The sequence below is a fragment of the Carcharhinus amblyrhynchos genome, chromosome 4 (assembly GCF_965287045.1).
Source record: "Carcharhinus amblyrhynchos chromosome 4, sCarAmb.v2.hapA, whole genome shotgun sequence".
Lineage (NCBI taxonomy): Eukaryota > Metazoa > Chordata > Chondrichthyes > Carcharhiniformes > Carcharhinidae > Carcharhinus > Carcharhinus amblyrhynchos.
Window position 1 is genome coordinate 57,321,823 of NC_137327.1, and position 288,358 is coordinate 57,610,180.

General features: G+C 45.4%; 3 protein-coding genes and 1 non-coding gene across 11 annotated transcripts; 2 read left to right on the top strand and 2 right to left on the bottom strand.

Annotated features, from left to right (window-relative positions):
* Positions 1-53,590: 53,590 nt before the first annotated feature.
* Positions 53,591-53,704, top strand: trnal-caa (transfer RNA leucine (anticodon CAA)). The gene is made up of 2 exons: positions 53,591-53,628; positions 53,670-53,704. It is a non-coding gene; the product is annotated as a tRNA-Leu (tRNA).
* An 8,084-nt stretch (positions 53,705-61,788) lies between these two features.
* On the top strand, positions 61,789-89,945 carry fbxl9 (F-box and leucine rich repeat protein). Of its 5 annotated transcripts, none has more exons than XR_013886499.1 (8): positions 61,789-62,059; positions 63,047-63,234; positions 68,448-68,549; positions 71,693-72,673; positions 73,514-73,729; positions 75,684-75,824; positions 86,428-86,563; positions 87,797-87,888. XR_013886499.1 is itself a non-coding variant. In XM_080187213.1 (8 exons), the coding sequence occupies exons 2-8, from the start codon at positions 63,202-63,204 to the stop codon at positions 87,975-87,977; spliced, it is 1,872 nt and encodes a 623-aa protein (XP_080043339.1). In that variant the 5' UTR covers positions 61,789-62,452; positions 63,047-63,201; the 3' UTR covers positions 87,978-89,945. The 5 variants fall into 5 exon arrangements, 4 of the variants coding, with proteins under 4 accessions (XP_080043339.1, XP_080043338.1, XP_080043340.1 ...); XM_080187213.1 differs by having other exon boundaries at positions 61,789-62,452; positions 86,346-86,563; positions 87,797-89,945; XM_080187212.1 differs by having other exon boundaries at positions 86,346-86,563; positions 87,797-89,945.
* Positions 89,946-97,042: 7,097 nt separating this feature from the next.
* Positions 97,043-209,640, bottom strand: elmo3 (engulfment and cell motility 3). 4 transcript variants are annotated; one of them, XM_080187219.1, is made up of 22 exons: positions 209,497-209,640; positions 173,399-173,530; positions 171,344-171,384; positions 164,014-164,086; positions 161,582-161,632; positions 157,716-157,885; positions 154,547-154,646; positions 147,501-147,652; positions 146,827-146,905; positions 145,864-145,914; positions 145,167-145,289; positions 139,269-139,400; positions 135,958-136,062; positions 134,537-134,645; positions 131,345-131,481; positions 113,496-113,659; positions 111,713-111,825; positions 108,750-108,854; positions 107,740-107,822; positions 104,590-104,670; positions 102,463-102,631; positions 97,046-101,068 (listed from the first exon to the last, which is right to left on the bottom strand). In XM_080187219.1, the coding sequence occupies exons 2-22, from the start codon at positions 173,474-173,476 to the stop codon at positions 101,043-101,045; spliced, it is 2,142 nt and encodes a 713-aa protein (XP_080043345.1). In that variant the 5' UTR covers positions 173,477-173,530; positions 209,497-209,640; the 3' UTR covers positions 97,046-101,042. The 4 variants fall into 4 exon arrangements, with proteins under 4 accessions (XP_080043346.1, XP_080043343.1, XP_080043344.1 ...); XM_080187217.1 differs by having other exon boundaries at positions 97,044-102,631; XM_080187218.1 differs by lacking the exon at positions 209,497-209,640 and adding an exon at positions 209,242-209,326 and having other exon boundaries at positions 97,044-102,631.
* A 26,057-nt stretch (positions 209,641-235,697) lies between these two features.
* On the bottom strand, positions 235,698-273,668 carry e2f4 (E2F transcription factor 4). Its single transcript, XM_080187221.1, has 10 exons — positions 273,422-273,668; positions 260,502-260,611; positions 258,036-258,197; positions 257,589-257,632; positions 257,085-257,149; positions 256,633-256,915; positions 253,851-254,054; positions 242,756-242,803; positions 239,197-239,241; positions 235,698-238,559 (listed from the first exon to the last, which is right to left on the bottom strand). Exons 1-10 carry the CDS (start codon positions 273,536-273,538, stop codon positions 238,444-238,446), a joined length of 1,194 nt encoding a protein of 397 aa, XP_080043347.1. The 5' UTR covers positions 273,539-273,668; the 3' UTR covers positions 235,698-238,443.
* Between the last annotated feature and the right edge of the window lie 14,690 nt (positions 273,669-288,358).

The following is a 288,358-nucleotide window of genomic DNA, read 5'->3' on the forward strand; positions in this document are numbered from 1 at the left end:
AATCGGTTGGCAGCTGAACTCTGGTAAAGGCATTGCTATGGAGAATGCAGCAGAGTTAACTGCCAAACATTTTTTAAATTCAAACCAGGTAGGTTGGTCAAAACCTTCCACAGAACCAGGGAATGGCTAACCCCAAGCTTTTGTTAGTTGAAGGTACAGTGTGAAAACATGCTCCTCAGCCTGCAAAGGATAGTCTTGTGTATGTAGCTTCTAGCATGCAAAAGTACATACTTGTGAGCCCAACTGATCATTCAGCCTATCGCACAAATAAATGAATAATGTTATGAATTTCAGTGCCTATGTAATGCTGTAAAGATAGGCTGTACATCCCAACAACTGGTGAATCACATCAAAACACAAGTTGCTTCGGCAGTTTATAACAGGCAGGGTACCAACTGTACGTCAGTCGCGATTACAGTAGGCTGACTTCCACTTGTAGTAGCCACAGTGTAATTTGTTTTTCAAACAACTGATATTTCTTGCAAGCTGTTCTGATGAATTCCAAAATGAGAAGCTTTCATGGCATGCCTTTTTTCAGCAAAAGCTAAAGTTCCTCATCTCTGGAATAATTTTTGTGCATCTTTTCTGAACCTTCTCTTAAACGTTTCATCCTTCCTAAAAGGCCCTTAAATGGACACACTGCTTCAATTTGAAGACAAACTAGTGTTTTATAAAAGTTCAACATAATTTTCTTGCTTTTCTGTTGGTTGTGTGTAAAGGTCAGAAGCTCATGTGCCTTATTAACTGCTTTCTCAGTGATTTGCGTTCATGCACCTAAGGTCAGTCTGTTCCTGCAGCTCCTTGAATTGTCTTATTGCATGTCAAGTATGGCCTTACCAATGTACAAGTTCAATACATCCCCTGTTCTTATCATAGAACATAGAACACTACAGCACAAACAGGCCCTTCGGCCCACGAGTTGTGCCGAACACATCAACACCTACCAATCTATAGACCTATCTATAACCCCCAATCCCATTAAACCCCATATACTCATCCAGAAGTCTTTTAAAAGACCCCAGCGAGTTTGCCTCAAAATGTAGCACTTCACATTCTTCTGCTGTTACGTCTTGTAATTCTACCACTCTGTCCTCTTGAATTTTAACACCTGGATTATCCTTGTGCATTTTTGTGAATAAGAGCGTAACACTTCAAATTCTCCAACTGTCTTGCACCACTCCAATGTTGACATGGGAGATTATGGTCTGTACCTTTACAATTTCTACCCTTAACCTGGGGAGGCTGTGGCGTAGTATTATTATTACTAGACTAGTAATCCGGAGACCCACGGTTTGCTTAGATTAACCAGACTGCGTGCATTTTTGGTGCACAACTGACCCAGAGCTGAGCTCCTGTCACACATCCGTCATGACCATGTTTCCACCTCTGCTGCTTTGCCTGACTTAGTCCACATCTCAGCTCATCTGCTGCTGCAACGTCAGATATGATTTCCAATGCACTTCAACTAATGTCCCATCTTCCACAATCAAAACACAAAATGCTCAAATACTCCAGGTCAGGTATTAGCTGTGGAGATGTGTCAAGTCAACAATCCTTCATCGTAACTGAGGAAAGATAGAAATTTAATAAGCTCACTTAGTTGAGTGAAGAAAGAACAAAAGGTTTGTGATCAAGTAGAGGCTAGGTGAGGTTAAGTGACCAAAGGCCAATCAAGGTGGCAATAGAAAGAATAAAAAAAGGCAAAGATAAGAACGTGCCCAGATAAAGTGTGCATAGCAGGCTAGCTAACATCTGAATGCAATGTGAAGGAATAAAGAAATGTGAAAAAATTGAACTGGCAAAATGAATGGAGACAGATTATGAATAAGTCATGAGTTCAAACTGGAGGTGTTGTCAAGCTTGCATTGAGCTTCACTGGAAAACAGTCTGTGGACAGAAATGTCAAGAGTGAGAGCTAAGTGGTGAATTGAAATTAGCCACAAGAAGTTCAGGGCCACTCTTGTAAACTAAACTGAAATGATCTATCATCCAGTCTGCATTTGGTTTCACCAATATAGAAGAAACCGAATCATAAGCAGCAAATACAGCCTGCTATCTTAAAAGAAGTACAAGTAAATCATGGATTCGCTTGAGGGTAGAAGGTAAGAAGAGAGGTGGTGAAAGGACAGGTGTTGCATTTCCTGTGCCTGTGTGAGAAGGTGCTGTGGTTAGGGGTGCCTGAGGAGGGGGACCAAGGTGGTGCAGAGGGAATGATCTCTTCAAATGCTGAAAGAGGGCAGGGGGAGATGTGCTAAAATGATGGATGGTGATCTGTTCACCATGGAGGTTGATGGGATGAAAGGTGAGGACAAGGGGAACCCTACTGTGATTCATGGAGGTGGGGGGGGGGTGCATGGGGAGCGCAGAAGGAACGGGGTGAGTAGATCTGACACAGTCATGTGGCAGTGGTTCAGGCAAAAAAAACTCAAAACACTAATGTGAAACACAGAATCTTCTAAACAGGTGCAATAAAGACTGAGAAATTGGGGGTGGGGAATGGAGTAGAGACTTTCACAGAAATGGGATATAAGTGCATTTAGTCAGTGGACTTTCCATGAGTATTAGTTGGCATCTGATACCCAAAAATGGAAACAAAAGTCCAGGCAGTGTCAGAGATGGTCCCTTGAAGGTGAGAAAAGGGTGGAATTGGAAACTCCCACAAAATTTTCTAGTTCATAAAATCAAGAAGTTGCATCAATGTATCAAAAGGTACATTTGAGGGAGGGAGGATGCTGGAGTAGAACTAGAATAAGAAGTGTTCCACATAGCTCACCAAAGGACAGGCTAAGAACCAACCAAATACCCATTTATTTGAACTGAGTGGAGATGAAGGAGAAATAGTTTGCGCAAATACATTCAGCGAGGAGGAGGAGAATGCTGGTGGATGGGGATAGTTTGGGAAGCTGCAAACCTTCACCTGCCCTGGTGGGGAATGGAGGTCATGCTGTGAAGATGTCAGTGTTGGACCGGGGTAAACACAGTAAAAAGTCTCTCAACACTGGGTTAAAATCCAACCGGTTTATTTAAATGGAGGTGTCGAGGAAGTGGACATTCATGGCAAAGGGGAGACAGGGCCAGGAAAATAGAAATTGTTGAAATGACATAGAGCATTACAAATCGCAAAAACCCAGTCTGCAGGTGATCAAGAAGGCGAATGGAATGTTGGCCTTTATAGCGAGGGGGATAGAATATAAAAGCAGGGAGGTCTTACTGCAACTGTACAGGGCACTGGTGAGGCCGCAACTGGAGTACTGTGTGCAGTTTTGGTTGCCGCATTTGCGGAAGGATATATTGGCCTTGGAAGGAGTGCAGAGAAGGTTCACTAGGCTGATACCGGAGATGAGGGGGTTAGCCTATGAGGAGAGATTGAATAGACTGGGTCTGTACTCGTTGGAGTTTAGAAGGCTGAGGGGGGAATCTTATAGAGACATATAAAATAATGAAGCGGATGGGTAAGGTAGAGGTAGAGATTCTTCCTGCTTAGAAAGGATAGCAGGGCTAGACGGCACAGCCTCAAAATAAGGGGGGGGGGGGGTGGGGTGCAGTTTAGAGCAGAGTTGAGGAGGAACTTCTTTACTCAGGGTGGTGAGTCTCTGGAATTCTCTGCCCATTGAGGTGGTGGAGGCTACCTCGCTGAATATATTTAAGTCACGGGCAGATAGGTTTCTGATAGATAGGAGAATTAAGGGTTATGGGGAGAAAGTGGGAAAGTGGAACTCATCCACTTCAGATCAGCCATGATCTTGAATGGCGGGGCAGGCTCGAAGGGCTAGATGACCTACTCCTGCTCCTATTTCTTATGTTCTTAGGAGTCTTGGGTATAGGCAGAAGAAAGCTGGATTAGAGGAGATTAAATAGCAGCGTCAAGGTAGGAATAAATGTGAGGCAGGAGCCATCTTCACTTGAGGTCATCCAAACCTCTGCATTATGAATCACATCTGATCCCATTCACTCTTGTTTGTTGGCTCCTGGAAATGTAATGCAATTTCTGAACATCCCTAATTTTAGTTACTCCATCATTGTGGCCATGCCTTCAGCTGCCTAAAGATTCCAGTCCAGATCCTCTGTAAATCCAAACCAATATTCACAGGCACCCCCTTATACCTTGCTAATTCACATGGTCTTGCTGCTCCTATTATATCAATTACAAATAAGGCCATTTCTGATCACTTCCTTCTATCACTCTCTGCCTATTCTCCTTCCTTGCTCCAACTCTATTTCCTTCTGTCCGTCCCTGGAAAATCTATCCCAGAGCTCATTTGTGTTATGAGGTGGAAGTGGATCCCTCTCCTGAGAACTAATACCTAATCACAGTACCTTACCCTATAATCTGTAAAAAAAAAAGTATGACATGGTACAGTAACATTTAGTGGTTAAACCAAAATAACTTCCCAACATACTCTCTCTAAATCAACAACTAACAATTTATTTATCTAACAGTGAACACGTTAACTATCAACAAAACGAATAAAAGACTTCAAATGGAATGTTCTTCTGATTAAAAATAATTCCCACTCATTAATAAAAACAAAATGTCACTCTCTCAATTATAACCAGATTTAGCATCTTCTGGCATATTCTAGGCCTTCTCTGTTGATTCATCTATCTGAAATTTGACGACTTTGGTACCTATTACTCTGGCATTTTCTCTTTGATTTTGTCCCACTGCCCTCTTATACCTGTGACATATCAATACCTCTCACAATAGGATTGGTCTTAGGATGTCAAAACCATCAGTTTTAAATTTAATAGGCTCTTAATATCAAGTGCCTAATTCAAATTGATTAGCTGAATTTAAAAAAAATTCAAAAGCCTGTTGTCTTGGTAACTCTGCTGCTTAGCCTTTCAATACAAAATGTTTCATTTTGGGCACCCTATATGTACTTGAATTTTTTTTAGCTTTCTAAGCACAGAAAAAGCATATTTTTTTTAAAACGGGCCATGCAATGCTTTTTCCTTATCATCATTTTACAAACACCAATCTTCAATTATTCTACTCAACTTCACAACAGCTTGCAACTCTACTTTTAAAGTCCCAACATTTCAACATGTGATCCTCCATTCACACATTTCTTCCACAAATGATGTATTCAATTAAATTCCCATCTCTACCTCTAGCCTTCAATAAAACCTTCTCACTCTTACAATGCCCCCTTGTATAGCTCTAATCGCTATTCCCTTAAATCCAGGTTTAGATCCGTTGGTAGATCTGGCTGGATTGCACAAAGCACTATGTTGAGTTTTGTTCTCATCTGTTAATTGCTCATTATTTCAGAATTGTTCTAGAATGCAAAGATAACCCTAGGTGGCTTTTCTATGCTGAACACCATTTTCTCAAAACCATCTTGCTCAGTTTCCTCCCCTTTCTCCACCAACAATTAGTGCAAGAGCTGGTGGAATTTTTTGTCTCCAAGATCAAGACCATTTAATCAAGCTGCCTTTATCACATCCATCCTTCCCACTAGCCCGTCAAGCCAAGCTTCGTTAAAAGTTTCCCCTGCCTCTGAACTTGGATCTTTCTTTGTTTTTCTTCCCTCACCTCTGACGTCTTCTCGTTTTTCTTGCTCATGAGAATTACTCTATTGACCTGAGTCCCACTAAATTTCTGACCACCCAAATTTCCTCCTCATTCCCATGTTAACAGATACATTTCCCTCCATTCAGCTGCTGCCCCATTCTCTTTTAGTCCTCCCATCATCAACATTTCTTCATTTTTTTTACTGCGCGCAGATAATTAAGTATTTGACTTTTCCCAGGTGTGTACGCATGGTGAATTAACTTGTGCGTGACCAGATGGTCTCTCAGCTTAGAATGTTCATCACCACCCCCTTCTCCTTAAAACCAACTGTTGGCCCCATTGGTGTTGCAAACTGCCATCCCATCTCCAACTTAATTTCCCCCTCCAAAGTCTTGGAATTTGAAGTTGCCTCCCAAATCCATGCCCATCTTTCCCAGAATGCCTTGTTTCAATCCCTCCAATCAGGTTCCCATCCCGACACAATACAAAAAAGTCTCTTATTATCCTACATAGCAAAGGTAAGCCTCATTTTTCTCAACCTGTCTGCAGCTTTTGACACAGTTGATCACACCATCCTCTCTAATGTCTTTCCCCTGCTGTCCTGCTGGGTGGTACTCCTTTAGCCTGATTCCACTCTCTTCTATTTAATCAGTGCCAGGGAATCACCTGCACTGTCTTCTCTTCCTGCTCCCAGATTGTTATCTCTGGTGTTCCTGAAGGATTTAGTCCCCTTTCCTCTATCTCATCTGCATCCAGCTCCCCCTGACCACTGCCTTGTTTGATCCCTCCACTACCTGCAAATTGTCCAGACTGCTTGTCTGACATTCAGTAGTGGATGAGCAGACTTTTCCTTCAGTTCAACATAGGAAAGACTGAGGCTATTGCTTCTGTTCTCCACTCCAAACTCGGTGTCCCAACTACTGACTCTATCCCTCTCCCTGGCAAGAGTCTGAGATTAAACCAGAATATGTGCAACCTGAGTGTTACCTTTGAGGACCTTCTGACCACACATTTATGCCATCACTAAAGTAGCCCATTTCTACTGCTGAAAATTGCTTAACTTTGCCCCATCTCCAAACTCTTGTTGCCAAATCTTGACCCATGCCTTTGTTAGCTTTTGGTGCTTGATTAATTTGACATACTCTTGGCTGTCTTTCCACAAACCCTGCTGGCCCTGTCTTAACTCAAACCAAGTTCCATTCGCCCACCACCCCTATGCTCACGATCTACATTGGCTCCCAGACAGGCAAAGCCTTGATTTCATGATTCACATCCATGTTTACAAACTCCACCATATCCTTGCTCCATTTCTATTTCTGTTATCTCCTCCAGCCTCAACGCTCTGAGAATCTGCATTCCTGAATGGTATTGACAAGGTAGATGTGGAAAGGATGTTTCCTCTTGTGGGTAAGTCCAGAACTAAGGACCACTGTTTAAAATTAGAGGTTGCCCTTATAGGACAGATGAGAAAATGCTTTTTTTCGGAGGGTTGTGCAATTTTGGAACTCTGCCTCAGAAGGTGGAAGTGGGGTTATTGAATATTTTTAAGGAGGGGGTAGATAGATTCTCATTAGGCAAGGGAATCAAAGGTTATTGGAGGCAGGTAGCGATGTAGAACTCAACACAAACACATCAGCCATGGGTGTATTGAATGGTGAAGCAGACTCAAGGGAACAATGGACTACTTCTGTTATTTCATACTGTTGTGAAGTTGAATTTGTAAAGTTGGAATTTGATGCTGATAAAGAAAAAAAATCATTAAAATGGTGGAAGGAAAAAAGACATTGCGTTGTTCTTCTTAAAACTGATATTTTGTTTCAGTGCTTAGAGGTTTAAAATGTAAGTAAATTCAAAGTCCAAGTTGAAACATATGTATCAAGAAGTCAAGCATTAGTCTTGACAAGGACAATCATCTGTTTTAAATTTACCCAATCAACTTAAAGCAGAGATTCAGCTACCAAGAACCTATAAGATCTGAATTTGATGTTGGAAAAAAAAAACAGACCTATCCTATTGTCAGAAAATTGATAGGTCGTCATAGGTATAAAAGAGAGTGCAAGAGGGAAAAGCAGGAGTTGGCAACTGCCACCTCTCAAGCCTCGAGGGAGAGAGCATTTCTCCACCCCACCAGCTTTATATATCTCTTAAGCGAATGTACCATCTAACCAGTGAAAAGTACCAAATCAAAAAGAACCTACAGATAGAAACAAACCGAAAATATCCAGGAGGTTCTGAAAGACGCAACCTGGCTGTATATTTTTTTGAGAGTGATTAACTTCTGTTTTTCTTTGTTAATGAACGAGCATTGTATTTATTCCAGTAGACTCGTATTTTATTTGGTATTTAGTTAAATAAATAAATTGTTAATTGTTCATCTTGAAGTGAAGTAATGGTATACCTGTTTAGTTAACCACTAAGCGTTACTGATGGACAGTTCACACCTTCTCCCACACGTTTAACAGATTACAAAGCTAGGTATTCTGCTTTGGGGGATTTGGCATTATTTCTCAAAAGTTGGGGGGGGGGGGTGCAGCATCAACCTCCACATCGTAACAATATGTCCTCAAATTCTAGCTCGAGCATCCCTGATTTAATCACTGCACTGCTGGTGGCCAGGTTCAGGTGCCTGTGTCTTTAACCCCTGGAAATCCTTTCCTGGGCCTCTGTGCACCTACATCTTTTATTTCTTGCTTTCAGATTTTGTAGGGTTTTGTGCCCATTTTGGTTTGATAATGGGACACACTGACGATGTTAAAGGTGCTATATAAATACAGCTTGTTTCTTTAGGCATCCTATACAAGTACCTTACACCTCCCCATACCCCCTCCCCCCCAACACCACCCACCAAGTGACCATAAAAGATCTTCGCTGTTCATTCAAAGGTAAATCCAGAGTTATCCATTTGTCCGGGAGGGCACAGTGAGGAGACATTTATCTAAAAAATTAGAAATAGGCCATTTGGGGCTGGTAAAAATCTGGAATGCTGATCAGCGGTCATCTGACTGGCCTCCTGTTCTCTCTCATTGTCCACACAGGCCTGTCTTCCAGTGGAGGTCACAGGAAGCCTAGCTCTTTTAAGCATACAATAAGTACAATGTCATTAATCCCTGAGATCAGAGAATTCAACACAAACTGGAGACTGAATGCAGAACTGTACAGAGAGCAGGATGGATGTCTCAGAACAAACCAGCAGAAAACATTTGTGGTTTAGAGCTCGTGGTCAGGATGCAGTGTGACTGAAAACAGTGAGGCATTTGATCATTGTTCTGCTGTTGCTTGGGGCGACCCTCCCGCCTTTTGTCAAACCCAACACCACATCACCAAAAAAAAGACCCTGGTCTTGCTTTGCTGCGTTTGATCTTCCCATTCATTTTTGACGGTTGCTTTCTAAAAGGGGCTGTTCAGTCTCCAGTGAATGGGAATTCCTGGCATTTCTGCCTTTGTAATGGATTCCATGGTGCTCAATCGCAAAGAGCAGGCCCCCTCCCTTTGTCTCTTGTGAGGCCATGTACTGTACAGCGGGCTGACAGAAAAACTGCACAGCTCACTCATTGCCCTGTCTTAAAGAGCCATTGTCCTGAGGAATTCCGGGATTGAAACTCCTTGTTGCTATACCCCTTTAAAAGAAAAGGGGGGGGGGGGGGGGTGGCGTGGGTAGGAGGTGAAAAAGGGGTAAAAAGAACACTCTTTGGTGTTCAAATCACACGTTTGATGCAACACATGGTGACAGACCCTTCATGTTGTTCTTAGTTATAAATCAAAGGGACTGGACACTGCTTCAAAGAGGGAGGGAGGGTCTGACTGAATGACAGATGTCACTTGGCTCCAGTATTTTTTAAGCTTTCGTCTTGTTTGAGAAGGGGGTTGATGGTTGTGTGAAGTGAACTATCTCCCATTTATCACACTATTAACTGCTCCCCCTCCAAGTGAAAATTCTTGTGTTGTTTGTCGAGCACAAAAGCTAATTTACCTCTGTCGCCATTTGGCACCATCGATAGTCTGGCATCCGCAACACTTGAGTGTTAGCTTTGGCTGTAAACTGAACTCTCAATTGTGTCTCCTCTTTGTTGAAGGCTGAATTGTTTTAACTTGGGAAGAAAGCACCCTCTGAATGGCTGTGTCAGTGTGGAGAAACATTGACAAGAGGAGGGGTGATTCCCCCTCCCCCGCCTTCTCCCCTCCTCAGGCTAGGGATACAGTCCCACTTCCCCAGTGCATTGCTCACGACTGAGCTAGTCAGCCACGTGGGGAATCACAGCCAATCCCAATCCTGCCCTGGTGCAAAAAGAAAAATAATGGAATCGTATTTGGACAGGGCCTTTCATGAGCTCATGCAACCTCCCAAAGATATTTAGTTTTCAGTGAAATTAGCCACTGTTGCTTTGTAGGAGATGTGGTACAGCAAGCTCCCACACACAGCTAACTGGTGATAACTAAGTACATGTGTTTGGGACTGATTGATGGATTAATATTGACCAGAGTAACTGGGAACTCCTTTGCTCTTCATTGAATTGTATATAAAATCATATCAAATGAACAGGCCATTCAGCCCAACTAGTTTCTGCTGCATTTGAGCTTCATCTCACTTTACATCTTCCCAGGATAGGCTCCAAGTCCTGTTTCCTCATGTACCTATTTTGTTTTCCCCTTAACCATACTTGTGTTCTTCACCTCAACCTGTGAGATGCACTCCACATTGAGTAAGGCAGTTACTCCTGAATTCCCTATTAATGACTATTGTAATTATGATGTTTAACTTTGACCGTGCTCAGAAGTAGAAACATCAGGCACAATTTTCATCTAGGGGTCCGGCATCTCATGGAACTGCTTCTGGGTCCTGATCCCATATGTTATAGACACGCCCACAGATTGTCTCCCCATTTTTACACAAAGGCAGGGAAATGGGTCCCCTATCCAATCGGGGATGGTGAAAAAGCTCCTGAGTTTGGAGGCCTCAATGGGGCCCATCCAGTACTCAAGATTGGCAGCTGCAGCACAACAGTGGAAGTTATTGATCTGAAGGTGGAGAGTATGGGACTGGTGAAGGTAAATTTTATTGATCTTTAAAATGGCCAGAAGGGGCAATCTCTCCAGGGGTCAGCCAATTGCCTGGCAACCTGTTTGGGAGTCCTTCATGTGAATAATCATTTCCTCCCTGGGAAATTGATAGGGAACAGGGTCTCAATAGGCCCTGTTATTTAAATTAATTTGGAGATCATTTACTACCCACCGATAGTTGGCCTCTTTGGAAATAGCTCATAGTCAGAAGTATTACAACTATGGCAAATTGTAGGCCAGCCTGCTTCCGATCAGGATCCCAGCCTCATTTGGAAATTTCTCTCCATATCTCCCATGTCAAACTCTTTCATAATTTTAAAGACCTCCCTCTATCACATCACTTCAGTCTTCTCAATTCGAGAGAGGCCATAAGAAACTATAAAGGGTCGTGAATGTAGACCAATCCATCAGTCAAACCAGCCTCTTATCCATTGACTCTGGCTACATGTTCTGCTGCCTCGGAAAAGCAGCCAGCATAATCAAAGACCCTGACGCAGCCTAGACATTCTCTCTCCCACCATCTTCTGTAGGGAAAAAGATAAAAAGTCTGAGAACACTACCAACTGACTCAAAAAAACAGCTTCTTCCATGCTGCCATCAGACTTTGGAATGGACCTACCATATATTAAGTTGATCTTTCTTTACACTTTAGCTGTGACTAACATTATATTTTGCACTCTGTCTCCTTTCCTTCTCCTCTTTATTGATAATATTTTGTCTGTGTGGCATAAAAGAAACAATACTTTTCACTGTAAGCCACCCAGTACATGTGACAATAATAAATCAAATCAAAGAGAGGAGTGTCAGTCTGTTCAATCCTTCCTGAGAAGTACAACCTCTCAATTGTGATATTGTCCTTTGTAAATCTTGCACTTTCTCTACTGCCTCCACATCCACCTTGTTTTTCAGGAACAAATCCCAATATTCTGGGCTGTTGGCTAATTCAGGCTAATACATTCCTGTGGTGAGCTCTCTTCATCACTATAATCTGGGAATTTAAGTTCTGGAATGCTGAAACTTTTACCAGATTGGAACAAATAAACAGATAAAGAGGGGGTGGGGTCGACAAAGCATTTAGCTCTTAATCATTTCCCCAGTAAGTTTGTTGTGTCTGTCACATGAGGTCGTTCTCCAAATTCCTGTGCTGGGACATCTGTGCTGTTTGAACCCACAGCTGGCAAAGTAGGATGTGGCTTTCCTCACAGGAGCAAATCCACATTCCAAAGTTTGCATTTTGCAGAGGACGAGATACTGGGCAGAACGTCAAGAATTCATCCACAAAGAGACATTTTAACTTGAGCTGGAGAACGTGTTTATTTTTCTCCCCCTTTCTGTTGTCTGGTCACAGGTCCCACAGGATTCCTCCTGCCACCTCACCTAAGTGGCTGTCCCTCAGGAGTGGGAGAGAGCAGGCTGTCTGATCCTGGAGAATTACAGCAACTGAAATGAATCCCTCCCTGTGCACCACTCCCAGATGTGGAGATGCTGGTGTTGGACTGGGGTAAGCACAGTAAGAAGCGACACTACAAAAGCTATCAAATAAACCTGTTGGATTTTAACCTGGTGTTGTGAGACTTCTTACTGATCATTCCCAGCACAGCTCGGTTAGTGAGCAATCACTGGACAATACAAAGATTTCGCTTGTGGCAGTCCCCTCTCCTCAAGGCAGGTGTATTTTGCTGACTGTGTGCCACTTGGCATCTGGTATCTATCCAAGTGGCACTTGCCATTGGTGACCATGACAGTAAGCACTGGCAGGATGTTTGAAGGTGGGGGCATCGCAGTTAGGTTCACGCCCAATGTTCCCATTACCCCCTGTGATGGACACTGTGACTAAAACCCTTTATTTATATCTTGCCAACCAAGAAAGGGCACAATACTCGAGATGTTTGCGGACCAGAACTGCATCTTATTAGACAATCCCTCGGGATTGAGGATGACTTTCTCCCGCTCTGCGGCTGTAGGTCCTGAGGTGACCAAAAAGTCCAATATTGGATGTGTGCACATTACCACAGGTGGGGCAGGTAGTGTTTGATTGGTGTGAGAGGGTGGGACGCTTGAATTTTGGAACGTTGCCTCTGCTGTTTGTGCTTGGCCTCCACGTGGGCCTGACAGAGACATTAAAAATGGTTGGCACCTTTGCTGGTGCTTGTTCTCCAGTTTGGGTGGGGGAGTGGGGAGGAGGCAGTCCCGAGCAAAAGATTCCCACACACTGGTGGGGATGTTGCATTTTTTTTCCAAGGAGGACTTCCCTGAAACATTTCCTCTGCCCTCCTGGTTGTGATGGTGCTTGGAGTAGAGAGCTGGTTTGGGGAGCTTTATGCCTGTCAATGTGGATCAGATGACATAGCCGCCCAATGTTGGTGATTAACCAAATCCAGTGCCTTGATTCTGGAACATCTGAGATTAAATCACCACCGTGGTTACCCTTTTTGTTCCCCACTCACCTTTTCTCACATGCCAGAAACGTCTAATCTCCTCTTCAATTCTTACTCTTTCTATGCCTCTCTCTTTCCTTCTCTCTTGATCCTACAGCCAGTTAAGGAAAACGCAATATTTTAATTTGAGCTCATGTGGGTGGGTTGTCAATAGGCTGGTTGCAAAGCTCAGCGACGTTGATACGTGGGAGTGGTGGGGATGGGAATGAAGAACAGAAATCCAGACCAACACCATGTGATAATCTTGGTTTTTAAAATATTCAGCTCAGGCTACTAAACACTGAGCGGGGAAAGTCAAGGAGATAGCTGACTGAAATATCAGGCAAAAACAGCTCCTATAATGAGGATCCACCAAGTGTTATGGCTGACAATATTCTGTTTACAACAGCTTTGGGGTGAATGTTGAACCTCTGGTTTCACAAAAGGGCCAGAACCACATGCCAATTAACAGCAAGCAGGAGAAGCCATAAAGCTAATCCGGTCATGACTCTCTACACGGGGCCTAAGTGCTTTCCATTCCTGTACTCCCTGCAGAGAAAGTCCCAGTGTGAAACAGATATTAAGAGAGATAAGAAGGAGCAGTCAAATGACTTGTTGCATTATTACCCATACTAGAGGCCTAGTTGATGCCACAGGAAGTAGTCCTGACAGGATTACTGCTTTACAATGGCTCAGAAAGTAGTTAGCTCGTTTGAAAAGTTATCTGTTCATAAATCTCCAGCTTTCCCCAGCCAAAAGCTTCCCATTGAAATAAAACAATGATGCAGGTTTCATTGCGGCCAGTGTCTGACAACCCACTGAAACTAAATGACATGGTCATTCTCACTGATGGTGGCTCACAGTAGGCCCTGGAACTGCCTGCCTGGAAGAAAAGACCTTTTTAGAAAGTATGTGGGGGGTGGGGGTGGTTAAATTCTTATCATTAACCCCCTGCGCCCCTCCCCCCTCCCCACCCAGTTGTCATTGTAATTGGCAACCTTTCAGTACTTGTGTGATTTCCCCTCAGGGCTGAGGCTCTGATTGATCACACGGAGAGCACAAATTCCTCACACAAATGCTCTCAAGAATTAAGATGTTGAGATGCCGGCGTTGGACTGGGGTGAACACATTAAGAAGCCTCACAACACCAGGTTAAAGTTCATCAGGTTTATTTGATAGTAAATGCCACAAGCTTTCGGAACACGCCATTCCTTCATTCTGATCAGAACTCTCCACTCACCTGACGAAGGAACAGCATGCCGAAAGCTTGTGGTGTTTACTATCAATTAAACCTGTTGGACTTTAACCTGGTGATGTGCGACTTCTTACTCAAGAATTAACTCAGCCCTCTCCAGTGCCGACATGTGGGTCGGGTCAGCTCACCTCTCACACACATCCTCTAGAACGTGAGCACAGAGAGGCAGACACCCCCAGGCCAGTGCTGATGATGTGCTGCATGGAGTTGTTGCATTTCTATACTGATGCTATAAACTGTGGTCCTGTCTTCCAGCTCTCAAGTAGATATAAAGATCCCATGGTACAGCTTTGACGAAGAGCAGGAGGGGTATCACCAGAGTCCAGGTCAATACTTATCACTCAAATCAAATAAAAAACCTCTGGTTGTTATCGTATTGCTGTTTGTGGGAGCTTACTGTACACAAACTTGCTGCCTCATTTCAAAGAAACATAGAAAATAGGAGCAGGAGGAGGCCATTCAGCCCTTTGAGTCTGTCCTGCCATTCAATATGACCATGACTGATCCTCTATCTCAGTGCCATCCTCCTGTGCTCTCCCCATACCCCTCAACTGCTTTAGTGTCTAGAAATCTATTTCCTTCTTAAATATATTAAGTGATTTGACCTCCACAGGCTTCTGTTGTAGAGAGTTCCATGGGTTCAAAACCCTCTAAGTGAAGAAATTTCTCCTCATCTCAGTCATTAATTACCTACTTGTAGCCTGAGACTGGGACCCGTGATTCTGGACATCCCCACGTCAGGAATATCCATCTTGCATCTACGCTGTTTAGTCCTGTTGGAATTTTATAGGTTCCTATGAGATCCCTTCTCATTCTTCTGAACTCAATGAATACAATCCAGCTGACTCAATCTCTCCTCATATGTCAGCCCTGCCATCCCAGGAATCATTCTGGTAAACCTTTTCCCTCAGATAAGGAGACCAAAATTGCCCACAGTATTCCAGGAGTGGCCTCACCGGAGCTGGTATAATTGCAGCCCTTGCTTTGAAGGCCAGCATACCATTTGCCCTTTTTACTGCCTTTTGCATCTGCACTCTTATCTTCAGTTACTGGTGTACAAGAACACCCAGGTGCTGTTGCACAGTTCCCTATCTTAATTTATGATGATTCAGATAGTAATCTGCCTTCCCGTTTTTGCAACCAAAGTGGATAACCCCACATTTATCCTCATTTTATGCATCCGTCATTCATTTACCCACTCACTCAACTTGTCCAAATCACACTGAACAATTCTCACATTTCACCCCCCCATCCAGCTTTGCGTTATCTGCGAATTTGGAGATATTACATATAGGTTCCCTCATCAAAATCATTACTATATATAGTGAATAGCTGGGGTCTTAGCACTAATCCCTGTGGTATCCCACTAGTCACTGCCTACCATTTGGAAAAAGACTTGTTTATTCTTACTCTTTATTTCCTGTCTGCCAACCAGTTTTCTAACCATCTCAATACACTATGCCTAATCCCATGTACTTTACTTTTACACGCTAATCTCTTATGTAGGATTTTGTCAAAAGTCCAGATAAACCACATCCGTTGGCTCCTCTTCATCAACTGTAACTAGTAGAGTTGATGAGAGGGAGCCAGCGGATGTGGTTTAGTTGGACTTTCAGAAGGCTTTCGACAAGTCCAAATAAACCACATCCACTGGCACATCCAAAGCACCCTTGCTCCTGTATTCAAGTCCTCTTGTAATGAAGACCAACACACCATTTATCTTCTTAACTGCTTGCTGCATCTGCATGCTTGCCTTCAGTGATTGGTATACAAGGCCACTTGGATCTCTATGCACATCAACATTTCCCAATCTATCACCATTTAAATAATTCACTGCCATTCTGTTTCTCAATCCAAAATGGATAACTTCACACTTATCCACATTATATACTGCATCTGCCCCGTGTACTTGGCAACTCACTCAACTTATCTAAATCAGCTTGGAACCTCTTGACATCCTCCTCACCACTCACATCCACCAAGTTTCATGTCACTGGAAATGATACATTTGGTTCCCTCATTCAAATCATTGATGTATATTGTGAACAACTGGGGCCCAAGCACTGATCCCTGTGGGACCCCACCAGTCACTGCCTGACATTGGAGCTGGTGACAGGTCATAGAGTCATAGGGACATTCTGTGCAGAAAAGGTCCTGAGGTCTATTGAGTCAGCCCCGACAATAACTACCTCTAAAGGTGCGCTAATCCCATTTTTTTGAACTTGTCCCATATATAGATCGGCACAGTTTTGGCAGAAAGATGGAGCACAGTCCAAAGAGTGGACAAAATTGGAGTATGGTGTATAATTCTGGCCACCACATTTCAGAAAGGACACAAACACATTGGAAAGAGTGCAGATGAAGTTTACCAAAATAATTCCAAGGATGAGAAACTTAAGGAGACATATAGAAGAGACAAAATCCCTATAATACAAAGGAGGCCATTTGGCCCATTGAGTCTGTACTGACCACAATCCCACACAGGCCCTATTCCGGTAACCCTCATTTACCTTGCTAATCCCCTGACACTAGGGTCAATTTAGCATAACCAAACAACCTAACCCGTATATCCTTGATTGTGGGAGGAAACCGGAGCACCCAGAGGAATTCCACACAGACATGGGGAGAAAATGCAAACTCCACACAGACAGTAATCCGAGGCTGGAATTGAACCTGGGTTTCTGGCGCTGTGAGGCAGCAGTGCTAACCACTGTGCCGCTCCACTAAAGTTATGAAGATAGATTGTAGAAATTTGGACTCATTCCCTTGGAGAAAAGAAGGCTAGAGATTCAGTACAAGCATTGAGAATCATTAGAGGCCTGGACAGAGTAGATTGGGAGAGGCTATTCCTTTTAGCAGAAGGATTGAGAACCAGAGGGCATCGAATTAAGATATTTGGTAAACGAAGCAAAAGTTAAAGGAGAAAAAAAAATTCTTTCACCCAGTGACTGGTTTGGGTTTGGAATGCAGGTAGAGGCAGGTTTAACTGAGGCTTTCAAAAAGATATTATATGATTATTTGAACAGAAACAATATGCAATGTAATGTGGAGAAGGTTTGAAAATGGCAATAGGTGAAATGCTCATTCAGAGAATCAGTGGAGACACAATGGGCTGAATGGCCATCTCCTGGTCTTTAACAAATCTTGTGAAAATGAGTATCATGTTTTATTCTGGGCGGCGTATGTGAGAAAAGATATCAAAGTCATGGGTGTAGAGAAAATTTACCAAAATAGTATCAGCAATGAGGGGCTTCATTGATGTGAATTGACTGGAAAAACTAGGATTGTTTACTTTAGAATGGAGAGTCTCTTGAGAGATTTAATAATCTCCTCAAAATCCTGACAGAGTACATAAGGAGAAACAGTCTGCATTGGCACGTTGGTAAGCAGAGGATGCAGGTTTAACGTAATTGGCAAAAGAAGCAGAGAGTGACAGGGAGTTTTTCTTAATTGAACAAATTGTTTTGATCAGGAATATACTGGCTGAAAGAACATTGAAAGGAAAGGAAAGGAATGTCATTGCTGGTAGGAGCACTGCAAGCCATATGAGGCACGTAAGCCACAGGACCCAGTAGGAATTCTCACAACACCATGCTAAAGTCCAACAAGTTTATTTGGTAGCAAAAAGCCACTTGCTTTTGGAGTGCTGCTCCTTTGTCAGGTGATCATAGAACCCTACAGTGCAGAAAGAGGCCCTTCGGCCCATCAAGTCTGCACCGAACACAATCCCACCCAGGCCCTACCCCCATATATTATACCCCCAATCCCTCTAACTTACGCATCCCTAGACACTAAGGGGCAATTTCTTAGCATAGCCAATCAACCTAACCTGCACATCTTTGGACTGTGGGAGGAAACCAGAGTACCTGGAGGAAACCCACGCAGACAAGAGGAGAATGTGCAAACTCCACACAGACAGTGACCCGAGCCAGGAATCAAACCCAGGACCCTGGAGCTGTGAAGCAGCAGTGCTAACCACTGTGCTACCATGCCACCCTAACCACTGTGCTAGGTAAATGGGAGTTCCTACCTGATGAAGGAGCAGTGCTCCGAAAGCTAGTGACTTTTGCTACCAAATAAACCTGTTGGACTTTAACCTGGTGTTGTGAGACTTCTTACTGTGTTTACCCCAGTCCAATGCTGGCATATCCACATCATGACCACAGGACCCACAGTATTCCTGCTCTTATCATCCAAGAGGTACGTTGAACAATGTCAAAGGGTATTCACAAAATATTGCTGGAAATCTGAGTGCTGGGATAAGTCAAGGCAGCATCTGTAGAGATTTTGGGAGTCTGTCTAAAAACCCTTTCTCAGCACCAGTACGCAGTGTTCAAACAGAACAATAAAAGGGAATGGGGAAGAGGAAATTAAGAACAGAAAGGGAAATAGCTAGAATGAGCTGTGAAGTGTTTGGGTGGAGAACAGGAGATGGTTAAATCACAGAAGTGATATTGGCACGTGAGACAATAGGAGGCATAATGAATGAATTCGAAGAAATAAAGAATTGAATAGGACAGATTGACAGTTAAATGTCTGAAGGGAATGAAGAGAGAAAAACAAAAACCTGGAAAAGTGGAGCAGCCTGCAGTGGCCCAGAAGACTGGTTGATTCTCAAGGTTATAGGCCACCCTGATGGGGGAAGGGATTCCTCATCCTTACCCCCCACTATCTTACCTTGCATTAAGTTGATCTTTCTCTATACCCTAGTTATAACTGTAACATTACAGTCTGCACGCTCTCATTTACCTCTTTGCTTTGTCCATACAGTGTGTAAGAAACAATACTTTTCACTATATACTAATGCAAGTGAAATAATAAATCATACCAAGTCAAATTTCAACATCAACTGTGGGGGAGAAGATGAGAACTATAGCTAAGACCTGAAATGGACAATGGAGTCCCTGTCATGGTTTTGATGGTGAGAAGAAGGGGTGAGAGCACAAGCAAAATTATCATGGGTCAAATGTCCTGAGCACCACTGGAGTTCCACTACCATTGGGCATGTGTCCTGCAGAGTAATCCAGCTGTCAATGGCCTGACATTGCCCCCCCTCCCCCAACAATCCCCTTCCAAATCTCCTCTTCCAGAGCTTCCAGGTTTTCCTCTCATTCCATCAATCTCTCTTTCCCCTAGATTGCCTTCTGATTTCCCTGTGGATTCCTCTCATTCCTGAGCATTGCTGCCCTGCACTAATCCCAGCAGCCGCTGCATTCCAGGCTTTCCTTTTCTCCTTCTTACTTCTCCATCCCAGGCTCAGCAAAAGAAGTCTGATCCCAAAGCTATGTTTGCATTAGTGGTTGTTGTTCCAGGAGACTCCAGGGAATGTTGTTCCTGGTGCCTGCTTTAAAGGATCTAAATGTAATCACTGGCTGAGGATCCTCCACATCCCACTGACCTCATCTATCCTGAACACCCCTACCCCCCACTATATAACTGCCACCCACTTTCTAGTGTCCCAACAAACAACAGTGTGTGTGGCAGGGGGGGGATGAGGGGTTCAAGCAGTTAATGATTAAGATTAAGGTTCCTCTTGCAAAGTGTCGCACGCCACTGTGGGACTCTGAATTAAAAAGATACAGTGACGTTTTCCTTGTTGGTGACAGCAGTCGTTGATTGAGGCACAGGATGATTCCAACCAAGGTGGATGCCATTCACTCCGGAATGTGTGCGTTGTGGAGAGTCCATTCCAGGTAGCAAGCAGCAAGAACATTAATATTCACACTTCAACCATGAAATCATGGGGCTTTGTGCTCTGATGGCTGGATAGCTTGCTCCTGCATAACAAAATTCACATTCTGCCCTTTCTCCACATGCTATCTCTTTGTAGTGGTGCTCCCCTAGGCCGCTTGATCCCTTTGGCTCTCTTTATTGTTTGACAGACACCAGTTGACTCCAAACATGGAGCTTCAGGAGGTCATATGGTCAAGACTCTATGAAGCTAATACCTTCCTGCCGTTTGATGGATTGTAAGGGATTGGATAACTCAAATAGACCAGTGGGGCCTAGCTCCCTCCAAAGGCTCCTTGTGCCAATTGTGTGACTCAACACTTGCTCCAGTACCTTCAGCAAGACATTCCACCTTTCTGACAAAATGTTAATCTGACATCCCAGCCCGTCCATTCTTGATGCTCCAGTTTCCTCCCACAGTCCGAAAGATGTGCTGGTTAGGTGCATTGACCTGAACAGGAACGGATTGTGGCAATTTCACAGTAACTTCAATACAGTGTTAACGTAACCCTTAGTTGTGACTAATAAACAAACTTTAAAACTTTTTCTTACCGAAAGGGAGAGAGTTTGACGAGGGATTAAAGACAAAATGTGTAGCCGTGGCTCCCTAGGGTTGCCAACCATCCAGGATTGGTCTGGAATCTCCAGGAATTGAAGATAAATCCCCACCCAGGACACTGCTGTGTGTGACCCTAGAGAAAAATCATCAGACCATTAAAACAAATAGTTTTCTTTTACCATTTTCTTTTAACATTTCTCTGAACCAGATAGAAACATATTGAAAATAAGGGGAAAAGGGCTGTTTGTCTGACAGTCATGCATCATCCTGTGAGGAACTGAGTCTTTTTACTTTTTAATTGGCGTAGGGAGGCAGTGCATCACAAAGATGGATATGTTGGCTGAATAATGTTTGGAGTGTGGGGAAAGTCATGTGATAAAACCCTAGGTAATCAGAGTTGGCAAACCCAGCTCCCTCAGAGCAGTTAGGGCAATGCCTGATTCCATACTAAACCAAAAACAGATGAACTGGTCCTTAAACAACTCTGGTCGTGAAAGGTCTTTTGTGATGAAAGACCACTCAGATGATAGCATCGAGGGCGGTCAGTAAAATTGTGCCTGGCAATGGCTATTTTCAGGAAATGAATTGGAGACAATTGGCCAGAGCTAAGAGGACAATGTGTTTTATTTAAGCCACACTGTGGGGTGGGAAGGGGGAGGAGGTATTTTTTTGACTGAGAATTCAAAGTCTCACAGAGCGGGGTCTCGGAGCTGTGACCTAGCTTCCTATAAGCAGGCCCTGAGATAATAAGGTCAAAGAAATCAGGACTGACCCAGGGAGAGATTAAGCCATTGATAACCATGGCTTAAATTCAAAAAGTGCCCACTTAGCAATGGGCCTTCACAGGGCTGTGAATTCCACCGTGTACATGTGTGTACGTGTGTGTGAAGGGAACAGGAGCAGGCATGCCCCAGTGAGGGGTAGGCTGGGAGTGGGGCCATCTCCCAGTGTTGCGCTGCACACTGTAACATTTAAGCCTCCCTGAGTCGGGGAGCTTTGCAATGTTTGTTTTTCAGTGTGTGTGTGTTTGTTTGTGGTTCCAGTCTCCCTTTACACATCACCACTAACAATGACCTCAAATCCCCCCACCCCCCACTGCTGTCCCCTCCCCCTCATCTCAGCATGTAGGCCCGATGTCAATCCGAGGCTTTCTGAGTTGGAGTCCAGTACCCTGGAGCTGCTTGGTTGCCTTGGAAACCACAGTTAAATGGAGCTGAGTGCATGATGCAGAGTTGTTTTTTTTCGAAATGTCTTCTCTCGCTCTCTTTTGTTCCTCTCCAGCTTCCTTGTAGTTCTTCTTTTCTCTCTCTCTTCTGATGAGAGACAACAACCTTCCATTTGGACACCTTTATTCCCCCACCCACCTTCTCCACTTCACAAGTCTGAGCTCAGACAAATGAGTACTGACACAAGACAATGTGGCCCACAACAACTGAGCACAATTAATCCTACCCCAATTCTTCACTGACTCCTGAAATGTGTATGCTTCCAGCCCACATCACCGGTTCAGACTCAATAAGTCAGCCCCATTCCAGAGATTTAAGCACACACTCTGGACGGCAGGGCTGAGGAAGTGTTGCAGTGTCTTGTGGATGAGATAGGGTTGCCAACCCTCCAGGACTGTCCTTGAATCTCCAGGAATTTAAAATTAGGAGCGACACGATGGCATAGTGGTTAGCACTGCTGCCTCACAGCACTAGGGATCCAGGTCCAATTCTGGTCTTGGGTGACTGTGTGGAGTTTGCACATTCTCCCCTGCTGGAATCTTACTGCTTCGCCTTCCACAGGAATTACAGCAGGTAAGGTCTGAACAATGGGTAGGTCCGTTGACCTCGGGTGAGATTTTATGGTTTTGGGACGAGCGAGGCCGTGAAATCCCATCTCGTGTCTGCGTGGGTTTCCTCCGGATGCTCCAGTTTCCTCCCACAGCCCAAAGATGTACAGGTTAGGTGGATTGGCCATGCTAAATTGTCCCTTAGTGTCCCAAGATGCGTGGGTTAGGGAGAATTAGTGGGATAAATATATGGGGTTACGGGGGTGGGGTTTGAGTGGAATACTCTTTCAGAGAATTGGTGCAGGCTCGATGGGCCGAATGGTCTCCTTCTGCATTGTAGGGATTCTATTCTATGATTAATCTCCAGGACACTCAAAGAAAAATCAGAGGTGGTGTGAAAACGAGGTGTGATTCTTTTTCTCTATACTGTGCACATTTGCCTTGAATAATTATACAGAAAACGTTGCAGATGGTTTAAAAAGGGCTGTTTGACCCAGTGGGGGAGGTGGAGGTAAGAGGTCATGTGATGGAAACCTCCAGGAATATATCTAACTAGATTGGCAACTGTAAAATGAGATCTAAAACTGAGGTCTCTTCTATCCTCACGAGGTGGATACACACATCTCCAGGAGGAGAATGAACTGGGGAGTTATCGATCACAACTGAAGCAAATGGTCTGGTTGTTATCTCGCTCTTGTATGTGTGGGATCTTGCTGTGTGCAAATTGTCTGCGAGCCAATGTTATGATGGCGATGAGACTCTGGAAAGTATACTGTTGGCTGCAAAGCGCTCTGGGATGTCCAAATGGGGGTCACAACCTCAATGGAAAGCTTTTCTCCCTTTGTGAAATCGCATGTCAGCATGAGTCAGCAACTTCAGGGCAAAGATACAGAGCACAAAGCAAGCCTGGACCATCCGAGTCCAGAGAAAAAAACGATGACTCAGCCCAAGGCTATAAATTATTGATGGCCTCAGGCATCTTCCTATTACTGCTTCATTATTTGAATTCAGTTAGTGATTCTTTGTGGACACAACATTCCCCGATTAGATTCAAAGCCTCCCTGACACACCGATTTAATTAATTAACAATCTAAGGGCTGGGTTGTTCTGAGGCTGTGTTTCAAAGGTAGAGCTCCAAAATGGAAGTAAATTAATGATGGCCCCTTTGTTGGGAGATGCAGGGGTGATTGAATCAACCCTGGCCAAGTGTGCCTCTGTTAAACTGTCTGTCAGAGTATTTGTATGCTAATATATTCATGGTGCTAGCAGCTGTTCACTACAATCGGGAGGAGATTAGAAGTTAGTCTAACAAGAGCTGTAGGGAGAAAAACAAAAAGAATCAAGTGTTGTAGGTTGGCATCTATAACTATCATAGAATCATAGAAATCCCACAGGACAGAAGGAGGCCATTCAGCCCTATCGAGCCTGCACTGATTCTCTGAAAGCGCATCCCACCTAAGCCACACCCCAGTAAACACCTAAATTATTTACCCCGCTAATCTTTCTAAACCACATTTCCTGGGACACTAAGGGGCAATTTAGTATGGCCAATCAATTTAACTCGCATATCTTTGGATTGTGGGAAGAACACAGTAAGAAAGTCCAACAGGTTTATTTGATAGTAAATGCCACAAGCTTTCAGAATACACTGTTCCTTAAAGACTCACATTCTAATCAATATTCTGTAAACTGTGTGTGCCTTTGTATGCCCTGTTTCTGAACAGAACTGATGAAGGAGTAGTGTGTTCCGAAAGTTTGTGGCGTTTACTGTCACATAAACCTGCTGGACTTTAACCTGGTGTTGTGAGACTTCTTACTGTGTTTACCCCAGTCCAACGCCGGCATCTCCACATTGTGGGAGGAAACCAGAGCACGCAGAAGAAACCCGCACAGACATGGGGAGAATGTGCAAACTCCACATTATACACATACAGTGACCCAAGGCCAGGATTGAATCCGGGTCCCTGGCACTGTGAGACAACAGTGTTAACCACTCTCTCAATTATGGGCCAGAATTATACTGTCCCGCTCCCCCCAGAATCGGGACAGGTGAGGCTCGCAGAATGGGATTCTCCGTTGGTCTCAGGCGGGACTTTAGGAGCCTCGGCCGAGTGTGGTCGTAAAATCCCAGCAGTGGTTTCTCTCTTTCTCTGTGCCTTAGTGAGGACTGGATTTCTGCACCAGGTGAGAATTTGCCTGCTACACCATGAGTAGAAAACTGCTTATAACCTGCCTAATCGGGTATCGCTGAACCTGTGGGTTGGGTCTCCTCATTGCCTTGTGCGGTGGTGGTGGTGGGGGTGGTAGTGGGTGGTGGGGGACAGTGGGGGATTAACCATTTGAGGGTGGGCAGCTCCCACTTTTTTTGGACAGTCAGGGGCTCTGTTTCTACAGGTAGCTAAGCAGTGGGCCCAGTGCTCACCAGGGCCCGGGTGTTAATGGATAGTAACCTCACGTCAGGCTCTCATCAACGTGGGCTTTGATCAACTTGCAGGAACCCTCAGTTGAAATAGCTGTTTACCCAATCTGAGAAAAAGGTTTTCCTGGCTCTCGTTCTAGGGGTTTGAAAGTTAACTGCAAAGCTGCCACTTATTTTGCCTCCTCACTTGGCCCTGCTGGGTCCCTTCAGAGAGTAGTTAAATGGAACAAGTCAATGTGTGTTTGATACCCTTGTTGGCCAGATTGGGTTGGGATATCAGGTTTCAGAACAGAAGAGACAGCAGCAAAATAGTCCACTGAATACTTTTAAAAAGCTGCCGGGATAGTTTCCTGGAACAGTGTGTGTTGGAGCCGACGAGGGAGCGAGCTATCTTGGATCTGGTGCTATGTAATGAGGCGGGTAGAATTAGGGACCTTGCGGTGAAGGATCCTCTTGGAGAGAGTGATCATTGTATGGTGGAGTTTCTGGTGCAGATGGAGGAGGAGAAAGTGGGTTCCCGGACACGCGTACCTTGTTTGAATAGAGGGGAGTACGGTAGGATGAGAGAAGAATTGGCGAATGTTGACTGGGGGAGCGCGTTGGAGGGAGGGTCTGCTGAGGAGCAGTGGAGGATCTTTAAGGAGATCTTTCTTGGTGCTCAGCGGAAATTTATTCCGATGGTCAAAAAGGACCGTAGGAGGAGAGGTAATAAGCCGTGGATAACGAAGGAGGTGAAGGAAAGTGTTAAATTAAAAGCGGAGGAATTTAGAGTAGCTAAGAGTAGTGGGCGAGAAGAGGATTGGGAGAGGTTTAAATGTCAACAAAGATTGACAAAGAAGTTGATAAAGAAGGGTAGGAGAAACTATGAAGCTGGGCTAGCGCTTAATATAAAAAAGGATAGCAAGAGTTTCTATAAATATATGAAAAGGAAGAGGCTGGCTAGGGTGAACGTTGGTCCTTTAGAGGATGAGAAAGGGGACCTAGTGGTAGGGGATGGGGATATGGCTAAGGTATTGAATAACTTTTTTGTTTCTGTCTTCACGGAGGAGGACGTGAATAATTTGCCGGGTGTTAGCGATGGAAAGGTGATAGGACTGGAGGGTCTTAATGACATTACTGTTACTAGAGAGGCGGTGCTTGACAGACTGGAGGAGCTGATTGTGGATAAGTCCCCAGGACCGGATGGAATGCATCCGAGGGTTCTGAAAGAAATGGCGGAGGTGATAGTGGATGCCTTGGTGGTTATTTTCCAGACGTCGCTGGATTCCGGGGAAATGCCGGATGATTGGAAAACGGCTAATGTTACGCCGTTGTTTAAGAAGGGTGCCAGGCAAAAGGCGGGGAATTATAGGCCGGTTAGTTTAACATCTGTGGTAGGTAAAATGTTAGAATCTGTCATTAAGGAGGAAAGTGTGAGGCATCTTGAAGGGAATTGCTTGATAGAGCAGACGCAGCACGGTTTCATTAAAGGGAAGTCGTGTCTGACAAATTTACTGGAGTTCTATGAGGATGTGTCTAGGGCAGTGGATAGAGGAGAGCCGGTGGATGTGATCTTTCTGGATTTTCAGAAGGCGTTTGACAAAGTACCTCACAAGAGGTTATTGCAGAAGGTCGAGGGACATGGAGTTGGGGGTAGGGTGTTAGCGTGGATAGAGGATTGGTTGTCAAATAGGAGGCAGAGAATGGGGGTCAACGGGTGCTTTTCGGATTGGCGGATGGTGACTAGTGGAGTGCCCCAGGGGTCGGTGTTGGGGCCTCAGCTATTTACCATTTATATAGATGATCTGGAGGAGAGAACCGAGTGTAGGGTGTCGAAATTTGCTGATGACACCGAGATTGGGGGAACGGCAAATTGTGCGGAGGGTGTGGAGAGTCTGCAGAAGGATCTAGATAGGCTGGGCGAATGGGCCAGGAAATGGCAAATGGAATTTAATGTTGGCAAGTGTGAGGTGGTCCACTTTGGTAGGAATAATGGTAGGAAGGATTATTACTTACGTGGCGAAAAACTGCAGCAGGCGAGGGTGCAGAGGGACCTAGGGGTCCTTGTGCATGAGTCGCAAAAACCCAGCTTGCAGGTGCAGCAGGTGGTCAGGAAGGCGAATGGGATGCTGGCCTTCATAGCGAGGGGGATTGAATATAAAAGTAGGGAGGTCTTGCTGCAGCTGTATAGGGCATTGGTGAGGCCGCAGCTGGAGTACTGTGTGCAGTTTTGGGCACCGCACCTGCGCAAAGATATTTTGGCCTTGGAGGGAGTGCAGGGGAGGTTTACTAGGCTGATACCGGAGTTGAGGGGGTTGAGCTATGAGGAGAGGCTGAATAAACTAGGCTTGTACTCATTAGAGTTTAGAAGAATGAGGGGAGATCTCATTGAGACGTATAAGATGATGAATGGGATGGATAGGATAGAGGTGGAGAGACTCTTCCCGCTCAAAAAAGACAGTAGGACTAGGGGGCACAGCCTCAAGATAAAGGGGGAGTGGTTTAGAACGGAGTTGAGGAGGAACTTCTTCACTCAAAGGGTGGTGAATCTCTGGAATTCTCTGCCCGTTGAAGTGGTGGAGGCTGCCTCGCTAAATATTTTTAAGACGCGGGTTGATGGGTTTTTGATAAGAGAGGGGATTAAGGGTTATGGGGAGAGGGCGGGAAAGTGGAACTGAGCCACGACAGATCAGCCATGATCTTATTGTATGGCGGGGCAGGCTCGAAGGGCTAGATGGCCTACTCCTGCTCCTATTTCTTATGTTCTTATGTTCTTCCAAGGTGGTCATGGATATTCCAGTATGTCTGGATTGGTAACAATTGTTCAACAGAAAACACCTTGTTCCGTTGATACCAATTCAGCCATAGTCAGAGACAACATGTAATGATTTCTCTTCCCACTGCAGCACCATTATCTCAGATGGAATACAAAGGAATACAGTAAGAAGTCTCACAACACCAGGTTAAAGTCCAACAAGTTTATTTGATAGTAAGCCCACAAGCTTTCGGAACACTGTGTTTACCCCAGTTCAACGCTGGCATCGCCACATCATGACTCCCAAAGGAATATCCATGGCTGTTCATTGTATCAATTGAGCTGAATTATATACATGTGGATGGTACTGATTGGATGATTATTTGAGCACACGTAAGGAGATACTTACTGGCACAGGGTTGAGTGAGGATGTATCCACCTGTAATGATAGGCTTCATGTCAAATTTCTTCCAAATAAAGACTGGCTCTGGTTTCTTCACCAACTGGTTATCAGGACCAAAACAAATACCACAGGCGGGATTTTATGGCCTTGCACGAGCATGACCAGAAATTCTCACCTGAAATCAATGGACATTTCTGTTGTCCGCCCCTCGCCTGCTCTGATTCCATACGGGTGAGGTGGTAGAGTTCCAGCACACCTCTCTCAATCCCTATACAGTCTCTAAATTGTAAGACTGCTTGGCCAGTACTGGATGGACAGAAATTCATGAATATCAGCCTCATCAACGCTTGAATATCAGCTTCCATCTAAATCCTTCTTGCTCTTCGCTTCCTTATGGCACCATCACTCCATGAATTTTACCTCTTGCCATGTTTCCACTATTGATTCTGACCTTTCCTTCTTTGATGCTGAGCAACTATTTAACTCTGTTATACACCCGCATCCAGTGGTGGATTTGCCATGTAACAAACCGCATGGTGGCATGGGATCCAAAAAAAAGGTCCCAAAATGCACGCCAATGAGAAAGCAAAATTAACTTTATCTGTTGCATGAATTGTAGACAAGGGAGCGATGGCCAAAATCAAGATGAGATTTACTGGTTTCCTTTACCAAAATAGACAGTAGAATGTGAGTTTGTGTAACATTGCTGCTTTTTGTATTGCAATAAGTTTCTAGCTGTCTATCCATGGGCTTGGGTTGGATCCTCAGGGGAGTGAAGCATGGTGCAGGGTGAGAAGGGACATGAGCACTGCAGATGTTACATGTTCACCGAGTGTGAGTGGGAGGGGCAGCATTGTGGCATAGTGGTTAGCACTGCTGTCTCACAACACCAGGGACCCAGGTTCAATTCCTTGCTTGGGTCACTGTCTATGCGGGTTTCCTCCGGGTGCTCCGGTTTCCTCCTACAGTTCAAAGATGCGCAGATTAGGTGGATTGGTCATGCTAAATTGACCCTTAGTGTCAGGTGGACTAGCCAGGGTAAGTGCATGTGGTTATGGAGATAGGGCCTGGGTGGGATTGTGGTTGGTGCAGACTCAATTGGCTGAATGGCCTCCTTCTGTGCTGTGGGATTCTATGATCTGCTCCTCCCAACCTCACAAAAAACACTTTGTACATTTGGTTCTCTACCCCTCCCCTTCCTGCAAGGCCTCGGGACCCCCTTCCATCTCCCCAAGGCCCAGGACCCCCTTCCTTCCCAGGCCTGGGGTTCTCCTCCTCTCCCAATCCCCCCTCATGCCTCCTCTCTTCCATTGACAAGATGGGATTCAGAGGCCAAATTCCAAGGCCACCTACACACTGAGCAGCCACTCTGCTGAAGCAGAAAAGGAGACAGGTAATTCTTAACAGGGTAGTTAAATTTAAACCTTTAATAATCGGCTAACAACTCCTTTTCAAACATTTTTTTGATTGTTGTTACTTCCCCAACATTGAAATTCCCCTGCTTGGATTTGTTTTTCATGAATGGGATAGAGCAAGAGCCCTGAACATTGTCCTGTTATAGGGAAGTCATGGAGCACTGGAGGAGGCCATTTGGCCCACTTGACTAATGCTGCTCTCCGAAAGGAAAATCAAGTTGTCAGGACTCACACTGTCTCATTCACGCACACCATTCAGCTGTATTTTCCAAAAGAACACTTCAATAATCACACGTTTTGTGTGTGTGTGTTGGACTGATTTTGTTGAATTTTGATTATCCCGAATTTGATGACAATTTGGTTTGGTATATCAGGGAGCAGAAAATCCACAATAATGGAGCAAAGGAGTAAGCCTTAATGGAGTAAGCCTTTTCTTTCTGTGGCTTTAAAGACTGTCTTACTTCACGCAAGCAAACTGGATTGAATATTCTTTTCCTGGCGGCTTGCATGTGCAACATATAATAATATTGCAGCTCTTAGCTTCTCCTGAATGTAAATGCTGAGTTATCAAGACAAATGCATGGTAATATTTGCGACGGATGAATGGAGAGGGAGAGACGGGGGAGAGGTGGTCAGATAGGAGAGAATGTTGTTTTTCTCAGCTGGGTCCTGAAGTGGGGGGTAGGGTCCGAAAGTGAAACTGCACCAGGTCCCCCAAACTCTAAATCTGCCTGTTCCCATCTCAGTGAGGCTTGAGCTCGCTGCCATGTCTCTGTGGCCACTTAATTGGTTAGGAGACTCCTCCCCCCCACCATTGCTGAGTGGATCCTCTCTACGACCTTCAGAAGTTTCATTAGGAATTGCCCCCATGGAATTGGCCAGCTCAATTTTCCGATTGCTCAGCCACACTAAACCCACCTCCCCCAAGATGAATTTTGCTTTGGCAACATTCAACAGACTCTCCCTGTCCTTCAATGTTGCAAAAATAAAACTCATATAGCAGCACACAGCTGGTCAGCCAAATATTCCAACTGCCATGAACACTGAAGGAGAGCCTGGGAAATGTATTGAGCAGGGGAGGCGATGGCTTAGTGGTGTGCATAGAATCACAGAATTCCTACAGTGCAGAAGGAGGCCATTCAGCCCATCAAGTTTGTACCAAACACAATCCCATCCAGGCTCTACTCCCGTAACCCTCATTGACCTTGATAATCACCCTGACACTCAGGGGCAGTTTAGCATGGCCAATCAACCTAGCCCGCACATCTTTGAACCATGGGAGGAAACAGGAGCAGCTGGAGGAAACCCATACAGACAAGGGAGAAAGTGCAAATGCCACACAGACGGTGAGTGACCTGAGGTCAGAATTGAAACTGGGACCCTGGCACTGTGAGACAGCAGTGCCAAAGCTGTGCCACCGTGCTGCCTGTGCCACCCTGTCACTAGACTATTAATCCAGAAACTCAGCTAATATTCTGGGGACCCGGGTTTGAATGCAGCCACAGCAGATGGTAGAATTTGAATTCAATGAAAAGTATTTGAAATTAAGAATGTATTGATGACCATGAACCCATTGTTGATTGTCAGAACTCATCTGGTTCACTAATGTCCTTTAGGGAAGGAAATCTGCCATCCTTACCTGGTCTGGCCTACATGTGACTCCAGAGCCACAGCAATGTGGTTGATTCTCCACTGTGCTTGGGCAACTAGGGATGGGCAATAAATGCTGGCCAGCCAGTGAAGCCCATGTCCCACGAATGAATTTAAAAAATCCCATACCTTGACAGCCACCTCTCTCAAAAGGTCACCATTGGTGAGGAGATTCAATACTGGATCCGCTGTGACACCAGGGAGGGTGGTGCACTGGTAACATCGCTCAACAAGAAATCCAGGGCTCAGACTAATGCTCTTGGGACATGGGTTCAAATCCCGCCCTGGCAGCTGATGGGATATAAATTCAAGTGGCATTCAATTTCAATCTGGTGGTGGGGGGCATGGATGTGGCAGGTGGAGGGTAGGGGTATGGGGTGGGTGGGGTGGGGTGGGCTGGGGGGGGCGAGGGTGCGGAGTACAGAAAGAATATGGCAGTTTAACAGGCTGCTCTGGAACACCACCTAGTGTTCAGTTTCAGAACCGCATGCCAAGCGATCCTCCAGTTGCTTCCTCATAGTCAAGGAATGATGGCAGACCAGGAATAGAATAGAACAGTCTTCTTTCAAAACAACAATCCTCCATGGCTCAGAGAGTTTACCTACTCAGTGACAGTGACATAGACACCACCTGGCTCAAAGCACCATCCACCTTTCCGATATCGCTAGTCGTGGCTCAGTGGATAGACCATTTCTTGTCTCGGACTCACCCAGTTGTGAGTTCAAGTCCCACTCTAGAATCTTGTTCACAAAACTCAAAGACTGGTTTGTCAATAACTGTTAGATGCACTTATCTAGAGAAATGATTAATTCTCACTTGTGGTTTAATGAATGACAGCCAGCATATATTTGTTCATGGCAAACAATGTTTGATTAACTTGATCAAATACTTTGATGCAGCAACTGAGAGGATAGATGAGGGCAGTGTGGTTGACATTGTGCATCTAGACTTTCAAAAGGCATTCGATAAACTATCAGATAACAGATTTGCTAGTATAATAGAAAGTCCATGGGATTTATATTACAGCGGCAGTGTGGATATGAAAGGAAAACAGAGTAGTGGTGGTCGGTTGTTTCAAATTGGAAGGCAGTATAGAGTGATATCCCTCAGGTTTATAAGGACCACTACTTTTATAAATTCTGTGTTATCCTACACTAAACAAACTGGAATGCTCTGTTAAGTGGAATTTCTGAACTTGTGAAAACTGTTAAACAAAAAGAAAATGGAAAAACCCTGACTTTATTAATAGAGGAATCCCAGCGATAAAGGATTCACATCACGGCTGCAAAGGTTTAAGAAAGCATTCGCCACCACCTTCTCAAGGGTAATTAGGCATGGGCAATAAATGTTGTCTTAGCCAGTGACGCCCACATCCCAGTGAATGAATAGTACGGGGAGATTGCAGAAGGTAGCAATGTCCTCCTTAGAGCTTAAGGGGGGGATTTGATGGAGGCGTTCAAAATCATGAACAGTTCTGTTAGAGAGAATAAGGAGAATCTGTTTCCACTGGGGGAAGGGACAAAAAGCAGAGGACATAAATTGAAGGTGATTGGTGAAGTAACCCAGGGTGAGATGAAGAGAAGAAATTTATATGTGAATTACCATAATCTGTAATATCCTGTGTGAGAGGACAGTGGAAGCAGTTCGAACGGTAACTCTCAAGAAGGAATTGGATAAATTCTTAACGAATAAAATTTGCACGGCCAATGGGGAAAGAGGAGGGTGGGGAAGGAATAGAGAAGGACTATTCACATAGCTCGAGAGAGAGCCAGGAGAGGCATAACGCACCAAATGGCTTTTGTCTGAACTGTATCGTTTTACGAATTTAATCCCCTACCGTGGCGGGTTCCCCTGTGTCAGATACGGCAAACCATTTAACCGTCTCTTGACTTCGGCTGTACTGGAAGATCCTGCTTGGCAGGAGGGGCTGGAAAATTCAGCCCTATAACTCAAACACTTCACTGCAGAACTGAAGAAATGCTGCACTGTTGAAGGTGTTTTCTTTCAAATTGATAAATTAAAGCTCCATTGCTGCTCTCCGGTGGATTTAAAAGATCTCATAGTTCCATTTTACTGCAGTGCAAATTAACATTTCCTGCCTGTCAGCACTGATTTTGGTTCAAAAATTGGCTGCCGAGCACTCTGGGCCCTCCTTTGGCTGTAAAAGTCTCTGTTTTTAATGCAAGTTCTATTTCTGTTTTACCATCACTCTTGCTGACTTCACTACTATCAGGCAATATCCGAGTGCTCCAATTGTCCTCAGTGCCTCTGGGACAGAGGAGGAAAACATTGCCCATGATTCCAGCTCTGTGCAATGATATATTTAGATTGCAGATTAGGTGGGGGATGGGCGGGGGGGGGGGGGTGGAAGGGGGAGCCATGGGTGTGGGTGGTGGCGGTTGTGGAAGGAACCATAATGAGTTGGAGGCCAGTGGGAGACATATCCACACAAAGGCACCTCTGCGTAGGGAATATGTCATTACAAGTGGCTACTGAAGCTGAGCTGATGGTACTTAAGAGGGAATCTGAAAAAAACACTTGAAGGAAGAACGATTACTAGATTGAAGGGGGATGGATTTGTGCAGTTAGCTCCATTGGCAGAATGAGCATACTTCAATAACAACATTTCTAACATTCATTATTGGTGTTTAAGTATTGGCAGGCTATTGGACCATGGAGGCCATCGCTAATAAGTTTAACATCTAACATCCAGATAACTAGCCTGGATGATGATGTGCTGGGAAGGGTTGATGGGTTTGTCTGATCTTTGACACCCCTCCCCAACCCAGCAGATTGTAGCCCCTTTTCTAATATCATTAGGAGAGCTTACCTGCTGAAAACGATGCATGCACCCACCTGACCTCTCTGCTGAAAGCACCCACTCCCACCCCTACCCCATCCTCAGCTTCTCTGCATGACACTCTGGAATGTGGAGTGGATAACAGTTATTTCTTTAATGCCTACTAATACCTTACAGACCACAAAAGCACCACAGTGAGCTCTCTTTAAATGGTTCGAGGTTACATTGGCAGTTGAAGCCCTGGTGTTGAAATGCTATTTGTAGGTCTATCTATCTAACCCCTGCAAGGCTTTCTGTTAACTCTCTGAATGGTATCAGATAAGGTGGACTCACTCTCAGGGAGGACTGTTTGTTTTAGCAGTGACCCCTGAGGAGACAGGCCAACAACCTTGCAGTCTGCCTGCAGACCCAGTTCCACAGACCTTCTCTTCAAGGCCACCCAGAGATAAAGGGCACTGTGACCAAGAATGAAAGCAAGCACCAGGAAATTGGCTTATTACTTCCCAGGATAAATGCCACGATTCGCCATAGTATTAATCCAATTCTGCCCAATAATGAGCCTGTCAGCCAATCATAGGCTGTTACAGACTGGCTGCCACTCTGAACACTCAGTGGCTAAGTTCATCCCTCAGTTTGATATTGAGGCTGACAGAGCTGGAAGAACAAAGAACAATATACAGCATAGGAAACAGGCCCTTCGGCCCTCCAAGCCTGCGCCACTCATTTGTGCAACTACACCATACTTTTGTATCCCTCCATTCCCAGTCTGCTCATGTGACTATCCAGGTAATTTTTAAATGATCCCAGCATGTCCGCCTCCACCACCCTGCTTGCCAGTGCATTCCAGGCCCCCACTACCCTCTGTGTAAAATACGTCCCTCTGATATCTGAGTTAAACCTCGACCCCCCCACCCACCTCACCTTGAACCTGTGACCCCTTGTGTTTGTCACCTCCGACCTGGGAAAAAGCTTCCCACTGTTCACCCTATCCATACCCCTCATAATTTTATACACCTCTGTTAGGTCTCCCCTCATCCTCTGTCTTTTCAGGGAGAACAACCCTAGTTTACCCAATCTCTCCTCACAGCTAAGACTAAGGAAGATACAATAAGAAGTCTCACAACACTAGGTTGAAGTCCAACAGGTTTATTTGGTAGCAAAAGCCACTAGCTTTTGGAGCACTGCCCCTTCATCAGGTAAGTGGGAGTTGTGTTCATAAACAGGGCATATCAAGACACAAATTCAACTTACAAAATAATGGTTGGAATGCGAGTCTTTACTGATAATCAGGTCTTAAAGGTACAGACAATGTGAGTGAAAAGAGGATTAAGCACAAGTTAAACAGATGTGTATTGTCTCCAGCCAGGACAGTTAGGAGATGGCGCTCGACTCATCGATCGACACTTCCAACACGGCATAGCGAAAAACCACACCAACCTCCTCAAAAGACAAACACGGGACTTGGCTGACAGAGTACTTCCCTGGCCAACCTGAGGAGACAGGCCAACAACCTTGCAGTCTGCCTGCAGACCCAGTTCCACAGACCTTCTCTTCAAGGCCACCCAGGGATAAAGGGCACTGCGACCAAGATGTCGAAGCAGAAGCTTCGACATCTTCTCCGGAGTCTTCAACATGTTATTAATGAAGAGAACATCTCACCAAAGCCATCCCCCACTTCTTGCCTTCAAACAACCGCACAACCCCAAATAGACCATTGTCCGCAGCAAACTACCCAGCCTTCAGGAAAACAGTGAGCACAACACCACACAACCCTGCCCTAGCAACCTCGCAAGACATGATGGATCGTCAACACGGATGCCATCATCTCACATGGGAACACTATCCACTAGGTACACAGTACATACACTTGCAACTCAGCCAACATTGTCTACCTGATATGCTGCTGGAAAGGATGTCCCAATGCATGGTACACTGGGGAGACCATGCAGATGCTATGACAATGGATGAATGAACACCACTCGACAATCACCAGGCAACAGTGTTCTCTTCCTATCGGGGAACACTTCAATGGTCACGGGCATTTGGCCTCTGATCTTCGGGTAAGCGCTCTCGAAGGCAGCCTTCACAACTCACAATGCAGAGTCGCCGAGAGAGACTAATAGCCAAGTTCCGCACACATGAGGAAGCCTCAACCGGGATCTTGGGTTCATGTCACATTATCTGTAACCCCCACAACTTGCCTGGGCTTGCAAAACCTCACTAACTGTCCTGGCTGGAGACAATTCACATCTCATTAACCTGTGTTTAACCCTCTCTCCACTCACATTGTCGGTATCTTTAAGACTTGATTACCTGTAAAGACTCGCATTCCAACCATTATTTTGTAAATTGAGTTTGTGTCTTTATACGCCCTGCTTGTGAACAGGACTCCCACTCACCTGATGAAGGGGCAGCGCTCCAAACGCTAGTGGTTTGTGCTACCAAATAAATCCATTGGACTTTAACCTGGTGTTGTAAGACTTCTTATTGTATGTACTCTGTGGCCAGGATTCTCCCAAAACAATTCTAAGTCCCCAATTTATCTGAAAACAGGAGTAACTCCTGCTTTTTTTTTAGCTTGGCTTTCAAAATTAATCTCCCACATTCCGAGCACTGCAGAGTGCCCTAGCGGGATTCACTCTGAAAATCAGGGAGCAAGGCCTATTCCTGCCCAAGAGACTGGCAGTGTAGCGCTGAGTAGGCCAGTGTCCATGCGTTGATCTGTCAGCACTGAGATCAGTGCATGCGCAGCGGCCCCACACTGCCAGTCCCCGATTGCTGGCCAGTCCTGTGACCCCACATCGCTGCCACTCTGACCTCTCAACCCGCAGATCACTGGCCTCCTGGACCTCTCTGGGAAAGCCTCTATGCCCACCATTGCTGGCCAGCTCCGAACTCTTTGACTCCCCCTTTATCCCCAGCAGCCCCAGCTCCACCCCTTCCTGCCAGCCCTAACTCCTCTGGCAGGCGCCCCACCCAGATGGTCAGCTCCGATCACCAACCTCCTTCCCTCTGCCACTGATCCCAAATGCAGATCCCCCCCATCGGTTACCCTCCATATAGACTCTGCCCCCACCCCCCCCCCACATAGGCCCTGCCCCATCTGGCCCCAAAGCCCAGTGGGCAGTGCCAAGGTGCCCCATTACCAGTTTTCCTCTTGGGCAGTGCCAGGGGGCCAGGCCGTTACTGCCCAGGGTTCAATCTCCCTGAGCCCGACCTCTGGAGGTGGGGGAGCCTCCAAAGCCTCTGTTCACTCCAGCTGGACCAGGCCGCCTGCTCCCCATTAATGGGGAGCTGTTGTAAATCCTTCTGGGGGAAACCACTCCTGGGGGGGGGGGGGGGGCGGGGCGGGGTGGGGGGGGGGGGGGGGCGGGGTGGGGGGGGGGTGCGGTGGTGGTGTGGAGAACAAGGGGGACGAGATATTAGTAGGCCCGGAGACTTCAGTCCCAGGCCTGCTAACCAGATTCTAATCCACATTTAAATATTGAAATCAACTCCATGCTGATTTCTGGCATGGAGCTGGTGACTCCAAAACTCTTTGCCCTGGAGACGTGCAGAAGCCGTGGCGCCCAGTGGGGAACCCCCGAAACAGCCTCCACTGGTGTATCCCAGCCCGCTGTGCTGCTCTAATGCCATCCCCCATGTGTTGTGTGCCTCTCTGCATGTACATCCTTTGTGTGTGTGTGTATGTGTGTACTATACATATGTGTGTGTGCCTAGGGAATCATTGTGGATTTGTCAAAGGAGCCTTGTGTGTATTGTGTGTGTGAGTGCATATGTTGTGTACTCCGTATGTGTGGCTAGGTGTCTGTACTGGGTGCTTTTGTGCTTGTACTCAGTGAGTATTTATGTCCTGTGTGCAAATGCATCTGTTGCTTGTGTACTCTGCATGTTTATATGTGTACTCTGGATGTGTTGTGTACTTGTTGTATGTATACGGTATGTACTTCGTTTTCATGTGTATGTGTGTGCTGTGTGCTTGTATATATGTAAACATATATGTGCAAGGGTACTTGTATGTTTGGTGTGTATGTGTATATGCATATAAATATGCATATGTACCCTGTCCACAATACCATAATATATTTGTGTCCAGATGTGTATGTGTGTGTGTGTACTCTATGTATATATACTTGGGTAGTGTGTGCATACTCGTGCATATGTGTGCTAATGTGTGTAATTGTGACGTATTGAACTTTTAAGCATGTGTGCACATGTGTGGCTACATTAATGTATTCATGCATGTACATATGTACGTTTGTGTGTGTGTGTGTGTGTGTGTGTGTGCAGTCACTGGGTGAGGATAGTAGTGGCTCTGGTTATGATGCTTCCCCAGGTTGAATAGTCTGAGCTGGCAGGAGAGGCGGACACTCAGGTGAGGCAGAGGAAACAAATCAAACCAGACTCAGTCCCTTCAACAGAGGAGGGAGAAGGGATTTGGAGGAAAAAATTTATGGAATGGAAATTCAGGATGATGTGATTTTGCATGGTGGACATTTAAAAAAATCTCACCTGTTGGTATTTGGAGAGATACTGATAGCAGGGTAATCTGGGGAGAACAGAAAACATCCCAGGGCACTATCTGAATGAAGAACATCAGAGCTCTTCCCAATGTCCTGGCCAATATCTATCCCTCAACCAGCATCTAAGACAGACTATCACAATATGTTTGTGGGAGTTACTATGTAAAAGTTGACCAACCTGCGTAGTGGCACAGTGGTTAGCCCTGCTGCCTCACAGCACCAGGGACTCAGGTTCAATTCCCGGCTCAGGTCACTGCGCAGAGTCTGCACATTTTCCCCGTGTCTGCAAGGGGTTCCTCGGGGTGCTCTGGTTTCCTCCCACAGTCTGAAAGATATGCTGATTAGGTGCATTGGCCATGCTAAATTCTCCCTCAGTGTACCTGAGCAGGTGCCGGAGTGTGGCAACTAGGGGATTTTCACAATAACTTCATTGCAAAGTTAATGTAAGTCTACTTATTACATTAATAAATTAAGAAAAAACAAATCACTTCAAAAATATTCCATCAACTGAGAAGAGCTTTGGGGAACTGGAAGGTGGCGGGAGGCACTGTGTAAATCCATCTCTTTGAGCCTGATGGGTGATATGCAGCCGTTTACTAAAGATGGACCATGGGTGTCTGCGGGTGTATTAATCTGTGTCTTTGAAATAACACCTAAAATTGAGGTTGTTAGGTAGGAATGGCCAAAGCATGTGGGCTGATCTCTGGCTTTCCCACTGCACGTGCTACACTTCACAGGAGGTCAGGTCAAATCAGATGGCCCAGAAAGCAACCTGGTCTCCCATGTACTGATGGAGTGGAAAGGATTAATATCCCATTACACACCTCATTCCTGCCCATAAACCCCACACATGGATATCATACGTATATGGACAGCAAAGTAAAAATGCTGCAGATGTGTCCAGCTGTATGCTTGTTAGAAGTCAGTGAGTTGTGCTGTCCAGCACTTTAGGCTGACTGAAATGATATATCTCCTGATACTGGAAGTTGGGAACTCTGAAATCTGCCACAGTGGAGAACATCTAATCAGCTGGAGTTTCTGAACTCTCCCTCTGAACACTCGGAGAAGTTGGACACCTGGTGAAGATGGAACAGGCTGTCATTGTGATGCATTTTATGGTTGAACAGCCTGATAGTACACACAGGGGACTGGCCACTCGGGCAGGGTATTCACCCAACAACCAGGGGAACTGTGCTCGCAGATTTGAACAATATGAGTTTGTGCAGAACACCTACTGCACTTTGGAGCTTGCAAGAATGAGGCGGGGTGACAGGTGGATGGGCATGTGTGTGGGAGGAGGTGGGGATGGATGGGTGGCAGTAGAATGAGTTCACCCCATTCCAGTGAATCGAATCTGATACTCCAGTGCAGCACTGAGAGAATGCTGTACGGACAGAGGTGTCCTGTTTTGGATGAGATGTTAAACTGAGGACCCATCTGGCCTCTCATCCCATGACCTTATTTGAAGAAGAGCGTTGGAGATCTCCCGGTCTCCTGAGGCCAGTATTTATTTCTTAGCCAACATCACAAAGGTCATTATCACATTGGTTGGAGCTTGCTGTGAGCATGGGACTCATAACTGATTGGCCTAAGGTCAAGAATGGCACTATACAAATGCAAGTCTTTCTCTCTGTGTTAATGTGCTTTTATATTGAGTCTTGTAACAATGTGCTTTCAGACTCTTCATCAGTGGACAAAAAGAGATTCATTTACAAGTGATCTTCAGGAGCAGCATGTTTGCGGCTAATTCCCAAATACCTTTGCATGAGGAGAACTCCCCCCGCCTCTGCATCATTCTCTCCCCCTCCCCTAGGGTCACTGCACACTCTTGAGTCCCAGTTGGTCACACAACCTTACTGTGTCCAGCTGTATGGTTGTTAGAAGTCAGTGAGTTGTGCTGTCCAGCACTTTAGGCCCCCTTACTGTGCTGTGTTGCCGTTAAAGGGACAATCACCGCAGATCTAACGGAGCTTTCTATTGGCTGATTTAAGCAAAACCTGAATGTCTATTCTGGGCAGCAATGAACAGGCTCCACCCCCACGTACCCCCCTCCCCCCCCGCCAAACTCACAACCCCGCATCTCCCTTCCACCTCCACCCGCCCAGCCAACACAGGATTTACACAGATCAAGGGAATGTGAGTCATTAATCCAAGGGTACCATTAGCCCAGTGAGACCCCCTCAGTCAAGTACAGGCAGGACAAGGTTGCCAAACGCAACCAGCTTAAGGGCAGCGCCGTTGGATCAGCCAGCAAGATGTCCCCGGCCTCAATTATCCTAACATCATTCCCTAATTTTGCAGTGGCTTTTCCCATGATCTCAGATCCTCCATGTGAATTGGCAGGATATCAGTGGACTTAACTCCAGAGGATTCTAGAAACCTCAAGGCCTGTGCGGCTGCAATGTTTGACATCATTTGGAGGATGTCAGTGGCCAACAGGCCACCACAAGTAACCATAGCAACTGGTCTGTCTGCATGCCTGGAGGCTGAAGTAGGCCACTAGAGGCCTGCTAGCACATAATCAACAGTATTAGACAGTGAGGAAACACATCCCATGGTCCTGTGTCCGGTGGAATTTATTTCATATGACTCCAAACCACATTACACGTTGTAAAATCTTGACATTGATGGTGAGCTGGTGTTGTGAGTATGGCTTGGGTTTACATTTTAGTGCATGCTTCTCAAGTTCTATCAAGAAATTTATGTCATTCCCTTTGGGAGCGTTTTCACAGGAAAACAGAACGATGTGTGCAATAAACCGAGTGAGCAAGTGCAGAATAAGGAGCAAAAAATCACCCAGTAAAGAGAGAAAGATTGAAGGAATGAACAGGCTTGGCCCTTTAGGTTGACCTATTTCACCTCATTCGGTGGAAACAAAAGAAGCAGACACTGACAGACCTACTTCAATTCAGTTAAAATAATTTCCTATATTAAGGTTAAGGATTATAATAAAATGATAACCTGTGAATCAGCAGTCACCGTTTGGAAAGGGGAGGTCGGCCTGACTAATTTCATTGACCTCGTAGTGACCATGTGGATGGTGGGAAGCCCTATGGCATTGGTGCACCTTGACTTGGTGAGTGTTTGAAAGATTTTCAATTGCGAATGATTGACAATGAGTACAATCCTGTCCACATCTTAATTATACATGTACATTTTGCAATCACAATCCCTTGGTTAATTGCCTTCTCTACACCAGGCTCGGGCAGCTGATAACAGTTGTGTCCTATTTCAGAACCCCTGTCACACCACAGAATGGAACTTAAACCAGGCACGTGTTGTCCTCAGATCTTTGGTATTGATAGAATGGCACAGCAGACTTGAGAGGCTGAAAGGTTTACTCCGAGTGTGGTGTGTGTGTGTGTGAATGTATGTTTCTGTGCCTGTGCGTGTGTGTGTTGGGCATGTCCATTTTGCTATCTTTATCTGTCTTCTAATATTATTCGTTCAAGGGATGTGGGCTTCATTGGCTAGGCTTAGCATTTATTGCCCGCCCCCAGTTGCCCTTGAGAAGGTGGTGTAGAGCCACCTTCATGAACCACTGCAATCCGTGTAGTGTAGTTGGATCCACAGTGCTGTTAGGGTGGGAGTTCCAAGGTTTTGACCCAGCGACAGTGAAGAAACAATGATATATTTCTAAATCAGGATGGTGAGTGACTTCGAGGGCAACTTGCAGGTGGTGGTTTTCCCATGGCTCTTCTGCCCTTGTCCTTCTAGATGGGAGAGGTCTTGGTTTGGAAGGCTCTGTTGAAGGAGACTTGATGAGTTGCTGTAGTGCATCTTGTAAACACTGCTATTGTGAATCGGTGGTGGAGGAAATGGATTTTGAAGATTGTGGATGGGATGCCACTGAAATTCCCTTTTAAAAGTTAATACTAAATCTACTTCCACCAATCTTGGCAGCAAGTTCCAGATCAGAACAACTCACTACATAAAATACCTTCCTCATTTCCCATTTGGGATTTTGTTTTTAACCAATTATCTTCTGTTTATGGACTTGCCTGACAATGAAAGAGTTTCTTATCATATGCTCCATCAGGTCATTTGACACACTCCATTGCATATCCTCTTAACCATGCCTGCTCAGTTAAGGAGAACAATCCCAGTTTCAGCAATCTCTCCAGGCAATTGACATTCCTTATATCTTGCAGGGAATCTCCTCTGCAGCCTCTCTGCGCTCTTAACGCTCTAACTAAAAGCGAGATGCTCAGCATTGTACTCAGATGCACAGAATCACAGGATTGTGATGGCACAGAGGAGGCCATTTGGTCCATTGTATCTGCACTGGCTCTCCAAATGAGCCTCATGATTTAGTGCCATTCCCCTGCCTTTTCCTTGTACCCACTGCATGTTTTTTCTGTTCAAATAATCACCCAATGCATTCTCAAATGCCTTGACAGAACCTGTCTCCACCACACTTCCAGGCAGTGCATTCCAGACCCTAATCACTCGTTGTGCGAAGAACTTCTTTTCTCACATCACATTCACTTTGATCTGAACCTGGGTTCCTGAATGACTTTTTAATGGTTTTAAGCACCTTGCTGTCACTTTCAAAGAAAAGAAGTGGGGTTGGGTTCAGGTTAAGTGTGGTTTCCAGTCCCATCTTTTGACCAAATGCCTGTAACTTTGTTGTAGGTCATGTCCTAACCCAGTGATTTGAATTGAAGGAAGGTGCTATTTGTGATTTTCTCCTGCATAAGCATCCACTGGGATAGGAAAATGGAGGAGGAGGAGTTTTCTGTTCTGTTGTGAAGCTGGGAGTCTGGAGAGTCACAGAGTAAGCGGAACAGAAATGGTGGGGCGTAACCTGACTCAACCAGGGTTTCACCATGTGCATGTATAAGCCCACATTCTGGTCAAAGATGAGGGCCACAGGCCATTAACTCTCAGTGCTAAGGTCAACTCAAAGGGAAAAACCCAGTAAAACATGGAAATTAAGAATACTAGTAATTTTTTTCCTAACTTTCTTGTATCCTTACAACGGAATTCCACTATTATGGATTTTTACTGGGATTTGAAAATCTTGAACTGATTTTTCCTTCTGGGAAAGTGTGTCTCTCCATTTAAATTCTGCCATACCAAGTCTCCTGGTCACTCTCATGTTGTGTCTCTGACCCCATGATCTCAGTCATGGACAGAACCAGCTCTGATCGCCACTCACATTGCTCGTGCTGGTGAATATTTAGATGGGTGTTGTTTGAACTGATGATGGGTTAACGCTTTCGCTGATGACTGATTTCACCGCCTGTCACTTGCTCCCCCCCAACATGCCTCCCACGGTCCAGCAGCACTGGACTGCTCCTGCTTTTCCCAGCTTTTACCAACCCCTGAGATCTGATACAAAGTCTACACTCCAATGGACCCGAGTACCACTCAACTTCACTTTTCAGCAGGGCGAAGCAGGGAAATTAAGTCAGGCCGCAGGTATTTATTTTATTGTTGTGCAGGGAAGATGAGAGGGGAATTGAAGTCATCCCCATTGAAGGTCTGACACCACCATGTTACTGTGTGCACAGGGGTTTACCCAGTGTGACAAGGACTTATAGAATAAAATCTCGAGAATGCAGGAAGAGGCCATTTGGTCCATCGAGTCTGCACTAACCACAAACCCATTCAGGCCCTATCCCCATAATCCCATGCATTTACCCTAGCTAGTCCCCCTGACACTAAGGGGCAATTTATCTTGGCTAATCCACCTACCTGCACATCTTTGGACTTTGGTGAAAACCCAGAGTACCTGGAGGAAACCACGCAGACAAGGGGAGAACATGCAAACTCCACACAGACAGTGACCCAAGGGAAGAATTGAACCCGGGTCCCTGGTGCTGTGGGGCAGCAGTGCTAACCACTATGCCACCATGCTGCCCTTGGATTTGCGTTTATACAGTGTCCTACACAGGTGCAGGACATCTCAAAAATGCATGGCTACACTTGCCTGCATCATGAGTGTCAAATCCACGCTCAATGCCCCACTGCTCTCTTAAAGAGTGATTCTACACTATAGCATTCCAAATGGCACCATTGGAAAGATAAAAAGGCAGCAGTCTCATTCTAAAACTAATTCAGTCTTGTATTCCAGGCTCCAATGAGCTTTCGGGCCTTTTTCAAAACATTGGCTAGTTTTCACCCTGTTCCTGGATCGCTGTTTGACGGTACTCCAATCTGGTTACTGTCACCCATTCAGCCTGGAACACACTGGTTCATTCACAATATCTTTACATTAATAAGAGTTTGGATAGATACCAGACTCACTCTATGATGAATCTGGCCCCCATCTATTGTTGTTGTATGAGATCTGTGCACTCAGAGAAGTATGTTTATAAAACAGCTCCAATCCATTATAGCTTAACTCCCAAACATTCCACATGGTTTATTAAACACACTGAATACATTCAGACAAAGTTGAATATTGTGTTCTGCTTAGTCTGTGTTGGAGCAGACCATTTATGGTATATCTCACACTGTCTGAAAACAGGATCAGTCATGTGCAGCTTCAGCTAATGGGATAGATACAGAGAAGTATTGGATCTACTCCGATTGGAGTAGATCCAAGTATTGGATTCTATTTCCTATCATTCTAGAGTCTTTAGCAAGGGGAACAGTCTGCCAACAACAACCCTGTCAAACACTCAAAGAATTTATGAATTTCGATGAGCTCACCCCTCATTCTTTTAGGTTCCAGGGGTAATGCAGGTCCAATCCATTCAACCTCTCTCCATTAGGACAACCTTCCTGTCCCAGGAATCAATCTGGTGAACTTTCATTGCAAGGTCCCTCCTTAAGTAAGGACACTAAAATTGCACATAGTATTCCAGGTGTGATCCTAACATGGTCCTGTGTAACTGCAGCAAGACTGCTTTACTTTTATACTCAGCTCTCTTGCAATGAAGATTAACATGCTTTGCTGTCACTATAACTAACTTACAGCATTTTGCAATTTGTGTATAATGGCACCCAAATCCCTCCAAATGCCAACATTTATTCATCTCTGACCTTTTATAAAATGTTGCTGAAAAAAGAAACTTTTTTTGTGGAAGTTTTTCATCTTGCACTCATTAAGACCACTTGCCAACCAATCAGCATTTTTCTTGTTCAAAATGAATGAAATGTCTGAGGCATTCAGGTCTGAGGCGCACAAGTTAGGTGACCTTGACCTATACAAGAAAGCCAGATATAATCTACAGAGATCCCCATCAAAGATGCGAAAAGACAGTACTGGACCAAGCTAGACTCCCATGCTAGCCACATCGAACCCCACCCCCTCCGCCCCCGCACCACCTCCCCCCCCCCCCCCCACCCCCCAAACTGACTATGGCAAGGTCTGCAAGACATAACAGGCTACAAGACGAAGGCAGGTAAAATTGCCGGCTCCAATACACCCCTCCCTATTGAGCTCAATGCATTCTATGCCCTTTTCGAGCAAGAGGTCAGCAAGAGCTTGACCCCCACCCCAGAAGCCTCAGACGAACCTATATGCGAGGTCACCATTGCAGATATCAGAGCAGCCTTCTTGCAGGTCAACCCACGGAAAGCAACTTTCCCAGATGAGCACTCAGGTCCTGCGCGGACCAGCTGGCGGGGCTATTTGCAGACATCTTGAATTTCTCTTTACAACAATCTGAGGTTCCTATCTGCTTCAAGCAGATGATCATCACCTCGACACCAAAGAAAAGCCAAGCAATGTGCCTTAATGACTATCATCCAGTGGATCTGACATCCATCATTATGAAATGTTTTGAAAGGTTAGTCATGGCATGAATCAATTCGGCCTCCTAGATTGCCTGGATCCAATACAGTTTGCCTACTGCCACAACAGGTCCATAGAGAGCACCATCTCCTTGGTCTGGTCTCAACCCTGGAATATCTAGATAACAAAGACACCTATATCAGACTCCTATTTATCGACTACAGCTCAGCCTTCAACATCATTATTCCCATGAAACACATCTTCAAACTCCATGGCCTGGGCCTCGGCTCCTCCGTCTGCAACTGGATCCTGAACTTCCTAACTACAATCAGTAAGGATAGGCAATAACACCTTCTCCATGATCATGCTCAACACTGGTGCCTCACGAGGCTGTGTCCTCAGCCCCTTACTATACCCCTTAGACTGTGCAGCCAAATTCATCTCCAACTCAATTTTCAAGTTTGCTGATGACACCACTATAGTAGGTCGAATCTCAAACAATGACGAGGAAAAAGATGGCGAATCTGGTGAACTGGTGACGACAATAATCTCTCCCTCAATGGCAACAAAATGAAGAAGATGGTCATCAACTTGGGAAGCATAGTGGAGGGCATGCCCCTGTTTACATTAATGGGGACAAAGTAGAAATGGTTGAGAGTTTCAGGTTTGTAAGTGCCCAGATCACCAATAACCTGTCCTGGTTCCCCCCATGCTAACACTGTAGTTAAGAAAGCTCACCAACACCTCTACTTTCTCAGAAGAATAAAGGAATTTGGCATGTTCCCTACTGCTGTCACCAACTTCTACAGATGAATCATAGAAAGCATTGTTTCTTTTTGTTTCACAGCTTGATATGGCTCCTGCTCTATCCAGTGCCTCAAGAAACTACAAAAGGTATGAATGAAGCCCATTCCAACAGTCAAACCAGCCTCCCATCCATTGACTCTAACTACACTTCCCATTGCTCGGAAAAGCAGCCAGCAGAATTAAGGACCCCAGATATATGCTCTTCCATTTCTTCCATGGGGAAAAAAATACAAAAGTCTGAGGATACGTACCAACTGACACAAGAACAGCTTCTTCTCTGCTGCCATCAGACTTTTGAATGAACCTACTTTGCACTTAGTTGATCTTTCTCTACATCCTAGCTATGACTGTAACACTACATTCTGCACTGTCTTCTTTCCTTCTCTATGAACAGTATGCTTTGTCTGTATAGTGCACAAGAAACAACCCTTTTCACTGAACAATAATACATGTGACGACAGTAAATCAAAACAAATATTGTTGTTGCTTTCCCTGATGGTGTTATTCTTGCCATTGTCCTGGTGAGTGCAAAATGAAAAGCCTCAACAAAAGTCCCCCTTTTCAGCAATTTTCATGGTGTACACAAACCATTATTTTAATAAATATTTGGCCTTCCTATCAATGTGAATAATTTCATTCTTCTCCCAATTGCTATACTCTATCTCTCACTTTCTTACCAATCACTTCATCAGTCAATTTCCCTTCTCTCATCTGTCTCATTATACCATCTAGATTTGTATCGACAGCAGACTTTGATATATTACACTCAGTCCCCTCATCTATCTCATTCATCTAGATTGGACATAGCTAAGGTCTAAGAAATAATCATTCAGGTAGTCCACTCGTTACACAGAGCCATCCTGTAAATAATCAGTTTATTCCCCTTCCCTATTTTGTCAGTCAACCAAACCCCAATCTATTTTAATATATTAGCATAGGCACTAATCTTGTATCTTGACTAATTGCATATTATATAACAAATACTCTCTGCAAACCTGAAACATGATATAAACTGATTCCCTCCTTTCAATCCTGTTAGTTATCAGTTCAAAAACCCAGAACAATATTCCTTTCTGGAAACCATGTTAACTCAGTTTAAGGAAGGGATATTGAGGTTTTAGAGAGCTTACTGAGAAAGCTTATTAGAAGTGTGTCAGGACTGAGGGGCAGAGTGATGTGGAAGGAATAGCCGTGTGTAAATTGGTGTCGGAGTACAAGAAGGAGTAATGTGGATTGACTGAATGTGAGTCAGTGTTGGAGTGACAGACAGAATGATGCGGAGGGAGTGCCTGAGTGTGAGTTATGTCGAAGTGAGAGACAGAGTGATGTGTAGGGAATGACTGAGTGAGAGTTAGTGTCAGACTGGGAGACAGAGTGATGTGAAGAGGTTGACCGAATGTGAATTAGTGTCACAGTGAGGGACAGAGTGATGTGGTGGGTCTGACCAAGTGTGAGTGAGTGTTGGAGTGAGAGACAAAGTGATGTGGAGGGAGTGACTGAGTATGAGTGAGTGTTGGAGTGATGTGGTGGGACTGACCGAGTGTGAGTGTGTGTCGGGCTGATGGACAGAGTGATGTGAAGGGACTGACCGAGTGTTGAACAGGAAATTGGATGAAAGCAAAATGAGCCTGTGGATGCAGTGTGAGACAGAGTTTCACACCCCATACTCCCCTTCCCATCCCCCCATTGGACTGTGAGTGAGATCAGCGGGTGAAACAGTCAAACAAGCACAAGGAGATGGCATCAATACCTATCAGGTAGCTAAGCTTTTTGCCTGACCGTTTACCCACTCTGTTGGCAGGGAAACAGTGTTACTGATCATGGATGCTTGCAGTTGAGTGACTGGCTGGTGGTAACTACCCCACTCGTCCGCCCCGCCACGCTGCTGGATATATCTGTTGGGTGACTCACACAAAATTGCACAGGCCACTTTTCTTTAATTATTGTGACAGAACCCACAGCTTACAAATTTGTGTGTGTTTAAAATCATATTGTTAAATGAGCCTGAGTGTGACAACTGCCCATAAACAGAGTGGGGAACCACGAATAGACCGTTATCAGTGACTTTGATCAAAGTAATGTTGTCAGCACATTGTCATGTGTGGTGGAGACATCGATGAATCTTCGTACACAGCAAAGGATTAAAGGTGATGTGGTTCTAGTGGCTGCATATCAGGATGTTCAGTGCATTGTGCAACTGAGGTGGACTGTACCCTCCTGGTTGATCTGCTCTTACCTCCACCCACTCTGCTGACTGCTGCCAGTTTCTCCTGTTTTCCTTTCCCCAACTCCCTCCCACCCACAGACTGCCTCAACTATTCACAGTCTGGGTCCTATCTGTATTTTATTACATCTCTCATTGTACATCTTACTATCTCACGTTAATATCAGTGTGTGTGTGCATTTGTGTATCTGTTTGTGTGTGTGTGTGCATTTGTCTCTCTGTGTGTACGTGTGCATATGTCTGTCTGTGCATGTGTGTGTATGTGTGTCTCTATGCATGTGCTTGTGTCCACGTTTGTGTGTGTGTGTGTGTGTGTGTGTGCGTGAGACGTTGAACTTCTGGATAGTTGTGTGTGGGTGACGTTGAATGTCTGGATATATGTGTGTTTAGAGAGGATATTCCAGAGTTTAGATCCAAGCATCCTCTCCAAAGTCCATGAACATATCATCATCTCTCAAATCCACTTCCATCTCACCCATGTTTGACAAAAGTTCAGGTTTTTGTCTCTGTCGCAATACAGAAACAGCTTTTATCAAAGTCATAATTACGACAAAGTGTAAACCCTACCCCCCCCCCCCATCCTTGTCAAATTGTCTGCAGCCTTTGATTAAACCATCTTCCTCCAATATCCATAAAGATATCAAGGGCGATGGAGATAGCACAGGAAAGTGATGTTGAGGTAGATAATCAGCCAATGATCCAACTGAATGTCAGGGCAGGCTCGATGGGTTGAATGGCCTACTCCTGCTCCTAATGTTGCTCTGCTGGGGTCTAGCTGGCTGGGACTGCTCTCACCTGCTTCATTCTTATTGATCTAATCACAGCCAGCCTACTTCTAATAGCTTCTCTTCCTATATAATTTGACTTTATCACATAACCCCCAACCCCCCCTACCTGCTGCCTCTAACTGCCTCATCCAGTCAAATAGCCATTTTCCCGGTAGCCAAACATTGTCAACAGTAAAAGTGACCTCTTTTTGCACGCTGTAAGGATGCTGTGGTTCTGTGAATAAACAAAGAGAAATGGCAAAACACACAACTATTGCCATCTTCCAACTGGCTGAAGATCAAGCCCTATCTGAATACAGAACATGTTTGTGACCTATCCCTCTAGCCCATTGGTTTTCAAACTCAAGGCCATGACCCTGGGGTGGGTGAAGGGATGTCAAAAAATGGGTCACTAAGATTGATTCCACAAAGGTTCCTGACCCATGTTTTTCCTGTGGGTCAATGAAATACATTTTCTCTCTGCAATATACAGTATGAGCACATGAGGCAACTGGCAGTTCATTGAATTCCAACAGTAGAATGAGGCCATTCGGCCCATCAAATCTACACCGACTCTCTGACTCAACATCTTACCCAGGCCCACCCCCCCCTGTCCTGTCACCCCAACTCCACATATTTATCCCCTCATTTACACATCTTGAGATTCTAAAGACTAAATTAGCATGGCGAATCCACCTAATCTGCACATCGGAGAGAGCGTGCAAACTCCACACAGAGAGTCACCCAAGGACTGACTTGAACCCGGGTCCCATGAGCGACTGGGTCCTTTGAGGCAGCAGTGCTAACCACTACGCCACCGTGCTGCCCGACATGCCCTCTACACGCATTGCTCACATATACACTTTCTGTCCATTTGGTGCCTATTTTCTTTCCCTTTTGATTCACACACTTTCTTGACAGCTGAGAGCAATCCATGGATTCTTTTTTCACCCGAAAGAGAAGGCCAGAGACTCCAATCGCTGATAAACCCACTGACCGAGACCTCCTATTTGGATCTGCCAGGGAGAATGTTAGCTGTCCGAGGACAGGGAAACTCATGGGTCAGCTCACATTGAAGAGACGGAGAGAATGTGAGGGAGTTGGAAAGCAAGCTGACCCAAAGTAGGAGCCAAAGCCTGAAAAGGAGCCGGCTACTAGTTTTCTGACTGAAATAGCATTTCCTTACGTTACTGTCTCTTCTCAAGCACTTTGATTGCACCGACAATGAGATTTAGAGTTAGCTGGTTACTATCACTGGGCTGTGTGTGTGAACCCACCATTTGGTTAAAGTGAGTCGCCTGGAAAGAAATTTGAAAAGCACAGTCTAGGACGCAGCTGTAAATAAAGCCAGATAGTTGTGTCTCCTTGGAAACTGCTGAGGTGTAACCTGCCTATAAAATCCAGGCTGTAAATCACTTACTCTCTACTTTCTTTCTTTTTGAAAGGCCTATGCTGTTAGATAGCTGTGATAAGGTTTAGCACTAAATTCAAAGAGTTTGAAGTTTTAAAAGTTAAAGTTTTTAAAGTTTATTTATTAGTGTCACGAGTAGGCTTACATAAAACACTGCAATGAAGTTACTGTGAAAATCTCCTAGTTGCCACACTCCTACACTGAGAGAGAATTTAGCCTGGCCAATACACCTAACCTGCACATCTTTTAAACTGTGGGAGGAAACCAGAGCACCCAGAGGAAACCCACACAGACATGGGGAGAACGTGCAGACTCTGCACAGAGAGTGAACCAAACCAGGAATCGAACCCCGATCCCTGGCATTGTGAGGCAGCAGTGCTAACCACTGTGCCACATGGCTCATTAAATTAGGGTTTAGGAGGGGATGAGGCCCTCTGAGTGTTTAACAGGTGGAACAGGAACATTGGTAATCCCATCAGCTGGAGGCCTGGCTGCAGTTGAGGCCTGTTCACCTTTTCCCTGACCCAGCACATTCACTGTCCTTGGCAGCTCAATCATTGACAGACACCCTCTCTCTGTCTTCTCAGCTGTGCCTCTTGCAGAGGTTTAAGTCACATTTGAGCCGAAAATCTAGGCTGACATTTCAGCGCCTTCACTGAGGGAAGGTGTTAGATGAGATGTGAAAATGAGGCCCCATACACTCTCTCACATGAGTGCAAATGATCCCACGATACTAGTCTGAAGAAGAGCAGGGGAGTTCTCCCTGATGTCCTGGCCAATATTCATCCCTTAACCAACATCACTAAAATAGACATGCACCTCTAAAAGAGAAAGAACTTGCATTTATAAAGCACCTTCCTGACCTCAGGGCAGTTCAAAACATTTTGCGGCCACAACAAGATACTTCTGAAGTGAAGTCAATAATTTAATGTAGGAAATGGGACAACCAGTTTGTGTACAGCAAGCTCCCGCAAACAGCAATGTGATAGTGACTGGATAATCTGTCTTTGCAATGTTGATTGAGGACGTGGTGGGATAAATCCCCTCCTCTCTTTGAAACGTGGGGTATCGCCACCTGGCAGAATTGTAGACTCATAGGACAGTAACCAGTCTGTCTATATCGTTCTGTAATCTAAGGCTTTCCATCTCGCTAATTACCACATCACCAATTTTTGTGTCATCTGTGAACTTATTGATCATAACTGATAGGATGGTTACTGCACATAAGGAGGCCATTTGGCCTGCTGACTATGTGCTGGATCTCAGTCAGAGTAACTCCGTTAGCTCCACACACTTGATTTCTTCTGAGTCAGCCTGAAACTCATTTTTTTTCAGATAATTATCTAATTCCCTTTTGAAAACCATGATCGAACCTTCCTCCACAACATTCCTCAGCAGCAGCCTGCCAGCTATTAAGCATCCTCACTGATGGGTGAATGCCTTTACCTTATGTTCTTATGTTCCCACCCGCTGTGTTCTTCTCACAGACAGTTAGAGGGTTCAGTCGATGCTGAAGGTGCATTTGTTCCTCAGGTGGGTCACACACAGAGGTTATATTACTAGTGACACCCTTCTTTGTTCAACATGAACTTACCCATTTCTAAGCCACTCTCTAGAACAGGCTTCACTGGAGGTATATTCTGTGGAACTGAGTGGAACTGTCAACAATAAACAACAATAACTTGAAATTACTTAGCATCAGGAATATAGGAGCAAGAGAGGCCATTCAGCCCCTCAAGCTTGCTCCGTCATTCAACTAGGTCCTGGCTTTGTTATGGAGAGATAATGTCTGACAAATTGGATTTAATTTTTTGAGGAAGCAATTAGGTGTGTAGATGAGAGCAATGCAATTGATATAGTCTACATGGACTAGGTCCCACATGGAAGAGTAGTCAAGAAGCTCATGGAATCCAGAGCTATTTGGCAAATTGGATCCAGAATTGGCTTAGTGGCAGGAGGCACTTAGTGGCACTTTTAAATCTGCTAACACCTCCTCCCTCACAATGCTAATCTGTATTATAGTCCCCCCCTCACTGCTTTCTATACATACATTGTACTGAACACAGATGCAAAGTACTCATTTAATACCTCACCTATCTTTTGGCTCCACACTGTGTCACTTTTGTTCTTAATGGGTCCTACCCATTTCCTTGGTTATTCTCTTACCCTCAACATATTTATAAATCTCTTTAGGATGACAGTGAGTCACAGAAGAAGGTGAGAAAATCTTTGTCAAAGTGTCTAACAGAGGAAAGCAAGGTAGAAGGGCTGAGATTATAGGGGGCGTATTCTGGTCAAGAGGCCAGAATGCGAGGAGGATAGACATCACAGAAGGTGGGGGGACTGAGAGGAGGTTACACAGATAGAAAGGGGCAAACAATGATTTTAATATTGAAATTTTGGTGGGCCAGGAGTGAATGTGGAGCAGTGTGCACGGGTGTCAGGATGGCCGAGTGGTCTAAGGCACCAGACTCAAGGAGTGAAGTCCTTCCGTCATAAGCCGGGTGTTCTGGTCTCCAACTGGCGGCGTGGGTTCGAATCCCACTTCTGGCACAGGGGTGAAGGCTGGGTGCGGTCATATGGGTTAGGACACAGGCAGCAGATTTTAACATGACTACAAGTTGTCCAAGAGCTGAAGAGTCTTTGTGGGCAACACTGCCATCTGCTGGTCAGATATGGAGTTACAAGAAAATATGCAAAAGAAGCACTAAAACAGAAAATGCTGGAATGGCTCAGAAGAACTAAGAACATAAGAAATAGGAGCAGGAGTAGGCCATCTAGCCCTTCGAGCCTGCCCCGCCATTCAATAAGATCATGGCTGATCTGTCGTGGCTCAGTTCCACTTTCACGCCCTCTCCCCATAACCCTTAATCCCCTCTCTTATCAAAAACCCATCAACCCGCTTCTTAAAAATATTTAGCGAGGCAGCCTCCACCACTTCAACGGGCAGAGAATTCCAGAGATTCACCATTCTTTGAGTGAAGAAGTTCCTCCTCAAATCCGTTCTAAACCGCCCCCCCTTTATCTTGAGGCTGTGCCCCCTAGTCCTACTGTCTTTTTTGAGCGGGAAGAGTCTCTCCACCTCTATCCTATCCATCCCATTCATCATCTTATACGTCTCAATGAGATCTCCCCTCATTCTTCTAAACTCTAACGAGTACAAGCCTAGTTTATTCAGCCTCTCCTCATAGCTCAACCCCCTCAACTCCGGTATCAGCCTAGTAAACCTCCTCTGCACTCCCTCCAAGGCCAGAATATCTTTGCGCAGGTGCGGCGCCCAAAACTGCACACAGTACTCCAGCTGCGGCCTCACCAATGCCCTATACAGCTACAGCAAGACCTCCCTACTTTTATATTCAATCCCCCTCGCTATGAAGGCCAGCATCCCATTCGCCTTCCTGACCACCTGCTGCACCTGCAAGCTGGGTTTTTGCGACTCATGCACAAGGACCCCTAGGTCCCTCTGCACCGTCGCCTGCTGCAGTTTTTCGCCACGTAAGTAATAATCCTTCCTACCATTATTCCTACCAAAGTGGACCACCTCACACTTGCCAACATTAAATTCCATTTGCCATTTCCTGGCCCATTCGCCCAGCCTATCTAGATCCTTCTGCAGACTTTCCACACCCTCCGCACAATTTGGGGTTCCCCCAATCTTGGTGTCATCAGCAAATTTTGACACCCTACACTCGGTTCCCTCCTCCAGATCATCTATATAAATGGTAAATAGCTGAGGCCCCAGCACCGACCCCTGGGGCACTCCACTAGTCACCATCCGCCAATCCGAATAGCACCCGTTGACCCCCACTCTCTGCCTCCTATTTGACAACCAATCCTCTATCCACGCTAACACCCTACCCCCAACTCCATGTCCCTCGACCTTCTGCAATAACCTCTTGTGAGGTACTTTGTCAAACGCCTTCTGAAAATCTAGAAAGACCACATCCACCGGCTCTCCTCTATCCACTGCCCTAGACACATCCTCATAGAACTCCAGTAAATTTGTCAGACACGACTTCCCTTTAATGAAACCGTGCTGCGTCTGCTCTATCAAGCAATTCCCTTCAAGAAGTCTGACAGCATCTGTGGAGAGAGAACAGATGTAGCGATGCTGGCGTTGGACTGGGGTAAACACAGTAAGAAGTTTCACAACACGAGGTTGAAGTCCAACCAGTTTATTTGATAGTAATCCCACAAGCTTTCGGAAACGGTGTTCCTTCGTCAGGTGTGTGGAAGATTCTGATCAGAGAAGGGCATATAAAGGCACACACAATTTACAGAATACTGATTAGAATGCAAGTCTTTGCAGTTAATCTGCTGCAGGCTATAATAGCAGGTTAATTGCAAAGACTTGCATTCTAATCAGTATTCTGTAAACTGTGTGTGTCTTTATGTGCCTTTCTCTGATCAGAAACTTCCACACACCTGATGAAGGAACAGGTTTTCTGAAAGCTTGTGGGTTTACTATCAAATAAACTGGTTGGACTTAAACCTGGTGTTGTGAGACTTCTTACTGAGAGAGAACAAAGCCAATGTTTCTAGCCTGGATGGCCCTTTGTCAGAACTGAAGACAATATAAAATTTGCCAAATATAGCATATTCAGCCTCAGAGAGAGGAAGGTCAGAGGGTAGAGTGAATACACGGCAAGGGCTGGGGTTAGGAGGGATGGGATCCAAGGCTTGGCAAGGGGAGGAGGATCTTGGATGGGCATTGGTATCGATCAGATGTTGGAGCTTGCGTTCCTTAACACCTGAAAGAAAGAGAAAGATTTTCCTGCTAAGGCATTGGACAAGATGAAGAATGAAATGAAACTGGACAGCTTTAAGACAGAGTGAGTGGCTGCTGCTGGAGAGAGAGATACTGCCGTGTGCATATGGTAGCATGTGACACTGAATGTGGATCTCAGGATGTGGCAAGAACATTTTATTTTCTCATTGTTCATTTTCAACTTTTTAAAAATCTCACTTTCGATCTCTTTCCCTCACCGCTGTCCCCCCTCCCCTCACCCCACTAGGCCACCTGTTATCTGTTTCAGGTTGTCCTTTGTCACACTGCTTACCTTTGCTCTTTCATTTACATATTCTAATCTCTTAATATGCTACTGTTAGCACCCTTCTTAGCCATGATCGCCACCATTTACATTCTCTTTGTTGTCTTGTCTATGACATATTTGTTAATCTTTCACGTTTCCACTAACAACTGGCCTATTTATTCAGCACTCACAACTACCCTTCCCCCGCCCCTCCTCACTACAACAGTATAAATCTCATCCTATTTTGTATTGTCTTCAACTTTGATGAAGAGTCACCCAGACTCAAAATGTTCTTTCCACAGATGCTGTCAGAGCTGCTGAGACTTTCCAGCATTTTCTAATTTTGTTTCAGATTCGATCATCTGCTGTATTTTGCTTTTACATGTAAAAGGGGCAGTCAGTCTCCATGGTTTGAGTTGTTAATTGGTTGAATAGTACTGAAGGAGGGTTTTGCTCATTTCTATGCTAGGTTAGCTGGCCACAAGCTGGGGTGGGTCCCAGATGGAGTTGACAATGGAGGTGCTGTAATTAGACTTAGTGCCTGGGGGCACCAGGAAGGAGTCACTGACAAGACTGTCTGTGTTCCACTGGATTGGCACAGTAAGAAGTCTCACAACACCAGGTTAAAGTCCACAGGTTTATTTGGTAGTAAATGCCACCAGCTTTCGGAACGCTGTTCCTTCGTCAGGTGAGTGGGGAGTTCATTCCACTGGATTGGGACAGCCTTCAGTCATGTGATAGACTAACGGGACTGATGGTGGACAAGTCCCCAGGACCGGATGGAATGCATCCCAGGGTTCTGAAGGAGATGGCAGAGGTGATAGTAGATGCCTTAGTGATTATTTACCAAACTTCGCTGGATTCTGGGGAAGTGCCGGAAGATTGGAAAACGGCTAATGTTACGCCGCTGTTCAAAAAAGGTAGCAGGCAAAAGGCAGGTTAGTTTAACGTCTGTAGTTGGAAAAATGATTGAATCTGTCATCAAAGAAGAAATAGCGAGGCACCTAGAAAAGAATGGTTTGATAGAGCAGGCGCAGCATGGATTCGTTAAGGGGAAGTCGTGTTTGACAAATTTATTGGATTTCTATGAGGATGTGACTAGTGCGGTAGACAGAGGGGAACCGGTGGATGTGGTGTTTCTCGATTTTCAGAAGGCATTTGATAAGGTGCCTCACAAAAAGTTGCTTCAGAAGGTTAGGGGGCATGGAGTTGGGGGTAAGGTGTTAGCGAGAATAGAGGATTGGTTGTCTAATAGGAGGCAGAGAGTTGGTATCAATGGGTGCTATTCTGATTGGCGGTTGGTGACTAGTGGAGTGCCGCAGGGATTGGTGCTGGGGCCTCAGCTGTTTATCATTTGTATAGATGATCTGGAGGAGGGGGCTGAGTGTAGTGTGATGAAATTTGCTGATGACACGAAGATAAGTGGAAAAGCAAATTGTGCGGAGGGTGTGGAAAGTCTGCGGAGGGATCTAGATAGGCTAAGCGAGTGGGCGAGGACCTGGCAGATGGAGTATAATGTTAGCAAGTGTGAGGTTATCCACTTTGGCAGAAATAATAGTAGGAGGGATTACTATTTAAAGGGCGAAAAGCTGCAGCATGCTCCGGTGCACAGGGACCTGGGGGTCCTTGTGCATGAGTCGCAAAAACCCAGTCTGCAGGTGCAGCAGGTGATCAAGAAGGCGAATGGGATGCTGGCCTTTATAGCGAGGGGGATAGAATATAAAAGCAGGGAGGTCTTGCTGCAACTGTACAGGGCACTGGTGAGGCCGCAGCTGGAGTACTGTGTGCAGTTTTGGTCGCCGCACTTGCGCAAGGATATTTTGGCCTTGGAGGGAGTGCAGAGGAGGTTCACTAGGCTGAAATCGGAGATGAGGGAGTTAGTCTATGAAGAGAGACTGAATAGACTGGGTCTGTACTTGTTGGAGTTTAGAAGGATGAGGGGGGATCTTATAGAGACGTATAAGATAATGAAAGGGATGGATAGGGTAGAGGTAGAGAGATTCTTCCCGCTCAGAAAAGACAGCAGGACTAGAGGGCACAGCCTCAAGATAAGGGGGGGCAGTTTAGAACGGAGTTGAGGAGGAACTTCTTCACTCAAAGGGTGGTGAATCTCTGGAATTCTCTGCCCGTTGATGTGGTGGAGGCTACCTCGCTAAATATATTTAAATCACGGGTAGATAGGTTTTTGACAGACAAGGGAATTAAGGGTTATGGGGAGAAAGCGGGAAAGTGGAACTGATCCACTTCAGATCAGCTGTGATCTTATTGAATGGCGGGGCAGGCTCGAAGGGCTAGATGGCCTACTCCTGCTCCTATTTCTTATGTTCTTATGTGAGGAGTGAGTGCCTTCAGAGAAATGGGGAAGGGTGAAATCTGACTGAGATAAATATCAAGGCAACACAGATATTTCCTTCTTGCTTCCTGTTGTCACATTATTCATAAAAAGCTTGGAAGGAATTGTTAAATGAATATATGGACCTGGATGTCACATTTTGATAATGCATTGCTAAGTAACAATGGGCCATAACTTCCAAACAAAGCAATGTTGGATTAGGGATACTCTGAAGATGGGTATCTCCGCGGCCTTGCTTCCCCCAACACCCGACCAGCCTCTGCCCCAGCCCCGGTCCTGACCCAATTCCCACAGCTCCTGATCTGGCCGCTCCGCACTGCCTCCGCCCCAGAGATTGGAGCACGCCTTTAAAGAGAACTCTGAGCTGCACTAAAAATAAAGTTTCCCTATGGACACAGGGTCCCCTCCACAGGCCCACTTCCCTCTCCTCACAAGAATCAGGCACTCCCACACCACAAGCATCAGGCACTCCCATCCCATAAGCATTGCATCCCCCCACACCACAAGCATTGATGTGCACCCCATCACATAAGAGGAACTGGCTGGCAGTGTCAGGTGGCACTGCCAGGGTTTCAGGAGGCACTGCTCAGGTACTCCCTCTCACCCTGGGGGCTATACGTTCTTTATGCCCAGGTGGTTCCCCTTGACCGCTTCAAGTTTTTAAAAGCCTGTTGTAAACCTCGCTGACATGATGCCACATTGTGAGATACGAATATTCAGTGGGACGCAGGGCCAGCATTTAAGCAGGGAGGCAGATAGTCTCCACATCATCTCTGCTGGAGCACTGAAACCATATGGATCAGAACACCACAGGATGGGGTCTTGCATTCCCACTAAATCAACAGGCTTTGGACTGGCTTGCAGCATTTGCTGCACTGGGACCAGAGGATCCCAGCCCCAGATGTGAGCTGGGTTCATCGTTTTGTGCAGCGTGGGTTGTCTGTCACAAGAATCTGACTCTCTTGCTCATTCCCCACAGATCCAGTGAATTTTCAATTCCCTTTTGAACGTTATTGCTGAATCTGAATTTGGTCACCTACCACATACCAGATCGCAACTCCATTGTACAAGAAACATGATTCATCATATTGTCTCTGGTTAGTTCACTAATCACCTTGAATTTGTTTCCCTGGCTTACCCACACTTCAGTCACAGCAATTGTTCTTCTATTTCTAAACAGTGGATGGTTTCGAACATCTCTTTCAAATCTCCCCCTATCCTCTCTGCTCCTGGTAGAATAATCTCAAGTTCTCTAGTCTCTCCGTATTAACTAAAATCTCTCATCTCTGATATCATTCTAGTAAATCCATTCTCTGAAGCCTACTCTAAATCCTTCTCAGCCTTCCTGAAGTATGGTGCTCAGAACTGAACACAACCCTTCAGCTGACACCCAGCCAGTGATTTGTAAATGTTTAATTTAGTTTTCTAACATTATGCTCCATTGTGCTATTAATGTTTTTATAAGAGTCTTCTCATTCTTGTCTTTTCCCCCTTCAAAGATTTGTGACTTTACCATCTTTCATCTCCTTAAAATGTACCATTTAAGTCACGTTGTCTCTTTGTTCTTCCTACCTAAATGTATCACTTTATCCTTCTTAGTGTTATATTTAATCTGCCACATGACTCTCATTTCACCAGTCTATGTCCTCTTGCAGTCTGTTAGGGTTAATCCTAACCCTAACCCTGCGACTGTGAGCTTTAGGACTGGACCACTGCAGTAAATGACTAACTCAGTTAACAGTGGGGCAGCATGGTGGCACTGCTTCCTCATAGCACCAGGTACTCGGGTTCAGTTCTGAGCTCGGGTCATTGTCTGTGTGGAGTTTGCACATTCTGCCCGTGTCTGCGTGGATTTCCTCCGGGTGCTCTGGTCTTCTCCCACACTCCAAAGATATGCAGGTTAGATTGATTTGACCATGCTAAATTAATCCTAATGACAGGGAATTAGCAGGGTATATATGAGATGTTTCGGAATAGGGCCTGGGTGGGATTGTAATCAGTACAGACTTGATGTGCCGAATGGCCTCCTTCTGCACTGTAGGGATTCTATGAATTTTGCCATGAACTGTTTGTAATAAAGGCAAAAAATAGGCATTTAGGAATTGGGGAGATAGTCAGGCTTGATAATGTTATAAGATCATAAGATAAAGAAGCAGTATTAGGCCATTCGGCCCATCGAATCTGCTCCACCATTCAATTATGGCTGATATTTTTCTCATCCCCATTCTTCCGCCATTTCCCCATAACCTTGATTCCCTTATTAATCAAGAACCTATGTATCTCTGTCTTAAAGACAATGACCTGGTCTCCACAGCCCTCTGTGGCAACGAGTTCCACAGATTTACCACTCTCTAGCCGAAGAAATCCCTCTTCATCTCAGTGTTAAAGGATTATCCCTTCACTCTGAGATTGTGCCCTTGAGGTTGGTCTCTCCCGCTAGTGGAAACATCCTCTTCCTGTCCATTCTATCTAGGCCTCTCAGTATGCTGTAAGTTTTGATTAGGTTGCCCTCATTCTTCTGAACTCCATCAAGTATAGACTTATACTACACAACTACTCACAGAAACCCTAGCGTACAGAAAGAGGCCACGCAGCTCATCAAATCTGCACCCACCACAATTCCACCCAGTCCCTAACCCCACATATTTACCCATTAATCTACTCAACTCAGGGCACTAAGAGCAATTTTAGCATAGCAATCAACCTAACCGGCACTTCTTTGGCCTGTGGGAGGAAACCAGAGCACCCAGAGGGAACCCATGCAGACACAGGGAGAATGTGCAAACTCCACACAGACAGTGACCCAAGCCGAGAATCGAACCCAGGTCCCTAGCGCTCGCTAACAACCCTGTCACTGCGTCACCCCTCATAATGACAAACGCTTAATTGCTGATGTCATTCTTGCGAGCCTCCTCTGCGGGCCCTTTACCAACATGGCCGCCGCACCGCCACTTCTAGCACAATCCGCATGCGTCTGACTACCAACATGACCACCCACTCTCTACCTTGCACTCTCTCGGCACGCGTTCCTTTAGCAATATGTCCACCTTGTCCTCACCTGCACCAAAATACGCACGCGCCTCATTCATTACCAACATGGCCACCCGCTCTTCACTTCGCAGACTACAGAGGCGATCCTTTACCAACATGTCCGTTCCGCCTTCATCCGCAGCATTCATTGCATGTGATCGGTGTCTTCACCTGCAGCAGTGTACCCGCCCGCTCCTTTACCAACATGGCTACCAATCGAACTGAGCCGTTTAACTGCAATTCCCGAGTTGCGCGGCGGCTGGACCATCCCTGCCATGTCACCATGGTTACCACGGGGAGAAGGAGAGGAGCGGTTAAAAGGGAGAACCAGTGAGAGCCAAAGGACACTATGTCTGAGTGTCAGAAAAACCAAAACGTTCAATGGGAGCAAATCAATCATGTTGAAGCTGCGGCTTAGACAGGCTGAGTATGAGGAGAATAACAAGACATTGAGAAGGAGCTTGAGCAGAGGACAGTAATAAAGGTCATGAAGTGAGTGGGTTTCAGAATGACCACTCAATAATTTTTATCAAGTCCAAAATGGGATGTAATTCCTTATCTTGTCAGCTTGGATCTTGTTTGTGTCTCTAGTGAGACCATGAATTGAATTCAATTTGTATTTTGGAGCAAGTAAAGAATTTTTATAATACTTACCTGATAGGAGGGTGTCAATGATCAGGATAGTTACTTGGCAGGGGTGAAACTTGATTGTCTGCTGGGGTGCACTTCTCAGTTTTTGGCTAAGATTGAAGTGTCAGATGAAACTGAAGAAAGGATGCAGTGCCAATTCTTGCTGGATTGGATCTTGTTTGTCTCTCTTGTGAGGACCATGAGTTAGATTCAATTTGAATTTGCCATTTGGAGCAAGCAAGGGGATGGATTCAGGTCTGTTTGATCCACTCTGCTCATTGACTTTGTAACGTTAAGAATGGAGTAAGCATTTTTTGAAAATAAATGTGCGAGATCAAGGTATTGCCTCTAGAACTGGGTACAGTATCTGGATGTGGTGGGAACACAGAGCACAGATTGCAAAGGAAGAGAAAGTGGTTATAATGCATAGAGACTGCACAATAAAACACACAGGTGCAAGTTCAGTGAGGGTTAAACCCCACCCCACCTAGTTTTACAGAGGAGAATGCACGACTGAAGTCCACATAGAGTGTGAGGATGAAGAGGAGGGAGATTGATATCAATATCCGTCCCTTACTGAGTAAATAATGAAGAGGTTTGTGCTGGAATTTGATTCACAGCAAGCCCTACTGTCCCTTGATTAGTGTGTGTGAGTTCCATATATTTATCTGAACAATGAACAGAAAAGCAGCTAACTGTAGATTAGGTTCCCAGCTTGCAATGTATTTTCTGAGCTGTTTTTACACATGGATGAATTAAGTGCAGGTCTACACGTAGGTGCAGTATGATACAATTAACTTAAAAATAGCACACTGTATTGCTTAAACATTAATTTTTAATTTTTTTTAGGATGTTAAAGCAAATGTGGTAACAATACACACAAGGGTAGAGGAACTGTTTCAGCAATTGTGCAGGCCAGGATAGACCTGTTAGGCTGTTGAACTAAAGACAGAGGGAGGTTTGTGCTGAACTTGGAATCAAATGCTACAAGGTCATGTAATCGAATGGAGAAGCAGGCACCAAATTTACCTGTAGAGGTAAGGCAATTTCATTTTTTCTTTTAATTGGACTTGTCTTGTAAATTAGTGCTATACATGTCTTTAGCTCTAGACTGGACATTCCAGGTAGCCTCCCATTTTGCACCCTTTAAACTGAGCTCATCCAACGATTTCCTGCTTCCTAACTTGCAAAAAGTCCCATTCACTCATCATCCTTTTTCTTGCTGACCAAGCTTGGTTCCCATGCAGACAATGTCTGTTTTATTATGTCATTGACTAATAATTTAGAAGCATATAAAGGCAAGTTGTTCAGATTTTAAAGTGGATCAGTTTCTTTTGTTATGATCCCAAGCAGATTCCAAGATGTTGGGGACATTCAGTTAGGATTTAAAGTAAATAAAGATTGCGATTCAAGACATCTGCTTTTGGAATAAAGCCACGAGATTTGATGGGTTTTGAAGAAACAAACTTTATTATATAAGTTCAGAAAGCTATAACAATTTACTACTATTTTCTAACATTCAGGGTAAATTTAGATGTCTGTGAATTAACAGACAAAGTTTAAAGTCAAAAATTTATTTATTAGTCACAAGTAAGGCTTAAATTAACATTGCAATGAAGTTACTGTGAAATTCCCCTAGTCACCACACTCCAGCATCTGTTGGGGTCAATACACCTAACCAGCATGTCTCTCAGACTGTGGGAGGAAATCGGAGCACCTGGAGGAAACCCACACAGACAAGGGGAGAATGTGCAAACTCCACAACGACAGTGCCCAAGGCAGGAATCGAACCAGGTCCCTGGTGCTGTGAGGCAGCAATGCTAACCATTGTGCCACTGTGCTGCCCTCAGTTGTCAAACACACCACAGTACAAAGTAGTGAGTAATACGTAAATGACAGATGCAACCAAGATAACTGTTTCAGTCCCTTTTTGTCTTGTGACCCTTGATGGCTGCCACCCAAGAAGGGGTGGTCACTGACTCTTAAATTGATCTGGGGACCTATCAAAATACTCTCAGAGGTTCCCATCCTTATTATTAGGTGGAAACCAATATAACAAACATTGGAACATCCTGTACCTTAAATGTTACAATTTCCACAGACTTCTAATTTGGTACCCAGAAACATACCAACAATGGCTTTCATGACTTTGTTGGAACATGAATTTCTAACAGTTTACTGAAGGGTTTTCATTTAGTAAAGAATAATATTCAGAAGCTTTAAGCCAGCTCCAGTTTGCATTAGACTTCAGTGCAGTTTTCGTGGTTATTTTCTGCCTTCCAAGTAATGCTATTAAAACAGATTTAAATTTGCATTATATGTGATTTATTATGTGTTCATTTATCTACTTTATTGATTTGCCAGTTCATAGCTTAAATTGTGTCTGTATCAGGAACAACAGAAAAGTTAATGAAATGTTTGCTGTGCTGCCAATCACAGAAGAGCATCAGGTTGAACCAGAAGGCGGAAGTTTTTTTAACATGAGACAATCAAGACATAGTCTGCATGGGCATTTAGGACTTGTCCACAGGAATGTCTGAGGCAATGAAACTGGAGAGTAAATAAAGTTAAAAGCCATCAAATAAATGGGACCGTAGCAATGTTGGTATGAAGTGGAATGAGTGACAGAAAACAATGAGTGGCAGTGAATGTTTATTGTTCTAGACTGGAGGAAGGTTTATAGTTTGGTTCCCCATGGGCTGCTATTAGGACCACTATCTTTCATGATCTATATCACCGACTCACACTTCATGGATTTAGGAAACTTGGAAATATTCTGAATTGTGAGGAAGATAGAGAAAGGCTTCAAGAGAGTATTGAATGGTCCAACATGTGGCAGAAGACATTTAATATGGAGAAGTGCGAAGGGATGCATTTTGACAGAAAACATGAGGGAAGGCAATGTAAAACGAAAATTGCAATTGTAAAGTGGGTGCTGGAGTACAGCATCTGGGGTTAAATATGCACAAATTGGGGCGTGGTGATTAGCACTGCTGCCTCGTAGCATCATGGGGTGACTGAGTTTATATGTTTCCCATGTTCTCCTGGGTTTCCTCCAGGTGCTCCGGTTTTCTTCCACACTTCAAAGAGGTGCAGGTTAGGTGGGTTGGTTATGCTAAATTAACTTACACATTTTTGGACACTAAAGGGTACCTGGATTAGCCATAGTAAATGTACAGGGTTACAGGGATGTAGGGGTGATGCTTCTTCAGATAGTCAGTGTAATAGACTTGATGGGCTGAATGGCCTCCTTCTGCACTAATAAAGAATGAAGGTGGCAGGCCAGGTTGCGATCACAGTTAATAAACCATACAGGTTCTGGGCATAGAGAATGAAAGCAAGGAAGTTATGGTGACCGTTTAGACCCATATTCTAAGCACCACACTAGGAAAAATGTGAGAGGAGATTTGATAGAGATGTTCAAAATTCTGTGGAATCTGTATGGAATAATTGGAAAAAGAAAGAAACTTCCTCTTGATGGTAGGGCTTAGAACTGTAGGGCACAGGTGATTGGCCAAAGAAGCAGTGCGTGGTTAGTATCTGGAATACACTGGCTGAGAAGATGATGGAGTAGGTGCAATCATAGCTTTCAAAGAGTTGTATGGACAGGAATTCTGCTTCCCCCCCCCCCCCCCCCAATCCTGTTGCCAGGAATGGCTGGAAAATGCTGCCCATAGGAGACAGAGGGTGGTGGTGGATGGTAAATATTCATCATGGAGTGCAGTTACGAGTGGTGTGCCTCAGGGATCTGTTTTGGGGCCACTGTTGTTTGTAATTTTTATTAATGATCTGGATGAGGGTATAGTTGGGTGGATTAGTAAATTTGCTGATGACACCAAAGTTGGAGGTGTGGTAGATTGTGAGGAAGGGTGTCATAGTCTGCAGGGAGACTTAGATAGGTTGCAGAGCTGGGCCGAGAGGTGGCGGATGGAATTTAATGCGGAGAAGTGTGAGGTAATTCACTTTGGTAGGAGCAACAGATGTGTCGAGTATAGGGCTAACGGGAGGACTTTGAATAGTGTGGATGAACAGAGGGATCTAGGTGTGTGTGTACATAGATCCCTGAAAGTTGGGAATCAAGTAGATAAGGTTGTCAAGAAGGCGTACGGTGTCTTGGCGTTTATTGGTAGGGGGATTGAATTTAGGAGTCGCAGTGTAATGTTGCAACTGTACACTACTCTAGTGCGGCCGCACTTGGAGTACTGTGTGCAGTTCTGGTCCCCGCATTACAAGAAGGATGTGGAGGCGTTGGAGAGGGTGCAGAGGAGGTTTACTAGGATGTTGCCTGGTATGGTGGGGAGGTCCTATGAGGAGAGACTGAGGGATCTAGGGTTGTTTTCGTTGGGAAGAAGGCGGCTAAGAGGGGATCTTATTGAAACATATAAGATGATTAGAGGTTTAGATAGGGTGGATAGTGATAGCCTTTTTCCTCGGATGGAGAAAGCTAGCACGAGGGGGCATGACTTTAAATTAAGGGGGGGTAGCTACAGGACGGATGTCAGGGGTAGGTTCTTTACCCAGCGGGTGGTGAGGGATTGGAATGCCCTGCCTGCTGCAGTTGTAGATGCGTCTAGTTTGGGGGCGTTTAAGAGATCTCTGGATAGGTTTATGGACGAAAAGGGATTGGTATAGGCTAGTGGGTCATTGTTTTTGTAACTGGTCGGCGCAACATCGTGGGCCGAAGGGCCTGTTCTGCGCTGTAATGTTCTATGTTCTATGTTCTATGTTCTATGTGAGGAGAAAAGAATTGAAAAGAATTGAAAAGAATTGCAGACTACAGGGAAAAGGTCCTCTCACTTAATGAAGGGGCAGCATTCTGAAAGGCTGTACTACCAAATAACCTGTTGGACTTTAACTGGTGCTGTGAGACTTCTTAGTGGGAAAAGGCGGGGAAGAGCAGAGAGCCGGCGTGGAAGTGACCAGCCTCCTTCTGTGCTGTGATCATTCGATGATTGGAAGTAGAATGGTAAATGCAAGAGTAACTCAGCGCAGAAAGAGCCATTTGGTCCCTCATACATGTGCTATCCAATTAATCCAACTCTCTGCTTTTTCCCCAAAGCCCTGAAATGTTTTCCTTTTCAAGGTGGACCAATAAAATGGACAACAGTCAATTATTGACCCTGCTTCTTGTAAATACCAGAAAATCCTTTAGTAAAGATCCACAGATATGTTAGGTTTTTCATCTTTCCAGTTTTCTGCACTAATTTATGTTGGGGTCCTGTTTGAGAAGTGACAGCTTCCTGACAGTTTATGCCAATGAGCCGAGGCTGTGATGTGAGCATTGCCATTCTGCCATATAACTGGACAATGGCTGCAAACCTTGAGATAATATTCCTGATATCCACATGGCCAGGCTTGTCAGAAGCAGGCGATTGGATAGAGCTCAGGGTCAGGAGTCTGATCTACTTTGGGCAGGCACAGAGGAATGGTTATGTCATTAACAAAATGTTAATGGAAGTGTTAACTATCAGGACAATTGCTAACCAGAAGACACAGATCTCCTCCCATCCCCTTCCCAATTGACTGGTTAACACAGGATGTACCAAGAATGGAACTGAGGCTTCCTGATCCAGACGAAATGGACGCTGCGTGTCATCTGCCCACTCAGTTGCCAGGGATTAATGGAATGCTCTCAATTGGCTGGATGAATGCAGCTGCAACAATCGCAAAAACTCAATCCATCCAAGATAAAGCAGCCCCCTGATTGGTACCTCATCCATACCTTTGACATTCAATCGCTCCATCACCAATGCACAGTGGCAGCAGTGTGTACCATCTACAAGGTGCACTGCAGCAGCTCACCAAGGCTCCTTCAACAGTGCCTTCTGAACTTTGCCAACTAGAGGGGCTATCTTGATTTGGAACTATGTTGCTGTTCCTTCACTGTCGCTGGATCAAAATCCTGAACTCCCTAATAGCATTGTGGATGTACCTACAATGGTTCATCCAGCTGGCTCACCACCACCTTCTTGAGGGCATTTAAGGATAAGCAACAAATGCTGGCCTTACCAGCAATGCCCACGTCCCATGAAAGAACGAAAAACGTATGTGTTTGCCATTTTCACATTGTGTGCTTGCAGGCTGCACAAGAATGCACCAATCATATCGGTTGGACATGAGTTGCAAAGTTCTCCTTCTCCAAATGAAAACTGGCAAATGAAACAGTTTGTAAAAGGGGATGTGGGTGCTCTCAAATCCCACTCAATCTATTTTTTATATAATAAGTGCCAATCTCTATTTCTCGTAACAGGTAATCTCATACATCCTGCATTTCCTCTCTATGTCAGACAGGAAGGAGGCTTCACTGGTAAACAGAGCCTGGTATGCTGCCTCTCTGGACCAAAGTCTGCAGGTAATTCCCTTTTTTAAAAACCTTATAAGTTAGATTTCTATTTCATGCCCTCCTGAAGGCATGGATTCTTTCAGGATTACAGTTCCACAGGCAAATGGGCACAGATATCTTGCCAAAGTCACCAAGTGTTAGAACGCTTTGCAGAAAAGATGACCTGATCTCACCCTCACATGTCCTGTGCAGTTCCCAGGAAGGATCATTGGCTGGCATTCAGGATTGGGAATGCAGATTAATATTTCTCCTTAATTTCTTCCCCTTGCCCCAAGGTATAATAAATGAACAATTATATCAGTCCCACTGCTGCCTCACCAGTGATCAGATAATTCAACACCAGCATCCATTCCATGAATACTTCTCATGTGTGCAAAGATGCCTCTGTATGTTGAGGAAGACCCTGGGATCCCTGGGATCAATAGATTCCTATGGGCCATCCAACATATTTTATGGCTCATCTGTCTCTTACGTTGGAGCTACTGGGGATCTTCTGTGAATGTCTGTATAGGCTGTGTATGTTTATTGATGTCTCTTTTTTTTTACATCCACAGGTGATTCAGTCCGCCTTGTTGGCCAACAAGGGGCATACACGCGGTGGGTCGTGCAAGGGCTCCTCTTGGATGTTGCTTCGAGAGTTGCCTAGTGCTTCACGTCGTTAGTGTACACTTAAACTGGACCAATTGATGGGCAACACGACAGCTCAGTGCCTATCACTGTTTGCTGTGCAGATACAGGGACCCGGGTAGGATCTCCGACTTGGGTCGGTGTCTGTGGGAGTTTGCACATTCTCCCCGTGCTTGCGTGGGTTTTCTCCAGGTGCTTCGGTTTCCTCCCACACCCCAAAAACGTGCTTTTAGGCTGATTTGGTGTTAATAAATTGTCCCTAAATTAGACCTCCCCTAATCTGGCGCACATATAATTCTCTAAATTTGCACTCCTTTATTGTGGAGTCCAAGAGGCATAGACAAAAGTTGTAGGTAGAAGAAGGATTAGAATGAGGTGCTTGCTGAGTGTTAAAATAGGCGGCGCGGGCTTGTAGGGCCAAAGGGCCAGTTTTCTGTGCTGCGTTGTTCTTTGTTCTTTGTTCTAAACAGGGAGTGGGAACTGAGGGGTAGATTAGATGGGGATCACAGGCAAAGAGAAAGAAGAGGGTGCTCCAGCAGGAGTAACCTGGTGTTACATGTAAAAAGAGGCACCATGTGGGAAAGAGTGGGACCATGTTGGGTGATGGGGCAAGGACAGGATTGTGAAGCTAGTTGTGGGAGTGCAGAACATTCCCAGGGGAAAAGTGCTGAAGGGTGAGAGTGTGGGACCATATCTCGGGTTGAAGGGGGGAGAGGTGGGTAGGAGTGGGTTCTGTGCCAGGGAGAGGCTGAGAGTGTGGGAGTGTGTTGGGGGGAGTATGGTGCATTTTCATACCACCACCATCATGGAAAGGTTTTTGAACCTGTTGAGGATGAACCACTTTTTCCTTGAAGGTTGAGAACAGACAGTTGCTGGATTGAGTTTGAGACAAGGTACTTGTATGTCATGTCCAATGATTCCCATTCATTTGTCCAGGTGAAAGAAGCATTGAAGACCTATGTGGGGTGGGTTTTCCAGATTGGTTTTCTTGGTGGGGGCCATACATTGGGTGGGCGGAATGGGTCTGCATAAAGTGGCAGGTTTGCACGTGTGTGTGGTTGCATGGCGAACCTTTTCATGATGGTGATGGTGACCAGGGGAATTTTCACAGTAACTTCATTGCAGTGTTAATGTAAGCCTTACATGTGACTAATAGATAAACTTTATATTCTCAAAAGACAACACAGCCATTCCAAAGTTTAGTCTAGGAAATCTTCTCTGAACTGCTTCTAATGAATTTACGTCCTTCCCTAAATAAGGAGATCAATATGGTACACATACGTGTACTTCATATGTGGTCTCACTAATGGCCTTTTAGACTAAAGCATAACCTCCCTACTTGTGTAATCATTTACTCTCTTGCAACACTATCATTCTATCAACGACTGCATTGTGTTGGAAAGGTGTAAGAGTGAATGTATGGGTGGGGGGTGAAGGTGGTGGTGTGAGTGCGGGAGTGTGTCGGGGGAGGATGGCAGTGCGGAAGTGTGTTTGGGGGGGGCGGATGAAGTGTGGGACTGTGTCAGAGGGAGGGTAGGAGTGCGGGAGTGTCTTGGGGAAGGGTGGGCGTGCGTGAGCGTGTCAGGGAGAGGTTGGGAGTGTGGGATTGTGTCGGGGGGAATGTGTGAATGCAGGAGCAAGTCAGCGAGGGGGAGGGTGGGAGTGCGGGAGCGTGTTGGTGGAGGGGGGTTGGGAATGTGGGACTGTGCCGGGGGGAGGGTGGGAGTGCAGGACCGCGTCAGGGGAGAGGGTGGGAGTGCAGGACTGTCAGGGGAGGGGGTGGCAGCGCAGGACCATGTCGGGAGGGGAGGGTGGGAGTGCAGGAGTGTGTCGGGGGGAGGGTGGGAGCGCGGGAGTGTGTTGTGGGGGAGGGTGGGAATGCGGGACCGTATTGAGGAGGAGGATGGGAGTGTCGGGGGGGGGGAGGGGTGGGAGTGCCGGACAGTGTCAGAGGGGAAGGGATGTGGGAGTGCGAACACGGGAGCGTGTTGCGGGGAGGGTGGGAGCATGGGACCGTGTCGGGAGGGGAGGTGTGTGGGAGTGCGAACACATCGCAGGGGAAGTACGTGGGAGTGCGAACGCAGGACTGTGTTTGGGGGGGAGGTGTGTGGGAGTGCGAGCGCGGGACCGTGTCGGTGGGGGAGGTGTGTGGGAGTGCAAACACATGTCAAGGGGAGGGTGGGAGCGCAGGAGCATGTCGGGGGATGGGTGCGAGTGCGGGAGTGTGTCGGGCGGAGGATGGCAGGATGGGAACGTGTCGGGGGAAGGATGGGAGTGTGGACCCTGTCAGTGCATGTGTTAGTTTTTGCTGGTAGGAGACCCCTTGCGGGAAATTAAATGGCTATAAAGGTGGACCCAACCCTTGGTAAGATGTACACAGATGTAAGATCATCTTTCTTTTTCTTTAAAAGCACAGTACTTCACGGTCCTCAGCTTGAAGTCTTACCTGGATTAGAGAAGGTAGAACTCATCCAAGACGTTCAGGCTAGTGTTATCTGACTCTAATGTTTGCTTTTCATTTACAGAAAAATGTCTTCTATCATGTCCAGGGCGCATACGATTCTCTTGAGTTCATCAGACACCTGGGGCGGAGACGGGCATCCTGCGTGGCTCTAAGTAACCTTGATGCATCGGCTACTTCGAATATGGTCGTACAGAACATTGCACTTCACCTGGCCCCACATCTGAAGAACCTCTTGCTGCAGGACAGCAATATCACTGAGAGCTCCTTCATGGCTCTGGTCCCATCCTGTCGCAACCTACAGGGGCTTGACATCAGCGGCTGTAACAGCCTTTTCATGCCTGGCACCTTGCTATCAATGGAAGAAAGCAAAGAAAATACAGCCAGAGCATTGGTGGACCTGCGTGAGCTTAATCTCTCCAACCTCCGGTATCTCTCGGACTTCACCTTCAATCAACTTACTGAGTGCACCCCCAAACTCCAGAAACTGATTCTTGCTGCCTGCCCCATTTCATTTGAGTTTGATCCCTGCCGAGGAGAAAAACTGTGCAATTCCTCCATTACACTGTCGCTGAACAACATTCTGTGTTTTCTAGGTAGACAAGCTGCTACACTGAAGTGCTTAAATTTCAGCCGTACCGGCATCACGAGTGAAGCGGTACAGTCAGTCGTCCAAGTGGCTGGGCTACACCTGGAGGGATTGTTGCTTCAGCATTGCAAGGAGTTGACGGACGATGCAGTCTGTGCCATCTGCACATGTCAGCCAGGGCTCACCACCCTGGACCTCACTGGTTGTTCCGAACTGACCGACAGATCTGTCAGAGCGGTGGCACGTCTACTGTACTTGGAACGTCTATTCCTGGGCAAGATCAGACTCCTGACAGACAAGGGGTTGAAGAACTTGTCCACCATCCCAACCCTGCAGGCCCTTGACATGTCCGAGTGTTACCAAGTCAGCGGTCTTGAGCTGGTCAAGGGCTTTAGCTTGCCACAGACCGCGGCAAATTTAGTGAGCCTCAACTTCAGCTGCTGTACCATGGTGAAAGTAAGTCACTCCACCAACGTTTCTCACACTGTGCTGAATGACAGAAAAATAGCCTTAAAATTTCTAGATCCTTAGGAATTAATATGTTCAATGGGTGAGGGAAAGGGGATAGCATATGGGAGAGGAGCTAATTTTAGTGTACTTCTCAACCCTTTTTTTTGTGTTGCCAAATTCCTGTAGAGTTGGAGATGGATGCTCCTTTTAATCATAGAATCCCTATAGTACAGAAGGAGGCCATTTGGCCCATCAAACCCGCAACAGCCACAATCCCACCCAGCCCCTATCCCCGTATCCCCTCCTTATCCCCCTGACACTAAGGAGTAATTTACCACGGCTAATCCATCTAGCTTGCACATCTTTGGACTGTAGGAGGAAACTGGAGGAAACCCATGCAGACATGGGGAAAACATGCAGCCTCCGCACAGATAGTGAGTGACCCAAGACCAGAGTTGAACCCGGGTCTCTGGCACTGTGAGGCAGCAGTATTAACTACTGTGCTGCCCTTTTGTGTTTCATTACCTAGTGAAGGCTGCTGGCAAGCATGATAGCATGGTGATAGTGCTTCTACAGTGACATTGGGTAGGGAATTCCAGCTCAGTGACATTGAAAAAATAAATAACAGGCCCTGACCAGCAATTCGACTTGGAGTGCTTCATGTTTCTACCTGGAACAACTTACTTCTTTCTAAAAAGTACAACAAAGTTTTGTGCTCTGGTAATACATTGAAATGGCAAGGGGGAAATTCTAATCAAATGACAAATTTACAGCAGTGATTGTAAATCTGTGGCTAATTTTAGGTTGATGATATTGCTCACTCATGTGTTCATTTAACTTCTGTAGGATAGTTGTGTTTTCTCAATGGGGACAATCCTACGGGAGAACCTGCAGGAACTGGATCTCACCTCCTGTGTGTACATCACCGATTTCAGCATTTACGTCATCGCCAACTACCTCAAGGGTCTGACAGCACTGCGCCTTGGATGGTGTAAAGAGATCACAGATAGGGGGCTGCTTGGATTGAGCGTAGCCAACGACAACTGCCAGCTGAACACGAAGGTCTGCTTTTAGTTTCTTGTGAATCTACTGTGGCACCTGTTGTGAGAGCCAGTTTTCACACATAACTTTGATAGATGCTGTGCTCAGGCTAACAGCCCTGGATACCATGTGGAGGCTAGAAGTTGCTGCTTAAACATTTGTGCAAAAAGCATCCACTTGCCCCTTTGCCTCCAGCTTTCCAAGTGTTCTGTCTGACATTGTCAATTTCTACATAGTCTGATTTTCATCACCTTCTTTTCACACTCCTCGTGCTTCTGCGTATATTCTTTTCTTTCAGATTAAAGAAAAGCATCTTGTAAAACTGAAAGCAAGCCAGGAGCATTTTTAATTCAAGATCAGACGTTTGAATTGATCATCAATCCTTTGAAGATCCACTACATCGTCAAGAAAATCTATTATTAAGAATGTCTAAAAAATGCACTTAGAAAATCAGACAATATCAGCATGGTTTTATGAAAGTGAAATTGTGTTTGACAAATTTGAGTGTTTGAGATGTAACTAGTAGAGTAGATAAAGGGAAACCAGTAGATGTAGTGTACATGGATTTCCAAACAACTTTCAGTGAGGTGCCATACAAAAGGTTGATGTATACAAGTTAAGGATTTATGGAGTTGGGGGTAAAGTGTTAGCATGGATTGAGGATTGGTTAATGGACAGAAAGCGGGGTGGGGATAAATGGGCCATTTTCAAGTTTAGTTTTAAAATTTATTTATCAGTGTCACAAGTAGGCTTACATGAACTGCAATGAAGTTACTGTGAAAACCTTCTAGCTGCCACACTCTGGCACCTGTTTGGGTACTCTGAGGGATAATTTAGCATGCACCTAACCAGCGGGTCTTTCGGACTGTGGGAGGAAACTAGAGCAGCCAAAGCAAACTCTCGCAGACATGGGGAGAACGTACAAATTCCACACAGACAGTGACAGTACTAACCCCTGTGCCACTGTGCTGCCCTCGCTGATGGGCTGCAAGTGTTGAGGCTTCAGCTATTTATAACCTATGTTAATGACTTGGATGAAGAGACAGATAGTGGTGTATCTAAGTTTGCTGATGGTACAAAGCAATGTGGGAATGCAAGCTATGTGGCAAGCACAAAGAGATTGGCACTGCCAGGTTTGTACTGCCTGCCATATCTCAACCAACCTGGGGCTGCAGTGGTCTCTGAGCCTGCCATGTGGTCATCTCATAAGGCTGGTGGGTGGGAACATATGATGTCCCCTGAAGGTTTGGCATTCAGCTGATTTCGCATTTTTAACTATATTTAAATCCATGGTAAGCAGGTTCATTCACTAACTGGGCACAAACATGATTGTGTCAGTTGGAAGGGCCCAAGAGTCCCATTTTAAGTCTCTCAATGGATTTTCCCAGCGTAGCAGATTTTGCACTGGGCGTAACAGGACTGAAAAATAACCTCCCAGGTGTCAGTCATGTAGCAAGAGATGAGAGATTTCTTCAGTGAGAGTTGTAAAACTTTGGAGTTGTCTATCTGAAAGAGTTGTGGATTCTCCATTGTTTCAAGATCTAGGTTTTTAATTTCACAGGAGTTCAGGATTATGAATCGATATGGGAATTTTATTACTATAAATAATAATGGTGCTTTGAATATGGATCTTGCTACCACAAGAAGGTGGTTGAATAACATAGACGAGAGGAAGCTAGGTATACGTAAAGGAAAAAGAGTTAGAAGATTATGTGGATAGGTGAGGTGAAGCAGCGTCGGCTCATATGAAGATTGAACACTGGTACAAAAACGTTGGACTGAATGGCCTGTTCCTCTGCTGTCAATATTATGTAATTCTCAGTAATCGTAACCTGTTTGAGTGTGCTAATTGTATGAAGCTTAGAGTAGTGACACTGTTCAACATATTATTTTTTCCCTCTTTCTAGGGTGACAATGAGCCAAAGTTTAGCTGGACCTATACTAATTGGAATTTTTTGCTTCTCCCAAATATCAGGATGCAAAGCCCCAGATCATAATGGAATCTGACATGGAGCCTTCCAAAGAGAAAGAAGGAGCTTCACTGAGATCATTGAGATGTCTTAAGAAGCTCTGTTTGACTGCATGTACAAAACTAACAGATGCCAGCATAACCAGGGTACACCACACAAGGCAATGTTAAGACTGTGGTGTTTATCTGTATTGACCGTACACTGGAGAATGGAATAGAATTGATAAAATAATTGCCCATACAAGCATTCAATCAGGGAATTTTGCAATACAGGCCATTCAACTGCTCATACCTATGCTGACTGTTTGAAAAAGACCTAATTAGTCCCAATCCCTTAATCTTTTTCACAGTGCTGCACTTTTTTTCTTTTCAAGCAGCTGTACATGTTCTCTTTTGTTTCCAAAGTTATTATTGAATGTGCCTCCATCACTCTTGACAGTGCATTCTGGATCAAACCTTGCTGTGCAACAAAAAAAATTCTCTTCAACTTTCCTTTGCTTTTAACAAGCTATCTTAAATCCTTGTTCTCTGTTTACCAACCCTCCTAATGTGGAGATGCCAGCATTGGACTTGGGTAAGCACTGTAAGAAGTCTTACAACACTAGGTTAAAGTCCAACAGGTTTATTTGGTAGCACAAGCCACTAGCTTTCGGAGCACTGCCCCTTTATCAGGTGAGTGGGAGTTGTGTTCACGAACAGGCCGTATATAGACACAAACTCAATTTACAAGATAATGGTTGGAATGCGAGTCTTTACAGGTAATCAAGTCTTAAAGGTACAGATAGCGTGAGTGGAGAGAGGATTAAGCACAGGTTAAAGAGATGTGTAGTCTCTCCAGCCAGGACAGTTAATGAGATTTTGCAAGCCCAGGTAAGTTGTGGGAGTTAAAGATCGTGTGACATGCACCCAAGATCCCGGTTGAGGCTGTCCTTATGCTTTCGGAACTTGGGTATCAGGTTCTGATCAGTGATTCTGCATTGTCGTGAAGACGTCTGGGAGAATGCTTACCCTAGGATCCAGAGGCTGAATGCCCATGACTGCTGAAGTGTTCCCCAACAGGAAGAGAACACTCCTGCCAGGTAATTGTCAAATGTGTTCATCCATCCATTTGTAGCATCTGCATGGTCTCCCCAATGTACCATGCTTCAGGACATCCTTTCCTGCAGTGTATCAGGTAGACAACGTTAGCTGAGTTGCAAGAGTATGTCCAGTGTACCTGGTGGATGGTGTTCTCACGTGAGATGATAGCATCGTGTCGATGATCCAGCACTTCTTGCAAAGATTGCTGCGGTCACTATTCTCCTGAAGGCTGGGTAGTTTGCTGCGGACAATGGTCTGTTTGAGGTTGTGCAGTTGTTTGAAGGCAAGAAATTGGTGTGTGGGGATGGCCTTGATGAGATGTTCATCTTCATCGATGACATGTTGAAGGCTCTGGAGAGGATGTCGTAGCTCCCCTGCTCTGGGGAAGTACTGGATGACGAAGGCCACTCTATCCGCCGTGTCCCGTGTTTGTCTTCTGAGGGGGTTGGTGCGGTTTTTCGCTGTGGTGCATCAGAACTGTCGATTGATGAGTCGAACACCATATCCTGTTCAATAACTATAAGAATAGGATATGCCATCTGATTCATCGATCAACAGTTCCGATGCACCACAGTGAAAAACCGCACCGATCTCCTCAGAAGACAAACACGAGACAGGTGGACAGAGTACCCTTCATCATCCAGTACTTCCCTGGAGCAGGGAAGCTAAGACATCTTCTCCAGAGCCTTCAACACATCATCGATGAAGACGAACATCTCGCCAAGTCTGTCCCCACAGCCCCACTTCTTGCCTTCAAACAACTGCACAACCTCAAAAAGAGCATTGTCTGTAGCGAAGTACCCAGCCTTCAGGAAAACAGTGACCACGACACCACACAACCCTGCCACAGCAACATCTGCAAGACGTGCCGGATCATCGACACGGATGCCATCATCTCGCGTGTGAACACCATCCATCAGGTACATAGTACATACTCTTGCATCTCGGCTACCGTTGTCTACCTGATACACTGCAGGAAAGGATGTCCCGAAGCATGGTACATTGTGGAGACCATGCAGATGCTACCACAATGGATGAATGAACACCGCTCGACAATCACCAGGCAGGAGTTCCTTGTTGGGGAACACTTCAGCAGTCATAAGCGTTCAGCCTCTTGATCTTCCGATAAGCGTTCTCCAGGGTGGCCTTCACGACACAGGACAACACAGAATCAGTAAGCAGAAACTGATAGTCAAGCTCCGCACACATGAGGTCAGCCTCAACTGGGATCTTGGGTTCATGTCACGCTATCTGTAACCCCCACAACTTGCCTGGGCTTGCAAAATCTCAGTAACTGTCCTGGTTGGAGACAATACACATCTCTTTAACCTGTCCTCAACACTCTCTCCACTCACATTGTCTGTACCTTTTAAGACTTGATTATCTGTAAAGACTCACATTCCAACCATTATCTTGTAAATTGAGTTTGTGTCTATATATGCCCTGTTTGTGAATACAGCTCCCACTCACCTGACGCAGGGGCAGTGTTCTGAAACCTTGTGGCTTGTGCTATCAAATAAACCTGTTGGACTTTAACCTAGTGTTGTGAGACTTCATACTATGTTACCAACCCTCCTGCCAGAGCAAACACTTTCCCTGTCTATTCTCAAAATATTTCAGGCTTTGATCTGCTATATCTCCTCTTCACCTTCTGTGCTCTGAGGAGAACAATCCCAATATCTCCACATAAACGGGAGTCTCTTAAGCCGGGTACCATTTCCTGTGCATCCTCTCTAAGGCCTTGATGACCTTCCTCAAGGGTGGTGGTTAGAACCAGATATAAACATTTCAGCTACTGACTGATATAAAAGTATTTAATATAAAAGTAACACCTGGTGGTGTTGATTGAACTTTAGAAATCAGAAGGCTTAACTTCAAATGCTGGTCAGTACAGAATCCTCAAACAGTTCCTTGGAATTGAGATTGACTTGCTCCCACTCTGGTTTGATAGATTCTGAAATGGCTGGTAAATCCAATGTGTGATCTGCAGACTCTGCTACATGTGGGTCAGGTGGTGCTTGAAGGGTTGGATACGTGAGTTGTTTGTGTGCTCCCTTTGAAGCCTTGACTTCTTTTACTGCGCTCCACCTGTCTACTTCATCTTGCCCTGCACTTCAGAATGGTGACCCCAAGCTATATTAATTGTTTCTCTCTAAAGGAGAGTGATGCATTTTTTTCCTTTGTGGTCTATGCCCAATACTTCTCAAAAACATAAAATTAGGAAGGAACTGTTTGATCAAAGACTTCCAATTTAAAGGAGTCTCAACCCCATGTTTATAAAGAATATAACTTGTCCAATTAATCTGCAACTGTCCTGATGGATTTTTCATTCAGAAATACCCACTCTGATATTTTAATCCTTTACATGTTGATTCACTTTAACAAGGAGAAATGACAGCAAGGTAGCAAAAAGCATAATTGTAATCAGAGCATAGCAGGAAAGGACAGAGTGCACAAACTTAAGGCCAGAGGTTACAAAAATAGTAAAAAGTTCTGTATCTGAATGTGCATAGCATGCATAACAAAATGGATGAATTGTCAGCTCAAATAGAAAAAAAGGAATGATCTGATAGCTATTACAGGGATATAGCTGCAAGATAACAAAGGCTCAGACATGAATACCTGACATTTCAGAAGGACAGGAAGCTAGGAATATGTGGCGAGGTAGCCCTGTTGATTAATGTTAAGCCTGAGACTACCAGGGAGGTACCTCCAAAGAAGTCACAACAAAGGCAAGCCTCAAGAAAAATAAGGTTTATTGAAAAACTGTACTTGTTGCACTCCAGCTCTCGAGTGGCTGTGGGGGAGGTTTCCCGGGCCCACAACCCCATGTCACTTGACCTGTTCCCTTAAATTCATAACACTCCTCCTTTCTTAATAGCAATCCCCCTCCAGAAATAATAACACATTGCAGACAGTAATAACATTAATCTGATGTTATATAGACATGATCAGTCAGCCCAGAGGCCAACAGTTCTGTGGAGGTTGTTTCCTGAGAGCTGGAACCAGCCTTTGGTCCCTCTCCCGCGATTGTGGCTCTGATGATTCTTTCACACGTACATCATCATTCACTACTACTAGCATTCTCTGCTAATCAGTCAAAGATGTAACCATATGTCCCCTGCTTCCTTCCACGGGAACCTCTGTCAGTTCTAGCTGAACCGTCTTCATCTCCCCTGCTGGTGTTTCCATTCCTTGATACAATGTTATCAGTAATTGGTCTGCATGTCTGCACCACAGCAACTCTTCTTGCGTTTCCACAATGTAGGACAGGGGTCCAACCTTGGCTAGTATTACTGTCAGAACCCACTTCCTCCCCAACACATAGTTCCTTGCTAGGACTACTTTGTCCTTTTGAAAGGTTTTCAGTTTTGCATGTTTGGCTGGCTGGTCCATATGCCTGTCTTATCTCCCCTCCACCGCTCACCTGATCTCTTCCGGCCTCAGTAAATCAAACATTGTCCGTAACTGTCTTCCCATCATCAGCACTGCCGAGGGCATGGGAGAGCATTTTGTTGCTGCGTGTGTGTTTTGATACATATTTAAAAACTGGTTTACTTTTTGCGTCAACAACCCTCCCTCCTTTGACGCCTCCAAGGAGTATTTTACCAACTGCGCAAACCACTGCGCCAGACCACTCATTGCCAGATGATATGGTGCAGAATTTACATGCTGAGTGCCGTACAGTTCCATGTACTCTTCAAATTTCCCACGACGCAAATTGCAGCCTGTTGTCACTTACCACTTCCTCTGGATAATTAAACCTGAAGAACATATTATCAAGCCTGTCCAACTCGCTTCTGTTGTAGTTGTTTTTACTGGCCCAGTGAAATTGATATGGCTCCCACACCATATGGTTCCCATGGTCCTTTTGGCTATACCCAAAAATGTAACGGTGATGTTGGTGGTGCTTTTCGAATTTGGGAGCATGCTACATATGCTGTTCTCTCTTCTATGTTAGCATCCATGTTTGGCGACCTGACATAATTCCTGACCACCTCCCTCATCTGTAGCACCCATGGGTGTCCTTGGTGCAGCTACTCCAGTACCTTCTTAACACTGTTGGGACAATGACCCGCATACCCTACAACAAGTAGCCGTCCTGTACCGACATTTCCTGTTGTCGGTTCAAATAGGGCATTAATTCGGACCTTCTTGTGATAAGTCATTCCCCTCCAATTTGAGGGAAATTTGAAGAGTACATGGAACTGTATGGCATTCAGCATGTAAATTCTGCACCATATCATCCAGCAATGAGTGGTCTGGCGCAGTGGTTTGTGCAGTCGGTAAAATACTCCTTGGAGGCATCAAAGGAGGGAGGGTTGTTAACACAAAGAGTGAACCAGATGAGGTCTATTGCTCAACTCAGTATGGGGTCTTGTGGCATGCAAAACATTTGCAGCTATAGTCAGAACTTTATTCTTTTGTGAAAAATACATTATCTTCACCGTCTCTTCAGACTCCTGCCTGTTCCCTAGCAAAGGCAGTCTCGATAATGCATTGGCATTGGCATGTTGGTCCAAATGTCGATACCAGATCCCATACAAATGTGCTAACAAGATCAAGGCGCACCTTTGCAATCTCACGACTGGCATTGATGGAATACCTGAATAAGGACCCAAAATTCTTGTGAGTGATCTGTGGTCGATTAGTAGGACAAATTTCAGGCATACAGGAATTGGTGGAACTTTGCCAGTGCAAAATGATACTCAGTGCGTCCTTCTCAATTTGGGCAAAATTTCCCTCTACTTAGAAAGTGATTGCGACCCAAAAGAAATGGGTCAATCTTCCACACTGTCTATCGCGTGGGATAGAACTACCATATGGTGATGCGTCACATGCCAGCTGAATAGGTAACTTTGGATTCAAGTGTTTCAACACTCCAGACTCCTTCACTGGCTCCGTTACGGCTTGGTAAGCCTTCTCACATTTTGGTGTCTACTGCCATGTCTGACATGTCATTAGTAGTCAATGCAGAGGCTTTAATGCCATCGCTAGATCCCTGGCATAAATGTGCCATAATAATTGATCAGTCCCAGAAAGGACCTCAACTGTGACACATTCCCTGATCTGGGCACCTTCATGATAGCTCCCAGTTTCTTCAGAACCTGATGCAACCCTTCACCGTCGATAACATGGCCCATGTACTCCACTGAGTCTTTGAAAAATTCCCATTTGGTCTCTCCTAATTTGCAGTCAGTGTTCTTGCAGCCTTTTCAGTGTCTCTTCCAGATTATATAATGTTCCTTATATAAATGGCACCTGTGATTAATATGTCATCTAAGAAGCACTGCACCCTCTGAAGACCACTTAGAATTTAGTCCATTGCCAGAGCCAATGTAATTCCCAAGGATAGTCACTTGTAGTGAAACAATCCTTTTTGGGTGAGAATTGTGAAGAATGGTTGTGAATCCTCAGCCACTCCCACTTGCAGATACGTTTAGGAAAGATCCATTTTAGTGAATTTTTTACCACCACACCCCTCCCCCCCACCACCCAGCCAGTCTACTACAAAGGCTGGTTCCAGCTCCCAGTCCTTGAGAGATAATGGATACTGTTCCATGCATGAATTTGGGTTCACCGTGACTTTAAAGCCCACACATAGTCTCATAGATCTATAGTCTTTATGACCAGGACCAGAGGGGTGGCCCATTCATTTACCCATGGCCTTGGGTTCCAAAGCTCCCAATTCCACCAATCTCTCCAGTTTGGCCTCCACCTTGGATTTAATTGCATATGGTACTGGCCGGGCTTTCATGCTCCTGGGGCAAGCTCCTGGTTTCAACCATATATTCGCTTTCACATCTTTCATCTCCCCCATTAAACACCTCCTGGTATCTGCCCAATATTTCATCCAGGCTCGAATGAGCTTCCGTAAGTCCTTTTACCACTTCCCAATTCAGTCTCAATTTCTTCATCCAATCCCCCCTAAACTTTGTACAAGGGAAGAGTAGACGCTGGTCCATCAGCTGCACCCTGGTGGATATAAAACCCTTCAAAGGCACCACCTGATCTGTATATGTTCTCAGAACAATATTCGCAAGTTTCAAGGGAAGGTGATTCAGTTTCTCTTTATATATGGAGTCCGGAATCAACGACACCACCGTCCCTGTCTCCACCTCCATCCTCACCATTTTCCCTTCCAACTTGTGCATTGCCCAAAACCGCTCTGCATCACTATGGGCTGACAGCACATTCAGTTTAAATTTCAATCTCTGTAAATTCCTTTTCATCTGCGGATCCTGCCAATTTCTAGTCTCTTTCCACAGTCACTACTCGCCACTTCCTCTTGGTTGTGGGGCTTGGTCACTTCTGTTGCTTCCTGGGACCCTGATGCTCTACAAGTGTAGACAAAGTGACCTGTTCTCCCACAGTTCCAACATTGAGCTCCTCTCATCCAGCCATCAATCCCAGTATAGTCCTTTTTACCACACTGACAACATTCCTTGGCCTTTGATTTCCTGGGGCATCTACCATCTTGTATACTGTTGCTCTCGTACCTAAGTGTGAGGCTTCCGTGGCAGCCTGTTCCATGGATACTGCAATTTTGAAAGCCTTTTTGAAATCTAAATGCTCCTCTGCTCACAACCTACAATTTCTTCCTGTAGCAACCCACATACAAGATAGTCTCGCAGCGCTTCCTGAAGGAAAGCTCCAAAATCACAAAATTCTGCCAAGCCTTTCAGAGCTGTGACAAATTTAATAATGTTTTCACCCTCCAGTTGGTCCTCCTTGTAAAAGCTGTAGCTTTCTGCAATTTGCAATGGTTGTGGTGTGAAATGTTCCTTCAATAACATGCACAACTCCGTGAATGGTTTATTAGCTGGTTTCTCTGCTGTAGTATGTTCCTCAGGATTCCAAAGTTTTTACTGCTCACTGTACTCAAGAGTACTGGGACAAAGAGGTAATCTTCAATCTTGCTTGCTGTAATGAAAATACCGAATCTCTCTATATAAGACAACTATACTTCGATCCCATCATGGAATTCTCCAATGATCCCGAATGTGTGTTCCCTCCATTTTGCCTAGGCAGTGGAAATGTTTCATGCCTTAGCGCGACCAGGCTGAATCTTGCTCCTCCTGAGCTGACTCTTGACTGGTTTCCCGTCTTCACATGGCTAGGCCCTAAGCCTGATTCTTCTGCCCTGACTCTTGGCTGGTTTCTTGCCTTCATGGGGCTAGCCCTAAGTCTGTTCCTCCTGCTTTGCTTCTTGGCTGCCGATTACGATTCACTGAAGACCACCAGACTTCTCACTTGTCTCCCTGCCCCCCACGATCAGTAGCTCTGTCGCTGCATCCAAGTCCGAGTACAAGTTTCCTTCCCCACTGTCTGTCCGATGCTTACTGTGGGTACCATGCAGTCCTGAACGTCTTGCTGAAGCAGTGTACTGGCTGTGGGTCCTTCACTCATCTAGTGCGGAGAAAAATGAAAATCCTTGCTCCACACTCACGGTTGTGGAACCATGGCACCAATTCCCATTGACAGTATTATGTCTGAGACTACCAGAAAGATCGCTCCGAAGAAGTCACACCAAAGGCAAGCCACAAGAACAATAGAATTTACTGAAGAACTCTACTTCTTGCATTACAGCTTTCAAATGCTTGTAGGAGTGGTTTCCTGGGTTGGTTATCCCATACCCAGGTCACCTGACTTGTCCTCTTACAGGGGCTACACCCCACATACATAATAATTAAGGATGACATTACTGTGATAGTGAGATAAATCTAAAGATTGAGATATAGGGCAGAATCTTACCAATTTTTTTCGCAGTGTCGGGCTCAGACTGAAAACCAGTGTGTAACTCTCCTGCTGAACAGCCCGGTTTTCTCTACAGATCCTGAGCCTCACTGAATAAAACAAAATGAGTTGGTGGGGTTCACGTCGTCACTCTGGTGGGACTGGGCCTGATAGAGCTGTCAAGGCCAGATCCACATACATACATTCCACAGAGATCAGACTTCCATCTTTAAAGTGCACCCTGATTGGCACTGAAGTGGAGCCCCTCTCCCCCTACACCAACTTGCAGGTAGCAGGGACTAAACATATGGTTGCTGAATCTGTTGTTTCCACAAAAATAGGTAGGAAACTATGTTGTGAAGAGGACACAGAAAGGTTAAGTGACTGGGCAAAAAAATGGCAGTTGGAGTGCATCAGAATATGTGAATCTGCCCAGTTTGACAGGAAGAATAGCAAAGGCGAATATTATTTAAATAGAGTGGTTGCAGACCTCGGTGCTACAGGGGGAACCAAGTGTCCTGGTACATGAATCACAAAGTTAGTATTTATGTTCAGCAAATGATAAGAAAGGCAAATAGAATGTTGGTGTTTATTGTTAGGGAAATGGAATATAAAAATAGGGATGTTTTGCTATGATTGTGTAGGGTGTTGGTGAGACCATATATGGAATACTTTGTTCAGTTTTGGACTCCTTATTTAAGAAAAGATTTAATTGCACTCAAAATGCATAAAGTTTAAAGTTTAATTTATTTATTAATGGCACAAGTAGGCCTAAGTTTCCCAATGTCCATCATTTACACTTTCTCTGGCTATTCAGCTGACCACTGCCTTTCCTGGTGATTACAACTCTTTCGGATCCAAGTGTTTCCATGGCACCAGTAACACATTTCATTGTGTCCCATTCAACATTTGGACTTCTCATTTGCGTCCTAATTCAAATCAAGTGCTGAACCAGTTTATTATTGATGTAGTTAACTGCAGAGCGATCATTGATTTTGCTACAAGTCTATTCCATGAGATCACTGTTGTATGGGAATCAAATCGTTTAATTTTTAGTCTGTCTTGAACTTTATTATTGTACAGTATTTGGTACATGTCCTCTAAAAATAGGATTGAAATACAAACCAGTTCAACACTAAGTGGCATAATGTGATTTCTGTGCCAGAGGGACAATGAAGTGGTCAGTGTTTCCCTGTAACTCCCTGGTGCTAGTGCTGCATTTCCCTTGGTGACTTGGAGTAAAATGTCAGAACCGTTTCTGTTCTTTCTGATCTTTATCCATTCTTATCAGTCCTTTCACTGCTATAATGCACTATACTCTAAATCTGGTCTTGTGGATGTTCTGTGTTGGGTTGGGATAGTCCGTTGATTCCTTTGAATTTGTGTCAATGACTTCCATTAACCTGACATTCAGAATCACCTAATCTTTTCCCTTAAACCTTTGCTTTATTGTGTAAATGCTTTATTTGTGTTCTCTCTCAATACATTTATTACCTTATATTTACCCACATCCAAAACCAGTTGGCATCCCTCAGTTTATTTTTGTAATGAGTTCTATACTTTTCATTTCTGACAGAAACAAGTTACAGTGGTGTGGGAGAGTGTAATAAAAAGAGTGCCATACATACCACAACCAACTCCAGAGAATTCAATAAATCATAACAAATGCAAAAATACTTCTTTGATCAGTATTGTGTCATAATTGTCAGGTGCCCTTTGTCTGTTCATTTGCAGCTGAGGAGAGGCCAGTTAACGCATGTGAGAAATAATTTAGGGAAAGATGTGTAAATTTAAACAAAAGAAGGATTTTAATCTGGCCTGGCACCAGCTCTTTTTGAATTGCTTCTGTAGGAAATCCGCTTTCAGGAACTAAGAACCTTGTCACTGAGCATGGTCCGTGAGATAACAGATGAGAGTGTCATCTCCATTGCAGTGCACTGTCGTAGCCTGGAAAGACTGGCCCTTAACCACTGTGGTCAATTGACTGACCAAGGGATGATGGCTGCCGCAAGGCACATGAAGAGGCTGACAAATCTCGAAATCTCCTGCTGTGATAAAATCACCAACCAGTAAGTTACTTGCTTTCAATTAAAATGAAGTATTTGGGACTCTGCCATATCCAAATTGAGATTAAATTTCATTCATGCCACATTCTGGATGATCTGATGCACAAAGGCCAGGGGCTGTACAGGGCAAAGAGGTCAGCTGTGGCCTGTTCAGTTATCTTGCTTGCCTCTGAGAGAGAACGTTCAGGCCCAGCTCCAGACACTTGTGCACAAAATTTCAACTGACACTTCCAATACACTATTGAGGGAATGCCTCACTGTCAGCCATGTTGCTGCAGTTCAGATGAGAGATTAAATCTCTCCCATGGCTGCAAGCAGACCAGGGGAATTCTTCCTGGTGTTTTGAGCAATATTTATTCCTCAACCTCCATCAGGTTAAAAATGCCAATGATCAGAACATTATTTTGTTGCTTGTGGGATCTTGCTATGCACAGCTTGGCTGCTGCGTAACCTACATTTCAACAGTGACAACAGTTCAAAGGGACTTCATTGACTGGGAAGTTCTTTGAGATGTCCTGAAGCTGAGAAAGGGGCTACATAAATGCAAATATTTTATTTCATTTAATAAGCTTTTTTCTTCAACATTGTCATTTCTACACTTTGTACAGCAGGATTTCCTTGTCTTTTTAAAAGCAGCTCAGTAAAGCCACTGATTCAGGCCCAGTCAGCCAGTGACAGCAGTAAGTGTGCTAACAGTTCGGTTCAGCATGACTAACTTAGGGAGACAAAAATTATCCATGGCACTACCTCTGACCCCAAGCTGACACCTTTTTCCTCATGTGAGCACAGGACGGCTCCTCCTTTTGCCCTCATCCACCTCTGGATCAAATAATTTGTAATTTGAGGTGAAGTTTATTCACAATGATCATTGGAGAGCTGCAGGGGCCAGAGAAAGTGGAGAGAAGGGGAAATCTTAATTGTTTAAAATCTGCCTGTTTCCACTTATGGATCAGTCCAAAACTTAGTCATAAATGTAAGATTATCGTTCATAAAGCCAGTCAGGAATTCTGAAGAAGCTCCTTTATCCAGAGAATGGTGACATTGAGCTATAATATGGAATAGTTGAGGCAGAAAACATTCAGGAAAAGATGTTTAAGAAAATTGGGTGAAGGTGGGAGGATGCTCGCCTGATGCATAAACTCTTGTTTGGACCTGTTGGACCTGTTTGTGTGCTGTAAGATTCAATGTAAATCAATATCTGTGATTTCATATCTCCTTCACATTGTTTCTCCTCAGGGCACTGGAGGTCCTCGTGCAGGAGTGCAAGTGGCTGAGGAGTCTGGATATCTCCATGTGTGGCGGGCTGCTGCTTGCAGACATTGAGCGGCTCCAACTGAATCATCCCAGACTCACCAGCGTAAAGGCTAATATTTGGGGGAGTGGACCTGTCTCAGACTCCTTGAATGAGACCGAATGACGAAGCAGATGTGTGGACCATGAAGGACATAGCTGTGACCCATTCCGTTGCAGCCGAAACCAGGATCTGAAACTGTGCTGTGGTTCATGAATTTAAATGTAACATCTCAAGGCTCAATATCCAGCTCTTCACTTTTACTTCTGGTGCAGCTAATGTATCGCTGACATTAATTTAACCTACATGACTTGGATTTGATGTAGTAAGATGTGAAGGACTGTGACGTAGAGTGAGAAATCAATGTGTTACACTAAAACCTTGTTTTTATTTTGTCTTGAAGATGTATGCTATGATCAGGCTTCTCTGTGTAGATACTCTGTGAAAGAGTTCTTTTAACTCTTCTAACCTGCCCCAAGAAATGATTGCAATCACCCCCAGGCAATTTTTCAAATTTTACTCTGCAGTTTTCTTCCCATCCTTCCTGAATGTATTGCTATCTTTACTAGGTTGCAGTGCCAAGTGTGGTTCCAAATAACAACTTTGATGGTGAATGTTGACTGACTGTTCAGCTGTGGAGGGCATTGTGATGGTTCCCAAATGTGGGCCGCCTGACATACTGCTAGGATTGGTGGTGGTGAGGAGGACTGGTTATCTGGCTTTACATTTTCTTTCTTATTCTCCTCCCCACTCAAGGGCCAATATGACCTAGTCAACATTTTTTTTCTATATAGAAAACACCTGACTTCAGCATAACCTCACCTCAACTGCCAAATCCATTATTTCATGTCACCTGATTGCTTCTTCCCTCACAGTCTCTTGCTGGGACAATGGTGAATTGACTAGAAGGCTTCAGTGTTTCCCACTGACATAGTTCTGTACACTGGCACTCATCACTGTGTGCCACAGAGATGGTGCTGTACACTGGTACACATCATTGTGTGCAACAGAGATGGTGCTGTACACTGGCAGGGATCACTGTGTCCCACAGACTTGGTGCTGGACCCTGGCATACATCACTGTGTGCCACAGAGATGGTGCTGTGCACTGGCACACATTAATGTGTCCAAAGAAGCAGGAAAACAGGGAGGATGCAAAAATAGAATTAGATTTTAAAACTGAGAAAAGGATTTTCTCTGAGCAAGATCAGCAATTTTTCTATATTACATTAGGAATCCAAAGAGGAATTTAATTCACAGATCCTGAATTCTGACAATATGAAGTTGCACCCTGCTATCGCAATTGCTGTGTGCGTCCAGCCCTTCCTTCACACATTGTATAAGCAGGCTTGATGACCCACACTTCAGAAGTACTTGGTACTGTGACAGATGGCTCTTCTTACTAAAAGCTGCTGTTAATTTCTGACTATAAGCAGACGTACCCACTTCAAAGTCTCCGTTTTATGAAGGCTAATTTTTTGGCCCCATTCCCTGACATGGCTCAGCAGGCAAAGGAAACGGGTTGCTAATTTGTATAACATTAAGATTCAATTTGCACCCTCTGCGGTTTGATCCAAGGCAGGGCCATGTATGGATGTTAGCAGTTGATCCTAGTGAACAGAGACAGGAATAATTAGTCGGAGTTCCTGATTGCCGACTAATCAATTCCTCTGAGTTGGGTGAGGAAAATAATTCTCTGTGATGCTGTATGTATTCAAACAGGAGAATAGCCACTTGGCGAAGTTATTGGAAGTCAATGGGCAACCAGAAGCTACAATTCACCTGAGTCAATGTTGAAAAAAACTAGTTTAAAATTTAGCTGTTTTCTAAATACAAATATGGTATTTGTAGTGTTTAAATATTGCATTTTTTTGTCATGAGATCCTGCTGAAGCAAGGTGTTTGGCTCAGTAGTGTATATTTAGGGTTATATTACCAATCTGTGTTCTGAACAACCCCGACTCGGGTTGATTCAAGTTTAGATTCGGAACGATTCAAAACCCGAAAGTGAGTTTGAATTTGAGTTTGATTCAGATTCACATTCAGACTGATTATGGTTCATGTTCTGAATGAGTCAAAATTTGATTGACATTCGGTTTCCGATCAATTTGATTAATATGTTATTTAAAATAAAACTTGTTATTCGCAGTGTTTTGTCATAGTTATTTGGTTTGTTTGATGGAGGAGGAGTTACAGTTGTGAAGCTCTGTATCTTAAGTGTGGCTCCTATCCTGATATCTATCTATAATAGAGTTAGCAGCTTGTAAGATATCTTTAACCACACCTCCCAAACCCAAAGGATAAAGGCAGCAGTTACATGGGAACACCAGTAACTTCATTTCCTTTCCAATTCTCCATATCGCTGTTCCTTCACTGTTGCTGGCTTAATATCCTCAATACTCCTTCCCCAACAGCATTGTGGGTGTACCTACACCATGTGGACTGCAGCTATTCAAGGTGTTGGTTTACCACCACCTTCTCAAGAACAACTAGGATGGGCAGTTTTGCCTACATTTGCTGAATGAATTTTAAAAATTGTGACCTAACTGCAGTGAGGAAGCTGAAGTTCCCTTAGTGCCTCAGTTCGATGAAACCTGTAACTAAACTATTCTGAGTCAGTTTTTGGGTAAGACTCCTAATCTGTCCGCAGGGGCTGATCATACATTCCTGGTTCTACAGTCAGCTTTTGGATTAAGCAGATTAACATAATCCAGGTTTCTGCTCCTGATACATGTCCATTACAAGAGGTGCACATTTAGATGTCCAGCGATGCCCTTTATAGTTCAATGGCAACAACGTGTATTTATGTTGCACCCTTAACATAGTAGAATATCCCAGCAGTTTCACTAGTGCATTAACAAATAATACAAATAAGATTTTGAATTGAACCACATAAGAAGATATTGAACAGATGCCCAAAAGCTTGGTCAAGCTTCACAGCTTGATTTTAAGAAGCATTTAAAAAGAAGAAATAGCAGTGTCAAGGTTAAGCTCAAGACATAATCACAATTCAGCACTTCAATTCTGGGACAGGTTTGAGGCTGAGGAGTACAGCTATTTCAGAGGGTTATAATAAGACACTGATGATAGGGGGAAGTCATGAAGGGATTTGAAAGCAGATCGAAATTTTACAAGCAGGGTGTTACTAAACTGTGTACTGATGGAGATTAGTGAGCAAGGGTTGATACATGACGGGGACTTGAGTGCATATTAGGACATGGGTGGCAGAGTTTTGGATGAGCTTGTTCATGGAGTGTGAAAGATAGGAATGTATGGGGTTGGTTACGTTTAGAGTTTATTTGGATATAGTTTGCAGCAGCAGAAACACGGGGTGATATAATTGAGGTGGAATGAGGCAGTCTTACTGATGGCACAGATATGGCAGCACAGTGGGAGTAGCACAGTGGTGCAGTGGTCAGCACTGCTGCCTCACAGTGCTAGAGACCCAGATTCAATTCCTGATTTGGGTCACTGTGTGGAGTCTGCATATGCTCCCCATGGGTTTCTTCTGGGTGCTCAGGTTTCCTCCCACAGTCCAAAGATCTGCAGGTTAGGTTGATTGGCCTTACTAAATTGCCCCTTAATATCAGAGGGATTATTAGGGTCAATGCATGGGATTAGGCATAGGACCCATTGGGATTGTGGTCAGTGCAGACTTGATGGGCCGAATGGCCTCCTTCTGCATTGTAGGGATTCTATTCCATTGTATTGTATTTATATGTGGCTGGAACAGACTGGTTCAGACTCAGCCAGGTAGTGGGATGAAAATGCTTGCCAAAGAAAGCTTGTGACAGGGTCTTAGTAATGTTTGGTTGAATATTTAACTTGTATCCTTTAGATATTTGGGAGAGAGTGCCTGTACTGAATAACAGTCAATGCCTAGGGGATAGAGAGTTGACACTGAGCAACTTGTGCTGTGACTTAATGTTTGTACCTTCAAAGCTGTGTTTGAGTTCCTCACTGTGCACTTGTTAGTCCACTTCCTGGTATTGCATTGTTTCGCCCTCGTTAACTCACATTAACAACTTACACCAGTCTACATTCCCAGCTGTGACCAATGATTCACTTCTCAACTGTTGTAGATGGACACTCTTTCCAGAGTGAATGTGCTGATATGTCAGCTGGTGGGATGATGAGTCAAACCCGTGCCATTGCATGAAGTGAATGAGCTGCCTGCTGGGAACGCTCGGTCATGGGATAGATCTCATACCTTCCCAAAGTACTTAGCTAGTGGCCCACTTCTCCAATGTCTTCTCATTTTGTACAGCCCAGTGAGCCCCCTTTATATATCAAAAGCAAGTAAGCGAAGAATTCAGGGGTGCAAACACTGGAAAGTTGAAAGGGTTTCCAAAAATGGAGTGGGGTGAGGCCATGGTGGAATTCGAACACAGCGATATCAATTTTAAAATGAATTAGCAACATCTGCCAACATTTTCACATTCCAGCATTTTTTCTCTGGAATCCTTGGCCCTGGAGTGCACTTTGTTGAACAACTGGTTGATGTGCCTGCTATAGACTTGACATTGCTGCACTATTGTTCATCATTAATGCACAATGGAGCAGTGCAGCTCAAATTTCACTCAGGTTGTAACCTACTCTAGAACCAGTTAGATCTTAATAGCTTTCTATAATTATGAGAAGGCTAGATTGCAAAGGAATAGAGACTGTAATGCACAAGACATCATACCAGTGGATCCCCATTAACCTTTTCCAACTTGAAAGATATTGTTCGATTATTTGTCTATCAAATGCCTTCTTCAAAGATGGGAGTCATTCTTTGGTTTAGTAATGGGACATGTTACCCCCATTCTGGCCCCAGGTGTCCATCTCAATAGGGAACAATACTAATCCACAGATGGCGACTGAAGACTCAAAGAAAGAAGCTATTAGACACAAACCCTTAGCAGAAACAAGTCCTTGACCTCCTACTCCGCTCTTTCATGTTTCCTTCCCCATGATGTCATCCTAAATACTTTAGGCTTCTTCCTCAGAAGGAAAGAGGACAATTAGTTTGAGGAGGCCCCCCCCATTACAAAAATATGCTTTGTTTGATCAGACTGACATTTTCATCTCATGCTTCAAGACCTTGTTGGGGGGGGGAGGTGCCGGGGGGTGGGAGGGGTCTGGAGGTGAGGCATGGACCCCTAAGTCTCCCATGACCCCCCCCGCCTTCTGAGACTTGAACACAAATGCTAGTGACATGTTTATGTCCTCTTACTGCTAGTGCTCTGTTATGCATCTATTTTCATAAATGGAAGAGTTCTTTCTAGCAATCTAGTTAATATTTATCTCTTAACCAACCTATCTCATCATTATCATGTTCTTAATTGTGAAAGTTCCTGTCTGCCAACTAGATGCCATGTTCTCTACATCACAGCAGTGGCTATACTTCAAAAGGTTCTTCATAGGCTGTTCGTTCTATTGGTTGTTCTGAGGTTGTGCAAAGCATTATATAAATGTATGGCTTTCTTCCTATTGAAGTCATGTGAGGCCCCCCCAGCGCCCCCCCCCCCCCAAGCGCCCCAGCGCTGCCCCCCCCCCCCCCCAAGCGCCCCAGCGCCTCCTCCCCCCCCCCCCCCCCCCCCGCCCCAAACGCATGTCTTTATGGGGCCAGCTAGAAATAGAAGGAACGTTTTCTGGACAGACCAGCTACAGTTCAGAGCAACAAGGACAATCGGAGCCTGGTGAGTATTGGGGAGGTTTAGGGTTGGAGAGGGTGTGTGGGCTGTGTGTGTGGGGACCAGGAGGTTGAGAGAGGTCCACAGAACACAGGAGGGGAGGTGAGAGGTTTGAGACTTTGGAACCCCCTGGCATTGGCAAGGTTAAACACAGTAAAAAGTCTGACAACACCAGGTTTTAGTCCAACCTATTTATTTGATAATATTCTCACAAGCTTTCGAGGGGACAGCCTCTTCGTCAGGTGAATGGAGAGTTCTGGCCTCAGACAGAGCATATAAAGCACAGACAGTTTAGAGATTACTGATTAAAATGCGAATCCTTACACCTAACCTGCTGTTCAAGACCTGAAGTGGCTGACAATGTGAGTGGTAGGAGCACTGATCACAGTTTAAAGAGATGTGTATTGTCTCCAGACGGTACAGTAAGCGAGGTTTTGCAAACCCAGGCAAGTCACGGGGGTTACAGATAGTGCGACATGAACCCAAGATCCCTGTTGAGACCGTCCTCATGTGTGCGGAACTTGGCTATCAGTCTCTGCTCAGCGACTCTGCGCTGTCGTGTGTTGTGAAGGCCGCCTTGGAGAATGCTTACCCGAAGGTCAGAGGCTGAATGCCCGTGACCACTGAAGTGTTCGCCAACAGGAAGGGAACAGTCTTGCCTGGTGACTGTCGAGCGATGTTCATTCATCCGTTGTCGTAGCGTCTGCATGGTCTCCCCAATGTACCATGCTTCGGGACATCCTTTCTTGCAACGTATCAGGTAGACAACGTTGGCCGAGTTGCAAGAGTATTTACCATGTACCTGGTGGATGGTATTCTCACGTGTGATGATGGTATCCATGTCGATGATCCGGCATGTCTTGCAGAGGTTGCTGTGACAGGGTTGTGTGGTATTGTGGTCACTGTTCTCCTGAAGGCTGGGTAGTTTGCTGCGAACAATGGTCTGTTTGAGGTTGTGTGGTTGTCTGAAAGCAAGAAGTGGGGGTGTGGGGATGGCCCTGGCGAGATGTTCGTCTTCATCAATGAGCCATCCCCACACCCCCACTTCTTGCTTTCAGACAACCACACAACCTCAAACAGACCATTGTTCGCAGCAAACTACCCAGTCTTCAGGAGAACAGTGACCACAATACCACACAACCCTGTCACAGCAACCTCTGCAAGGCATGCCGGATCATCGACATGGATACCATCATCACACGTGAGAATACCATCCACCAGGTACATGGTAAATACTCTTGCAACTCGGCCAACGTTGTCTACCTGATACGTTGCAAGAAAGGATGTCCCGAAGCATGGTACATTGGGGAGACCATGCAGACGCTACGACAACGGATGAATGAACATCGCTCGACAGTCACCAGGCAAGACTGTTCCCTTCCTGTTGGCGAACACTTCAGTGGTCACGGGCATTCAGCCTCTGACCTTCGGGTAAGCATTCTCCAAGGCGGCCTTCACAACACACGACAGCGCAGAGTCGCTGAGCAGAGACTGATAGCCAAGTTCCGCACACATGAGGACGGTCTCAACAGGGATCTTGGGTTCATGTCGCACTATCTGTAACCCCCGTGACTTGCCTGGGTTTGCAAAACCTCACTTACTGTACCGTCTGGAGACAATACACATCTCTTTAAACTGTGATCAGTGCTCCTACCACTCACATTGTCAGCCACTTCAGGTCTTGAACAGCAGGTTAGGTGTAAGGATTCGCATTTTAATCAGTAATCTCTAAACTGTCAGTGCTTTATATGCTCTGTCTGAGGCCAGAACTTTCCATTCACCTGACGAAGAGGCTGTCCCCTCGAAAGCTTGTGAGAATATTATCAAATAAATCGGTTGGACTAAAACCTGGTGTTGTCAGACTTTTTACTGTGTTTACGCCAGTCCAACGCCGGCATACCCACATCATTGGCAAGGTTCTGAAACTTGGTGGCATCAATGGGGCTCAAGCTGGGAGATTAGAGGCAATGGGGTGGGGGTGTGAGGTGACGTTGGGAGAGCTTGGAGACTGGAGAAAGAGAGAAGGGTTTGGAAACTGGACGGGAGAGGGAGAGTTTGGAGATTGGAGGAGGAAAGGGGGAGGGTGGAGAGAGTCCAACACTGGAAAGGGAGAGGATCACGACTGGAGAAGGGAATAGGGGAGTGTTCAGACCCTAAAGCTGGGGTGAAGGAGAGAGTGTTTACACCCTGAAATGTGGAGACGGTGGGGCAGCTGTGACAGTATAGGCCCTAAGGTGTCGAAATTTGCTGATGACACCAAGATTGGTGGAACGGCAAATTGCGCGGAGGGTGTGGAGAGTCTGCAGAAGGATCTAGATAGGCTGGGCGAACGGGCCAGGAAATGGCAAATGGAATTTAATGGTGGCAAGTGCGAGGTGGTCCACCTTGGTAGGAATAATGATAGGAAGGACTATTACTAACGGGGTGAAAAACTGCAGCAGGCGACGGTGCAGAGGGACCTCGGAGTCCTTGTGCATGAGTCGCAAAAACCCAGCCTTCAGGTGCAGCAGGTGGTCAGGAAGGCGAATGGGATGCTGGCCTTCATAGCGAGGGGGATTGAATATAAAAGTAGGGAGGTCTTGCTGCAGCTGTATAGGGCATTGGTGAGGCCGCAGCTGGAGTACTGTGTGCAGTTTTGGTCACCGCACTTACGCAAGGATATTTTGGCCTTGGAGGGAGTGCAGAGGAGGTTTACTAGGCTGATACCGGAGTTGAGGGGGTTGAGCTATGAGGAGAGGCTGAATAAACTAGGCTTGTACTCGTTAGAGTTTAGAAGAATGAGGGGAGATCTCATTGAGACGTATAAGATGATGAATGGGATGGATAGGATAGAGGTGGAGAGACTCTTCCCGCTCAGAAAGGACAGTAGGACTAGGGGGCACAGCCTCAACATAAAGGGGGGGTGGTTTAGAACAGAGTTGAGGAGGAACTTCTTCACTTAAAGGGTGGTGAATCTCTGGAATTCTCTGCCCGTTGAAGTGGTGGAGGCTGCCTCGCTAAATATTTTTAAGACGCAGGTAGATAGGTTTTTGATAAGCGAGGGGATTAAGGGTTATGGGGAGAGGGCGGGAAAGTGGAACTGAGCCACGACAGATCAGCCATGATCTTATTGAATGGCGGGGCAGGCTCGAAGGGCTAGATGGCCTACTCCTGCTCCTATTTCTTATGTTCTAAGACTAAAATGAATTAAGAACGAATAGGGATCATGTGTTGTCCTTAAGCATGTACTGTATAGCAGAATTATATTTCTGGATTAAATGAAAAACTGAATAAATTCAGATATGGTTTAAGTAATTCATTTCCTTGTATTTTTCTATATAGGTTGTTGAATGACCTGGATAGCTTAGAGCACACTATCAAATTTAATGTCAAATTCATTCCAAGTGAGAACTTTTGATGTTAAATTGAGAGCAAGTAATACACTTGAAAGAAAAATTGTTAAAATTTATGTGTGGGGATCCCTCACCCTGAGGTGAAGGGTTTGCCAAATGAGCCAGTGGAGAGGAGGGGGTGGGGTTTAACCATCTGTAATTATATCAAGTTGGCATCAGCTTCATCCCACTCACTACCGTAACATCAATCATTGCGGGAGGCTTATTATGACACTGAGTGCAATCTGTACAAAGGCAGCTCGGTAGCAGAGGGATATTTTATTGCGATTCAGTACTCAGGTTGGATGGCTAATAGAGTGCAAGAGTTGTTGAAAGCTGCTCACTTCATAGCAGAAAGAAGACCATTTTCTTACAAAACATGTTAAGTTTTTTTTAATACAAATTTGTACAAAAAAACCCAAAGTAGTAGTGTCATTGTAAATAAATTAACCAGTACCGACTTCTGCAGTGTGATCCAGTGTATGTATGTCTGTGGCTATACACACTGTCAGAAACATCCTGTAACTGTTAGCAGTTACAATTCAGAGGGGGAGGATCAGCTACAGGAACAGCCTCTTGCCACTAGGAGACTGCATCTCTTTTTTTGTGCAGACATGCATTGAGATGCTCATGTGTTTTGGCACTGCAATCAGTTTCTGATTTCCCCTTTCACCCTGCATTTCATCAGCCCTGATTCTCAGCTCCAGGGGTTGCAGGTTTGCACACATGCCCTACCGACTCTTCTCCCCCCAGCAGCATAGCTAGCAGTGTTTGGCTATTTCGTTTCACAGGGCTGCAATCTCCCTGCTTAAACACACACACATGCATCCATGCACAAATACGCACACACCTGTCCTTTGCCATTCTGTTTACTTTGATGCAGGATTTCAGGAACTGCATTTCAATTTTGATTTAATTTATTTGGTTAACCAAAAGAAGTGGTAAGTGAGTGGGTGCAAAATCCCCCTCCAGAGTGCATAATGCAGACTAACTTTCCAGTGCAGTACCGAGGGAGTGCTGTCCTTCCCTCGGTCCTCTAAGGTGGATGTAAATAGTGCTTTTTCGAAGAACAGCAGGGAGGTTCTCCCTGCTGTCCTGGTCAATATTCATCACTCAACCAACATCACTGAAAACAAGATGATTGCATTTATCTCATTGTTGCTAGTGGGATCTTGCTCTGCACAGATCAGGTGCTGCGTTTCCTACATTACAACAACGACGATACTTCAAAAGTGCTTCTTTGGTTGTAACCACTTTGAGAAGTCCAATGATCATGGAAAATCCAATCTCAATGCAAGTCTTTCTCTGTACATCACCATGCATTCTCAAAGTAACCCTGTCACCCAACATGAGCTCTGTGCAATGTTCAGTACACACAAAACATCTCCCACAGTTTCACACTCGATCCTTCCCATTACATTGGATAAAATCAGGCATGATTCCTCCAGGTAGTTCACAGTGCAGTTCCACCTGAATGAAGCTAGGCTTAGAGGGTTAATTTACACATATTGGTTGCATAAACTTGGCTTATGTTGCCTTTAATATCAAAGGTTGACAAGTAATCTGATTGAGTATTTAAAATGTTAAAAGGATTTGATAGAGTAGGAAACAGGGAAACTTGTTCTTCAAAAGAACAAGAAAAACATAATCTTAACATTAAAGTCAGGAAACAATTCTTCACACAGGGTAGGGGAAATGTGAAGTTTTCCCCACCACCCCAAAGATAAAGGGTATCACAGGATATGAAGAAAATGTGGGTAACTGCAGTTAAAGGTACAGATTGGATGTGTTCCAACTGAATTGCGGCGGGGGAGGGGTGGTGGTGGAGGAAGGACTGAGCAGCTGAAAGGGTTATGATGTCTCTGTGAGTCAGAGTCATACATCGCAGAAAAGGCCCTTTGGCTCATCAAGTCAACAAAAACTATCACTAAAGACACACTAGTCCCATTTTCCAGTATTTGTCCCATATCCTTGAATGTTATGACATTTCAGGTGCTCATCCAAATGCTTTTTAAAGATTGTAAGATTTCTGGCATCCATTGCCTTCCCAGGCAGATTCCCACCGCTCTGAGTGAAAAACCTTTTTCTCAAATCACTTCTGAATCTCCTGCTCCTTGCCCTAAAATTATGCCTCCTCATGACTGACGCCTTGACCAAGGGGAACAGTTGCTCCTTACTCACCCTGTTCATACCCCCCAATAATCTTACCTCAATCATGTCTCTCCTCAGCCTTCTCTGCTCTAAAGAAAATAATCCAAGTCTACCGAGTCTCTCTTTATAGCTCAAATGCTCCATCCCAGGCAACATACTGGTGAATCTCTGTGCCCCCTCTAGTGCTATCACACTAGCAATGGAAACTGAACTCCATTGCTTTGCTATGTCTTTGAATGTTTGCCATCACCCATAGACAATCATTGCAAACCACAGCAAAAGGAAGCTTGGTTTAAAAATTGCAGTATTCTTTCTCCATGGAGGCATCTCACAAATGTCCATTTCAGAATCATAAGCAAAATGACGTGCACTCGCCTAACTCCAGCCCCTTATCTCTCCATTTTGAGGGTCCACTTATTTCAGTTCACTATTCCATCTAAGTTGCTCTTCAGTTAGCTATTCATCTGTGAAGGGCATCAGAGATGATCACAATCTTGTTTTCACGCAATACCCAAACACACACAAACACACCAATCTACTTCCCAGCAGAGGTCACACCAATTCAAGAGCTTAAACTCCATCCCCATTCCTTTCCATAGCCTAGTGGCTACAAACTTATTTATAGTTCATAGAAGCTCATAGAATCCCTATAGTGCAGAAGGAGGCCATTTAACCCATCGAGTCAGCACTGACCGCAATCCCACTAGCCCTATCCCCTTGAGCCCCATGTATTTACCCTACTAATCCCCCTGACAGTAAGGGGCAATTTAGCTTGGCCAATCAACCTGACCTGCACATCTTTGGTCTATGGGAAGAAACCGGAGCACCTGGAGGAAACCCATGCAGACATGGGGAGAACATGCAAACTCTACAGACAGTGACCCAAGGCCGGAATTGAACCCGGGTCCCTGGCATTATGAGGCAACAGCACTAAGCACTGTGCCACCGTGACAAGACCCAGGAAATTGAGCACCAACACGGCGCCTGGACAGTCGAATAATCATCTTGATCCATTAATTACCAGAGTTTGCAGAAATAACTACTGTAAATCTTCAGCCTTGGCCCAAGTTGTTTAACTGAGGTGACTAGTCCCCATGGTCAAAGCCCTCCCCGGCACCACTGCAACTAAACTTGTGTACCAATACCAGGTCAATTAACACAAGGGTACAGGTTATTTATCCCACCCTCAATACACCATTATCTTAATGCTGAGCGAAAAAAAAATCACAAGATAAATTTCTGTACAAGTGTTAGAGAATTGGCAATACTGTAAATGTGTAACACACTGTGCACTGCAACCAATATTTGATGCAGATGAAAACTAATCGAAAAAGGAATATTTTCCTACGTTTGTTCATTGTTCTGTTCCCCTCAGCACACTCAAAGAATACTTCTACTTTCTCCCTCCCCCTCGTTCTTGTTGACTGATAATGGGATTATGGTTTTGGATTTTTTTGGAGGGCATCACATTTGAACTCAATTATATTTTTTGTTATTCGGATGTGGATGTCACTGACAAACCTGGCATTTATTGACCATCCCTAATTTCCCATGAGAAGTTGGGGGTAGGTTTGCCTTTTAAACCACTGTTGTATGTTCATAGTGTTGTTAAGTTTTGCTTTCTCCTGGAAGTACCTCATATGCACACCTCCCATCTTTCGAAGAGTCAGGAACCCCTGACCTAACTTTGTCTCCCTTCCCTGCCAGCCTACCCATACGTTAGGGTTGGTTGATGCCAATCATACTTTTAAGGCAGGGATAAATAGATTCTTAATAAGCAAAGGTGGGGATGGAGGTGAAAGGTTATCGGGGGGGAAGGCAGGAATGTGAGGTTGAGGTTATTATCAGATCAGTCACGATCTTACTGAATGATGGAGCAGGCTCGAGGGCCTACTCTGTTGCTAACTTGTATCTTTCTACGTATGCATGTGGTGGCCCAAATGCAGGCCCCTGTCGAGATCAATTAAGTCAGCACCGACCCTTTTGGCCTGCATTACTTGCTGCTACCCCAGGCATTATCTAAAAGGAGAAAGATGAAGATTAGCTCACAATCTGTCATCAAACGAATTCAGCACAAAACTAAGTAAATAATGTCAAAATAGCGAGCGTATAGATAAACATAAGTTTGAGATCATACACAGCCACCAACAGCCTATTGGAATAGAACCGACCCCCCCACCCCCAAGCCTCATTTCACTGTGGGGAAGGCAGGTTTATCCCCAAATGCTTATGTGGCTCATAGTGCCACAGGCTAATAAAATTTAAGTGTAAAAATCAATTGACAAACATGCAGAACTTCCCAGTTATGTAGCATGCAGGAAATTCTACCCCCCAGCGAGTACCGTTGGTCACTGAGTGAACAAGCCTACGGTTACTAGCAGGTGATCTTGATAGAGGCCTGAGCTGTCAGTTCCACCCTGTCCACGATGCCTCATTGGCACAGTTCTATCTGCCGCTCCCCTTCCTCTAGGTAAAACTCAGGGCATCGCAATGCCAACAGGTAGGCAAATTAAAAAGGGGCTGCTTTCACTTGTTTTTGACATAAACATGGCTCCTTTACACATTGTGTGGATGGAGACTGAGATTAACAACAGTCAATGCCAGTTCTGTCAGCAGCTGGCAGAGCGGCCTATACCCACATCAGGCTCTGGAAATGTTGACTGCTCATGGCTATGACTGAATGGGTGGAAGGTGCACAGTCGGGATGGGTGTGGAGGTAGAGGAGGGCTGTCTATAAATGATCCAGGATTAATCAGGGTGTGAGTGTAATCTGCCAACATCCACTCTCGCCCTGGGCCAGAATTAAAGGTTGGCTGCTGCAAATGATCTGAGCATCACACCCCCTTGGAACACTTGTGGAGAAAGAAAAGAGGGTTAATGCTGCAGGTGAATGACCTTTGGTGGACAAAAGGTCACCAGCCCTGCAAAAGGTCACTGGCCCAACTAGTCACTCCTAACTCCCTCTCTTCACAAATACTGCCTGAACCTCTCGAATGTTTCCGCCATTTTCTGATTCAATCCGATGAGAATAGTGGTTTCCCCCTCCCTTGGTGATCGATCAATTCTTGTGAGTTAACCCCCCCCTCCCCCCCAACAATTCCACACCTTGTCTATCCAAAATTCCCCAGTGCATTAAAGGCTATTTATTATCTGCTTGGCTGTTAACAGCTCGTGTGCACCACAGCATCCTCTCATGAGTACCGTTTTTTCTTTTAGAATATTGCACATGAAAAGTACTTGAGTCGCTGCCTGCGTAAAAAAACCTATTTTGTACATGCACTGTATAAAACCCACAATGTCCCCTCCCCACCCCTCCCCAAACCCAGAGGAAGTGCTGGCATATTTCAACGTGATCGCTTCTTGATCCATTCAGTGCTCAGTGTGGCTGAAGTCATAGCAGAAGTTGTAGTTACTGGGTGCGTTGGGGACAGGGGGAGCAGCATCCGGGATGGGGATGTTCTCCAGGTCCAGGAGCCGCAGTTTGACCTCCATGGAGAGCAGGATCTCCAGCTCACTTTTGGTCTGCTCACTGTTCAGCTCCTTGCCCAGCAGGACATTTAGGCCATCAGTCCAGAGACAAAACTGCAACAAAGAGAGAGAGAGAGAGAGAGAAATAAAACACAAGTCATTTCAGAACTGAATAAGGCTTAACATATTGACCAAATAACTAACTAAATGGTAAGGACTTCATCAAATTATATAGTACAGGAGACCAATTGGCTCCACGTGTGGTGCTGGGTCCTTGAAAGAATCATTCAATCAGCCTTACTCCCCTGAAAACCCTATAGATTGTTTCCCTTCAATTATTTATCCAATTTATGTTTGAAAATCACAGGGGACCATTGAATCTGCTTCCATCCTTTCAGGCAGTACATTCCACATCACAAAAATTCACTGCAGAAAATAAAGCATTCTCATAGAATCTGTACAGTGCAGAAGGAGGCTATTTGGCCCATCAAGCCTGCACCGACAACAATATCACCCAGGCCCCATTCCCATAACCCCATGTATTTATTCTGTTTGTCACCCTGACATCAAGCAGCAATTTAGCATGGCCAATCAACCTAACCTGCACATCTTTGAACTGTGGGAGGAAACCGGAGAACCTGGAGGAAACCCACGCAGACATGGGGAGAAAGTGCAAACTCCACACAGACAGACATCCAAACCAGGAATTGGACCCAGGTTCCTGGCACTGTGAGGCAGTAGTGCTAACCACTGTGCCACCCATTCTCCTTATACTGCCAGTCCCCTGGTCCATTTGCTGATGAACTGAAATCTGAGCGCTCTGGTTATCAATCCTCCATGATGTGGAGATGCCGGCATTGGACTGGGGTAAGCACAGTAAGAAGTCTTGCAACACCAGGTTAAAGTCCAACAGGTTTATTTGATGGCACAAGCCACAAGCTTTCAGATCATACAAGCATGCTCCGTAAGACTTCTTACTGTATCAATCCTTCATCCAGTGTACAGACTTTATACTCGTCACAACATTATAATGCTTTCTACATTACAACAGTCACTACACTTTGAAGGACTTTCATTAATGGTGAAATGTTTGGGATGTCCCGAGGTGATTTCTTTTCTTTCATATACTCAATCAAACTCCAGATCATGTGGAAAACCTCTACTAAATCTCTTAATCTTTGCTGCTCTTCGGAAAACAATCCCAGCTTCTCCACGTCACTGAAATCTCTTATCTCTGCACTGCTCTAGCAAACCTCGTCTATACCCTTTCAAGGGCCTTGACATCCTTTCTAATTTTCATACAGTCTGCCTGGGACCTAACCAGTATTTTCTAAAGGGTTAGCATAACCTTCTGTATGCTATATCGCGATTTGCAAAGCCCAGGACACACTACGGTTTTTAACAGCTTTATTCTATCACTATCAAGGGTTTGTATATGTGAACCCCTGGGTTCTACGTCCTATGAAGCTAACTAAAGAGGATTTATATTCTCTGGAGTTTAAGACTGAGTGGCAATCTCACTGAAACACAGAAACTGCATAGACACTGAAAGATTGTTTCCATTTTGTCGGGAACACAGTTTCAGGATAAGAGACTGATCATTTAGAATTAAGGTGAGGAAAAAATGTTTCACTCAAATCTTTGGAACCTTCCAATAAAAGCAAATTATTCAGATGCTGAAATCTGAAATCAAAAGGGAAAATGCTGGAAAATCTCAGCAAGTCTGGCAGCATCTGTAAGGAGAGAAAAGAACCGACATTTTGAGTTCAGATGACCCTTTGTCAAAGCTAAAAGGCTTAGAAAGTAAGAGATATTTATACTGTAGGATGAGGAAATGAAAGTTGAGTCTAGCCACAAAATTAAGGGGAAAGGCTGCTAATGGCAGTCCATACAGACAATAAAAGGTGTGAATGGCCAAATGGCAGAGAAGCTGAAATCAGAGTGTAAATTGTGACAGATGAAGGTGTGGGCGGATAGGGGGTGTGGATGGGAGAGAGGTAAAATCGGTGGTGGCATTTTCGCCACGCACCCCCCCACTTCCTCGTCACAGGGGACCATCGACTTCCACTTACATCATATTTTGTTGGTGCAATAAAGTTCAGCGAGTAGTCCTCTGCATCATACAGGACGGAGAAGGCCAGATCCAGCACCTCCTAGGAACAGAAGAGAGTTTGTTAGTTTCAATATCAAAAAAAGGGGAAGAACGAGAAAAAAGGGAAGAACGAGAAAAAAGGGGAAGAACGAGAAAAAAGGGGAAGAACGAGAAAAAAGAGCAAGGGAATATAGGTACAGAATACATGGTAGAAATTTGCAGCAATCTGTCAACATTGCAACAGGTAGATTCCTGTTCGTAATAGAGACTAGGGTCGACTGGGGGGCTAGACCATCACCAAGATAGAGTGCAGCAGTCAGCAGTTTAGAGATTATTGGCTAGAGGTTTCAGAATACTATGCACAGTCTTCAGTTGCCATAGTCCACAACAGATGTTGCAGTCATTGAAAAGATATGGAAGAGAGCCAAAAGATTGATTGAGAGGATTGACTCATGTGAAGCGATTATATAAATTGAGCGTGTTCTCATTCGAAAAGAGGAGGTGGAGGGGTGGTACAAACACTAGTTTTCGGATTCTAAAGATACAAGATAATGTTGAATAGGAGGCCCAGAGGACACGACCTGAGCTCGAAGGGGGTAAATATAAAATCAATTTGTGGCAACAATATTTCAACCAGTGAGTGGTTAATCTGTGAAACAAATTCCCTGGGAAGATGGTGATGGTTAGTATTGATTCAAATTTAAAATGTATTTATTTGTGTCACAAGTAGGCTTATGTTAACACAGCAATGAAAATTCCCTAGTCGCCACACTCTGGTGCCTGTTTGGGTACACTGAGGAGAATTTAGCATGGCAAATGCATGTAACCAACATGTCTTTCAGACTGTGGAAGGAAACTGGAGCACCCAGAGGAAACCCACGAGGAGAATGTGCAGACTCCACACAGCCAGTGATTCACGCCAGAAATTGAACCCGGGTCCCTGGCACCATGAGGCAGCAGTGCTAACCATTGTGCCACCGTGTGTATATTAGGTAGAATTCTTTCAGAAAGCTGCAATTTAGAATGTAGTAGGGAAGTAGTTTGAGACAGGAATATGGTTAAGTGGTGACTTAAATCTACAGTTCCCAAAGCTTGTCAACATTGGGCTTTTCCTCACCTCTTGTTCGAGTCAGTTGGGTACTCATCGATCAAAACATCAAGTCAATGGATTCCATATTGTCGTATCATGTGACTAATAGGACAGTAGAACGTAATGGCCAATGATCTGTTACCATCAGCAATTCCCAAGCAAAATATCCAACCAGTGTGACATCGTTCTTGGTGAATTAAGTCAGAAGCAAGGTAGCAAATGGGCCAGGGGATAAGGTGACAGAGGCTGAGTTGACAAAGGAATGTCTATCAAAAAACAGTGAGGGAGAGACAAATGGGAGAAAATCTGCAATGAAGACTTAAATGTTGCAAATACACAGCAGCTCCCTCCCTCCACTGGAAGGTGATCAACAAATGGGGCTCTCTTTCTCATTCTTTAGGGTTAGGGTCAGCTCAGGGTCTGAGGTTAGGCTGGGAATGAACTGATAAAGGCCCACATTCAGTTTCTGACAGAGCTTCTGGGTTAACTTCTCGCACGTGAGAAATCTGTTTCTTTTTTCACAATCTGAACCTAGTGTCTCCGTCTTCTGGTGCGGAGCCGTTAGTTATTAATCGGGCAGTTCAGCAAACTCGCACTGGCAATAACACAAATATCAGGATCCCAGCCATGATGCCTATCCCTGTTCCTGTCCTAGCACTGCATAGATACAGGCCCATGTATATTCACAGTCACTGGGCGGATACAACCGTAAAGAGTGCAAGACAAGGAATCCAGATTGTTGCGTATGGGTCTGCAATGTAAAGTCTTTGTGTGATCAGAAAAGATCCAATGGCACCATTTAAAGAGGAATACCCCAATTCCCCCCCACCCCCACCATTTTCCACCTGAATCAGGAGGGTCTGGGTTCAAATCCAACTTCGGAGCCTTGGTTACATAATCAAGGCTGACACTCCAATACAGTATTGTGGGAATGTCACACTGTCAGAGATAATGTATGTCCAATAAGAAATTAAAGCAAAACCCCATCTGCCCTCTCAGGTAGAGGTAGAAGATTGGATTAGATCAAGGATGACCAAGGGAGATATTCCCAGTGTCCCGGCCAATGCTTATCCCTCAGCCAGTATCATTGAATATAGATAGTTTCCTCAATATCATATTACTGTTAATGGGATCTTGCTGTCCACAGGTTAGCTGCTGCATTTCTACATTATACTAAATGCATATATTGTACTTCATTGGCTACAAAGTGGTTTTAGACTGCCTGAAGTTGCAAAAGGTGCTATATAAATGCAAGTCTTTCTATCACAATTTAAACAGAAATTATGTGCATCATTGGCTAGGCCAACATTTATTGTCCTCCCCTAACTGCCCTTCAAAAGGTGGTGGTGAGCCATGAACCCACAGTCCTGTTAGGGAGGGAGTCCCAGGATTTTGACCCAGTAACAGTAAAGGAATGGCAACATATTTCCAAGTGAGGATGGTGAATGGATTGGAGAGGAATCTCAATGTGATGATGTCTGCATGTGTCTGCTGTCCATGTCCTTCTAGGTGTTAGTGGGCTTGGAAGGTCTCTGGTTTTCTATCCTTTAGGTTGTCCCACTTTTCTACTTCTTTGACCAAACTTTTGGTAACCTGTGCTCGTATCGCCTTATGAGGTATATTGTCAAATTCTGCTTGCCAAATCTCCTGTGAAGTGCCTTGGGCTGTTTTAATTCATTAAAGGTGCTATATAAATGCAACTTATGGTTGAGGTTGCACTTTTAGGGAGAATGTCACCTGATTCCAGGTAACTCATGCTGACAGCTCACTACTCAATGAATGATCCTAATCGTTTAGATGGACAGCAGGTCCCAGGCTATCTCCAGGGTTTGATTTTTATCCTGAGGCCACCTGAGCTTCCTAACAGTGCCAACACTACCACCTCATTGTGAGGCACTATGGAGCTTTCTGATGCAGCTCACTAGATTCAGGGTGGCTCGTAGGGGTCTTATTGGTCAGCATGGTAATTCCCATGGGTGGGAGATGGGTTGTATCCCATCAAGTGTTTGCAATGCCTGTGCCTCTGCATCCTGTACCCACCCGGTTCTGTTTCAGAGTGCTCTTCTCCTTCATGTGGGGACAGTCTTTTCCAGTCACCAGAGCCTTAATATCAGCCACAGGAACTGCAAGAGAGGCAAGTCAAAGTGTTTAATTAGCTGATGCTGCCCTTTAGCATTTACCCATTCAGTCTATTGCACCCCAACTTCTAAGCAAGGTCTCAGGCATGTTCAGTGATTCTGATTCCATCTGTGTCCAAGTTACAGGCCTCTAGCTGGAAGCTGGCCTGAAAACAATGAAAATCATGGAGTAATACAGTGCACATCTATCCAAACTATATTGCATCTGCCATTCACTTGCCCACTCACCCAACCTATCCAGATCATTGTGAAGGATCTCTGCATCCGTGTCACAGTTCACCCTCCCGCCCAACTTGGTGTCATCTTCAAACTTTGAGATGTTACATTTTGTTCCTTCACCCAAATCATTAATATAGTGTGAATAGCTGGGGTCCCAGCACCGATCTCTGTGGCACCCCACCAGTTACTGCCTGCCAATTTGAAAAACACCCATTAATTCCTATTCTTTATTTCCTCTCTGCCAACAAGTTTTCTATCCATCGCAATACACTTCTCCCAGTGCAGACTCGATGGGCCGAATGGCCTCCTTCTGCATAGTAGAGATTCTATTCTATTCCAATTGGCAATGGATAAAAGATCTGATCAAAGTATCTCAGAGTAGGAGCCAATGAATTACTCTGGAACACAGTGACCGTTTCTTTAGATTGTCACCTTCTCCTGGTCTGTGTCTGAGTTAATGCTCCACACAGGCCTTTTGCCACACCTACCTCATCTCACAGATCCTCTTATTATTATTCTTCCTCATTAACTGATCATCCTCTCCTTAAAGCAATCCATGCTATTTGCTGCAACCATTCTGTGTTATAGCAAGTTCTGCGTTCATCTCCATTAAAATAACTGTTTTTCATAATTTGTTTTTATGGTGAACCAGAGAGAGAATTTGTTTCCAGAATATCCAGGAGCAATACGTACTCTTCTCCTGCAGACATTCGATGGCCGGATTGTCACCTCCTTCCTCCACATCTCCATAGTGAAGCACTTTGTGATTAGGTGACAGGCGACAGTACCACAGCTTGTCTGTCAAATTAGACACAGTAGAAGGTTAACCCTTTGCTTCTCTGCTGCACTTCTCATTTAAACCCACTCAGGCCACTGAGGGCTGCTCGCGAAATGGCAGCATCCCATTTGATCCCCAAGTTGGCAGGCATTAATCCTGGAACTGATTTCACACTGGCTGCCACCCGAATGCTCACCAAATGGCGAACCTACATTCGATTGTTGATAGTACAGAAACAAGTCTTTCAGCCCATCAGGCCAGCATAATTAAGCACCCTATGCACCCTGGACATTGGCTCTTCCACCTTCTTCCTTCGGGAAAAAGATGCAAAAAAAGTCTGAGATTACGGACCAACTGCTTCTTCTTTGCTGCTGTCAGACTTTTGAATGGACTTACCTTGCATTAAGTTGATCTTTCTCTACACACTAGCTATGACTGTAACACTACATTCTGCACTCTCTCGTTTCCTTCTCTATGAATGGTATGTTTTTGTCTGTATAGCGTGCAAGAAACAATAATTTTCACTGTATGTTAATACATATGACAATCATAAATCAAATCAGACTTGCTAGAACTAAATGAAACACCAGTTGGATCACATCTGGAATACGGTGACTAGTTTTGGTCCCCTTGTCTAAGAAAAGATATACTGACATTGGAGGCAGTCCACAGAAGGTTCATTCATTTAATTCCGGGTATGGAGCGATTTTCTTATAAGGAGGTTGAGTAGGTTGGGCCTGTACTCATTGGAGTTTAGGAAAATGACAGGCAACCTTATTGAGAGGCACAGGATTCTCAAAGGGGCTTGACGGGTGGATGCTGAGAGGTTGTTTCCCCTTCTGGGAGAGTGTAAGACCAGAGGATATAATCTCAGAGCAAGAGATTGCCCATTTCTAAGACAGAGATGAGGAGGAATTTCTTCTCTCACAGGGCAGTGAATCTGTGGAATTCTTTCCCGCAGAGGGCTGTAGAGGCTGGGTCATTAAGTATGTTCAAGGCTGAGACTGACATTTTTAATCAGTGAGGGAATCAAAGGTTACGGGGATAAGGCAGGAAAATGGAGTTGAGAGTTATATCAGATCAATCATGATCTCATTGAATGGTGCAGCAAATTCAATGGACTGAATGGCCTACTTCTTATGGTTTCTTTTCTAGAGAAGATGGCCTCCACCTGTTTAGACTTTCCTGACAGATAAAATCCGGTTATGGCCTGAACTCTGAAATTCTTTCTTTGGTCAATCCTATCTGCAGCTGGCCTCCCGACAAAACTGACTGACCCCTCCCGATCCAGTCTGGACACTGGGGACAACTTAGAATCATCCTGGGTTCATTTTGTTTCAGCTAACTGGCAGCAATGGATCTAAATAACCTTGTGGTGAAACACCTCAAGCTGATGCAGGTTGTGGCAGCTGCTGTGAATAAGGTTCATAACGGGTGATTTACAGCCTGTCTGCAACAGGGCTGCCAATTTTAATTAAATCCAATTGCATTAACACCAGGATGGAAATTAAAAAGTGCCTAAACAAGGTCCAACGACACACGCTATCAATGAGGCACTGCAGCTTTCAAAGGACAAAGCTTAGATTTTCAATTTAATCACATTGATCCCTTCTTGACCCCAGCTCTCCCCCACACCCCTTGAGGGTTAATGTCATACATTAGCTTTGGTCTCTAATCTGTCACTTCACAGCAATAAAATGCTGTCAGTGGAAGCAGCACTGCCACCCCTCCCTCCCTCCCCCACACAGTCAGGACACTATATTTCCTCTCTGGGAACTACTCTGGCAGTTTTACCATAGCACTGTCTCTGCAGGAGGCCACACAAATTCGGCCTTTAACCTTAGCCATCAGTTACGTCAAAGCTTAAAGGCAGCAAAAAGTCACAGGAGTGGCACCAAGTCTTTAAGTTAAACACCCTGGGCTTATTCATATCTATTAAAACCAGTCATCCGATAGACATGAGATTATACCATCTTTTATTCTCGATTTCAAATCCCTCCGTGGCCTGGCACCCTCAAACTTCTGTAATCTCCTCCAGTCCCACAACATTCAAGAGCACTGAGTTTCCCTAATTAATCAATCTCTAATTAATCGATCTATCATCAGTGGCCGTGTCTTCACGTATTGAGACACTAAGCCCTGGGCTACCTTCCCCACACCTCTCCACCTCACTTTCCTTCTTTAAGACACTCCTTAAAACCTGCTGCTTTGACTAAGCTTCTGGTCATCTGCCCTAATATTTCATGTGACTGAGTGTCAAATATTGTGTTCTAACTTTCCTGTCAAGCACCTTGGGGTGTTTTATTTAATTAAAGGTGCTATATCAATGCAAGTTGTTGTCCTCTCCAACATATTAACTGTGTGAACTGCCCCTTTACAGCAGAGTGGCTTTACTCTAGGTTTTCCTGTCACATACACAATTTTCTGCCTCCCTCACCCAAAGGTGCTGCCTCTCCCCGCGTACAATCCACAGCTCCTCACCCGAGTACCCATTCTTCACTGGTGACTTTGCGCAGCAGCTTCCTGTGGAGGTTCCAACATGAGGTGCATAAATAGACGGGCAGCAACCACAGCGGGAACACTGAGTAACTGTCCTCTCTCTCTAACCTGACACTAAGTGTTCTACTGTTGCTAGCACCTGTGGAAGTGTGGCCCACTCACTGCAATCAGGAGAAATCTAGGGATGGGAGGGAGACTGAACCACAGCCTCATCAGTGCCAGGGTCTGGGTCAAAGCTAGGGCCAGAGCCTGGGTCAGGGGCAGAGCCCAAGGCCGGGATCGGAGTCGTAAGCAGGGCCTTCATGAGACTGAAGGGAATAAACAGTCTTAGAACGAACCAGTCTCCATTAGTCAATCTGTTAATCGTGGGAAGATCTACCTTGTCGTCTCCGGCTGCTGATTTTTCGGAAGAGAGTCCCATCAACCAAGCGGTTGAGTCGCTGCTGTTTGATCAGTTCCATCAGCTCTGGCTTCAGCCTCTCCCTCAACTCCCTGAGTGACAGGAGGGATGTACGTTAATAGACTCTGCCACACAAACCCGTGAGAACACCACACAAACAGATGTGCACACAAACATGCAGAGACATGCAAATATGAACACAGGTGTGTACCTGCAGACAGGAAGATAAACCTATGAACCAAAATGAACTTTCTCACCGGGTTTAAAAGTTGCTCCAATATTTTTCTTTGCACTGAAGTGAAATTTAATACCAGCGGGAGCAGAAGTGGGCCATTCAGCCCCTTGAGCATTCTCCTCCATTCAATAAGATCATAGTTGACCTGAGTGTGTCCTCAACTCTACAAAATCTGGGTAGGATAGAGACACAGAAGCCCTCTCTATTAAACACAGTAGTAGAGAGGTTACAACACAACTCCAGAGGCTCATAGCTTGTTCTCACCAAGTCACTGAATCACTGGATTCCCTGTGAAAGAATAATATGAAGCCATTTTGCCCACTCTGTCCTAAACGTCATATCCAATTACAATGCTCATGCCATATGTCTGGGAATCTATGGAAACAACAAACATTTTTATTTAAAAAAACAGAATGGCTTATGGACAATTTAGCTCGATCCAAGATGGAGACATGGGGTCAGGTGACCTTTTGTAATTTAAGTACAGCATAGGAACAGGCCCTTTAGCCCTCCAAGCCTGTACCAATCATGCTGCCCTAACTAAACTGAAGACTGTCTGCCCTTACTAGGTCCGTATCTCTCTATTCCCTCCCTATTCATGTACCCATCCAGATGTCTCTTAAATATTGCTAATATTTCTGCTCAGACAAGGATTACCTCACGTCACTGGAAAATGTAAATGACCACGTATGGAGGACCCTGACTTGGAAAATGATTCAAAGTGCAAGACTACTTGTGGGGCTTACAGTTCCTTTCATTTGGACATTTACAGCATCTCAAACATGATGGCACCCACCCCTTCTCCCTTCCAACAACCCCAAGACCCCTTCCCATTCACTTCCACTGTAAACAATCCCAATAGACTAAACCCTTTCCCATTCACTTCCACTGCAAACAATCCCAATGGACTAAACCCTTTCCCATTCACTTCCACTGTAAACAATCCCAATAGACTAAACCCTTTCCCATTCACTTCCGCTGTAAACAATCCCAATAGACTAAACCCTTTCCCATTCACTTCCACTGCAAACAATCCCAATAGACTAAACCCTTTCCCATTCACTTCCACTGTAAACAATCCCAATAGACTAAACCCTTTCCCATTCACTTCCACTGTAAACAATCCCAATAGACTAAACCCTTTCCCATTCACTTCCACTGTAAACAATCCCAATGGACTAAACACTTTCCCATTCACTCCCACTGCAAACAATCCCAATGGACTAAATCATGATGGAATATAGACACTGGGGTATGGGTGATGTGATCTGTATAAAGCACAAAAAACATGGCTATCAGGGGATATGGGGCAAGGCAGATAAATGGTCAGTTATGATCTCATTGAATGGCAGATCAACCTTGAGGCTTCCTTTTCTTCTTAATGTGATCAAACAGAATTGTGCCCTTCATTTCAGTATCGAGTTCAATTGTTTGAAATGTCCTTTGGCTGAAGTTCAACCTTCACAGATACCAACCGGTGCCCAAGCCCACTTCAAGTTATATCCAACAGCTACACCAAGGGCTTACAGGACTGGTGGTGCCAGGGTCTCCTCCTGGTGCATCCTCTCCGTCTGCCGGAGTTTGAGGATCTCACTGTAGTTCAGAGCGTTCACCTTGTTGCGGAAGAGCTCGAGGGAGGTGGGTTTGGAGGCCAATGTTCGCGTGATCTGTTCCCGTACCACCTGCATAACCTGGAACAGAAAGCATAAGAGCACAGCTCTCAGCTAGTCGGGCCTATCAACCGGTAGATGTCTCCCTCCATTTCTCTCGGTACTTGAGGTGTTGCTCAGTAATTGCCCACACTTCTCAAGCCACTCACCAATTTAACCAATTACACCAAATGTCAAAATCCACTCAGGTTATACTGCACCACGCAGCAGCAAGGGAGTGCTGCACTGTCAGTGGTGCCACTTTTCAACTGAAATGTTATACCAGCCCTGCAACTAACATGGGGTGGCAGTGGTTAGCACTGCTGCCTCACAGCGCCAGGGACCTGGGTTTGATTCCTGGCTTAGGTCACTGTCATCGTGGAGTCTGCTTCTTCTCCCCATGTCTGTGTGGGTTTCCTCCAGGTTCTCTAGCTTCCTCCCACAGTCCAAAGGATGTGCTGGTTAGGTGCATTGCCCATGCTGAATTTTCCCTCAGTGAACCCGAGCAGGCGCCGGAGTGTGACGACTACTGGATTTTCACAGTAACTTCATTGCAGTGTTAATGTAAGTCTACTTGTGACTAATAAATAAAACTTTAAAACAACTGACTGCCAAATTAGCTGATGTTAAGGATGTCAAGATACTATTCACTGAGGAAGAGGGGGTTCTCCCTGTGAACTTAACCAAGATCAATAAAAACAAACTTAAAAAATACACTGGGCACATAGCCCACACGATCAGCATCTTTTTCAGGTTCCCAAACAAGGTAATTGGCAGTTCAATAACAGCTGATGGACTTTCTAGGCTACATCATGGTAGTTAAGAGGCACATGGGATTGGGACTGGAGTCACAATTCCATTGATGGAATTCCTTCCCTAAAGTACATTATGAACAATTTGAGCTTTCTCATCATCTGACAGTTTCATTTTAATTGCAGATTTTTACTCTCATCCCCCCAGTCTCTTAGCAATTTCTCCTAAAAGATCTACCCTGTATCCTCAGACTGGTTTTGGATACTCCTGCCATTAGAAACATCCTTTCTGCATCTACTCTGCTTAGTCCTATTAGAATTTTACAGGTTTCTATGAGATCCCCCTCATTCTTCTGAACTCCAGTGAACACCATCCTAACCGACTCAATTTCTCCTCAACCATTGGTCTGGTAAACCTTTTCTGCACTCGCTCCGTAGCGAGAACATCCTTCCTCAGATAAGGGGCCCAAAGTTGCACATAATATTTCAGCTGTGGCCTCATGAAGGCCCTGTATTATTGCAGCAAGACATCCCTCTTCCTGTAGTCAAATCCTCTTGTCATGAAGGCCAACATTCCATTTGCCTTCTTTACTGTGGTCTGCATCTGCACGTTTACCCTCATTAACTGTGCACGAGGACACCCATATCTCATTGCACATTCTCCTCTCCTAATTTATAGCCATTCAGATAGTAATCTGCCTTCCTGCTTTTGCTACCAAAGTGGATTATCTCCCTTTTATCCACATTACATTGCATCTACCTTTCATTTGCCCATTCACTCAATTTGTCCAAATCACAAAGAGGGATGTCTGAACCTCCTCACAGTTCACCCTCCCACCCAGCTTTATCAGGTCACTTGTCAATATTTTCTACAGAAAAGAGTTCAAAGCCTTTCCATGTGTGTGAAGTGCCTTGAGATGTTTTTGACATACTTAAGGTGATATTTCAACCTGACTTTATGAATGATGCAAGCTCATGGCTGGGATGGCAACAAACATTTTTGATGTTGTCTGACTTTGAATGGATTAGCTCCCTGCAATTATTCTTTGTTTATCACAGGATGTCAGCAGGTTCTGTTGAAACAGCTGCCAATGTTCCTTCTTGTCATAGTGCTAATTCTTACACAAACATCTGTGTAATATTGGTACTGAGTGGGCTGCTTTCTAAATCGGGTTTATTATTTTGCTCAATGTTTATAAAAGCCTTCTCTCACCAAACCCCAGAGCTATATGTCAATCACCTGGGCTTCACATTTACAAACACTATTAGTTTGTCTTCCCTACGCTTGACAACCTGTTCAATAACAGCTGTTGGGATATCACTGGGTTTGACAAGAAATAGAGCAGGCTTGTGTCCAAGTATATTCAACTGATTTACCACAGAAACAGAATTTTACCACCACATTTGCCAAGGGAATTGGAGCAGGCGAGGGTCGGACAAGAGGAAGGTCCATTGATCTTGGGTGGGGTTTTATGGTTTTGGGACGAGTGAGGCCGTAAAATCCCACTAAGGCTCTTTCAGATTGATCAGTGGCATGAGCATTACAGCACTTCCCCCAGTGAAATCAGGAATTGGGGCAGAATTTTCAAAGGTTGTGGATGTTGAGATATTGGAGCATTTAGGACCGAGTTCAGTGGATTCTTAGGAAAATGGAGCTAACATGGATAAATGGCGTTGATGTTCACATTAGCCATGATTTATTTGAATGGTGAACCAGGCTGATGGGGCTAAATGGCCTATGCCTGGTCCTGACTGCCATGGAAATCTTTTGCCTCATCACAGAAGAGGATTTTTCCACACATTTTCTCACAATAAAGTGGGAGAGAAACTGCTGAAAGACTCAGGCAAAAGGCTTACATGGCTGTTCAGCAGCATAGCCTTCTGCTTCAGCTTCAGCTTCCAAAAACCCAATCAAAGTTCATCTAACCATTACTACAAGAATCGTAAGCCCTTTTACACCAACTTCACATTACTTTCAAGCAGCACAACTAGAATAGCCAAGTCAAGCAGTACATCATCCAGCCAACGGAGGTCACCAACCCCCGTGTTAATACATCACTCTTTAAATGCAAGGACACCTCTGATCCATGAAAAGGGGAGAGTAAGTATCAAATGACAGATCCTAGTGGGGGGAAGGTGACAGTGAGCACACTTAGAACTAGGAGATGAGTGCATTGAAAGTGAGTTCCAGAGGCTTGATGGCTGAAAAACTGGTCTCCCATGGTGATTAATAATCAGGAATCGAAACTGGGGAATGGAGTGGGTTGGCACTCAAACAAGGGGAGGATTCCCAAGAACTGTCAGTAGGTGGGGGATGGTCAGAGAGGAATTTGAAAAAAGTATGTGGGCCTTGAAGTTAAATTTCTCCAGTGACTAACCGGTAGGATGCGTACAGGGACGGATAAGTTTTGGGGAATGGAGGTAAGCGGAGTGACGAGTGTATAGGAGCCTAGATTACTAGACTGGTTGAGGGAAGGCTGGAGCGCAAGGAGGCCAACAAGGTGATGCTTGAGAAGCTGGATGGCATGGAGCTGAAAGGGAGAGCGATTGTAAAACAGGCAACATTCCAGGCAAAGGAGGCAGCAGTACTGGCATAGACTGGAGCTGGCAGTCCCATGAAAGATGATTGTTGAGATGGCATAGGGATGGGGATGGTAGGTGGTGAGCTGTAGAATGTATTGAGAGTTGGAACTGTCATTGGAGAGGGTAGAGGAGAGGGAACAGTGATATTGTCACTCGTCTACTAATCTAAAGACCCAGGGGTTCTGGGGAGCTGGGTTTGAATCCCACCACAGCAGATGGTGAAATTCAACAAACGTCTGGAATTAAAAGTCTAATGATGACGACAAAACCATTGCTGACTATCGTAAAAACCCATCTGGTTCACTACCCAGTCCTTACCCAGTCTGGCCTACATGTGACTTGAGACCCAAATCAATGAGTATTCAATGCCCTCTGAAATAGCCTAACAAGGACAATTAGGGATTGGCAATAAATGCTGACCCAGCCAGCAATGCCCACAACCCCTGAACAAATGAAAACAAAGCACCAGGATGTGCAAGGAACCCAAGAAGATCTTAGTGCCACAGAAACACAGCTTACATCAGATGGAGGCTACTCCACCCATCAGTTTGGTGCTAGAACAATCTAATATTAATCCCATAGCACTCTTGCTTCAAGTGACCATCTAACCTCCCCTTACAAAGAGGGTTTCCATCTCAAACAACACTTGTGGTAATGCATTCCTTGCTCTAACAACTCATTACAAAGAAAATGAGCTGCTCAAACAATGAATCAATGTCAGATCAATTTGGGGACAGTCCAGAATGGAAATACATCAAACTTTGCTCTCCAAAGAGAGGATTTAGCCAGTTGGCACAGAATGTTGAATGAGATCAGAAACATGAAACAAGACCAGGTTACAGAACTCTTTCTGAAGCTCAGATATAATCTGTAATGTTCGGATTCCAGAGCACCTGCTAAGGAGGGATACTTCAAATATTCCCCCTCCATCCCTCCCCAAAGGTAAGTCAAGCAAAGCTCCACTTACTCCATTTGAAAGCTGTTACCTTCAGCATGTGGCTGTGCTCCCAGTCGATCAGGCACCATCTGTTCCCTGTATTCATCTCCATCTGTGAATGCCCTGGGGCACTCGCTCATCACCAGAAGATGATTAAAAGCTCACAGATTGAGGTCACTCTTTTATGAGGCAGACCAAGCAAAACAAAAGGAATTCCTGATCAAACAAATATTTGGGATGTTTGAATGTTTGCACTGGCATAGTCCAGATGCTAGCTCACTTCCATAGTGAGGGGCAATGGCTCAGGTGTTTCCATTGGCCTTGGTTAAGCACTGAGCTGGCAGCGCTCTTAGCCTTTGAGTCAGAAGGTTAAGCGTTCAACTGGCATTCCAGAGATTTGAGCATATAATCAGTGCTCGATTGAGGGAATGCTGCAGTGTCTGAGGTATCACCTTTGGGATGAGATGTTATACTGAAACCTCTCGATACATTCTGTGGCTCATCACCTACCATCCCCACCCCCATACCATCTCAACAATCATCTTTCATGGGACTGCCACCTCCAGTCTATGCCAATACTGTTGCCTCCTATGCCTAGGACATTGCCTGTTTTACGATCGCTCCCCCTTTCAGCTCCATGCCATCCAGTTTCTCAAGCATTACCTTGTTGGCCTTCTTACGCTCCAGCCTTCCCTCAGCCAATCTAGTAATCTAGGCTCGTATACACTCGTCACCCCTCTTATCTCCATTCTCCAAGACTTACCCATCCCTGTGCACATCCTACTGGTTAGTCACTGGAGAAAATTAACTTCAAGGCCCACATACTTTTTTCAAATTCCTCTCTGACCATCCCCCACCTACTGACAGTTCTTGGGGAACCTCCCCTTATTTGAGTGCTGACCCACTCCATTCCCCTATTTCGATTCCTGATTATTAATCACCATGGGAGACCAGTTTTTCAGCCATCAAGCCTCTGAAAGATATCGATACTGACTCAAGGTGGAGCCTAATCCCCAAAGTAGCCGGTTTTCACGTGTAAACTTAGGCTACAGGTTCACTCACTGAACAGGGGAATGGGGACCGTGGGGGGAGGGGTCTTTGCAGAACATAGCTGACTCCTGCTGAGCTGTAGGCTCACCTACTAGACCCTTTCAAGCAGGGATCGTGTCTAATATTATGCTGTCAAAACTTCAATATCTCCATGCCCCTCACTCAATCTCAGCTAATTACAGCAGGAGTGGAATGAGAATGCCGAGCTCAAAGTGCGAACAGGGAAACCTGGAGCCTTCTTGACCTGTATGGCCTAATCCCCACTTATCATCATTGTCACCAACTGACAACAGGGTGGAGAAATGCCAGGGTGGGGCAGGGGCAGGGGAACGGGAACAGGATCACCAGGGTGAAGGGGCAAGAGGCAGTGTGAAGAGGCAGACAGGGGCTCAGGGAGACTGGTGTGGGGTGAAAGTTGAGGGGGTTAAAAACATTTTCAACAAAATGAGTATGCTACTAGTCCCACCCAAGTCAGGGTGAACAGTGCTGAACAACAGTACCTATTTGGAACAGTTTAATCAATGGACAATACAGAGGAAAGCATCAGAGATTAGAAAATAAAGTGACAGCATGACAGGACATGTGTCCAAACATAGTCAATTTGTCAATCCCAAAGTAAGTGTGGCTGTTTCTTCACTGTTGCTGGTTCAGTTGTGGTGGGTGGAGGAGGAGGAGAGAAGGAGATGAGAGGGGAAGTTACCCTGGCACTGTGATTGATCCACTCCGTTCGTCAAACTGCTCTACAAACAGCAAAAAATTCTGCTTTTAATCTCAATCCCTCGGCTGTTGAGGGCTGTGGGCGTGTGGGCTGGGCACGAGAGGCTGGCGTGAGAGGCTGGAGGCAAGTGGTATGGGTGCCAGGGGACAGGCGCCAAGGGCTTGAGGCTGGGAGCAGAATCTGGAGGGATTCAGGTTGGGTTTATTTCCGCTGCACTGTCGTAACTGTCTTTTCGTCCATCACAAGAGACAAAAGGGGGTTTTTCAATTATTAACAAGAAAAGCTACCCAAATACCCATAATGACCATGACCAGTGCAACACAGTGAGGTTTGGAAAGACTTTTAACTTGCTGCCCCAGTCCAAGACTGGCATCGTGAACCAACTCAGCCACTGTTTTAAATGGAAATTCAATGGAAATGGAAATTGCCTCCCGGCCACTGACCCCATTTACACTTCCTGCTGCCTCGGCAAAGCAGCTAGCACAATCAAGGACTCCATGCACCCCAGACATTCTCTCTTTCACCTTCTTCCGTTGGGAAAAAGATACAAAAGTCTGAGAACATTTTCCAACCGACACAAAAACAGCTTCTTTCCTGCTGCAATCGACCTTTTGAATGGACTTAGCATCCATTAAGTTGATTTTTTTCTTCACCCTATCTGCAACACTATATTCTGCACCCTATCCTTTCCCTCTCCCTTGCGTACTCTATGTATGGTATGCTTTGTCTGTATAGCGCACAAGAAACAATACTTTTCCTGTATCCCAACACGAGACGGTAATAAATCAGATGGAGCAGATTGTAGTGGACAGCTCTCACATAATCTAAAAAACAGAGATATTGATAAAGTGAATGTGTAAAATAGATTTCATTGTAGAGAATTGCAAGATCCCCTTTGGACCCAAAATTGAAAGACATTCTAAATGGAGAAAAGCTGCAATCACTGTGGATTGGCAGAAACATTGATATCCAGGTCTTGAAACCATCAGAATATCAGGAACAGCTCCACAAAATAACGATGAATGAAAAGCTAGTCTTTATATTTATAAGGGGGTGCAGGTTGTGAGACAGCTATTCAAAAGACTGCTCAGATCACAGGAGAACTGCGAGAAGTCACAGACAGCACAACTTGGGATAAAGGAGAGGGTGCAGCAGAGAGGAGAATTGTCAGAATGATGCATGGACCTCAGGGGTTAAATCATGAGAAGAGGAATACTGCCTTAATTTATGCGTGATTTGATTGGCATATTAAAGGAGGAGGAGAAACAGTAACCTGAGACAAATTATTTCCATTGGTTGGGGAGTCTAAGCCTAGGGGCACAAAGAGTAAAAATTAGAGCCCCTCCTAAGGGCAAAATTAGAAAACACTTCCACATACAGAGTGATCAAAGTTTGGCACAGCAATGGCTGTGAAATCAACATCAAATGTTAAATTTGAGATGTAGTCTCACTGAGACCCTGTACAGCTGTAGTTAAACTTCCCTACTTTAACATTCCATTCCTCTTGTAACAAATATCAATATTTCATTTGCTTTCCTAAGATACAAGTTTGTGGAGTAGGTAGATAGATGAAGTTCAAATGAGGCAAAGTGTGACGAGGCAATGCATTTTGTAGGAAGAATATGGTGAGACTTGGGGAGGCACAGTGGAACAGTGGTTAGCACTGCTGCCTCACAGTGCCAGAGACCCGGGTTCAATTCCGACCTTGGAATTCCTCACCCGAGGAAAGAACAGTGCTCTGAAAGCTCATGATTGCAAATAAAGCTGTTTGACTTTAACCTAGTGTTGTGAGACTTTTTATTGAATGAGGCAACATTGAGGCAGAAACAGTAGTTGCCAGGCCATATCACAACGGCAGTGATCATGAGTACACATCTGGTTCAAGGACTGTTACTGCAGGACATACAACATGTATGCACACAAGACACAAGTTGGCAGTGTGATGGAATACTCTCCACTTGTCTGGATGAGTGCAGCTCCAACAACACTCAAGGAGCTCAACACCATCTAGGACGAAGCAGCTCACTAGATCAATACCCCATCCACCAGTTTAAACATTCAGTCTCTCAACCATTGATGCAGAGTGGCAGCAGTGTGTACCATCTACAAGCTGCACAGCAATAACTCATGAAGGCTCCTTCAATGGTAACTTCCAAACCTCATAACTCTACCACATAGGACAAGGACAGCAGATACATGGGAACACCACTGGCTATAAGTTTCCCTCCTAAGTCATTCACCATCCTGACTTGGAAATATATCACTGTTCCTTCACTATTGCTGGGTCAAAATCCTGGAACTCCCTTCCTAACAGCATGGTGGGTGTACCTACCTCACAAGGACTGCTATGGCTCAAGAGTGCAGCTCACCACCACCTTCTGAAGGGCAAATAGGGATGGGTAATAAATGCCAGCCTAGCTAGCAACACCCACATCCATGAAAGAATAAAGAAGCAACTTGCATGTATAAATGTTTCTCTCATTGTAAAACTGCCATGTAGGTCAGTGAGCACAGACATAATGGGTAAATGGGACTCAATGCAGGTTAGGACACAGCAGAGTTTTGATGTGATCAAGAGTATGCTGACTCCCAAGGTCGAACACCCTTGCTGAACACAAATCTCAGGTTGTAAATATTACAGGAACAAAGATTTCTTTGTTCTTTTGGTGATGTTCTTTGCTTGAAGTACCTCCTCCATAAGTTCTTATATATGTCCTCATTGGAGGTTAGCAGAATGAGGGGTGATATTATTGAGATGTAGGATTCTCAGGGGGTTTGACGGGGTGGATGCTGAGAGGGGGTGGATGAGTTGAGGGCCAGAGGGCTTAATCCCAGAGCCCATTTATGATAGAGATGAGGAGGAATTTCTTCCCTCAGAAGGAAGTGAATCAATGGAATTCTTTATTGCAGAGGGCTGTGGAGGCTGGGTCACTAAGTATATTCAAGGCTGAGATTAGATAGATTTTTAATCAGTAAGGGAATCAAGGATTATGGGGATAAGGCAGAGAAGTGGAGTTAAGGAATATCATATCAGACCAGTCATGATCTCATTGAATGGCAGAGCAGACTTGATGGCCCAATAACCTGCTTCTGCTCCCATTTCTTATGGTCTTATGACTTAGAGTTCCACCATATGCCAGCTTGCCTGGTGACAGAATCGAGATGGGGAGACCCGATTGGATTCCAATACGGTCTCAACTATGTGGATTGGGGATTGTAACTGTAGGCCACATCATGAGGATCATTAAGGACTAGCAAGATCCCAGACACGGTAAGATACACCAAGATACATTAGCTACTATTGCATCCAGCAAAGAATTGTATCAGCAATGAGAATGGAAGTGCTCAGTTTGAAGGACACGACACACTACCCAAGATTTTCTCAATGTGTCTGTCTTTTGAAGATGTCCCATTTACCCTTTCCGTGTGGCTACTTGCAAACACAATTACATCTCCAGATTTTTGACATTCTTCCAATTTCTGAGGCACTGACCCATTGAGAAAGGCAGCGACAGTAAATGATGCCCTTACCGTAGAGAAGCTCAGGCAGAACCAGCAGTGCCGGCAGCTGTGCACAGACAACCCAAACCAGGGGGAAGACGGCTGTCAACCTCTTCTTTCAAACGCCAGCAACTCACCAAATTCACACCCAGTGCGATCATCTAAACACTTCATAAATCTGACCCATAGTATAGAGAAAGCAAGAATTTTCCCCACTATATTGCTACAACACAAACCTCCCTCCCACACTGACTCCTTCTCAAGTTTGACCACGTCTCGCACACACATTGACCCCTCTCTTCCCCCCCAACACTGACCCTTCCTCTCGTTCACTCTCCTGATTGCCTTCCTCTCTCACCCTGCTGGCCTTCCTTCTCCCCTAACATCGACTCTCTCACACTGTGTTTGTGTTCAGCTCTCCAGCAGCAAGTTTCTCTCCCATTTGGAGCCTGCTTTCGCTCTCCCAAACTGTCTCACTCCCTCCCTCCCACACTGACTCACTCTCTCCCTCCCACACTGACTCTCTCTCTCTCCCTCCCACACTGACTCTCTCTCTCTCACTTTCCCTCCCACACTGACTCTCTCTCTCTCTCCCTCCCACACTGACTCTCTCTCTCTCTCCCTCCCACACTGACTCTCTCTCTCTCCCTCCCACACTGACTCTCTCTCTCTCCCTCCCACACTGACACTCTCTCTCTCCCTCCCACACTGACACTCTCTCTCTCACTTTCCCTCCCACACTGACTCTCTCTCTCCCTCCCACACTGACTCTCTCTCTCTCTCTCTCACTTTCCCTCCCACACTGACTCTCTCTCTCCCTCCCACACTGACTCTCTCTCTCTCTCTCTCTCTCCCTCCCACACTGACTCTCTCTCTCTCTCACTTTCCCTCCCACACTGACACACTCTCACTTTCCCTCCCACACTGACTCTCTCTCTCTCTCACTTTCCCTCCCACACTGACTCTCTCTCTCTCACTTTCCCTCCCACACTGACTCTCTCTCTCTCCCTCCCACACTGACTCTCACTCTCTCCCTCCCACACTGACTCTCACTCTCTCCCTCCCACACTGACTCTCTCTCTCTCCCTCCCACACTGACTCTCTCTCTCTCCCTCCCACACTGACTCTCTCTCTCTCTCCCTCCCACACTGACACTCTCTCTCTCACTTTCCCTCCCACACTGACTCTCTCTCTCTCCCTCCCACACTGACACTCTCTCTCTCACTTTCCCTCCCACACTGACTCTCTCTCTCTCTCCCTCCCACACTGACTCTCTCTCTCTCTCCCTCCCACACTGACTCTCTCTCTCTCACTTTTCCTCCCACACTGACTCTCTCTCACTTTCCCTCCCACACTGACTCTCTCTCTCACTTTCCCTCCCACACTGACTCTCTCTCTCTCACTTTCCCTCCCACACTGACTCTCTCTCTCTCTCTCTCTCCCTCCCACACTGACTCTCTCTCTCTCTCTCTCCCTCCCACACTGACTCTCTCTCTCTCTCTCTCCCTCCCACACTGACTCTCTCTCTCTCTCTCTCTCACTTTCCCTCCCACACTGACTCTCTCTCTCTCTCACTTTCCCTCCCACACTGACTCTCTCTCTCTCTCACTTTCCCTCCCACACTGACTCTCTCTCTCTCTCACTTTCCCTCCCACACTGACTCTCTCTCTCTCACTTTCCCTCCCACACTGACTCTCTCTCTCTCACTTTCCCTCCCACACTGACTCTCTCTCTCTCACTTTCCCTCCCACACTGACTCTCTCTCTCTCTCTCTCCCTCCCACACTGACTCTCTCTCACTTTTCCTCCCACACTGACTCTCTCTCACTTTCCCTCCCACACTAACTCTCTCTCTCTCACTTTCCCTCCCACACTGACTCTCTCTCTCTCCCTCCCACACTGACTCTCTCTCTCTCACTTTCCCTCCCACACTGACTCTCTCTCTCTCTCTCTCTCCCTCCCACACTGACTCTCTCTCTCTCTCTCTCTCTCTCCCTCCCACACTAACTCTCTCTCTCTCACTTTCCCTCCCACACTGACTCTCTCTCTCTCCCTCCCACACTGACTCTCTCTCTCTCACTTTCCCTCCCACACTGACTCTCTCTCTCTCCCTCCCACACTGACTCTCTCTCTCTCTCACTTTCCCTCCCACACTGACACACTCTCACTTTCCCTCCCACACTCTCTCTCTCCCTCTCCCTCCCACACTGACTCTCTCTCTCTCACTTTCCCTCCCACACTGACTCTCTCTCTCTCACTTTCCCTCCCACACTGACTCTCTCTCTTTCCCTCCCACACTGACTCTCTCTCTTTCCCTCCCACACTGACTCTCTCTCTTTCCCTCCCACACTGACTCTCTCTCTTTCCCTCCCACACTGACTCTCTCTCTCTCCCTCCCTCACTGACTCTCTCTCTCTCCCTCCCACACTGACACTCTCTCTCTCACTTTCCCTCCCACACTGACTCTCTCTCTCTCCCTCCCACACTGACTCTCTCTCTCTCTCACTTTCCCTCCCACACTGACTCTCTCTCTCTCTCTCACTTTCCCTCCCACACTGACTCTCTCTCTCTCTCTCACTTTCCCTCCCGCACTGACTCTCTCTCTCTCTCACTTTCCCTCCCGCACTGACTCTCTCTCTCTCTCACTTTCCCTCCCGCACTGACTCTCTCTCTCTCACTTTCCCTCCCGCACTGACTCTCTCTCTCTCACTTTCCCTCCCGCACTGACTCTCTCTCTCCCACACTGACTCTCTCTCTCTCACTTTCCCTCCCACACTGACTCTCTCTCTCTCTCTCTCCCTCCCACACTCTCTCTCACTTTCCCTCCCACACTGACTCTCTCTCTCTCTCACTTTCCCTCCCACACTCTCTCTCACTTTCCCTCCCACACTCTCTCTCACTTTCCCTCCCACACTCTCTCTCACTTTCCCTCCCACACTCTCTCTCACTTTCCCTCCCACACTCTCTCTCACTTTCCCTCCCACACTCTCTCTCACTTTCCCTCCCACACTCTCTCTCACTTTCCCTCCCACACTCTCTCTCACTTTCCCTCCCACACTCTCTCTCACTTTCCCTCCCACACTCTCTCTCACTTTCCCTCCCACACTCTCTCTCACTTTCCCTCCCACACTCTCTCTCTCACTTTCCCTCCCACGCTGACTCTCTCTCTCTCACTTTCCCTCCCACACTGACACACTCTCTCTCTCTCCCTCCCACACTGACTGTATGCTATCAGCTCTCCAACACACTCTCTTCCTCTCTCGCTTTCTCTCTTTCACAGACATGCTCAATGCTGCCCACTACATGAGCCTAGTGAAATACCTCATTAGGTTGTTGGGTGGTGGGGGTCAGTGGAGGGAGGTGGAGAACATAAAAGCCAACCCACCAGAGAGGCTGTGGCTAAATAACGACAGATTTTTTGTCAACATGGGTCTGCCGGGAGTGGGTCTACCTGATTAGGCCCTGCCATGATGTTAGGCAACATTCCAAAGGCTTTTAACTCTTTAATGTTCCCTCTTCTTCAGTTTTGAATAACAAGTTGAACAGCTCACAGCAGCTCTTAATTCCCATGTTTCATTGGCATTGCATTGTAAGATTAGGTTTAACCCATCATGTACCTGATCTTTCTGAGATTGACACCTGCAAGGCACTGGGGTCAGGCCAATTTCCCTACTGCCTTGAAGGTGCTGACACCTATGGTGTGGCTTCTGTGAGCTAAAGCTGCCTGCCAAAGTGCCTCAACAATGACACCTGCTGATAGCCGAGTGTCAAGGGGGAGCAGCATAAAATATGATTCCTCCCTGTCAAATTAACTCAGTCCCTTCAGAGCCTCAAGCCAGGGTCATGATGGCTCAGAGGAGCAGGAGTTTCAGGCTGTCAGCAGTGAACAAAGGAGCCCAGAACAGGCCCTTTGACTCACCAAAGGTCAGCTGATATACGGTTTCTATCCCTCTGTTCATCTCCTGTTGAACATAGCTAGCATGCCTGCTTCCACCATCTCCACCGGCAGTGTGTTCCTGGCACCCACCGACCTGTGAGTGAAAAACTTTCCCCGCATGTCTCCCCATAACTTTCCTCTTCTCACCCTAAACCTGTGCCTTCTTGTAGTCGACTCTCCCACCCTGGAAAAAAATCCTCTAATTATCCACCCTGTCTATGACTTCTTATAATTTTGTAAACCTCTATCAGGTCACCACCCCCCAGCCTCCATCTTTCCAGTGAAAACAATCCGAGCTTATCCAACTTCTCCTCACACCTAAAACCCTCCAGACCAGACAACATCCTGGTAAACTTTCTTTGCATTCTCTCTGAAGAATCCACATCCTTCTGGTAGTGTGGTGACCAGAACTGCAGCAATATTCCAAATACAGCCAAAGTTTTATATAACTGTAACAGCTAACTTTTACGCTTGATGCCCCGCCAGATGAAGGTGAAAATGCTGTATGCCTTCTTGACCATGTTTTCCACCTGTGTTGCCACTTTCAGGGATCTGTGGTCCTGTCTGCCCAGATCCCTCAATCATAGAATCCTACAGTGCAGAAGGAGGCCATTTGACCCATTGAGTCTGCACCGACCACAATCCCACCCAGGGCCTATCCCCATAACACCATGCATTTACCCTAGTTAGTCGCCCTGACACTAAGGAACAATTTAGCATGGCCAATCCACCTAACCCGCACATCTTTGGACTGTGAAAGGAAACTGGAGCATCCGGAGGAAACCTGTGCAGAAAAATGTGCATACTCCACACAGACAGTGACCCAAGCTGAGAATCGAACCTGGGTCCCTGGCGCTCTGAAGCAGCAATGCTAACCACTATGCTACCGCCAATGCTCCTAAGGGTTCTATCATTTGCTGTAAAATTCGCATCAGAATTTGATCTTCTAAAATGCATCACCTCACATTTATCTGGATTAAACTATCTGCCAATTCTCTGTCTAAGTCTTCAATCTATCTATATCCTGCTGTATCCTTTGACAATCCTTATTACATTCTGCAAACTCCATTAATTTTTGTATCACCTGCAAACTTAATAATCAGACCATCTACAATTTCCTCCAGATCATTTGAGTATACAAACGACAAAGGTCTCAGCACTGATTCCTGTGGAACATTAGTGGTCACTGATCTCCATTCTGAAAACCACCCTTCTGCTACTACTCTGTCTTCTATGACCAAGCCAGGTCTGTATCCATCTAGCCCAGGACACCCTGAATCCCATGAGGCTTTACCTTCTGTAGCAGCCTGCCATGAGGGACCTTGTCAAGTACCTTACTAAAATTCATGTAGACAACATCCACCGCATTTCCTCATCAATCATTCTTGTCACTTCCTCAAAAAACTTCAACAGTTTTGAGCACCCTCACTCAAATCCAAAGGCCATGGCTCTGACTTCTGACTCCAGAAGCCTCAGCACTTTGAGCCGGCATTTCGAATCAAGACTGAAGGAGTGCTACACAGTCAGATGTCCTATCTTCTCACTAAGACTTTAAAACTGAGGTCCTGTTTGCCTTCCCAAGTGGACTTAAACAATCTTCCAGCACTAGTCTGAGGAGGAGGAGGAAGAGTTCTCCATGATGCTCCGATCCATATGTTTCCCTCACCTAACATTAGATTATCTGGTCATTAGCACATTACTGTCTATGGGATCCTGCTGTGTAAAATATTTACTGCTGCATAACCTTGCATGACAAAACTGACTACACCTCAAAAAGTGCTTCATAGCCATGGGATGCCCAATGTTTGTAAAAGTCACTATAGAAACACAAATCTTTCTCCTGCATATCCCTCTGCTCATCTATTTATGTCAAAACTTCAAGCACTCCTGATTCCAAACTGTGCAGAAAATACCAACTGAACAATCCTCAGCTGAGATGAAGAAGATGTGAGCCAGTCATTATTGACTTGTGGAGATGTCTGAGTGAGGAGCCAATAGTCTGGAGGTCTGGAGACCACTTCTTCCAATAGTAATTCACCTGCACTTGACTACACATTAAACCCCAAAGCTCATAGAAGCAGGGTCAGGTCCAGAGGAAACACTCAGCTTAAACCTTCAGAACAAAACATCATAATCTCACTCCAAATCCCACACGAACCACGAGCAATATCACAGGACATCCACCAGCACTTCCAACTGTTTGTTCACTGAATGATGGAAGGAACAGCAGAGCTGACTTTTTTTCTTGAGGAGAATCACAGCCTTAAGGATGTCAGAGTGCCATTCACAGGAGAGGTAATATGGTAACCAATTGCCCTATGGAATGAAGGCAGCTGGGGGGAGGGGTATAATGGGTTTAGGGTCTGACGCACCCGATTATCTCTCAATGGTTAGAGGTGAAAACTGGCCCCTCCGCAACCCCATCCTGGTGTTATACCTGGAGTTAAGAGATTTGAATAGCCATTGGTGGTTTTCCTAACTTCTGCCCCAGTGCCATTTCAGCTCCAGTTACTAGCTGGCAGTGTGACAGTTTTCCCCCCTCCCCACTCCTTGACCTTACTGTTCTCAAACGCTGGGAGTCACTCACTGTTTGAGTGAAGTGACTGAAGAGGAGGACATGCGCGGCCTCCCATCTCTCATCCTGATAGGAATGGGCCTGCATCCAAAACTCACCATCATTCACGTCCAGCACCATTCAACTGTGAGGCTGACGGAGCAGTCTGGCAGAAAACAAAATGAAATCTTCCTGGGCAGCAGCTCATTAATTTCTCTGCAGTGACTCACAGCACGCAGGCTGTGTTGACACAGGCACATCCAAAGCACAATAGGGCCTGCTACTATCCAATCAGGCCTCGGCTTATCCTTTCTGTCTCAGACCTCTAGCACAGGGACCTATGTCACCCATTCACTAAGGGTTTAAGTCAATAAAGCCCAGTGTTTATATGCCAGAAAAGCAAAACCCTTTTTTCAAATCTGTTTGAAATAAATAAAAACAAATTAAAGTAAAAAAGCCTCTATCACCATAGCAATATGTTGTCAGCATCTTCCCTATGCAAGGTTTGGATACTACACACATCTCTCAAGGCTCAGTAAAGTATATCCCTGATTCTTACCAGCACAGCCACAGCTCCAAAGTCTGGCTTGGGCTGAATTAATTGATCTTGCCTTTAAAGCAATAAAGGCACTTTTGTTCTCATTGCTGATGCTGAGGTTTGTGTAGCAATGGAATTAGACTCAGCCGCACTTCCTCTAGAGTTGAATAGCTAGCACCCACTCACTCTCTCTCATTCACAAATTCAAGGACAATGGCCCCAGAAGGTGACAGAAAACTCCAGGGTCCTCAAAACTCAGTCACGTGTCAGCCCAAGGAACGGTGGGTCTGAAGTAAGTGAGGCTGAGATGCTTTTCCGGCAGGGTGGAACGGTGGCACAGTGGTTAGCACTGCTGCCTCATGGCAGCAGGGACCCAGGCGATCCTGGCTTGGGTCACTGTGTGGAGTTTGCACGTTCTCTCCATGTCTTTGGGTGCTCCAGTTTCCTCCCACAGTCCAAGGATGTGTAGGTTAGGTGGATTGGCCGTGCTAAATATGTGGGGTTACGGGGACAGGGCCTGGGTAAACTGCTCTTTCGGAGAGTTGGTGCTCCCCCCTTCCCCAACCCACCCCTCTCATAGTGCAGTGGGAACAAATGCCAGGGTAAGAACAATGAGTGCAGTACAGGCTCAGCATCCAGCAGTCCTGGGCTATTGACAGTGAAACATCCATCAGAGGCTCGTCTCCTGATGTCCACGTGTTAACCCAGATCCACAACAGCTTCGGCAATGATGAGCTGCACCCATGATTTGTCCACTGACAAATTAACATTTGGATGAGAATCAGAGTCCTCCTGGTACATACCAGAACCTCAGCAGGACTACAGTGCCAAACTAGTGGGCAAAGAAATTAAAACAAAAGACTCCCTTCCATTAGCAGCTGTCTATCTTTGGACTATTGGACTAACGGTTTTGTACTGTGACGGTCTTGTGTCTAGGTGGACTTCCTGGAAGTCAGTTTTTGCCATGACCATTCAGCTTAATGAACCAATTCAATCATAGAATTTTAGTTGCAGCAGTGGGGAAGGTCTTTTGGCCCATCATGCCGATACTAGGCCTTTGAAAGAAGTAGCCAATCTTGCTCTTTAGCCCTGCAAATGTTTCTTCCCCCTCCCCCACAAGTGTATTGCCTCTGCCCAAAGTCAAACAAGAGGCGTTACCTTGTCAAAGTCCTCCTGTGTGGCTCGCATCTCCTTCCATGTCTTGTTCAGCAGCTGGATGCAAATGCAGAAGAATTCTTCGAAAACCCTATCCTGGGCAAAGAACATGGGATAGAAGTCTTGCCCCGTCTCTGAAGCTGTAAAGGAGGAGGAGAGACATTTTGGGATGGCAAAAATAGGACACTCAAAATCCCATTGTTACTTTTAGCTCCTAAACAGTGTATGGAGAGATATTACTCAATAATGTAGCAGTAATTTGATGCAAACTGATAATCTACCGTAAATAGAAGCTTCTGGACTCAATATTGAGTTCAACAACTTTAGAGTGTGACCTTTCCCCTCCATCTTGGCCCCCGCCCTCCTTTTCAGCTCCCCAGCCTGTCTCAACATAGAATTTCTACAGTGCAGGAGGAGGCCATTTGGCCCATCAAATCTGCACCAAGCACAATCCCACCCAAGTCCCATTCCCTTAACTCCATGTATTTAACCTTACTAATCCCCCTGACACTAAGGGACAATTTGCCTCCAACCACGGGGACTGTGCCAGAGGACCGGAGAACAGTTAATGTGGTTCTGTTATTTAAGAAGATCCCTTTAGCCACAAGAGCCATGTCCTGCTCCCTCTTGAATGTATCTAATGAACCAGCCCCAGCCGCTTTCTGTGGTAGAGAATTCCATAGGTTCACAACTCTGAGTAAAGAATTTCTTCTCATCTTAGTCCTGAATGGCTTACCTCTGATTCTTTAGATTGTGACCCCTAGTTCTGGACTTCCCCAACATCGAGAACATTCCTCCCATATCTAGCCTGTCCAGTTCCATCAGGATTTTATATGTTTCTGAGACCCCTTCTCATTCTTCCAAATTTCAGTGAGTACAAACCCAGTCGATCCAGTCTCTCTTCATATGTCAGTCCCACCCTTCGCTGGACTCCCTCAATAGCAAGAATGTCCTTCCTCAGGCCAAGAGATCAAAATGGCACACAACACTCAAGGTGTGGCTTCACCAAGGCCCTGGATAACTGCAGCAAGACATCCTTACTCCTATACTCAAGTTCTCTCGCAATGAAGGCCAGCATGCCAATCTTCAGCGACTGTTCCACTATAACACCCAGGTCACATTGCACTTCCCCTTTTCCTAAACTGCTGCTGTTCAGACATTAATCTTCCTTCCTGCTTTTGCCACCAAAGTGGATAACTTCACATTTATCCATGTTGTATTGCATTTTCCCATTCCCACCCAAGTCCCATTCCCGTAACTCCATGTATTTAACCTTACTAACCCCCCTGACACTCAGGGGCAATTTGCCTCCAACCATGGGGCCAGTGCCAGAGGACTGGAGAACAAACAGTTAATGTGGTTCTGTTATTTAAGAAGATCCCTTTAGCCACAAGAGCCATATCCTGCTCCCTCTTGAATGTATCTAACGAACCAGCCCCAGCCGCTTTCTGTGGTAAAGAATTCCGTAGGTTCACAGCTCTGGGTAAAGAATTTCTTCTCATCTTAGTCCTGAATGGCTTACCCTGCAGCCTCTTAGCATCCTCCTCACAGCACACACTGCCACCCAAGTCACCCTGCAGTCTCTTAGCATCCTCCTCACAGCACACACTGCCACCCAAGTCACCCTGCAGTCTCTTAGCATCCTCCTCACAGCACACACTGCCACCCAGCTTATTGTTGTCTGCAAATTTGGACATATTGCATTCAACACCTTTGCCCAGATCATTAATGTATATTGTGAATAGCTGGAGTCCCAGCACTGAAACGTGTGGTACCCCACTAGTCACTGCCTGCCATTTGCTGTCTGCTTTCTGTCTGCCAACCAGTTCTCTATCGTCAATACACTACCTCAATATCATGAGCTTTAATTTTGCTCACTAATCTCTATTGTGGGACCTTGTTAAAAGCCTTTTGAAAGTCCAGATACACAACATCCACTCGTTTACCCTTGTCCACTCTACTGGTCACATCCTCAAAAAAATTCCAGGAGATTTGTTAAGCATGATTTCCCTTTAGTGAATCCATGCTGACTTGGACTGATCCTGTCATCACTTTCCAAATGCTTTCCAAATGTTAGGTGAAAGATTAGTCACAAGGGGACATAGGTTCAAGGTGAGGGTCAAGAGGTTTAGGGGAGATGTGAGGAAAAACATATTTATCCAGAGGGTGGTGATAATCTGGAATATGCTGCCTTGGAGGGCAGTAGAGGCAAACTGCCTCACATCCTTTAAAAAGTACCTGGATGAGCACTTGAAACATCATAACATTCAATGCTATGGGCCAAGTGCTAGGAAATGGGATTAGATGGGAGGTCAGGTGTTTCTCGCCTGTCGGTGCAGAATCAATGGGCCGAAGGGTCTCTTTGGTACTATGATCCTATGAAGAGCATTTCCCAATTTCACTCCTGAAAGGTCAAACTTGTTTGGATTTGAGGAGATTGTGGGAAGGCTCTTTTTTCTCAGTAAGAAATTGGGGCCTACGATATTCCAGTGTTAATGTCAGAGAGTGCAGAGTGCTACCTTACAGACATCAATCCCCTCAATTCTGACCCTGCCTTCAAATTCCTGTAGAAGACTCAGCAGCCTGTCACACCCCCTGCACACTGCTTTTCATCCTGCCTGGCCTGCTCATTCATTGCGTGGTACCATCTGGATTACTGAGGGGGAGGTGGTGGCATTGTGATAATGTCACTGGCCTAGCAATCCAGAAACCAAGGGTGAAGCTCTGGGACGTGGGTTCGAATCTCTCCATGGGAGTTGGTGAAATTTGAATTCAATAAAAGTCTAACGATGATCATGAAACCATTGTCGATTGCTGTAAAAAAGAACCCTATCCAATCCCAACGTCATTCACTTTAAGTTAATCATTGATTTTCCTATTTAACCAAATGCTAATCTTGTGATGGAAACACATTGCACAGATGTTACTTTTCAATTCCTGGTGATAAAGGTTTCCACATCAATAACTCTGTTGGCTCAACTGTTACACGTGAAGCTGTATAACAAGGAAAGGCCTCTGGCCCACCAAGCATTCCTGGCTCAGCCCCAGAATTTACCCAATGTGCACTATTCACCTCACATTAGCATTTCACAGCAAACTCATCCAATGTGACTACTCTTTCTTTTTTGCTTTGGGTGAATATCGGTCATTTCTCTACTGTAACTAACGGCAACACAGGGTCTTTGGTGAACTTACGTGGGTCTCCAATCTTCAGTATCTCACAGAGGATAATGGTGAGCTGAATGCTCCCACGGCCGAACGGACACTCATGCTTATCTTCACGGCTGCTGTTTTCAAGGACAAACTGTCCAGGAGAAAGAGACAGAATTTTTTTTATTAAATCACAGAATCCCTATGCTAACCACCGTGTCACCTACCGGACACCCGACTTTTTAGCTTTCTCCCCACACCCCCGAAAGCACAGGGTGACAGCTTTACATTTTGTTTCATTTCAGTGCCTGATCCAGGATACCATTCTTGATATGTCAGAATGCAGTGTTATTCTGACCACCCACATACACACACACACACACACACACACACACACACACAGATACACAAACATAGACACACATACAGACAGACAGACACACACACACAGATACGCACATGTGCACGCACGTACGGGTGCGCGCATGCACACACGCACGTGTCTGCACGCACATTTACACGTACACACACACACACGTGTACACATACACACACAAGTCTCATTGGGTCGTCTGAAGGAGAAAGAGCCGATGACTAGTGCAGCCAAATATAACAGCTCCCCTGGTGGCCTGGCAGAGACCAACTAACTCCCACCAACAACTAACAAACTGGGAATAAGATCTGGGCTCTCCCAGCTCTGTTGGCCTCAAGATCATTCTGGATTGTTCTTTGAAAAACTGACTTCTTGATTGAGCTGAGAGGGAGGAACGATGGAGAACTGCACAAATTAAGAAGCTGACCTGATTTAGGCAGTCCACCATCACCACATTGGGAAGACTAAGGGAGTAAGAGTATCCTCATGAGTTTACAAAGGCCTCCAACCAGTTTGCCTCAGAAATGGAGGCCTTTCGAGATACAGTGAACATTTCTGATCATGCTTGTGTGGGACAAGTGCATTTTTATTTCTCAGAGAACCTGACCAGGTTGCACGCCCAACATTCTGCTCCTCCTTCATCATGTCCCTCCTCTCCCAATTCTCTGCCCCAATAGGAATTGTGTGTATGTTTTGCCCTGTCCTAAACATTCCCACTATACACTCACCCAGTGGCAGGCAGAAATGGATTGTGGGGGGGGGGGGTGGTAATGGGCAACAAGAAAACTTGGCCCATTCTCCTCTCAGCCCAAATGGTTGGTTATCCTCAGTTCAGCTGTCTCCCCAAATGGTGTATCAAAGATTTGTCCACATTTCCATGTAGCTGTGCCATTCATGCTACTCACACCTCTTGTGCCCAACTCCCCTCTTGCCTGCAGGGATTAATTCTCCCTACCCAGCCTCCTATAATTCAAGGAAAACGTTCCCTCATCAACAGAAACAAAGCAGCTGATTCAAACTGAGTGGCAGTGCAAGGGTTAAGCGGTGTTGCCAATTGATTTTTAACGGAACACAGGGGAGGGAGACAACTTACCCGGTTATAGGCATCAGAGTGGTTTGCGGCAAAGTAGATCATGTTGTCCAGAGGCAGCAACCCTGGAGGTGTTCGACTGAAGTCTAAGGAGGGATTGGCGTTGTTCTGGAGGAGGAAAAGACAACAGTTTTACTGAGAGGAAACTGGTCTGTGTGGAGGTAGTCTTCCCTCTCCCCTGAAAGGCCTACATCCTGTTGCAGTGCAGCCTTCACAGGAGGCCGTTCCTCAGCTGTGGGCCTGGACAATCAGTGGCACCTAGACTATCCGACTGTAGGAGAGCACAGAGCCTCTGCTGTCAGGCAACCTCACTGCTTGACAGGGATCAGTGTGGGAAGATGAGCAGAATGGCAGTGGCTACAACAACAACTTGCATTTATAGAGCACCTTTAACATAACAGAACTTCCCAAGTCCCTTCACATTAAGAAAGAAAATTTGACATGATCCACAGGAAGAGATATTAGAATGGGAAACCGAACTTGCTCCAAAAGGTAAATTTTAAGGAGAATTTTTAAGATGGATAGAGAGATGGTGAAGTTTTGGGAGAGAATTCCAGGTTTATGGCCTCAACAACTGTAGGCCTGACCTCCAATGGGGAAGCAATTAAAATTGGGTTGGTCAAGAGGGTGGAACTTGAGGGGTGTAGATATCTCGGATGGTCCTTGGGCTGGAGCAGATTACAGAGATACAGAATCGCCAGGGTTTGAATATAAAGACGAGAATTTAGAATTCAGGTGGAGCCAATGGGATTTAGGGGAAAACGCTACACCAGTTAGAGTTATACCTGGCACAAAGGAAAATGGTTGTGGAGGTTGGAGGTCAGTCATCTCAGCTCCAGGACATCCCTGCAGGAATTCCTCAGGGTAGTGCCCAAGGCCCAACGATCTTCAACTGCTTCTTCAATAACATTCCTTCCATCATAAGGTCACTGATAACTGCACAATACTCAGTACCATTCAAGACTCCTCAGATACTGAAGCCGTCCACGTCTCTATGCAGCAAGACCTGGACAATATCCAGGCTTGGGCTGATAAGTGCCAAGTAGCGTTCGTGCCAACAACAGAGAATCCAACCATATCTCCATGACATTCAATGGCATTATAATCGCTGAATCCCCCACTATCAACATCCTGGGGGTTACCATTGACCAGAGATATAAATGCTGTGGATTAGAAGAGCAGCTCAGAAGCTGAGAATCCTGTGGCAAGTAATTCACCTCCTGATTCCCCAAAGCCTATCCACCATCTACAAAGTACAAGTCAGGGGTTTGGCTGGATGAGTGCAGCTCCAACACTTAAGAATTTTGACAACCTTCAGTAGAAAGCAGCCCCACTTAATCAACAGCCTGGATAGCATGGATGTGGGGAAGATGTTTCCATCAGTAGGAGAGACTAGGATCTGAGGGCATAGCCTCAGAGTAAAGGGACAATCTTTTAGAACCAAGTTGAGGGGGAATTTCTTCAGCCAGAGGTGGTGAACCTATGGAATTCATTACCACAGAAGACTGTGAAGGCCAGGTCATTGAGTGTATTTAAGATAGAGATAGATAGGTTCTTGATTGGTAAGAGGATGAAGAAATTCCTCCTCATCTCGAGAATGAGGTAAAGAATGAAATTGTGAGTGCGCCCTATGGTATGGGCAGCACAATTTTACCAAATTGACACTATTCTCCCCTGAATCTGGCTAAGTCAGGGGTTCTATTCGTAGACACGCAGGGTAGAACAGGTGTAGGGTGATGCGGCGGCGCGGGCTTGCTGGGCCGAAGGGCCTGTTTCCCGTGCTGGGTTGTTCTTTGTTCTTTGTTAGTAGCACTGCTGCCTCATTGCGCCAGGGACCCATGTTGAATTCTAGCCTTGGGTAAGTGTGTGGAGGTTGCACATCGTCCCTGTGTCTGTATCCTGTTTCCTCGAGGTGCTCCGGTTTCCTTCCATGGTCCAAAGATATGCAGGTTAGGTGGATTGGTCATGCTAAATTGTCCCTTGGTGTCAAGGAAATTAGCAGGGTAAACACTTGGAGTTATGGGGATGGAGCCTGGACGGAATTGTCATCGTTGCTGGCTCGATGGGCTGAATGGCTTCCTTCTGTATTGTAGAGTTCTTTGGTTCTAATCCCTAAGTACGAGTCTCGATTTTGAGTTAGATGAAACACAGGTTATTTTCTCTGTCTAGTGTCCCTGACTGGGGTAGTACGTCCACTCTTAAGAAGACACAACCATGGAATGAGAGAAGTCCTTCTGACTCATCAAACACCTACTTTCCACAAACAATGCCGAGCTGTCCCACGGAGGACCCAAACCATCCCATCTCCCAGGAGGGTTGGGAATGAATCCGTCCCAGCACACTTAACGGGAGAAGGAATTGTCGAAGAGACCAGTGATTGGAATGATTCCAGGTTTGAATGATTCAGGACCAGTGTATGAAAGAATCAGGATCAACCTAAAATAAAATCCGAACCGAGTCAGTCATGAGAAAGCTAACAATATGGAGGACGCTGTGCTAACAGCATATTTGACCAAACAAAGGGAATTATAATCTTCGACCTTGAAAACCAATGGGAAACACTGAAACTTGGATAGGGCCCACCTTGCTGTGCCTCAGAACCTTCTGCGGGTTTGGTCAGTTTTACTTCAAAATGGCTATGTACAGTCATGGAGAAGGACAAATCAACAGGTATTCCCTTTATCTCAACTGCCTTTAACTTAAAGAAAAAGGTTCATGAAGGATATGGGCAATATTGAGGAGTATGCCTGGCCCAGTGGCTCACTAACAGATAGAGCAAGACAGACATCATGGGCAATGTATCAATGGTGAACCAAGGAGACTTCAGTCAGTATATTTTAGTTGCGCTGCACAACACTAATGTAAAAATATTACTGCTAATTTATTGGCCAGGTAATAAAAAATACGGTTCACTCGTTATACAACATAGAAAAAGCCATTCAACCAAATTGGGGAAGCAGTTTTAATCTGCTGTGAAGAAGCTGGATTTGAGGATTCTCAGTGAATAGAACATCATTGTTGTACCTGCCAGGATTTCTTTTTTTTAGGATATGACAGCAACATAACTTGGTCCTCATCATTTGTGGGCAAAGTGGAGGATAAATTGGCTGGACTGTAGACAGGAGAGAAAACCATCCACCTTTCCTTTGGGGATGTGATATTGTAGTGAGGATTTGCCAATAACAGCAAACTGGGCCAGAGTCTCGATTTATAAGGAGATTGTTCAAATTGGATGGTGGAAGTCGCCCAGTTGGGTGACAATCCTCAGACAACATGAGCTCCCCTTAAAAGAGAAACAACGTGCTCAAACTCACAGGAAAACCAAGCTTCTTGAACTCTCTGGCACACAAAGATTTTCGCCGGTCTGTGTTAAAGTTCCCAGTAGAGGAATCGGTGTCAGATTCGAAGGCAGCTTGGCGCAGACTGTGTATCATATCCCGTTGCTCCTAAAAAGGAAAATAAAGAGACAAAGGTGAAAGTAGAAATTAAAGCATGGATCGATAAAGAATTATAGGTTATTAGTAAAGTTAAGGCTAGTGGGGGATGGAGCTTGACGTTAGGAGAATGGATGGGCCAGACATCAAGAGTGGGACCCTATAGCTGCCCATTGTTTTCATCATAGCAACACCTTGACCAGAGTCCACTTGTCAACCAATCGGCACCTTTTTCTCCTGTAGTATAAATGGTTGTGATTATTTGAAATTTGGTACTCTTGCATTTGTCCTGATGAGTGCAAAATGAAAAGTTTCAGCAACACGTCTCTTTTCAACAATATTCAAGTTCTCTACCAAGGAGATGAAACATTCCAATTGAGAACCAGTATTTTAGACAGGTTTAACATAATTTCCTTATGTACCTCTATTGATAAAGCTCAGGATGCTGCATGGGTTATTAACCAGAATAGGGGAGATAGTGGTATTGTTGCTAGACCACAAATCCAGCCGCCCAAGGCAAGCTCAAATCCCACCATGTTCAAATTTGAATCCAGTAAAAATCTGGAATTAAAATCTAATGATGACCATGAAACCATTGTCCATTCTTATAAAAACCCATCTGATTTAGTGAAATCTGCCATTCTTAAATGCCCTCTGAGTTGGGGCTCCCCCTCGCCTTTATAATTGTACTCTTGTCTCTCTGCTTTCTTCTCAGCAAAATCAATCACTTCACATTTGTCTGATTCCAACTTCATCTGCCATTTGTCTGCGCATTCCCTTAGATTGAGAGCAGGCACTGTTCTCCTCATTGGCAACCAAGTCAGGTCTAGTACCTCATCAGGCACTGCCTTAAACAACTAGGCCAGGAAGAGAGCCTCTGTATTCGAATTCAATCAGTGGCCCTGTACGCCTCTGACGATTGGCTATCTGGCACCTTCAGTCCTTCAACCTTTGGCTATTTTCTTGTGGCTATGGTAAAGTAACTCTGTCTGTGTGTGTGGAAATGAAGGGGAGTGAGAGACAATTCCTACGGCTCTCGAAAGGTCTATGCATCACTGTGAACTGTCTGGGGTCCAGACTGAGTAAAATCAGACGCTCTTGGTCACTATTGGGCAGTCTGATGGAAATGATTTATGTGAAGAGTGTGGAGTATTGGTGTAATGATGTTGCAGAGCAGGTAGAAGGGAAACAGAAAAGTGAAGTCATTGAGGACTAAGGAGGCTCCAAATGCAGGACGGGAGATTGTAAGGTGGGGACATGCAGGGAGGTGCTTGGGCTACATAATATTTGTCTAAACTATAAACTGTTTAATCGACCTTAAGCTATTGCACCAAATTGCAAGCATCTTTACTACTAACTGATCACTTCCATTCTCGCACACTATGACTGAGTTCAAAGACATTCCTGTATTTTCAGCCTGGGCTGGGGCTGTCCAAACACAGTGGTTAGCACTGCTGCCTCACAGTGCCAGGAACCCAGGTTCAATTCCGGCCTTGGGTGACCGTCTGTGCAGGGTTTTGCAAGTTCTTCCAGTGTCTGTGCAGGGTTTGCAAGTTCTTCCAGTGTCTGTGTGGGTTTCCTCTCTCAGTCCAAAGATGTGCAGGTTAGGTTGATTGGCCACGTTAAATTGCCCTTAGTGTTCTAAAGATGCGTAAGGTGAGTGGTTTAGCCATGATAAATGTGTGGGGTTATAGGGATAGGGCAAGGGGAGGGTGTGCCTGTGGAAAATGCTCTTTCAGACAAGTGGTGTTGACTCAATGGGCTGAATGGCCTCTTTCTGTGCTGTACAGTTCTATTTAGAATCCCCAGTTGACTGCGAGTGAGACTACCGCTCTCTGTCAGCTGCATTTCAATGAGTCCAAAGCTCTGCTGAATTGACACATCCCCTTAAAACCGAATGAGGCAAAGCAGCTGAACACAGCAAACAGTGGAGCTTTGGGATGACCGAAGCCTGTGGGATTAAAGGGACATTGGCAGTGTGGATACGATATTGGCTATGACACAATAGGCTGTGGGACCAACAGTGAAGGCTTGTTTATCAGCTTGGATATAAGCAGACAGGAGTTCAGTCCTCCCCGACTGGTATTAAGATTACTGCTCTTGTTAATTTATATTGATGATATGGATCTGAGAGACAATTTCAAAGTGTGGCATAAAATTTGGCAATGTAGCAAACAGCGAAGAGAATTCAAACAGACTTCACATGTGCATAGACTGGTGGAGACACACACTCACACTCCCTCTCTCACTCCAGGGCCCAAAATCGACAAGAACAGGATGGAAGGTTTACAGACAGGAAGTGTGTATCTAACCTGAGATAAGTGAATAGGCTGGGAGTGGGAGCTAAGCCCGTCCATTATAGATTACATGTAAAGGAAATGTGCTGAGGAATCACATTGCCAATCCTGCTAGCCCTTAACTGATGCAAACTCACCTGCTTCAAGGCAAGTGGCTGTTTGTCTGTGACAGTTTCTAATGCCTGGGGCAATGCTGTAACTTTTAGATGACTTAATGGAACAGACATTTTTTGGCGTGTGCAGAAACATTAAATGATTACAACACAGGAGATCATTTGGGCCATCATCCCTGTGCCAGCTCTTCAAAAGAGCTAACTAATTAATTCCACTCCCCCGATCATCTGGCATAGCCGTGCAAATATTTCTGTTCTATTATACATCTAGTTCCTTTTTCAAAGTTATGATTGAATCTGCTTCTACTGCCCTTGCGAGCAGTGGGTTCCAGGTTACAAAAAATTGCTGCAAAAGTACTTTGTTTTTTATCTCCCCCTCCTTTGTTTCCTCCCCACCCCATAGTTTGTGGATGGTTTGGGGCAGGCAGTACAGCTGAAAAAAAAGGAATGCTCAGTATCTGGCACTGTCAGCACCCAATCCTGTTTCCCTGTCTCCAGTACTCACTGACGTACACTGGATCCCGGTCAATCAATATCTTGATTTTAAAACATTCACCCTGCTTTCTGAATCCCTCCATAGCCTTGTCCATTCCCTATTTCTTTAACCTGTTCCCTCACAACCCTCTGAAGGTATTTGCGTTCCTTGATCCTGGACTCGAAACATTCCAGATTTCAATCATTCTACCACTGATAACCACGCCTTCAGTTTCCCAGAGCCCAAGCTGTTGATTTCTGCTCTTAAACCTCTCCACTTTGATTTAAGACAATCCTTGACCAAGTTTTTGGTCGTCTCAACCAAGGTCATGTTGTATTTTATAGGTAAAGGTAAAGTTGCCATTGTCCCAGATAACCATAGCCTACTTCCCTCTTTGAGGGGGAGAGCTGACTGCTGATGATTTAACCTGAGGATCACCACACCTCAGGCAAGGGGCAAGGTTCGGAAGATGGTGGCTTTCATGAATAACCTATTATTCTATCATGCCTCTGTGAAGTGCTTGGGACATTTTCTGCTATGTAATTCCAGGTTGTTGTTGTACCTAAGCAAAACTCTTTAGCCTGGCTGGCACAGGTAGTCTGCAAAGGTTGAGGAGTCTCGCAATGGTCCTGTTAGTGCCGCTATGGGATAATCTTTTTGAATTTATTTCCTGAGGCTTACTGGAAGCCAAGTGTGCACACACTCATCTCACATTCATCAACAACTTTTCTCATTGGTTGGTTTCATCACATCACCTGGGTAAGGTGGCACTTCCAAATGGGCAGCTGGTCTCCCGCCGTTCATGGCTGTCGGGCCCTGCAGGCCCAGGAAGCCTCAGCTAGCACTAGGAGTTGGGCAACAGCTTCCTGAGGCTGACTCAATTCAGGCACCAGGAGGCCCAGAAATCTGGAGTTAGGAGATCTGGGGAGGAGGCACCTGGCTGCTGTTCTCTCTGAATTGAGTATGCTGGAGCTGAAGTGAGGGCAGTTGAGTTCCCAGTTATCATCTCCTAGGCCCAGAGTCCCTGTCTGCATTGAGTTACCAAATATTATGTAAAGGCTGTTTGTGGGGATTAAACATAGTAGATTCAATGGAGGTTGGAGAAAGACTATCATTGGCGATTACAAATAGTATATATAGCCTGTGGTATATTGAAGTATGTGGATTATATCATTAATATAAGCACTGAAACTGCATGGGCCTGACATGCATCTTCTGCAGTTACAGCATTACCAAATAGAGCTAATTTCTTTCTTCTTAATTATTTGCCTTTGAAAAAAATAACACATTTCTAAAGTTTAATGCAACATATATTCTCAAGAGCTGAGTTCCAACTATAAGATATATTTAGAATAATGATGGTGTTTGACAGAGTGAAGAATCGCAGATGTTTTATCTCGAGGGCAGTCCAAAGATAGGGTCATAAGAAAATCACCAATAAATCTAATAAATTATTTCAGAGAAATGTTTTTATGCATGGAGTAGTGTGGAGCTTGGTAGCTCACAGATCAGCAGAGGCAACTAACATAGATAAGTAACATAGACAATAATTAATATAGATCATTATCATAAATAATTAACAAAGATAAAAATTAACTAAATAATTAACATAGGTTCCTTTCAGATAGAGTGAGATAAACAGCGAGGGTGAAAAGAAGATGAGAATATGCTGATAGGGTTAGATGAAGAGGAGTGAGGGTAGGGTTGCTAACTATTTAGGATTGGCCCCAATCTGTATGGCACTGTTGTGTGTGAACAAAGAACAAAGAGAACAAAGAAAGGTTTAGCGGAGAATCAGGCCCTTCGGCCCTCCAAGCCCATGCTAATCATGATGCCCTCACTAAAGAAATGCTGCTGCTCTTACTCAGTTCATATCTCTCTAATTCCTCCCTATTTGTGTAGCCATCCAGAAGCCTCTTAAATATTGTTAACGTGCCTGCTTCCACCACATCATGTGACCCTGGACATGTAAAGAAAATATTGTTTCCATTTTGTTTTCTTTAAACATTTCTCTGCCAGATATAAAAATATTGAAAATTGGGCAGGGGACAGGGAATTCTCTGGGCCCTCTACCCCTCAGCGGGAATTGTGTTGGCCTGGAGAATCAGACATCGCAGAATGACAGCTTTTGTCAGGGTGTCAGTTCATTGTTGGCACTACTGAAGGAAGTGGCCTGAGGGGTCGGTGGGGTTACTGAGGGGAAGGGTGCCCAAGCGCAGGGAAGTCAGGTCATTTTCATGCATGTGTGGTGTGGGGGGGATGGTGACCAGTTATTTTAGTGGTGGGAGAATCTTTCCCAAGGTGATGGTGGTGCTCTCCTTGTCAGCGAGAGTCACTATTTCCATGTTGTGAGGTTGGGTGCGGAGGGGGGGGGGTTCTCTCTCTGAACGCTCAGGTTGGGGCACCCTTTAAAAGTAATATCCCGATCTTGGATGGTCGGCATGCCTGCTGTTATGCATATTTTTATATGCTGTAGATGGGTGAATCCCATGTGGGAATTGCTGTCAGTGCCAGAGGGAAACACTCTAGTTTTCCCGCTGATGGCAACACTTTGTTTTATTCTCCGGAGAAACGCGCCTGGAAAAATGGCTGTTCGGTTGACAATCAGTCATCCTCTGATTGGATAGAGTCTTTTTGCTTTCCAATTGGTGGAGGAAGGCAGTGTGTCACAAGGATGGATGTTGTTGGTAGAATAATGGCTGGTGTGTGAGAACAAGTCATGTGATGAAACATCTAGAAATACGTGTAACCACAGTTGGCAATGCTAGGTTACACAAACACCATGGACTCGCTAGGCTTGGTTCTCTGCTGTTAAGTTCAACCTCCCACATGTATGCCCCAAGACCCGTAGCTCAAAAGCCTGGCTGCCAATCCCTGGAAAGCACAGATGTACCTGGTTGTAAGGGTCCATTGGAATCCTCATCCTGGGCTCAAGCAGATTGAGGGAAATGGACTGTAGTACGTACAAGTAATGTGCCATCTCATCCCGCATTGTAGCAGAACTTAGGATAATGTTCTATCAGAAAGAAACAAGATGCAACAAATCAGAGCTCCAAGAAAACTGGCTATTCAGATCACTCCCCCAGAGTCCCCATTGTACCATAGGCTCTGCCACTTAAAGTGTAAGCCTGACACGCATTGCTCTTCTTCCATTCCTATTTATCCATAAAAAGGATTCCTCCAGATGACAGAGAGGACACTATTACAAGCTATTGATACAATATGGAGAGCCACCTCAAACCTATAAGGCAGTTAGTTTAATTATATTGTCTGCCTAAAGTACCAGATTAATAAACCTGTTGCTAATCAATCTTCCTGGTATAGTCCCATTCCAATGGTGACAGATAGTTATCTAGCTCCCTGTCCAGTCTTTCACAAGCGTATATTGTCCCTTCTAACAGGACTGTCCAATCCCACGGCCCCTCTGAAACCACTGTCCAATCCTGTAGCACCTCCGATAGGATTGGACAATCCTGTATCTCCTCTGATAGGATTGTCCAATCATATATCCCATGTGTTAAGACTATCTAATCCCTTACCTGCCCTGATAACATTGAGCAGTTTGAGCGATGGATCTGACTGAGCCTTACCTTGAAAACATGCTGCCTGAGATTTCTCTTATTGAGGAACGCCATTGTTTCCTAATCGAGAGAAAGAAATAAACATTGACGATACATGAGGTAGACTTCTGAATGAGAATAAGATTTGTGCTGCAAAATTTGTCAGAATTAAACTATCACACTGCACATTATAAGTTCCAAACTGATGTTATTAACTTCAAGTTGTTTGAAATTCTCCTCTTCCAGCGCTTGGCCCTCCCTCTCCTGCCTCTTGCTGAGGCATCGTTCCAGAGCCCTTTACAGCTCAAAGGACCGTTATCCTCATTTGAGATTATGTAGACAGGCTATCTGACCATGTGTGGCATCACAGCCTGACACACATGTGTACACGCAGTACCACAATACAGGGCGTGGGTGGGAATTGGAGGTATAGCCTCAGTCATGATGGTACTGAATGGCAAAGCAAGCTCAAAGGGCTGAATGGTGTACCCTTGTTCCTGTTTATGTTATGTACCTGTCACCCTGCACCCCCCAATAATAGGACAGTCCAATACCATATGCCCTCTGATAGGATGATCCAGCACTAAGGATTGAATGTGCAATTGGCTCAAGTCCATATGATCAGCACCGTGCTGTCATTCCATGAGGTTTAAGAATGCAGTGATACAAGAAACTGCTGAGTGCTGAGGAAGTGATAGGGCTTGAGCTCCTTGGGCACAAAGCACACCATTCACATTCCAACTCTGACACAGGACAATCTTTCTCTGAATAAATCCAAGTGTCACCTGGTGAGATACAGAGTGAAGCCAACGACCCACTCACCGTCAATATGCCTCAGTACCAACTACACAGCACACTTCTACTCCAGTGATGTGACGTGTTGCCTGCCAACACCAGTTGTTCGAGTGGACTCCAGGCAATATACTGTACTTTGTGTTGAACTGTGCCCACATAGAGAGGGGTCAGTGCCAATGCTATAGTTTGAAATATTACCTTTCTGTCTTCATCCTTTGAACTCAGTAGCAGGGCAATAATCAGAGCCATTGCTTTCGTCTGGATCATTTGGTTTGTCCTGAAAAGCAAAGAAAGGCAGGAATCAACTGTAGAGCAGATACCCAGCAACGCCACCCAACGGGCAGATACCCAGCAACTCCACCCAACGGGCAGATACCCAGCAATGCCACCCAACGGGCAGATACCCAGCAACGCCACCCAACGGGCAGATACCCAGCAATGCCACCCAACGGGCAGATACCCAGCAACGCCACCCAACAGGCAAATACCCAGCAACGCCACCCAACGGGCAGATACCCAGCAACGCCACCCAACGGGCAGCTGTCCGACAGCATCACCCGTCACCTCAGTGTGATGCCCAGATATTGGAGCATTTTATGGATTTTATTCTACTTGACACAAGGCAATAATTGATCATCATTTTCAGGTAGGCCCGAGAGCATTTTAGAAAATAATGGGAAAGGTCATCCATCTACAGCCCTGACATGATCTTTGGAGGGAAAAAAACATGGGTTGTGAATGTCTTTAAGCATACAGGAACAGGTGAATATCAGACAGGTCAGAGAGTTTGAATTTTTATATCTGAATTAGATAAAAATGGGAGCTGGGCCCTGGGGTAGGTGCACTACTGGCCTGGCCTTGCTGTTACTTACACCTGTAGGTGAGAGATGAGCCTGTCCAGAGGAACCTCATTCTTAACCAGTTGGAATAGGTGGTTACTGCTGAGGACCATACTCTCCAGAATGGCCAGGGACAACTGCTGGATCGAAGCATCCATCGCAGACTTGTTCACAAACCCTGCAATCTACACACAAAAGAAGATAGATACATAACAGGTCAACAGGCTAGTCACTTCCAGTGTCTAAGTGTTATCCTTTTAGCTTATTTTATCAAATCAAGGCAAGGAAAATTAATGCCACAGCTGGAACACTGCCCAATTTGAACACCAAATACTAGCATCAACCATGGGGTTAGATATAGAAAAGGCTCCTACTATACTGTTCCCATCAAACACTCCCAGTACAGGTACGCATGGGGTTAGATATAGAGTAAAGCTCCTTCTACACTGTCCCCATCAAACACTCCCAGGACAGGTACAGCATGAGTTAGGTACAGAGTAAAGTTCCCTTTACACTGTCCCCATCAAACACTCCTCATCACAATGGATGTCTCGGTGCTCTACACCAACATCCCCCACGACGATGGCATTGCTGCAACTGCCTGAGTACTCAACACCAACAACTGCCAGTTTCCAGGTGCAATTTTACAACTCATCCACTTTATCCTGGACCACAATGTCTTCACCTTCAACAACCAGTTTTTCATCCAGACACATGGAACAGCCTTGGGAACCAAATTTGCACCTCAATATGCCAACATCTTCATGCACAGGCTCGAACAAGACTTCTTCACCACACAGGACCTTCAACTGATGCTATACACTAGATACATGGATGACATTTTCTTTCTTTGGACACATGGTGAACATCACTGAAACAACTATGTGATGACATCAACAAGTTCCACCCCACCATCAGACTCACCATGGACTATTCTCTGGAATCGGTTGCGTTCTTGGACACACGCATCTCCATCAAGGACGGTCACCTCAGCACCTCACTGTACAGCAAGCCCACAGACAACCTCACAATGCTCCACTTCTCCAGCTTCCACACTAAACACGATAAAGAAGCCATCCCCAAGGACAAGCCCTCCGTGTACACAGGAACTGCTCAGATGAGGAGGATCGTGACAGACACCTCCAGACGCTGAAAGCTGTCCTCATAAGAGCAGGACATGGTGCTCGACTCATCGATCGACAGTTCCGATGTGCCACAGAAAAAAACCGCACCGGCCTCCTCAGAAGACAAACACGGGACACGGTGGACAGAGTACCCTTCGTCATTCAGTACTTCCCCGGAGCGGAGAAGCTACGACATCTTCTCCAGAGTCTTCAACATATCATTGATGAAGATGAACATCTCGCCATAGCCATCCCCACACCCCCACTTCTTGCCTTCAAACAACCGCACAACCTCAAACAGACCATTGTCCGCAGCAAACTACCCACCCTTCAGGAGAACAGTGACCACAACACCTCACAACCCTGCCACAGCAACCTCTGCAAGAGATGCCGGATCATCGACATGGATGACATCATCACACATGAGAATACCATCCACCAGGTACACGGTACATACTCTTGCAACTCAGCCAACGTTGTCTACCTGATGCGCTGCAGGAAAGGATGTCCTGAGGCATGGTACATTGGGGAGACCATGCAGACGCTACAACAATGGATGAATGAACATCGCTCGACAATCACCAGGCAAGGCTGTTCCCTTCCTGTTGGCGAACATTCCAGTGGTCACGGGCATTCGGCCTCTGACCTCTGGGTAAGCATTCTCCAAGGCAGCCTTCGCGACATACAACAGTGCAGAGTCGCTCAGCAGAAACTGATGGCCAAGTTCCGCACACATGAGGACGGTCTCCACAGGGATCTTGGGTTCATGTTGCACTATCTGTAACCCCCATGACTAGCCCAGATTTGCAAAACCTCACTTACCGTACTGTCTGGAGACAATACACATCTTTTTAACCTGTGCTTAATGCCTTTCCACTCACATTATCTGCATCCTTAAGATTTGAATAGCAGGTTAGTTGTAAAGACTCGCATTCTAATCAGTAATTGGTAAACTGTCTGTGCTGTTATATGCTCTGCCTGAGGCCAGAACTCTCCATTCACCTGACGAAGGGACAAACCCCGAAAGCTTGTGAGTTTACTATCAAATAAATTGGTTGGACTTTAACCTGGTGTTGTGAGACTTTTTACTGCGCCCATCAACACTCCCAGGACAGGTACAGCATGGGGTTAGATATAAAGCTCCCTCTACACTGTGCCCATCAAACACTCCCAGGACAGGTAGAGCGTGGGGTTAGATACAGAGTAAAGCTTCCTCTACACTGTTCCCATCAAACACTCCCAGGACAGGTACAGCTTGTGGTTAGATATAGAGTAAAGCTCCTTCTACTTTTTCACAGCTATGATAAGACCATAAGACATAGGAGCAGAAGTAGGCCATCCAGCCCATCGAGTCTGCACTGCCATTCACTGAGATCACGACTGATCTGACATGAAAATTCTCAACTCCACTTTTCCACCTTGTCTCCCCAAGCCTCAATTCCATTACTGATTAAAAATCTGTCTATCTCGGCCTTGAACATACTTAACAACCCATTCTCTATGGTAAAGAATCCCACAGAATCACTATCCTCTGGAAGAAGAAATTCCTCCTCATCGCCCAACTACAAGCACAGAAAGTCCTCTCACTTCATCAGGAGGCTATCTGGTGAGAACGGTTGCTTCTTATTGAATATACCTAAGGCTCAAATTGACAAGTTTTTTTGTCTCTCAGGGAATCATAGGATGAGGGGAGCAGACAGGAAAGTGGAATCGAAGCCTAAGATCAGCCGTGATCATATTGAATGGTGGAGGAGACTCGATGGGTTGTACGGTTTAATCCTGCTCCTATTTATTATGTTCTTATCTTGCTATGTGCGAATCATAACATGAGGGATTATATTCCAAAACTCAGTTAGCTGCTGTGAGGAGCACTGGAGCACCGACTTTATGAAAGGCGTTATTTCAATCCAAATTATTCCATTCAGGATTGTTCTGCTCAAAACATCCTTGGCTCCACAACCTTTTGCAACAACGCAATTACAAACATACAAATTAGTAGCAGGAGTAGGCCACTCAGCCTCTCAAGCCTAGTCCACCATTCAAGGGGGTCAGAGCTGATCTGATTGTAATCTTAACCCCACATTCCTGCCTACTCCAGATAATCTTTCACCTCCCTCTAACCTATCTATCTAGGTTAAAAATATTCAAAGACTCTGCTTCCATTGCCTTTTGAGGAAGAGTCTTTGAGAGAAAAAAATCTCTTCTCATCTGTCTTAAATAGCAACCCATTATTTTTACACAGTGCCCCCTAGTTCTAGAATCACCAATAAGAGGAAACATCCTCTCCATATCCACGCCTCAGGATGTTAAAGCTTTAGATCAAGTCGCCTCTTACTTTTCTAAATTCCAGTGGATAAAAATCTTATAAGACAATCTGTCAATTCCTGGTATTAATTTAGTAAACCTTCTCAGAACTGCTTCTAATACATTTGCAGCTTTTCTTAAATAAGGAGACCAATACTGCACACAATACTCGAGATCTGGTCTCACCAATGCTCTGTATAACTGAAGCATAACTTCCTTACTTTTATACTCAATTCCTCTCACAATAAATGATAATTTCCATTTAGCTTTCTTAATTACTTGCTGTACCTGCATACTAGCCTTTTTTGATTCATGCACTAGGACACCCAGATCCGTCTGCCTCTCAGAGCTCTGCAATCTCTCACTATTTAAATAATAAGCTTCTCTTTTATCCTTCCCTTCAAAATGGAGAATTCACATTTGCTAACATTATACTCCATCTGCCAGATCTTTGCCCACTCACTTAATCTATCGATGTCCCTTCGTAGTCTCCTCATAGTTTCCTCACAATTTACTTCCCATCTATCTTTATGTCATCAATAAATTTCACAACCACACTTCAGTCTCTTCATCCAAGTCATTTAAATAAATTGTAAACAGTTGAAGTATTGATCCCTGTTGCACACCACTTGTAATATCCTGCGAACCAGAAAAAAGCCCATTTATGCCAGCTCTGTTTCCTGATAGCCAGCCAATCTTCCATCTATGCCAATATGATACGCCCTACCCCATGCATTTTTATTTTTCATAATAACCTTTGATGTGATACTTCATCAAATATTTTCTGGAAATCTAAGTACAGTCAATCCACTGGTTCCTCTTTATCCACAGCACATGACTCCTTCAAAGAACTCCAACAAATTGGTTAAACATAATTTCCCTTTCACAAAACCATATTGACTCTGCCTGATTAACTTGAATGTTTTAAAGTGCTCTGCTATAACATCTGTAATAATAGCTTCTAACATTTTCCCTACGATAGATGTTAGGCTAATTGGTCTTTAGTTTCTTGCTTTCCTTCTTCCTCACTTTTTGAAGAAGGGGTTGCATTCATTATTTTCCAATCTAATGGAATATTAATCTGGGGAATTTTGGAAAATTAAAACCAATGGATCAACTATTTCACCAGCCACTTTTTTAAAGACATTTTTAAGAAGTCCATCCGAATCCAGGGATTTGTCAGCCCACAGCCCCAACAATTTGCTCAATAAAACTTCCCTGATGTATGCAATTTTTCTAAGTTCTTCCCTTCCACTTCCTGATTTACAGCTATTTCTGGGATGTTACTTGTAGCCACTGGGTGAAGACCGATGCAAAATACCTGTTCAATTCATCCTACATCATCTGATTTTTATTATTAATTCCCCAGACTCACTTTCTATAGAACCAATACTCACTTTGTTAACTCTTTTTTAAATTTAAGTATCTTTAGAAACTTGTACTTTTTGTCATTATTAACGGGCTAGCTTTCTCTCATGCTCTAGAGTTTTCCCTCCTTATTAATCTTTTTGTCATTCTTTACTGTTCTTCATATTCTTTCCAATCTTTTGACTGCTGTCATCTTTGCGCAGTTATATGCTTTTTCTTTAAGTTCAATATTGCCTTTAACTTTTTTAGTTAACCACAGACAATGGGCATTTCCCTAGGAATTTTTCTTTCTCATTGTAATGCGTTTATTCTGTGGATTCTGAAATATCCCTTTAAATAGCTGCCCCTCAATCTCTATAGATCTATCTGTTAAGCAGATTTGCCAGTTCACTTTAGCTAGCTCTGAGTTCATGCCCTTACTTAAGTTTAAAAAACTAGTCTCGGATGCACTCTTCTCTCCCTCAAACTGAATGCAAAATTCAATCATATTATGATCGCTGCTACGTAAGAATGCCTTCACTCAGAGGTTATCAATTAACTCTACCTCATTGCACAATACCAGGTTTAGTTTAGCCTGCCCACTGGTTGGTTCCAGAATGTGCTGTTGTCAGAAACTATTCTGAAAACATTTTCTGAATGCCTTATCTATGCTACCTTTGCCCATCTGATTTTTCAATCCATATGGTGACTAAAATCCTCCATAATTATCGCCATATCTTTCTGACAAGCTGTCATAATCTCTTCTTTTATATTTTAATCTTCTGTTAAATTCAGCGACTTTTCTGCTCCTGAGCCATCGATTAGAGCATGGAGGGAATGAAGCAGTGTGCAGTACTGGGCAGCGATTTCCTGTATATGTATGTACATAGGCACGTGCACACGCATGTGCATGTATACATGCATGCACACGCACACACATGGAAGACTACTGTGAAGTATATTCAGAGACTTGTGTAATTTTTAAATCTAGGAGACATTTAGAGACAACACTCATTTTTAAGAGTGTAAGAACCTTATTTACAGGAGTTTCAAAATATCTTTGCAATTACAGATGTCTGCATTCATAATAACAGCTCAGCTTCCAACAGCTTCTGTCTTGTCTGTTTATTTTGCTCTGAATCCACACCCAGGCTTGAACAATCAAGGATAGTGCGCATGGATAAACTACCAGATCTGTGAACTTAAACACAGAACCCAATACCACACAGTGGGGAAGACTGGTTGTGTTGCTCCCCGTGGTCAAATCGATTCCCAGTCTCAACATGTACATGATGAGTGTTCCCATGGATGGGCTGATATTCCAGTGCCAAGAGTCATGCCAAAATAAAGGGTCAGGACTGCTAGCTGAGGTCAGTTTCCTCAGTACAGACCAGGCCTTGATGGCGCACCTAGTCAGCACGGCTCAGGGTCACAATATGATGCCCAGCACACCTCTACTTTCTCAGGAAGTTAAGGAAATTTGGCATGTCCACTACAACTTCCACCAATTTTTACAGGTGCACCATAGAAAGCATTCTTTCTGGATGTATCACAGCTTGTATTGGCTCCTGCTCTGACCAAGACCGCAAACAACTACAAAGGGTTGTGAACGATGCCCAGTCCATCACACAAAGCCAGCTTCCCAAGCACTGACTCCATCTACACTTCCCGCTCTCTCGGAAAAACAGCCACCATAATTAAGGACCCCATGCACATCAGATATTCTCTCTTCCACCTTCTTCCATCAGGAAAAAGATAAAAGTCTAAGATCACGTACCAACCAACTCAAGAACAGCTTCTTCCCAGTTGTCATTGGACTTTTGAATGGACCAACTTTATATTAAGTCGATCTTTCGCAACACCGTAGCTATGACTGTAACACTACATTGAGCACTCTCGCCTTTCCTTCTCCCCCATGTACTCTATGAACAGTATGTTTTGTCTGTATTGCGGACAAGAAACAGTAATTTTCGCTGTATGCCAATATATGTGACAATAATAAATCAAATCAAATCAGTTGGTATCAATGGGGCTCTTTGACTGACCAGAATGTTAGAAGGTGGGCAAAATGGTGTTTTGGCAGCGCTGAATCAGGCTGCCCGGTGGCTCCACTGAGAGCTGGCATGTTCCCTGTCTTACAGAGCTTCTCTTTGTGGAGTGAGTTTATTGACGTGCTCACAGCTCTCCTCACACTCAGCCCAGTGTTGCTGCTGTGGCCTATTTCCACTTGCTTAGAGACAACCTCCATCACCTGTTTCTCTTTATCTTAACAATGAAATTGACGTGACGTTAACAGAATCCAACCTTCTTAATGAAGACGTGGGTGAGGGTTTCCCAGGAAACGACCCCGTGTTCCATCAACTCAATGAATGCATTCAGGGTGTGGGCCAAACTCTCGCCAGTGCTGGAAAACATAGGAAACAACCAGATTGGCTCAGCTCAGCAAAGGCAGGAGAAAAAGAGTGGGTCAGACAGATCGAAATACAGATACAAAATCAGGAATCTCACAGGAAAGAAAGAAGATGCAATTTTTGACATCCCAAAGCTCTTTTTCAATTTCAATGTTCTGTCATAATGTCGGACACACAGCAGCCTATTTAAATACAAGTAACACAAACAGCAATGTGACAAATTGCTTTTTCTACCGATATGGGTTAAGGGATATTTATTATCCCGTGTAATAATTACACCAGGAGAATGTCCCTTTCCTTCAGCATAGGAAGCTTTAGCATAAGAAGCAGTGGGTGGCACAGTGGCACACTGGTCACTGCTGCCTCACAGTGCCAGGGACCCGGATTCAATTCCCAGCTTGTCTATGTGGAGTTTGCACATTCTCCCCATGCCTGCTGGGTTTCCTCCCGATTTCCTCCCACACCCCAAAGATGCGCAGGTTAGGTGGTTTGGCCACGCCAAATTGCCCCTTAATATCAGGGGGCCTAGCTAAGTGCATGGGGTTATGTGGATAGGCCCTGGATGGGATTGTGGTCAGTGCAGAATCGAAAGGCCTCCTTCTGCACTGTAGGGTTCTATGATCCTTTTATATCCATGAAAGGGAGCAAACTGGACCTTGGTTTTAATGTTTCATTTGAAAGACAGCATATGTAGCACTCCCTCATCATTGTACTGAGCCATCTGCCCAGATTATGTACTCAGGTCCCCGGGGCAAGATTTGAACCCACAACCTTCTGTCTCAGAAAAGAGAGCACTGCTCGCTGAGCTGACACTTAGATGATCAATGTGTTGGTTCGGTACATTCTTCTACTTATGCACTCAGGCAGAACAGGACAGCACCTTGATCCAAAGCAAAATGCAGTCAACATTTCCCAACAATGTTTCCTGACCCAGCAGCACAACATCACCCTCTGCTGCCCAAGGCGAGTATTTCAGTTCATCCACAGAATCCACCTGCCACTCCCCAGTTCACTGCTGCACTGTGGATATTTGACAGAAATCAACTTTCTGCCGCAGGTTCAAAGATAGGGTTCGGAGCTGAAACGACAGTGGGTGACTCAGCTTCAAATGGCCAGTCGCTCAAATCCTGGGATTATCTGAAAGTTGATGGCATGGTAGCACAGTGTAGCTGCTGCCTCACAGTGCCAGGGACCCGGGTTTGATTCCTGGCTTAGGTCACTGTCTGTGTGGAGTTTGCATGTTCACCCCATGTCTGCGTGAGTTTCCTCCAGGTGCTCCGGTTTCCTCCCGCAGTCTGAAGATGTGCAGGTTAGGTGGATTGGCCATGCTAAATTGCCCCTTTGTGTCAGAGGGACCAGCTAGGGTGAATGCATGGTGTTATGGGGTCGGGCCTGGGTCGGATTGTAGTTTGTGCAGACTCGATAGCCAAATAGTCTCCTTCTGCACTGTAGGATTCTATGACTGTAACCTACAACCCTCTGACTTCGAGGAACAATGTTACTGAATAATCAAATCTGGAAATTTGAAGCTCAAAATACAGATGTGGTACTGAGGAGCACAATGATTTGGGGGCTGCGTGATGACTTTTTTATACAGCAGCTAGTAATTGCTTAGTAATTGCTTAGCAATAAACAGAGACGGGACATTACTTTTTGACTCAATAGCTGTGTGTAATTTACAGGCAGTTACTCTCATCAGATTGTATCAAAGACCTGTAAAGAGGGAACACAGCTTACTGTCTTGTCTATTTAACCACTTTGTGAACTAACTATAAGGTATGGTGTAACTCAAATGGCATAGACAAAAGAAATCTGTTCTGGTGTTCAGGCTCTGCACAAATCTCCTCCCAGCCCTACCTCGTCCTATCGACAAGCCTTTCTCCTCCTTTCTGCCTCATGGACTATTCCAGCTTCCCCTTAAATCCATCCACAGTAACATTGTTTACCTGTGGAGAGCTCCATCTTTTAGCCATTCCTCCAGATAAAGAAGTTTATTCTGAATTATTGAGTATTTTACACTCAAGATGCTTGGTCTGGAATCACCTGCAGATGGAAACCTCTCTATTTCAAATCTTTAAAGCCTGACAAAATTTTAATGATTTTTATCACATCACCTCTGGGCCTTCTCTTTCCTGTGGAAAAGAATCCCAGTCTATCCAATCAAACCAACTTCCACAGCTATCTGTTACTGTTTATTCTTGATGACTTGGACAACCTGTGGATAAGGAAGTTGGGTTTTGGGTGTGACTGAGCCTGAAGTCAGGTGGTTGTGTAATTCAGAGAAACTGATGGGGTTAACCCGTGATCATGATAACCTTGCCTACAAAGTCTTATTCCAGGAAAAGGCTGCCAAGTGTTTGCCTATGAGAGCTGGTTTGGGCCTGTGAAAAATAGATCCAAATTTGAAACAGGCCCTTTTGCCATTTTAAACGTAAAAGTTCACGAGCAAATAGGCTCATGGAGGACTTTTGCTCCTTGCGTTGCCCCCAGTGACACCTCCTCAGCAATAATATGTCTTCCTGACATGATAACCTCATGTGCTAAATTAAATTGCGCTCAACCTGGGCAGGATACGATAGTTGTCGGTGTTAGCGATGGCTCAGAGGATAGCTCGCTTGCTTTGGAAGCACAAGGTCATGGGTTCAAGCCCCATTGAACAGGCTTGGCGCTGACTTTAGGCCAACATCTGATTGTGGTACTGAGGATGTGCTGCATCTCAAAGGTACTGTCTCTCAGAGGAGCCATTAAAGCAAAGTCCTGTCTGCTCACCCAGGCGGATGAACAATTTCACAAGGACAGCAGAATCTCCCTGGTGTCCTTAACCAATTCTGTAGCCAACATCGATAAAACAGACGGTGTGGTCATTATCACATTGTTGTCGTGGGAGCTTGCTATGCACAAATTGCCGTCATACTTCCTACCTTACAACAGCCAATGAGCTTCAAACAGTACACCATTGGGTGCCAAAATCTTGAGGATGTCAGAAACGATATAAATAAAAGTCCTCTTCCTTTCCCTGTTCTGTGGACACTGATCTTCATGGAGCCAAGCTCCTTACTCACTCATTGCCATTCTCCACGATGCGGACCAGCACAGCGATCCCGTCCTTACTGATGAATTCCTGGGCGAAGGTGATGTCCTTGGAGAGAACGGCCAGTCCCTTCAGTGATTCTGAGCGCACGTCATGGTTAGGGCTTTGGATGCCAGTGTAGAGATTCTCAGCCTCTCGACCCTGGCACAGGAAGAGAAACAGATGAAGAGGCAATTTCTATAAATCAGCTGGGGGTTTCAGGATTATAGAGGGAGCAAGGATATATATATATATATATATGTATCTCTCTCTCCACATACATATATGTGTGTGTGTGTCTGTGTGTATGCATATGTGCACATGTGCCTGTGTCAGTATGTGTGTGCGGGTGTGTGTGCACATGCAGATATGTGCATGTGTGAGAGATTGTGGGTATATACACACACACATACACATATGGGTATATGTGTCTGTGTGTGCATGTGTATAAGTGGGTGTGTATATGTGTGCATGTGTGTCTGTGTATCAGTGTGTACATGTGTGCGCGTGTAAGTGTGTGCACATGCATGTACGTGTGTGAGAGCATTTGTTTGTAGGTGTGTGTCGATGTGTGTGCACGTGTTGGTGTGTGCGTGTGCGCATGTATGTGTACACACTCAGTGTGTACATGTGCATATGTATGCACACGTGTGCAGGTGTGTGTGTACGTGTGTTTGTGTTGATGTTTGTGTATGTGAGTGTGCAAGAGTGTGCGTGTATCTATAGAACAACACATTTTATTTGGTCCTTTGCATCTCTGCTTCTCTCTGATGCAGCTCTTCACTAAGACCACTGTCCCTACTACACAATTTTTTAGTTCATCTTTTTCAGTCACTTACCCATTTTCCTTTTAAAACCTATCCCAGATTCCAGTCGCAGTTCGAGGTGTAGCATTCTGTGTCCTAACACTCCATTATATAGAACAGAATCTCTCCTTACTTTGCTCCTCATTTTGTGGTTACAAATAATTTTACCAAAACGTTGCCAAACATTGCTTTAAGATAAAATAAAATGGCTCAAGACCTTATGAGTACAGCTGCCTTCAGAAGCAAAGCTGCCTTAGTCATGATTAGTTTTGAAAAGACAATGGTAGAAAGAGGATTGATCCAATGATTGGGCATCAGGGAAGTACCTTGAGCAGACACCAGGAGGCTCACTCAGGGCATTAACAGGGCCCTGTGCTCAGGGCATTCTTCAAGGTAAGCGTTCTCCAGGGCAGCCTTCATGACACACAACGCAGAGTCGCTGAGCAGAGACTGATAGCCAAGTTCCGCACACATGAGGACGGCCTCAACCCGGATCTTGGGTTCATGGCGCACCATCTGTAACCCCCACAACTTGCCTGGGCTTGCAAAATCTCACTAACTGTCCTGTCTGGAGACAACACACATCTCTTTAACCTGTGCTTGACGCTCTCTCCACTCACATTGTCTGTACCTTTAAGGCTTAGTTACCTGTAAAGACTCACATTCCAACCATTATTTTGTAAATTGAGTTTGTGCCTTGATATGCCCTGATTGTGAACAGAACTCCCACTCACCTGATGAAGGGGCAGTGCTCTGAAAGCTAGTGGCTTTTGCTACCAAATAAACCTGTTGGACTTTAACCTGGTGTTGTGAGACTCCTTACTGTGTTCACCCCAGTCCAACATCGGCATCTCCACCTCAGGGTATTAACTGGGCCCTTTGCTCAGACCTGTCGTTGGCAGGGGAGAGGCCATATTGTAGTCAGGGGCTTCTCCTGAAGAGAAGGCAGCTGGTGGAGAAGATCACCATGGGAAATACCCCCCACACATAGCCAGTTCATCAGAGTCCCACCCATCAGCTGCTGGAAAAAGTGAGCAAGTTGGGAAAAGTGGAGATTACATTGCAGAGTGGACATGGATAGCTGCAGTGACTCAAAAACCCATCAGAAAGCAGCCACAACAACCAGTCAGTGAGAGTGTGAGGAGGACACCATATTAGTGGTGAATAACCCATCAACTATCCTCCTCCCAAACAAGCACCCACAGCGATAATTTGACTTTTCTCCTTGTTGACAGGACAAACACATTTTCATTAAGTCTCTCCTCAATCTCAGTGGCTACAAAGAGCAGATAACAACAACCTGCATTGATATATCACTTCTAACATACATAGCAGGTGCTTCACAGGAGCTTTAACAAACGCCAACCAACATAAGGAGATATAAGGACAGATGACTATGAGGTATAGAATGTAGTAAGGAAGGCCAATGGAATCTTGGCATTCATTTCTAATGGATGAGAGTATCAAAGTAGGGAAGCTCTGTTGGAATTGTATAGTAAGAAGCCTCACAACACCAGGTTAAAGTCCAACAGGTTTATTTGGTGTCACGAGTTTTCGGAGCGCTGCTCCTTCATTAGGTGAGTGGCCCTGATGAAGAAGCAGCACTCTGAAAGCTCGTATTGCAGAATGTCAAACAAGCAGAAACATCTGCTCTATGCCTACCCTGTCAGCCCCTTTTAGCATCTTATATTATAGAGTCATAGAAGTTTAGGGCATGGAAACAGGCCCTTTGGCCCAACTTGACCATGCCGCCCTTTAGTTTAAACAGAGAAAGAGGGAAAACAAGACAGAGATTGGGAGGGATGAGGTTGGAAACGAGGAATGGAGATTTAAAATGAGTCAAGCCTCAATAGGCCTCTAAATCAACTAGGTCTCAATAGGCCTCTAAATCAACTAGGTCTCAATAGGCTTCTAAATTAGCCAGGCTTCAAAAGGCCTCAAAAACAGCTGGCACTAGCTGGGTGTCCAACAGAATGACAGACATCGGGGGAGGGGGCAGGTAGGTGGGACCACACTCACCGATGCTGTCCCCTACAACTGAACAATTAGAGTAAAATTTATTTATTAGTCACAAGTAAGGCTTACATTAACACTGCAATGAAGTTACTGTGAAATTCCCCTAGTCGCCACATTCCGGCGCCTGTTCAGGTCAATGCACCTAACCAGCACGTCTTTCGGACTGTGGGAGGAAACCAGAGTACATGGAGGAAACCCACGTAGACAAAGGGACAACATGCAAACTCCACACGGACAGTGACACAAGCACAGAATCAAACCTGGGTCCCTACTGTGTGAGGCAGCAGTGCTAACCACTGTGTGGACTTGCATCTGAAGGCCTGCTGGCATACAATAAAATGGTGGAAGAAGATAGTAGGTAGCCATGGTCTTCCAGGAGACAGAGTCTTCTGAAGTAAGTGCTGAACAATTAAGGTGGGATCCTGGTGAAAGGTGGGGATGCAGGAGATGGAACATTGTTCTGGTCTAGTACACAATAATCAGGACCCTGTGCTCACTGACTGACACTATTTCCTGGTATGATCGGGATCCAACATTTTGATTATAAAATTCTCATCCTTGTTATTAAATCCCTTCACTGCCTTAGATCTCCCATTCTCTGTAATCTCCTCCAGCCCCATAATCAACTGAGATATGGGCACTCCTCAAATTCTGCGCTCTCCAAATTCCATCACTCCAACATTGGTGACCCTATCTTCAGCTGTCTAAGCCCCAAGCTCTGGAATTCCCTCCTTAGACCTCTCCATCTCACTTGCCTCCTTTGTGACGTCGCTAAAAATCTTTGGTCAGCTGACCTACTACATCATCATGTGACTCATACCATGATGGAACGTTTCTGTGGCCTATCTCTTAGTGCTTTACTGGGCTGAAGAGAATATAGAAATGTGGGATTTTAGTGCTGTAAGTAACTGGAGAGGTTGTGAAAGGGGTGAGATAGAGTCAAAGGACCAGGGTCGAAGATTGTAAGGACATTTCTTTTATATTCCAGACTGTACACTCATGGCAAAGACAGTGCTTTCCCCCATGGGGCACTTACAGGGGCTGTAGTCAGGCGCAATATACTGCCATTCTTAATTTCATGTCGATTCTGTAACAAATTGAAAGACTGTTAGTGAGTTCAGTGAACAATAGTCGCACATTCCCCCACATGCACCCTTTCCTTTCTCCAGTATTGGTTCCCTCTACAAAATCCTCACACAGGTCACCAGCCCAAACAAAGGCCCAGGCTCTAGTGTTGGCCTGGGGGAGCACGGACTGGGATTTCCTTTAAGTGCCAGCTTGCAGAGCTGGATCTGCCGGGTAAACGTCCCAGGATAAACAGTGCAGAGGCTCCCTCCCCAACACCACCACCACCCAGCGACCTCCAAACACTGCCCAGCCCACCTGCTCAACTCTCACACCATGGTTTCCCACTGGGGTGCTTTGGGCCTTCTGTATACTGGAGTACTGTGTGCGGCTTTGGTCGCCGCGTTTGCGGAAGGATATATTGGCCTTGGAGGGAGTGCAGAGAAGGTTCACTAGGCTGATAGCGGAGATGAGGGGGTTATGAGGAGAGGTTGAATAGACTGGGTCCGTACTCAGTGGAGTTTAGAAGGTTGAGGGGGGATCTTATAGAGACATATAAGATAATGAAAGGGATAGATAGGGTAGAGGTAGAGAGATTCTTCCCGCTTAGAAAGGACAGTAGGACTAGAGGGCACAGCCTCAAAATAAGGGGTGGGGGGCAGTTTAGATCAGAGTTGAGGAGGAACGTCTTCACTCAAAGGGTGGTGAATCTCTGGAATTCTCTGCCCGTTGATGTGGTGGAGGCTACCTCGCTGAATATATTTAAGTCACGGGTAGATAGGTTTCTGATAGACAAGGGAATTAAAGGTTATGGGGAGAAAGTGGGAAAGTGGAACTGATCCACTTCAGATCAGCCATGATCTTATTGAATGGCGGGGCAGGCTCGAAGGGCTAGATGGCCTACTCCTGCTCCTATTTCTTATGATCTTATGTATAGATTAGTGCAGTTATTGCCTGCACTGCGTGGGTATCACAGCTCACTGCACAGGCTGAATAGGCTAGACTTTCAGAGATGCCTGGTTCACCCAGTGAGCATCAAGCCTAGGCCATGGATCAAACCTGAGGAAGAGGGAGGAAAACATCTTCAGATTGGCACTCCACAGTTATTTTCCCCATGAACCTATATTGTTTTTCCTCTTTAAATACTTCATAAATTCTCTTTTGAAAGTTTCCTACAGAAGGTGGTCATTCGGCCCATCAAGTCTGATCTGACTCTCCAACGGGGCATCTTATCCAGACCCACCATCCACCCTATGCCCATAACCCATTTACCCCACTAATCCCCCTAATCTACACATCTTGGGATATTAAAGGGCAAGTTAACATGGCCAATCCACCTAAAATGCATGACTTTCGAGTGTGGGAGGAAACTGGAACACTCAGAGGAAACCCACCAGATCAAGGGAGAACGTGCAAACTCCACACAGACAGTGACCCAAGCTGGGAATCAAACCCGGGTCCCTGGCGCTGTGAGGCAGCAGTGCTAACCACTGTGCTACCGTGATGCACGGTGTATTCAATCTACACCCTCTCAGAATGTGCCTTTCAGATCCCAACAACTTGCTGGGTAGAAATATTCTCATCTCTCCTCTGGTTCCTTACCAGTCCTCTGGTTACCAACCCTCCTGCCAGTAGAAACACATTTCTCCTTATTTACTCTTGTTGTGCCTCATAAAATGCCTCTATTCAAACTCCCTTTAACTTTCTCTGCTCTAAGGAGAACAACTTCCTCTTCTCCAGTCTGTCCACATAACTGGGATCTCTCATCCAGTAGATCTCTTCTGCACCCTCCTTCTTAAACTGTGGTGCTCAGATCTGAACACAAATACTCAAACTGAGGTCTATCCAGTGTTTTCTAAAGGTTTAACGTATCTTCCTTACCACCAGTGGACGAATTTCTCAGCCAGGTTGAAGACAAGCTCCCCCTTTCACTGCCTTCCAGTCATTGCTCAGTGGCTCAGTACAGTACCGGAGCTCCAGACAGGTACACGGTCCTGCATTCCCCTGAGCACTTCCAGAAATGATCTGACCAAGCGTCAATGGATCCCTCACACCCACTTACCTCCATAAGACTTTGAAGCTTTGAAGTACCCCCCCATAGCTAAGAGAATCCAGACAACTGCCCCTTGGAAAACATTCTGCTCACTACTAGACAACACTGCACTCCACAGAGAGAAGGTTTGTCCCTCATGTCCAGTACCAAGGGGATATCAGCTGGCAGCAGGAGTGTCATCACCATTCTGGGCAGGGATTGTCCCGTGACATGCCATGTTCTCCCTGTGACATCCTATCCTTGTGCATGCTGTCAATTGAATATGTGATTCTGAACTTCTATCGGTAAGGTTTAGCCCGTGATAGCCTCCCTCCCACTTCATCCCTACGGAGATAGGCACAGCAACTCACCGTCTCTGTGATGTAGGTTTGTATCCCATCGGTGTACTGTAGAGCGTATTGATCCGGGTTACTCGTGTTCCATCTAAACGTGGAGGAGAAATCAGGTTCCAATATTAAATCAAACCTCTAACGAGTCTGTGGTGAACTAATTAGTAACTGCAACACCCAGTATTAATCTATTACAATACCACAAGGCATAGGAGCAGAATTTGGCCCATCAAGTCTGCTCCGCCATTCAATGAGATCATGACTAGTACAGCACAAGGTAGCTATATCACTGTGCCCGAGTAATTGCTGTTTACAATGGGGAATGTTAGCACTGGGTTCAGGCACCCTGGGGGCGATTCTCCCATTCTGACCTGCAGATTTTTTGGTGGGTTGGGTTGGGAGGCGTGCGCGTGTGCTGATTTGTGGGATTCGCACATGCGCATCTCCCTGCTGGAAAGCAGGTGCGGTTGGGACCAGGCTGGAAACCGACAGGAGTAAAGGGGGGGGGGGGCACAATATGGGCCCCTCAGGGAGTCCAGCAGCGGAGGGGTGATGCCCCCTGATAATGGGCACCTTGGCAGTGCCAGCCTGTGCCCCTTGGAATTGCACAAGGGCACCTTGTCATTACCCACATGCATTGGGCAATGCCAAGGGTATGGAGCCTGTTGTGGGCAGGGCCTAGAGGGCGATCGATAGGGATGCGGGGGGGAGTTCTGCAGCCACTCTGCATGGGGGTTGACTGGGGCTGGAGAAAGGCCAGTGATCGGGAGGGGGTGTCTGCCGCAGTGGGGGGAGGGGGGGGGGGGAGTGGCCTGCCTCCTGTTGGAGGATTGAGGGGAGAGCATTGCCCAATCTGTCAGCCTCTTGGTTTGCTGCGAGCGACCAAGTTGGCCAGCAAACCAGAGGCTGACAGATCGGGGGCCACACCGCATGCGCAGAGCTCTGGAACGATCAGATCCTGCTGTGAATAGGCCCCGCCCCCCCGAGCTTGTAATAATATTCATGACTGTGACCTCTGCCCCTGGGCACTTTGCCCTTCATGCAGTGCCAAGGGGCGCAGGCTGGCACTGCCAGGGTGCCCATTCCCAGGAGCACCATCCTTCCGCTGCCTGACCCCCTGAGGGGACCATATTGTCCCCCCCTTCACTCTCATCAGTTTCCAGCTTGGTCCCAACCCCACCTGCTTTCCAGCAGTGGGAGATGTACATGTGTGAATCAGCACACGCCCACGTCTCCCAACCCAACCCACCAAAAAATCTGCAGGTCGGAATGGGAGAATCGCCCCCAGGGTGCCTGAACCTAGTGCCAACATTCCCCATTGTAAACAGCAATTACTCGGGCACAGTGATAGAGCTACCTTGTGTTGTACTAGTCATGATCTCATTGAATGGCGGAGCAGACTTGATGGGCCAAATGATCTACTTCCGTGGGAGATTCGAGTCTGAACTCCCACTGAAAAAGCAATTGTGAATTACACCATTTTTCCTGCCATTGTAATGCAGGAATTGTCAGATCAAGTCACACGTGTTCAGATATAGGGTAACATACTCTTCACTCTGTGTGAACAATATTCCTCTCTCCCCTACCCCCACCACATTCCCTTGTAAAGGTGCTGCTGTAACAGGGGCGTGGTCTCAAACAAAGCCAGTTCACCCAGCATCGAGATGCCGATCACCCCAAAAGCAGCTCTGCTGTGTAGGACATGTCATCATGTGCCTAGCAGGAGGCTCCTGAAGCAAGCCATTCTACTCGGAACTTGGTCATGGCAGGAGGACACCAGGAACACTTCAGGGATGTCCTCAAAGCATCCCTGAAGAAGTCAAACATCCCCATCTCAGAACTCACCAAACTGGGGTGGAAGCAATTAATCTTCAATCCCGAGAGACTGTCTAAGAGAAGCAGAGTGGTCTCCAACCATTAACCCACCCTGACCATGCCTGGAGCTGACCCTGGAGATAAGGTTTGGAAAATGCTGTCACATTCATTGTCATTTTGGAGCATGGCGGCACAGTGGTTAGCACTGCTGCTTTACAGTGCCAGGGACCCAGGTTTGATTCCAGCCTCAGGTTATTGTCTGTTGGAGTTTGTACATTCTCCCCGTGTCTGTGTGGGTTTCCTCTGGGTGCTCCGGTTTCCTCCCGCACTCCAGAAGATGTGCAGGCTAAGTTGGTTGGTCAGGTTAAATTGCCCCTTAATGTCAGGGGGATGAGCAGGATAAATGTGTGGTGTTAGGGAAGTAGGGCCTGGGTGGGATGTGGTTGGTACAGACTCAATGGGCCGAATGGCCTCCTTCTGTACTGTAGAGATTCTATTCTATGAGCAATGAAAGAGCGAGCAAGACTGATTTGTGTGCAGTTTGAAGGCTGAACGCATTTACAGTAAGTTGCTAACGTTGGGATAGATTATTGGGGGTAAGCAGGATGCACATTGCAGGTTACTGTCAGGTCAGCCATGATTTTATTAAATGCTGAAGCAGGCTGGAAAGGCTGAATGGCCTACTTTTGCTCCTTGTCTGTACGTACATTGTCAAAGTTAACTTTTGATGCAGTTTGTCAAATGGTGTTCTCCATGGACATGGCGGAAGGTGACTTGTGAAGAATGAATGGTAAAAACTACCAGTCATCCTCAGCCAAGCCGAAGATCCCAGTGTAGGTCGCTATTAGTAGCAGTGGGACAAAGAAGTCCTGTTAGAATCACGGACTCCTACAGTGCAGAAGGAGGCCATTTGGCTCATTGAGTCTGGACTGACCACAATCCCAGCCATGCTGTATCCCATAACCCCATGGATTTACCCTAGCTAGTCCCCCTGACACTAAGGGGCAATTTAGCATGGCCAATCCATCTAGCCCACACACTGTTATTGGTGCTTAGACCACATCAGGCACAGAACTGTCCATTTCTAAAGGCAGAGTGCTGTGTGAGGGGGGTCAAGGCATGTTGGGAGAAGGTAAATTGAGAGAATATGAGTGGTGAAGATGGAACTCTGGTAAATGTGGAGATGGTACCTTTATTATAACATATGTTATTCCAGTCCTTTGGAAGCAAGGATCCATTCCTCAGGAACTTAAAGATACTTCCATCGTACACCTCTACAAGAGGAAGGGCAATCGGCAAGTATGCGACAACCACCAAGGAATCTCGCTGCTCTCCGTCACAGGAAAAACCCTCACAAGAGTCCTGCTAAATCATCTGGTCACTCATCTGGAGCTGGGCCTGATTCCAGAGTCACAGTGTGGCTTCCGCAAAGGTCGCGGGACTATTGACATGATTTTTGCTGCGCGCCAACTTCAGGGGAAGTGTCAGAAGCAGAATCGTGAGCTCTACACAACCTTTGTTGACCTCATGAAAGCCTTCAACACTGTCAGCCAACAAGGCCTGTGGAGGATCATGTCAAAGTTCGGCTGCTCCCCCCAAATTCATTCAGTTGGTATGCCAGTTCCATGATGGCCAGGGTACTGGATGGCAGTGAATCCTCTGAGGCATTCCCAGTCACCAATGGCATCAAATAGGGCTGTGTGCTCACACCCACACTGTTCAGCATGATATTTACTACCATGTTGAATGATGCCTTCCAGGACAGTGTTGCTGGAATCAGCCTCAAGTACAGAGTGGATGGGAAGCTCTTCAAGCTATTACCAAAGTGAAAGAGACTGTTCTGAGAGATTTCCTCTTTGCCGATGACTGCGCCCCGAATACTGGCTCAGAGCCAGAGATGCAAGTCAGTATGGACAAATTTTCCACAGCTTGCGACAACTTTGGACTCACCATCAACATTAAAAAGACCGAAGTCATGCACCAGCCTGCTCCTCATGCACCGTACACAGAACCCATAATCACAATCAAAGGGCAGAAACTACAGGCAGTGGATCAGTTCACTTATCTTGGCAGCACCCTCTCCCAAGCAGTGACTATTGATGCAGAAGTTAACTGCAGAATAGCAAAGGCAAGTTCTGCTTTTGGTAGACTGCGCTCCACTGTATGGGAACATCGAGGAATCGGCCCAGCAACAAAACCAAAGGTCTACAGCACTGTGGTACTCACTACCCTCCTGTATACCTGTGAAATGTGGACTGTGTATCAAAAGCATGCAAAACAGCCCAATCATTTCCAGTGACTCGTCTTCGTTGAATGTTACGCATCAGATGGCAAGACAAAGTACCAGGCACTGAAGTTCTCTCTAGAGCAAGTCTACCATCAGTCCACACACTGCTGATGAGAGCGCAGACCCGGTGGGCAGGTCATGTCATCCGTATGCCAGACGAGCGCATATCCAAGCAGCTCCTTATTGGGGAACTCTCTGCTGGAAGACACTCGCATGGAGGGCAGAAAAAACGATTCAAAGACAAACTCAAGGCCTCCCTGAAATCGCTTGACATAGACACTACCACCTGGGAAACACTGGCACAAAACCGCCCTACCTGGCACTGCCTCATCCACAAGGGCTGTCAAGTTTACGAAGCAAGGTGTATTGCTGAAGCACAACTTAAGTGTGAGCTACGCAAGTCCAGAGCCACCAGCACAACAACTACAGTGTCTACACAAGTCTGTCCAATACGTGCCAGGACATTCTGTACCCGAATTGGCCTGATCAGTCATCTTCGGACACATCGCATCCAGCCTTGAGGTCCTCATTGACAACGATGGACGAACAACATAACATTATATTTATAATATTGTCTGTACCTTTAAGACTTGATGAGCTGTAAAGACTTGCATTCTAATCAGTATTCTATAAACTGAGTGTGCGTCTTTATATGCCCTGTTTGGGATCAGAACTCCCTACTCACCTGATGAAGGGGCAGAGTCCCAAAAGCTAGTGGCACTTGCTACCAAATAAAACTGTTGCTCTTTAACCTGGTGTTGTGAGACTTCTAAACATGGGGATTGACATGGATGCAATTGTTTGTGAGATTCCTGGATCACTGTATCTTGAAGAATTGAGTTAATTTCAGCATGGGGAAATCACACATTGATGACAAGTTCTGGAGGAAAAAGAATCCTGTAATTGGAAGTGCATTGCTTCTGGTCACACTCAAGGAGCAATGTGCAAGCCACACTCTCAGAACATATCGAAGCTTAGATCTTTTTTGGGCCTCATGAATTACTCCAGTAAATTCGCACCAAATTTGGCAACGTTAATGTATTCTCAATGATGGGGGAACTCAGAACATCAGTGCAAAAGGGAAAGCTGAAGTATTTACAACAATCTTCAGCCAGAAGTGCCAAGTGGATGATCTATCTCAGCCTCCTCCAGAGGTCCCAGTATCACAGATGTCAGTCTTCAGGCAATTAGATTGACTCCATGCGATGTCAAGAAATAACTGAAGGCCCTGAATACTGCAAAGGCTATGGGCCCTGACAATGTTCCAACAGTCGTACTAAAGATTTGTTCTCTAGAACTAAGCTAGCTAAGCTGTTCCAGTAACATCTACCCAACAATGTGGGAAATTGCCCAGGTATGTCCTGACCACAAAAAGTAGAACAAATCCATTCCAGCCAATTACCACCCCATCAGTCTACTCTCAATCATCAGTAAAGTAATGGAAGAGGTCATCAACGGCCTTATTAAGTGGCAATTACTCAGCAATAACCTGCACATAGATGCTCAGTTTCGGTTCTGCCAAGGTCACTCAGCTTTTGACCTCATTACAGCCTTGGTTAATACATGGATGATAAAGCTTTACTCCAGATATGAGCTGAGAGTGACTGCCCTTGACTTCAAGGCAGCATTTGATCCAGTATGCCATCAAGCAGTCCTAGCAAAACTGGAGTTAATGGGAATCAGGAGGAAAGCCCGCCACTGGTTGGAGTCATATCTGGCACAAAGGACAATAGTTGTGGCGATTGGAAGTCAATCACCTCAGCTCCAGGATATCACTGCAGGAGATTCCTCAGGATAATGTCCTAGGCCCAACCATCTTCAGCTGCTTCTTCAATGACCTTCCTTCCATAAGGTCAGAAGTGGGGATGTTCTTGATGATTGCACAATGTTCAGTATCATTTGCAAATTCTCAGGTACTGAAGCAGTCAGTATCCAAATGCAGCATGACCTGGACAATATCTAGGCTTGGGCTGACAAGCAGCACGTACCGTTGATGGAATGCAAGTGCTAAGAAACGATCATCTCCCAGAGAAGATCTGACTATCACCCCTTTACATTCAATGACCTTACCATTGCTGAATCCTCCACTATCAACATCCTGAGGATAACCATTGACGAGAAACTGAACTGGAATAGTCATTTAAATACTGTGGTTATTAGAATAGGTCAAAGGCTACAAAATCTGTGGTGAAAAAATAGATGACTCACTTCTCCCGTACTGGTAAAGAGACAGAAACCATGTACAACAAGGGAGGAGGGGGTGAGAGAAATTATATTATTGATACTGACTGAAGAACAAATATTGACCTGGTCATTGATGAGAACTCCTCTAGTTCAATAGCAGCATGAACTGAGACAGGCAGAAACACAGCATCCACACCAATGCAATCAGCCAGGATCTAGTACTCAGGTCTCAGGAACAGAACCTTTTGGCTCAGGAACAGGAGAGCTGTTCACTGAGCCATGGTTAACTGGGAGCCTCAATTGACTAATTCAAAGAACTAATTGCACTTTGAGACTTTGGTGTCTAATCAATACTTTAAAGCACAGTCAAAACTAGATCCCAGCATGGTGGGATCTTTGAGAGGTTTGTGTTGTCTAATATCTATTCACCAAATTTGGCCATATCTTAGTGCCAGAGCATGCACCAGGCCGGCAAAATGAGCCATTGGCCTGGAAACACTGAGGCCTTTCACATAACACTCAACCAAATGGATTTTCAGCTTCAGTGCTGGCCTTGTGGTTTCTTTTTTACAATGGATCAATCCCTTTACTCAGTGGCCAGCTGGAATACCTCATAGTTCCATAAACCTCTTACTATTGCATTGTTTCCAGGTAGAAAGGGCAAGAGCTGAGGCCTCCACAACAGGACAGCTGCAAGGGTCAAAGGAACATATCGGGGGGTGGGTGGGGGGGGGGTGCGGGTGGCAGACAAGGCAAATCAACACCGGAGGAGAGACAGTGACTGAGTGGGTAACATCTCTGAACTTGTAATCCAGAGACCAAAGCTAATGCTTTGGAGTTGTGGATTCAAATCCCACCACGGATCAGGTTCAGGCTGGATGGCTGTTCCTTGTGGTCTTACAAATTAGATAAAAGGAAATCCAAAAAAACCTTCAGCACTCTCAAGATTTTGGAGAGTATTAATTTAACCTTTGATCCCTCTCAGCTAGCAAAGTGTTATGAAGAGAGCTTCATGGCTACATGTTCCCTGTGGTATGGCTCCTTGGCATAACCAAGGTTACTTACACGTCACAGACTTCCTTCAGGACAGTCGATAGAGGCTTTTTCTGTGGGAATCAAAAAGGAAAGATAAATTTGGTTAGTCCATGAAGGAATGACAGTTTAAGAGATATGTTGCACAGAGGGTTTTGGACCTTACAGGAAGGATAATCCCAGCTCAGCCCAATCCTCCCCCCACCCAACATCAACTCACACCAAGCTCACTTTATTTGTGTAAGAATGATGAAATAATAAAATTATTAACTCACGATACAAAGATTAAAATGTAGATAATGCAACAATGATACTTGAAGATGTGATATCAGATCAGTCCTTGTGAGGTATTGTTGCAGACCCACTACCTAAATTCTTTCTTTCTGGAGCAAACCTTGAAAATTGATGTTCAGTTTAGTAGCTGCGATGGCCTCTATAGTTGAATGCTCAGAGGTTTGCCTTTTATAGGTGGACTCAGCATGTTTTTTGGGAGGGAGCAAAACAGAGGGAGAGGGACAGTTTTCTTTTCCTCACAAATTGTATGGTTACAGCACTTGCAGATGCCTGAGCTCTTTCGGCAGGACAGCAGCTGACTTCTTAATACTTTTTCCTTTGTCCTTCCTTGACCAGGAACCCTCTCTAATGTTGTCTCTCAGAGTTCTTCCTGGGTTTCTGCATTCTGTCACCCAAAGTGATTGCTATACTTACAGCCTTCTTCATACAGTTTACCAAACACAAAAAAAAATGCTGTTATGTTAATTTCGATGAAGGCAAAGTAATTAATTGCGCTATGGTCCTTTGAAGTTCTTCCTATCTGCTCCTTCCTCAGAAGTAAAAAGGTTAGTGAGGCCACACTTAGAGTGTTGTGTTCAATTTTGGTGTCCTTATGAGGAATGATGTCCTTGCTATAGAGGGAGTGCAGTGGAGGTTTACCAGGCTGATACCTGGGATGGCAGGTCTGTCATGAGGAGGAACTAAATAGGTTAGGATTATATTCATTGGAGTTTAGAAGAGTGAAAGGGGATCTCATAGAAACATATAAAATTCTAACAGAATTAGACAGGGTAGATACAATGTTCCCAATGGTGGGAGAGTCCAGAACTAGGGGGTCATTGTTTGAGGAAAAACCTTTTAGAACTGAGTTGAGTAGAAATTTTTTCATCTAGAGAGTGGTGAATCTTGGAATTCACTAGCACAGAAAGTAGTTGGGGCCAAAATGTTGTGTGATTTCAAGACGAAATTAGACATAGCCCTTGGGCTAAAGGGGTTAAGGGATAGAGGGGAAATCAGGATATTGAATTTGATGATCAGCCATGATCAAAATGAATGGAGGAGCAGGATCAAAGGGCCGAATGGCCTACTCATACCCCTGCTTCTTTAAGGCTTGAAGACTTTTAAACTCAATGTAAAGGTTTGAAACAGAAATGTACCTTTCAAACAGATGTGCTTAAATTCTATAATATCATAGAAGGTCGTGACAACTTCTACAGACTGAAAGAACCCTCCTGGGAAGCTACTTGGGAATCCTGGAAAAAAAAGCCCCATGCGTTTCACCCCAAACAAAATCAGATATTTCAGTATTTTCCAGGTTGGAATGTGGGTTGTGTAAACCAGGAGTCAGTATGTTTGGAGCTAGCTCTATACAACATCGCCAAATCAGTATTCCGCAGACTTTCCAATGTGTTTGGAGCAGTTTTGAGGAGCACAATGTCTGGCTTTGAGTGTTATTTTAAACAGCTCTCAGCAACAATAGACTTTGTTACTGTCTGAATGTCCTCATACTTACATTCTGGATTTGATTCAAAGAATCATATAGCACAGAAGGAGGCCATTCAGTCCTTTGTGTCCATCGCAGCTCTTTGAAAGGGCTAGCTGATTAATCCATCCCCTGCTCTTTCCCCATAGCCCCAATTCTGAGACAATCTAACATAATCCGTCCCTCTAATTTTCCTCAAACTGTCCTCCCCTGGCTATCCTGGACTCTAGTGATCCACCACCCAGGTACCTTGAATAAAAATGAAAGAGCTCAGTGGAATTTCCCTGGTGCAGGTGATGTACTGAGACAGTCTGCCCACTATTGCTTCTTACCTGGTCAAGATCAATCAGCTGGGGATAGGCCCCAGGCATCTGCACCGCAATCTTCACAATATCTTTGGCCGGAGGCATGATGGTTCAGTCTGTTGAGTCCGTGGGGCTGGCTCACCTCACCAGACTGGAAACCTACACAATACAAGGATAAACGAAGATAAATTCTATGGAAAATTCAAATGATTGATTTTAAATAGTTAATTTTCCTTTCTTTCCTTCACCTGACATTCTCCACCTTTCATTCCAATTTGAGCACTGGAAGCTTCTGAGGTCCAGATTTTGGCTGGAATGTAGAAGGCAAAAAGGCCCCAGTATTGTATAGATAGTTGTCAAGGAGACAGGCCCTTTACATTTAACACATTGAGGAAGAAAATAATTGGAGAAGGAAATAAAGAAAAATGGAACACATCTGTTGTATTCAATGCTTCTTTTGGTTGACTAAAAATTGTGTAATAAAATAATTTCTTTGTTCTCTACACTCACTCTTGGCCATTCTCAAGCTCACTTGATTTCCATGTTTGGCTAGCCAGAGGCGTACAAAAGTGACCGTGAACTGGAAGATTCTACATGGAATATGCCTCCCAGTCAGAAACTGCCCCATCTGTCATCAATGTTCTTCTACAAAGAAGTGGGCCGAGATAGGGAACTCAGTATTGGGTGCTGGAGACTCAAGCGCGTCTTCTGACACATTGTGACGCCATCTTAAGATGAACGTCAAACAACCAGAGGCAATTATGTAACTCAAATGTAACTGAATTTCAGAGCTGCTTGGATCATTTCTTCTTAAAGGGACCCATGTCGAACCACTTTCCCCATTTGTAAGGGGCATCATCTACAATTTAATGAACACTAACATATTGCATATGATATAACAAAATGACAGAGCTTGCATTTCCTTAGCACCTTTTGCAACATTAGGACATCCCATTGGTTGCAATGAAATGATTCTGAATCGTGACTCCTGTTGTGGAAGATGCAGCAACTAAATTGTGCACAGCAAACTCCCACAATGTGCTCATGGCTAGATAATCTGATTTAAGGATGCTGACTGAGGGATAAATATTAGCCAGGCCAACAAATATCCCTGTTCTTATTTGAGTATTATAGAATTGTAAAATCCCTACAGTGCAGTAGGTGGCCATTCAGCCCATTGAACCCACACCAACAACAATCCCACCCAGGCCCAAACTCCTCAGTCCCACGAATTTACCTCACCAGTCCCCCTGACTCTAAGGGGAATTTAGCATGGCCAATCAACCTAACCCACATACTTTTGATCTGTGGGAGGGAACTCAGGCAGATGAGGGGAGAGTGTCTAAACCCCACACAGACAGTCACTCAATGCCAGAATCGAATCCAGTTCCTTGGCGCTGTGAGGCAGCTAACCACTGTGCCACTGGGTCTTAGAATCTCTTCTGCTCACTGAGAAGATGGACAGGGCCTCCCTTTTAATGTTTCCACCCAAAGATGGTACTTTCAACCATGCGGCCCTCTCTAAGTACCAGACTGAAGTTCTCCACCTAAATATTGTGCTCAGGTTTCTGAAATGAAACGTGTCCACGACACTCAGGCAGTAGTGTTACACACTGAGCCATGGCTGACACCATAACCAATTCAGTTAACTACATCGGATATGTGGCACAGATATCGGCCGTTCAGCCCAACCTGTCCCTGCCGGCATTTATGCTCAACTCAAGCACGCGCCCCCCTCATCTTTTCTTATCCAAATCCACCATGGTAACCCTCTATTCCTTTCTCCTTCAGATGTTTATTTATTTATTAGTCACAAGTAAGGCTTACATTAACATTGCAATTAAGTTACTGTGAAATTCCCCTAGTAGCCACACTACAGCACCTGTTCAGGTCAATATACCTAACCAGCACGCCTTTCAGACTGCGGGAGGAAACTGGAGAGCCCCAAGGAAATCCACGCAGACATGGGGAGAACATGCAAACTTCACACAGACAGCCGGGAATCCAACCCAGGACCCTGGGCGCTGTGAGGCAGCAGTGCTAACCACTGTGCCCTCATGCCACCTCTGTGTGTCTAGCTTTCTCTTAAGTACATCTATGCTAATCATACACTATTAGATTATATATTCAACAAATACTATTTGGCATGGTGACACAGTGGTCAGCACTGTGGTCTCAGAGCATCAGGGACCCAGGTTCAATTCTGGCCTCAGGTCACAGTCTGTGTGGAGTTTGCACATTCTCCTTGTGTCTGCATGGGTTTCCTCCCACAGTGTTAGGGGGGTTAGCAGGGTAAATAGGTGGGTTATGGGAGTAGGGCGTGGATGGAATTATGGTCAGTGCAGACTCAATGGGCCGAATAGCCCACTTCTGCATTGTAGGGATTCTATGATTCTAATTTAAACTGCACCAGCAGATAATATGTAGAGATACTGGCATTGGACTGGGGTAAACACTGTAAGAAGTCTCACAACACCAGGTTAAAGTCCAACCAGTTTATTTGATAGTAAACCCACTATCAAATAAACTGGTTGGACTTCAACCTGGTGTTCTGAGACTTTCAGCAGATAAGGCCAGAGATTGCAAAAGTTAAACTTTCTGCATCTGAATGCGTTCAGCATTTGTAACAAAATGGATCAATCGTTAGCACAGAAGGAAATGAATATGTTTGTAACAAAGGCAGAAGATGCTGGAAAATCTCAGCAGGTCTGACAGCATCTGTGGGGAGAGAATAGAGTCAATGTTTCATGGCTAAATGACCCTTTGTCAGAACTTCCCAGCTCTGACAAAGGGTTATCCTGACTTGAAACCTTGGCTCTATTCTCTCCCCACCGATGCCGTCAGACCCGCTGAGATTTTCCAGTATCTTCTGCTTTTGTTTCCAATTCCAGCATCCGCAGTATTTTGCTTTCATCTTAATGAATATGTATGACCTTATAGCCATTTAAAAGGCACGGTGAGCAAGGCTTGGGCCTGACTATACTCCATCAAGACTCTCCATAACTTTAACAGCCTCTATTAGGTCAACCTTCAGCCTTCATTCTTCAAATGGAAAGACATATATATAATATATATATATATATAAACACACATTTCTGGTATCCCTCTCCACAGCTCCCCAGTGCCTTGATATCCTTTTTATAATACTGTGTACAGAACTGCACACTGTAGTCTAAATGTGGTCTAACCAAGGTTTGACACCTATTTAGCGAAACTTCCCTATTTGTTGATTCTATTCCTCTAGAAATAAAGCCCAGTATTTGGTTTGCTTTTTGCAATAATGGCCTTGCTACCCTGTGATGCAATGTTTAGAGACTGAGAGATTTGTACTTGGAGACCCCTCTCTATCCTGCCAGGGGTCACTTATGGTCCAAGTCATAAGTGACCCCTGGTGAAGTTTGCTATGCTCTGTAATGGCCATTTCTGACTTCCAGAATTGAATTTCAAGTGAAGTTACCAGGACAACCATTAACATTTGACTGGCTTAATAGGATAATTTAAATGCAATCCTAGAGAGAGAAAGGGGTACAGCACACAAAGAAGCCATTCAACCCATTATGCTGGTACTAGCTTCCAAGAATGAATTAGCCAATCAATTTCAGTCACCTGCTTTTTCTCCACAGCCCTTCAACATTTCCCCCTTCAAGAATGTATCAAATTTCCTTCAGAGAATTACCGTTGAATCCACTTTTACCAGCCATTCGATAGTGCTTTCCAGGTCACAATCCACTGTGTAAAAACAGGTTTCCTCATATTGCCTCCAGCTCTTTCCGCAAATTACTGGTATTTTAAACCTTGAGTCCTCTGGTTACCAAAGCTTCTGCCGCACAAAACAATTTCTCCTTATTTACTCTATCCATGGTTTTGGACACTTCTGTCAAATTTCCCCTTAACTTTCTCCAATCAAAGCAGAACAACCTCAACTTCTCCAGCCTCACTACAAAACTTGTTCATTTCATAGAATCCCTACAGTGCAGAAAGAGGCCATTTGGCCCATCAAACCTGTACCAACAACAATCCCACCCAGGCCCTATCCCTGTAACCCCATGTATTTACCTTACTAATCCTCTGACACCAATTCAGCATGGCCAATCCATCTGACACAAGAACCAAGACTCTAGCTGAGGCCTAAGCAGTGTCTTTTGAAGTTTTAGAATGCAAAAGCAAGGATTGCTATGCCTGTCTTACTAAAGGCGTGGGACACATTTGCCTTTATAACAGCCTTTAACACCTTCTTTCACAGGAAGCTACATAAATGCAGGTGGTGCTGAATGTTCATGCTGTGATTCAGTGAACAGGTCTCCAATGGTGCGAGCAGCTCCTAACACAGTTGCAGCATGACTTTCCGTGGCAACCCGATTTCCTCCATTTTGCACTTGACCGACTAAACAAAACAGATCACGACTTGCTTAACTCTGAAGACTGTGCTCAGCAGAATCACATCTGCAAAGCTCTCACACCACTTCCTCTTGCCTCCACCCGCCCTGCCTCTGTGGTAACTAAGATCGTTGAAAGCTGGACACTCATTACACAGTGACCATGACCGTCTGAGTTTTAAATTCTTTGATGGGACGTGGGTGTCGCTGGCAAGGCCAATATTTGCCCATGAACTGAATGGCTTGGTGGGTCATTTCACAGGGGATTTGAGAGTCAAGCACATTGCTGTGGCTCTGGACTCACAGGTAGGCCAGACCAGCCAAGGATGGCAGATCTCTTTCCCTAAAGGAAATGAATGAACGAGATTGGTTTTTACAACAATAGTTTCATGGTCACTGTTACGGAGACTAGCTTTATATTCCAGATTCTTTTTTTAATTAACTGAATTTCAATTCCATCAGATGCCATGATGGGATTTGAACCTGTGCCCCCCGCATTTTTCTGGATTAGTAGAACAATTATCAAGTGCCCTCCCCACAACTCAAAAACTCCAGTGCTACTGACACGTCTAATCCCAAACGACTAGTTGCCTCCTGTTTTACTAAAGAGCTCGCAATGAATGCCACTTCCATAGTCTTCACTTCTCACTGCCACAATCTTTGTTTTAAAAGTTTATTTATTAGTGTCACAAGAAGGCTTACATTAACACTGTAATGAAGTTAGTGTGAAAATCCCCTAGTCGCCACACTCCGGCACCTGATCGGGTACACTAAGGAAGAGTTTAGCACGGCCAATGCACTGAATCAGCATGTCTTTCGGACTGTGGGAGGAAACCAGAGCACCTGGAGGAAGCCCACGCAGACATGGGGAGAATGTGCAGGCTCCGCACAGACAATGACCCAAGCTGGGAATTGAACCCGAGTCCCTGGCACTGTGAGACAGTAGTGCTAAACACTGTACCATCATGCTGCCCCTCATACAATTAAGAGATTTGTTACCATGTGTTCTGGTGTTAACATTCAGTTTTGCTGGGTTGGTGCTCATGATGGCAGAGAAGGTCCTGTCTGCTTGAACAAGGTCTGTCTTCCAAACAGAACCATCACTTTGTGGAACAGCAGCAGCTGAGTTGAGGTAAATTACTGTCCTCCAACAAGGATTTTCACAGTAACTTCATTGCCGTATTAATATAAGTCTACTTGTCACATTAATAACTAAATTAGTACATAAATACAAGAGGTCCATCCATGCCCGTGGGTGGCAAAGGGCATACATGTCATCTCATTGGGCGTACCAATTTCTGGTACCAGGAACAGAACAAGCTGCAGATCAGGACTTCCCTCTGTAGGAAACCTCAGTCCTCAGAGAAAGGTGATTTTCTTTTCCCTTTTTAGGGAGGGGCAGACAGAGAAAGCCCATAGAACATAGAAAAACTACAGCACAAACAGGCCCTTCGGCCCACAAGTTGCACCGAACACATCCCTACCTACTAGGGTTATCTATTATCCTCTATCTTACTAAGTCCCATGTACTCATCCAGAAGTCTCTTAAAAAACCCTATCGAATCCGCCTCCACCACCACCGCCGGCAGCCGATTCCACGCACCCACCGAGTGAAAAACTTACTCCTGACATCTCCTCTGTACGTACTCCCCAGCACCCCTAAACCTGTGTCCTCTTGTGGCAGCCAATTCAGCTCTGGGGAAAAAGCCTCTGAGAATCCACCTGATCAATACCTCTCAACATCTTATACGCCTCTATCAGGTCACCTCTCATCCTTTGTCTCTCCAAGGAGAAAAGACCGAGCTCCCTCAACCTATTCTCATAAGGCATGCCACCCAATCCAGGTAACATCCTTGTAAATCTCCTCTGCACCCTTTCAATGGCTTCCACATCCTTCACGTAATGAGGCAACCAGAACTGCGCAGGGTACTCCAAGTAGAGTCTGACAAGGGTCTTATACAGCTGCAGCATTATCTCCCGACTCCTAAACTCAATTCCTCGATTGGTGAAGGCCAGTACACCATACGCCTTCTTGACCACATCCTCTCCAAGCCGATTTGAGCGTCCCATGAACCCGGACCCCAAGATCCTTCTGATCTTCCACACTGCAAAGAGTCTTACCCTTACTATTATATTCCGTCATCCCATTTGACCTGCCAAAATGAATCAACACACACTTATCTGGGTTGAAGTCCATCTGCCACTTCTCCGCCCAGTCTTGCATCCTATCTACGTCTCGCTGCAACTTCTGACGTCCCCCCAAACTATCACAACACCTCTAACCTTTGTGTCATCGGCAAACTTACCAACCATACCTCCCTCTACCCTACAATGGGAGGCAGGGGCAGGATCTTCTGAGCGTCCTTGGCAAACTGACACCATAGCAACCTAGGCTCTCCCAATAAAAGTTGGTAGCCACTCACTGACGCCTACAAAGTCCAAGTGCCTACAGCACCCAAGTGGGCACCTCAGGCCAGGATTTTCTGGGACAAGGTTACTTCTTGCTACACAAAAGGCCTCACCCTTGACCAGCAATCCAAATTCTGGGGAGTTGTGAATGCCACAAACAAACTCTGACATTAACATGTCAGAGATTCTCACATTGCAGGGGAACAGAGAGCTATGGTGCAGAAGGCTGGTGCTCCAGAACAAGCCTCACCACTAGCCAAACTGTTCCAACACTGATATCCACCCAGCCAACATAGAAAACTTCCCAGCCAATCAGCAGTCTATCAATTCATTCCCAATCAGCTGTAAAGCAATGGAAGGTGTCGACGACAGTCTATCAAGCAGCACTTACTCTGCAATAACCAATTCACTATGCTCAGTGTGGGGTGCACCAGATTCACTCAGCTACTGACTTCATTACAGCCTTGGTCCAAACATGGACAAAAGGGCTAAACTCCAGAGGCGAGGTGAGAGCGAATGCCCTTGACATTAAGACAGTCTTTGATCGAGTGAGGCATCAAGGAGCCCTAGAAAAGTTGTCAGTGGGAATCAGGGGAAATCTCTCCACATATCTACTGCAGAGGAAGGTGGTTGTGTTTGTCAGAGGTCAGTCCCAGGACATTGCCGTAGGAGGTCCTCAGGGTCACTTGGCCCAACGGTCTTCAGCTGCTTCATCAATGACCTTCCCTCCATCGCAAGGTCAGGAGTGGGATGTTCCGGATGATTACATTGTAACAGCTCACCAAATCTCTTCAGCATCTCGATCCATTCACTACCACCTGCAAATTCATCTATGATCCCCTCCCAGCCACTCCCCATCCTGACTTGGAAACATATTGCCAGTCCTTCACTATCATTGGGTCAGGATCCTGGAGTTCCCTCCCTTACAGCACTGTGGGTGTACCTACATCACACGAACCGCAGTGGTTTGAGATGGCAGTGAAGGGCAGTTAGGAAAGGACAACCTTGCCAGCAACATCAGGGAGGCAGCACAGTGGCACAGTGGTTGGCACTGCTGCACAGCGCCAGGGATCCTAGTTCAATTCCTGTCTGTGTGGAGTTTGCAGATTCTCCCTGTATCTGCTTGGGTTTCCTCCCATACTCCAAAGACCTGTGGGTTAGGTTGATTGGCCATGCTAAATTGACCCTAGTGTCAGAGGATTTGCAGGATAAATAGGTGGAATTACAGGAATAGGGTCTGGGTAGGATTGTGGTCGGTGCAGTTTTGATGGGTCTAATGTCCTCCTTCTGCATCGTAGGGACTCTATTATCCCATGAACAAATAACAATTGACAGATAGAGCCTTTCCCCCTGTGCACTGCTGGAAGTGGAATACTCCATTGCCTGAAATCAAGTTCCAGTTGTGAAAGGGTGAGAAGATCATGATCTCCTTCACAAGCCCTTTGCATCACCACCATAGTACCTTCAGCTGCCTGGGCTCCACAGCCTGTGACTCCCTCCCTAAACAGCACCACCTCTCGCTTCCTTCAGAACTTAAATAAAAGCCACCTCTTTGACCAGACTATTGGTCACTCTGTCTACACCACCCCCCCCCCTTCAAACACCCAAATGTGCATTTATTTTGATTTTGCTGCTGTGAGGTTTAAGGATGCAACATAAATACATTGTTCTCAAGGACAGGAAACTCCAAATGAGTGAAATCAAGCTTCTTTGGGGATGAAAGGGATTGTTGGCCCATGGAGACAGCTGGATGGGATCTTTGCCAGCAGTAATGGGCGGGGATGAGTCAGGAATGTGAGGGAAGCTCTGTGATCAGACTTGCCCCCTCATATACTGACAGGTCGCTGCATCCCCACACACAGACCAGCCAATTAACACTGCAACTGCCGAATGACTCTCAGTGCAATGCAAGAAACAGCAATAAGACAACAAGGAGTCAAGGGCAAAAATAGGAACTGTGGAGAAAGAGGAAAAGAGGATAAGTTATGAGACAATACTGGAGCTGCAGAGAGGGGGAGAGCTCCAGCGAGTGACAACATAAAGGCATAGAAAATGAGAACAAGTGAGAATACGATGGAGAGAGAGGGGAGAAAGCTACAGAAAAAGAGAGGAAACAAATAGAATGGAAAGAGGGGGGGAGGAACGCGGCGGGGGAGGAGGGAAGCAGGGAATGGAGGGGGAGTTTGGAAACGAGGGACGGGGGAGGGGGAGGGGAGGGGAGGGAGGGAATGGAGGGGGTGGGAACGGAGGCAGGGGTGGGATGGGGGAGGGAGGGGTGACGAAAGAGAAAGAATGAAAGATAATGGGAGAGAGAGGGAGATGGTGGGGTAAAGAGGGGAAGAGAGGATATAGAGGTCGAGGGGGAGAGAGAGGCCGGCTGCAGGGTGAAAGAGTGGTGAAGATAGTTGAGAGGGGAAGATGCGGAGAGGCCTGGATGGGCAGTGAGAGATCTTCACACTTATATAGCATGAATTATTAAATAATATTGACAAAGTAACCCTGAATTGTACTTAGAAGTGCGCTTCATTTAATCTCGCTAAATAATTCCACTTGAAACAAATAACTTAAAATTGCCTTTCCATGAATGGTGAGAAATGTTTGGAATCACTGCTGGATGTACTGAAGCCAACATGTGCTGAGTGTTGGGAATGTTCACAGACAGCAGGCTGATAAGGAGGAGTCTCTGAGGTCTGGGAGAACACACTTCGACAGGCCTGTAAGAACAAGTTGTCTCTTCTCAGTTCTCCTGCTTTGTCACTGATTATTCCTTTCACACATGCACACTGAGCTAGCAATCATGAAATCAAACTTAACCTGTCTTAAAATCAGTTCTCATTCTGTAAAAAACAGAAACATAGGTACAAAATGTAGATGCAATGGAACTGGAGATCATAGAATCATAGGAGGAGGCCATTTGGCCCATCAAGTATGCACCAACTACAATCGCACCCTGGTCCTATCCCCATAACTCCATTTACCCTGCTAATCCCCCTAACATTAGGATTATTTTATCACGGCCAATCAACCTAACCTGCACATCTTTGGGCTGTGAGAAGAAACAAGAGCACCTGGAGGAAACCCATACAGACACGGGGAGAATGTGCAAACTCCACACAAACAGTGACCCAAGTCGGGAATCGAACCCGGATCCCTGGCGCTGTGAGGCAACAGTGCTAGCTACTGTGCCGCCCATAGATGAAGCTATGAAAGCTGAAGGCCCTCTCAGTGAAGTAGACTGTCTATCCCAGCTCCTCCCAGTGCTGATTGCCGCAGTGTCTGTACATGCCTCCACTGTGCCCTCTGAATCTGTACTGTTGTAATGTTTGTCAGCTTAACTGGCTGCTTTGTTGCTCTGCTTATGCACTTGGACCAGGCCAGTCCCAGCAATGTATTTACTTGTGGTCGAGTAAAGGGCTTATGTTAATTAGACAATGATGTTGATGGTGACATCAGATGATCAGGAGGCTCCAAGGGAGAAAGACTCATTCCTTGTGTGCCCAGACAACAACATCCTTAACACGGGCCGGGGGCACAGTGATTAGCACTACTGCCTCACAGCGACAGGGACCCGGGTTCGATTCCAACCTCAGGTGACTGTGTGCATTTTTCCCCTGACTGCGTGGGTCTCCTCTAGGTGCTCCGATTTCTTCCTACAGTCCAAAGATATGCAAGTTAGGTGGGTAGGCTAGGCTAAATTGCCCCTTAGTATCCCAAGATGTATGGATCAGGTGGATTAGCCGAAGTAAATGCTTGGGTTATGGGATAAGGTGAAGGTTTGGGCCTGAGTGGGATGGTCTCTCGGAGAATCAGTAGGCCGAATGGCCTCCTTCCGCACTGTAGGGATTCTATTGGTTACACGAGGTCCCAGCATAAATAGGGCAAATAAATAATTGTGAACAAAACCTATTACTGATTGTTTCCATGGCACTCACTGAGGAAGTGAAACCTCATCCAGTCAGAAGCCAACACAGGTAAAGGCAACAAGCTAAACTACTTAGCAAAGAAAGGAGAGAGGATTTAGTGACATGCCCCACAAAGGCCAAAATGTGCAGGTCAGCTTGATTGGCCATGCTAAATTGTTCCTAGTGTCAATGTATTAGCAGGGTAAATATGTGGGGTTATGGGAATAGGGCCTGGGTAGGATTGCGATCGGTGCAGACTTGATGGGCTGAATGACCTCATTCTACATTGTAGGAACTCTATAAATTACTCTTTCAGGCAGCACTGAGTATGGGGCAGTAGTTGTTAATGCCTCTGGCTCTGATGATTGACAAGATGAGGAGAGGGCAAGCATATCCACCTGTGCCTGTTTCTCACCACATTGCAGATCCCACCCAACTCTCTAATAGCGCCCAAGGGACGCCCAGTCTCAAACTGGCAGTTGAGAGTCTCAGTTCAAATGATGGGCTCTCTTTATTGCCACTGTTACTCCCCTCCTCCTGGGTGTGTTGCGGCTGAGCAGGTAGTGGTTCCTGGCTGACTGAAATGAGGAAGCCAGAATGGGGAAGGTTGGTGCGGCGGAAGCAAGCGGTCGAAGGTCACACCATCCGCAGCTTGCTGGCCATGCAGGATGAAGGGGTGCTGGGAACTGAGGAGGACAAAAGGCAGGAAGACACCACCCTTCTTCATGTTTTCAGCAACCCTGATCTCATGGGGTCTGACACAGTTTGGCCCAGGATGCCGGGAACCATCTCCTCTCAGCTTATCCAGGTGTTCTTCTCCCATCTATTGTGTGCCACCTTGCCCTCCGAGGAAGAGGGCAGAATGGTTGTGTTGCACTGTGTGCCTGCCATAGCTGAATAGTGCGTGGAAGCAGCAGGAGCTGGATGCGAGAGTGGAGTGTTTGGATGTTACACTTGAGCTCAGAGTGATTCCGGGTGAGTGATGGGATGCTGGTGAGAAACTAGTGTTGTGGTAGGTAGATGTCATTGATCAACATTGACCACCCACATGAGATCATTAAACTTCTTGTGGCACTGCTGCCAGGTCCTTGGATCCAGACTCCAAGGTTCACCTCCGCCACTAAAGCTGCCAGCACTGCATCCATGAATCTGGAAGCTCCCTCTGCAAATATTCAGCAGTAGACTCCCATGATGCAGTGCAGCTTCCCTACAAGAGGGACAGACTACCTTTAAGAGGAGCAAACCAGTTGCAACATAAGCTCTCTCTGAATGCTGTTTGTGCCCCCACTGCCAATAATCAGCATGGACAAATGTTTAGTCTCAAAGCAAAAGAGATGAATTAACTCCCAAAAGAACAAAATAAAGTCCTGCATTTGTACAGCGCCTTTCACCACCCCTGGATGTTGCAAAAAACTTTTCAGTCCAGTTCAGTACTTCATGAAGCCACAGTTATAATGTAGGAGACGTGGCAGCCACAAACAGCAATGAAATAAATGAGCAGATAATCTGTGCTCGTGATGTTGGTTGAGGGATAAATATTGGCCAGGACACTGAGGAAAACACACCACCTCTTCAAGGTAGTACCATCAGATCTTTTGTATTCACCTGCGAGGCCATGGTTTACTATCTCATCTGAAGGACGGTACGTCTGACTGTGCAGCACTCCCTCAGTACCCACACTGGATTGTCAGCCGGGATTTTATACTCAAGCACCTGACGTGGAGTTTCTGAGCCTACAATGTTTTGACTCAGAGGGAAGAGGTGATTCGAGTGGGAGGCAACAGACCTGAGCTCCTCACAAGTTTACCGGTTGCCTGCTGCATACTCAAAAAACCATCTACAGCACAGAAACAGGCCAGATTCAGCCCAACTGCCTTCACACACCACACGAACAGCTTTCTTATACAGTCAAACTTTCTATATCCTTACCCCTCATGTATACATCAGGGCCTCCAATTTTGTCATTTTCTTTGAACACATTGGCAACAGAGAAAGAAAGGCTGCGTGGCTGTCAGCCAAGCATCATCCAACTGGGTAACGGGACCTTTTGCTTTCCGATTGGTATAGGGAGGCAGTGAATGGATTTTTCCAGTCCCGCCCACCATGGGAATCCTGATGGGTGGGGGCGGACCAGTGCAAAGGTCCGTTGAACTTGGTAGGATTTTTTGGTCTTTGGATGAGCACAGCTGAAAAGTCCCACTCAGTGTGTCACAAGAATGGTTGTGTTAGCTGAATAATGGCTGGGGGAGGGTTGGGGGTGGACAGAAAAAGAGATCATACATTGCTTTTTCCCTAGCATTTTACCATCCTACAAACATCAATCTACAATTACTCAGCTTCACAACAGTTGTGTGTCCACTTGTAAGGCAAAACTAACTTTCCACTGCCAGCTCAGGCAGGCCTCAACAGCAGGGAGGAGGGATCATGTTTGACATGAAAGAAGATGAAATATTTTCATTAAATAAGTGCAACCCGGGGGGATGGGCGTTCTGTTAAAGATACAAGCACTGCATCCCGACAACATCAAGCTCCACAAAGGATAACAACCAGCAGAGGTCAACCCATTTCAAAGGCCCAAATTCGTAAAAGAACCACTTCAAAGCTGTCTGGAGCCTCTATCTAAATCATAATCAGTAAATTACCGCACGCCTGAGGAATAGAAGGATATACTGACAGGGTGAGATGAAGGCAGATGGCTGCTACGGAGTATAAACACTGACATATTCTGGTAGGTGACATCATCCACCCACCCAACATACACCTCATCGCAAAGCAGCCAATCTGGACTAATCAACCCGAGCCAGGCAACCTGCTGCAACCCTGAGGAAGGATATATGGCGCACAGCAACAGAGCCCTGAATCAGTACCTCACTGGTGATCTTATGTTGGAAATACCAGGCTTCAAACTCCTGTGAGGCGAATGGGTCAAACCATCCAGGTTTCACACTGGAATCAGACCCTGTTGCAATCACCTCTTCCACTGGGGACCTGTGACTCACCCTTGTGTAACTGTGGCCATGTGCAAACCATGGTGCATATAGAATCATAAAATCCCTACAGTGCAGAAAGAGGCCATTCGACCCATCAAGTCTGCACAGACCATCTCACCAAGGACTTATTCCCATAACTCCATGCATTTGCCCTAGCTCGTCCCCCGGACACTAAGGGGCAATTTTAGCATGTGCAATCCACCTAACCTTCATTTCTTTGGACTGTGGAAGGAAACTGGAGCACCTCGAGGAAACCACGCAGACGGGGGAAAATGTGTAAACTTCACAGAGAGTGACACAAGCCGGGAATCGAACCTGGGTCCCTGACACTGTGAGGCAGCAGTGCTAACCACTGTGCCACATGATGCCCCATAATTAGTAAATCCCCCATCCTGCGCTTCAGTGATGGCCTCACTGCCCTACACCAGGCTGATGAAGAGGTTGCCAACGGGCTGAAGATTTTAAAATGTGAAATCTAACTGTTCATATAATAGTGGTAGTAACACTGGCACAAAGTGTTAGGCCAAATGATTTTCTAGAAGAGAAACAGGTCAATGTAATCCCATGTAATGAGTGATATTTACCTCCATCTCCAAATTACAAGTATTACATACACAACAACATTCTGGGACCACAGCGTCTTTCTACCTCAAGCTCCCAGTGCTGACCTCCTATTAGCAGAGCCCAGGGGGAAACCTCTGGTTGAAGGTGAGGGACTCACTGCTGCACTGGGCCTGAGCACAAACCAGTGCAAAACAGCCGGTTATGACTTTCACAGGGGACTAAGATAAAAAGCAAAATACTGCGGATGCTGGAAATCTGAAATAAGAGAAAATGCTGGATAAACGCAACTCTATCACACGGACTCTAAATGCCACCTGCTTCTCCACAAATGTTGCCACACCTGCTGAGTCTTTCCGCCACTTTGTTTTTATTTCACAAGGAACCTTCAGACAAGGTTGACGTTCAGATGTTCATCAGATAATGCAGACCGTGTGACGTTAAGAAAGGTTACCTCTGCCTCCCCACTCCTCCTCAGGTTACCTGTTTGTCCTTCGCGCATTGCAGTTAACACCTGCCAATCAGCTACTCTTTTAACAAGGATTGACAGGCCTGCTGAGCACAGGAATCCTCCAAATGAGGGAAGGAAGGTCCACAGTGTCTTTTAATCAATGTCGTACCCATTTATTTAAAATTCAAACAGATTCATAAAAATACCCAACATTCTCTTCCCCAGTTGAGAGACTAATCCAGCTACGCTGACGGAGTGCTTTAGTATAAAACTGAGATCTTGGATGGGATTTTCCACCCATTCCGTCCGGTGACATCTTCCAGTCCCGCTGACGGTGACATCCCCCCCACCCCTGGTGATGGAGGGTGTGAACCATGGGAAACCCCGTTGACAGCATCGGGATCAGAAGATCCCACCACTGGTAGCCTCTTACCACAAAACACATCACGGATGGTGATGGGGAACAGAAAACCTCACCCCTTGTCTGCACTCTCGAGAGGGATGTTATAGATCCCACGGCACTGTCTGAATAGAAGCCTCCACCAACTTCAGTAAAACAGATGATCTGGTTACTTCCATGCTGCTTGAGGGAGGTTGCTGTGCACAAATTGGCTGTCACATTTCTTACATTACAACACTGACAATACATGAACACAAAATTCATTGGCTATAAAGCACGTTGCAACATTCTCTGGTCACAGAAAGTGTTAGTTATTTAAACAAGTCTTCTTTTCTGTGAAGGGATTGTTGCTTGCCAGAGGACAGTTGCAAGGGTGCGGTGTACCCATCAGTACCTCAGCCAAGTGATCATTCTGCATATGCCAGTATGGGCATGCCGCTGACCCTGGGGTGGGGGGGGTATAGGAAACAGTGCCTAATCCCCACCTTCGGCTGATGCCCAGACTAAAAGGCACCAAATCAGCGGGGATCTGTCAGATTAGATGTTGATTTGTTGAGGTAACCGGTTTGAGAAGGCATGCCACAGCCAGTGATAAAGATCCCATTTCATCTGCTCTCACTCCACAACAACCCATTGGTTCCAGGTTGACTGCAGGAATAGTCCATAGCAAGAGTCTGCCAGGAGGGTGAGTAAGAACATAAGAACATAAGAAATAGGAGCAGGAGTAGGCCATCTAGCCCCTCGAGCCTGCCCCGCCATTCAATAAGATCATGGCTGATCTGTCGTGTCTCAGTTCCACATTCCCGCCCTCTCCCCAAAACCCTTAATCCCCTCGCTTATCAAAAACCCATCAACCCGCGTCTTAAAAATATTTAGCGAGGCAGCCTCCACCACTTCAACGGGCAGAGAATTCCAGAGATTCACCACCCTTTGAGTGAAGAAGTTCCTCCTCAACTCCGTTCTAAACTGCCCCCCCTTTATCCTGAGGCTGTGCCCCCTAGTCCTACTGTCCTTTCTGAGCGGGAAGAGCCTCTCCACCTCTATCCTATCCATCCCATTCATCATCTTATACGTCTCAATGAGATCTCCCCTCATTCTTCTAAACTCTAACGAGTACAAGCCTAGTTTATTCAGCCTCTCCTCATAGCTCAACCTCCTCAACTCCGGTATCAGCCTAGTAAACCTCCTCTGCACTCCCTCCAAGGCCAAAATATCCTTGCGTAAGTACGGTGCCCAAAACTGCACACAGTACTCCAGCTGCGGCCTCACCAGTGCCCTATACAGCTGCAGCAAGACCTCCCTACTTTTATATTCAATCCCCCTCGCGATGAAGGCCAGCATCCCATTCGCCTTCCTGACCACCTGCTGCACCTGCAGGCTGGGTTTTTGCGACTCATGCACAAGGACCCCGAGGTCCCTCTGCACCGTTGCCTGCTGCAGTTTTTCGCCACGTAAGTAATAGTCCTTCCTACCACTATTCCTGCCAAAGTGGACAACCTCACATTTGCCAACATTAAATTCCATTTGCCAGTTCCTGGCCCATTCGCCCAGCCTATCTAGATCCTTCTGCAGACTCTCCACACCCTCCGCACAATTTGCCGTTCCACCAATCTTGGTGTCATCAGCAAATTTCGACACCATACACTCGGTTCCCTCCTCCAGATCATCTATATAAATGGTAAATAGCTGAGGCCCCAGCACCAACCCCTGGGGCACTCCACTAGTCACCAACCGCCAATCCGAATAGCACCCATTGACCCCCACTCTCTGCCTCCTATTTGACAGCCAATCCTCTATCCACGCTAACACCCTACCCCCAACTCCATGCCCCCTGACCTTCTGTAATAACCTCTTGTGAGGCACCTTGTCAAACGCCTTCTGAAAATCAAGAAACAAGAGTAAATGTACTTGGTGACAGACAGGGCTCTATGCTAAGTAATCATATCACCAGAGTGGGCCAATGCCAAGGAGAGTTAACCTGAGATTTTCTGTTGCCCTCCCCCCACCAAACTCCCCCTCCCCACCCACCTTGTGTCAGTCATGGCTCAGTGGTATCACTCTTGCCTCAGAGTCTGAAGGTTACGGGTTCAAGTCTCACTCCAGGAATTCAACTGCAAAATTTAGGCTAAGCCTCTAGCAGGCACTGAGGGAGTGCTGCATTGTCAGCATGCTGGTTCCCAGATGAGACATTAAACTAAGCGCTCGCTCCCCTGCACACCCCCCCCCCCCCCCCACCACCACCACCCCCCGGCACCCCCTCCCCCACCCCCAACCCTTCCCCCCAGCTCTTCTCTTTAGGTTAAAGTAAAGAATTCCATAAGACTATTTCAAACGAAGAGCAAGGGAGATTTCCCCCATCCTACCCTCACCCGTATCTGGGATCTCTCAGCTAACAGACCGATGATCTTTTTGGGAGCTTGCTATGCACAACTTGACTGCTGTGGCTCCTATATAACAACAATGACCACAATTACAAAGTACACTGACTGTAATCAGCTTTGGAATGTCTTCAGATTGCGAAAGATACCATAAAAATGCAAGTTCTTTCACGTCTTTTCTTTTGAAAGGAGCAACTGAGCACTCAAGGCCCCGAATTCTCCTTCTGATAAAACTCAAGAAGAATGTTCTCTTCCTGCCTTAACAGCCCTTGAACAGCCACATTCTCACACGTTGGACATTTCCAAGTTGCCAATTTTTATGATTGCAGTAGTAGGTTGGCATCGTTCCCTCAGCCCAGCAGGCATGAAGTATGGATTTTTGTTAGGAGGAGATTTAAGCAGAGATGTTTTCCAATAAAAACATAAAACCACCTACTGCAGATGGCTCAAAGGTGTTGACTGGTGTGGTACTGGGCCACATATAATGGAAACATTTGCCATTCAGTCCCATGGGCCTGTTTAACCACGTTTACTTATTCATTCATGGGATGTGGGCATGACCGGCTGGGCCAGTATTTATTGCCCATGAACTGAATGGTTGGCTTGGTGGACCATTTCAGACGGCAGTTAAAGTCAACCACATTGCTGTGGGTCTGGAGTCACATGTAGGCCAGACTAGGTGAGAACAGTAGATTTCCTTCCCTAAAGGGCATTAGGGAACCTGCTGGGTTTTTTAAATGACAAACAACAATGGTGTCATAGTCATCATTAGGCTTTTCATTCAAGAATTTTACTGAATTCGAATTTGCCATGGTGGGATTTGAACCCTGGTCTCTGGATTACTAGTCCAGTGACAATACCACAACACCACCACCTCCCCTTAACATCAGAATATGCTGATCTCCATCACTACTCCACTTACCATGAGGTACAACCTAACTTATGCTTAGTTCTTGATTACAGCTATCTGTCCTCAGATGGGTAGATCTACAAACTACAAACTTGTGATTAAATACAAACAAAATAAATTATCATTCATAATAGTGGCAGACAAGCATAAAACTAAAGTATAAAATAATTGCAAAATTTTGAACATTTAAGTACATAAATTAATTACAATATATTGCAAAATGTAGGTCTCCCCAATTTACAGAATAAAAAACCCTACTACGCTCTGCAGTATATATTGAAGTCTGGAGATCATAATTTGCCAGGTTGAATTCTTCAAATTCTCAATTATTTGCAAACTATTTCTGTCTTTACTATGTTCTCAAAATATGCTATTTTTTTTCATTAATAATTCCTTTTTGACCTCTTTATCTTAGAAAGGATGTGCAGTAGGTTTCATGCTCCACCTTGTCTAACAAAGATCTATTGATCTTAGTTGTAGATTTTTCAGTTGACCCACCCTCACTAGCTGTATCTCCCCAGGGTTGGGAGGGCTGGAAGAATGAGGTTCCTGATTTCGACTGCAGAAACCCCAGGTTTCAGTTTCTCACTTTGAGGAAGAGAACTGCAATTGAAATGATGCAATTAAGATAATTCCTCTTGCACTGAGGAGGTAGAAAACCACTCAAATAATTGCCATTGCTGATTTTTAACAACTCAAGAACCCCCTGTAAATACTGACACTCTCCCCAAGAACTCGCAGCAAACACTGACACTCTGCCCAGGAACCTCCAGCAAACATTCACATTCTACCCAGGAACCTGCAGCAAATACTGACGCTCTCCCCAAGAACCCCCAGCAAACACTGCCACTGTCCCCAAGAACCTCCAGCAAACACTGATACTCTACCCAGGAACCCCTAGCAAATACTGCCACTCTCCCCAGGATCCCGCAGCAAAGACTGATGCTCTCCCCAGGGAACCGCAGCAAACACTGACACTCCCCCCAGGGGCCACCAACAAATACTGACAGTCTCTCCAGGAACCACCAGCAAATACTGACACACTACCCAGAGACCCCACCCCCCGTAAATACTGATACACTCCCTGGGGATCCTCTACAAATACTGACATTCTCCGGAGACTCCAAGTAAATATTAACAGAACCCGAGGGACCTCTATAAATACTGACATAAATCCAAGCCCAGGGATCCTACGTAATTACTGACATACCCTCAGGATTTGCTGGGAAATGCTGACACATGCCAAGAACATCTGTCCTAACTTTCAACAGTGCCCACCAGCTACTGGACAATCACGTATCATTGGAGAACCTGTTTTTATGCATCAAACGTGAAGTAGAGGGGTAACTTGAATTAGAGCATACAGAGCATATGCAAACAAAGCTACATCACAGTGTTGTCACACACTGAGGGGATGGTGGAGCAGTGTCTCACAGGGCTGCTTCTGCTGTCTTATTTAACCTTTGTAAATAACTCACAAGTAAATAAATGTTTTTTGACCAAGACCATTGTGTTTAACAAGATCTCTCCTAGAATAAGAAGCAAAGAGATTCCAGCACAATCCCATGATAATGGATAGTGGCAGTGGTGGCTATTCCCACAGAAGAATGGTTCAAAATAGTGAGACAAGCCCCGAATGAAGCCCAGTCACATTGCAGCTCAGTGGATGAAGAACCTTGTGGCCAACCTGCTGGCCACACCTGAGATCATTGGGTAAGGATAGCACTCTGACTGGCAGGACAGTCAGCACAAGGAAAAAAAACCTTGGAGCCAGATGCGCAATGGCTACTACTTTGCCCATACCAGAATCTTCTCAAAATATTGAGGGCCCCAGGCAGACTAATCAATGGCAAAATTGGAGAGAATGTCTTACCCATACCGCAGTGCCTGAGGCTATGGGGAATAAAGATCAAGTCATCATCTTGTTATATGCTGTTAGCAGCATAGCAGATGATGTGCTGACAATAAGGGGGGGGGATGAATAAAGAGACAGTCTAGTATGAGAATGTCATTGGAGTCTTTGAGTCATACTTCAGTCTCCGTAAAAATATTGTTATTGAGAGGGTGAAGTTTAACCAGCACAGTCAAACACCAGGTTGAAAGGATTGAAAGTTTGTCAATGAATTGTGTCACCTCACTGAAAGTACTGAGTATGGAACCTGAAAAGATGGCTATTGTCAGAGATAAAATCATCATTGGTGCTTTAGATGAGGATCTACTTAGAAATTAAAGCAAAGGTATACAACTGGACATTGCTACAGTGAAGGCAGTATAAACCTTTTGTCCCAGATAAAGTTGTTCAATTAGTGAACTGTAAAACTGAAAGTACAGCAAGACAGCAACCAGGAAATCATAGAATCCCTATCGTATAGAAGGAAGCCATTTGGCCCATCGAGTCTCTCCTGACAGCAATCCCACCCAGACTGTATTTATCCTGATAATCCCCCGACACAAAGGGGCAATTTATCATGGCCAATCAGCCTAACCCACACATCTATGGACTGTGGGAGGAAACCAGAGCACCTGGAGGAAACCCGCGCAGACACGGGCAGAATGTGCAAACTCCACACAGAAGGTCAACCGAAGCTGGAATTGAACCTGGGTACCTGGTGCTCTGAGGGTATAGTGTTAACCACTGGCCACTGTGCTGCCCTACAAAGGCAGCAACTGTCATTTTCCAAAGCCCAGCTGTGGCAGGATGGTGGCCTACAGGCAGAAGTAGTACTTTGCACAGTATCCTTGGGACTGCCTTCAGTGAGATCTCTTCTAGAATAAGAAGTTAACAAATCCCAAACACTGATTCTTAAAATGATGAAGGGGTTCTATAGGCAAGACAGATTGCAGAAGTTGGGGCTGTTCGCCTTGGAAAGAAGGCTAAGAGGAGATTTGATAGAGATATTCAAAATCATGAGGAGGCTTAACAGTGTATTGGGAGAAACTGATCCACATCACAAAAGGATCAAGAATGAGACATTTAAACGTGAGATGAGGTATGAGAGATTTAAAGTGAGTTGAAAAAGACGTAAATGTGATGTGAAAAAACTTCTCTCACAAAGCGAGTGGCTAGGGTCTGGCAAATGCTGGCTGGAAGTGTGGTGGTGGCAGGTTCAATTGAGATATTCAAGAGAGCATTAGATGATTATTTGAATAGAAACAATGTGCAGGGATATGGGGAAAAGGTAGGGGAATGGTTCTAAGTCATGACCTATAAAGACAAATCCCAACACATGCTGATTTGGACAGCCGGTGCAGACATGATGGACTAAATGGCCTTCTTCTGTGCTGTAAAAATTCTATGATTCTGTGACATAGAGATGATGTTTTCACTAGTGGAAGGATCCAATACTAGGGGTCATAAATATAACTGGCATTAATAAATCCAATAAGGAATTCAGGAAAAATTTCTAGTGGAACTTGCTACCACAAGGAGCCATTAAGATGATTAACTCAAACCCATTTAAACACAAGCTTGATAAACGCATGAGAAAGAAACAGGATATGTTGCTAGAGTGAGAATAGGAGAAGTGGGAGGAGGCTTACGTGAAACCTTAGTATTGGCACATACAAGTTAAGTCTAATGGCCTGATCTGTGTGGTAAAATTAAATGCTACTCATAAAACATGAAGCTGCCAAGAGATAAGATTGGTATGAGGGCCTCCTAAACTCTGCCACCCATGTCCTTGTCTGTACCAAGTCCACCCATTAGCCTAATACTCATTGAACTACACTGGCTCCCAGTCAACAACATCTCAGTTTTAATACTCACATCCTTGTTTCCTTAGACAACGCCTTCCAAACTCACGGCCACTACCATCAAGAAAGACAAAGGCAGCAGATTCCTGGGAACACTACCACCTGCAAGTTTCCCTCCAAGGTATTAACCATCCTTGCTTGAAAAATATCACCATTCCTTCATTGTCGTTGGGTCAAAATCCTGGGATTCCCTCTCTCACAGCACCACGGGTGTACTTACACCACAGGGACTGCAGCAGTTCAAGAAGGCAGCTCATCACCACCTTCTCAAGGGCAATTAGGGATAGGCCTTGCCAGCGATGCCCACATCCCATGAAGCAATAAAAAAAAACCCTCCAAGGTCTCACTGTCCTTACTGCTGTAATCTCTCCAACCCCACACTCTCAGAGATAACTGTACTCACCGAATTCTGATCTCTTCAGCATGTCCCACCTGAAAAGCTCCACTACCAGTTATTAATTCAGCTATCTGGTTCCAAAGCTCTGGAATACAAAAGATGTCGCTGGGGATGATCCCATGACACTGTGCAATCCAGGCCAGGCCTGTCTCCTGTCAGTAGATCACCTTCCTGCCACAACTGGGACATTGGAAAATGGTGGTTGGCACCTTTTTAGGCCCTTTTCTGCCTTGCTGTACTATCAGTTTTGCAACAGTCTCCCCCTCTCTCTCTCTCCTCCTTTAAAACACTCATTAAAAACTGCCTCTTCCACAAAGCATTTGGCAAACTGCTTTAATGTCAGCATATGTGGCTCAGTGACAGATTTTGTTTCTCCTATGCAGAATCTTGGGACGTTTCGTGACATTCACGGCATTGGAAATATAAGTTGCTGTTACAACAGTCACCATAGTGACAGTTCCACAGCCAACACTGCGACTTGGCCATATCTCGGGGATGTGGGGAGCCATGTTGTTTTACTATGTGCCTGCCTTGGGCATGGAAGAATGGCGAGCCCCCAACCCCCGCCTTGTGTACACGCAACTCCTTTAACCACATCCAAATAAGTGAGTCATCAAAATCAATTTCTGCTCTGACACAAACAAAATGTCCAATTTGTACCTCAACCCGTTTAAACCACTCCTGCTGGGCCTGAATGTAAATGAGGATCATTGAGTGGAGCAGAGAACTTCTGAATGCAATTTTTTTTTTAATCTTCTCCCTCTTGTTAAGAAAATCTAGGTGAAGGGCCAAGGCCTACAGAGCCGGACCCAATCAAGGCTAAACAAGCGCAGAGGGAAAGACAAAGTGAAAAGTGGTCAGTCGACACCAAGACCTGTGGCTAACAGGGAGGGTAAGCTGAAGGGAATGTGGGGGTGATGCACGGGGAAGAACAGCATGGAATAATCGGTGGTGGACACATGTTCAAGAGGGAGGAAGAGGTTGACCCTTCTTGGGGAGTAACAGGAACGAAAGTGGAAAGGATGCAGTAATATGTAAAAGGTCAAAGGTAACTCCACCCTGTTGTGGGACACTCCCATTGGGGGACAGAGAACACACAACTGCCCAGAGATAAACTGTGATTTTGCATGTGAAATACTGCCACTGGTCTCAGCTGTGAGTCACTGAGATGGAATAGGTGAAATTGGACAGATCCCGTTCACAGTGGGAAAGGTAGACATTTAAAGTTTATTTATTAGTGTCAGAAGTAGGCTTACATTAACACTGCAATGAAGTAACTGTGAAGATCCCTTAGTCGCCACACTTGGGCACCTGTTCAGGTACACTGAGGGAGAATTGAGCATGGCCAATGCACCTAACCAGCACATCTTTTGGACTATGGGAGGAAACCCATGCTGACACGGGGAGAACATGTGGACTCTGCACAGAGACTGACCCAAGATGCAATCAAACGTGGGTCCCAAGGCACAGTCACCAGCGGTGGAACGTAATTATCAGAGATACGCAAGATGCTGTAGGAGGAGTCCAGCTAGCTCTGAGGGCAGGAGGAGATTACTGAGTTCGGGAGGGGCAAGGCAATGGAGGGTTTTGAAAACAAGGTTGAGAATCTTAAAATAGAGACAACGTTGGGATGGAGAGTGGTGGCCGTGTGGGACAGCTTCATCACTGCAGAGGGCTGTAGAGGCTGGATCGCTCCATATGTTCAAGACCGAGATAGACAGATTTTTAATCAGTAAGGGAATCAAGAATTATGGGGATAAGGCTGGAAAGTGGAGTTGAGGATTTTTATATCAGATCATGTGTGATCTCATTGAATGGCAGAGCAGACTTGATGAGCCGAATGGCCTTCTTCTGCTCCTGTACCTTACATACAGGTGGAAATTGGTTTTGTGTTGTTGGATGATGACACCAAGGGACAGCATGTAGATGAGAAGCTGAAGAGGCAAAGGATATTTAATTGGAGTCATCAGAGGTAATGGTTCACGTGTGGGAAGAGAAGCCATTGCAGATAATAGTTCCATTGCTCCCAAAGCAGATAACGTGCTTCTCTTGAGTTGCATGGTTCAGCTATCTATGGAACATCACTGCTGAACTATTTGGAGGAGGGGAAGGGAAGAGGAGGCTGAGAGGAGGGGAGAGTGCTGGCTTCTTGAAGTGACCTTGTAGTGACATTGCATCAACTCGCATGAGAACAGTTCACCCACAGGCAGAGATGAGAAGTTCAAGGGAATATAAGCACCTTGGGACTTGTGGAAGTGGGAGGGGAGGGATTGAGGGACAGGGGGATGGGAATGGAGCTAAGGAATGCAGATGTGGAAGGGAGACGTTCATTGTCTGGAGGAAGCAGCAATTCTATGCGAACAATGGTCAAAATGGGAGAGAAAGCAGAACTGCTTATTGATTCTTCGGTCACATACAGAGCCATTTATTTTATAGGAGAAGGCAGAACCCGCCCTTTGGAACATAGATGAAAAGATTCTCAAAATAGATCAAGATTTTCCACCTGACTCTATCCTGCTCAGACCACTTGTTATCAAAAATTATGGAAGTAATAATTGGCATTGGGACAGAGGGAAGGTCCATTTTGTCAGTCATGGTTCAGCGTGTAGCACTTTCTGATTCTAAAAAGTTCAAGTCCCACTCCAGAAACTTCAGCACAAAACCTAGGCTGACACTCCAGTGGCGTGCTAAAGGAGTGCTACATTGTCTGAGGAGCTGTGGCGTCTCCCCCACCCTCTTGGCCAATATTAAATCCCTCAACCCATGTCTAAAAACAAACTGTCTGTCCGTTATCACATTGCTGCTTGTGGGATCTTGCTGTGTGTCTCCTACAGTGACAATGTAAAAATACTTCATTGGCCATAAAGGTGCTATATAAATGCTCGTCATTTTTTTCCTTCCATGAGGGAAGGAGGTGGAGGGTCAGGTGTGTCGCGACACATTGCCACAAATAAACTGGGAGCGAAAAGAGAAAGCCAAGTAAATGAGGAAGTACAGACTGGGTGATGCCAGCTTGGGTTTCATAGAGGAAGCAAAGCCCAAGGGAGACTGGGAGTTCCAGTCGTGAGAATTTCAAAGAAAAACAATGAGTCAAAGCAGGAGCAAGAGTCAATGGTCCTCATTTCATCACAGGAAGGATTTAGGATGTAATTATTTGCCTGCTAGTGCCTACAACTGCCCGATAAACACTGCAAACAAGTTCATGATTGCTCCAAATATCTTTGGTGGTGTATTTGTAGAGGATATGAGGGCTCCTTGTCGTGTCAAATGTAGAACTGGGATTTGTGCCCATTTCCCTTTATCGAGAGAAACTTATTAAGTGCTTTGAAGACAAATGCACAAAACATACTCAACATAATAAAATCCTACACATTGGATGGCCAGTTGATTGGTAGAGGAGGAAATGAGTTGGAATGTTAGAACATTGTCCTGTTATCCTTCCAATAATACGACTGCATCTTTAGATCTTAGCTGTGCCTATTGGGACAGACAGAATTGCTATAATGCCTCCAGCAAAAGACAGCGCCTCTGCTACTGAACTGTGTACTATCAATAAGGTGTACCTCAGCAACTCACCAAGGCCCCTTAGAGAGCACCTTCCAAACCCCTGATTTCTACCACCTAGAACAACAACAGCAACAGATATCTGGGAATACCTGGAAATTCCCCTCCAAGTCACTCACCATCCTGACTTGGAAATATGGCACAATAGTTATCACTGCTGCCTCACAGTGCTAGGGAGCCGGGTTGGATTCCCGGCTTGGGTCACTGTCTGTGTGGAGTTTGCATGTTCTCCTCATGTCTGTGTACGTTTCCCCTAGGTGCTCCAGTTTCCTTCCACAGTCCAAAAGACATGCTGGTTAGGTGCGTTGGCCATGCTAAATTCTCCCTCAGTGTAACCGAACAGGCACCGGAGTGTGGCGACTACAGGTTTTTCACAGTAACTTCATTGCAGTGTTAATGTAAGCCTACTTGTGACACTAATGAATAAACTTTAAACTTTATTGTGCTGTTCTTCATAGAACCACAGAACCCTACAGTGCAGAAAGAGGCCCTTCGGCCCATCGAGTCTGCACCAGACACAATTCCACCCAGGCCCTAACCCCATATCCCTACATATTATACCCACTAATTCCTCTAACCTACACATCCTTGGACACTAAGGGGCAATTTCTTAGCATGGCCAATCAACCTAACCCACACACCTTTGGACTGTGGGAGGAAACCGGGGCAGCCGGAGGAAGCCCATGCAGACACGAGGAGAATGTGCAAATTCCACACAGACAGTGACCCGAGCCGGGTTCTTTCGCCATCACTGGGTCAAAACCCTGGAACTCCCTTCCTAACAGGACTATGGCTTCCGACACCACATGGACTGTACTGGGTGAAGAAGGCAGCTCACCACCACCTTCTCAAGGGCAAATAGGGATGCCTAGATCTCATGAAATAAAAGAAACCTGTCAGAGTGGAGCCTGAATCCACAGCCTCTAAATGCATAAGGTATGAGGACCAAGCTGGTACCAAAAGGAAGGAGAGCTAGGAACTACATTTCTGCATTTCAGGTTAATGGAATCACAAAATAAAGAGTGAGAGGCCATTTGGTCCATCATGCACATTCTGGATGTTTGCTTGCACTCTTCTCTCTTGCCCCATTATGCTGCAAATATTCCCTTTAAAACTATATTTTTTCTATTCATTGGATTTGGGTGTTGTTAGTTAAACCAGCGTTTATTGCTCATCCCTATCAGGCCATTTCAGAGAGCATTTTAGGAGTCACCCACATTGCTGTGTTTCAGAAGTCACATGTAGGCCAGACCAGGTAAGGAAAACAGATTTCCTTCCCTAAAGAACCAGACAATCAGCAACAGTTTCATGATGATCATTAGACTTTAAATTCCAGATTTTTACTGAATTCAAATTTTAATCTGTGGTAGAATTTGAGCTGGGTCCCCAGAGTGTTACGCTGGTTTTCTGCATTACTGGTCCTATGACAATACCACTGCACTACCACTTGTCCTATATGATCATTCCTTTTGATAGTTCACACTAAGCGTTATTCCACCAGATCATAAACTGGCAGTGAAAATGAGTCTCATCTCCCCTCAGATTCTTAAATCCCTTGTCTCTGGGTGCTGTCAGTTTTCACTTTGTTCTAGCCAAAACTGGTTAATATTTGAACGCCAACTACCAAGGCACCCCTTAAGCTCCTCTGCTCTAAGAACCCCAGGTCTCCAGTCTCTTCACCATTAACTGAAGTCTCTCACCCCTGGTCTCATTCTAGAAAATCTGCTCTGCAGCCTCTCCAAGGCCTTGGCCTCAGAAGCATACAATTCCGACAGTGCAGAAGGAGACCGTTCAGCCCATCAATTTGCACCGACTCTCCACAAGAGCATCCCTCACCTCCCCCATGCCCGTAACCCAGCGCATTTAGCATTTCCAATCCACCTAACCTACACATCTTTGGATTGAGAGAGGAAATCCACACAGACATGGGGAGAATGTGCAAACTCCATACAGACAGTCACCCAAAGTTGGAATCTGGCACTGGAGGCAGCAGTGCTAACCACTGTGCCAATGTGCTGTCCTTGACATCCTTCTTAAAGTCTGGTGCCCAGAGTTGGCCACAACACTCCAGTAGCAGCCTAATGAGCGATTTATTAACAATTTGGCATAATTTCCTTGCTTCTCTTCTCCGACTCTGTTCATAAAATCATGGATTCCTAATAATTCTTGACCTTTCCAACTGATCTTACCACCAGCAAATATCGTTGTGCACAGCCCCACAGCTCTCTGTTCTCTGGTTTCATCAACTTGTTTACAGTTGACATCCCTTCAACAATGCAGTGAGCAATGCCAATGGTGAATCTGCTGGCATTCAGTACAGTTATACTGTGGAATATTATAAATTTGGTAGCATTATGAACAATACATTTTTATCACAATAAATAAGAAAAAGTAAATTCACTTAAATATGATGGACAGGGCATATAAACAGCCAATTTACTGCTTATGGCAGTTTCAGATCCTAGTCTCAGATATTCTTCTCTCCTTCACGGAAGCCATTAGTAAAGTGTTCAACAGCAGAAAAACGTGCAGGTTCTATTCTGACACACCATTCACTACCCTCCTCGCCTTTGAGTTTGATAAAAGTAGGCCTGTGCCCAGGTCAGTGACACACTTTCAAAAAAATCCTAGGTGAAGTCTACCTGAACTCTCATCTTCCATCTACTTTGTGCCATTTGGCAGCAACTCTCAAACCCTCTAGCATCGAAAAGGACAAAGGCAGCACCTGCAAGCTCCCCTCCAAAACAGTCACCATTCTGGCTTAGAAATATTTCATGTTCCTTTACTGTTGCTGGGTCAAAATCTTCCCAGCACTTTGGCTGTACCTACACCACAAGGTTTGAGACAGCACCACTTCTCAATGATGGACAATAAAAGTTGGTATTGCCTGCGTTGCCCACATACCCTGAGTGATTTTTTTTAAAAAGTTGCACCCTTCAAAAGAAACATCTGTTCATTCCAGTGACCTTTTGTTGAGATTTGCCTCACTTTCAGAAGATAAAACTCCCCTAGAGAATCATGATCAAGAACCAATCATAGAAAGATCATAGAAACCCTACAGTGCAGAAAGAGGCCATTCGGCCCATCGAGCCGGCAGCTACCACAATCCCACCCAGGCCCTATTCCCATATATTACCAACTAATCCCCCTAACCTACATGACCCAGGACACTAAGGGCCATTTTAGCACGGCCAATCAACCTAACCCGCACATCTCTGGACTGTGGGAGGAAACCGGAGTACCCGGAAGAAACGCATGCAGACACAAGGAGAATGTGCAAACTCCACACGGACTGTGACCCAAGCCGGGAATCGAACCCAGGTCCCTGGAGCTGTGAAGCAGCAGTGCTAACCACTGTGCTACCACGCCGCCCTAGAAAATCATTTAAAAGCATACTGGAATATCTCCCACCGTGTGGGTAAGGAATATCATGGTAACACCATTAGCTCCTACATGTCACCTGAGTTGAACACATACAGCCTTTCCTTAGTACCAGCCTAACATCATTGGAGAAGAACTTCCACATCAAGGACTGAACTGTTGAAAGAGAAGGTCTACTCCCAACTTCAACATTTCCTTCACAGACACATAAACAGACCTGTCAACACAACATTCTGTGTTCAACTTCTATGTGAGAAATAGTCTCTATTTTATCAGTCTGTACTGTTCCTATATGCCTTCATAACCATTTCTACTCAGCTCTCCATCTTGTTATAAAATGTTAACATTGTCTCTGCTTCGATCACTAGTTCCAATGCCGTTAGAGAGGGGATTCCAGGATTTTGATCCAGCAACAGTGAAGGAACAGCGATATATTTCCAAGTCTTGCTTTGGAGGGAAACTTGCAGGTGGTGGTGTTCCCAGGTACCTGTTGCCCTTGTCCTTCTAAGTGGTAGAGATCACGGGCTTGGAAGCTACTGTCAACAGAGCCTTAGTGAGTTACTTCAGTGCATTTTGTAGATGATACACACTACTGTCACTGCGCATTAGTGGTGGAGAAAGTGAATGTTTAAGGTGGTGGATGGAGTGCCAGTCAAGCAGACTGTTTTATTTGGATGTTTGAGATTCCTGGGTGTTGTTGGAGCAGCAATTATCCAGGCACGTGGAGAATATTCCATGACACTCCTGACTTGTGCCTTATAGATGATGGTCAAGCTTTGTGGAGTCAGGAGGTGAGTTACTACAGAATTCCCAGCCTCTGACCTGCTCTTGCACCCAAAGTATTTATACGGCTAGTCCAGTTCGGTTTCTGGTCAATGGCAACCCTAGGATTCTGATGTTGGACAAACTCAGTGGTGGTAATGCCATTGAATGTCAAGGGAAGATGGTTAGATTCTTTCTTGTTGGAGATGGTCATTGCCTGGCAGTTGTGTGGCACAAATGTTACTTGCCACTTATCAGTCCAAGCTTGAACATTGTCCAGGTCTTGCTGCACGTGGACATGGGCTGCTTCAGTATCCGAGTTGTGAATGGTGATGAACATTGTGCAATTATCAGCGAACACTCTCACTTCTGACTTTATGATGGAAGGAAGATCATTGATGAAGCAGCTGAAGATAGTTAGGCCTAGGACACTCCCCTGAGGAATTCCTGCAGTGATGTTCTGGAGCTAAGATGGTTAACCTCTTAGCTCCAGAAACACCTTCCTTTGTGCCAGATAGGACTCCAACCAGCGGAGAGATTTCCCTGATTCCCATTGACTCCAGTTTTGCTAGGATTCTTTGATGTCAAAGGCAGTCACTCCCATCTCTGGAGTTCAGCTCTATTGTCCATGTTTGAACGAAGCCTATGCAGAAGTCAGGAGCTGAGTAACCCTGGTGAAACCCAAACTGAGCATCACTGAGCAGGTTATTACTGAATAAGTGCTGCTTGATAGCGCTGTTGATGAGACTTTCCATCACTTTACTGATGATCGAGAGTAGACAGGGCAGTAAATGGCCAGGTTGGATTTGCTATGCTGCCCCCTTACCCCTACAATGCAGCTGTGACTAAACTTCAGAAGTACTCCATTAGTTGTAAAGACTTCATGGATTTGAGAAAGGCATTATATAAATGTTAAGTTCTGCTTTTTGTATACAGGATGTACTCTGGCAATTTTCCATGTTGCTGGGCAGATGCCAATGTTGCAGCTGTACTGGGAGAGCTTGGGTAGGGGCATGGCAAGTTCTGGAGCACATTTCTTCAATACTATTGCTGATATGTTGTCAGGCCTTTGAAATATCCGGTGCCTTCAGCCGTTTTTTGGTAATCACTTGGAGTGAACTGAATTGGCTGAAGACAGACATCTATGATGCTAGGAACCTCAAAAATACATTCATCATCATGGGTGCTCCTCATTTGTGGGTAAGTTTTCACAGAGGATCAGGTGAAACAGTAACTTCACCCAAGGACCTTTCTCACTCATCACTCTAACACTGTAAACTGAGCTGCCTGTAAACTTGGGACAGGAAGATCTGGTTCAAAGTGCTGGCTGTGCTTTGAAGGTACTGACTGGTGTCTATGTGTTTAACACTGGGTTCACGTCTTACAGAACCTGAGCAATGATAGAGATTTTCTTAGCCCGAGGGCAACACCTGGTCAACACCTCATCCTCCTTGCCTATTTTTCATCCTGTGTGAAGCCATGGGAACTGCTTGCTTAAAAAGGACGGGCTTACGATTATTCAGGATCTTTTTGTCGTGTCTTCAGGTCGCTACAGGCACAGGTACATCTGAAGTGTAGTTACAGCTGTAATACAGGTACCAGAGACAGCACAGAAAGCTCCCACAACCAGCAAGGAGATTATGAACAGATTATCTCTTTTACACTAGGGTCAGCTGAGGGAAAAACATTGGTCAGGACAACAGGAATAACTCTCCTGCTCTTCTTCAACATAATGCCATGGAATCTTCTGCACCTACCTCAGAGGACAGACAGGCCCTTCAACAAAACACTGCATGTCTGATGCAGCAGCAATCCGTTCCTCATATTCCTCAAGTAGCAGCTTTAAATCAGGTGCTTTAGTGATTGGAGTGGGATTTCGGCAGCATGGTGGCACAGTGGTTAGCACTGCTGCCTCACATAGCCAGGGAGCTGGGTTCAATTCCAGCCTTGCTGTGTGCAGTTTGTACATTCTCCCCATGTCTAGTGTGGGTTTCCTCCAGGTGCTCTTGTTTCCTCCCACAGTCCAAGGGTGTGCAGGTTAGGTGGATTGACCATGCTAAAATGTCCCATACTGTCCCAAGATGTGCAGGTTAGATCGGTTAGTATGGTGAACGTGTGGGATTATGGGGAGGGGGAGGCATCAGGGGAGAATGCCTTGGGGCAGACACAATGGGCTGAATGGCTTCATTCTGCACTTTAGGGATTCTATGATTGAGCAGAAAAGATAGGAACTGGACTGGGCCATTCGAAGCTGCTCTGCCACTCAGTAAGATCATGCTGATTTTCTTCTTCTATCAAAGGTGTGTCTGGGAAATGTGACTGTGAATGCTATGTATGGAATGTGGTATCAAAATTCTTTTCAGGGAATGACGTGTTAATCACTGGTCAGTGCCTCTCCTAGCCAAATAATGGATCATCTGTGGGCGGCACACAATAACTCGAGAATATTGCAATCTGGGTCAAAATCCTGCAACTCTCTCCCTGACAGTATTGTGGGTGCATATAGACCACAGGATCTCCAGTGGCTCAAGAAGGCAGCTCACCACCACCTTCTCAAGGGAAATTAGAGACAGGAAATAAACACTGGTCCACCCAGCAAAGGCCACATCCCATGAACAAATAAATAAAGTGTCCAGCACCAGGGACCATTTCAGTCAAAGATCTGAGCAGAAACATGAAGGGAAAATGCTGCAAAAACTCAGATCTTGCAGCATCTGCGGAGAGAGAGAATAGTGTTAACGTTTCCTGGTGGACTCTTCTGTAGAAGAGTCATATAGACAGGAATGTTAACTCTATTTTCCCTCTCAACAGATGCTGCCAGATCTGCTGAGTTTATCCAGCACTTCCAGTTTTAATTTCAGATTCCAGCATCCACAGTATTTCACTTTTATTCTCACACCATGTCTGATCTCCTATTGAACCACTCACACCAAGACAGTTCCTGGCCCACTCCTTGGTCTATGAAGAGCTAGCTATAACCTCACGAACTCGGCATTCCTCCATGTCTGGCCTCTGGTGTACACCCTGACAATCTGCGCTGCCCACATTGGAAACCGTGCACACAGCTGTCCAGGCCTCAAGTCCTGAAATTTCCTCCCTAAACATCTGTGCATCCATCTTGATTAAAACTCTCCTGAAAGCCTCTTGCGTTGACCCAAGTGTTTGGTTGCTTGTCTTTCTTGCTACATTGACATGGAGAGAGAATGGCACTCTGTTAAATGTAGCTGTCACCAGAGTCATTATCATCTTTGTACAAAGGATGGTACATGATATGCCATCCTCTACTGTTGGAGCAGAATAACCAAATTATTTTTCAACAGGAAACAGATGGTAGCTAAAAGAATCTGGGAAGTTAGCAGGATTGTAGTTCCAGTGAAAAGGAACAAGGGAATAGATTTGATTGGCTGAATGATCTGTTCCCATACTGTAACGACTATGATTCACTAGAAACCCAATCTGAAGGAGGATTAAAGGTTCCCACCGAGTATTTAATTTTGAATGTCAAGTCAGCTTCTTCAAATTCCCTCGAAGTCACTAGATCATGCTTGAGAGGTCAAGTGAGGACTCATTCTTACCGTAGCCTTCCTCTCAGTACTCAGGAAACTAGCATCGCTTTATTAGTCACTACTTCCTCATTTTGCTACTCTTGGCTCTCACGTTCATCATATTCAGTTGAATCTGCCTGACACTTTGGTTTCTCAATGCACCTTCTGACATTCCAATTCTTTAACAATTTTTTATATCTTTTCATACACATTTTGACAGTCCCTCTTCACTTCATATTTTCCCCAGCATCTTGCTAATAGTGGTCAGAGCCTGTTCCTGTACCTTTCCTGGGTAACGGCTGACTTGGCTGAGATAGGATACTGCCTGCCTGCTTTTCACTGCTGTGCGTTGGAAGAAATGCATCGTGATGAATGAACATGTTTCAATAGATGTGGCCACCTCCCCATTGCACCCACATCAGAGATCAAACACAGGGAGATATCAGTGATAACCTACACCATGGACAAATACAGAGAGATATCACTGATATCTCGCACCTTGGATAAACACAGGGAGATATTACTGATACTTCACACCATGGGCAAACACAGGGAGACATCAATGATATCCCACAACATGGACAAACACAGGGAGACATCAGTGATATCCCACAATATGGACAAACACAGGGAGACATCAGTGATATCCCACAATATGGATAAGACACAGGGAGACATCAGTGATATCCCACAATATGGATAAGACACAGGGAGACATCAGTGATATCCCACAATATGGATAAGACACAGGGAGACATCAGTGATATCCCACAATATGGATAAGACACAGGGAGACATCAGTGATATCCCACAATATGGACAAACACAGGGAGACATCAGTGATATCCCACAATATGGATAAGACACAGGGAGACATCAGTGATATCCCACAATATGGATAAGACACAGGGAGACATCAGTGATATCCCACAATATGGATAAGACACAGGGAGATATCAGTGATATCCCACAATATGGATAAAACACAGGGAGATATCAGTGATATTGCACACAACGAACAAACAGGGGGAGATATCAGTGATATCCTACAATATGAACAAACCCAAAAGAATTATCAGTGATATCGCATACCACAAACAAACACAGAAAGATATCAATGGTATCCCACACCACAGGTTAGACTCTGGGATATATTAGCAGTGTTCTTAATTTTGGGCCATTGCTTGTGTTCTTGTGTGAAACTGGCCTTGGTGAAGCCAGAACATTGCAGATGACATTGCAGACTGTCCCACAATGAATCAGGACATCTGGCAATGGATCAGCACAGACTGTGCTCAGGCTATCAATTCAGAACTTCAGATTCATGAAGAAAATAACATCAAACTGGAGGGTAAATGGGACAAGGATGGGGCAGGGGAGTCAGGGAAGAGGGTGCAGGTGAGAAGTGTGGTGGGACAGAGGATGGGGGACAGGAGCAGGAGCTGGAAGGGGGGAGGTGAAGGGGCAGAGTGTGTTAGGATTGTGCCACAAGCACTAAGGTAAAGGGGGAGGGGTAGTAGAAGGGAAAGATAGTGGATGGGAATGGGATGGCATTTAAGGGGGAAGAGATGGTATCGGAGTAAGGTATTAGAGGCAGGGAGCTAGCTGGGGTGTTGCAGTGGAGAGGGACCGTAAAGGCTGTATCAATAGCTGCCCGTCAGGGAGGGGATGCACACTGACTAGTTCACACCCATCCTGTATAAACAAGCACCTTGAAACCAGAGTACGCACTCAGTAAAAAGTGGGAGATTAATGAGTAACACTTGAAACATTATCACTGACTTGTCATTACAAGGGACCACTATATCGAAATAAAAACCTTCAAACACAAACCAGCCCTTCCCAGATTCCACACCCTAGCCCCAATATTCCATGTGATCCCAGACTCCCAATCTAGTTCTCCAGAACACAGTTATGAGAGTTATGGTCACTAAGGGAAACTAAGCAGTAACAGAGAAATGATTTTGATTTGATTTGATTTGAATACTCAAGAGGGGCAGAGTTTTAAGAAAACTTTTTCAAAAGTTGTTAAAAGTTTCACAGCTGACAAGTCTTTCAAAACTTTTGGCCAGTGCCCACCTGTGAACTGACCTTATGCCAATTTCCAATCTGTAAATCCCTCTCGGTGCCCTCCTGACCTAGTCTCTCCCTCGCAGTCTCTCTCACTTGTAGAAAGTTACTTTCAAACAGCAGCAGAGGAACAGATTGAGTGCGCTGCACCCAGGTACAAGTCTGTCTTTCCACCCGACTCCCAGGCCGTGTTTGTCCCTCCTCCACCTCCCCCCGGTCCGATTCGAGACCCACTTCACTTTTCCTTCCGGGGACCCCCGGAGTGCCGCTTCTTACCAGGGTCGGAGTGTCAGCACAGGCTAGAGCAGGAAAGGCAGCCGGCAGTGTACACAGGGACGGGAAAGTTTGTCAATAGTTTGGAGCCCAGATACTGCATCGAATGAATCCTCTCAGGACTGGCACTCGGCTTCCGGGTTAGAAATTGACACAGGCCAGCTCCTCCCGCAGGAAACGGAGTGTCAGCCGCTGGCTTTGGAGATGGAGCACACATTCACACTGACCATAGCACCCTCCCAAAACTTACTGTCAGCAACACACATGAACTCTCTGCTGTGGCTGGAGAGGCGAGAGAGGAAATCGACACAAATCCAACTGCAGCAACACACACCCATACATGAATACCCAGACAGACATACACACAGACACCCATGAAACATATACACAGACACACAGATGAATGCACAGGCAGATACACAGACACATAAATGAATGCCCACACAGAAAATCACACAGGTACACACATGAATACATACTCATAAAAGCATACACGACCACACACACGGGAGAAATGTGAAGTGATTATTTTGCTAAGTAGAACATGGAGAGACAATAAAAAATAAAGGGTTCAATCAACTCTTAAGGAGCAGAGGGACCTGGATATATATGACCATAAGTCATTAAAGGTGTCTGGACTGGTTGAGAGAGCAGATAATAAAGCTTACAATACCCCAGGCTTAATAGGGACACAATAAAAGAGCAAGAATGTTCTGCTGAATTTGAATAAGAAATGAGTTCTGCCTCAGCTAGAGTATTGCACCCGGTACTGGGTGCTACTGTTTAGACCACGTGCATAAGAACATACAAAGATAAATAGAAGAGTAGACCATTCAGCCCTGCTCTGTCATTCATTATGATCATGGCTGAACATCAAATTCAATACCCTGAGCCCGCCTTTCCCCCATATCCTTTGATCTCTAAGAAATTTTAGATAAAATAACATATTGAGATCCCTTCTCACCCTTCTAAACTCCAATATAATCCTAACCAACTCTCCTCATATGACAGACCTGCCATCTCAGGAACCAGCCTGGTAAACCTTTGCTGTACTCTCTCTATAGCAAGAAAATCCTTCCTCAGATAAGTACACCAAACAATATTCCAGCTGTGGCCTCACCAATGTCCTATGCAATTGCAGTTTGGGAAGGATATTAAGATGAGAGTGCTGAACAGATTCACGAAAATAGTTCCAGAAATGAGGAACTTCACTTATGAAGGTAAATTGGAGATGTTCTGTTCTCCTTGGAGAAGAGAAGGTTGAGAGGAGATTTAATAGAAGTATTTAAAATTATGAGGTGTCTGGACAGATTAGATAGGGAGAAACTGTTTCCATTTGTGAAGGGATCAAGAACAAGAAGACACAGATTTAAAGTAATTGGCAAAAGAAGCAAAAGTGAAATAGGGAAAACCTTTCTCAGACAGTGACTGGTTAAGTGTTGGGATGCATTGCCTGAGAGTGTGGTGGAGACAAGTTCAATTGAGGCTTTCAAAAGTGAACATGACAGTTAGCTGAAAAGGGAAGAATGTGTAGTGTTACGGGGAAAAGGCAGGAGAATGGCATCAGGTGAGTTGCTTATTGGGAGAACCAGTATAGACACAATGGGATCACCATAAGACATAGGAGCGGAAGTAGACCATTTGGTCCACTGGGCTGCTCCACTATTCAATTAAGCTATGACTGATCTGATATGATAACCCTCAATTCCACTTTTCCACCTTCTCCTCATAACCCTTGATTCCTTACTGATTAGAAATCTGTCTATCTCAGCCTTGAACATACTTAATGACCCATCCTCCAAAGCCCTCTGTGATAAACAATTCCATAGATTCACTATCCTCTCAGAGGAGAAATTCTTCCTCATCTCTGTCTTAAATGGATGACCCTTTACTCTGAGATTACACCGTCTGGTCCAGGATTCTTCCACAACGGGAACAACCTCTCAGCAGAGGAATTTTCTGTACTGTCTGCCACGGGAATTGTAGCGGGGGAGGGGCGGGGGTGGGCAGACCATGTACATGTCCGTCGACCTCGGGCAGGATTTGCCGGTTTTGGGGTGAGTGTGGCTGGAAAATCCCGCCCTCAGTATCTGAATGGCCACCTTCTGCGCTGCAACAACTCTGCCATATGAACACACCCCTATACAGAGTCATTTATACAGACTCACAAACACTGGGGAAACTGGTATGCAGCTGCAGTTGTGTTTTAAGTCCAGTTTCCTGTACTGTGAACCATTCCATCCAGGTAACTCGATATTTGCCACTATAAGGAAAAGCGGTGCGTGTGAATCATGTAGGGTTTTCTTTCACTATTGAACAGTTTCATCCCAATCCTTTCCCACCTATCATAGGTTGTGGAAAAGGGTGGGGGTGGTGGGCAGTGTGTTGGGGTGGCTGGGGTATCAATATCAAGACCATTGAGAACTTAAGAATGTAAGAAGTAGGAGGAATAGATCATTCTGCCCTTCGAGCCTATTCCGACATTCAATAAGATCACAGTTCATCTGATTGTTGTCTCAACCCCACATTCCTGCCCATTCCCCACCATCATTAACTCCCATTTAGTTCAAGATCTATGCCCCAGCCGCCACTTCTCCCTGAGGTCAAGAATTCTAAAGACTTACGACTCTGAGAAGAAATTTCTTCTTCTCATGTCCATCTTAAATGGATGACCCCTTAACTTAAAACTGCAACACTTATTTCTAGATCTCCTCATGAGGGGAACATTCTCCCAGTCAAGCTTCCTCAGAATCACAATGTTTCAACAAGGTCACCTTTCATTCTTCTAAACTCCAATGAGTATAGGATCCAACCTGCTCAACCTTTCCTCATAAGATAACCTCTTCACCCCATAAATCAGCCCTTCTCTGAATCATCTCCAATGCAAGTATGTCCCTCTTTAAGTAAGGAGACTAAAACCGTACACAGTTCTCCCAAGTCTGGTCTCACCAATGTCTTGTACAGTTGTAGTAAGGCTTCCTTATTTTTATACTCCAGCCCCCTTGCAATAAAGGCCAACATTTCAGTTGCCACAGTGGTTTAGCACTGCTGCCTCACAGTGGCCTGGCTTCAATTCTAGCCTCAGATGATTGTGTGGAGTTTGTCCATTTTTCCTCTGTCTGCATGGGTTTCCTCCAGGTTTCCTCCCACAGTCCAAAGATGTGTGGGTTAGGTTGATTGGCTATGCTAAATTAACCCTTAGTGTCAGAAAATAGCAGGGTAATAATGTAGGGTCTGGGTGGGATTGTTGTCAGTGCAGGCTTGATGAGCTAAATATCCTCCTTCTGCACTGTGAGCATTCTATGATTCTAATTACTTGCTGTACCTACATGCTAATATTTTGAGTTTTATGTGTCAGGACACCTGGATCCCTCTGTCGTGCAGCATTCTGTGGTCTCTTGCAATTTAAAATAACATTTTGCTTTTCTATTCTTCCTCCATTTTAGATTAGATTAGCTTCCCTATAGTGCAGAAGGAGGCCATTCGGCCTATCCAGCTGCACCGGCAACAATCCCACCCAGGACTTATTCCTGTAACCCCACATATTTACCCCACTAATTCTCCCTAACCTACACATCCTGGAACATTAAGGGACAATTTAGCATGGCCAATCCACCAAATGTGCACATCTTTGGACTGTAGGAGGAAACTGGAGCACCCAGAGGAAAATGGGGGGAATGTGCAAACTCCACACAGACAGTGACCCGAGGGCAGAACTGAACCCAGGTCCCTGGCGCTGAGAGGCAGCAGCGCTAACCACTGTACAATCGTGACATTCCTTAGTATGAATTTTCAAGGTGGAGTCAAGGACCCAACACCCAGATGAATTCTAGATCTCGACTCCATGCCTGAACATGTCGTTCTGGCAATGCTATGTTCAAATGCCTAATTGGTCAGGAGGTAAATTCAGCGATTCATTGGCAGTGGGCAGCTTTTCCATTGCCTTCCATTCTGCCAGCCCTTGAAAATTACAAACTCTCCCTGATGCATTGGAAACCTGAGACAAACTCAGGTTTCCAATGACTTCAAATCCTGCCCCAATGGTCCTTTGGAATCTGGCTCTTTATGTCCTCCTCACAACTTGTTTTTCTACCCATCTTCATACGTGAAAATCTTCTTAATACACTTAATCTCTTCATCCAAGCTATTAATATACATTGTAAATATACGGAGGCCCAGCTCCGATCCCCCTAATGCTCCACTAATTCCCGTTTGGCACTCGCACTGACCTATTTATACTGACTGTTTGTTACCTGTTAGTTAACCAATCCTCTATCTGTGCCTATATACCACCCTCAGCACCATGAGCTCTTATCTTGTATAGTAACCTTTTTTGTGGTACCAAATGTCTTTTGGAAATCCAAATATACCATATCTACTGGTTCCCTTTATCCACCCTGCTAGTTATATCCTCAAACTCTAATAAATTTGTCGAACATGATTTCCCTTCCACAAAATTATGTTGACTCTGCTTGATTGTATTAAAATTTTCTGAACATCCTTCCATTACCTCCTGAATAATGAATTCCAGCACTTTCCCAATGACAGATGGTGGACTAACTGGACTGTGGTTTCTAGTCCCCTTCCACACCACCCTCAACCCCCCACCCCCCACCTTCCCACCAGCTCCACCCTTTCTTGAGTAGCGGTTTTACATTTGTGGTTTTCCAATTTACTGTGGCCTTTCCAGAATCTAGGGAATTTGGAAAACTGTAACCAATGCATCCACTTTCCCTGCAGTCGCTGTATTTAAGAAACTAGATCCAGGAGACTTTTCAGCCTATAGTCCTGCTTGTTTGCCAAGTGCTTTCTCTTTAGTGATGGTGGTTGTTTTAAGTTCCTACCTTCATTTTGCCCTTTGACTTTCTACTATTCTTGGGTTTCCTTTTGTGCTTCTAAGTCCCTGCCATTTCTTTGTTTCTCATTATGAATTTTGAATTGCAACCTCTAAAGGAGCAACACTTTCTTTAAGTACTCTCTTCCTCTTTGTGTATTTGCAGAAGCTTTTACTGTCTGGTTTTAGTTTACTTTCATTTTATTTTTGCCATCTTAGTATTGTTAGTCATCCTATTCTGCTTTTGAAAATTTTCCCTTTTTTTGCTTGGCTTGCCACTAATAAGAATATAAGATAAGAACGAAGAGCAGGAGTATGCAATTCAACCCCCCCAAGCCCGCTCTGCCATTCAATATGATTACGTGTGTAGCACTGCACAATATTTCTTCCATTTTGACATCACACTTAACTCCTTTGTTGGTCTTTCTTGCTGCATGGACTTCACTGTCTGGCTTGCTCTTGGTTAAGTGGCTCGTTTGGTCTTTTCAGAGGATATTTAAAAGTCAACCACATTGGCGTGGACTGGAGTCACATGTAGGCCAGACCAGGTAAGGACAATAGATCTCTTTCTCCAAAGGACATTAGTGAACCTGATGAATTTTTCCACAATCGATAATACTTTCATGGTCATCATTAGACTATTCATTCTAGATTTTAATTAAATTCATCTACCATGGTGGAATTCAAACCCAGGCCCCAGCGTATTACCCTGGGTCACTAGTCCATTGACAATACCACAACACCACTGGCCTCCCTATCTAGATTTGATTTATTATTGTCACATATATTGGGCTAGTATTGTTTCTTGTGAGCTGTACAGAAAGCATAGAATACATAGGGGAGAAGGAAAGGAGAAAGTGCAGAACATAGTGTTACTATAGAGAGTGTGTACTACAGAGAGTGTGTAGACAAAGATCTGCTTAATATATGGTAGGCCCATTTAAAAGTCTGATGACAGCAGGGGGAAAGCTGACACACACACACACACACACACACACACACACACACACACACACACACACACACACACACACACACACACACACACACACATATATATATAACAAACCATCAAAACCCCTGAATTGGATTCCAGTCTATGACTCACTCCTGGGTCTCCATTATTCTATATATAAACCGTCTAAACTTCTTGATTAGATTCCAGTCTGTGACTCACTCCTGGGTACATTATTCTGTATATAAACCATTCAAACCCCTTGATTAGATTCCAGTCTGTAACTCACTCCTGGGTAGCCATTATTCTATATATAAACCACCTGAATCCCTCGATTAGAATCCAGTCTGTGACTCATTCTTGGGTACATTATTCTATACATAAACCATTCAAACCCCTTGATTAGATTCCAGTTGTAACTGAATCCTGGGTATCCATTATTCTATATATAAACCATCTGAACCCCCCCGATTAGATTCCAGTCTGTAACTCACTCCCGGGCATCCAATATTCCATATATAAACCGTCTGAACCCCTCGATTGGATTCCAGTCTGTAATTCACTCCTGGGTAGCCATTATTCTATACATAAACCATGTGAATCCCTCGATTAGATTCGAGGTGTAAATAATTCCCACATGTCCGTTGTAGTTTGCGTATAATAGTTCCGTCGGATCCACTGATCAGAACACACTTCTTTGGAAAATATGATTTTTCTTTAGCAGAATTCCAGTTAGTTGTATGAACCTGCGGCCATGTTTATGAAGGTTAATGTTTGATCTCTCTGTTCGGTCCGGATTTCTTTACAACTGTCACTCTCTTTCCTACGCCTGAATTGTCAGTGGGATTAGACTAAGAATGTACGAAGTGAAATTATTTCAAAAGTACTACTTCCCGCATAGTTTCTCAGTTTTGTTCTCGGTGTGTGTGACTAGGTACAAGGAAGTCTGGTCAGTCTTGTTTCCGGTTCCCTGTAATTGGAACATTTACATGGCTTGGCAGAAATCGACTCCTTGCTACCCTTGTGACACACATTTCTATTTAATAGTTCCTCTTCATATGACTTTTCTTTCATCGGAACATAGAAGTAGGAGTCGGCCATTCGCGTTTGTTCTGTCTTTCAATAAGATCATGTTGATCTCATTGTGGTCTCAGCTTCACTTTCCTGATTGTACCCTCTGCACTCACCACTAATTCTCCACTCCCTCGACTATCCCTCCCACTTTCTCATAAATCTCGACTCCCTTGATTATTAAAAATCTATCTAACTCAGCTTTGAGTATATTCAATGGTCTAGAGTCAACAGCTGTCTGCAGAAGAGAATTCCTCAGTCTAACAACCTTCTGAGAAAATAATTATTCCTCTTCACTGTATTAAAGCGAAAACTCTTACTCTTAAACTGTGTCCTCTTGTGCTAGTCTTCCCCACAAGTAGAAGCATATTCCAGCATGCAACCCATCAAGTCCCCTCAAGATCTTACATGGCTCCGTAAGATCATAACATTCCAGCAACAGTTTAGTCAGCATTCATTGAGAGAGTAAACACCTTGACAGGACTAATGTTAGGTGTGGGAGTGCTGGCAATGGGTAACACCATGACACCTCATCCCACCTCAGACCCCACCTGCCAATACTGATACCCAAAGTAGAGGTAATCAGGCAAGTAGTTCTGCCTAGTGCCTACTGGATAACTGCCCTGACCAATTACTTCACTAAGGCTGTGCCTTTTGTGATGATGCAAGTATAATTAATATAATATATATTATATATAGATAGTTATTTTTCTTGTTTAAGTGGAATGTTTAAAATTTCAGATGTATTCTGCCAGCAGCTGGTGTGTCTGGAAAACATTTAGCTTGAGGGTGTGAAAGGAAATTAATAACTCATTTTCAGCTAGGAATTTGTTACTTTCCAGAGGAATTTGTAATGCCAGGGATCTGGGTTCGATTCCAGCCTTGGGTGACTGTGTGGAGTTTGCACATTCTCCCCATGTCTGTGTGGGTTTCCTCCCACCATCCAAAGATATGCAGGTTAGGTAGATTGGCCAGGTTAAACTGTCTCTCAGTATCAGGAGATTAGTGGGGTAAATATATGAGGTAATGGGCGTAGGGCCTGGATGGGATTGTTGCTGGTCCAGGCTTGATGGGTCGAATGGCTTCCTTCTGCATTGTAGGGATTCTATGTTTCTACTTGGATACAGCTAATGGACTCTTGGTTTTATAAGTTCCTCTGGGATTCCTGATGAAGTTGATTGACAGGATCATGTGATAAACTGGGTCTGTAGCAGAGAGAAAGGAGTTTTTGTAGTTTTAGACTGGCTGCTTTAGCTGTGAATCTGCTGAACAGAGGTCTGCAAACTGCTCTAACACTCTTTCTACCTGAAAGCTTCATGATGTTAACTAAATTATTGCCAGTATTTAAAGTGGCATTTAAGTCTCTAAGAGGAACATTTTTATTTGGAATTGAAACAGTCATATGCTCAAAATTAAAGTTGTTTCCTTTTAAATTTTAAATATTGTTCAACTGTTAATTGTAATGTTGCTTCATTTATTAGGGTTACATTTAAACTGTTTTATTAAACAAAGTTTGTTTTACTAATAAAGATCCCTAATTTGATTCCTGGAAGGAAGTATCCTTTCCTCACATTTATGCCAAAATAAAAAAACTTGTTGGAGTCCAGTCTGCTGTTCTAATATAACTTGGGGTTCTGGTCCAAGACCCTAACACCTTTCACACTGATTGTTCTGAACAAGAACTTTATTGTCAATTGTTCTAGCAAGCCAATCTATACGTCTAAAGGCTTCAGTCAATTGGCCGAGCAGGCTTGAGGGGCTAAATGGCCTACTTCATTTGTTTGCATGTAAGGTTGAGAGGTGATTTCTAAAAGATCTGGACCATGCCCCCATTTACCCTTCCTCCAAATAACCCCTCCCATGAACTCTGCAATATCTCCAGTCACTAATTACTTGCCTACTAACCTCTACCCATAGACCCCTCCCCCAAAAACTCTCCAAGAATTTCTCTCCCACAGAACCATCCACCACCTATTCCTCCCCTATTAAAATCTGCCTGGGGTTACCACTGACCAGAAACTGAGCCGGACCAACCATATAAATACAATGGCTACGAAAGCAGGCCAAAGGCTGCGAATTCTGCAGAGAGTAACTTGCCTTCTGACTCCCCAAAGCCTGTTCATCATTTACAAGGCATGTGATGGAATTCTCTCCACTTGCCTGGATGAGTGCAGCTCCAACAACAGTCAAGAAGCTCGACACCATCCACGGAAAAGCAGGTGCTTGGTTGGCACCACATCCACAAACATTCAACATTAATTTCTTCCATCACTGACTGCAGTGGCATCAGTGCGTACCATCTGCAAGATACACTCAGGTGTTCTGGACAGCAAACCTGTGACCGCTACCATTTAGAAGGACAATGGCAGTAGACACATGTCAACATCCTTGGGGTTACCATTGACCAGAAGCTCAACTGGATTCACCACTTAAACACAGTGGTTACTAGAGCAGATCAGAGGCTAGAATACTGCGGCGAGTAACTCAACTCCTGATTCCCCAAAGCCTATCCAGGAAGGAGTGTGATAGAATACTCCCCACTTGTCTGGATGGGTGCAGCTCCAACAATGCTCAAGAAGCTTGACATCATCCAGGACAAAACAGCCCACTTGATTGGCACGACATCGACAAACATTCAATCCGTCCATCACCGATGCTCAGTAGCTGCAGCGTGTACTATCTACAAGATGCACTGCAGAAAGATCCTTTGCACCGTACAACCCACGACCATTTCCACTCCGAAGGACAAGGGCTGCAGATACATGGGAACACCACCATCGCTTGCAAGTTCCCCTCCAAACAACTGACCATCCTGACTTGGAAATATATCACCGTTTCTTCACTGTCGTTGGGTGAAATTCCTGGAATTCCCTCCCTAATGGCATTGTGCGTCAACCCACATCATGTGGACTGCAGCAATTCAAGAAGTCAGCTCACCACCACCTTCTCAAGGGCAATCAGAGATGGGCCATAAATGCTGGCCAGCCAGCAATGCCCATATCCCATGATTGAATAAAAGAAAACATACATAGGAACACTACCACCTGGAGGTTCCCCTCCAAGTCATTCACCATTCTGACTTGGAAATAAATTGCTGTTCTTTCACTGTTGCAGGGTCAAAATACTGGAATCGCCTCCCTAACAGCACAGTGGGTGTACCTACACCACAAGGACTGTTGCGGTTCAAGAAGAAAGCTCAACACCTCTTTCTCAAGACCAATGAGGGATGAGTAAAAAATGCTGGTCTGGTCAGTGATGCTCAATCTAGTGAAAGAATAAAAATAAAATAACTAAATATCTGCCTATGTTTGTTTTTTGAAAAACGGGGACCAGAACTTTACACGTGTAATATCCCCAGGCCAAATATAGTGTTAAAGTCACCACTCGGACATTTCTACCTCTCACTCTGTACTCCAATATTGAACAACAGCCTGGAATGTGGTGCTGATGATTTTTATGACCAGTCCCTTGGTGAGGATAGGGTCACGGGGACAAGTAGTAATTTGCCCGGGAAGACCATGTAGATAAGGATTCTGATTCGTTGATTCGCTCGCGCTCACTCACTCGGTCGCAGAGACACCCAGATCTATCCATTCTGTAGTGTAAGGATCTGGCACATATCGGGTAATGTGGGCCTGAGTACCACCAACACAGACAGCACATGACCTGCACCCAGTGTCAGTTTCCTGCTGAAGAGAGCTGTGTGTACCAGCAACCATAAAGGCAGTGCCTAGTGTGTACCCTTTTACTTGTATATATTTCTGAGTCAATGAAGACCTCCAGTTAATCTACGTGTGACTTCAAAGATTTCTTCAGACTTACAAAACTAATTTGGTGACAGCTTGTCGAAAATGCTGAGAAACACTAAAATGCTTAAAAGACTGAGAAATAAATTCAGCAAAGCACGCTGGTCTGAAAGAAGGTTCCAGAAGGAAGAGAGAAAATCATCAGGAAATAGCTCCAAAGAAAGGCTCGGAAGGTGAAGGCAGAAATTTAATTTCTTTTAAACTGCTGCAGAAGACTTCACTGAATCTCCTCAGGAAGTCCAGCTTTAGGTCCGAGAATCTAAATGCGCAGGGGTGAGCAATTCCTGAGAAATTTTTAAATAATCCATAGTCAGATATGTCGTTCCAAAATATCTGATTCCTGAGATGACACCTGAACACGTGATGTCTGAGCTAGCTCCAAAATAAAACTAAATTAAATAATTGCAATTTGCTAACCTCAGCTGAGAGAAATCAAAAGCCAGGATTTGAAAAATTATGACATTGTCCATCTTAACAATCCAGGCAGCCAATGATGAAAACTTACTTTTTAAACTGATCGCAATCGTTACTGTAGCAGAGCCCATTAAAACCAGTAAAGGCGGGAAATTCCTCTGTCACCAAGGGAATGGTGACACCATCTTGAAATTCAGAAAGCTCTTAAAGCAGAACCTATGGTTCTAAAACACCATGATGTGGATGTGCCAGCGTTGGACTGGGGTAAACACAGTAAAAGTCTGACAACACCAGGTTTTAGTCCAACCGATTTATTTGATAGTAAACGCACAAGCTTTCGAGGTTTCCCTCTTCGTCAGGTGAATGGAGAGTTCTGGCCTCAGACAGAGCATATAAAGCACAGACAGTTTACAGATTACTGATAAGAATGCGAATCTTTACACCTAACCTGCTGTTCAAGTCCTAAAGTGGCCGACAATGTGAGTGGAAGGAGCACTGATCACAGGTTAAAGAGATGTGTATTGTCTCCAGACAGCACAGTGAGTGAGGTTTTGCAAACCCAGGCAAGTCACGGGGGTTACAGATAGTGTGACATGAACCCAAGATCCCTGTTGAGACCGTCCTCATGTGTGCGGAACTTGGCTATCAGTCTCTGCTCAGCGACTCTGCGCTGTCGTGAAGGCCGCCTTGGAGAATGCTTACCCGAAGGTCAGAGGCTGAATGCCCGTGACCACTGAAGTGTTCGCCAACAGGAAGGTAACAGTCTTGCCTGGTGATTGTCGAGCGATGTTCATCCATCCGTTGTCGGGTAAGCATTCTCCAAGGTGGCCTTCACGACACACGACAGCGCAGAGTCACTGAGCAGAGACTGACAGCCAAGTTCCGCACATGAGGACGGTCTCAGCAGGGATCTTGGGTTCATGTCACACTATCTGTAACCCCCGTGACTTGCCTGGGTTTGCAAAACCTCACTTACTGTACTGTCTGGAGACAATACACATCTCTTTAACCTGTGATCAGTGCTCCTTCCACTCACATTGTCGGCCACTTTAGGACTTGAACAGCAGGTTAGGTGTAAAGATTCGCATTCTAATCAGTAATCTCTAAATTGTCTGTGCTTTCTGTCTGAGGCCAGAACTCTCCATTCACCTAACGAAGAGGGAAACCTCAAAAGCTTGTGCGTTTACTATCAAATAAATCGGTTGGACTAAAACCTGGCGTTGTCAGACTTTTTACTGTCTAAAACACCAACCATTGGTTCAGAGTTTCACTCATCCAGAACCTGTCCCCGGGAAAAACTGGGCGTCCTGGGGAAGAGCATATCTAAACTCGACACCAGAGTTCTTCAGATCTAAGGACTGTATCCAATAACTTATAAGATACACACAGACGGACCTGCAAAGATATGACACACACACGCAGTGGTGACCTGCCCCTTTGTGAGGGGGGTTGGGGGGAATCAAATCAGGGATCATATGACCCATCAGGCCAATCGTAGAGAGGCAATTGATTAGCTGATCGAGTCCAGGAGCCATGAATCATAGAATCCTACAGTGCAGAAGGAGGCCATTCAGCCAATTGAGTCTGCACCAAAAACAATTCCATCCAGGCCCTATCCCCATAGCCCCATCCATTTATCCTATCTAGTCCCCCTGGCACTAAGGGGCAATTTAGCATGGCCAATCCACCTAATGTGCACATCTTTGGAGTGTAGGAGGAAATTGGTACACTTGGAGGAAACCATGCAAACATGGGGAGAATGTGCAGACATGGAGAATGTGCAAACTCCAGGCAGACAGTGACCCAAGCTGGGAATCCAATCGAATCTGCGTCCTGGCGTTTTGAGGCAGCAGTGCTAGCAGATATGCTGCCCTTAGGCTTTCTTTATCCTATGTAGTTGTTTCCCCCAGTAAACCCTTTGTTAGTTTGTCTGTCAAGTGGTCCTCTTCACCTCGCAGCTATTACAGGCACACATCTTTGCTGCAGGGGCACTGCACAACAATCAACTTTGGTATCTCTGCTGATCATTTTCTCCATATTAACCCACAGATAGAGGCCACTGCTGCCTCCTAGTGGAGATTAATGGACTCAGCACAGGCCAAAAGACACCTACTTACGAAGTTTGAACACTGCAGTGATTGTGCATCACCCACTTCCCAGCTTGGCCATCAGGGGGAGCAAGAATGCATGCTCTTGGCTCCAACTGGCCAAAGAGTTCCCCAGTTCTTGGAAGCAGGCTTTGATTTTATTCCTGCCTGATAACCATCCCAGTCCTCGGGGAGGGGAAGGGGGGAGGGGAAAGGGAGAAAAAAAATGGGCTAGAGATTTTAAAGATGAATATATATTTGATAAAGCTGCTAGCTATGACTGGTTAATGAGATAGTTGGTGTGAAAGTTTTAATTTTCCAAATTTCTCTAGATTCGGGGAAGGTTTAATTAGATTTGAAAATAGCAGCTGTAACTCCTTTATTTAAAATGGAGGGAGATAGAAAGCAGGAAACCATGAGCTCTTAACATATTTAACAGTCTCCTATGCAGCACCTTGTCAAAGGCCTTCTGGAAATCTAAATAAATCCCTCCACTGGCTCTCCTTTATCTAACTTCCTTTTAACTCCCCAAATAACTCTAACAGATTTGTCAAACATGACCTCCCCTTGACGAAGCCGTGCGGACTCAGTCCTATTTTGTCGTGCACTTCCGAGTACTCCGCGATCTCATCTTTAATAATTGTCTCTAAAATCTTGTGAATGACCGAAGTCAGGCTAACTGGCCTATAATTTCCCTCCCTCCTTAAACAGCAGTGTTACATTAACTACTTTCCAGTCCTCCGGGATCCTCCCTGCCTCCAGTGATTCCTGAAAGATCATTACCATTGCTTCCCCAATTTCCTCGGTTATCTCTTTTAGAACCCCAGGGTGTAGTCCATCTGGTCCAGGAGGTATAGCCACCTTCAGGCCTTTCAGTTTTTGCAGAACCTTCTCTTTAGTGATTGCCATTAGACTCACCTATGCCCCCAATTCGCCTGGAGCTTTGGCATCTCAGTGGTGTGTCTTCCACTGTGAAGACTAATGCAAAGTAACTATTCAGTTCCTCTGCCAGTTGTTTGTTTCCTATTATTATTTCTCCTAAGGAACTGCACACTACCTACTCAGAATACAATGAGAAGGAAAAGAAAGGCTTTTAAAAAATACAAGGGGAGAAAATCAGTGGAGCATTAGTGAGGTATAGAAAGTGCAAGGTAGACTTAAGAAAGCAATTAGTAAAGCAAAGAAGGGCTATGAGAAAGGTCTGGCTGATAAAAGTGGAGAAAATTCCAAGATATTCTATTAATATATCAATGGCAAGAGGATTAACAGGGAAAGAGTAGAGCCCATTAGGGGCCAAGGGGCAAACTGTGGGTGGAACTAGAGGACATTGGTAGTGCGTTGAATGAATACTTCACATCCATCTTCATCTAAGAGAATGAGTACGATAGTATGGAACTCAGGGAGAGAGAGTGCGAGGTTCTTAAGAAAATCAGTATAGGGAAGGACAAGGTACTGAAGGTGTTGGCAGCCTTAAAAATGCATAAATCTCCAGGTCCAGATGAATTGCACCCTAGGCTCCTGTGGGAGACAGGAGAAAAAAATTGCAGGAGCTCTGATCCAAATTTTCATTTCCTCTCTGACCACAGGGGAGGTGCCAGAGGATTAGAGAACAGTTCCGCTATTTAAGAAGGGATAAGAGATAAACCAGGGGACTACAGACCCTTGAGTCTCATGTCAGTAGTAGGGAAAGTGTTAGATAAACTTCTGAAATTGAGCATCTATCTCCACTTGGAGAGGCAAAGTTTGACCAGGGATAGTCAGCCTGGATCGTCAGAGGGAGGTCATGTCTAACAAATTTGATTGAATGCTTTGAATTGACCAGGTGTGTATACATGGGTAGTGCTGTTGATGTGATTTATATGGATTTCAGCAAACCTTTGACAAGGTCCCACATGTGAGACATGTCAATGATAAATGCACATGGGATTCAGGATCATTTGATAAAGTGGATTCAAAATTGGCTCAGTTGTAGAAGACAGAGGGTAATGGCAGAAGGCTGCTTTAGTGACTGGAAACCAGTGTCCAGTGGTGTACCACAGGGATGTATATAGAGCCCCTGTTGTTCATCATTTATTTAAATGACATATCACTATGTGCAGAGGTAAGATCAGTAAGTTCGCAGATGACAAAGATTGAGTGGATAACAGTGAGGTTGAGTGTCTTGGGTTACAAGATATAGACAAAATGGTCAAATGGGCAGATAAGTGGCAGATGAAAAGCGTGAGGTGATACACTTTGAAAGGAGTTATTTGTCAAGGAAGTACGCAATGAATGGTAGGACACTAGGAAGTTCTGTGGAATGAAAGGACCTTGGTGTGTTTGCCCATAGATCTCTGAAAGCAAAAGGACACGTTAGCAGGGTGGTGAAAAAGGCATTTGGGACACTTGCCTTTAATCAATGGAGACATAGGCCACAGCTAGAGTACTGTGTGCAGTTCTGCTCACCACATTATAGGGAGGATGTGATTAGACTGGAGAAGAGATTCATCAGGATACTGTCTGGGATGAAGCATTTAAGTTAAGAGAAGTTGGATAGGCTTGGGTTGTTTTCTTTATTTGGTAGCACAAGTTTTTAGAGCTTGTGCTACCAAATTGCTAGCACAATCTGAAAGCTAGTGCTACCAAATAAACCCATTAGACTTTAACCTGGTGTTGTGAGACTTCTTACTGTGCTTACCCCAGTCCAACACTGGCATTTCCACATCATTATTTTCTTTGGAGCAGAGAAAACTGAGGGGTGACCTGATCAAGGTGTACAAGATTATGAGGATCATGGACAGAGTGGACAAAGAGCAGCTGTTCCCATTCATTGAAGGGTCTTTCACGGAGGGACATAAGTTCAAGATGAGGGGAAGGAGGTTTAGGAGGGGTGTGGAAAATTTTATTTTCCCCAGAGGGTGGTGATGATCTGGAATGTGCTGCCGGGGAGGATGGTAGAGGTGGGTTGCCTCACATCCTTTAAGAAAGTACCTGGATGAGCACTTGGCACGTCATAACAGTCAGGGCTATGGGTAGATGGGATTAGGTGGGAGTTCAGGTGTTTCTAATGTGTCAACAGGTTCAATGGGCCAAAGGGCCTCTTCTGTGCTGTATGATTCTATGATACGGGAGTTGTACACTACATATGGTGGCTATAGGCCACAAAGGGGAATTGCTCAATGACCACCACCACTTGGTGGCCAGATTATGAATTGAGAGATACACTTCAAAGGTTCCAAACACAATCATGTCATTCGTACATGCCTCAGAAAAACACATTGAACCCTATCATTAACATCCTTGCAATCAATCATTCATCATCTCGGTTCTTGTGTTCAAGGAGAACATTTATTCAAACCTGATTTTCTCCTTTTATTGACAATTTTCTGAGGGCTCTCTCCTCTCTCTCTCTCCGTCGCCAACAACCTCTGGTGTTCCCAAATCAGGGGCCATTCCTCTGCTACAAGTTTGGGCAATAAGGCATTGTGGGGATACTCAACTACAAAGACATCACACTCCAGTCAAACGCTGAGCTTAACTTGTACCTGGGACACAGGGCCTCTGGGGGAGGAGGAGGTGTTTGTGTTAGATTGTATTCAAAAGTAGGAGACCTAGAGAGTCTGCCTGTACCTGAGGAGAGAAAGTGGGTGAGAGGGACGATATGGTGACACCTAACACAAGAGGTTGAGGTTGCAGGCAGAGGCCAGCTGTCCTTTGAGGTGTTGGTTTGAGGCAGGGGGGGGTCGTCACATAATTCAGAAATAGAGACAAATTCTATCCCCCATCCAGCCCATTACACCTGGATCATGTTCTCCATTCCCCTTGGACCCAGATCACATACCCTTCCCTATCCTCTCAGGCCTAGATCCCACTTGATTATAAATTAAATGGTGCCTGATACAGATACATTACTGTCACTTGTAGTCAGTAAAAGACTCTCCTCCCTCAGGGGGCTGATTGCGTTTTTCTTCATAGGGACCTGGGCATTGCAGGCACGGTCAGCACTGGCTTTTCACCTCTAACTGCTCTCGAGGAGGTGGTGGAGAGTCACCAGCCTGGAGTGGACACGTGTTCCACTACTCAAGTGATAGGAGAGAAACCAGGAATTCACAGGCCTATTAGTCTAACATCAGTTGTGGGGATGTTCTGAGGACCTTTTCATAGGGGCAGTTATTTAATGAATTGGAGTAGATCCAAAGGAGGTAGCAGGGATAACTGTGTCACATGGACATTTTTGAAGTATCTAACAGTAGATAAAGGAGTCTCTGGTATTATTCACATGGAGCTCCAGAAGGCATTCAGCAAGGTTCATACAACTCCACTTCTATTTATATAGCGCCTGTAACATCATAAAACATCCCAAGAAGACCCACGAGAGCTTTGTAAAAACATTTTGACACAAAGCCACATGGGAAATATCAGGTCAGATGGGAAAAGGTTTGGTCAGAGACACAGGTTTTAAGGAGCATTTTACTGGGGATAAGTGGAGAGGTAGAGATGGGCAGGGAGCGACGTAGGCAAAGTGCGGACTGAGGATCTGGGGAGGGAGTATGAAAAGCTGGGAATGGAATTAAAAAGTAGAACCGACAAGGTGGTCATCTCTGGGCTACTGCCTGAACAGTGTGCAGACGGGCGTAGGGTTGACAGGATTAAGGAAGTGAATGGGTGGCTCAGAGATTGGTGTGGGAGGAATGGGTTTGAATTTATGGGGCATTGGCACCAGTGTTGGGGTAGGTGGGACCTGTTCGGGCGGGATGGGGTTGGTCTGAACCGTGCTGGGACCAGAGTGCTGGCGAATCGAGTAAAGAGGACTGTAGACAGGGCTTTAAACTAATTAGGGGGGGGGGAGGGTGCGAGGGTAGGTGACCTTACGAGGTCTAAAGTTAAGGAGAGGGTACAGGTAAGGGAAGAGGCCGAGGATGTCCCAATAATAGAGGGAGTAGGGGGCGTGAGTACGGTTGGTGGAGTTACGGCAAATAGGGTCCAGGTGAAGGCTGGGATGAAAGTGCTGTATCTGAATGCACGAAGCATTCGGAATAAAGTGGATGAGCTGGTGGCGCAGATCAACACAAATGGATATGATCTGGTGGCCATTACAGAGACGTGGCTGCAAGGTGACAGGGACTGGGAGCTGAATGTCCAAGGGTATCAAGTATTTAGGAAGAATAGGCAGGAGGAAAGAGGGGGGGGGGCGTAGCTCTGCTGATTAAGGATAGCATCAAGGTGGTAGCAAGGGATGATATTGGAGCCAAGGAGCAGAACGTGGAATCGTTGTGGGTGGAGATTAGGAACAGCAAAGGGAGGAAGACGCTGGTGGGTGTCGTCTATAGGCCCCCGAATAATGATCTGGAGGTGGGGCGGGCTGTTAACGCGCAAATAAGTGCGGCGTGCAGGAATGGGACGGCCGTAGTTATGGGGGATTTCAATCTGCGTATTGATTGGTCGACCCATGTTGGACACGGTGGGCTCGAGGAGGAGTTCTTGGAATGCTGCCGGGATAGTTTCCTGGAACAGTGCGTGTTGGAGCCGACGAGGGAGCGAGCTATCTTGGATCTGGTGCTATGTAATGAGGCGGGTAGAATTAGGGACCTTGCGGTGAAGGATCCTCTTGGAGAGAGTGATCATTGTATGGTGGAGTTTCTGGTGCAGATGGAGGAGGAGAAAGTGGGTTCCCGGACACGCGTCCTTTGTTTGAATAGAGGGGAGTATGGTAGGATGAGAGAAGAATTGGCAAATGTGGACTGGGGGAGTGCATTGGAGGGAGGGTCTGCTGAGGAGCAGTGGAGGATCTTTAAGGAGATCTTTCTTGGTGCTCAGCGGAAATTTATTCCGATGGTCAAAAAGGACTGTAAGAGGAGAGGTAATAAGCCGTGGATAACGAAGGAGGTGAAGGAAAGTGTTAAATTAAAAGCGGAGGAATTTAGAGTAGCTAAGAGTAGTGGGCGAGAAGAGGATTGGGAGAGGTTTAAATGTCAACAAAGATTGACAAAGAAGTTGATAAAGGAGGGTAGGAGAAACTATGAAGCTGGGCTAGCGCTTAATATAAAAAAGGATAGCAAGAGTTTTTATAGATATATAAAAAGGAAGAGGCTGGCTAGGGTGAATGTTGGTCCTTTAGAGGATGAGAAAGGGGACCTAGTGGTAGGGGATGGGGATATGGCTAAGGTATTGAATAACTTTTTTGTTTCTGTCTTCACGGAGGAGGATGTGAATAATTTGCCGGGTGTTAGCGATGGAAAGGTGGTAGGACTGGAGGGTCTTAATGACATTACTGTTACTAGAGAGGCGGTGCTCGACAGACTGGAGGGGCTGATTGTGGACAAGTCCCCAGGACCGGATGGAATGCATCCGAGGGTTCTGAAAGAAATGGCGGAGGTGATAGTGGATGCCTTGGTGGTTATTTTCCAGACGTCGCCGGATTCCGGGGAAGTGCCGGAAGATTGGAAAACGGCTAATGTTACGCCGTTGTTTAAGAAGGGTGCCAGGCAAAAGGCAGGGAATTATAGGCCGGTTAGTTTAACGTCTGTGGTAGGTAAAATGTTAGAATCCGTCATTAAGGAGGAAATTGCGAGGCATCTTGAAGGGAATTGCTTGATAGAGCAGACGCAGCATGGTTTCATTAAAGGGAAGTCGTGTCTGACAAATTTACTGGAGTTCTATGAGGATGTCTCTAGGGCGGTTGATAGAGGAGAGCCGGTGGATGTGGTCTTTCTGGATTTTCAGAAGGCGTTTGACAAAGTACCTCATAAGAGGTTATTGCAGAAGGTCAGGGGACTTGGAGTTGGGGGTAGGGTGTTAGCGTGGATAGAGGATTGGTTGTCAAATAGGAGGCAGAGAGTGGGGGTCAACGGGTGCTATTCGGATTGGCGGATGGTGACTAGTGGAGTGCCCCAGGGGTCGGTGCTGGGGCCTTAGCTTTTTACCATTTATATAGATGATCTGGAGGAGGGAACCGAGTGTAGGGTGTCGAAATTTGCGGATGACACCAAGATTGGGGGAAAGGCAAATTGTGCGGAGGGTGTGGAGAGTCTGCAGAAGGATCTAGATAGGCTGGGCGAATGGGCCAGGAAATGGCAAATGGAATTTAATGTTGGCAAGTGTGAGGTGGTCCACTTTGGTAGGAAGAATGGTAGGAAGGACTATTACTTACGGGGCGAAAAACTGCAGCAGGCGACGGTGCAGAGGGACCTCGGGGTCCTTGTGCATGAGTCGCAAAAACCCAGCTTGCAGGTGCAGCAGGTGATCAGGAAGGCGAATGGGATGCTGGCCTTCATAGCGAAGGGGATTGAATATAAAAGTAGGGAGGTCTTGCTGCAGCTGTATAGGGCATTGGTGAGGCCGCAGCTGGAGTACTGTGTGCAGTTTTGGGCGCCGCACCTGCGCAAAGATATTTTGGCCTTGGAGGGAGTGCAGAGGAGGTTTACTAGGCTGATACCGGAGTTGAGGGGGTTGAACTATGAGGAGAGGCTGAATAAACTAGGCTTGTACTCGTTGGAGTTTAGAAGAATGAGGGGAGATCTCATTGAGACGTATAAGATGATGAATGGGATGGATAGGATAGAGGTGGAAAGACTCTTCCCGCTCAAAAAAGACAGTAGGACTAGGGGGCACAGCCTCAAGATAAAGGGGGGGCAGTTTAGAACGGAGTTGAGGAGGAACTTCTTCACTCAAAGGGTGGTGAATCTCTGGAATTCTCTACCCATTGAAGTGGTGGAGGCTGCCTCGCTAAATATTTTTAAGACGCGGGTTGATGGGTTTTTGATAAGAGAGGGGATTAAGGGTTATGGGGAGAAAGCGGGAAAGTGGAACTGAGCCACGACAGATCAGCCATGATCTTATTGAATGGCGGAGCAGGCTCGAAGGGCCAGATGGCCTACTCCTGCTCCTATTTCTTATGTTCTTATGTTCAAATGAAGACACAATCACTAACAGTGAAGTAATTAAAATCAGGATGTTCATGAGGCCAGAATTAGAGGAATGCAGAGACATTGCTGGGTTGTGGGGCTGGAGATAGGTTTAAAATTATGACTCTGATGGGATATGCTAGGCTAGCATTCATTGCCCATTCCTTCGTGTCCTTAAGCAAGTGGTGGTGAGCTGCCTCCTTGAACTGCTGTTGTCCCTGAAGCGTGGGTACACTCAGTGCTGTTAGGGAGAGAGTTCCAGGAGTTGGACCCAGCGACAGTGAAGGAACAGCGATAGATTTCCAAATCAGGATGGTGAGTGACTCAACGAGGAACATCCAGATGGTGGTGTTCCACCTGGAGATTACAGCGAGGGGGAGAAACAGCACTATGGAAGGATAAAGAAACCAAGGATGAGCATCGAGTGAAGACAGGAATGCGAGTCTACGTGTTCACTGAACTTTGGAAACAGCTCAACAGTGACTGGATCAGTTTATACATTGCAGACAACACCCTGGGGATGTAGCATCCTCACGTATCCTGTCAATGAGAATAAGTCTTACTTTGCAGACAAAACTGATCTTTATCTTCCAACCAATATCACTAAAACAGATGAATACAATGCTGGAAATACTCAACGGGTCTTGAACAGAAAGAAACAGAGTTAATGTTTCAGGTGGAAACACATTTAACAGCATCTCAAACTGCAATACACATACACACACAAACACACACACACATATCACATACAAGATCCTGGAGTTTGAAATGAATGGATTCACCAGTCCCTCTCCCCACACCTCATCACTCTACACACGGGGCCAAAACAAGCTGAGTGATACTGTCAGCAAACCTGGTATTTTGCACTGTCAAAGCAGCTTGTTCTCCTGATTCCGCAGTGAATGTTAGAGTTAAGGCACCACTTCATCCCACCCGATCAACAAGAGAAACGTCTGACCCACCCTGAGCTGCTGATGGCCCTCGAGCCAGACCTCCATTCTGAAAGCAGCAAGCTTTGAATGTTGACAGCTGGATCCCTGGGAGATAAAGAGCAAAGCGAGACTGAAACAGCCAAAGAGAAATGATTGAATTCTAGTCAGAAGTCCAGTCAAATACAAAAGATGATGAGAATACTGGGCGGGGAACGAAGACAGGATAAGCTGGATTGTTAAAAACATTTGTTGCACAGGAATGAACCCACGGCTGACCTTTCAGCAAGTGTTATTGTAGCATTAGTGCCAGGATAAATGACAATGAGGGCCCATGGTGTTTGGAGCAGCCTTTAGCTTGGTGGTTGGATTCATCACCTACTTTCTGAAAAGTGCAACGAGCAGATACTAGATTGAGATGAGAAAGTGCCTGTGCACATGCAGGAAACAAGTCCCGCTCAAAGACCCAGCAGAAATAATCCCATTGTGCACAGTTCTGATCATCTTATTTAAGGAAGGATGTGGAGGGGTCATTAGATTGAGACCTGGAATGTGATGTTTGTCTTGTGAGGAAAGGTTAGACAAACTGGGCTTGTTTCGGTTTAGCTCAGTTGGCTGGATGGCTGGTTTGTGATGCACAGCGATGCCAGCAACACAGGTTCAATTCCCTTCCTGGCTGAGGTTATTCGTGAAAGCCTTCTCAGCCTTGCCCCTCACCTGAGACGGTAAATCACCATCAGTCAGCTCTTCCCCCCCAGAAGGGGATAACAATCATCTGGGACCATGGCAACTTTAACTACAAGGTTCTGAATGGCCTTGACAAGGTGGGATATGCTCCCGCTTGTGGGCGAGTCCAGAACCAGGGGGTACTATTTTGTAATTAGGGGTCGTCCTTTCAGAACAGAAATGAGAGATTTTTTTCTCTGAGGGTTGTGTGACTTTGGAACTCTGCCTCAGAAGACGGTGGAGATGGCGTCACTGAATATCTTAAGGGTGGAGGTCGATCGATTCCCTTGCCTAACAAGAATCTAAGATTATCGGGGCTATATGTGAATGTGGAATTAGAAACAAACAGATAAGCTACGATCTTATGGCGGGATGGGCAAGCACGTGAATAGCTTACTCCTGCTTTGTATGTTCATATGTTCGCATAGGCCTAACAACCCGCTCAAAAACAAAATGCCTGTTCCTGCTCTGGGCCCCAGAGATGTTTCATCACCAAAAGTTCTGCTTTTCAAAACTCATACACAAGTGGCAGGAAACAATTACTTTGGAAAAAGAAAATGGAATTTTATTAAGATACTGTACAATTCCCAAAATGCACTGCAGTTAACTCAGTGACAATACAAGGAAGAGCTGCCACAGGAGGGGGATTGGTGAGGATATACATACATTGGCAACAAAAGCAATCAAACGTAGTAGAATGCTCAACCAAAGTAAAAAACAGCTCGTAAAAACAAAAAACTTATTTAAAAAAGGGGAAATAAAAAGCAGTTACAATTTATTAAGCTGAGGAAACACTATGCAAACATGAGAGAATAAAGTTGTGATGAAACGCAAAGTGATTTTCCTCAACGGACTCAGACACTTAAAATATAAGAAGGAAAATAATATATAAATTCTTCCTTTGCAAAGCCACTGTCTACAATGAAATGACCATCTTTTGTCTTATGATACAATATAAACATCTGATTTCTCTAAAGTGCTATGTTGAGATGAATGTCAATTTATGAAAGGTTGTATTATAAATTGTACAATAACTGGCAAATTCTGAGTTCAAACTTCTCCCGCACACAAAAGTACAAAAATAATTTTTATTCTGAGAACCAAATAAAAAGTGTTATCTTACATCCTGTCATCACAGAATGCCACCCATAAAACCCTAACTACCCGAAGTAACCATGAGAACAATTCAAAAGCAACAAACTGAGGATTCTGGAAAGACTCAGGAGGTCAGGTGAGAGCTGTGGAGAGAGAAACAGATAGCGTCTCACCTCAAACCCAGTTCAGACAAAGGTCATCGACTTGAAACATCAATTCTGCTCATCTCGCTCCACAGGGAGACTGGGAGCTGCCTGACCTACTGAATATTTCCAGCATTTTCTGTTATTGTTAAAACAATCTGACTGTCTTTATAGCTAAAAATACTAAAGGGCGAGCGGGCAACAGCATTCGCAGGAAACTCAATAACGGTCAGGCCGTAGGTTTGAATGTATGAAGTAGACACTAGACAGAACTGGAGGTGCTTCTTGAGATGGTGGGCATGGAGAGAGGATTTTTCCCTCTCCTCTGCCCTTGTAGGACTAATTCTCATAATGCCAAAAGATGGTGACAATCTTACACACTCCCCTGAATGTTCAGGGGAATGCCCTTCCTTCTGAGGGAGCAGCTTCATTTTATTTATACACACACACCCCTACCCTGTTGCTTAGTTCAAATAACATACCAGGGACTTGTGATATGTCAAGGTCACAGAGGCCTTAAGCGGGCCTGAACTCTGGGCCAATTTGGACACTTCCTTCTCCTGGACTCTGTTAAGTCCTCACCTTTTACATGATGTCCTCTGGGCTGGAATGACACAACGTGAAGCCTTTTACATTCAAAAATGCAATGCAGCCATCTGTCAAATCAACCTCTCTTTGAGGTCTTCACTGTTAGGTCTCTAACAGTCCCACAAATGAAACAGGCTTCCCACCCCCTCCATCCCTTTGAAAACATCATTAAATTAAAACTAACACAAATCTCTCACACTGAGGTTCATTACTCTCTTGCCCTGAAAGACAGATTAGAAATAAGATGTGTGGGAGGAGGGACTATAAGTAGTAGGCATCCCTTCCCCAACCAATGTAACAGCACCAATTCTGAACAGTCAGCCTGGATTCAACAACATTCCAGATGTAAACAGTATTCCCTCAAACCGAGTCTTGGGTTACTATTCTGATTTGTAGTCATTAACCCCCGCACCGACCTCGGCAGTGCAGTCTCCATAATCAGATACTTAAAGAATCTATTTTTAAAACAAGCAGACATCCAGGTGTGACATCTGGGGAGCTGCTTGGAATCATTGCAGATTGTCGACAGGATTGATCGGTGCTTCGTTCAAACTCCAGATTACAGTTAATCACAGGGAGTAAATTGGACAATAATACCATTGCACCTTGACTACACGGAAAATAAAATCTAACCAAAGGGGTAGGACAAGCCCCAGGCACAGGGAAGCAGCAAGATTCTAAATATTGCAAGGACCAAGGTAGATGAAGGTAATGATTAGTTCAAAGGAAGGAGGAGGATTCACTGAGAGGAGTAAGCTGCCCAATAATTGGGAAAGAGGGAACTGCAGGAGAGTGTGCGACAAGATTTTTCACAGCGAGGGTGTAGAGGGGAAGCTAGGCTGTGACAAGAGACATGGAGATTAGTCTCGTGGTCCCACCCAGGGAGAGGTTCAGAGTCGCTCCACATCCAAGGAGTGTTCACAACTTGGGTGGATGTCAGGTATCCGGGGGGGGGGGGGGGGGGGGGGCTTAAAAACCAATTAAGGTGATGTGCAATGTTCAACTACTGCCGAGCGAGTGGATGAGGGCCCCAGGTTGGGGTATTGTGTCCAACTTCCAGTAAAGAGGTCAAGATTAGGAGAGGGTGCACAGGAGATTTGCTAGACTGATACTAACTATAGAGGGGAGGGTAAGGGAGGTTGCGGTAAATATTCAAAACTAGGAGAAACTTTGATAGATGAGACAGAAAAATGTGCAGGAGCGCTGGTAACTTGAGGGCACAGATTTAACATATTGGACAAAGGAGGTGAAGGGGATTTATTTTTTATTCAATTGTGATCTGGAAGACTGCTCGTGTGGATGGTGGAAGCAGATTCAATCAAAAGGGAACCATTCTGGGGCCATGGAATGGAACTCATTTATTGGATCACGCAAAGAGTTAGTACAGAGATGCTGGGCCAAGCGGCCTCCTTCCGAAAGGATAAAATGGGCATGGAAGGAACATGAGGCGAATGGAAGGCCCAAAGTGACTCTTCACCAACAAGATTCCAGGCTGAGACTTGAACACAAACTACAAGCCACTGACGTGAACTAGATCAACATGCTGATTTAAGCACAAACGTCATGTACAAATGGTTTGTGACCAGAGAAACAAGTGGTTCATTGAAGGAGCTGTGATTCTGATGGGGGGGGGGGGGGGGGGGGGGGGGAAGAGAGAGGAGAGAGAGAGAGAGAGAGATGGTGAGACAGAGCGGAAGATACAAAGGCAGAGAAAACACATGAGCAAGCATCCTTCCATCAAACTAACTCCCTTAGCCAAACATCTACCCAATTGGACACTGACTGCCACTGATGGATAAAGAAGTCAATGACTGCAAGGAGCTGGACTTGTCAAATACAACAAACCCCAGTCGTGACCCATGCACCATAGCAACAGATGATCTGACCACATGAACCAAGAGCATGGCCCTTCAACACTGTCTGCAGCTAATTCTTGTTTCTGAGGGTGCATTTCCCTTTAAGGCAACAATTGTTATTTACAAGTGCAATGTGACTGGGGTCAATGTCAAACATCCACTCCCTCCACCAGCGAGGCACAGTGGCAGCTGTGTATACCATCTACAAGATACAATGCAGTGACAAGGCAAGGCTCCTTCAACAGCACCTTCCAAACCTACGACTGCTACCATCTCAAAGGACAAGGACAGCGGGGCACACGAGAACACCATCAGCTGGAAGTTCCCCTCCAAGTCACTCACCATCCTGACTTAGAACTATATCGCTGGGTCAAAACCCTGGTATTCCTTCCCTAACAGCACTGTGGGTGTACCTACATCACACAGACTGCAGTGGTTCAAAGAGGCAGCTCACTACCACCTTCTCAATTAGGAATGGGCAATAAATGCTGGCGTAGCCAGTGACGCCCACATCCTGGGAAAACATACAAAAAGCTGCAAATATTTCAATTAAATCTCGCCGCAAGAAATAGGGAGGAAGGAAAAGCAAAAAAAAAGTACAATGTGGGTGAGGGGAACAACATCCCACAGGCTGGGCAGTGATAAGCTGTTTAAATATCCCACCATGTAACATTACAGACACAACTGATCTTTTCCAATTCCCTCTCCTCCTCTGTATATGCAGCTATGTGTGCTATATCTTAGGTTTGAAGAGTCGCTGTTTGCCTCCCCAAACCTGTCATGAGGTAGGCCCCAGTAAAAGTCTCCAGGGCCACCAGCTCAACCTCCACCTTCCTTTTCTCAAAAGCTCCTCTCTAACCCCGGGTGCAAATCTCCATGGAGTTACAGAACGTTGGCAACTCCTTGAGACAAATGCAACAGATCGATGGTTGAGACTCAGAAGTATTTTGTTTTAAAACTATACAGTTTGAACTTTAGCTCTTGACTTAATGTGTGCACTGTGGGAAACCAGTGTTTGTGTTTACGAGGAGCCACTTTAACATTGTTTGCTTTGTAGGCCTCACCCCAGTGGCTTGGGCCTTTATTTTTTTTACAGCTCCCCTCCCTCACCAATGAGCAAATTGGAAGACATCAACTAGGGAAAGCAGACTGCCATGTCAACCAATCATGGGTGTGACCTTCGACTCTATGTCCTGTTTTGTGGGAGTATTATACAGCAAGAGTCACCCAACAGGAGACATGGCAATGAGCAAATGGAGGGAGGGGATGAGGGAAGGGGAATGAGTTAGAAACACTTAAAACAGTGCCACAAGCTCACATTCAAGATGCGAAGGTCACTCAAATAGCAGGGAAACGTTCTCCCGTGGTGTGCAGTGAACCAGGAGAAAACCTCAAAGAAAAAATTAGCAACCAAACTCTTTAACGACAATGGAATCCCAAGATCTACACGAAAAGATTGTGCCCTTTGCAATGGAGAGCTTTTGGGTCTGTGCTGATGGGATTTCCAAACCCCCCGCACCACTTGAAAGAGCATAGATTTTTATAGAGCAGCAGGCAGAGGAAGCAAATCATCAAATGGTTACTGGATAAGGGGGTGGCCATTTGGCCCATCAGCCATTCCAGATTTGAGAGTGTTATTCTTCACCAGTTTTATACGTGCTGCTCAGGTAAGCTGAGCAGGATTTGACTTTGTGCTGCTGTGCTGGATGAGGAGAAGCTATGGGGAAATCAGACTGGGAACAGTCCCCAAACAACAAGAAAAGAAGCACGCAACCAAAAAGTATCATAAACCCAAGGGCGGCTGTCAATGTTTAGGAGGAAATCAGTTTTTAAAATAACCAGTTGGAGAGAGAAAGTGTTGAAAAGTGGATTTAAAAAAAATATGGCAAGCAGAAGAAAAATCCTCATCTCAACGTTAAAATTGACCAAGTTTCATAATGCCCACTGCCATGAAATGGACTACTCCATTTGATGAGGTCATAAGTTGAATAGCCAATGGAGGAGATATCGAGATGCAATTGCTGAGGTCAGTGGCACAATCCATTGAGAGCGGAGGGGATAGTGAAACACAAGTCTTGATAATAAATGGAAGGCAGTTTTGGGGAGTTTTTAAAAACTTGTGCACGTGACTTCTTGGCTGAACTATTCATCCAAAATGGCTGACTTCAAACCAGGCAACTGGAACATCAACGCGGCTGCCTACCATCGTGTTCAGATGGTCTGATGAAGGAGATGGGGCCAGAGTTGTGCTTGACCGTTGATTGAAGAGAATTCCTATCAACCTCTCAGAGTAAGCAAACTTAAAAAAAACAACAGCAACTCAGAAACCGCCCATCATTCCGGTTCCTTCCTTCGACAACCATCGTCTTCCATTAATTTCTTCACCTATTCTGTCTCAGTCACGTCAAGAGTTCATCTCACTCCAGGGAGATTCACTTAGAATTTGCAAAAGACGTCATTTCCTTTCTTGTTTTAAAAAAATTTTTTTCTTTTTCGGTTTTTGTTAAAAAAATTTTTTAAAAGTTCGATACACAGCTGCCAGGTGGCAAAGTCCGGTGAAAGGTCAAAGGTTAAGTATGGGCACATCAAACAGGTCACAAACACCTTCGCTGTCATCGAGGTTGAAGTAATAATCGTGGTCTCCTGGTGGCGGAGACAGCCGTAGCAGAGGAGCGAAAACTGTAAGGAAAGCAGGAGAGAGACAAATGAATACCAAAGGACATGATTGCCAAAGTGATACACAAGGTCAGGCCTCACTGGTAATGACTTTCAGGAATGGTCTGTCCAGTTGCGCCACACAATGGTCTGATCCAACCTTCCCTCAGAAGATATTTCCCTCCCCACTCTCCAAAATAGCTCAAACCAACCTTCCTTTATAGGGTATCTTCACCTCCCTCCAAAATGTTCCAATTTAACTATCCCTCCTGGACTCTACCCCCAGAGAGGAATTGAGGGGAGACAATGGCATACTGCCAATGTTACGAGGCTTCCTAGCAACTCCCATCATGGCAGGAAATTTGGTTCCTAATATGTGGAATTGGAAGCTAGTCAGGTGACCATGGCTAAAATCCCACCTGGTTTACTAATGCTCTCCAGGGAAAGAAACCTGCCATCCTTACCGAGTCTGGGCTACATGTGACCCCAGACCTCACAAACAATGTGGTTGACTCAACTACCACCTGAAATGGCCTAAACAAAAGAATCAGGGCAATTAGGGATGGCAAATGACCTTGCTGGTGAAGCCCACATTCCCATGAATGAATAAATTCAGCCAATAAATCTCCCACCCTCCTTCCCACCTCAGTGACAGACTCACCTTCTGAAGACATCAGTTCATCAATAAGGTCAGAATCCATACATTCTGAAAAACAGAAACAAGGAATGTGCTATCACTTTTCAGCAGTTCCAATTCCATTTATTCAACAAAACACATCTTCCCAGATCCAATGTCAGATTCTTACCACATTTATTCCAGAGCTCAAGCTGCTCCTGCATTTACAGTGTGAGACGGAGCTCATCAGCAGAGGGTTGAGGGGGATACAGGCATGGACATGCAGAGGCCCAGGTCAATTCTCTAGGGCTGGGAGGCACCTGGCAGCCGGTGGAATTTAAATTAATCTTTTTAAAAACTTGTGATTAAAAGCCACTTTCAGTGACCACAAAACCATTATCGATTGCTGTAAAAACCCATCAGGTGCACTAATGTCCTCTAGGGAAAGAAATCTGCCATTCTTACCCTGTTTGGCCTAGATGTGACTCCAGGCTCGCAGCAATGTGGTTCACTCTTAACTACACCTAAAATAGCTGAGCAAACCACTCAGTTCGGCCCACAAATGAATAACGAGAAAAGGTTTTCCAAGCATTTCTATATCAAATTCTTGCTGCGATAGTCACAGTCAGCTCTTTTCCTCTGAATTATAGTGTAATGATTCTTCCCCACTCCCAAAGGACATTGATTCCTTGAAGGGCGGCCTGGTCTCAGTCGCTAAGACATCTGCGTCAGGAGGTTGTGGTTCAAGTCCATTCCAGAGACATATGCATATGTTCAAGACTGGCCCTTGCACTCTGCTGACGTGAGGCTACACTGTCAGATGAGTTATTAAAACAAGGCTCATCTGCCCTGCATGGTGGCCCATAAAAGATCCCCAAGCGTCATTTTAAAGGCTAATAGTCATCCCTCAGCAAATGATCTGGTCACCATATTACTGTTGGTGGAAGCTTGCTGCGTGCAAACCGCTTGTCACATTTCCTTCATTGCAACAGTGACTTCACTTCAGAAGTATCGCATTGACTGCAAAACATTTGCACAGGTCCCAAAACCGTGAGAGGTGTTTTAGACAAATAAGCAGAGTTGCAGTCACTCACTCACTCGAAATCCCCGCGCACCTGAAAGGTCTGAAGGCAACACGAAATGCTGAGGGTGCGTCGGGGGAATTCGTGACACGCACGAACAATGGAAAGAAGAGGGGCCAGTTTGAAATGGGGCAGCTGGAAGCCCCAGAGACTGAGCAGCAGCAGGTTAAAGACAGGACAGGAAAAAACATACACCCAAACTCAATCCCAGTTTAGCTGCGGGGACTTTCCAGCTTCGACTTGGCAGTTACTAAACCCATTGCACGCAAAGGCGCGTTACCAGACCAAGAAAGAAAACAAAGCAGGAGCCATGAGGTGAAACACAACAGCTGGAGAGCGTGGACCTTCAAAAAAAAAATTAGATGGACAGCCTGAGATTTTCTGATTGGAGAAGAGCTGGCGTATCCAGTGACCTTTCACCCCTGCTTGCAGCCAGCCCAGACATGCCTGGTGAAGGGATCACCTGTTCCACCTCTTACTGATGGGGTTAATATGGTTATACAAGAATCCCAGGCTATTTGTGACTCAACCTCATCAATTTTCACTTCAAGAGGCCATGGGAATGGCTGACATGACAAATAGGAGGGTCACAATGGTGCAGGAGGTTTTGCCTAGCTTTCACTCCAAATTATATCCAATATAGCCGCACTTAATGGCAGCAAAGAATCCGCTCAACTCACTGCTCCAGAAACCCAACCTTGTGCCACAAAATCCCTCAATTATGTGGTCAGCAAAAAACCACTCTGCTCATCTTAAACCTGACCAAGTTTCATATTGCCTCACCTCCCTGTTATCTCAAAATGGATTCTTCCACTTGATGGGGTCATATGCTGACAGCCAATGGAAGGAGATACTGAGACTCCATTGATACATTCCATTGAGAGTTGGGGTGGGGGGGAAAGAATACAGGTTTTGATGATAACCAGAACCAGTTATGTTTTTAAAATTTTGTTTCTTGGATGAACCATTAATCCAAGATGGCTGACTCCAACCCAGGGAACAGTGACACTAATGCAGCTGCCCACTATTATCTTGAGGCGCAGTGCACAGTAAGTTCGATGGAGGAGATGGGGTCAGAGTTGTGCCTGACTGGCGATCATACAGCAATCACATCAATCTCTGGGAGGGCATGAAGATGACAAAAATTTGAAGCTTGTTCTCTTGACGTCAAGGAAGGTTTCCTTGAGTGACAGTTAGGAATGTTGTACTGCAAGTTGTTAACGCACCAGGGAAATGGAAGGCTCTGCATTCACACAGTATCTTCTATAACCTCAGATCACCCTAACCCACTTCATAAACTAATGAAACTACTCCGGAAGCACAGTCACTGCTGCAGCGCAAGAAACAATAGCTAATGTGTGCACAGTAAGACCCCACAAACAAGGTAACTAGGCAACCATCAACAAGAAAGATGACATCGAAGAAAGAAACAGTACAGCGTCTGGCTGAGAATGAGGTGTGTTCTGAAATGCCCCCAAGTACTAGCAATGACTCCATGTTCGAGTGTGCTGGGATTCTGTAATGCTGAGTTTCATGTGGCTCAGCAGGGCAAGAATGAATAGGCCCCCCTCAGAGGCAGTGGATCCATTCCCCAGATTTAGAGAACACTCCAGGGTGAAGGCCAACTGTAGGAAGACAGCGTGCTTGATGCGAGTGCCCAATTTATTCCCAACTTGGGTCTCACAATAATGCATTGCGGCTGGTCACATGATTGCAGACACCATGTTTTGTTCCTAATGAAACCTAGTTCTCCCAGAGGCCTTTGGTGTCCTATGGACACTTCTCCTTGGAACGGGCTTTCAGATGGATATGGTCAACGGGCCAGGAGGGGCAGAAAGACTGGGTTCTGAATAGTGGCTTGGAAATATTCCTTCGCAAAGTGGGATTGGGGAGAGACCAACTGAAGAGACAGCCAAGAGATGAGGTGGTGGGGTTAATTTTCTGGCTACATGACTTTGAAAAGCCTACAGAATTTCCTCACTCAACAGAGCCAAGATTCACGGGTCATACAGCTCAAGTCGCAGTTGTGTAGCCGAACAGCAGAGGGCGACAACTCACTGAAATCCCTTGAGGCTGAGAGAGAGAGAAAGAAGATGGGAGGCTGGACAAAAGGGGTTTTAAATCAGCACTGTACAGAGCAAGGCACTCCCCACGGTGATGGTGCCCTGTCTGTGCTGAAGGAGCTGTTCTCTGGAATTTAAATGTCCTCACATTTTTGTGGAAGTTAACCAGAGCCCCACGCATCGCGCCTCAGTCCCTGCTGTGTGTGTGTCACGAAACTAACATGGTCCAAACTCCCACATAACAGCCCCGACAATCACTCTGAGACAGAGGTAATGAATGGGCACTCAGGCAAGGGGCATCTTGTGCTCAGGAAACATCACCTCAGCGAGGATTAAACGCTCTCAGGAGCATTCCCCGGAGCAGCAGGGTTGATCGCATCCTGATCAGTGCAGAAAAGGTGAAAGCAGAGGGAAGAACAGCCTCACTCAGAAGGTGAGCTGCCATTTAGTCACACCTACCTTTAGTCGGATCAAACATCTCTGTCAGCTCCTTAGGGAATTGCAAATCTGTGGATGGAAAACCACAACAGTGAGAGAGAGCAAGGAGGGAAAATATCGAGGGAGAGGCTAGAGTCGGGGTGGGGAGAGGGCAGGTAAGAGGTGGTGGGAACCAGGGTGAAGCAGCAGGTTGGGGGGCGGGGGGGGGGGGGGGGGGGGGGGGGGGGGAGATTTTTCTCTTGCAACTTTGGTTGACATGTGGGTGTGACGGCCAGAGCACTGGGGAAACTGGGGAAAACGTCACCGATTTAATCAATACCGTGTGTAGTTTCTTCCCCATCCACGTTTAAATGCAGTGACTCCTTTCTGTGTATGATTTAGTCGGCCATGCTGCTCAGAGTTTAAGTCCTAAGAGTGAAATGACTCAAGAACAGCTTCTTTTCTGCTGCCATAAGACTTTTGAATGGACCTACCTTGCATTAAGTTGATCTTTACACCTTAGTTATGACTGTAACACTACATTCTGCACCTTCTTGCCTTCTCTACGTACGGTGTGTTTTGTCTATGTAGCACGCAAGAAACAATACTTTTCCCACCCAATATGTATGACAATAATAAATCAAATCAAGAAAGATTCCCTCACACACAGTGTGCAGCATGGTGAGGGGGGCCAGCACCCTCTCAGCTCACTCACACCAGGCCAAGCCAAAGCTGCGGAAAGCTGGCAGGGTCAATGCAGCTCAATAATCTAGCAATTCCCAGAGGGGGGTGATCGATCCCTCTCCTTTGTACCTCTCGGCAGATCTGCCAAGCTCTTGAACGCAAAGTCTAGCAGATCTGTGATAGGCCATCTGTTCAGGTTACTCGAGGGTAAATAGCCCTGGTGCTCAATGACACTCCAATCAAGATAACACACACACTCCTGCTTCCAAAACTACCTGGGGAGCATGGTGGCTTAGTGGTAATATCACTGCGATAGTAATCCAGACTCTAAGGACATAGATTCAAGACCCATCACAGTATCTCCCCATGGCAGCTGCTGGAATTTAAATTCAATTCATAAAAGAACCTGGAACCGAAAACTAATCTCAATAATGCTGAAACTACCATGCTTCTAATATCAACTAACATGAAACTATCGAATGATGTAAAAACCCATCTGGTTCAGTAATGTCCTTTAGGGAAGGAAATCTGCTGTTCTTACCCAGTCTAGCCCACGTGGTTGTCTCTTAACTGCCCTCTGAACAGGCCAAGCAAGCCACTCGGTTCAAGGGTAATTAGGGATGGGCAACAAATGCCAGCTTTGCCAACAATATCTACATCCTGAGAAGCTGTGATAAATAGTGTTGGTTGCAGTTCTCCTGAGAGCCCTCAGATAATCACTGATACTGAGAAACAAAGAGGCCTGCTTCCTCAGAAACCCAATCTAGGCCTCTCTAAGGTGTGGACTGCTGATGCTCTGTCAAGCTATGATAAGCCTCAGCAACAAGGCCCAACCCACCCACTTGGACAGGGGAGCCAAGCAAACAGTCCAACACTGGGATCAAGACAGACTGCACAGGAATACAGTCAGAGTTAGCCTACCATACTGTGACCTTTGACCCAGGCACTGCCAGCTAGTAAGGCCCCTGTTGTGCTACCCCATCTCCCCTCTCTACCAGGTTGCTCTACCAACATATCCTGCATGATGCCCTGTATAGCCCGCCAAGCAGACTGTCCCTCCTCCCATCATGTGATGCCAACAGAAAAACAAAAGAGTTCTCTGCAGCCAGTGAGTGAAACACCTGCCATCCAACCAGAGGACCGCGTGTGGAGAACTGTAAACGACACCCACAGCAACAGGGAGAGGACCAGTTAATGTGGCAATTAGAACCATCAAAAGGTTACAGCACAGAAAGAGGCCATTCAGCGCTGGCCAAAAAAAGTTAAAAAGAGAAACTAGCTGCTTATTTTAATCCCAGTTTTCAGCATCTGGCCCATTGTCTTGCAGGTTACAGAACTTGAGATGCAGATCCAGGCATAATTTAAATGAATTGAGCTCCGACCACCAACTTAGGCAGTGAATTCTAGCCTCTGGATGAAAGGTTTTCCTCATGCTTGGCACAGTGTTTAGCGTTGCTGCCGCACAACGCCAGGGACCCAGATTCAATTTCGGCCGGTCTGCGTGGAGTTTGCACATTCTCCCAGTGTCTGCATGGGTTTCCTCTGAGTGCTCCAGTTTTCTCCCACAGTCCAAAGATGTGCATGGGGATTAGGTTGATTGGCTATGCTAAATTGACTCTCGTGTCAGGGGGATTAACAAGGTAAATCTGTGGGGTTATGAAAATAGGGTGGGATTGTGGTTGGTGCAGACTCGATGGGTTGAATGACCTCCTTTTGCACTGTAGGATTCTATTCTACGTCCTCTCTAATTCTTCCATCAAATCCTGAAATCTATGCCCCATGGTAACTATTGCCTCAGCTAGGGGAAACTAATCTTTCCTGTCTATGCCCCTCAATTTTGTACACCTCAGTTAGGTCACCCCCTTGCCTCCTCTGTTTTAAGGAAGACAATCCTACTCTACCTAATCTCTCCGCATGGCTGCAATTTTCAAGCCCTGACAACATTCTTGTAAATCTCCTCTGCACTCTCTCAAGGACAATAATGTTCTTCCTGTAATGTGGTGCCCAGAACTGTACACAAAGTTCCAGCTCTGGTCTAATCAGCATTTAATACATTTCCATCATTATATTCCTACTTCTGCATTCATTATCTCACCCAATAAAGGAAAGCATTCCATGTGCTTTCTTTATCACCTTGTCCACCTGTCCTGCTATCTTCAAGGTCTCTCACCTCTTCAACCCCTCTCAATATCCTATCATTTATTGAATATTCCCTTGCTTTTTTTGCCCTTCCCAAATGCATTCTCTCACACTTTTATAGAATAAATCCCATTTGACACTCCTCTGCTCATTCAGCCAAACCATTACTCTCATTCTGGAGTCGACTGCTTTCCTCTTCACTATCAGCTACACCGCCAATTTTTGTGTCAACTGCAAATTTCCCAATCACATCTCCTGCATTTAATTCTGTCCAAAGATGTGTGAATTATGTTGATCGGCCATGCTAAAAAAAATTGCCCTTAGTGTCCTGAGAGATGTAGGTTAGAGGAATTACTGTGTAAATACGTAGAGATATGGGGGCAGGGCCTGGGTGGGATTGTGGTTGGTGCAGACTTGATGGGCCGAATGGCGTCTTTCTGTACTGTAGGGTTTCTATGATTAATTCTAAATCATTAATATATACATCAAGGGCCCCAAGACTAAACTCTGTGGAAAACCACTGGAAACCATTTCCCATTCACAAAATATCCATTAACTATTACCCTTTGTTTCCTGGCACTGAGCCCATTTTGGATCCAGGCTGCAATTTTTCCATGTTTCCCACGAGATCTCACTTTTCAGACTAGTCTATCACGTGGGACTTTGTCAAATGCCAAACTGAAATCCATGTAGACAACATCCACTGCACTACCCTCATTAATCCTCCTTGTTACCTTGATACTGAGAGCATCCGCTATTTCCTCCCTGGCTTCCTTCCCCAGTCTGCCTTACAATCCACCAGGCCCTGGTGATAGATCCACCTTCAAGGATGTTAGTCTCTCCAGTACTTCCTCTTTCATTGTGCTTACTGTATCTAATGATTCATATTCCTCCTCTTTAACTAGAATATCTGAATCATTTCAAGGAGCCTTGAAGACAAAGTACTCATTAAGAGCCCCACCCACACGTTCTGAATCAACCCACAAGTTACTATGTATATCTCTGATAGCCATGATGCGAAGATGCCTTTACGTGTGTCGTGAAGGCCATCTCGGAGAAGATCAGAGGCCTAACGCCCATGACCACTGAACTGTTCGCCAACAGGAAGAGAACAGTCTTGCCTGGTGATTGTCAAGTGGTACTCTCCGGTACAGAGATCTCCTCATCGTCCAGTACTTCCCCAGAGCTTTCAACATGTCATTAAAGACGACAAACATCTTGCCAAGGCCATCCCCACACCCTCACTTCTTGCCTTCAAATGACTGCACAACCTCAAACACACCATTGTATGCAGCAAACTACCCAGCCTTCAGGAGGACAGTGACCACGACACCACACAATCCTGCCATAGCAACCTCTGCAAGATGTGCCGGATCATCGAAACAGATGCCATCATCTCAATTGAGAACACCATCCACCAGGTACACGGTACATACACTTGCAACTTGGCCACTGTTGTCTACCTGATCTGCTGCAGTAAAGGATGCTCCAACGCATAATACATTGGGGAGACCATGCAGATGCTACGACAACGGATGAACGAACACCCCTCGACAATCACAAAGAACAAAAACAGCCTGGGAAACAGGCCCTTAAAATGGCGAGCCCGTGCCGCCATTTTAACATTACCAGTCCCCTCTCCACCCATGACCCTTATCTATGCTTATGGCATTCCACATTGAGGGAAAAACCAATTTAGGGACAATTTATTACCTCCAATCAGCCTAATAGCACATCTTTGGGGTGTGGGAGGAAACCGGAGCACCCGGAGAAAACCCATGCAAGCACAGGGAGAATGCGCAAACTCCCACAGACACTGGCCCAAATCCACGTATCTGCACAGCAAACAAACAGTGATAGTCACTGAGCTGTCGTGTTGCCCAGCATCTGGTCCAGTTTAAGCGTACACTAACGACATGAAGTACTAGGCAATCACCAGGCAAGAGTGTTCTCTTCCCGTTGGGGAACACTTCAGTGGTCATGGGCATTCGGCCTCTGATCTTCGGGTAAGCGCTCTCCAAGGAGGCCTTCACGACACACGATAACGTAGAGTCGCTGAGCAGAGACCGATAGCCAAGTTCCGCACACGAGGATGGCCTCAGCCGGGATCTTGAGTTCATGTCGCACTATCTGTAACCCCAAGACTTGCCCGGGCTTGTAAAATCTCACAAACTGTCCTGGCTGGAGACAATACACATCTCTTTAACCTGTGCTTAACTCTCTCTCCACTCACACTGTCTGTACCTTTAAGACTTGATTACCTGTAAAGACTCGCATTCCAACCATTATTTTGTAAATTGAGTTTGTGTCTTTATATGCTCTGCTTGTGAACAGAACTCCCACTTACCTGACGAAGGAGCAGCGCTCCAAAAGCTCATGGCTTGTGCTACCAAATAAATTGTTGGACTTTAACCTGGTGGTGTGAGACGTCTTACTGTATCTCTGATAGGCCGTACCCTTTTCCTTAGTTATTCTCTTACTCTTAACGTACTGGTAAAACATCTTTGATTTTACTTGAAATGTTTTTTTTCAAATCCTCTCTCTGCTTTCCTAATTTCCTTTCTACTTCACCTCTGCCCTTTCTATACTGCTGTAGGCTTCCTGCAGTATTAAGCACTTTGTACAGTCATAAACTGTCTTTTTCTGCTTTATCTTATTCTGCATGTTTCTGGATAACCAGGGGCTCTTGAGTTTTTAAAAATTTATTTATTAGTCACAAGTAAGGCTTACATTGACACTGCAATGAAGTTACTGTGAAATTCCCCTAGTTGCCACACTCCGGCGCCTGTTTTGAGTCAACGCACTAACCAACATGTCTTTCAGAATGTGGGAGGAAACCTACACAGACGCAGGGAGAACATACAAACTCTACAGTGACCCGAACCGGGAATCAAACCCAGGTCCCTGGTACTGTGAGGCAGCAGTGTTAACTGTGCCACCGTGCTGCCCACAGATTTGGCAGTATTTGCAGGGACACACCTGCAATGAAATCTCACTTTTGAATGCCTCCCACAGATATGATATTCTTTTCCTTTCTGGCAGCTGAACCTAGTCAATTTTCACCAGTTTGCCTCTCAGCTTTGTAAAATCTGTCTCCCCTACAATTTGCCCTTTTTCATAATGATGCTGAATTTAACTATACTATGGTCACCATTTCCAAAATGGTTTATCCACTGCTATTTCATCCACTTGCCCACCTTCATTTCCTGACAGAAATCTAGAATTGTCCCCTAGAAATCTCTTGAGCTTGTTCCGTGTTGGCTAAAAAAGTTCTCTTGAAAGCAATTCAAGAATTTTGAGCCCTTCACACTGTTTGTAGTTGAAGTCCTCAATAATTAGTGTCCTAATATTTTTACACTCAGAAATCTGCCTACATATTTTCTCTTCTAACTCCCTTCCATTATTTGGGAGTCAAAAGTACACTCCTAGCAGCGTTGCTGTCTCTGTTTTAAACTTCTCAGTTCAATCACATGGCCTCATTTGAGTTTCATTTTATATATCATCCCTCCTCATCACTTTAATGATTCTTTAGTGAATAATACAACACCCCCACTTTTATCACTCCCCTCCTAATCCTATCTGGAAACTCTATATCCAGGGATGTTGAGCTGTCATTTTTACCTCTCCCTAAACAAAATTTCCATTATGGCAATGATATCATGCTGCCTCATGTCTTTCTGTGCTCTCAGCCCAAGGCGTTACAATGTTTCCTGCATTTATCTACATACCCATAATACCTGCGCACAAGGGACTCGGGTTCAATTCCCAGTTTGGGTCACTGTCTGTGCAGAGTCTGCACATTCTCCCCTCGGTCTGCGTAGGTTTCCTCTGAGTGCTCCGCTTTCCTCAAAGATGTGCTGGTCAAATGCACTGGCCATGCTAAATTCTCCCTCAGTGTACCCGAACAGGCACCGGAGTGAGTCGACTAAAGGATTTTCACAGTAACTTCATTGCGGTGTTAATGTAAGCCTCCTTGTGACAATAATAATAAATACTCTTTAACATTGCCAAACTCTAATGCTATACACATTTTAAACGTATGCTGCTTCTGTCTTTCAGTCACTCATTCATTCTCCATCTCCCATTCCTTGCTCTGCATTTATCCTCAGGAAATCACCCTCTGCCAAGCTGGTTTAAGTTGTTGTGAGTACAAAGGGGCAACGCCTGGGGCCAGTGAAGCCACTGGGCTGCGGTGGGTACTTATTCACTCCTTACTTTGCATTCAATATTCACCTGTTAACGCATCTCAACATTTGCTTTGCTTCACCTAGTCCCCTACATCTCTTGCACATATTATTTTCCATCCCTTTAAGTTAGCAGTCCCTCCCTGGATTTACATTCATTGTGGGGAGACGCTGGTGTTGGACTGGTGTAAACACACTAAGAAGTCTCACAATACCAGGTTAAAGTCCAACATGTTTATTTCATAGCACAAGCCATAAGCTTTAGGAGCGCTGCTCCTTCACCTGTTGGACTTTGACCTGGTGTTGTGAGACTTAAATTCATCCTGACCGGAAGTAATTTCATTTGCTACCGATCTGCCCAATTCCTACGTGTATTCAACAACAACTCCTCGCATTCATATAGTGCTCTTAACATTGTGAAACATCCCATGGGTTTCACCAGAGTATTATGACTAACAAGACTTTTGCATTGAGCCATGCAAGGAAGTACTTTTTAAATTATTTCATGGGATGTGGGCATCGCTGGTGAGGCATTTACTGCCCATCCCTAATTTCCCTTATGAAGGTGATGATGAGCTGCCTCCTTGAAGCACTGAAGTGCCTGTGGTGTAGGTACACTCATGGAGCTGCTAATGGGTGGGTGTGGGGGGAGTTCCAGGATTTTGACCCAGTGACAATGAAGAAATTTGGATAATTCCAAGTCAGGAAGATAGTGGAAACCCCAGGTTGTGATGTTCCCTTGTGTCTGCTAATTTTGTCCTAGATGATAAAGGTTGTGCGCTTGGAAAGTATTTTCAAAGGAGTCATGCTGAGTTGCAACGGTGCATCTTGTAGATGGTACACGCTGCTGCTACTACGCATTGGTAGTGGAGGGATTGAATGTTTGTGGATGGGTTGCTAATCAAGGTGACTACTTTGCCCTGGATGGTGTTGAGCTTAAGTGTTGTTGCAGCTGTACTCATCCAGGCAAGTGGAGAGTCAGGGGTCACTCGTTGCACAATTCCTAGCCTCTAACCTGCTCTTGTAGCCACAGTATGTGTGTGGCTGGTCCAGTTCAGTTTCTGATCAATGGTAACATTAGAATGTTGATAGGGGCGAATTCAGTGATGATAATGCCTTTGAGTTGCAAAGGGAGATGACTAGATTCTCTGTTGTTGGAGATGGTCATTGCCTGGCACTTGTTTTGTTACTTGCTGCTTATCAACCAAAGTCTGAAAGTTGTCAGGTCAGATGACTAAAGGCTTGGTTAATTTTAAGGAGTGTCTTAAGAAAGAAGGAAAACGAGAAAGAAAAGCAGAGAGAAGTGCAGGAAGGGTACTTCCGAGCTTAGGGCTAGGCAGCAGAAGGCATGATGACCAATTTGGGGATTAGGGAGGAAGGGAGAGAAAAGGAAAGAAATGTGAGTGAATTGAAGGAATGAGAAGTTGTAAAATTGCCCAACTGGGAGTCCATGTATGTCAGTGAGCCCAGGATAATGGATGTATGGGATTGGTGAGTTGGGATATGGGTGGCAGGAATTTGGACAACTTTATGGAGGGTGGAAGATGGGACTGAGTTGGGAATCGAGATTAGATATTGCAGGAGTCAAGTGTTGTACAAGGTTTGACAGATAATGTGACTGTAGAAAGGGATGGAATTCGAGAACATAAGAACATACGAAATAGGAGCAGGAGTAGGCCATCTAGCCCTTCGAGCCTGCCCCGCCATTCAATAAGATCATGGCTGATCTGTCATGGCTCAGTTCCACATTCCCGCCCTCTCCCCATAACCCTTAATCCCCTCTCTTATCAAAAACCCATCAACCCACGTCTTAAAAATATTTAGCGAGGCAGCCTCCACCACTTCAACGGGCAGAGAATTCCAGAGATTCACCACCCTTTGAGTGAAGAAGTTCCTCCTCAACTCCGTTCTAAACCGCCCCCCCTTTATCTTGAGGCTGTGCCCCCTAGTCCTATTATCCTTTCTGAGCGGGAAGAGTCTCTCCACCTCTATCCTATCCATCCCATTCATCATCTTATATGTCTCAATGAGATCTCCCCTCATTCTTCTACACTCCAACGAGTACAAGCCTAGTTTATTTAGCCTCTCCTCATAGCTCAACCCCCTCAACTCCGGTATCAGCCTAGTAAACCTCCTCTGCACTCCCTCCAAGGCCAAAATATCTTTGCGCAGGTGCGACGCCCAAAACTGCACACAGTACTCCAGCTGCGGCCTCACCAATGCCCTATACAGCTGCAGCAAGACCTCCCTACTTTTATATTCAATCCCCCTCGCTATGAAGGCCAGCATCCCATTCGCCTTCCTGACCACCTGCTGCACCTGCAAGCTGGGTTTTTGCGACTCATGCACAAGGACCCCGAGGTCCCTCTGCACTGTTGCCTGCTGCAGTTATATGTTGAGAACTGAGAACAGTGGTTGTGGCCTTCGCACTGTTTAGTTGGGAGGAAGTTTCTGTTCATTCAGTCAGGATGTCAAAGGAACCTGACAACGTTGAGACAATGGAGGATTCAAGACATGTGCTGCTATCGTCAAGGTAGATAATGTTGCCATGGGGTAGGACACAGATGAAAAAAAGCAGCTGCCCCGCCCCATCTCCAAGGACGGATCTCTGGGAAACTCCAGAGGAAAGGGTGCTGGAGCAGAAAGAGGAACCACTGCAAGTTTATTTATTAGTGTCACAAGTAAGGTTACATTAACACTGCAATGAAGTTACTGTGAAAACCCATCTAAGAGATAAGACTGGAACCAAGTGACTGCAATCCGACCCAGCTGGACAACAGTACAGACAGACTGGAGGAGGATAGTCCGATTACCGTGTCAAAGGTTGAAAAGGACAAGGGAAAGTTTCCCTTCGTCACAGGCACACAGGATGTTATTTGTAACTTCAAGAGCTGTTTTGGTACCATGGGAAGGGCAGAAACTTGTGGAATTGTAGTAAAGACAGCCACAGATGCGAGGTGACAACACCATTAATCCCAATTCTAATTTACCTCTAGCACATAAGTTGTAAAGAGATTGTGAGGGACAGGCCAGAAAATTGTAGTTTGGTCAGTTTGAGCTTGATGGTGAGCAAACAATTGGAAACAATTTTGAGACAGGATGAACTTTCACTTAGAAAGGCACAGATTAATCAGGGATAGCCAGCATGGTTTTGTTACAGGAACATCGTGTCCAATTAACTGAATAGAATTTTGCGAGGAATAACAAGGAGGATTGATGAGGGTAGTGTAGTGGATGTTGTCCACATGGATTTCTGTTTGATATTTGACAAGGTCCCACATGGCAGATTGGTCTGAAAAGTGAAATCTCATGGGATACAGGGAGAGGTGGCAGGTTGGATTATCAATTGATTCAGCAGCAGGAAACAAAGGCTAAGAGTTGATGTATATTTTTTTGAATAGGAATTTTTTTTTGTGCACTGTTGTGCACCATAACACACAAGAAATAGAAGGAGTGGATCACCAGGCCCTTCAAACCTGCCCCGCCATTCAGTACAGCCATGGCTGATTGATGCCAGCCTCAGCTCCTTTTCTGGGCCATTTCCCCATAACCCTCTATTTCACAAATCCACACCCAGATTATTTAATCTCTTGACAGGATAAACGTTTCTTCCGAGGAATTAGCCTTGTGAATCTCCTTTGGACTGCCTCCAATATTACCATATCCTTTTTAAAGGGGACAAAAACTGTACATAGTGAGGCTTCAGCTGAAATACTAACACCCTGTACAACTGCAACAAAATTTCCCTGTTTTTAAACTTCAACCCCTCTGCAATAAAGGCCAAAATGCTGTTTGCCTTCTTAACTACTTGTTGGACTTACCTGCTAGCTTTTTGTGATTCATACACTAGAACACCTAGATTCCTCTGTACTTCATTCACCTGCAGTCTCTCTCCATTTAGATAATAATCTGCCTTTTGATTCTTGCTATCAAAGGGCATGACCTCACACTTCCCCACACTAATCTCCATTTGTCAGGTTTTTGCCCAGTCACCCAACTGATTTATATCTCACTGCAGAATCACAATATCCTCATCACAACCTCCCCTTCCATCTATTTTCGCATCATCTTTGAAACATTTTTATGGTTCATAAACTAGACGTGCCCAGATAGCAGGAAAATCTACTCACCAACTGAAGGTTCAGATTTGATCGGTACAAAGGAGGTAGTGGGGTTGGACAAAGACGTGCTGCTGTCCAATGAGGCCGAGGATTCCAGTGGCTGTGTCTCCATGGTTACTGACTGACTGGTGGGCGTTGGCACCAGGTTGAGGGGCTCCAGGCTTAAGACATTGCTGGTGTTGCTTTGGGGGTCTTGCTCTGACGCACTTGGCACTGAGGAAGAGGAAAGGGTAGAAATGAGCAGCATTAGAAGTTGTGTCAAATCAATCTTTCCAAGCACAGCAGTTCCTGCCCGAGGAGCCTTCTGCACAGAACCAACTACCAGCTAAATATAAGTCATATGTGTTCAAAGGGAGGCCAGCTCCTGTATTCATTTGACACACAACACTGACAACTCAGCTGCCCATTCGGTTTCCATTTTAATTATTTTCCCAAAATGTTCTTTCCTGAGTAGCAAAGACACAGTGGCACATGGCACACAGTGCTTCCTGTGACAATGCTGATGTGTGAGAGAGAGTATACAACAGCAACAGTACGAGGTGTGCAGAAGTCAGGTTATCTCCCCTTCAGACAGTCAGAGAGGGGAGAATGGTGAGGGTCCTGAAATGCAGCAGATGCATGTAAGCAAGAATACACGAGTGAGACACAAGGACGTCACAAGTTAGACCAAGGACAATCCAGCTATCGACAGGCTGAGGATAAGGGAGAACGAACTTTGGATAGTCTACATGACAAGAGCAAGCAATGAGGCAAAACCAAAATAAAGACATCTCCTCGGGACTGGGAGGGAGGGGGGAGGATCCATTAGTTGTGGTCCAGGTGGGCACCAACAACATAGGCAGACTAATAAAGAGGCTCTGTTGATGGAGTCTGGACAGTTGGGACTAAATTAGAAAGCAGAACCACAAAGGTAATAATCTCTGAATTACTACCTGAGCTACGAGCAAATTGGCTCAGGGTAAATAAGATTAGAGAGGTGAATGCGCACCTCAGACTGGTGATCGTGAAATGGGTTTCAAATCAAGAGGCACTGGCACTAGTACTGGGCAAAGATGTTATCCTGGTGGGCTGTCTCCATCTGAACCATGCTGGAACTGAAGTCCTTACAAATTGTATAACTGGGGCTCTAGAGAGGGTTTTAAACTCAATAGTGGGAAAGTTGTGGAGGGAGGAGGGAAGGGCGGCATGTAGGATTAATCAGAGCAGACATTTAGCAAACTAACAAGAAGGAAAAGTCAACAGTCATGATAACTAGTGAGACAGGAAGGAGCAGAGCATAAAGGCATTAGTGGGCACCAGCAAATTCCACCAGTTTTGGGAAAAAGGCAGAAATAAAGGCTCTTAATCTAACCGTATGCAGCCTTCCGAAAAAGACAGATATATTGACTCGACAAAGTGAAGTAAATGAGTACGATAATTATAGCTATTACAAAGTGTTTGACATTTCAGAAAGATGGGAAGAAAAGGAGATGGAGCAGCTTTGTTAATAAAGGATGAAATCAGTAGTGAGAAAGGATCTTGGCTCAGAAAACCAAGATGTTGAATCGGTTTGAGTGGAAATAAGTCATTGGTGAAAGTGGTTTACAGACTCCCAGACAGTAGCTAAACTGTAGGACAGAGTAGAAGAGAAATAATGGGGACTTGCAAGAAAGGGACTGAAATAACTGTGGGAGATTTTAATCTTCCTTTAGATTGGATGAGTCAAATTTGAAGAGGTGTCCTTGAGTATGAGTTCACAACTCGTAGCTGAAACATTTCCTTAGAACAACACATTCTGGAACCAACCACGGTAACATGCAAGGAGACAAGACTAGTTAAAGATCTTATAGTAAAGGATTCTGTGGGCAAGTGTGATCATAGCATGGTAGAATTTCAGATTCAGACGAAGGATGACAAACTAGTGTTGTAAATTTAAGGCAATCGTAAAGGTATCAAGACAGAGTTAGCTACAGTGGACTGAGAAAATAGGCTAAAAGGTAAAATAGTTAGAGATGCAGTGGGAGACATTTAAGGAAATATTTTAAGCTCTCAACAAAGATATATATTCCATAGAGAAAGAAAAACTCTACAAGGAGGATACACCATCAATAGCTAACTGAGGATGGTATCAAGCTGAAAGAAATAATGTACAATGTCTGAAGGCGGGCCAGAAGATTGGGAAATTTTTGAAACCAGGAAAGGATGATTAAATAAAATATAAAGAATGAGAAATTAGGAGAGTAAACGAGCAAGAAAAGTAAAGACACTAAGAGCTTTTACAAAAGGAAGAGAGCAGCTAAAACGAATGTTGGTCTCGTAGGATGTGACTAGGGAATCCATAATGCGAAACAAGAAAGTGGCAGATGATTTGAACTAATTTTTTGTATCTGTCTTCACAACAGATGACACAAAGAGCATCATCACAAGAATGGCAGAAATTCAAGGAACAAAACAGGAACTTCAAACGATTAGTATCATAATAGAAAACTAATGGCAATACCTTCTATTTTTATATTCTATTCAAGACAAACAGGACACTCGGTTGAGTGTCATCTAATGAAGGATCACTGATGTGAAATATTATATTGGTTTGAGATGCTGTGAGACTTGCTACGTTTGTTCAGATTTCCAGCAGCTGCCATATTTTGCTTTTGATCATTGGTGATACTCATTGTCTTTAATTCAGTTCTATACGAGGGCGTACATTTGTGACACACACACACACAGTTCACAGAATTAAGGCACACCCTTCTCCCTCTATCATTTGACCTGCGACCCTGAAGGTGAGGGTTCATCTCAGAGCAGTTCTCACCTGTGGGTGTTGTCGGTCTGGGCTGGGGCGGAGGTACCTGTGAGGCAGTGGACGGACAGGCTGACTGGGTAGGTGACGTGGGCTCGGCCTCTGGGTGGCTGGCCAACGCCGGCCTCTGTGGGGCATTGGGCAATGCGGGCGGGCACTGGATCAGGTCTTCGGGTGGGGGCACGGGCACCACCACTGGAGAAGAGGATGACGTGTCCTTGTTTACCAGTAAAACGTTGATGGGACCGGTCGTGCTTTTCAGGTGAATCTGATACTTCTTCTGTCCATTTAGACCCTAGAACACAAAGAGTATCTAAGCATGCTGCCAGAAAAGGGTAGGAATGATGGGTGGGTGCGGGGAAGATATGTTTAAACTTGAAAAATTACACGCACAGTGGAGAGAAGGGCAGAGAGGAGGCTGGGGAGGGAAGCCGGAAGGAGTGTGAAACCTGTCAAGTACTCACCCCTTCTGGAACAGGGACCTCCAACTGCGTGCCCGAGGGAGCCTGGATCGCTAACAGCGTATCACCTGCACATCGGGACAGAAGACAATACGAAGAAAGAGAAAATGGAGACATTATTGAGTGAGGGAGGGGGAGGGCAGGACAGAACAGAAAGGAACAAGAAGGATTAATTATGTTGAACAGCAGAAGGATCCGTCGTCGAGGACACGTGACCTGGACAGCCCCGTGATGTGTCAATCTGCAGTCAGAGACCACAGGCAGCACCAGCCCCCAGCGCCTCACATCATAGAGCAGAATGTCAGCGCCACAGGGTGGGCGGGGGGCTCTAACTTACTGGGGGGCACTGCACACGGTGACATCTGTTCAGACTTGTCCCTCCCATTCATACCCACCACCCCCCTCACATGTTGTATCCATTTAATATCCAGTTTTCTCTCTGCCACCCAGGACTATCCCAATCCCCCGTGCAATCCCTCCCAATAGATGTGGAGAAGCATTCCTTACCTTTAAAGCATCGACACATATCCTCGTGCGTCACGTACGCTAACGTGAAGAACAGTTAAGGAGAGGCAACACCAAGACCCAAATTTCCGTCCCTTTGGTGATGCGCAAGCAAGCAGCAGGAGGGGAGCAGAGCAGGCAGAAAGTGGGTTGCTGTGGGCAGCAGGGGGTAATGGACAATGGTGACAGCGCGGTCAGCCAAGTGGGCACTCAGAGGGCAACACTCCAGCTTTGTGAATACGCATATTGAGTTTCTAGAACTCGGCTCCACTCTGACTGAATGTGCCAACACTATGAAAGCAGACAGATCCAACAGACTGGGTTCAGGCACTTGGTCACTGAGTGACTCTGCTGATCCACTGGGATGCTGAAATTCAAGATGCCCATGCATCCTGGTCACGACAAAGAGCGATGGTGGAGTGGGAGGAGGAAGGCAGTGCCAAAGGATATCTGCTGTTCTCAATATCGTCTGTCACATTCTGAATGCTCTGTTGTACCCAGACTCTCTGCTGGTCCAGTTCCTGCTCCCGTCGGTCCAGATCCTCAATCTCTGCCTTCAGGTCAATCAACTTGTCAGCAATCTCCCGCGTGTTACATCCTGGCCCCACTCCTCTGTGACCCATAACAAAAACAAAGGTGCGATTTACTGCCTGTGCAAGGCTGCAAACAGACCGGAGTTCGCGCGCACACACACAATGGAGGACTCCCTCTGTGCTTGGCCCAATGGGAGAAGGCAGCATTTTAACCTGACCACCCCCCAAATCCTGGTAAAGTTGGCCACTGCTCCCTTGTCACAATATTAAGCATTAGATGGAGAGAAACTGTCTCCATTGAATTTGGACTAGGGGACATGGTGTAAATTTTCACAGTAAAAAGTTTGACGAAGTACCTTCGTCAGGTGAGTGACCTGACAAAGGGACAAACCCCAAAAGCTTGAGAGTTTACTATCAAATAAATTGGTTGGACTTAAACCTGGTGTTGTCAGACTTTTTACTGTGTTTACCCCAGTCCAACGCCGGCATACCCACATCGTAAATTTTCACAACAGACCTGCAGGAGTGACTTTCGAAACACTGCTTCACACACACACAGTCAACATTTGAAATTCTCGTCAATGAATTATAATTGATACCAGGTCAGTTAATCTTAGATTGTTAAGATTGTCATTAATCTAAAAAAAGCAAAGAATAAACGGGGAGATGGTGGTATAGAGGCAATGTCAATGGACTAGTAATCCATAGACCCAGGCTCTGGAGATGTGGGTTCAAATCCCACCACAGCAGTTGATGGAATAAAATCTGGAATTATAAAGCTGATCTCAGCAATGGTGACCATGAAGCCATTGTTGATTGATGCAAAAACCTACCTGGTTCACTAATGTCAGTTAGCGAAGGAAATCTGCCATCCTTACCTGGTCTGGCCTACATATGACTCCTGGCCCACAGCAATGTGGTTGACTCTTAACTGTCCTCTGAAAGGGTGACCAAGCCATTTAATTTGAGGGCAATTAGGGATAGTAACAAATGCTGGCCCAGCCCACATCCCATGAAAGAACAAATTTTATAAAAAGGGGGCAAAGCCGGTTAGATCAGCCATGATCTCACTGAATGGGGACAAAATGGCCTCCTACTGTTCCTATCAGGGGATTATTCCCCCATTTTCAGATTCTGTTGAGTGACAAATTGCTAATTAAAATGGCCAAGGACCAACACAGGAAAATGGTGGGTTTTAGAGAGAGAGAGAGACAGCAAGAGAGAGCATTCATCTTTGACAGGGTCTGGTTTCTTTTGGTTTGTGACAAAAATTGAAGATTTTGAACTGGAGTGAAGGCTGTCACCTCTACATCTTCCCCCACTCCAAATGCCAGAAAGGGAGAAGTTGAGAGTCAAGGGCTCCTCGCTCTGCCTGAACAGCTGGAGGAGTAAGCCAGTTGTTGGAAGACTTGCCTCCCCTACTTCCCGAACAAAAACTAAGAGTTATGCAGTAAAGTGTGGCGCCAGTCCCGGGGAAACAATCACGGTTCAATGCCAAATTGAGTAAGACACCCAAGGGAGGAGCGAGGCTGAGGATCAAAGTTGGGGGGGGTGGGGGGCAGGCAGCCTCATAAAACCCAGTATTCCACAGCTAATCCCAGAGGAAATCCACACTGAGCTGACAAATTATCCTGATGGTTCAGATGTTGACAGGAAGCTGTGCTCAGAAAGCCTGAAATTCCGGCTTGCTGAGGAAAGCAGCTGATTGTTCATCTCCAGCTTTGGCATGCCCAGAGTGCAGATTAGACAGAGGTGGCCTGCACCTGCCTGGGTGACACAGTCCAGGGCCTGTGCTGGCTGCATGGGGATCACCCTCCTGGGAAGATTCCCTTACATTTTAAACCTGGCAACAGAGATGCCACACTCCAGGATAAGTTTGGGAGGTCAAACAACAGAACAACCATTGCAATAGGTCTTGACAATCACAACTCAATCCCAAACCCATTCCCTACCCCATCTCACTAATCCCAGCTATGTGTAAACCGCAAGATGTTAACTCAGCACAAGATAAACAATCTCAATACAAGAATGAAGACCGCACACACACACACTTCTATAAACAGGGCCCACACAAATATCTGCCACTCTCTCCCACCTGAGGCCCTGCTCCCCTTGTGCTTCCCACCTCCCCTCCCCGGGTCCCGCTCCCTCTCTTGTTGTTTCTCCCCCCACCTCTCCCAATATGCTGCTCCATCCTTCCTCCTCTGGGCTCCACCCACTTCATCGCCTCTGCACCTCACACTGGAAGGAGAGAGCCCAAGGTCAGAGCGGTAAGGAGTGCAGGGTGAGGAGAGAGAGAGGGTGGGAGAACGCTGGGGAGGAAGAGGAAGACAAGGAATTGCTGTGTTATTAAATGCTTGCTCTGTTTCTCAAACGCACTCACTTCCACTGAATGCTGTTTTTCGATTTCTTCTCGATCAGTCCAATTCCCTCCAGGACATTGGTGATGTCATAAATCCGTCGCTTCTGTCGTACGGCCAGAGTATCTGCTGCCTGAACAGAAAACAGAATTTACATCCAATGTACAGCACAGAAACAGGCCATTCGGCCCAAATGCCCCATGCTGGCATTTACCCATTAACAAATCCCTCCATCTCTCCCTGACGTTTATTGGGCTTTTCCACTATCCCTCCATACTATTTTCTTCAACAATCAAGTTCCACATTCCAACTGCTGAAGTTTTTCCCAAATTCCCTACTGGTTTCTTTTTTCTCTCTTTATGGAACGTGGGTATCACTGGCAACGGTAGCCCATCCCTCGCTGCCCTCGAACCTAATGTCTTGTTTGGCCATTTCTGGGTAATTAAGAGTCAACCGCGTTGCTTTGGGTCTGGAGTCATTTGTCGGCCAGACTGGGTAAGGACAGTAGATTTCTTTCCCCAACGGGCATTAGTGAACCATATGGGTTTTTATAACATTCAATGATAGTTATCCTGGCCAATGTTACTGTGACTAACTTGATATCCCAGATTTATTGATCAAATTTAACTTCCAACATGGCTGGGTTGGGATTTGAACACGTTACCTAGTACTCTGGACTCCATGTCCTCTAGGCCAGAAGCTCCCCTTTATTTTTATTTATAGTGAGTACCTTATAATTGCAGCCCTTCATCCTGGTCTCCACAAATCTCTGTATCAACCTTAACAAACCGAGTTTGAATAGGCCCAGCCTTCCATCTTTTTCTAGCGAAAACAGCCCCAGTTTGTTCAATATCTCCTGATCTGTATATCCTCTCGATTCTGATATTGTTCTAATACATCTCCTTTCATACTTCCTTTGCTGCCTTTACATTAACTCAAATTAGGAGATTCTAGGTATGCCTTGGCCTAACCAAGTTTGTATACATAACGTCTCAGCTTTTCCAGCCTGTCCCTCTAATAGTGAGCTCCAGTCCTTTATTCCTTTTACTGGATTAAGCTGTCTTGCTATTTTTAGTGATTTGTATGCACATCCTCTCCAATTCCCAATGTCCCCCTACCCCGTTCAGACACATTTTCCAAGAGGAATGCAGCTTTCCTATTCCTACTATCAGTTGCGTAGTGGTATTGTCACTGGACTAGTAACCCAGACACCCAGGGTGATGCTCTGGGGACATGGGTTCAATTCCCACCATGGCAGATGGTGAAATTTGAATTCAATAAAAAAATCTGGAATTAGAAGTCTAATAATGACCACATGTCATAAAAGCCCAACTGATTCACTACTGTTGTTCAGGGAAGGAAATCTGCCATTCTTATCTGGTCTGGCCCACGAGTAACTCCAGAGCCACAGCAATGTGGTTGACATTTACATAAGAACATAAGAAATAGGAGCAGGAGTAGGCCATCTAGCCCTTCGAGCCTGCCCCGCCATTCAATAAGATCATGGCTGATCTGTCGCTGCTCAGTTCCACTTTCCCACCCTCTCCCCATAACCCTTAATCCCCTCTCTTATCAAAAACCCATCAACCCGCGTCTTAAAAATATTTAGCGAGGCAGCCTCCACCACTTCAACGGGCAGAGAATTCCAGAGATTCACCACCCTTTGAGTGAAGAAGTTCCTCCTCAACTCCGTTCTAAACCGCCCCCCCTTTATCTTGAGGCTGTGCCAAATGCCTTCTAAAATGGCCCAACAAGGTGAAGGTCAACTAGGGACAGGCAATAAACGCTGGCCCGCCAGCAACACCCATATCTCATGAGTAAATAAAAAAGAGCCACCTATCAATATCGCTTTTTTTTCCCCTTGCCAATTCAGCAGATATTTAATCATCTTCTATTTTATCAGTCCTTCTCTGTATTAAGTACACCTCACTCCTCCAATTTGGTGTCACCAGCAAACTTTGAAAAGGTATTGCTGATTCCAGAGTCCAAGTTACTTCGGGAGAGTTGAAGAGCAGTGGTTATCCATGTGGAACACTACCTCCCACTTCCCAGAACACTGAATAAGCACTCAGATTTCCAGGCTGGTTTGCGATCCGTTCTGCTGTTTGCCCCTCCCGCCTCCCCATTCCCTGACCTTTGGTCAGCTCACCCCCTTTACCTTGTGCTCAAAATTAAGGAGGTTCAATGTTGGGGAGATTGGGACACCTTCCAATGATCCTTCAGGGTAGATTCAGAAAGAATGTTCCTGATGGTGGGGGAGCCCAGAACTAGGGGTCATAGTTTGAGGAAAAGGGATAAACCTTTTAGAACTGAGGTGACGAGAAATCTCTTCACGCAGAGAGCGGGAATACGTGGAATTCACTACCACAGAAAATAGTTGAGGCCAAAACGTTGTCTGATTCCTGGTTTTCTGATCTGTGGGTTTCCTCCGGGAACTCTGGTTTCCTCCCACAGTCAAATTATGTACGCGTTAGGTTGAATGGCTCTACTAAATTGAACCTAGTGGCAGGGAAATTAGCAGAGTAAATATGTGGGGTTACGGGAATAGAGCCTAGGTGGGATTGTGGTTGGTGCAGATTTGATGGGCCGAATGGCCTCCTTCTGCACTGTAAGGATTCTATAATTTTAAGAAGAAATTAGATATAGTTCTTGGGGTTAAAGGAATCAAGGGCTGAGAGGGGGGAGGAAGTGGGGGGAACAAGATATTGAATATGTGATCAGCCATAATCATGTTGAATGGTAGGCAAGCTTGTGAAGGACCAAATGGCCTTTCCTGCTTCTAGGTTCTATGTTTTATTGGCTGAGAGATACTTCAGAATATCCGGAGGTTGTCGTATGAATGTCTGCATTCCTTTCCCCAAATTAAGCATTAAGACCCTCACTGAGTAGAGAAGACTGAACGGGCACCTCATCGAGGTATGCAAAATTATGAGGGATACGGGTAGGGACAACTTCTCCCCTTAGTACAGGGGTCAATAACCAGGAGGCATAGATTGAGGGGGGAGTTAAGGAAAAGTGGCGGGAATCTAGAATTCACTGAAGGGTGGAGCCGGGAACCCTTACGACATTTGATGAGCACTTGAAACACCACAGCATGAAAGGCTTCGGATCAATTGTGGGAAAATAGGATGAGAACAGACAGGTGCAGAAGAATGATGGCCTTGCATTTATATAGTGCCTTTGGTGGTCTCAGCATATCACAAAGCACTTTACAACTCATCTAGCACTTTTTGAGATATGGTCACTCGAGTAATGTTGGCAACATGGCAGCCAGTTGCTGCACAGCAAGCTCCCACACGCAACAAATGTGATTGAGGTGTTGTTTGAGGAATTAATATTGGTGGTCTCCAGGAAATCTCCCCTACTCTTCGATGGCCAGTGATGGGCTGAAGGGCCTCCTTTTGCGCTGTAAAACTTCATGACTTGAATCAGAAAACATGTTCTGTAATGACATCAGGTCACACTTGTGCATCTTGAACTGAACCACGTGCTAGGAGGTGGACAAAGAACAAACAGGCAGCGAGCTCAGATTAAACAGAGCTACTCCAATCAACTGGGACACTGTTACCTTGCTCCATCTGTTCCATAGGGTCATACTGTGGGTGGGGATACCTGTCGCAAATCTTGCCCCCTCCCACCAAAAAAAATTAAACAAGCTCAAATAAGTATTAAAAACTGACAGAAAAAGCAAAACACGTAAAAAAAGCAGAAAGCTTGCTCAGTTCAGGCAGCCTTGCCCCCAACTAGGGAAAATCCCAGGCAGACATCTGGCTCCTTCACTGAAAGACTGAAATGACTGTGAGGCGGCTGGCTCAATGTCATTGTCCAATGAGTGGCTGACACCTTCACTAGCTTCATCTGACGTGTCTATGGGCCCTGGCTGCCTGGTGTCAAAGGCAATATGGGGCTAAAGGGCAGCAGGTCCTGACCAGCACAGCTGGCAGGTCGAGAGAGAGGCAGGAAAGCTCCATCAGATTCCAAGATGGGTGGGCCCTGCGATGAAGGTGGGAAAACTCAGGGCAACCTAGCCTTGATTCTCTGCACCTCCGTGACAATCCCAATTCTCCACGACGACCCCAGTACCCCCCCTGCATCGCCTCCAGGCAACCCGGGTCCCCGCATCGCCCCCGGTCCCCTGCAGGGAGAAGCTTTCAGCTGACAATTTAAAGTGAGATCACGATGCCCTCTAGGTGCTGGGGAAAGATTCCATGGATCTATTTCGAAGAGTAGGGGAAATTGCCCACTGAACTTTGCCAATACTAATTCCTCAAACAACATCTCAATCGCGCTTGCTGTGTGTGGGGTGGCACAGTGGTTAGCACTGCTTCCTCACAGCACCAGCGGACTGGAGTTCGATTCCTGGCTTGGGTCGCTGTGTGGAGTTTGCGCATTCTCCCGTGTCTGTGTGGGTTTCCTCCAGGTGGTCCAGTTTCCTCCCACAGTCTAAAGATGTGCAGGTTAGGTGGATTGGCCGTGATAAGTTGCTCCTTAGTAACTGTTTAGGGGGACTTGCTAGGGTAAATACGTGAGGTTACGGGGATAGGGCTTGGGTGGGATTGTGGTCAGTGCAGACTCAATGGGCCAAATGGCCTCCTTCGACACTGCAGATTCTGCATAACGGCTTGCTGCGCACTAACTGGCTGTCATTTTCCTGGCATCACTCGAGGAACCATATCTCAAAAAGTGCTAGATGGGTTGTAAAGTGCTTTGAGACTATAAAGGGTGCTATATAAATGCAAAGCCATCATTCTTCTACACAGTTCAATGCAGTACCACACACTGCCATTATTCACTGCTCCAGAAAGGGAGCACTTTCCTCCTTCACTCTTACGTGTGGTAAGCTTCAGAAGGTTTCCTCTCCTCATTGCAGACAACACTATTTCCAATAACAACCTGCCCCCACCACTTCATACAGAAACTCCTAGCTCAACCACCCCCGGTCACTGGGGTTCCCCACTGTTACTCACTCAACTATGCTTCAGCTTCAGACCAAGCTGCAGAGTCAGCCTTTAGCTGAAGGTGGCCATTCAGCCCCATTCCAAAGCTAGCCCAGCTCTTTCCCCTTGGACCTGCAAATCCCCTCAAAACACATTATCCAGTTCCCTTCCACACATTATCATTGAATCTGCCTCTGCATTTATATTGTAACTCAGTGCAAGGAAAAAAATTCTCATTTCTCCTCGGGTTCGTTTATCAATTAATTACCCTAAATTGGTATTCTCTGGTTTCTGTCCCTCTTGCCAGTCTTTCCCTCAAAGTCCCTCATCATTTTGAACTATTCTCTCCTTGAAAGAAAGCAACTTCAGTCTCTCCACAGAATTGAAGTCGATTCCTGATGTCATTCCTCCTCTGTACCCTCGCCAACGCCTTGACATCCTCGCTAACATGTGGCACCCAGAACTGGCCACAGTACTGCAGCTGGAAATCTCTGACCAGTGTTCTACAAAGCACTTGCTTAGCTTCCTTCTTTTTGAATTCCATGCTTTAATAAAGACTTTTTTCAATAATGTGCTTCAGCAGCTGCCTGCAAGAGTGAAGCAAATAGCTAACACGCATGTTTTAAAATGGCTGGGGAAGCATATAGCTAATACACATATAATGGCTAGGAAAGCTATAGTTTGGTGCTCAGACTGGCACAGTGTGGTGCCATCGGGAGAGATCTCTCAGGGCAGTAGTTCAGTATTTGGGTAATGGTCTGTTCCAGGCTGGCCACATCTTCCCTGACCTGTCCGCAAGTGGTTGTGGATGGCTCAGATTTTCCATGGAAGATTGAAAGCTGTGGGACTTGGCCCAACCTGGGGTTATCAGGTTACGGTTGAAAACATGTGCAGTCAACCAGTGGGCGTGCCACCGAGAGGTGGGGCTGTCAGCAGTGTGCAGGTTGTGTTCTAATATTTTTCAGACAGGAGGATGGAGGAAGGTCCTGTGCCAATGGGTGCTTCGTGATCTGTCAGTTTTTGAGGTGGATGTATTCTCTGCGGACATCAGGAAGTTTGGTGTATGCCAGTGAAGGAAACCGCTTGATGTGTTAGTCTCAACGTTCGCGCCTAGTTAGCTGACTGTAGCCCAGAGGGAGCATCAGGGGTCCTAACTGTTGACCTCAGTACCAACAGCTCCAAGCACTCCCTCAGCCAGGGTCCCAGTCCGCACCAGGTGGACAGAGATGCTTCTTTTTTTTTTGCTGTAGCAGCCACAGGTACAATCCTCAATTAGTACACCTGCCCCCTCCCAACCCTGAACCTAAATATTGCACCAACTCCCACCAACACCCAAACGAACCAACTATAGCATGAAAAACCCAGCTACATGCTGACAGGGCCACACAACACAGTGCCAGGTCCAGGGAGGGTTCACATTGTGGGGAGGGGGTGGCTGGAGTCCACCCCCAACTAGAATTTGTCCAGAATTCATGGGCCCTTCGCAGCACCACCCAAGCAAGTTGGCCATATCACTCCCGCGTCGGAAACTTTCTACCAAATCCAGTATATTTGTACTGTCATCCTCACCTTACTGCCCCACCTTCACCCCAGCACCCACTTTCTCCCACACAGTCTGCATCTCTCCCTGACCCTCCATTCCCAGTGGCGCTGGCTCCTGCTGAGCTAAAGCTCTACTGTGGATCTAATGGCTATTCATGTGCAAAGTGCAGTCAGGCTATGCAACTATGCAAGGCATTACCACCCTCTCAAATCCTCACCTAACGTGCAGTGTGTGGGGCGTCACTGATAGGCCAGTACAAATAGGCAGGTCTGAGTTATTTTAAATCCTGTGTTGTTGAGGGAGGGGGCGGTACCTAATATAACGAAAGGTCAGAATGGGGAATGTCCATCTTCTTTGTCCTCAGAATGTCACCCCATTGCACACCTCCATCCTTACCCAGCAAAGTACCAGCCAGTGAACAATCAGACTATCAGGATATGGAATGTGGGATGGGACATCCCCCCCTGCCCAACAGCCATCCTGAAGCTTTCTGCAATGAGCTTGCTCAGTGCAGACCAAGAGACTATCCTGACTCCCATTTCCCCCAGTGACATGGGTCAGTGCTGGCCTTTTGGCCACTGTTGTCAGAGGAACTCTCCAGATCTGACTACTAGGTCACTGTTACTCCCCACAGCCTGCCAACAGGTTAGCTTAGTTGGCTGGACAGCTGGATCACGAGCAGAGCACCACCAATAGCACAGGTTCAATTCCTGTAATGGCTGAGGATATTCAACCTTGCCCTTTGCCTGAGGTAATCCTCAGGTTAGATCACCACCAATCAGCTCTCCCCCTAAAAAGGGGAGAGAGAGGGCAGCCTATGGGTCACCTGGGACTACGGTGAATTTACCTTACCTCACCCCAGCTTTCCAGGATCCCTGCTTATCTATCCAACCTGCCCTGCCTATCCAGGATATCTATCGAGCAAACCCCACCCTCACCACGGAACCCCTGGCCACCAGCACCCTCCTACTGCCCAGGGGTCCAGTTCATACCCAAGTCCTGTCACACAGTCATCAGGGTTCGGTTTATTTGACAGAGAGCAGGTCACAGGCACTCTGCTGCTCACACCCTGAGCCCCTGCTAGAAGATGCTCCACTAGAACATAGGCCAACCTTAGACCAAAAATTATTTGTACAAACACTACATAGTTGCCCCACTTAAAAACAAAAGTGATTAACAGCATTTCACTTTTTGGCTGATTTTAGACAGCTCCTGTTATTTTGGAGGGTTGCACAGACTGAAAAGCAGAAATGTATGAGATACTGGTTATGACATCCCTTTGGGCTGTGTTACAGTGGGGACCTAGTCTCTAACACACAAAAACACAGGGAGCTCCTTCAGATGGGTTCAGATAGGTGGATAGTCAGATGATGGTGTTTTGAACTCATAGCTGAAATCAAATAAGCATGTAGCAGACTGTTTGAGTTGTGTATGTTAAAGGAAGGCAGCTTTAGCACTGCCTATCCTGGATCCTGCCAGCATGTATTCAGCAGCGCATTCCCTGGAGCAGTGACACCCAACATTGGCCAGTTATCCACTGCCCCCCCAATATCCCACTTTGCCCCAGCACACTGTTCTTTATTGGCTCCCTGGGAGAAGTCAGAAAAGTTACTTCTTGGCTGGTTTAAATGCACCAATCAGGGGTAGGAAGCTGAAAGTGGCAGGAGGCACAGGAAGATAGATCCCACTGGACATCGCAGTCATTCCTGACAGCGGGATCAACAGTGTCCTGATGAACACTAAAGCTTGACAAATTCCTTGAGGCCTTGGGCAAGAGAGCAGCCCAACGCTTCTCCCTCCAAGTCAGCTAATCCTGGGCCCATCAGTGAGTGATCGTGGAATGAATGGCCTGTCTGGGTGAAGTGCAGCCAACGAGAATGGAAGAGGGGGGTGGGGGGGGGGGGGTGTGGGGGGAAGCAGGGGAGGAGGAGGAGGAGGAGGAGGAACAAAGACAGAGACAGGACCCCAACGAGGTGCTCAGAATTGGCAGGGGAACATGGGAACATCAGCCTGCAAAATGGTGAAATGCAGGAACAGCCAACAGCTTCTGCACTGCCCCCTCAATGCTGTCTTACACTCTGCCTTGTCCATGAACTGACTGCCTAAAGCCAACACAGCCTGGACATCGTGCCACGGACAATGACATGACGAACAAAGAAAATATTCCCAGGACAAATGTTTGCCAACCCCTGGCTCATTCTGTTTAAATTAGGGGCCCAGATAGATAGTAATGACTTCCTTCCCCTGGCAGAGAGCTCAACTACTGGGGAACAAAGATTCAAGACGATTGTTAGAAAAATTAGAGGGGACAGGAGAAATCTGGAGGGTGGTGGGATCAGGAATTTGCTGCCTGAATTAGTGGTACAGGCTGAAATACTCAACTGATTTAAGAGGTACCTGGATCATCATCTGCACTGCTGTAACCTGCAGGGCTCTGGACCAGGTGCTGGAAGCTGGGATTAGAAGAGGTGGCTAATTTTTTTTCCCCAGTCAGCACAGATGTGATGGATTGAATGGCCTCTGTACCATAACCTTCCATTTTCAGGATGTGGATGTCATAGGCAGGCACTTATTGGTCACCCTGAGGTGCCCTGCAAATGGGGGAGGCAAGCCACCATCTTGAACTGTCAGAGTCCGTCCCACAGTGTTCTAATCGGGAGAGGCTTACATCGCAAGGTTGTGCAGCTTTGATGGTCACTTCACAGGGTAATCTGCCATGGGACTGGTATCACATTAAGGCTCGAAGGGGTAAGCAGGGCAGCTTTCCTTCCCTCGAGGGCATCACTGACAATCGATCAGTCTCACAGCTGGTCCGATCAGGGACGGGGAAGGTGCTGTGGACATAGTTGTGACCCTGGGCTAGGGAAAGGAAAAAGAGAGCTGATCAAACCAGTCCAGGCTCCTGCCTCCATGCCAGCCATCCACATTAACCCAGCTGGCTGCTTCTCAAACAGGGCTGGGAGCCTCAGGCCTAACCTCAAGTACGTAACAAGAGTCTGTGCAAGTCTCATCAACAATCTGAGGTGGGGGGGATTCTGGAAGAATTGGACTGAATACGGCACCACCCCCACCTCACCCCCACCATGCAGTCACATATCATTTCTGCCAAGGGTGGGGGCAGAAGACATTATTCCTGAGCTTTGAACCTCATCCCAAAAATTAGTCAGAGCAAAATGGCCAAATCAGGAAAGCACTAAGGAATTTTCAATTGCAGAGTGAGCTGCCCTGATGCAAATCTGAAAAATACGCCAAGCTTCTCTGTTCCTTTCCCCAGTACACAGCTCTGGGCTTAGAGAGCCACACAAGAGGGAAGTGAATATCGCAAGGGAGCCTGGCCATCAGTAAGCAGCTTATTCAAATAAATTCCACCCCTGCAAGTAGAAAGAAAGCTGTGCTGAAGCAATTACAGAAATTCGAAACGGCAGATAATTTACCTTTAATTATGGGTGTTCACAACATTAACAGGAGTTACAATGGGTTCCAAGGGTCAAAGGTGAAGGAATGCACAGGATGGCATGAACAGAGTTCGCTATTCCACTCCCCAGGAACCCATGACACCCCCTTAATACTCCATCACCTCTGACCCGCCAGGCCATTTTCACTTCCTGACGGGACATCATGAATGGAACAGAGGTCCCTCACTGGTGACAGGGAGGCAGGACTGTGGAAAGCTGGGGATATGTTGCTGTAAACATCTCTCTGCTCAGCAGAAAGCACCACAGAGCCACATCTACTAGCATTGTCCCTGACACTCCAGAGCCAGCACACACTGACAAAATACCCCAAAATAACAGCTGAAATCTCATTTGCCACATGTGAGCAACAGGAAACCTTTGGACATTTCAAACAACTCGAGCTTTGTCCCAGAAACCAGAGAAGGGATCCCAATTGTTTCAGAGTGATTACTGCCACCACTGAGCCAGAAGGGTGGAGACACGGAATCGTTACAAAGCAGGAGGCAGCCATTTGGCCCATCGAGTCTGCACTGACTCTTTGAAAGAGCATCTTATCCAGCAGAATACAGTGAGTGGAGAAGAGTAATATGATAGCAATTTGTGTGTTACATCAATCCCAGTCACTTACAGCAGTGTGTCTCCCAGGAGTGACAGACAGGAGAATCACCCATTCAGCTCCATTCTGTGAATTGTGGTGTCACTCGATGTCGTACTGTCACTCCGCTATGTAAAGATCACACCATGAGCTGCACTAACTCCTGCTCAATTCTAACTTCCACCAGTCATTAACCCCAATGGGCAGGGAGCGCTGGCAGGGTACTGAACTGGAAGGGGAGGAAACCACAGCATAGCTCAGTGCCAATACTGGAACTTAGCAGGGAAAAGCCTGGATAAATCTCATGCCTCACCCCACCCCCCTCAGCCTGGGGTAGTGAGGCTAACAGCACCACCCTCGGCCGCTGCCTCAGCTGTATCAGCAGGGTGGGAATTGGTGCTTTTCAAATGCTGCTGTATAGCAGGCAAAACAACCAACCAGGCCCCAAGGAGAGGACAACAGTTTCTACATATCATCAGACAGGCTCAGTCACAGTTCCTTAATGGACCAGGCACGTGGGCCGAGATCAGAATGTCAAATCCAGATGGTTAAATTAATCAAGAAGCCCTAATGGGTTAACATCCCCAAAATAGCTGGCAAGGGAATGCTGCAGAGAAAATGACCCTTTCACACAGGATATAATCCCAACCCTTCTCCTGAGTCCGGCTGAAAGCCACCTTCTGCAGCATTATACAAAGGCCCAGAAAAATAGTCAAGCTATTCAACTGCATGAGCAGCGCATCAAGCACGGATGTCTTAACTGAACCCAACCCCGCCCCACAACTCCACGTCCCCTTTCTCACAGGACATCCGGAACAGTAATGGAAGCAGAAACTACACTGCTGTCTTGTCTGAGATGCAGTAGGCTCAGTAGAGCTCAAGGCGTGAACCGCTGACCTCTGGGAAACTGTGTGTGGTACTGAACAATGCAACAAGCGACCGCACCACCCGAGTAACAGTGTGTGCGATTGTTTCAGGCTCTGTCAAACTGAGAAGCAAAGTAAAGGTCTACTACCTGCCTAGCCCGAGCGAGTAACCGTTCTCACCGACTGGATTTCAGCAATGTCCCCACGTGAGGGACAGTAGTGAATCCGGTGACAAACAACTATACCGTGATTAACACTGACGAGGCAGGTTCCTCTCTCCTCCAGTGTACTGTCATGTAAAATATAACATTCACTAACCCCCCAACCCCCCCGCAAATCAGAGAGACAGACACCACTGCAAATGGACCCTTTAACTTTCCCCAACACCCCCTCCTGGTGATTCCGTTTCCAAAATTCTCCTTCCTGCCAGCCCACAATGCCTTGAAAATCAACAGGTGTCATAAATATTTAGCATATGCTGAATGGAAAACCAGCAGACAGAAGTGAAGAGCTGGATATTTAATTCCTGCTTTTTTTTTGGGGGGGGTGTACAGAAGAGAACAAGGGACCGTTAAAGCCCAACATGTCAGCCTTAATAATCCTTAGTTTTTTTTGTTAAACACATGAAGTAGGAGTAGGCCACTCGGCCCCCTTGATCCTGTTCCGCCACTCAATATCATGACCGATGTGACTGTAACATCAACTCCACACTCCCACCGACCACTGATAACCTTTCGCCCCCTTGTTAATCAGGAATCTATCTCGCTCTGCCTCAAACATATTCAAAGACTCTGCTTCCACTGCCTTTTGAGGAAGAGAGTTCCAGCAATTAACTGCCCTCAGAGAAAAGATTTCGCCTCATCTCTTGTGCTAAATGAGCAACCTTTATATTTTTTTTTACACAGTGGTCCCCAGTGCGAGGGCCAGAGGAAGCAACTCTCTCCCACACCCACCCTGTCAAGACCCCTCAGGATCTTATAGGGGTGAATGATTTGGGGAAGGGAGGGAGCAAACTGCTCCCCTTCCCCAAATGTTGGGCTGTCACAGCCACTCCATTAGCTAAGTGTGATAGAGAGTAGACAGAAAATGAATGGAGGTAGCAGAATGCATGCATGTAGCTCAAAACCCAGGCATGCCACATGCCGGGGAGGTGTAAGCTCATCCTGCTCAGCTGGATGAACTAAGTGAAGTTGCTTGAGGAGTGGGGGACACGAGTTCTTTTACCCCCAGCGGCCGGGGGCAGCTTTGGAACGCAGCCACTGTATCCTTTTTGTGTCTCCGCGTTCCACCGCCTCCCTCGTGCTTCCTGCAACTCCACGCCGGCCCGTCTCTGCCTCACTCCTGCCACCTTTCCGCTTCCTCCTACCTCCCCCACACTCCTCTGTGGATACTTCAATCCACACCTCCCCCCCCCTTCCCAATTCCGTTCCGATCACTCTCCTCCCTATTTGACCCCCCTCCTCTGTTCATAATATTGTCCCCCCCCTTCCTCTTTTGCCACCTCTCCTTCCCCCACTTGCCCCCTCTCTCCCCCTTGTATTTCTCACCACTTTCAGGTCGAGCACGCCGTCCTTGGCCTCCTGCAGCAGGGACACGAACTTGGTGGTGAGGAGCCCCAGGCTTTTCTCGTGTCTGCTTGGAGTCTGCGGCAGAGACTCGGCCATCTTTCCTCCTCTCTCTCTCTCTCTGTATATTCTCTCTCTATCTGTATTTTCTCTTTCTCTCTCTCAGTCTGTAGCCGTTAGCAGCGCGCAGCACGCCGGGACTGATTTGAACTGGGAGCAAACAGCAGCCCGAGCCGGGCCAAGGGGCTGTCTGCAAAGGGCAGCTCCACACAAGGCGCACAATCTACCTCTGTGTACTGCTACCGCCTTAGGGAGCGTCTGCAAAAAGGGGGAAAATTCACCCCGCCAACAGGAAACTTGCCTGGCCGAGTTAGGGAGCATCTGCTAAAAGGCGGCGCTGCAGTAAACGCACCGACTTTAAGGGAACATCTCCAAGAGGCCACACTGTAACGAAAAAAAATAACCCTCAGGAAGGATGACACTGAATAAAACACACCACAGATAAAGGAAAGGGAAGCATGTACTGCCCCCAAACCACATGCAGCAGATTTGCAGCAATTTCTGTTTTTAGGAGATGTGTGGCTCAGCAAGCATCCACAAACAGGAAAGCTCTGGGAAGTGCAAGATGGTTAGGGAGCATCTGTCAAAGTTGGCATATTGGAGAAAACCATTTTGGAATCATTTATAAATGAGGGCACAGGCACATGGAGTAATGAGGTAGGCATGAGGGTTAGGAACCATCCAGAAAGCACAGGTTTCTTTTGATGGGGAGGGTATGCAACAAAAAACTACTTCTGTGGCATTTTTCAACATAGTTAAACACCCTGTACAGGAGCATTACCAGACAAGGGTACACAAGATTACAAATGAAAGTGCGCTGACAAACAGCCAGGGAATCCAACTGATATCTTGAGAAAGCTGGCAGGATCATTCTAAGTAAACATGGTTAAGGTCAGCACACATGGCAGACTGTCTTTCTTCACTAACCCCATCATGCTGCAACCTTAGTGGCTAATGAGAGTCATATGAATTCAGTCCAAGTTTCATTGGAATTTGAGGGTACAGGTTGTGAAAGCGCATTGATTAATTTTCACACTAACGTCTAGCACAGCCTCTGTATGTGTGAAGTATGAAACTTGGGGTCACGGAAGGATAGCACCTAATGGCAATGATTGAAAGTGGCCAAAGCCACCTTCATGTCTCTATCAGAATGTCACCAGGTATTTTGCACATTCTCTTTTTATTTAGGTACTCTCCACAGCTTTTTCCCTGTGAACTATAAGCCTTTTGCAGGATCAGAGGAAGGCCATTCAGCCCGTCGCGCTTGTATTGGCTCTCTGCCAAGGTGCCTCCTGTGGTTTTACACCACAGCTCTGCACATCTCAAGAATTTATTCAATTCCCTTTAGATAGTTATTGTTGAATCTGCTTCCATCCCAACTTTCAGGCGGCACATTCCAGAACCCAACAATTTATAAGAAAATATCTGCTCATCTACCCCACCCTCCATCATGCACCAATCACTTTAAATGTGTCCCCTCTGCTTACCAACCCTCTTGCGACTGGAAACAGTTCCTCCTTATTTATTCTGTAGAAACCCATCATCATTTTGAACACCTCTATTAATTCTCCACTTAACCTTTTCTGTGCTAGCAGAAGAAAATAACACCTCCCTCCTCTTTTTGGACCATTTACAAATCTGCTCTGCTTGTCCCTGCTATAGCCAATTGTTGGGGAGTGAACCCCCAGCTCTTCAACAATTGACTGCTGCTCAAGTTTGTGACCCAGGTAGGCCCCAAAGTACTTTTGAGTACTTTTGAGGTGTAGCCAGTATTGTACAACACTGTGACAAATGACAGATAATCTGTTCTTAATGGTAACTGAGGGACAAAGAGAGGGTGCCGCCCCTGCTTGTATTTGATGGTGCCTTCAGGTACTTTATTCCCACCTAAGAGGGGACATGGGACTTGGGTTTAACATTGCCTGTGACAATGCAACACCCTCTCACAAATTGGTGAATTGAACTCGGGTGTTTCTCCTCCTCTATTGGTCTCTTTCACAATGAGCCAAATTAACCTTTACGAAAGTCCAAAATAGTTTCTGCTGCTGATTGTCATCAAAGCGAAGGCTATCAGTGTTAAGTGCATCTATTCTCTACAGTTAACACATTGACTGGAAGTGGCAAGGGCAGCATCTAGATGAGGAATAAGCTGGAACCTTGGAATACGTCGACGGATGAAGCTAGTGTGCTGTTGCAGGAAATGCTAAGTGAGTACGTGTAGGTCTTGGAGCCAAGAGAAGTAAAGCTGCAAGTCCTGTTATAGAATGGGTTGGGTTTTATGTGGGGTAAACGGCATGGCTGATTGTGCCATGCTTTCCTGCTACCTCTCTTCTGTGGTGCGACCTGATAGCACTTGGCTCCTCATTGGCTGCAAGTCCTAACAACCAACCAAATTTTAATTTTAGTCCTCACTTAGTTGCTGCCTCTTGGCCACATTATTCTTCATCATATCTATGCTGATGAACCTGCTCCATCATCATTCTTGGTTCCGCTTCTTGTCACCCATGATGTCCAAATATCGGTCCGATATCAAGTTATGGTTGAGCCTGAAATTCTGGAGGTTAGTATTGGGAAAACCCAAAACCATCGTATTCAGTTCCAGATCCTTGATCCTATTTTCTATTAGATTATTGGTTTAAACTCAACCCAATGGTATACTTGGTATCCTTGACTGATTCTCAACCAAGCCAGAAATCCCACATCTAATCCAAGCTTGATATGTCTACCTTCAAAATATGCTTCATCTCTACTCCTACCTCTCTATTGCTGCCCAAAATTCCATCTCCATTGTTTCCGGTACCTTTGCCTCACAGCTTCCAAAATTCCCAGCTCCCTAATTAAATATCTAACACCCTGCTACCAGCAACTTAACATTGCAAAAAGGAACCTCACTCACTGATTCCCCCTTTTGTCATCCCTACTGGCTTCCCATCTCTCAGCTTATTAACTGCAAATGCCAAACGCGTTGTTTCCAACTTCAGATCCCGCCATGATTTTGATCCTCTCTACCTCTGCAATCACCTTCACCCCTATGCAACCGACTGTCCATGCTAAGATTCCAGTTCTGGTCAACTGTGTGTTCATCTCCAGCTGCCTGGAATGCACTGCCTGGAAGTAAGCTGGAGGCAGGGTCAGTTGAGGCATTCAAGATGATTATTTGAATAGAAACAAATATGCAGGACTGGAGGGAAAAAGCAGGGGAAAGGAATAAAGTCATGATGCACATTTGGAGAGCTGGTGCAGACACAGTGGGCCAAATGGCCTCCTTCTGCACTGTAACAATTCTGTAATTTTCTGGGGCTGACCCACCAGTGTGAATTGTCACTTTGATGCTAATGTACAGTTTGAATGTAACTGTCCCAACGGTTTCAGCCATACAGTTCTCCCTGTTGAGCCCATGGGTCATTTCTCCAATTCCCCACCACTTTTGCAATATTGTCAGGTTTGTGCCAATCAAGTGGTAAATTGTGGATGGATTGGTGGAATGAAACTCAATGGGAAATCAATGGAAGGGGGCAATATTTTTTCCTGTTCCATGAAAGATCTTCACTGCCTAGCCTAAAGAAGACTCATTCTAGGCTTACTTGGGGACAAAAGTGAAATCCAGAAAAGCCAGTTTGTCCAGGATTTATCGGTGTGAATTGTGGTTTGCTATAAGCTGCTTAGGAACATACGCCAAAAGTCAACATTTACTCCAAGAATCACTTGAGCCCTCTCTTGGCAGCAAATCAAAGGGATTTACTGTGGTTCTACGCACAGGTGACCAACACCCCCAAATTCCAGCCAAACCTCCCACTACCCCCTGCCCCCCAAAAAAATTCATGCTCATTGTCAGAAAAGAAGAAACATTACAAAAGCTATTAATGGATCAGATTCTAATACTGATATGTGCAAATAATCAGGCTACACTTCCCACTCCCTTCATTTATCAATTGATCAGGGATGGTAAAAGGCTGCATTTGCTTGGTGAAACATTCTTCCATGTCCCAGTGGGCAAATCAAGCAGCCGACAGTGTGCCCAACCAATATGGGTAAGCCCACGTGAGTTTAATTGCACTGTGGCTGATCCACACCTCAATGATGTGACCGTGAAACTACCAGAGTGTGTAAAAACCATCTGGTTCACTAATGTCCTTTAGGGAAGGAAATCTGTTGTCCTTACCCAGTTTGGCCTATATGTGATTTCAGACTCACAGCAATGTGGTTGACTCTTAAACTGCCCTCTGAATTAAAATAGCAAGCAACTCAGTTGTATCAAAACTACTCTGAAAAAGAGGAATAGTTATAAAACTGGATGGATCACCTGGTGTTGTCCTAAGCACCAGGCACAAAGCACACTCTGTCCAGCTTGTTAATGTGAAATGTTAGCATATGATGGAGGAATAATACAGCTTGTCTTTTACCTTCAGCAAGTTTTTTCTACACACAGTCCAGTAAATTTACCAACTCCTTGTGGGTTTGCTATACCAACGGTTCCAGCTGTGTTCATTTATACTCTTTTAGAGATTCAGCCAAAATTTATCTTTCGTACAGTAAGTAGCCTCACAGCACCAGGTTAAAGTCCAACAAGTTTATTTTGTAGCACAACCTTCTGGAGCATTGCCCCCTCCATTAGGTGAGTGAACAGTTCAGTTCACAACCAGGGCGCATACAGACACAAACTCAATTACAAGATAATGGTTGGAATTAACAGCTAATCAAGTCTTTGCTGGAATGGACAATGTGAGTGGACAGAGGGTTAAGCACAGGTTAAAGAGATGTGAATTGTCTCCAGCAAGGACAGTTAGTGAGATTTTGCAAACCCAGGCAAGTTGTGGGGATTACAGATAGTGTGACATGAACTCAAGATCCTGGTTGAGGCCATCCTCGTATGCAGAACTTGGCTGTCAGTTTCTGCTCAGCAATTCCGTGTTGTCGTGTGTTGTGAAGGCCATCTTGAAGAACACTTACCTGAAGATCACAGGCACGAATGCCCGTGACTGCTGGGCATCGATTCCTGTGCCAACAGGAATGGAACACTCCTGCCAGATGATTGTCGAGCAGTGTTCATTCATCCACTGTCGTAGCATCTGCACAGTCTCGCCAATGTACCATGTCTCGGGATATCCTTTCCTGCAGTACATCAGGTAGACAATGTCGGCCAAGTTGCAAGAATACGTACCATGTACGTGGTGGATGGTGTTCTCACATGAGATGATGGCATCCGTGTCAATAATCCGACACATCTTGCAGAGGATGCTGTGGCAGGATTGTGTGGTGTCATGGTCATTGTTCTCCTGAAGACTGGGTAGTTTGTTGCATACAATGGTCTGTTTGAGATTGCACAGTTATTTGAAAATGTCGTAGCTTCTCTGCTCCGGGGAAGTATTGGACGACAAAGGGTACTCTATCCGCCATGTCCTGTGTTTGTCTTCTGAGGAGGTCAATGCGGTTTTTCACTGTGGCGCATTGGAACCTTCGATCGATGAGTTGAGCGCCATATCCTGTTCTTACGAGGGAACAATCACTGAAACAACTACATGATAACATCAACAAATTCCATCCCACCATCAGACTCACCACGGATTACTCTCCAAGATCGGTTACATTCTTGGACACACGCATCTCCATCAAGGACAGTCACCTCAGCACTTCACTGTATCGCAAGCCCACAGATAACCTCACTATGCTCCACTTCTCCAGCTTCCACCCTAAACACGTTAAAGAAGCCATCCCCAAGGACAAGCCCTCCGTGTACATAGGATGTGCTCAGATGAGGAGGAATACAACAGACACCTACAGGTGCAGAATGACGTCCTCATAAGAACAGAATATAGAGCTCAACTCATCGATCAACAGCTCCGACATGCCACATTGAAAAACTGCACAGACCTCCTCAGAAGAGAAACATGGGACAGAGCGGACAGACTACCTTTTGTTGTCCAGTAGTTTCCCGGAGCACAGAACCAAAGGCATCTTCTCTGGAACCTTCAATATGTCATCAATGAAGACATACATCTCGCCAAGGTCATCCCCACTATTTGTGTTCAAACAACTGCGCTACCTCAAACAGACCATTGTCTGCAGCAAACTACCCAGCCTTCAGGAGAAAGTGACCACAACATCACACAACCCTGCCACAGCAACCTCTGCAAGACACGCTGGATCATCGACACAGATGCCTTCATCTCATGTGAGAACACAATCCACCAGGTACACGTTACATACTCATGCAACTTGGCCAACGTTGTCTATCTGATACGCTGCAGGAAAGGATGTTCTGAGGCATGATACATTGGCGAGACCACGCAGACGATATGACAATGGATGAATGGATACTGCTTGACAATCACCAGGCAGGAGTGTTCCCTTCCTGTCAGGGAACACTTCAGTAGTCAAGGGCATTCAGCCTCTGATCTTTGGGTAAGCGTTCTCCAAAGTGGCCTTCACGACACATGACAACACAGAATCATTGAGCAGAAACTGATAGCCAAGTTCTGCACACATGAGGAAGCCTCAACTGGGATCTTGGGGTCATGTCACACTATCTGTAACCCCCAAGACTTGCCTGGGTTTGCAAAATCTCACTAACTGTCCTGGCTAGAGACAATACACATCCGTTTAACCTGTGATTATCCCTTACCCCACTCACATTGTCTGCATCTGTTAAGACTCGCATTCCAACCATTATCTTGTAATTGAGTTTGTGTCTATAAATGCCTTGTTTGAGAATTGAACTCTTCACTCACCTGATGAAGGGGCAATGCTCCAAATGCTCGTGCTACTAAATAAACCTTTTGGACTTTAACTTGGTGTTGTGAGACTACTTACTGTGACTACCCCTGTCCAACACTGGCAACTCCACATCATCTTTAGTAAGGCAATTAGCTTGAGAATGTAATTGCCAAGCATGCACTTGCTGGTACATTTGCACAAATAACCCTGTAAAGTCCTCCATACTAACATTTGGAGCCTTATGCCAAATTCAGGAGAATTGCCCTGACAGACCAGTCAGAAGAAACAGTCTTACATAGTCATACTCATGGAATCATAACTGAAAGACAATGAGTCAAACTCCTTCACTGCCATTCCCTGGATATATCTTGCACCATCGCAGAAATCAAACAAAATCATAGAATGGGTTCCGTGCAGAAAGAGGCCATTCAGCCCACTGTATTCATGCAGGCTCTCTGCAAGAGCAAGTCACCCAGTCCCACTCTACTTTTGCCCTGTAGGCTTGCAATTTTTTCTTTTCAGATAATTCTCCAATTCCTGTTTGAAAAACTCAATTCGATCTGATTCACCATACCCTCAGGCTGTGCATTTCACACCCTAACCACTCAATGCTTAAAAAAGCTTTTCCTTGCTTCACCTTTCGCCCGGTTACCAATCACCTTTGATCAGTATCATTTTGGTTCTTCACCCTTCCGCTGTGGGAATCATCTCCCCCTGTCTACCAGAGTCGGCCCGAAAAACTCTACCTGTGACCAAACTCGCACCAAATCCTGATATCCCACCATCCACGTGTTCGTTGACCTACACTGGTTAAACAGCAACTCGATTTTAAAATTCTGATCCCCATTGACCTTGACATTGTAAGAAGTCTCACAACACCAGGTTAAAGTCCAACAGGTTTATTTGGTAGCACAAGCCACTAGGGTTCGGAGTGCTGCCCCTTCATCAGGTGAGTGGGAGTTCTGTTCACAAGCAGGGCGTATAAAGACACAAATTCAAATTACAAAATAATGGTTGGAATGCGAGTCTTTACAAGTAATCAAGTCTTTAAGGGACAGACAATGTGAGTGGAGAGAGGGTTAAGCACAGGTTAAAGAGATGTGTATTGTCTCCAGCCACACAGTTAGTGAGATGTTGCAAGTCTTGGGGATTACAGATAGTGTGACATGAACCCAAGATCCTAGTTCAGGCCGTCCTCATGTGTGCAGAACTTGACTATCTATCTCTGCTCCGTGACTCTTTGTCGTGAAGGCCGCCTTGGAGAACGCTTACCCAAAGATCAGAAGCTGAATGCCCATGACTGCTGAAGTGTTCCCTGACAGGAAGAGCATACTTTTGCCTGGTGATTGTTGAGCGGTGTTCATTCATCCGTTGTCATAGCGTCTGCATGGTCTCCCCAATGTACCATGCCTCAGAACATCCTTTCCTGCAGCATATCAGATAGAGTTGCAAGTGTATGTACCATGTACCTGGTGGATGGTGTTCTCATGTGAAATAATGGCATCCGTTGCGATGATCCGGCATGTCTTGCAGAGGTTGCTGTGGCAGGGTTGTATGCTGCCGTGCTCACTGTTCTCCTGAAGGCTGGGTAGTTTGCTGCGGACAGTGGTCTATTTGAAGTTGTGCAGTTGTTTGAAGGCAAGAAGTCAGAGTGTGGGGATGGCCTTGGCGAGATGTTCGTCTTCATCAGTGACATGTTGAAGGCTCCAGAGAAGATGTTGTAGCTTCTCCGCTCCGGGGAAATACTGGACGATGAAGGGTATTCTGTCCACCATGTCCTGTGTTTGTCTTCTGAGGTTGTCGGTGTGGTTTTTTACTGTGGCGCGTCGGAACTGTCAATCGATGAGTCGAACACCATATCCTATTCTTATGTGCAAGGTACATTCACTTGCAACTCGGCCAGTGTTATCTATCTGATACACTGCAGGAAAGGATGTCCCGAGGCATGGTACATTGGGGAGACCATGCAGACATTACGACAACAGATGAATGAACAGCGCTCGACAATCACCAGGCAAGAGTATTCTCTTCCTGTTGGGGAACACTTCAGTGGTCATGGGCATTCGGCCTCTGATCTTCAGGTAAGCGTTCTCCAAAGCGGCCTTCATGACACATGACAACGCAGAGTTGCTGAGCAGAGACTGATAGCCAAATTCTGCATGCCCTCATAAAAACAGGATATGGCACTCGACTCATTGATGCTGACCCAACAAAAGTGAAGAAATTGTGGACATATTTCACAGTGGTTAGCACTGCTGCTTCACAGCTCCACGGTCCTGGGTTCGATTCCTGGCTCGGGTCACTGTGTGTGTGGAGTTTGCACATTCCTCAAGTCTGTGTGGGTTTCCTCCCAGTACTCTGGTTTCCTCCCACAGTCCAAAGATGTGTGGGTTAGGTTGATTGGCCACGCTAAGAAATTGCCCCTTAGTATCCAGGGATGTGTAGGTTAGAGGGATTAGTGAGTATAATATGTAGGGATATGGGGGTAGGGCCTGGGTGGGATTGTGTTTGGTGCAGACTCGATGGGCTGAAGGGCCTCTTTCTGCACTACAGGGTTCTATGACTCTATGATTTCTAAGTCAGGATGGTGAGTGCTGAGGAGGTGCTGTTCCCAGGTATCTACTATCCTTATCCTTCTAGATGGTAGTGGTCATGGTTTGGAAAATGCTGACTCATGAACTTTGGTGAGATCCTTGAGTGCATCTTGTAAATGGTACACATTGTTACTGGTCATTGCTAATGGAGGGTTGGATGATTATGGAAGGGTTAGTGATCAAGTGTGCTGCTTTGTCCTGGTTGGTATCAAGCTTCTTAAATGTTGTTGAAGCTGCACTCATCCAGGCAAGCGGAGAATATTCTATCACACTCCTGATGCCTTGTAGATGGCGGACAGGCTTTGGGAGTCAGGATGTGAGTTACTCACTGCAGGATTCCTAGCCTTTGACCTGATCTGGTAGCCACAGTATTTATATGGCTACTGCAGTTCATTCTGGTCAATGGTAATCCCAGGATAGTGGAGCATCAGCAATGATAATGCCATTGAATGTCAAGGTGTGATGATTTGATCCTTTGTTGTCGGGGATGGTCATTGCTTAACACTTGTGTGGCACAAATGTTACTTGCCATATGTCAGTCCAAGCTGGGAAGTCTTGTAGCATTTACATGAACAGTATCTGAGGAGAGTCACTGGTGCCAGACATTGTGCAGTCATTAGCGAGCATCCCCACTTCTGACCTTATGATAAAAGCAATGTTATTGATGAAGCAGTTGAATGTGGTTGGGTCAAGGTCATTACCCTTGCGGTGCCACTGGCACTACCATCATTGAATCCCCCACTAGCAACATCCTGGGGGATTACTTTGACCAGAAACTGAATTGGACCAGTCAAATACTGTGGGTACAACAGTAGGTCAAAGACTGGGAATTCTGTAGTGAGTTATTCACTTACTGACTCTCCAAAGCCTGTCCTCAAGGCACAAAACAGCAGGGTGTTGGAATACTCTCTACTTGCCTGGATAATGACACGTAAGAAGGTCAAGAGTATCCAGCATGATTGGCACCCCGTCCATCACCTTAAACATTCACTCCATCCACCACAATGTACAGTAGCAGCCATGTCTACCATCTGCAAGATGCATTGCACAATCACCAAGGTTCCTTCAACAGCATCTTCCAAACCTGTGACCTCTACCACCTAGAAGGACAAGGGCGGGAGACATATGGGGAGACTACCACCTGCACGTTCTCCTCCTGGTCACACACTAACCTGACTTGGAAATATATCGCTACTCCTTCATTGGCGGTGGGTCAAAATCCTGGTACTCCCTAACAGCGAGAAGTCTGACAACACCAGGTCCACATCATGACTCCCTAACAGCAACATGGATGGACCTACGTCACAGGGACTCCAGTGGTTCAAAAAAGTGGCTCACCAACACTTTCTCAAGAGCAATTAGGGATGGGCAATAAATGCTGGCTTAGCCAGTGAAGTCCACATCCCGTGAAAAAATGAAATAAGCAACCTGTCAAGGTATTTTCAGCTGCCCGGAATTTCCTTCTAAACCTTTATTCTCTTTAAGATTCTATTAAAATCTATGTCTTTGATGAAGCTCTTAGTCACCTGCCTTAATATCTCTTTATGTGATTCAGTGTCAAAGTTTGGTCTGTAATGTTTCTGTGATGATGTGGATATGCCGACGTTGGACTGGGGTAAACACAATAAAAAGTCTGACAACACCAGGTTTCAGTCCAACCGATTTATTTGATAGTAAATTCACTAGCTTTCGGGTTAGCCCCTTTGTCACCTGACGAAGGGGCTAACCCAAAAGCTAGTGAATTTACTATCAAATAAATTGGTTGGACCAAAACCTGGTGTTGTCAGACTTTTTACTATGTTTCTGTGAAGCAGCTTAGGACATTTTATTGTGTTAAAGGTACCTTATAAATTTACACTGTTTTTACTGATGTATTCAGAACAGACCTAGCAACTCAAGACAGGGCATCCATGAGATGCTGTGGGCCATCAGCAGCAGCGGATTTGTACTTAACCACAATCTGTAACCTCAAGCCTGGCATATCCCCCATTCTACCATTACCATCAAACCAGGCAATCAACCCTGGTTCAATGCAGTGTGCAAGAGGGCATGGCAGGGGCGACATCAGGTTGACCTCAAAGCAGGGTGTCAAACAGAGGAAATAGCATGCTTTAGACAGAACTAAGTGATTCCACAACTAATGGATCAGATCATGGCTCTGCAGTCCTGTTGCAACTAGCCATGAAAAGTGGTGGCAGATTAATTAACTGCAGGAGGAGACTCCATCAATATTTCTCCACGCATCAGTGTAAAATATAAAGCTGAAGCATTTGCAAAACATCTTCAGCTAGAAGTGTCGAGTAGATGATCCATCTCCAGAGGCCCCCTAGCATCACAGATGTCAATTCGATTCACTCCATGTGATATTGAGAAACAGCTGAAGGCACTGGATACAGCAAAGGCTTTGGACCCTGACAACATCCTGGCTGTAGAACGGAAGACTTATGCTCATCAGCCCTGCCCCTAGCCAAGCTGTTCTAGCACAGCTACAACACTGGCATCTACCCAGCGATGTGGAAAATTGCCCCGGCATGTCCTGTACACAAAAAGCAGGACAATCTTCAGTCAGCAATGCTGAGTGGATGATCCATCTTGGCCTCCTCCAGAGGTCCCCAGCATCACAGATTCCAGTCTTCAGCTAATTTGATTCATTCCACGCGATATCAAGAAAAGGCTGAAAGCACTGGACACTGCAAAGGCCTTGATAATATTCTGGAAATTATACTGAAGACTTGTGCTCCAGAACCTAGCCAGGTTGTTCCAGTACAGCTATAACATTCATATCTACCTAGCAATGTGAAAAATTGCCTAGGTATTTCTGTCCACAAAAAGCCGGACAAATCTAACTCGGCTATAACTGCCCCATCAGTCTACTCTTGATTATCAGTAAAGTATGGAAGGTGTTGTCAACAGTGCTATCAAGTGGCACTTATTCAGCAATAACCTGTTCAGTGACGGCCAGTTTGGGTTCTGCCAGGGTCACTCAGCTCCTGACCTCATTACACAGCCTTGGTTCAAACATGGGTAAAAGAGCTAAATTCCAGAGGTGAGGTGAGAGTGACTGCCCTTGATATCAACATTTTACCGAGTATGGCATCAAGGAGCCCTAGTAAAACTGGAGTCAATGGGAATCATGTGGAAACCTCTGCTAGTTGGAGTCATGTCTGGCAGAAAGATAGTAGGAAATCAATCGTCTGAGTTCCAGGACATCACTGCAGAAGTTCCTCAGGATAGTGTCTTAGTCACAACCACCCTCAGCTGTTTTATCAATGATCTCCCTTCCATCATAAGGTCAGTAGTGGGGATATTTGCTCATGACCACACAATGTTAGCACCATTCAAAACTCCTCAGATACTGAAGCAGTCCATGTCCAAATGAGCAAAATTTGGACAATATTCAGACTTGGGCTGAAACGTGGCAAGTAACATTCACACTCATAAATGCCAGGAAATGACCATCTCCAGCAAGAGAGGATCTAATCCCATGACATTCAATGGCATTTCCATCACTGAATTCCCCCCCCTATTCCTCCTCCTGGGGAATATCATTGACCAGAGCTCAACTGGGTTAACCATATAAGTACTGTGGCTACAAGAGCAGGTCAAAGGCTAGGAGTCCTGTAGTGAATATATCATCTCCCGACCCTCCAAATCCTGTCTACAAAATCTATTTACAAGCCAGGAGTGTGATGGAATACTCTCCACTTGGCTGGATGAGTGCAACTTCAACAACACCCAAGAAGCTCAGTGCCATCCAGGACAAAACTGCCTGCATAATCAGCACCAAATTCACTGCCTTAAATATTCACTCTCTCCATCATCTGCAATATCAAATGCACTGCAGCAAATCGTCAGGACTTCTTCAAAAGCACCTTCCAAACCCGCAGTCTCTGCTACCTAGAAGACAAGGGAACACCACCAACTGCATGTTCCCCTCCAAGCACATATGATCGTCTGTTCTGAAGTGCTGCCCAATGGTGATAGTTCATGGAAGATTCTACATTTGAATTCTGTATTTGAACAGAAAATAAACCATAAAATCAAATCAGAAAACCAGTGTGATTTTGCACTCCATATGTGCCTGGATAGCTGCTTGCGTCCAAAGTGCCAAAGTGGAAATTTGACTCCCTTGTGCAGTGTTTTGGCAGTTCACCGACAAAACTGTTTGGACACTTTGGAGATTATGGTCTTAAGACTTTGTAGAACTCATTCAAGAAATAAAGATTCAAGAACATGGTCCAGGTTCTTTGAATACTGTCAGAACTTTATTGTGAAGAAGAGAGGAGGATATTTGAGAGTATGACTAAAAACAATGAATGTAACATCAACCAGTCTCACGAGAAAAGGCTATCACAGTGGAAATTTCCACACAACAAAAGTATTGCTTTTATACATGTAACATTTTGCACAACCTCAGGACATCGCAAAGTGTTTTCAACCAATGAAGTAGTTTTGAGGTGTGATCATTGTTGAAATGTAGGAAGTGAAACTGTCAATTTGCACACATCAAGCTCCAACACATTCACAAACTTTGAAATAGTAGTGATTGTAGTAATAGTGGTAAATATTGGCAAGAGCATCAAGATTTCTTCCCTGCTTCAGAACTGCCTGCACTTAAAAGGGAAGAGGGTTTAACATCTCACTTGAAAGCAAGTATCTCCAACACTGTAGCCCTCTGTTAGTATTGTATTGAAATGTTGGGCTCGTATATGAGCTCAAAGTCCCTAGGATGACGCTTCTATCCATGACTTCCTGATTGGAGGGTGTAATAACTCAAGAAACCTGGCTGAAAAAGAACATAATTTATTTACAGAACATAAAGTAAAGCCACGACACACACTAGTCCCATCCTGGGACTAGTCCTGCCTTATAAAAGGCTTAGGTAATGAGCTTCAACTGGGCAGGATACTGCCTGTTACCAGGGGAACTCATACTCAATAAGGCCCACAGGGAGGTAAATCAGTGATTCCCCAATGGGCCTCATAAGGCCCATCAGAAAAGACATGAGAGCAACCTTTGAGTCAAGGGTGGCCACACAAATCCATGGAACAAGATTGAAGAGATTTACAGGTCAACATGTATGAGCACTGTAAAATATCTGGTTAAGGAGTGAGTATGAAGGTAGCTAGGGAGGTGCAGTGGCAGTCCTTCTCTGTGACAATCTCAAGACCAGGAAAACAAATGGTCAAAGTGAAGAATGCAGGATCAAAGATTAGATATAGATTCTGCACGATACCTTGATTTACCTTAACCGACACTGAAGCCAGGGTGGAATTAGGTGTGGGGGTGAGGGAGGTGGGGGGAGAGGTGGAGGTAGAGAGCAGTGTCGGTGGAGCAGGGGGTAGGGGGCATTGGAAAACCCATTCTCAGCAGATTAAATAATTAAATAGGCCTGTTACTGTCTGTGATAGATTACTTTCTTTCATAGAATCATAGAACCCCTACAGTGCAGAAGGAGACCATTCAGCCCATCAAGTCTGCACCAATCTCCGACACAGCATCTTACCCAGTCCCACCCCCCTGCCCTATCCCCGTAACCCTGCACATTCAC

Excerpts from the sequence above, each read along its gene's own strand:
- elmo3 (XM_080187217.1), bottom strand. The coding sequence starts at position 173,476 with ATGCCTCCGGCCAAAGATATTGTGAAGATTGCGGTGCAGATGCCTGGG. Across the intron at positions 107,823-108,749 it reads CGAATGTCTGCAGGAGAAGA|TTCCTGTGGCTGATATTAAG; the intron begins GTACGTATTGCT and ends CCTCTCTTGCAG. Across the intron at positions 104,671-107,739 it reads GCACTCTGAAACAGAACCGG|GAGGTGCTGGATCTGGCCTT; the intron begins GTGGGTACAGGA and ends TTCTGTTCCTAG.
- e2f4 (XM_080187221.1), bottom strand. The coding sequence starts at position 273,538 with ATGGCCGAGTCTCTGCCGCAGACTCCAAGCAGACACGAGAAAAGCCTG. Across the intron at positions 257,633-258,035 it reads GACGATATTGAGAACAGCAG|GTTAGCGTACGTGACGCACG; the intron begins ATATCCTTTGGC and ends ACTGTTCTTCAC. Across the intron at positions 238,560-239,196 it reads TGAACTGATGTCTTCAGAAG|TTTTCGCTCCTCTGCTACGG; the intron begins GTGAGTCTGTCA and ends CTTTCCTTACAG.
- fbxl9 (XM_080187213.1), top strand. The coding sequence starts at position 63,202 with ATGGAGAAGCAGGCACCAAATTTACCTGTAGAG. Across the intron at positions 72,674-73,513 it reads GCTGCTGTACCATGGTGAAA|GATAGTTGTGTTTTCTCAAT; the intron begins GTAAGTCACTCC and ends TAACTTCTGTAG. Across the intron at positions 73,730-75,683 it reads ACTGCCAGCTGAACACGAAG|GATGCAAAGCCCCAGATCAT; the intron begins GTCTGCTTTTAG and ends CCCAAATATCAG.